Below are 214792 nucleotides of genomic sequence, written 5' to 3' on the forward strand. Positions count from 1 at the left end.
CTAGGGCTAGCCGCCCGCGTATGTAGCCAGGGGGCAGGCAGGTTTGGTCTCAGCAGCTAGCCTGAGCCACTGTCGGTGCGGCTGCAGCCACACTGCTAGTTAATTTAGCTCATGTCTGGCTACCTGCTCTGCAGATGCAACCTCCCCCCTGCAGCGTTGCTGCACCCCCACGCCCGTGACTTGCCCATGGCCACCCGGGAAGCGTGCAGCAGAGCAGGGAACTAACCCCGGGTCTCCCACTGCACCATCCTTCCCATTTTTCCCCAGGGATGCTGAATGGCAGGAACATACAGGCCCAGACAGCCAAAGTGCATTTGGTAATGAGAACCACTTGAGGGGCTTCCTTAGGAGGGGGACACCAAAAGATTAGGATGGCTGAGGGCCTGACCCTGAAGATGTTACCCACGTGTGTAAACCTGACTCATGCCGGCAGCCCCCTACACTTCAGAAACACAACTAGCCTAAGTAAAGCCAGCACATCATGTGAGTAAGTGACTGCAGGAGCAGGCCTTTGTTTTAGAAAGGGGAATTGGAAGTAGAGGTTTGATGGGAATCTATAAAATAATGAACGGCCTGGAGCTGTGCAGGTGAGTAACTCTATTAGCCCGTTCACAGACGACAGGATAAATTAACTCATTTGCAAGCACTAAACTAAAGATGGATACAAGGAAGACTTTAATCAGCTGTATAACTAAGCCAGGAAGTCGCAGTTACAGGAGATTATTGAGGCAAGTAGCGCTGTACATTTGACCCCCAAAGACGATACATTTATGTGAAAGGAGGTCAGTGCCTGCACTAGGCAGGGCAAAACACAAAAGGCGGGATTTCAAAGGCACTCAGCATTAGTCTAGCTCGGAGTTTTTTACCGCTGACTTCAACAGGCGCAGAGCTAGGCTAGCTCAGTTTGCTTTTCCAACTCCGACTCCTATGGGCTCTCATGCTTCAGGCCACAAGGGGGTCAACCAGCTACGCGTAGAAAGAGATTCCTCCATTTGGTATAGACCTGCAAAGTGTGCCAGGTGTGGCTGTGTTTGTTGTATTGCCTGCATCCAGTACAGTTCAGGCTGTGCAAATGGGTGCCAGATCGGATAGAGCGTTGGCCCAGTTCAGTGTGGCAGATGGTGCTACATCAAGGGCATAAATACTATGTTAAGGATGGTTGTTGAAGACCTTGGAAGCCGCACCAGTGGATCCACAAGCTTAGAAAGGCTTAGAAGGATTAGGTTTTTATCAGTAAATGTCAGTTTCACCCCACACAAACCAATGGAAAACTATTTCCACTGATAATAATTGAAATGTACAGACAGGCAAAGTAAGAAATATGCTGCCTGGAAACTTCTTAGAGCCAAAATCCAGGGATGTATATTTTTGAATCAGACTTGTTACCAATAGACGAGCGAATGAATAGTAAAAATGGATCTGACTTGCTGAGTTGCAGATATTTACTTTGTATATTTTGACACGTGATGCTGACAATTTGTGGTTTAACAGTTTACAAAGCTTTTAACTTTTTGAGTCTCAGCATCCACCATGGTTAAATAATTATCTGACCCCCTCATCATTTCCTGCAACTATGAAAATTTAAATAGGTAAAAATAGAAAAATATGCTGAAACTCCATAATTTTGTGCAACTGTGAAAATTTAAAATAGATTTTTTTTAAAAGTGCTTAAAACTAAATGTTGATATTGTCTGTCAAAATTATAAAATAAAAATTGAATTCTGTCAAACCTAACTCTAGAGGAAACAGGTCAGGATGCTGGCTGTGTGGTATTTTTTCCAGCACTGGTTGGAGCAGGGATTTATGGGACCACATCAGAGCTAAGTGAAAGTTACTGAAGTGCGGCCAACATTTTGTTGAGCCTCAGGAACTTTCTAACCAGGTCAGAAACCAGTTGTGTTTTCCCTGGTTTGAAGGCTTTGTTTGCCCCTTCTCCACAGAAGGCCTTTGTCCTTGCCCCTCGGCCACAGTCCTGTCTTTACTAAGTGTCTTCTGGAGGCAGGTTTGCACCTGGACTGGCATCACGGTGCCTGCGGTACAGACATGCCAGCATACTGGATCAGCTATTTAGCTCAGAATACAGCTGCTCAGAAAATGAAAACCTATTTTCATGAAAAATGCTGATTTTTGATGTTTTCATTTCAAAGTGTTTGAAGCAGGACCCATTTCTCCACACTTTCTGTTAATTTTGTGGGGGGGAGTATATTTTAATCAACATTATCCAGCTGGCTAACAGAACCATTCATTAGCCCAAAACCTGGCATGTAGATGTTACACCAAACCTGTTGGTATCAATGGCTCCTCTACCCTCCCAAGAAGCTTTTCTGGAGGGAGGGGAAGTTAAAAAGGCTTCCACAGAACCATGGCAGGGCTCAAAAAAGAGCCATGACAATGATCAAGAGCCTGGAAAAAAAACTATTTAAGAGAGAATTAAAAGATTGGGACATTTTAGTTTTAAAAAGAGAAGAATAGGAAGGGATATGATAAAAGTATATAAGATAATGAATGGTCTAGAGAGGGTAGCTCAGGAGCTTCTGTTCACCCTGTCTCATAACACAAGAACAAAGGGGCAGTCAATGAAATTAATTAAAAGAGGGCAAATTCCAAACTGATAAAAGGCAATACTTTTTCACACAACATGTAATTAGACTGTGGAACTCACTGCCACAGGAAGTCATTGAGGCCAAGAACAGCAAGAGTCACAAAAGGGATTGGCCATTTATATGGATAACAAAACCATCCGGAGTTATAATTAATGACACCAAAATTTTGGAAGGGCTATTAAAGCTCGTGCTTCAAGGCTTAAGTCAATCTCTAACTATTTGATCTCATCCTGATTTCTAATGTTGGGGGCAAATTATCTTACCTCCGACTACAGAAGGGTCCTTACACCTTCCTCTGGTGCATCTGGTGCTGGCCAGTGTCAGAGACAAGATACTGGGCTAGATGGACCTGAGGTTTGATCCAGTCTGGTAATTTCTATGTTCCTAATTTTCATTAAATCAGCTCTGCTGACGTGGCTATGTGAGGAAATGTAGGTTTTTAACCATTTTAAATTCAAGGAAGATAAGGTGGGAAATGAATTTCTTCTTCCAACACCAACCCTGGGGAGAGAGCTTATTCGCTGCTGGAAGAGCCACCGCTCAGCTCCCAGGAGAAGTCGCACTCCTCGGTCTTTGCCCTCCTGCATTCTGTGTCACTATGCAGTAGTTTTGCTCCTGCAAATGGAGCACATACTCTGGCAGACTGGAAGTTCAGGGATGCACAGTCCAGACTAGTGGGGGGTTGTGTCACCCCTGCCCTGCACCCTTGGGTGCCTTATAATGCCTTGCTGAAGTAGCTCCCACCTGGGCTGCTCACAAACAGCCTTCCAGCATGCAAGCCACACCTGAGTGTCTGTGTGTAACTGCAGCCTGGGTTACGCTCTGGCTCTTACCAGCCTGGGTTACACTGCAGGGTGATTGCAACACACTCCCAGTCCTGGATTTCCCCAAGAAATGTATCTCCTGTACTGCCCAGCCCTCTACTGGACAGTACAGATATTTTAAGTCCATTATTCCTTTAAGGGAAAAAGATGCCAATTTATTATCTCAAATAGTTATTCAGACACTTCAATTTAAACACACTGGATTAGATAAAACAGTAAAACAAGTTTATTAACTAGAAAGTGAGAAATTTTAAGTGAGTACAAGTAATAAGGCATAAAAGTCAGAAATAAAGGAAAAATAAAGATAAAACATTTACTAATGTCTAACTTAACAAATTATATTAGATTCAAGCAGAGTTTCTCACCACATGCTCCAGCAGATTACTGACCAAACTCTCAGAGTCCAGTGGCTGCTTCCTTTGTCTCTTCAGGTGCAGGGAATGCAATAGGCAGATGCCTGGGGGGTGATGTCCATCCTTTTCAGTCATCTTCTTGAAAACCATTTCCACCTGAGACCCAGGAGCCAGAGAGTCTTTGTGGAAGGATACTCCCTGCTGGTTTTTTCACCTGTTTGAACTTTCTTTGTCTTTTCTTCCTGATTTATGACTCGGTTTACTGCTTAAATACAAACTAAGTACAGCACACATTCCTTTGATTAGGACAGACCTGTTTGCCAACTTCTGTTTGGGCAGGGCTGTGGGGTTTGGAACGTGTGTTAACATTACCATACAGGGTTATTACTGTATAATGTCACACACACTGTTGCCACACATATTTTGCCAGGACAATAATGATCAGCAAATTACAAGTTTTCAAATGATATCTTACAAGGCCTACTTCATACAAAGATAATTACAATAGTACGTCGGGTGGGCATATAGGAGAATATTGTCACACCAGGGCAGACTCGGAGTTCAGGATGCCCAGCACTGCTTTCCCCCTACTTGCTGGGAGGCCCATCTGTGCCAGACACAGGGCTGGAGAGGAGGGTGATATGAGTGGCAGGACACTTTTGGGGCAGTTCCAGAGCCAATCAAAGACACTGCCCCACCCAAAAGGACAGGCTGCACCGATTTGTCTCTTTCCAGTCTCGGACAGAGCCACATGCTCAGCAGTGACTGCCACACAGCACCAGTGCTCCTCATCCTAATTATGTCCTTTGGTTCGCCACCGGGATCCTGATACGCTCACCTCCCTCTGCCTGTTGTTTCTGGATCACAGATATTACCTGGTAACAATGGGAACCAGGGGCACCACAGTGCTGCAGCAGCAGATCACCTCGCTGGCACAATTTCCATTCAGAGAGCTTGTCGGTCTGTCTGGGCTTGCAACCTTCCCTCCGCAATGGGGTCCCATACTCAGAAGGCTGCAGCTAGTATGCTGGGGATGCTGCTTTCCTCCTGGGTTAGACAAACCAACAGGCTTTGGGGAAGGTTTTTCTGCAAATAACCACCCCATTCAACCCCCACTTGTCCATCAACATATGCTAATCAGCCACGTGCACCTGCTTCAATGCAGTATCTGGAGAAATGGGTTGATAGAGAGGCACTCCGTGGGTAACACATCACCTGCCCAAGGGAGCAATGTGCACAAGGACCAGCCCACTTTGTGGGGGTACCGTTGCGGTCTCCTTCTAGGGCCATGTCTCCAAGGGGTCTGAAAAGGAGCAAATAAAGGATGTAAGAGAGTGAACAATCCTGGGGAAAAGAAAGGAAAAACCCAAGCCCTTTGAGAAACTGAACTTACCAGAAAATAGACGCATAGAAAGTGTGTGCGTGTCTGCGTCGGGATACAGCATAATCCTGCTGATCTCACTGGCAGTCAGGGAGGGATGTGCTGGCTGTAAGTATCCATTCGCAAAGCATGCTGGGAATGGGAGGAGTCTGCAGCCTTATAAAACACAGGCTCTTGGAACGCAGCCAGCATGAGGGAAAGTTGGGCCACGCAAGGAGTGCTATCTCGTGGGCAGAGCATGCTGGCTGTATGAAGGGGGGCTGGGGAGAAGGTGCTGGATTTGAGACGCTGGGCACCCAGGCTGGGGCTTAACTCCTTAAAGAGACCATAGACTCTTCAGAAAGAGAAAGACCCTGGGCACAATGAGCCCTGAAAACTTATGGGGTTAGGGCACTGAATGCTGCTGGTATCCTGTGGCTGCTGGTAAGGTACTTACCAGCCACCTGTTGATTTTCTCCAGTGCACGTAATAATGTGCGGCCAGCCTGGGGATGGTGTGATGGCTGCCATCTTGGCTGAGGGCTAAAAGCATGAGCTGCCATTGCCTGAGCTCAGACGCCCAGAGTGGGCCTGACACACACACTCCTATGCGGGTTACAAAGGCACCAGCGTTTCAGACTGGGCAGGGAACGGCCACATTTGTGCTCACCGTTATGCCAGCCTGTGACGTCACAGGAGTTCTTGCAGAGGGGGCTCATAGCAACAGGCCTCTTTACTCTAGAGAGCCCAGCCTGGGCCAGCCTTTTCATCGCCCACTTTGTAAACCGCTGCCTCAGCGTTTGCCACCTCTTACCCACTTTCATTGCACGGCCTGACCTGGCACAGCAGGGCCCTTGCTGCCACCTACCTTTTGTGACCCTGCTGGGGCACTGTCCAGGCCGATTCCCCACTCTGGCACTTCGAGTGCAGAAGGTGGGGGCCGCAAGGATTCTAAAAATTAATTCTGGCCACGCCAGGCTGGTATTAAACTCCCAAGGTTACAGCTTCTCTCTGACCTTGGATGGGTAGATGCTGCCACCACCCAAGTGCAGAACCCCCTTGAGAGCCCAGGAAGGCGCACTTGGGAATTCCTTTCTGTGGGGAGCCCTCAAGCCCTCTCACCCCCCACCCCTCCAGGGGAGAGCTGAGGAAGAAGAAGAAGGGGAAAAAAAGAAAGAACTCAGCTGTTGCCACCAGCTAATTAGACAACATCTGCACAAACCTCTTAAGACACAAACATCCAATTCTGTTCTTTAAAAAAGGTAAATTTTATTTAAAAAAAAGAAAGAAAATATATCTGGGAATTCAGGCTATTGCTAGATTTTAAAAGAGCAACTATAAGGATTAAGCACCCTGAATAGCTTTCTCGAGGTCCAGCTCAAAGGTTACAAGCAAAACTAAAGCACCTGGGGTTAGCACAGAGGAATCCACAAGCCATAAAGAAATAAAAGGAATAAACCTAATTGCATCTTTCTAGACATTTCCTGAGTCACTTACATATCGGGGGTTTTAAATGAGTAGTTTCTAGGTATGATACAGATGATTTTTCATACCTGGCCCAAGCTTCTTACAGCATAGCTCTGCCCTGTCCGCCTCTCCCCGGGAGAACAGCCACAGGCAGACAAAAGGAGAGTTTTTTCTCCATTTTAAAAAGTTCTAGCCTTCCCATTGTTTTTTTTGGCCAGGCGCCCACTCACTTCCTTTTAGCTATGGATAGCAGTGAGACTTTTTGACCCTTCAAAGGTAGAGCAATTAGAGAACAGCTACTAAGAGGGATTTTATAGCTACTGGCTGGCTGGGTGTCCATAAAAGGGAGGTACCTGCCCCCATCATTTATCACAGGTGCAGTCAGCAGAGTCCCCCTCACACACATCCTGGCAGAGTCCTTTATGTGGGTGGATGGGTGGTGAAGCTTCCCTCCTCTGGGACCCACTGTGGCCCGGCCTAAAGGCCAGGGGTGTCGGTGCAGGAAGGATGGGTCCCAGCATGCCCACAGAGCAGTGGTGGTGGGCCCCAATCTGCCCAGCAAACAGCTGATGTGCAGGTCGCCCCGGCCAACTAGCACCCCAAAAAGAAGCAGGGCCACGGCACAGGGGTGGGATCACAGCACTGGGCAGAGCCCTGGGGTCCCAGGTCCTGGGTTTCCTTCCTCTGGCCCTATTGAGAGGTCTCAATGCACAAGTATCCCGCAGAGCGTGCACTCCACATGTTGCCTCACTGGATAAAGATGAAGCCAATCCTGAAGTTTATAACAGGATAAGGAAGGAGGGGGCAGATCCTCAGCTGGTGTAAATCAGCATTCAAGTCATTTGGGCTACACTGACTTACATCAGCTGAGGTTCTGGTCCAGAGCCTTTAAATTCAGGCATTTCGTCATTGCAGGTTAGTAAACCGACCATTTAATTCAATTAACGTAGACAGGTGAAGTCCCCATTACTATTTGGTGAGACCAGACACTGCAGACATTAATAAGGTAGGAGAGATTGCTGTTATCAGTAGTTTAAATGGCTCAGAGATTCAGAACATCTTTAGAGGTGCATTTGCACTCTCTCCACCCCCTGTTCCTGGGATCATTAATTACAGAAGGAAAAAAAAACAACAACAAAAAGAAAGCGTGGACATTTCTAACCGTAAAACTATATTTCATTCTGGCCTTGATGCACGACAGCACTTCGATGCAGATCCTCAAAATGCATTTAGGCAATGGGAGTTAGGCACCAAATATCTTGGCAGATCTCGGCCTTAAAGAGAGGCTCAAGAACCACTGAAGCCCGTGGCTCTTATTTTATTGACATCACTGGAACTGAAGCACATGCTTAAAGGGGCTTTAAAAGAGAGGCAGGCTGGCCCAATGGTGAGCGGGAGAGGCTAGGACTTGGCAGATTTGGGTTCAATTCTTTGCTCTGCGACAGACTTCGTCGGGGAAGTCACTTTGCCTTCATGAGTCTCAGTTCCCCATCTGTACAACAGGGATAACAGCACTTCCCCACCTCCCAGGGCTGCTGTGACATGAAAGACATGGTCGTGAGGGCCAGACTTGGACCTTGGATCGCTTCCTAAACTGAGGCTTCTATGGGCAGAGACGTGCTCTAGAAAGAGTCATCTATTTCCCCATGTTGTAATAAGGGACCTTTCTGCAGGCTGGGAGGAACCAGCTTTTCACTGGACATGTTTTAATCAGAACATAATGAGGCTATTTGTCTGAATTACAATAGGTCCTGATATTCAGAATAAATAACCAAGCTGGGTGTTGATTTATTTGGCTTGTATGTCCCTTAAGGCAGGGAATAAATCTTATCCGTGTTCTGCAATATGCCATGGATATTTATGGCACTGTTTGCTGTATTCCGCCCATTTGTACCCCCAAGACCACGCTGCTGTCTAGCTCAAGCGCAGGACTTCTCCTGTGTCTTTTAAACCATGCCTCCTGCCAGCTGTCTGTTGGCAATTCTTCCCAGCGACTGGCTCAGAGTCTGAGTATTGGTCACAGTACAGCTGGCCCTGGTCCATAGGGAAAGTTTTTTGGTGTGTCACTTTATTTGGTAGCCTCTTAGTGTGTTGAATCGCTACATCTTCCAACATAGCCAAATACAGCACTGCACATAGAGAAACGCTTGATAAGCTTGCCCAGTTTAGGAACGTGCTATTGATTTGCCAGCGTTTAACTAATTTTAATGGAGACGGGGGAAGAATTAATTGCTACATATCAAGGATATGCTGCCCATAAATAGAAAAGCTTAAGACAGTGAATAGGGCACTGGACTGGGACTCAGGTCACTTTGGTTCTTTTCAGAGCTCTGTCGCTGACATGCTGTGTGACATTGGGCAAGTCACTTCACCTCTGTGTGCCTCAGTTTCTCCCTTTCTTTGGGGCAGGGACTGTCTCTTACTATGTGTATATACATTGTCCAGCGCAGTAATAAATAATTATAATAGCACTTTTCTTTCATAGAGCTCAAAGTGCTTTACAGAGGAGGGTCGCATCATTTCCCCCGTCTTATAGATAGGGAAACTGAGGAACAGAGCAGTGAAAGAACTTGCACAAGGTAGGCCAGCAGGCCAGTGGCAGAGCTAGGAATAGAATCCAGGTCTGCTGAGTGTCTTTCCAGAGAGCTACTAGACCACACTGCCTCTCAGACTGGGTCAGAATTGTCCCTTCTGGCCTTAAATCAATGAATAATTCTTGCTTCCTTCTATCACTGACAGACCTTACACGAGAGCAGGGGTTCTCAAACTTCATTGCATCGTGACCCCCTTGTGACAACAAAAATTACTGTACGACCCCAGGAGGGAGAACCAAAGCCTGAGCCCGCCTGAGTCCCACCAACCCAGGTGCAGGGGCCAAAGCCCAAGCTCCACCACTTCAGGCAGGGAATGGGGGGCAAAGATTAAGCCCAAGGGCTTCAGCCCCAGGCAAGGGGCCTGTAGCCTGAGCCCCACCACCCAGGGCTGAAGCCCTGGAGCTTCAGCCCTGGGCCCCAGCAAGTCGAAGCCAACCTTGGTGAACCCATTCAAATGGGGTCACGACCCACAGTTTGAGAACTGCTGCACTAGAGATATTTCTATTATAACCTGATTTTGGTTGGGGCCTGTGGCTGCCACTGTAATACAACTAGATGGTAACGCACCTGTCCATTGCACATAACCAAATGTCAGCTCCACTGATCATTTCCCACCACACATGCTTGGTATTTTGTGCCACAGGGGACATAAGAAAGGTTTAATTCTGGTGCAAGCACTGGACCTTGAGAAAAGTATCTAGACATGGGTTGACACTGAGGCAATGGGTCATGTCCCGCTGCTACAACTGTAGCATGGGAAATAAGGGCCATCAACCCATTTCATTCAGCGAAATGAAGCAGGGCAGAAATAACTCAGACGTCTTCTTAGGCATCCAAACATATGGTGCCGCTTCTCCTGAAAAACCCATTAACAGTTTGACAATACCAAGTTAGACGATTATTACTCTTTTCAACCAGCTGGATTTATTACAGGACTTGGCTTTGAGCAGGACTCCCATCTGAGCTATCCCCCCTAGGCCCTGGAGACTAATTGTAGAGTACTTAGCTTCCACCTCTTGTTTGTTTCACCGAAACAACCCCCTTCATGTTTCCCTGCTAGTTCCCTCGCTCCCCCACCCCCGCGGCCCCGTAACTCTTTGTTTTTAATGATCAAAATATCAACAAAGAATTTCCCACTTTGCCCCCCTGGCCTGGAGGAAATAAGGGAACCCCAACTCCAGCTACCCAGGAAAACCTGACAACAATAAAGCGAGATGCAGCTCTCCCACTCATTGACACTGGGAAGTGACCGTGTGTTATTAATTTGGCAGTATTCCCAATCCCATTCGCCTGAGGTTCCTTTTGCAATTGAAGGGCCACAAGAAGAAAGCAGAAGAAGAAAGAAGAAAGCACAAAGCAGGCCTGACGTTGGTTTCTTTTTCTCTATCTGCAGGGGACGTTAATAAAAATAGAATACTCTTTTGTATCCACCGTCTCATAGCTGCCCCCGAGGCTGTAACTGGGGGACATGTAGTGAAAAAGCATTCCAGCATCTCTTCCGTGCAGCTGCCATGGCCTCCAGCATCTGAGCCTTCGCGGTTGTGCAGGTCGGTGGAGAGCCTGAAAATGTAGTTAGAGGATGTGAGTGCCTCATTCATGTCACCAAGGTGAAAAGCCAGCTGTCCAGTGATAGCAGTTTAAATGTTGCCTAGTTCCCTGCTCAGAAAAGCAAGGAAGAGAGGAAGTATCGCAGCTTGCAGATGTGCTCACTCCACTGCAAGTGATGTCTCATTTTGGTGCCAGGAGTCGGGGGGGATGAGTGGTGACTGGGAGATAGAAGCCAACCCCAGTGAGCCTCCATGCCCACTAAGGAGGAGCCAAGCTCCAGGAATCCAGCAGAGGTATCCAAGACTAGATGCCTTTTGGGAAGATAGTCTTTAGCCAAACACACATTATTGGGCTCAGCACAGGGGTAATTGAAATGTAATGGCCAGTGTTATGCAGACTACATGAGCGAATGGTTCATGCTGGCCTTAAACCCTAGGAAGCTATGAAAGTGGGAGGGGATTGGTTTGGCTGTGGAGCTTGGAAGAGTACCACCCCCATGAATGCATCCCTTGGCTAGTCCCCTTAGGAGCTTTCAGTCTCATCAGGGAATTGCTCAGTCATACAATGCCAAGGCATTTGTATAGGTTTTATTTCTTGGGTCCCTTCCCCTTTTCTGGAGCACTAGAGGCTTTGGCTGTGGTTCCACTCATTGGCTTTAATTCTGTTGTTGGGGAATCAGAGTCTCATTCAGCCCCACCACATGAAGGGAAGGACACCCTCAGCTAATTTACCTCTGAGCGAGCATTTATCAGAGTAAAGAATAAAGGGCTTACTGTGCAAAATGGCTGCTGCGGCAGCTCTAATCAATACTTGCTTGATGGATTGCCTGCCAGGAGTCTTTCAGGCACATCAGTTCAGCTGTTAGACTTTTGCTTGCTCACTGCTTAACAAAATAAATAGCGATGAAGCAAGGTATTTAGCTTGAAGCTGCAGCTCAGGATTAGAACGGTGTAAAATGCATTGTGGTTCCCCGCACGCCCCCCACTCATTTCCTTGGAAAGAATGTTAAATTCTCAATTTTTCTGTGGCGCAAACACAGGGCATGAATGCTACCCATTTCACAAGGGGCCCCCCTTCCTCCAAGATCAAGAATTGCATTCCTAATACAAGGTGGCCACTATTTCTTTCAGTTCCCCCTTAAACAGAAACCCTGTCTGGGAAGAAGGAATTAAGATTTCATGTGAAGCGGCTGATGTTAGTTTGGAGCTCCACATATACCCGTCTCTCTTCTCTGCTGTGCCACATGGCAAAAATGGCTCCCCGTGCTCCTGAGCAGAGCCGGCTGCTAACTGGTGTGAAAGCCAATGCATAACGGGAGTTCTCAGCTCCCGCCACTGTCCTGGCTCCACCTGCAGATCTCCAATCCAAGGAAGGAACAATGGGCCACTCTTCCGGAAGTGCTTGCTTCCCATTGGGAATAAAGGGAACTGCTGGGTCTTATTTCTGTGCCTAAATGGGAGCGGAGCTCTTTGGAGAATCAGGCTCGGACTGTGGTGCTAAGCACATCTGAGATCTGACCCTACAACACCTCCCAAAGCCTAATGATGGGTCAGACTCAAAAGCAGTGGCTGGATAGCAACAAAAGCCACAGTTTCCCCCAAAATAACATCAAGTTGCATCGGGCTGCTTCTTCGCCTCCTTAATACTCCACAATAAAACTAAAACAATAATGTGGGAAACTTATAAGGCTGTGGGATTCATTTCCCTGTCATGAATGGCATTTCCCAGGACGTCGGCTTTTGTGTTACTGATGCTGGTAATTTGCCATGGGCTCAGAAAGGTGAGTCACAGACTTTTAACAGCTGTCAGGTGAGGGTCACAGGAGCCCTCGTTTGTTCTCATTGGCATTCTCCTGCTGCCCCCGTTCCCCTGATTCTAACCCAACTCTGCTCACTACCAGCCCATTCACCCTGCTCAGTCATCGCTCCCCTGTACTCTCTCCCATACATTTGATCACTCAGGCCCAGAGCTTCACAGGTTATTTAGGTGCCTAACTCCTATTGAAATCAATGTGAGTTAGGAGCCAAAATACCTCTGGGGACCTGGGACTCAGAGTCCTCTCACTCACTCTCCCAGGCCTGGTCTGAATTCAGTGTGATCTGTAGAGCAGAGCTGCAGAGGATTGTGCAGCTCCAGGGCGGGACATTTCTACACAGTAAGAAATAGTCCCAAGCAGTGGGAGCAGGAGTGAGGGAATTCCTCATACTCCTCCTCAGAAGCAAGCTGTTGGAAGGGATGCTGAGGCAGCTGTGTGGTGGTGGGGAACAGGATTTTGGAGGGAACTGGGAATCAGGAATGGGGTTTTGGAAGGAGTCAAATCTGGAAGAGATTCATCCCTGAACAACCTGTACTCCAATGGAATAATCCAAAGGGCAGGACTGTGCTGTGGGCAGGAGCCAGAAGACTAGTGGAGAACCAGATATATACCCTTGAATAGGTTAGGGGACAGCAGCTACAGTGGGCAGGAGAAACTGGACGGTGAGAGGCCAGGAAAAGGACCAAGGCCAGGTTCTGCCTCCAGGACAACTGGGACAAGAAGCAGGGGGTCCTGACTGGGAAACTAACACCCACAAAGCAGCTAGAAGGTTGTAGGCAGTAGGACCCTGCATCGAGAATTCACGGGGGGAGAGCCTGAGTCTAATCACATATAGAGCCCTGGGGCATTGTGGGACCGAGAGCCACAGCAGGCAGACATCTGCAGAAGAGAGATCAGTGGCTCCCAGAGAGACTAAGCTCTGCAAAAAGAGGGGCCTAAAGCAGGAAAGCCGTCCTCCAAGTCTGCCTTAAACGGAGCACAGCCTTGCAACCTGGAGAGTAAGATTTTGAGGGCAGGGCTCTTGGCTACATTTGTACAGGGGGGCCCTGCTCCCTGTCTGGGGCCTCAGGGCACCGCTATAATAGAAATAACAACGATCATAAACGGCTGCTGTAGCAGAAGTACTGCAGATAGTGGGCCCAGCCAGAAGGAAGATCCAGCATGGCGGAAGCATACCGTAGGGCTCCGATCCTGCAGCATCTAAGGACGTGCACAGCTTACTCAGGCAAGGTTGTCCTCTTGGACCTAACAGGACTACTCACATGTGCATGCCTTTCTGCTTGCAGGACCAGGTCCTAAACCCGGAAGATGCCCTCCTCTAGTTATTTAGCTGTAGCTCACGAAAGCTCATGCTCAAATAAATTGGCTAGTCTCTAAGGTGCCACAAGTCCTCCTGTTCTTTTTGCGAATACAGACTAACACGGCTGCTACTCTGAAACATATTTATAGAGAACCATTAGATTCACCCCAGCTCTTCCCGGAATGAATTACAGGGCCATGGCATTGGGCTCTTTCACTAAACTTCCACTTGGTTTTGAATTCTGTTGCTAGTTTTGGTAACAGGACTAATGGCTTATTTATACCATGGGCGTTTCTTCACTGGGACATTGCTGGCAGATGTAATGTAGCTGGAAATAAAGCATGAATGTTTAACAGCACGGATAATTAACCAATGAAATAACTTACCTAGAAGTGTGGTGGATTCTCCATCATTTGGAGCCTTCAAATCAAGATTGCTCAGGCATTTCTAAAAGATGCTGTAGGTCAAGCACAAGCTACGAGGCTGGACGGAGGAATCACTAGGTGAAAATTCTGTGGCCTGCACCAAGAGGAAGTCAGACTAGATAATCCTCCATTGCTCTTACACAGCACTGTCCAGTTAGGGGCCTCCAAGCACTTTACCCAGGAGGTCGGGATCATTATTCCCATTTTGCAGGTGGAGAAACTGAGGCACAGAGAGGTGAAATGAGTCATACAAAGTCACCCAGCAGGCCAGTGGCAGCAGAGGGAATAGAGCCCACGGCTCCTATGTTCCAGTCCCAAGCACTATCCAGTCGGCCACACTGCTTCCAATTGCTGACCAAACTGCTCCCTTTTGGCTTTAAAAATCTGTAACTACTACTTGTTTCCTTTTATCACTGAAACCCCCCTCTTTAGATATTTTACTATCAGGGTACCTCTATCCTTAATGACTTTTATCTTTAAACATGTATATAAAAGTTTCAAAATGAATCGCAGAATGACTTCACTATTTTATATTGAAACCAAATGGGGATACAAAGTAAAATTAATAGGGAGGTTTGGCAAATGTCGAGCTATTATTTACACTGGAAAAACCAGGGCTGGTGCTCACATTTCCTGAGCAATGTTCCCCTGTTCTCAGCTGGCCAGGGTAAGAAGCTTGGCATGCTATGCCCAACTCCCCTTCCCAATACAGGAGTGCATTTAGAGGGAAGAACTCTTGGTCCAAGTAGAAAGATGATTAAAGAAATACAGATAATACTGCTCAGGCCGTGGGCATCACTTTAATTCTCTGTGCCTGTTTCCCCTCCCTGTCATTATCTGTCCGGCCTATTTAGTCCTGGTCTCGCAAAGATTTGTGCATATGCTTAACTTTATGCACTGCAAGTAGTCGCACTGAAGTCAGTGGTTGAAATTGGAATCAATGGCAAAACTCCCACTGATGTCAGTGGGGTCAGAATTTCACCCGATGAGACGGAACACGTGGATAAAGTTAAGCACATACCTAAATCTTCACTGAGCAGAGTCCAGACTGAAAGCTTCTTGGGGCCTGGGCTGTCTCCCCCTGTGTGTTTGCACAGCGTCTAGCACAATGGGGCTTGGATCTTGGCTGCGGCCTTTAAGCAATACATAATACAAACCGCTATTAATAATGGACCAATACTGGTGGGCCACTTGCAGTGAAATGCATTTGTCATTTTTGCACGGAGACGGACACGCGACATATCTCAGCTAGTAACCGTTCAGAACTCAGCAAGCCCCAGGCACCAATCAGGAATCCATGGCTCAAACACCAAATGTTGTTAGTTTAGTCGGAGATATTCAAAACTGCCTAGAGGATCTGAATATGACTATGAGCCGCCAATGTGATGTGGCCTTGAAAAAAGTTAATGCAGTCTTGGGACGCATCAGGAGAGGTATTTCCAGTAGAGATAAGGAGGTTTTAGTACCGTTATACAAGGCACTGGTGAGACCTCATCCAGAATATTGTGTGCAGTTCTGGTCTCCCATGTGTAAGAAGGATGAATTCAAACTGGAACAGGTACAGAGAAGGGCTACTAGGATGATCCCAGGAATGGAAAACCTGTCCTATGAAAGGAGACTCAAACAGCTTGGCTTGTTTAGCCTAACCGAAAGAAGGTTGAGGGGAAATATGATTGCTCTCTATAAATATATCAGAGAGATAAATACCAGAGAGGAAGAGGAATTATTTAAGCTCAGTACCAATGTGGACACAAGAACAAATGGATATAAACTGGCCATCAGGAAGTTTAGACTTGAAAATTCGATGAAGGTTTCTAACCATCAGAGGAGTGAAGTTCTGGAACAGCCTTCCAAGGGAAGCAGTGGGGGCAAAAGACCTATCTGGCTTCAAGATTAAACTCAATAAGTTTATGGAGGAGAAGGTATGATGGGATAACATGATTTTGGCAATTAATTGATCTTTAACTATTCATGATAAATAGGCCCAATGGCCTGTGATGGGATGTTAGATGGGGTGGGATCTGAGTTATTACAGAGAATTCTTTCCTGGGTACCTGGCTGGTGAATCTTGCCCACATGCTCAGGGTTCAGCTGATCGCCATATTTGGGGTCGGGAAGGAATTTTCCTCCAGGGTAGATTGGAAGAGGTCCTGGGGGTTTTTCGCCTTCCTCTGCAGCATGGGGCACGGGTCACTTGCTCGAGGATTCTCTGCACCTTGAAGTCTTTAAACCATGATTTGAGGACTTCAGTAGCTCAGACATAGGTGAGAAGTTTATTGCAGGAATGGGTGGGTGAGATTCGGTGGCCTGCATTGTGCAGGAGGTCAGAGTAGATGATCATAATGGTCCCTTCTGACCTTAATATCTATGAATACCCAATCTACCCGTGAGAAGTGGGCCCCCAGCTATGTTAGGTGGCTTTGAAAATTTCAGCTAGAGAGGAAGGATGGTCCAGTGATTAGGGTGTTAACGTGGGGTTTGGTAGGGTGAGGGTCAATTCTCTGCTCTGCCACAGACTTCCTATGTTACCATTGGCAAGTGAATTATCCTAGCTGTGCCTCAGTTTCCCTGTTGTACCATGGGAATAATAGCACTTCCCTACTGCACAGAGCGTTAGGAGGCTAGGAGCACTGAGGAGCATTATGCATTCAGATACAGCAACAGTGATGGCTGTAATTACTACTGATAAGTGAAGCGAGATAATTGATTCCTACCTCACCAGGGTCTGATAGTATGACCCTGCTAACAATGAGCTAGAAATACCAGTAACTAAAGAAATTTACAACTTCTTCATCTCTCTCATAGACCTTGGCAAGAATGATAACAATGATGCCAGCCTTCTACCTTGAGATGTGATGTGTCTGGAATTGCAGAAACGCATTTGGGCCTAAGGGTACTTGCTGGGGAAAGACAGAAGGAAGATTACCCTTTAATTGGAAATGACCTGAACAGACAAAGAGGAGAAAGAATTATTTATGTTAGATCCGTCCTACAGAAAAATCAGACCTGTTAGCAATTGGACAGCAATCCTTTCTGGGGGCTCTTGCAAAATACAATCCACTTAGAAAAGAAGGGGGGCAGCACAAAAATATTGGGGAGTGTTTCCAGACCTGGCACAGAAATGAGCCTATTCTTAATCAGCTGGTATGAACCGGCATAGCTCCACTGACTTTCATGTCCTTCATCTGACCACTGGAGCGAGAGTTTTTTACACCAGCTGAGACCCTGGTCTCAGGGTTTTTTTAGACTTCTAAATACTTGAATCAAGAGATAGAAATTCAAGCTGATATTTAAACCCGTCAGTTTCAAGTCATTAGACAGCTTTCATGAGTCAGACACAACTCCTTGAATTGATCACATTTGTGATTCAAAGCCAAGTACAAATGCAAGTAAAGCCATCCCCAGGGCTCATAAAATAGGCCCTGATGTTTGCATGAAAAAGATACTGGTTCCCAAAAGCCCTGCAGCTCACAGATTATTATTTATTACTATTTAATTGATCCAGATGAATGTGTAGACAAGGTCCCTACCCAAGAGAGTTTACAATTTAAACACTCAAGGTGCCCTAACTCCGAGCCCAAAGAAATCAAAAGTAAAACTCCCACTGACTTCAGTGGGAACAGAAAGAGGCCAACTCTGGCTATGTTGGAAAGCCCACCTGGAACTTGTAATGACCTTCATCTGGGAAGGGCCCAGTGCTCTGGGGTGACTAGCTTTAGAGATCAACCAGGTGCCCAGACAGGTTCACCGCACTGCTAGGCTTCACGCCTTGCTGAGGCAGCAGACCTCGGAGGCAGGTGAATGGCCCAAGCCCTGGATGCCAATGCCAGTGCTGAAGTACCTCGGCCTGCCAGGCACCGGTGCCAGAGCTCCTTCCCCCTTCCCGGCACAGATCAATCGATTCTCCGCTCTCCATGTACCATTCTGCCCTCCCACCCAACACCCACGTGCTGAATGTCAGGGCCCGGCTCCCTGTCCCTCCAAAGCGCCCACGTCCTTCTTGGGCCAAGTGCTCAGGCTCTTTTTGAGGTCAATGGCCTGTCATGGCCATCCAGTGTCCCACTTCTAGAGCCTTCTATTAGGCTGAGGCAGGGGAGCCAGTGTCAGCAAGGCCAGTGGTGTGGTGACCGTGGGAAAGGGGGTCTGCTGTTTCCCATGGTACACTCGGGACACTCAAGCGCTCTCCGATGAAGCACATGCAGGGTGGAGGCTGAAAGCAGCCGGTTCCGCTAAGGGCTCATCTACACCAGCACACTCAGGGAAGTGAAGATGATTGAGCTAAAGGTGCAAAGTTAAAGCACACAATACCCATGTGGACGCTCTCCTTCAGAAGTAGAGCAGCCTTAGGTTGCTGTGCCTTAAGCTCTCGTTGATACGTGAAGACAAGCCCATACAGGGAAGCTTAAGTGAAGTCAGACCACTTTGCTCCTGAATGAAAGCATTCACACAGGGGTAACTTTACATCTTTCATTAATTTGTCTTAACTTCCCTGAGCAACCCTATGTAGACAAGCCCTAACAAAAACAAGGTCAAAGATTAACAAGCTATGCGCAAACATTATAGAGCAACTGCTGCCAACACTGAGGGGCAGGTAGATGCCTTGAGAATGAAGCAACTGCCCTACATCTTCATGGGGACTGAGCGGGAAAGCTTCCCTAGAAGGATTGCTGTAAGCTTCAAATTCTATGCAGTGTTGTTGGAGCCCTGTGGGTCCCAGGATATTTTAGAGACAAGGTGGGTGAGTACGAGATTCTGGGGTGCAATCCAGACCAGTGAGGGGCTGGGTCACCCCTGCCCTGCGACGTTGGTTGCCTCGCAATGGTTTTCTGCTGTAGCTCCCAACCTGGGCCCCTCACAAACAGCCTGCAGGTCACCCTGAGTGTCTGTGTATAGCCCCAGCCATGGGCCATCAGCCTGTCAGCAACACACCAGTCACACTCTGGCTTCCACCAGCCTGAGTTATTATGTGCAGGGTGACGCCAGCCCACTCCCAGGTCTTATCCCCAAATCGTGTTCTGCACTGTCCAGCCCTCTCCTGGATGGTTCAGATATATTAGGTCCATTTCACCACTAAGGGGCTCAAGATGCAACAATTTGCCACCCTAAATGGACTAACCCATACAGTTCACAACATTGGATTAGTTTTGATTACAGAATAAAACAAATGTATTTAACTATAAAGAGGTGGGTTTCAAGTGAGTAGAAGTAATGAGGTCAGAAGTCAGAAATGGTTACAAGAAAAATAAATATAAAATACTTTCTAAACTTAAACTAGGCTTGGTTCAAGGTGAACTCCCTTCCCACATGTTTTCAGTAACACTGATGCCCAAACTCTCAGGCCAGGATCTGCTCCCGAAGTCAAATGGCTGTTTCTTTCATCCTTTTAGGTGAAAAGAGAGAGGGGGGTAGGGAGAGAGAACTTGGGGTGTTTTGCCCCTCACTTTTATAGTTCAGTCATCCTTTGAAAGGCATTTTCCTGAGAGTGACCCCTAGATAAAGCTCTCAGATGGAAAGAACAAGGAGCCATGGAGTCTGGTGAGAGAGAAGTTTCACGCTGGTTTTTTTCACCTGTGTATGCCTTGTCTCTTGCTTTCCCCATTCCATGCCAAAGAATGGCCACTTGATAGGTGATGGCCCATCAGCTTTGATGACACCTGGCTGGGGCGTCCACTTGTCCTTTGTCTTTGAGAAACAGGTTTACTCATGTCCCAGACTTATCTGGTAAACACGCTTCAGTCATGATGTCATCTTATGTTCATAACTTTACATATAATGTTGTTACATACATTTCACCATGATATTATTGACCAGTGAGTTATTAGTTTTCAGATGATACCTTACAAGGCATATTTTGTACAAACATTACTACAATCGTGGGTAGGGTGTGAATACAGGGGCATATTTCATTACAGTGAGGTAATATCTTTTATATTGGTGAGAGAGACGAGCGTTCAAGCCACACAGAGCTCTTCTTCAGGGCAGGAAGCTTACAGAGGGCAGGTCTACACTTACGCTTTAGTGAAAAACGCTACTACACCAATGGGAGAGCTTCTCCCCTCGATGTAATTAATCCACCTTTGCAAGAGGTTGTAGCTATGTCGACAGGAGGAGCTCTCCCACTGGCATAGCACAGTCTACACTGGGGGTTAGGTCAGTCTAACTATGGTGCTCAAGGATGTGGATTTTTCATGCCCCTAAGCAGCATAGTTATACTGATGCAAATTGGTAGTGTAGATCTGGCCCCAGAGTGTCAGCCAAACGTACTAAACAGTCTGTTCTATCTTGTAAGTAGTTAACATATTTCAAAGGACCATTCAAGGTGAAGTGGCCTGTTAACCCGCTCCAGTCATAGGAAGGAAGTGGTGGGGGGAAGAAACGGGGGGTGGGGTTCCTTTGAGGATGAGGACTGAGAGTGATCACTTTGTGAGAAGTGTTCCTCCACAGGTGACAGGGTGTTTTTGTCTTTTATCGTTTTCCTGTGTAAGGTCGTTCAAGAGCATAGTGATGTCTCGTTTCACCCACATAGTTGTTGTTGGGGCATTTAGTGCACTGGAGGAGGTACACTACATGTTGAGATAGGCATGTGTAGGACCCATGGATCCTGAAAGGTGTGTTGTGGGGGTGTTGATAGTTGTAGCAGTGGAAATCTGTCTCCAGGTTTTGCATCTGTTGTTTCTGGCAAGGTCTGGTGCCTCTTTGAGTTGGTGTGTCCTGATCTGTGGGGAGCTTGCTTCTGATGATGAGCTTGGAGAGGTTGGGCGATTGTTTGCAGGCCAGAAGAGGGGGTTCAGGAAATATTTCTTTCAGGATGGGGTCCCCATCGACTATGGGTTGTAGTTGTTTGATGATACCCCATACGGGTTCCGATGTGGGGACAACTAGGGGTGTGCGATTGGTGGGGGGCAGGGGGCATTTCTGTACCAAAGCAGGTTCTCTAGGGCAATTTGTCAGGGGGTATTTGACTGAAATATGACTGGAGAGGGGTTAATGGGCCACTTCACCTTGAACGGTCCCTTTGAAATGTGTGTTAACTACTGATGCTAAACAATCTGTTCCACCTTTATTTAGCTGTGCCACTCCGAGTGCCTTTCCCAGCCCCGCAGAAGAGCTCTTTGTGGCTCAAAAGCTTGTCTCTCTCACCAACTGAAGTTGGCCAGTAAAAGATATTACCTCACCCACCTTGTCTCTGTATGCTTCCAAGGGCAGACTGACTAACAAGCAGCTGTCTTATAGCCCCCCCGCTTCCCCCCAGCACTGGGTCATTTAGTTCAAGCAGTAGCCACTCCTGAGTTTAAATCCACAGGTCGCAGGTTCAGTCCCCACAGTTGACCCAACCAGGGGCCTCATTCCACTCAGTCTAAAGAGAAATTATAGAAAAGCAGCAAAGAAAACCAGCCCCCAAGCGATTTCACTCTACCTGCATTTCAGTCCCAAGCCTCTTTGTGCCCACACAGCCTAATCAGCCTGCCACAGCACCCGGCTTCCTGCCAGCCGGAATTGGACTCTGCCAGTTTGTCTTAAGTGTCATTGCAAACGGTAGCTCAAGAGAAAGAGCATTTTTTGTTTTTCAGAAACAATTACAATCGCTAACTGCCGCCCACACCTCAGGGATCTCAGTTGCCCGAGAAACGTGACGTGGGCATTGCTGTGGTAACTGGTATTCACTTCTTCACCCTTCCTCCTATCAGCCAGTTTCAAAGTTCAAGCCTCCAGGGAACAGTCCAACCCCCTGCCCGAGCTAATGAGTTAGCCCAAGCCCTCCTCTCTGGCAGTGCCCCTGCAACACTCCTCCCTCACTTCATGAAAATCCATTTGGAAGCGGCTGAGGGAGAGCAGTAGCTAGACCTGATGGAGCTGGCCCCATCTACCCAGCATCAGGGCAGTACAGTCCCAAGATGCCCAACAGCGATCAGCCGTTGAGATGAGACACAAGGGGAATCCATTCCAGGAGCCATGCTCAGCATGTAGCTTGTGATCTGCACGCTTATCAGATTGACAGCGATATTCTCTACACGTGCTCAGACAGCAGCTTTCCTACTCTCCTAACTTACCTAAACCAAAACCAATGCTTCTCACTGCAGAGGCGCTCATCTCCCCCAAGGGCTGTATCTACACCGAGTCTCCAGTTACAGCTGTCAGCTGCCTTTGCTGTGCTTTCTCTGACAAAGCGTTGTTAGAATTGTTGTAAAAGGCACACGGGTGGTCTTTGCACCTTTGCCGAACCTCTGAACAGTGGAATTTGTTCAATCGTTCTAAAAATATTCAGCTTCCAGCGGAGACCGAACATGAAAAACATCAGAGGACAAGGGGGATGAATGCTGCTAGTACAGCAGTTCTGAGCATCAGGGGGAGATTGAAAAGATGTTTTCTGGGAATGACATTTTCTTCAGACATGGAGATTTAGGTTTTTTTCAATGATATCTGTAGCCCTTTGGACTGTACAGACTTCCTTCCGAACAAACTGCTCCATGTTACGGTGACAATGCTCAGCTCCAGGTAGTTCACTCTTCCAGACAACACAACACAAATAAGGGGAAAAATGGACTGCTCTTAACTTGGTTCAATCTGAATGGCCAACAAAAGGCACCTCCCTGACCTCAGGTCTGCCTGCCAATTTTCAAAGCTCTGCAGCAAAACATGGAGGCATCTGAGATCTTCAAAATGTGGTCAGAAGAATTTTTACAATAGAAAGCACTAGGCAACTTTCAGACAAGGCTGGCTGCTGCCCCCCGCCCCTACGAAAAGCCTTTCTGATTCCCCCTGGGCTAGCATTAACTAATTCTGTTTTTTTCCAAGTCTTCACTGACTGTGTAACTTGTCTCCCATGCTTGTCATTTACAGTATGGCCATGTTGTGTTTCTTCTCCTCCAGCCTCATTGCACTCACATTGGAATGAGTCTTGTTCCTTGCAGTCTTTTTTGCAGAGGAAATCTAGTATGTTGAGCCATATTTCTGATTTCTTTTAGAATCCCCCAGCTTTCTATACCAGTGGATTTCAACACATCCTCTGAAGGGTTGCATTTTCAAATTCATGCATGCTGAAGTACTCATGCATTTTTCCCCCTGCCTGACCTAGTTGCCCAAATACCCTATGTGCATTCAAGCTGGTGGATGCACATGAATAGGTACATGCGTTTGCAGACCCCAGCTTGCATGTAACAGTTTGGGTATTTTTGTCCCTTAGTGAGGGGCATACACAAGCACTTTTGCACATGTGCGTTGTAAAATACTACCCCTGGCATTCTAATTCCACAATACTTGTTTTTCTAGAGTGTCTTCTTTCCTGTTATTTTTGCATTCTCTAAACTCATCCCTTTATTATAGCCCGTGATCAGTGGTTTCTAGCTCTGCACATGGGTACATTCTCCTTTAGTGGTTGGCCTGAGGCATGTTCCATTACTGGTCATCATTAACCTTATTGTTGCTTAAGTTTCTCTGGAGAGGGATGGAAGTTATCTTGCTGTTGAGCCGGTCTCCCCATGCAAAGCAGCAATAACAATGATTTCGGTGCTAAGGAGGAAGGCTGCTTTGGAGGTCATCACAAAAAGGAGTTTGTCTTATGACCAGTTAAGAACCTGAACCAAAGCCCATTAAAGTCAATGGGAGTCTCTCCATTAACTGCAGTGTGCTTTGGATCAGGTCCAAAATGAGGTCAGGAGTAACTCATGCGATAACTGCAAGGAAACATGACAATGACAGTGAATCTTAGCAGCAGCCATCCTGCATTTATACTTTATAGTACCTCAAACTGCTGTTTCCACCTTTGAGTTGCTAGATGAGAACATAATATTACACAGCACCATGCCAGGTTGGCCTGTGTACCTCTGTGTGGTTACTAACCTTATTTCATTAGAGATTTAAGCTCTTTAGGGCATGGACAATCTTTTTGTCCTGTGTTTGTACAGCACCTAGCACAATGGAGTCCTGGTCTGTAGCAGAGCATGGCAGAGCCCCCGTAGCTCCTGCCTCTACTAAGTCCACAAAGTCATTCTGAGACCCTGGGGTTAGTATCCACTGGTGCAGTTTATTCACAGACTTGTTCTCATTGCCGTCTCACCATGCACAGTTGGCCCTTCACCATCAGCAGGGAGGGAGGGACGGAAGAGCTACCTCCCTGCTTCCACTCCCTGACTTTTCCTTTTCTTTCTGCTCTTCCCCTAGCTTCTTTGCCCTGAGGCTTTTATACCCCCCCAGGCTAATTATGCAGCAGCTGTCTCAACCTGGCCCTAACTGGGGAGGCAATCTCCAGCCAGCTCTAATCTATCCCCCTAAATGGGTGCTGGCATGACAGAGGGCTGAATCAGCAACCCCTTGCCCAGCACCCTGTCACATGGTCCATAACTACAACTCCTGGGTGCTAAAGCACAATACACATAATAATAGCATGGATTTAGCTGCAGGCATATGATCACCTCCTGCTTAAATCACCACCCCCTCACTGGATTCTTTATATATGGGCTGAGCAGATCTGGAGCAACTGGGGCCCCAATGCAGCAGTGGCCTTTGGGTTTCCACCTGCATCCACAACCGAACCCTTTCCAGCATCTCCTACTGTGGTGTGTCTCAGGACAATGCCAGTGAATGTAAATGCGTCGGTTTTCCAGTTTGCAGGTGGAAGCTGCTGTTTTGACATTTCGTTATAGTTTAAAGCATTGTGAACATGTATTTTGATTACGGACAGAAAATGCTTATCAGAGTAGCCTGCGTCAGCAGGAAAAACAAAATGAAAGGAGTTGTGAATAGCCCTGAGAGTAACGTTCATAAGTGAGGAGAATATTTTCAGGCATAGTTAAATTAACTTGTGCTCATGTGAGACACTTAATAGATTTTCTCTATGGGCTTCCGCATACACACCATATTTGGTCCTTTATACTAGAATAAATCAACATACCATGTGCTAGAATTAACAATCTGCTTATTTTCAAGTCATCAGCTCCTCCCTGAATGGGAATTGGGAATATCGTAGCAGAGTGCAACAGTCCTCAATTCCGAGCACTAACGATGATCCTAAGAATGTGAACATCCATTTGAACTGTAATACTTACAGAGTCGTAGACTTTAAGGCCTGGAGGGGCACTAGATCCTCTGGTCTGATCTTCTGTATGTCAGACCAATACCACCCAGCACCAACACACTAAACCCAACAATCAAAATGAGATCAAACTAGTACAGCCCAAAGGAGACTAGAGGAAGGCAGCCGCAGGCAGGGAATAGGACGGACTGAGGTGCACCAGTGCCTAAGGCCCCCACAATGGCAGGGAAATGATCAAGTGAGATATACCCAGATAACCCTGGTAAGTGACCCACATCCACACGCTGCAGAGGAAGGCAAACCCCGCCCACCCAGGTCACTGCCAGCCTGACCTGGGGGAAAATTTCTTCCCAACCCCACATAGGATGCTTAGCTCCTGGGCATGTGAGCAAGAACCAGCCAGCCAAGCACCTGAGAGAATGCTCGGTGCCACCTCAGAGGCCCACCCTGCCCTCCCCCACATCTCATCTCCAGTTGTGGACATCCCTGATGTTTCAGAGGAAGGACATAAAAACCCTCTCCCAGAATACACTGCAGGAGGAAAATCCCTTCCTGATCCCTGCTAGTGGCAGGCTGAAACCCTGAAACATGAGCTTTAGGAACATCAGAGACAAACTGTAAGTGAGCCCCAGGCCTGCTGAGCCCTGCCTCCTACCATCACAAGCAACCTCATCACGCAATTGCACTCATAAATTTGCCCAGCTCTCTCTTACAACTAATTAAGTTGTTTGCACCCACAACTTCTATTGGGAGGCTGTGACGTTATTGACGTGAACTGTGACCATATAGATCATTGTTGCAACCAGGGTCCTATGGTTGCACCAGGTCTTGTACAGAGGAGATCAAGTGGGGTGTCTATGAAAGGTTGCAGTCTGCTGGTTATGATTATGCTGTCTGTATGTGTGTATCATTTTTGTATTTGAAGTTATGAATATTGGCTATGTACTTGTATCTCAATGTGTTTGATTCTAAGTAGCCTCAGTGAAGCATTTGGTCAGCTCCTTGAGAAAGGACTATTCTCAGTAAGTACCCAATCAAGAAACACTTAACTGACAATGGACTTTGGGAGACGTCAATCCACATCTGAGCTTTCCTGGGAATGTTCAAACTAACATGTAAGCAATGGCATCGGCCTGCAAAAAGCTGAATCATTCATGGACATGTGACTTGCCCAAGTAGCTACAAACTCCATCTTGTTGCTTGATTTTTCACAGAACAAAGGTGTTTCTACCCACAAGAGAAAGAATATAAGAGGCCCAGGAAACTTCTCCATTTTGTCTTCAGCTGGCTCAAGAGATGGCCTCTCCACCCCCAAGAGATGCCTGAAAGAAACTTGAACAAAGGACAGTAACTATGGGGGTGTGAGTGATTGCTGGACCCAGACTAGCTTATTGGGACACCTCTGAGGCTGAGATTTACCTATATTCAGTTTCCTATTGTATTAGGCTTAAACTTGCACATTTTGTTTTATTTTGTTTAGTAACTTACTTTTTTCTGTCTGTTATTACTTGGAACCACTTAAATCCTACTTTTTATACTTAATAAAATCACTTTTTCTTATTAATTGACCTAGAGTAAGTAATTGATACCTGGGGGAGCAAACAGCTGTGCATCTCTCTCTATCAGTGTTATAGAGAGTGGACAATTTATGAGTTTACCCTGTATACGCTTTATACAGAGTAAAATGGATTTATTTGGGGTTTAGGCTCCCAGAAAGACTGAATACTGGGCGCTGGAGACAGGAACACTTCTTAAGCTGTTTTCAGTTAAGTCTGCAGATTTGGGGCATGTGGGTCAGACCCTGCTCTGTGTTGGAGCAGGCTGGCATGTCTGGCTCAACAAGGCAGGGTTCTGGAGGCCCAAACTGGCAGAGAAAAGGGGCTCAGGTAATTTCAGCACATCAGGTGACAGTCCCAAGGGGGTCTCTGTGACCGAACCCATCATAGAGGCTGTTCCAGAACCTCACCCCTATGATATTAGAAACCTTCTCCTTATTTCCAACCTGAATTTGTTCACGGCCAGGTCATCTGTTTGTTCTTGTACCAGCATTGTCCTTTAGCTTAAACAGCTCTTCATGCTCCTGGGAATTTGCTCTCTATAAATAAATTAGGAAGGTAATCAGATCCCCTTCTTTTTGCTAGACTAAACAAGCCAAGCTCTTCTCGTCTCATAAAATAGGCCTTCTGTTCCTCTGATCATCCGAGTAGTTCTTCTCTGCACCTGTTCCAGTTTAAATTAATCGTTAACATGGGTGACCAGAACTGTACACAGATTCCAGATGAGGTTTTACCAATGCCTTGGACAATGGCTTTAATACTTCCCTATCTCTACTGGAAATACCTCACCTAATACATCCTAAGATTGCATTTCCCTTTTCCACAACTGCATTACCTTGGTGGCTCATACCCACACACCCAGGTCTCTCTCCTCCCCTGTTGCTTCCAGCGGATAAGCCCCCCGCTTGCAGCAGAAATTCTTATTATTGGACCCTAAGTGCATGACCTTGCAGTTTGTATTATTAAATTTCATGCTGTTTCTGTCACTGTAGTCTTCACGGTTATCCAGATATTTTGGTATGATAGTCCAATCCTGCTCTGTATTGACAATGCCTCCCGACTTTGTATCATCAGCACATTTCATTAGTATACTCCTATTTTTGTGCAAGGTCATTAATACAAATACTGAATAAGACTGGTCTTACTTGTCTAACTACAAGTGCCTCATCTCTAACTTGAGGGAATTCCCGCAGACAAAAACCTCAACATGGACAAAGATGCAGAAAAATCTTCCTAGTACAGTGGTGTGTGGTGTGATTTTTTAAAAAGGGCATGCATGTTTGCTATTATTGCCTCTGCACATTTCACACCCCTAATTTAAGGAGTCCTCCATGCCTCCCGCACCCGTTCTGGCCCCCTGCATACTCTGTGCCCCTTATGTCCTCCTTGTATACCTCCTGCATGCCCCACCACTCTCCTCCCCCACTCCATGTGACCTCCCCCCTCTTTCTTCCCTAAGAGGTTCACCCATTCCACAACCTGGGAGCACAATGCCAGCCCCCCTCCATGTGGTTCTGGTGTTCCCAGACCTCAGCCCATACCCCTCCCAGTTTCTTACCCCCTCTGGCCTCTGTGTTTGCCCCCTTTCCTCCTACCCTCCCTGCCCATGCCCTCAATTCTGCCCAACAGCTGCAGCAGCAGGCACGTGTAACCAGCAGCAGAGCAATTTACTATAGCTGTCACTTCACAAGGATGAGGTAGACGGGGATTACGAGCCCAGCCAGTGGCTGCACATGACTTTGGACGTTAGAATGTGTTTTGAGAGAGAAAATGACCAGGCGATTCTGAAACCACTCCTTTCTGCTGAGCGAATGACACGAGCCTTGATTGCACACTTCTTCCAGGCCACCCCTCATGCCTGGGAAAAGCACCCAGGGCCAGTCTGTAAAGCTACCGTCGTATTCTCCTTCAAGTCACCTCTCAAACTTCACCTTTGCAGCCGTACATCTGGAACAATGCCACTGATCAGCGAGAGGCAAGGTGGTGAGTTGTGAATACTGTGGTTACTGCTGCCAGCTGGCTAAGAACTGTGGGCATCTTGCTCCACTCCAGACCCCTTGTTGTCTCATCCACCTGCTACAGCATTCAGTTTAGATCGTGAGACCTTTGGGGCAAGGATGGTCATATGCTTTGCGTCTGTATAGCACCTACCACAATGGGGCTCTGACCCAGTTGAGACCTGTAAGTTCTGGTGTAATACAAATATTAAAGAGCAACAGCTTAAATGAAGGTGCACTCAAATCCAGCAAATGAAATACATTTGGTTTATTTCTTTCTAAAGTTTGTACATATACATATATCATATACATGTGTGAAATCCTTCACTGCTTTGCTCGATTTCAATCACACAAAAATCATTCAGAAGGCTGCAGACTTGTAGTTACCCTGAAGCAACATTATCCCGCCTTATAAAACACAGAGGAACAAGAGTTATAATCGTGAACGTGTACACAAGAGAGAACTAGATCTCACAGTTTCAATACATCAGAGGCAAATTATTTGTCTGCTTACTCCAGCTATGCTCAAAGAGAGGGAAATATTTATATACAGTCACCTCAGAGGAAAAACAAAGCAATGTAAACTTCATTTCAAAATATTATTTAAATGATATAACAATAGCCACGAGTCCTTTCCCCAGGGAGACAGGACAGTCTATAAGTGCCTTCATTTACGAGGAATTATCATTCTAGTACCTGTCACATAGACTAGAATAGGAAATCCAAGGGCATCCTATGGTACCGTTAGAAAACAGCAAAGGCCCTGATTCAGGACAGCAGCTCTAGTCGGGAAAGCACGTGATTAAGTCCCACGTACATCGGTGGCGCTTAAGCACTTGCTGAAATGCTTTCATGATTTGGGGCCTCAATCAGGTCTGCATACCTCTGGCTCTTTGACCACAGATGTGAAATAGGGCCTCTATATAGAGAAATTTACCCTTGGTGGGGAGAGCCAGCATAGACCTTAAATAGGGCCTGCCCCAAGGGTCAGAGCAGCAGGATTTATTCCCGTGGAGAAGGGCTGGAGAGAACCTCAGCACTGCTCCATTACAGACAGAGTGGCTCTCCAGAGAGCAGTGACGATGGACTAAACTGCCTGCCATGTAAACAAATCCACTGGCGTCTCAATAGTAAAAGGAAAACAAGTGAGATTATAAAGGGATTATAAAGATCCTATACTAGCAAAGAGCACAGAGCAGTATCCAGAGACAACGTAAACAGCAGGGTTTACTGCTGGGCCCCACCCAGGGGCTCTCTCTGGCCCTGTCCTGCCTGTTCCTGAACACTGTAGAGCATTATTCCAATAAGCTTTGATCTAAATCAAGGTGATAGCTTAGCTGCGGAGGTGCATGTTTCTGTGTGGAGTGTTCTCTGAAGTGCTGGGGCAGAAGGCTACCATTAAAAGCGAACATTTCCACACAAGCCCCCCACAGTGACTGATGACTGAGAGTTCAACACTGATTTCCTGGTCTAAGGGAAGAGAAATCACTGCAATGTCTCAGCCATAACCGTGTGGTCACAGTGGGTCAATGAGGACTCTTTAAAGGCTGCAGGAGACTGCTGAGCCACCCCATTTCACTACATTATCCCACACAGGGTGGACGCCAAAGAAACATCTCAGATCCCTGATACAGGGAGCCCAGGATCCTGGCTGGCCCGACCAAAGTTGATGGGATTTACCCTTGTCATTTCATCCTCAGTTGGAGTCTACTCCACTAAGTTTTCAGTCCTGTAAGATGCAAGCTCTCTGGCCCTGATCCAGCAAAGCACTTAGGCCTGACTTCACTGAAGCTGCTCATGTGCTTAAAGTTAAGTTCATGCTTAAGTGCTTTGCCATTCAGGGCAGAATCTAGCCCTAAATCTCCATTCCTCCTCTACTGGTTTAATCCAGGTCGTTCCAACATCATACAAACTGCAACACTGACTCTGATATCATTCTGCAAACCCAATGGATTTTATTACATATTTATTTGGGCTAAAAATCCCTCGACTGTTTCACACTTTCCAAAGGAAACCTGAGGGCACCACTTGAAATGCTCACAGCTGACACTTCCCCCTGCCACTCTTTGTAACTTATCAACCACATGGATTCTTACACATATCTCTGCAATTGTTACAGTAAATCCCCACCACTCTTGCAAAACCACGACAGCCTGGTAACATTTTCAAAAGGGCCTAAGTGACCTAGAAGTCTAATGACATTTAGGCAGCCAAGTGACTAAGGCATTTTTGAAAATGTTACCCCATGTGGATTATTCACAGAACTTGGCCAAGATTTCTTTAAACAATGGGAGCCTTAAATTAGGCTCATAGGTAGGTATTTGCAAAAGTGCTCAGTGATGGCCTAACTTTGCTCCCTTTTAAGGCAGTGGATGACAACAACAAGAGCAGAGTTAGCCCAATGTCGAGAGCTTTTTCAACTCCCACCCCACAACTGATCTCTATGCTCCTAAAGAAATTACTTTTTTTTCAAATTTCCTGAGCACCCAACAGCTTGCAGTGGGGGAGGTTTAGGTTGGATATTAGGAAAAACTTTTTCACTAGGAGGGTGGTGAAACACTGGAATGCGTTACCTAGGGAGGTGGTAGAACCTCCTTCCTTAGAAGTTTTTAAGGTCAGGCTTGACAAAGCCCTGGCTGGGATGATTTAATTGGGGATTGGTCCTGCTTTGAGCAGGGGGTTGGACTAGATGACCTCCTGAGGTCCCTTCCAACCCTGATATTCTATGATTCTATGATTCTGCAGAACATGCCACGGCAAGGCTGGATTGAGAAAAACGCTAAACCTACAAAAGCTTTTAACAACCGTTCAACTGGCTGAAACAACCCACGCCTGCTGTTTATAGCCATTACACTGTCTGGACAAAACCGAAGCATCGGAAAAGAATAACCTTTGCGGAGTTTGATCACAGAAGCCATACATTGCATAAGAACCACACCCACATTCACACACGCTCACTGCTTAAACACACTCAACAGGTACTGGATGCTCACTTTAACTTCGTGAGATGAGCAGTAATCTCCGAACTTTAAAGCTGCCAAGAAATTCTTGTTCTGTATCCATGCCACTGGATTTAGTCAAGTTACACAGTGCTATCAGACCACCCTATGTGAGAAGTTCTAACTACAATAAAACACACACAAATACAAACTGGTCGCATTTCCAGCCTATAGATTTTTGGAAGTTTATTGGACTCTGGGTGGAATTTTCAAACGTGTGTAAGTGATTTAGTACTGAAAGTCAAGGGGGCTTTGTATTTAGGCCCTTTTGAAAGTCTCTCCTAATTTTTAAAGTGATTCAGGCTGGATTTCAAGAATCACCCTTTTCTCAGCAGGTGGTGTTATCAGATCAGATGAAGGCACTGAGTCAAATGAATCTCTGCTGTAATTTGGCTGAATGCTGTGGAGTTACACCAGGGATTCATTTGGCCCATTGCAGAACTGAGAATCTTGCCTACTTTTTTGAAATTTGCCCAATAAAAGGCTTGGTTCGGAGCTCCCTTATGTTATCAGTAAAACTGGTGTTTCTCCAGAGAGCTACTACTAATTAACAATGGATTGAGCAAGACAAAAATGCTGCCCTTTTTTTCATCTTTTTATTACACCCTTAAAACATCATTAATCCTCACAGTGCTAAGTCCCATGCTTTATACACCGTACAAATAAAACGTTGTTCTCTATCTACCCAGCTCTCAGCAGACATGGAATAGCAGGTGCCATGGGGTGTGTGTGATTATTAAGAATTCACTATTTTTACAAAATATACTGACTTTACAGGTGGGATTTTCCCAACCACTCTGTGTTGGCCTGTTCCGGCTCCCATAGACAGTGGGAGCAGAGAAAGGACAATGTTGAGCACTTTAGAAAGCTCCAACCCACTTCTCCTACTAATCTATGGAGTGTTATAATAAATAATCAAAGCTAAACCTCAGTGCTGTCAACAAGAGAAATGAACAAGTTACATTTTACGGTGCGTGAGCCTTACATATTGCATTATTTGTTCCCATGCTAATGAGCAACATTCAGTCATTTGCAATCGGCGTCAGAATCATTCGCCTGCATTAAGCCAGGTTTCCCTATACCACATTTTTCCTTGCTCTTATTAACTCACAGTATTGAATAAGAAGCATTGTATTGTGTTGGGAAAAGAAAAAAGTGTCAGGGAATTATAAAACCTAGCTCTTAAACAGCTCTTTCCACCTGTAGATCTCAAAGCACTTTACAAAGGGGGACAGTATCATTATCCCTGTTTTACATATGGGGAAACAGAGGCACCGAGTAGTGAAGTGACTTGCCCAAAGTCACTCAGCAGGTCAGTAGGAGAGCTACGGATGGACTCCAGGTCTCCCGAGTCTCAATCCAGTGCCCTTTCCACTAGGCCATAAATGGCTATTTTGCATAGTAACAGCAGCTTTGGTTTCTTGAGTGTCTTTTCAAACACCCCAAGAACTCCAAGGCAAAAGGGAAGGTAGGCAGGGAGTGTGAATAGGCAGAAGCAATGCTCATCATGAGCTACGAGTAACCATGGAAATAGCTCCTTTCTTCTCTAGGCCTCTTCATAGTCCCATTTGGGGTCGTCAAGAGCTGAACAAGTCCAGGAGTGTGGGCTGAAGAATTCTAGTTGAGCCCAGGACACGTTCCATACAGACCTCAGAGAGTTACACACGGGCTTCAGAACTGCCCTACCAAGAGCAAGCCTGAGATGTAGATGCCAAGCTGAGAAAGCAGCACTGGGTGAATGTTTATGCAGGCAGCAGCCCGGTAGACTTCTCTGAATGAAATACTGCTAAGCAAGTCATCAATGCTCAGAAAAACAGCCCCAAAAGCTCATGTTCGGATAGCCTAGCTAATATGTCTCAAGGCACAGGTATATCTACTTAGACAGGTACTGAGTGGAAATGGCATCCCATTCACACTGATCCCCAAAAGTCACAAAATGCCTCTCTGCTTCCTAACTGCCTAACAAAATAAAATCTCCAAGCCCTCTTGACAGCATGGGCTGCATGTGCCCCTGGGTAAGAGTGAGGCTTTGGGAAGAGAACATGGGATATTAAGTGTCTTTCAGGGAAAACACCTTCTTCGCTCTAACTCTGGAATGAGGCTGCAGGACAGCTGTGTCCGTGTGGAATACAGGGAAAGGAGGAAGAGCCCCAGGAATCCGGGACTCAGTCACTCTCCTCCCAGATGTAATTATGATTGAAAATGCAGCCTTTCATTGCAGACAGAATGAGCACACCACCAAGGGCTCAAATGGGGGAGTTCATCAACCTTGCCAGCACCAGCCTGGGGCCTCACCATGAAAGGAGAGAGACCAGCAGAACCATCCACTGGCAGGCGATGCACTGAGGTGGCAGACAAGTGCACCATGATAGGAGACAAGGAGAAACCAAGAGTGGTTAACTATGGTAAAAAGTCCAAAGCAGATTATGGGGCTGCAGAATGTGAACAGAGTCTCTGCTCCACTAGAGAGAAAAACTTCTCCCCCTTGTGAGCCTAACATGCCTGTGCAACATCCCAGAGGCTTAGCAATGGCCTTCGTGTCTTTTACTCTCTAGAGTGTCTCCGTGATCTTGAGCCTGAATGCACCGCACCCAATAAACAGGTCTTCCACAAGGCATGAAGTGAAAAGCCCATAACGGCTAGCACTATGAACACTCCGCTCTGGCCAGGTGGTCGAGAAAGAACTGAGGGTGGCTCGTCTGTCGCAACCCCATATTATCCTCGGCACGGGACATGAGGATAGCGAGGGTGCATGTGTGGACCATATGAGCACTGCTGCCAAAAATCTCCAATCTCAGGCGTCCGGGGGGCATGCACCCCTCACATGGAGCATTCCCAGGGACACTCCTCAAAGGAGGAGGAAACACTGGGCCCTGGGAAAATTCTTTTAACAATTTCCAAACTATCAAGAATCTGAGAAATAGTTTGAATCTAAGTTTCAATGAAACCATAGTCCCAACAGCTCAACTACATTATTCCTCAGCTGACTGAGTTACCCACCTACTGACAACAACTGAGCTAACAATGTACAAGCTGGTCTAAAAGGCTGCAGGCCTGGGTGGAGATTGGCCACGCTCCAGATTTTTTTTAATTTACACACACACACACACACACACACACACACACACACACACACACGTGCGCGCCAGCCCAGCAACTCTCAGCCATGACCTACAGACTCATCCCATGCACCAAACCCCAGAATCCTTTCCATTTGCAAAGGATTATGGGATTCGGGTTCTGGGATATTTTGCCCGTTTGGGTGGTTGTGGGTTAGAAAAGGGGTGTGTGTGTGTGTGTTTAGCAGCTTGTGGTCTTGGGGAGGGGGCCGAGGGCAGGTGCTGGTTTTTCTTCTCTGTCCTTGCTCCCCCATTCCCCCACACCACCAATGCTGGAAGGTGGGAAGTTCTGTTCCAAGGGGCTGTGGAGCAGCTCCCCTTCCCTGGAGCCCAGCCCGTGGTCTCTGTGTGGGACGGGTGTGGAAGAGGTGTTCTCAGGTTGGATGGATAGATAGAGGAAGAGAAGGAGAAGGAGCCTCAACAGGAGGGAGAGACCCAGGCTCCTGCTGGGGCCTAATGACCATGGGATTATTGCAGCTGTCCACTGGCAGACAGGACCCAGCAGGTGCCTCCCCCTCCCCCACCAGTTTAGAATGGCTACTCTAGCCCCTGGAGCGCACCCCATGAGCTGTAATGTTGCAGAGCTAGCCAGCCCTGCCACGGGCCCAATCCCAACACTCTCACGCAGCAATCCCAATGCCTTCAGTCGGAGACTGGCCTGAGATATGGCATCAGGATTAGAATCTGCAGGAGAAAAGCCTGGGGAAAGTCTACATGAAAGCAAGGGAGGTGGAGGCCTCATTGGGCAAGAGGTACTGCACATGCTGAAATACCCAGGATTTGGGAGTCCCCTGCACACTGCCCTTCGAGTGAGCAAGAGCAAACCCTAAGAGCACAGCACGGCACCTCTCTGTCCAGGTCAGTGTAGCTCCTTGGAGGTGAGTGCAAAGGGTTAATCATGAGAGTTCTGACTACAGAGTGACAATCCAAAGCATCCTGCATGGATGCTGACATCCTCAGCTATTCTGAGCTGCTTGTTATCAGAAAGGGACCTCCTGTTCAAATCCAATCTAGACCTGCACTGGGCCAGTGCCCTGAAGCCAGGGTAACCGATCACGGACGTCACAATCACCTCACTGTGGAGAAATCCTCCGGTGATATAGCTGGAAGCAGAACACTGGCTCCTGTGCCCTGTCCCCTCCCTGTGGCCAGCACTGGGGGAATGGCTGGGAACAGGTTGTGTGGCTGGAGGTTCTCACTACCCGGTGATTCCTGGCTGCCATATTTTCCCTTGAAATTACTGGGCAGCTGGTGCAATTTACAGCAGCCTTTAGGCTGCTCTAACTTGCACCAGAAGACCAGCCTGGCACACAGTGGGCCCAAGACAAAAGAAACACAGAAGTGGCTTTAAAAAGTGACCTTTGCAACCTTGTCCCTCTTCAGCTGCAATGTTTCTTGACAGCAGTGAAGGACTTGGGCACCTATACAGTATAATCACACATTTATCTTCTCTGCTAAAAGCAAATATCCAGGAGCTGGAAAGCAAGGTACTTTGAAAATAATGTGCAACACATAACAAGCTAGATTCTCGGGGGATGGGATTGTGTGTGTCAGGGGTCAAATGGCATAGCTCCAGTCTCTTCAGTGCTGATTTACACCTTCTGAGAACCTAGCCCAACCTCTTTGCTATGCTGTAATGTTAAAAGCACACCAAACTGCAATACTGGTCAGCACTCTGATCCTGCTCAGTGAGGTCTGTGGAGTTTTGCCACTTACTTCAATGGCAGCAGGATCTGCCTTTGTGTTTTCTCTTTACTTGTTTCAGTAAAGCCTATCAAAGGACACGGTGACACAGGTCAGCTGTAAAGAGACACAGCCAGCAGTGGGAATTTCAAATGACACTAAAACCTCACCAATTCTCAGATCACTGATCTGCACACCTCAGAACTCTCACAAAATGCAGGTGGAGCTCAGGGCGTATTGAACAGCTGAAAGCTGAAGTGAAATTGCATTTTACTAAGACTGGACACGTTTTACAAAATATACCACAATCCATGTACAAACACGCTCTGGAGCAGCGTAATAAATAATTAAAACTAAACTGCATTTGACAAAATAAATAAAATGCATTTTGTGATTCACTGTGTCTGACTTTTCAAACTGCATGAAATTCACTCATCTGCAAGGAGTTCCCTAGTCGTGAGCATGAATTATGCTGTTTCTGCGTAGATTGAGAAAGATACTGTATGGGAGAATTTCCGCTTGTGACGGAGAGATCAACAATTCAAACACAACCCATGGGCAGCCAGACTATCTTAAAAGCCAACGCAAACATTTGCAATTGTCACCTCTTTACAAATAGAGTGCGGTGGTTTAAAAGGCAAACACAACAAGTACCTGGATGCCTTGAGTAAGGGCCAGAGAAGAGCTGCACTGCCCTGGGAGTGGAGCAGGGATCAAATTGTGACTTCTCTGGACCATTTCTGTTTCTGCTGTACTGTTACTGTGAGGAAGTGATGTGAAATGGTTGCAGGACTCAAGATCATCTCCCTATGTAACGGCATTTAGCAGTCCGAGTATTAGCGCTCTCTCTCTCTCGGTATAACTCAACCTCTCGTTTACTGCCCTTTTTTTTTTAAACTACTGCTGTACAATGAACAGCTGCAGGGCACCTAGGCCTTTCTCCTGAGTGGCTAATCTACTACCCCTCAACGAGTAGTTCAAATAATTTCTTCCAATGTGTATTACCCTTGCTCTCGTCTACAGGGAATGACACTTCCCAGCATGTTGCTCAAGCACGTAACTTTGGCCCTAATTCAGGAAAGTTTCTTTTCGGGGCAGCACTTAGACAATGTGCTTAACTTTAAGCATAACGTAATTTTTAAAAAATAAATCCAAATGCTGGAAAATGTTGACCGGCCCGCCTCACAGCTCTGTGAATCGCAGTCACTCCCAGTGTCATTTTTAAAATCAGGTCAGGCACTGGCTATCCTCTAGATTTCTAGGACGACGGCAGATTACAAATGTTTGTGAGCAGCTCAGTCACTCCATTCATAAGTCACATTGGAACTCTTGGAATCAATACCATCGGGTCCTGGTGAGTTACTGCATCCTAAATGATCAACGTGGTGCACCACCTCCTCTTTCAATGCTACGATCTCTGACAGCACAGCATGGGTATTGCAGTCTAGAGCTCTGGGGTACGTATCTCATGGTTGTTCTTTGTGGTGGAGGCTGGTATAGAGAAATCATTTAGCTTCTCTGCAAGGTCCTTATCTTGCTTGATTGCTCCCTCTACTGCCTGCTAGTCTGGTAAATTAGTAGTCCAGAATGGTTTGATGTCCATGACCAATCAATCAGTCCTTGGCCTCTCTGCTGAGCCTGCCCACAAGTATACCCTCTGTAGTGAGGAGCTCCGTGATGTAAATACCAGCCCCTGCAAGAACCAGACCTGAGATAGCTAGACGTTTCTTCGAGGCCACCTACTGCAGTTTATATTGACCTGGGCTGTCTTTGCATATTAAGGATTAGATCCCCCAGACGAGACGAGCTGGGGGGACCTGGGAAGATGGGCAGGCCCTGGGAAGAAGCAAAGGTGTCTCTTAGTCATCTTCATGCTCCCTGGATCCTGGCCCTTGGTGTAAGTTAAGGCACCCTCAGGGCTGCTTTAAGTTACACCTGGCTACCCGCAGCCCAAAAGGGCCACTCCAGCAGCTGGGGAAAGCTGAGGTCTACAGACACCCTGGCCAAGTCCCTTTTCCCCAGGCCATGTCCTTATATAGAAGCCAGGAGTTGCTATTAAAGGAAGACTCCACAGAGAGCAGGTTTTGCTGGCCCTATGGCTGCATCGTTGTGACTGCCAGGGACAGAGCAACTGGAATGGGGTCAGATTCTGGCTCTAAGACCAAAGAGTCTCTATTCCATTAAGTCCCTGAGTCACCAGGACTTCTGTTCCAACATATTCTTTCTAAACACTTGTGAAAAATTCAAGGGATCGTTTAACAGAGTTCCTTTCAGAAAAGAACAGAAGAACACTTCCATTGGTATCAGAGTGACTGCAAAATACCTGCGCTTACTAAAAAGGAATAAAAATTCTGGAGGGAAACCGCAGATGAACAATGCATATTAAGACTCTATATGGCAGCAGCGCGAGAGCGTATTGTTGAGAAACATGTGGGATTCCCTTTTCTACTACAACACACAGGCAGCAGTTGTCATCTACAACAGCCTATTGCTTAATGAAATAGAAAAATAAAATTCATGCTGGCTGGATCAATCATCAAAAGGGACATGGCTTTGGGCATCCCCCTCCCCCTGCGCCCCCAAAGAGTCTTCACATTGAAAAACCTGTTCCAATTCTGTATGCCCAGCGTTCCCAGTGATTTTCACTGTTTAGTCCCTTGGTGTGTGTGGATCCAGAGTTAATACAGTCCAGTACCCTCCGGCTCCTACCACTATAGTACAAGTACCAGTATGTTTCACATCACTGGGAGATCTCCAGTCGCAGTGTCAGAATTTAACTAACCTGCAGGGAGCGCTCAGCTCCATCTCAGCAACAATTCGTTTCTCGTCACTGCAGCTAGCATTTACTATGCTGCAGTGCTTGTCCAGTTCCTTTTCCCACTGCAAGGAGAAAGGTCACAGGTGACTTGAGATGAAAGTCACGTGCCAATGAGAGAGGACAGAAGGGGAGGAGATGTGCAATAAATCAGAGAGTCCCACTCCCACCCCTTTAAAAAAAAAAAAGAGGTGCTTCAATGGCTAGATGATAAATTAACAAGGCAAAGCAAACGAGGAGCCAAGACACCTCCCACAATCTGTACAGAAACAACAAAATATACAATAGAAAATGTCATTACCACCCCATTCAGGCAGATGCATTGGTTTGTTTTTGTCAATGACAGGTTAGCAAAGGAAACTTTTGACCAATGGTATTTTGCTGCATGGCTGTTTCTACAGCTGTCTCATGCAGTCTAAGTGACCTTCTGCTTGATGCTGGGTGTTTCTGGCCTGTAGTCCTTCCTCTCGGAGATGTTTCGCTTCACCTTGACACTAACAGGAGACTCCTGATTTAACGAGGGACTCGAATGGGATTTCTTCAGTCCTGGCCCATCATTTTCTCCACTGCTCAGAAGCTCCTTCCCTCCTTCTTTCAGTAGGGCAACATAAATCTCATAGCGGATTTTCTGGAAAAGGAACAAAGGAATGGATCAGCCTGGATGAACTTCTCTGGGCTGTGATAGGCAGGAGGTCCACCTGGATCATCAGACTGGCCCCTTGAAATCTAGGAGTCTAATATGTATGTGAACAATGGTGGCTAATAATAATTACACCACACAGAAAATGTCTGAGCCAGCAAGAGCCCAGGGATGCTGTACGATTGCCAACGTTTATTCCTCAACCATGCAAATCTTTGCTCAGTACCTAATGGCCCTCAGCCAATAAGAGCACAAGGAGACTTACATAACTGATGGTTGGCAGTTTCTGAATAGCCATACAGGGCATGCTGAGCTGTACCTTCCTGAAGTAGAGCAAAACCCTGCTGCACAAGTAGCCCTGATTAAAGAAAACAGGAACACTCACGCAGCAGGGCATTACTCAGCATGCGTACACACGACAGTCCAAAGCAGTGGTTTTCAACCTTTCTTCATTTGCAGACCCCTAAAATAATTTTGAATGGAGTTGCGGACCCCTTTGGGAATCTTAGACGTAGTCTGTGGACCCCCCCAGGGGGCTGCGGACCATAGGCTGAAAACCACTGGTCCAAAGGGACTGCGAAAATCCTTCTGCTCAGGTTTGCCACTGTCCTCAGAGCTCCCCAAACTTCTGTGGCCACAACCAACCTGGCCACCGCAGGTTCTGCTCCCTCTGTCCCAGCCCGTGTGACCCTAGATATTAAAACACTGGATCACACAGCATGCACAGAATCACACAGGGATTCTCTATGCTGGGCTCTCCCATGGAGAGCGGGCGGGTGGGCTGAACATCTGCCTTCTACAGGGCAGCTCGACTCCGCTTTGCCTCCAAGAGGCTATTCTGCAAGTCCAGTGTTCGGAAAACAGGATGGGGAAACACAACCTGATCGCCTGAGGTCGACCGGGCTCTGCTCCCTGATCAGGCACCAATTTGTTCCATAATTGGACGAGTGTGTTTCCCTTGGTTACTGGGCAATTCTTGCTTTGTAAGTCACAACCATACAGCACCTCACACAATGCCACAACAATCAACAGGCATGAATAAGAATTTGCCTGCAAGGGTTTAGCAAAGTTAGCCAGTATGGCTGGTGATGGGAAAGGGGCAATCCATCCCTCAGCAGCCATTAATGTCAGTGTAGGAATGGGAATTAAGGTGATCACAGCGGATGGCGGGGGGGGGGGGGGGGGGGAACCCCATGCTTCTACTGATTATTAATCCATTTTTCAAAGTAATAAAAGAGTCTCTAAGTTATTATGTTCCTGACTGAGCCCAAATGTTTAAAGAGAATTCTCTCCATTTATAATAAAATAATAATATTCAAGCAATAATAATAATTATTTGAATGCAAAATAGTAAAAAGTGTTGGGAACGGCTTAGAAGAGGACAGAAGAAGGTGGGAGAACGTGACCAGGTTTCCCAAAAGTCCTTTGAGAAACAAAATCTTACTGAGAATGATCACAAGAGAAATCTGTTTAAAAATGAAATGAGGAAAAAAACAGCCTGAACAGTTCCATATCGGGAGGTCCAGCACAGCACTGCAGAGACAAGAAAGAGGTATCTATCGCCTGTCACTCCAACGAGGGGAACCAATTAACAGAATTCTGAGGATGTGCCATGCTTCACTGCATAATGAATGGACAGGTTGGCAAGAGCAGGAAATAGTTATTCCTGCAAGGGCTGGCTCATCATCACATTTATCAATGAGCAGAACTGCATTCGTTCCGTGTGTTTCAAATGATTAAAATAAACACAAACCTAAGCCAATGGTAACAACAGAAATAAAACCCTGGGCTGGATTCCTGCCTCAATTTAAGCCGATGGGAGTTTTGCCATTGACTTCCACTGCTGCTGTCTGTCCTCAGCCTCAGTTTAAGCAATGTACAAATAAAGGCTTTCTTTAAAGTTAGACTGTAAACTTGCTCTCTTTTACACCAATGAGAAGCCAGACCCTCAGCTGATGGAAATAACATGACTTGTTAAAAAAAACCACCCTAGGAAGCCTCATCAAGAAAATAAGAATGTTAAAGTTGCAAAGGAAAATACTTAAAAGTCTAAAATGCCCATACAATCTAATTTCTGCCCCCTTGCGCATATGGATTACAGGAGAGTCTTCAGTGAGACAGTCACACAGCACAGCCCGTGCCTCCTCTGATGAGCATACACTGCCTCACGCAAAGCCAAAGATGGCTCAGTACACAGCAGAAGGGAGAAACTGCTTTGTTAGCAGTACTGTTTTTTGCAGAGAGCAAGACCAGAGGAAGCACAGGTAGCTGAAGGAAAAGAAATGACAAGAGCTTACGAGAAGGGGAAATCTGGCCTTCTCCCTCCCTTTGGGAACCGTGCCATTTCCTTTGGGTGAGTCAGGCCTTTTTTCACTAAGTTTCTGTGTTTTCCTTTCCCTTCTCCTGCTGCTTTCAGTGGCCTGATCTGCAGGCTTGGCTTGAGAGCACCCCCTACATTCTCGCCCCTACCTCAGCAAGGTCAGTCACTCAATCACAATTGCTCCTCCAGGCTTTGCTCCAAATGATGGAAAAACCAGAGGAAAATTTCAATTGCTGGTATTTCACAGCTATCATACGCTTTCTACAGCCAACCTTCAATTTTATGCATTCTGTGAAATCTGTGACAAGCGTGAAAATAGCCCAGCCTCACATATTAGCAGGTTAAAAACACCTTCTCTCCCACAGGGTGAAAGTAGGTGTAACCTCAGAGCTATTTACATAGGCACCTTCGGCAGCTTTCTTCAAACCTATTTGCTCTGCAGGATTCAATTTTCATTAGAGGTTCTCTCTAAGAAAGAGGACATTATTTGTTATTATCCCAGGGTAGCTGGTCCCTGTGGATAGACTAAACCCAGCTCCCTGAACCAGAGCCCAATCCAGCCAATTAAAAGAGGGCTGGACCACACCTGGGCCTATACAGGGCTGCTAGTAGGCAGCTGGAGAGGGAGGGCTGTAACAGGCAGAGCCTCAGAGGGGAAGTCACACTGGAGTGGAGCTAGCAAAGGGCTCAGGGGAGCGGCCCTGCGACTGCTGCTCCAGGAGGGGAGCAGAGCTGGCCAAGGCTGGGAAGCCTGCAGGAGCTGGAGGGCCAGAGACCCCTTGGAGGGGTGGCCCTAAAGCCTGTCACTGAGGATTGAGTTCAGACTGTGTTCTGCCTGTCTGACAACCTCTGTGGTGAAAATAAACCTCCTAGAAGAGCCGAGCGTGGCCGCGCATGGTTTGGAGCCGGGGAGAAGCGACAGCCCTGGTGACCGTTATCTAAATGTGTGGTGTACCGATACACATGGCCATTTCTTTCCACGCTTCACTGCTAAAACTTGCTAAGGAAAACAGGCACAGAAAGAGGACAATATAAACTCCCCAAGCCAGAAACATAAAGGGGCATGATTCTCATGGCTGCAGTCTAACTTTCAACACCATATGCATTACCTGTGTTTTATCCTCTTCCCTCTCTGCTTTACCTGTGAGTCACCTGTGCACAGTGCCAGAATTTTGATGGTGCAGTGAGTGCATGTGCACTGAGTGGACGGTACTACGTTTAGAATGCCTGTTTCTCCTCTGCTTCCTTCAGAATACACAAATGACTGATTATTACTATTATTTATATTACAGCAGCATCCAAAGGTCCCAACTAAGATTGGGGCCTCACTGAACTAGGCACTCTGCCTGTCCAAGGGGGCTGATAAACTAAAGAGACAAAGGGAGGAAAGAAGGAAACATTATTATTCCTCATTGTACAGATGGGGAACTGAGGCACAGAGAGGCTAAGTGACTTGCCCGTGGTCACACAGGAAGTCTGTGTCAGAAGCAGGAACTGAATTCCAAACTCTTGAAACCCTCCTGCCTGATGAGGTAACAGGTGACTGCAGTCAAAACTCTCCAACTGTGTCAAATGTTTGTGCCATTTGTACCTGCGGGCGCAGGGGAACCTCAGAGTATAATGACCAACTTACACAGTTTTAATCATATTTGACATACTGACTGCTTGCCTAGGTCGAAGCTTTGACTTATCTTAAGTGTTAAGGAGAGGTAATGTATTAGGGACAGTCTTGCGGATGTTTACTAGTAACAAAAAACAAAAAGCCCCGTTTGCACCATTGATAATACAGGCATACTATTACTGTCTTTATTGGCTTAGTAAATACTACAGTATTGTTATTCCTTTTCTTAGTTCTATGAGGAGTTCTGTAATTTCCAGAGCTTTTCTCCAAGACAGATGCCTAGCCAATGTATTTAGTGCTGTATCCCATACATACCTCAAACTCCAGATAGTGGTCTTTCAGTTTGTAGTCATCTACTTCCTTGCCTTTAAGTTTCTTGTCCGGCGGGTAGGAACGATGCTCAGCTAGCTCGGTAGAGATTTGCTTCAGCTTAGCTTCATGTGATTTCAGCTGTTCATCCTTCAGAAACATATTAGTCATGTAAGTGTCAGACTCTCAAAGATTCAGTAAGAGAAAAAGACCCGCCCGTACACTAAACAGCCACTTCTGGCAAGTAGCGTTTTTTTAAACATTTCATTTTATTTATCAGGTAAATTGTTAGGGCCAGCCAGATCTTCTAGGGCTTGGCTCCCAGCAGCTTCCTTGTAGGCATCCAGAAGAAATGGCCAGATTTTTTAAGGTACGCAGCACCCAGCACCTCCCCAAGGCAGAATCTACCACTCCTTCCCCAAGTGAGAACAATGGGAATTGCCAGCTGAAGAGCCCTGCTGAAAATCTGGCCATTCCACTTTACTAACCCCTGTGCCAAATTCAGCCAAGTCAGTGATGTTGTGCGGGGTACAAGTAAGGGCAGACTTGTCCTCACACTTAAGGTCATCGCAATTTGGAAGCAACTCTTGTGGAAAACAAGATTGGTACAATTGTCAGACCCCTCCCCTCTGTCATTCTGCCAGTATGTGCTTTCCAGTCTGTAGCAGCCAGTTGGTTAGAGCTATGCAAAGCACAGGCTCTCCTGGGAGGAGGATGTTCTGTCCTCTCCTGAAGGCTCATTTCCTTTTGTTAAACTTTACTCCACTGTGCAGTTGGAAGGGGCAAGGACTTGCTACTCTTTCTTTCTAGGCCATTTCCTTTGTCACAATCATCCCAAACCCACTCAACCATCTGGGCAGACAATGGCACGCTTCTGCAACTCCCAGTACTTGTTCGCTCTCCTTCAAAATATGCACTTCTTAGGTCCTGCCGGCCCTACAGAGCGGTCTTATTTCTGATCTTGGGTTGGACTGGGCTTTAAATTCAGCACTGCACTTTAATGTTATTCCTCAGCCCACTGAACTAGCACTGCAGGAATGAGCAGAAATGGTGAAATCTCATCTGTTTCTGACAACACAGGACCTGCTAGACTGGATCAGACCCAAAGTCCACCTAGTCCAGCAGTGGCCAACACCAGATGCACCGGAAGAAAGTGCAAGGACCGTGCAGAGAGAGACATCAGATCTCACCCTGATCTCTAACAGGTTGGCTTAAGCCCTGAAGCACGAGGTTTGATATCCGTTCCAAAAATATTTACCATTCATTATAACAGCCCAGGACATTCCTGATATCTATATAAGCCTCCAATCCCTTTTTTGCTCTAGCTAAATTCTTGGCCTCAACTTCCAGTGGCAGAGAGTTTCTCAGTCTAACCACACATGTGGAAGAAGCACGGCCTTTTATCGATTTGAATCTGCCACCTTTCAGTTTCACTGAACATTCCCTTGTTCAGGTGTTATGAGAAAGGGAAAACAGAAGCTCTTCATCTACCTTCTGTAGACCAAATAATTAAATACTTTTATCACATCCCTGTTAGCAGCCAACTATAGGATGTAAACACGGGAGGTGAACTTGGTGAAACGACTTAGTACAATTATTTTTGTCTCGTCTCCTCCTTATCTCCCGTTTCTGTCAGGGTCTGACCCTGCTGCCACTGCTGCCAATGAAAATGACGACACTGATTTTACTCTGAGCAGGCGCAGATCCTTTGAAGCAAGTGCTGTCGTGGTCGTCTTGATTCAGCTCACAAACTAACACGGAGACCAGAAAGAGTTGATCATTCACATTTCATCCTCTGCAGAATGAGAAACAGCCTGCTTACAACCTCTCCAGCTTGCAGATAAAAGCAGACAAGTTTTAGCTTGTCTTTGAATTTATCTGCTTTGAAAAAATAACAATCTTTTGCTATTAGCTCAAATAACTTCACTTATTCTGCTTCTCATGTCACCCTTTTACCAGTATGCAAACCACAGGGGTTTGTTGTTTTTTTTGTTATTCCTGATAAAATGGAAACAATGAAGCTAGGAAACGGTGTGCTAAATGGAATGCTATCTCAGCGCAGTGATCAGTGAAAGGATTTTTTTTGATGGCTGTGGGTGAATTATTGAAACCTCAAGCCGTGGCAGAGCTGCAGTGAAAAAATGGCAAACAAGACACTAGTTTGTATTAACAGAAGGTGAAAACCCAGAACAAGACAAGTACTATTACTCTTGTTTAAGGCACTTGTTAGACTTCCACCAAAAATACAGCTTGAAGTGCTAATCTCCAGGCCACTGGAAGAATGATATTGTCAGAAGGTGGCTTTGAAGAATCTAGGTTATGAGGAACAGCTCTGAGAGCTAAGAAATTCTGAAGGCGAGTCAGTAAATGGTGATGATGGCATAAAGCCTTTCAAATTTAGGAAAAGGAGTAATGAAGTTCAGAGAGATTTCTTTCACAATGCTAGCAGTAGATAAAATACTCGGGATCACTTCATTCCACAGATTAGATTCTGTCCTCTACTACTGTGGTACAAAAGGAACACAGAGGAGACTCACACATCCTACAGGGCATTCCCCCACTGGTGGAGAATCTGCGGGGGGCCACAAGCCAGCCTAGCTAGCTGCATGCCAATCACCCTCACAGCTCCCATAGATGCACCAGGAGGGGGCCCAGAGCACATTGTTCTACAGCATGTGCATCTTAGAGCAGCTCTGAAGCTGCTCTAAAGTGACACTGGATGATGAACCGGCCTCTGGCTGGCCCCAGGGTCAATAAGCCAGGAAGGTGGCTCATGGCCCACTTTTCTCATCCAACTAAGCCCAAAGGGTAATAAATGCATGGGATAAGATTTCAGGGAAGTCCGTGGGCACAAAGAAAATACCTAAATTCAAGAAACACCTAAGGCAGTGGTTCTTAAACTTTTGTACTGGTGACCCCTTTCACATAGCAAGCCTCTGAGTGCAACCCCCCCTTATAAATTAAAAACACTTTTTAATATATTTAACACCATTATAAATGCTGGAGGAAAAGTGGAGTTTGGGGTGGAGGCTGACAGCTTGCGAACCCCCATGTAATAACCTCATGACCTCCTGAGGTGTCCCAACCCCCAGTTTGAGAACCCCTGACCTAAGATTTGTTTCAGGAGGAGGAGACTGAAGACTCTCAAATAAATTAAATCTTACAGGGTCAAGGAGTATAGGCATAAAGTTGTGCTCTTGTGCCTGGAATGTCTTACATTCCTAGCCACACCCAGAAGACAAGGACTTTCTATCTGATGTGTAAATGAGCCTAAGGGCTTGGCTACACTTGCAAGTTAGAGCGCACTAAAGAAGCCCCGGGCACCCTAACTCCTGATGTGTCCACACTGGCAAGGCACATGGAGCGCCCGGACTCCAGCAGCTGGAGCACTCCTGGTAATCCACCTCCATGAGAAGCATAGAGCTTGTTGCACCCTGGCTGAAATGCCCGGGCGTCAGTGTGAACGAGGTATTGCATTATTGCGCTCTGATCGGCCTCCAGAAATGTCCCATAATCCCCTTAAATCAAGTGGCAACTCTTGTCATTGTTTTGGAATCGGCTGTAGGAATGCAGACAGCCGGCTGCTTATCTGCTCCGGGACAAAGCAAACCATTACTGTGGAATGCTGCTGTTGTGAGCTTGTGTGACGGGGTGTGTGTGTGTGTGTGTGTGTGTCTTACAAGACAGCATGCTGACACACTCTTGGCCCCCCCAAAACCCACTCTCTCTCCCCCCACATACACACAACACACTCCCTGTTACACTCCACCCCCCATTTGAAAAGCACGGTGCAGCCACTTGCACACTGGGATAGATACCACAATGCACTGCTCTCTGTGGCATTGCAAGAGCTGTTAATGTGGCCACGCCAGTGCACTTGCAGCTGACAGTGTAAAAACATGGCAGCGTTTTCCCTGCTGCGGTCTCCGAAGGCTGGTTTAACTCCCAGCGCTCTACATCTGCAAGAGTAGCCATGACCTAAGGCTATTGGTGATACCTCCCTTTCTTCAGAAGCACAAACAAATTACATCAAGTCTCCATCCCCTCCCCACCTTTAACTCTGCAAATATTTCTGGTCCTAAGAAGCAAGTAGAGATAAACTCCTTTAGATGGAAGTGCTAGCAAGACTGTTTGCAGAGGAGCTTTACTACTGATAGCAACAAAACAACATAGCTTCAAGCTTTCAGAAGAACCTTCCAAGCTCATCTCCGGACAAAGGGAGATATGCTCTTTATGGTAACGGCTCACCTGAGATAACTTTGTTGTGGTGGCCGGCAGCAATGGACGACTGAACTTCTTCTGAGAGCCAATAGCAGCTGGAAAGGGTGGAGCAGAAGATATTGCTGCCACACGGTTGATTTTGTTGATCCATGCCTGCATTTCTTCTGGGCTCCTGTGGAAGACAGATGGAGAGCAATCAGAACATCGGTGACCTCAGCGTCTCCTCCCTGTTCCTCCTTGCTGTCAGCATAGGGACATATGAACTGCCATTTAGCTCAGTGTCCTACCTCCAGTAGTGGCTAGTGTCAGAAGTCTCAGAGGGTGGCATACAGAGGAAGTTTCTTCCTAACCACTTCAGTTAGAGGTTGGCTGGAAACATCCATTTTGATGACAGGCAAAATGCTCTCACCCCTTAATTTGCTCATTTCTTCTTTACATCCTCAGTGGCTTCACTGAACCACAAACATGGCTGCACCATTAGCTTGATTGCTAATAACTTCCCTTCCACAATCAACTACTGAGCCACAGAATACACAAGCAGCGACTACTTCCCGATTAAATTTAACTTAAGGAATGGCCCTTGTCCAAGCTTCTACTTTGCCTACCCAAGACACAAAATCCTGCCTTCGACCTCACTTTTCCAATCCCTCTCCCCTACTTCTTACTGCAGAAGGCAATTAATAACACAATTCTTTCTGCACTTCTCAACTAACCAGCCTCTGTAAAACACTGAGTTTACTGCCGCACCAAGACCCACAGCAAAGAACTCCAAGACCTTCAATTAAATCTACTGCAGGCTATTAAAAACTGCATGGGCAGTACCACTGACTGAGGGCTTGATGGCCCTGGTGATGTAGGGAGGGGTCAAGCAAAGTATATCGGATGGTATAAAACCTGGGTTGGAGAAAATCATGTATATGCAAGATAGATGTGTCTGGTTTCCATCTCTTCCAACTGTAGTCCTGGTCCTGCAAAGACTTTCACGCATGCTTAACTTTAGGGACCGTGACTACTGCATAAAGCCAAGCTTAAATCTTTGCCAGATACAGATGGAAAGGTGTGAAAATCATCCTCAGAAGAACATAACCACTGTCAAACTAGGGCTCTCGGTGGGATCCTACCGGTACAGTTTTGTTTGAAATGGGACTACGTCAGCACGAACGAGGTAACTTTTAGAGTGCACCAGCAGGCTCTACACATGGCAGGCAGAGAGCAACACAGTAGAGTGCTTTTGATACCACACACCCCTAGTTCTTACTGCAGTGCTGCATAGTCAAGCCTTCAGCATGTGCTTCCTCTGGAGCAAGCTGTGGGATCATTAATGGTGTTCAATTTCTATACCATATCGTGGTTCAGCAGGAACATACTGTGGACAGCTGCAAATGGGCTGAGACTACACAAACAAATCACATCAAAATAATTTGGATTTTCAATGTTGAGTGCTACAAGTGGCAGGTAAATTGCTAGCAAGGGCATGCAAATACAAAGCCAGAATGCTTTGCTGTATTTCCTGCCTTTATTACTTGTAATTCAGCGGAGGCCCTCTAGGCCAGTGGTTCTCAAACTTTTTTTCTGGCGACCCAGTTGAAGAAAATTGTTGATGCCTGCGACCCAACGGAGCTGGGGCAGAGGGGTTTGAGGTGTGGGAAGGGCTCAGGGCTGGGGCAGAGGGTTGGGATGAAGGGGTGAAGGCTGCGGGGTGGGGCCTGGAATGAGGGGTTCAGGATGTAGGGGGTTCTGGGCTGGAGCAGGGAATTGGGGTGTAGGAGGGGGGCAGAGGCTCTGGGCGGGGGGGCAGGCTCTGAGGTGGGGTTGGGGATGAGGGGTTTGGGGTGCAGGAAGGGGCTCTGTGTTTGAGGGGGGCTCATGGCTGGGGCAGGGGAGCAGGCTTACCTCCAGCGGCTTCTGGTCAGTGGCACAGCTGGGGTGCAGAGACCGGCTTCCAGCCTGTTCTGGCACTGTGGACCGCTTCGCCCCAGAAGCGGCCAGCAGCAGGTCCGGCTCCTAGGCAGAGGCGCACAAGCATCTCTGTGTGGCTCTCACCTGCAGGCACCACCCCCCAGCTCCCATTGGCTGGAAACTGGCCAATGGAAGTGTGGAGCCAGTGGTTAGGGTGGGGGCAGTGCGCAGAGCCCCGTGGTGTCCCCCCGCCTAGGAGCTGGACCTGCTGCTGGCTGCTTCTGAGGCGCAGCGCAGTGTCGGGACAAGTAGGAACTAGCCTACCTTAGTCGGGCAGCACCGCCGACGGGACTTTTAACGGCCCGGTCGGCAGTGCTGACCAGAGCTGCCGCGACCCAGTGTCTTACATTCCGTGACCCATTACTGGGTCACGACCCACAGTTTGAAAACCACTGACCTAGGCTATAAAATCCATCAGACAACCTACAGGCTGGCTGATGTTCTATTTCGCTGCATATTCTAAGGCCTTGAATGTGTATTCTGATTCTTGCAGGCTGACTCCTGTGCCCTCATGAAGCCTTGCTGGCCTCCTGGGGACTCTGTGGGGTGCAGCAGTCTGCCCACGCAGATCTCATGGGATGATCAGGGCTCAAGCAGAACATGGATTTTTTTTTTGAGGCCAGAAGGGACCCTAAAATAATCTAATCTGATCTCCTGTCTAACACAGGCCATAGAATGTCATCCATTTACTCCTGAACTGAGCCCAGTACCTTGTGTTTGGCTAACATACCTTCCAGAAAGGCCTCCACTCTTGATCTGAAGAGATCAATAGATGGAGAATCCACCACTGCCTTCCCTTGGCAGTTTGTTCCGGTGATTACTCACCCCTACTGCTACATATTTGTGCTAATTTCCCATTTGAACTTCATCTGGCTTTTACTCCCAGCCATTGCTTCTCATGTCTTTCTCTGATAGAGTAAAGAGCCCTTCAGTACTTGGTCTTTTCTCCCCATGAAGGTACTCTCACATCCTAATCAAGTTACCTCTTAATCACCTTTTTGATAAACTGAACAGACTGATCTCCGTTAGCGTCCCACTTAACCCTTTAAGTCATGAACTCACCCCTACCTTCCTGCCAGAGATTACAATCATACCCCTCTCCTCCCAATCCTTTTCTGCCCACAAACAAAACAGCCCTAGAAAAACTCGGAGTGAACGGAACATACTGGGCTTGGAAAAGCAGGACCCTCCAGTCAGCTGTTTTGAGCTTTAGGACGTTGGGCCTCTTCTCATAGTCTGTCGCCTTTGATGCCAATGCATGGTGCACGCTGACTGCATTTTTCAGATCCTCCTCAAACAAAACCTTTTCTGGTTTATATTCATCCTGCAGTAATTACAACGAAAAGACGGCACAAGTTATTTCAGGTTGTTCATCTCTTCCTTTAACCTAACACAGTCATGTTCCATGAAGAGCCATGAGCAATGATTATAAAAATATCAGTTGAACCTAATCTGTCCTATAAACATTTCCATTTTCGAGTTCTTAAAATGTTACCCTTTAAGATTCTTTAATATCTCAGCAAGGAAGTGAAGGAATTCCACCACCTTCCCGACAAGAAGAGGGAAGAACAGTAAGTGTCATGAAGAAGTTAAATATATCCTAGAGGGCTACATTCCTCAGTGTTCTTAAGTCATACCCCAGAAACTGATTTTGGATCTCACATGGTGTCGAACCAGTGTAAAATCAGAATCAATAAAAAAAACCAATACAATCTGAGACACAGCAGTGTTGTAAAGTGAAGCCGCGAAGACACTAGTCAACCAGGGGTTGTGCATACGTGTGCAACATGTGAAGGTGGCACAGCCAGCCAAAAATAGGGCATTCCAGAGGCATGTCAAGGGACAAGTCATCTCCTGGCAATGCTGCACTGGTGTAAGTTTACACCAAGTTGCTTAAAGAGAAGTTGCAAATAGCACTTAACCTCTATCCATCCCTAACCTATGACCACATGAGGTTGACCAATCTTGATGTCAGATGTGTCTTGTTGGGACTCCTGGTGCTGAGCAGGGTGGAGCATAGCTGCCACATAATGGGGATCTAATGTTTCAGGGGGGAGAATAAGCTCTGGCCATGGGTGATCTGTCTCTGTGATTATCAGACACTACTGGGCAGACCTGCTCTAGGAACGACAATGCACGGTGCAGCAATGCTTTAAATGGAGGCCCCGCTTAAGGGAACTGACTCATTTGAGTGCCCTGCACTAGGTCAGGTCCTCAGCTGGTGTAAATCAGTGTAACTCCATGGAGCTGGCCAATTGAGCACGATTAAACCTACGTGGGAATTCTAAGGATATACATGCCACTCTGCAGTCAGAGCTAACTAAGTTGCTACCAAGCCTGGAATTACGGGTTTCCTCGACTCACCACCTTGGCTAGTTCAGTGTCCACACAAATTAAACCATTGACTTGCTGAGTTAGGGTTTCATCAGGATTCCGCCAGGTGGCTCACGCAGCAGGACACAGCCTGCACCCGATCTTCACGCTGCGGGTGCAGTAAGCACACCACTCTCATGGGCTGACCATCTCTGACCCCCGAGTGCAGGACAGAGCTTTCCATCCCCCCCACCAGGGTCATGGAGTGGCTGTGCTGGTTTGCCCCCAGAGACGCCGATGATCCGGGTGGTTTTCTCAGACACAGGATCCATGCAATGGTGGGTCTGGTAGGTCATTATCACCATTTGCTGTTCAAAACCAATGCACTGGCCTGTAGACCTCCCCCTGCCTGTCATTTGCAAGAGTCGCTATGGTTCTGCTAAGACCTGCAATGGAGACAACAAGAGGGTAGGAGACTGGAGCAAAAGAACCCCTCTGAATCTAATCAAATGTGGCATAAGGAGTGTGCATGGTCCCATGGCAAGGAGAAAAGATGGAGATTGGCAATGCTCCATGGAGAGATGCAAGCTGGGATAAGCCTCAAGCCTGCAGTAGTCTGGCTCTAAAACGGTCACCGGATGTCAATGATTTGGCCAGCTACTGCCCTGTCTCGCACTTCCCCCACTTCTTGGGAGGGGGGATGATGATGGTAAGTCAACTTCAGCAGTATCTGACTCCCTCCAGTATCCCCCTCCCAAGGAGGCTTCACACCTGGACACGTACGGAGACAGAAGGATCCCTTCTTATCTACGGACCTAAGTCAAACACCCACGCGAATCCTATTGGTCAACTGGCAGCAATACCACTGATTTTGGGCCTCTGTTAACTTCCCTGAAAGCCCTGGGAAGGGAACCATGGAATCTCTTAAAACAATTTTACTTTGTTACTCTCAGACAAAGTCTAGAGGCTTGTGATGGGCAATCAAACTTCCCTCACAAAAGCCCTCAGTCCGGTAGAGCTGATACGGGATGCTGAGACTTGGGCTGAAGGACCCCAGTAGTTGGAGAACACCAGGCTACACATCTCCTTTAAACAGGCACAACACAATTCCCCTGAAGTTCCACTGTCTGAATCGAAGTCGGCTGGCTCAGACCCAAACCCAGTTACACTGGAGCAGCATGACAGAAGAATTTGGCAGGAGCTCTGGCCTCTCTATCCGCTGAAGTCATCCTTTAATGCAGTGTTCAGTCTCAGCGTCCTACTGAACTCCTCTCTCCTTGGATTCCAGGTAGCCAGCCAGAACTGCCTGTTCCATTTCCAGCGGACTCGGGCTGGGCCTTCCTTAATCCATTTTTAGAGAACCCCAGCATGACATTTTGCTGGTTACCAGCTATTGTACAGTGGGTGGACGTCTTCACTGGCTATGCATGATCACTGTAAAACTCTTTTCTTCTGAGGACCCTGTAGGTCTCCAGGAGCAGCTACTTAGGTATGGGCTCTGTCCTTACGTCATTTATCGTCTCAGGTCAATTTTTTTATTTTTATTTTTTGCTAGTCGAAGAAAAGGGTCTGAGCAAATTTATACACAGAATATCCTACCCCATAGCATCACAAAGATACAGTGTAACATCACAAAAACAGTATCGCTGCAAACAAAACCCAATCCAAATACACCCGGGTGGCCTGCTTTACTGCACCATTTGTCAAGAAACCATTTTTTATTACGTGAAAACCAGCTCAAGCTCACAGTCTTCTACACACGCATCCCATTTCAGCTCAGGCTAATGACGAGACATTGTGACAGTCTCCAGTTCCACTGACTTCCCGTCACATTAGAATGACAGAGGGCAGGAAATTAATCTGGGACTCGAGGCTTCCATGCACAGGACAGACGTTATAAGCTCGTCAAATTTCTGAGTTTATATAATCTTGGGAAGACGTATTTAGTTGGCTAATTGCAAGTGTTTCAGCAAAGCCCCTCTGGCAGCCTGGCTGCTCATTGATTCAGAAAGCATCTTTCTCAAATCACTCATTTAATAATGGAACAACAGGCAAGACAGCAGTTAGCACTGGCCCTGTTCCACTGAATATGTGGCCATAGGCTCTGATTCTGCTGATGCTTATACAAGTGTAAACTTGGAGTTACCGTCCTTTAGATACCCACTGTAATAGGTGTCTTTGAAAAAAGAAACATGGATAGCAAATCGTGTGAGAGCAGAATCAGGTCCATGTTGCCCTTTGGAAGATGATATATCTACCAGTTTTCAGAGTAGCAGCCGTGTTAGTCTGTATCCTCAAAAAGAAAAGGAGTACCTGTGGCACCTTATTTGTTAGTCTCTAAGGTGCCACAAGTACTCCTTTTCTTGATATATCTACCAGTTATTCTTACTGTGCATCTAGAGGTCACTGCTGAGATTGGGGCTCCATTGTGCTGTATAGAGATAGAGTATTCTTGAAGCGAACAGCTCACAATCTCGACTGACAAAATGTGGGAGGGCTAAAAGAGGCACAGAGAAGGGACGTGACTTGCCCAAGATCATACATATGGCAGAGCAATGCAATTCTCAGAAGAGCTTCCACGGAAGCCAAGGTAGCTAGAGCTTTTCTGGAAGTTAGGATAATTTGCATATCATTCAGGCTTTGTGTACACTAGCACTTTTGTTGGCAAAACTTTTGTCGGTCAGGAGTGTGAAAATACCACACCTCTGACTGACATACGTTTCACTGACAAAAGCACCGGTGTGGACTGTCCATAGAGTGGCTACATGGGAGATTGTGCAGCCGCGCAGCTGTTGTAAGGTCCATAGTGTAAACATAGCCTTTGTGCTGAAAACCACAGTTCTGTAGCTTTCACTACAATTAAGCATGCCAGACTCTGCAAAAATCCTGTTTCTCCTGAAACAATGAACTTCTGGACTGAGATTTTTCCATGCTTCGTTTCTCCCTAAGGTGGATTTCGTGGAATCAAAACATTTTGCGGAAGCCTGTCACTTCTGACAAAAGCTTTGACGGGAAAAAGTCGAAACCAAGTTTTGACTTTCTCGTTTCCTTTTGATATGGTAAAACTGTTTTGTTTCAAGTTTATCATTTAGTTTGGTCTTTTATATTTAATATTTCAACATTATGTAAAGTCAAAACAATTCAATGGTTCCAAACTGAATTTTTGTTCACTGCAGGAAATTTCAGCATTTCATGTTGATCTAGAATAAAATCCCCGCCCTGTTTCTGGCCAGTTTGAAGGCAAATCCTCCCCCTAGCCTCCTCTCAGGCCATGATTAACGGACTAGTGTCTGACTTGCATCATGGCAGACGGGGGTCTCAAGAAGGGATCTGAAGAAGGTGGTAGAGGCCTTCTGCATCAGTTCAGGAAAGAAGGTCCATACACACAGGCAGCATGGAAGGTAGCACGGAGATATGTGTGTGACAAACAGGCAGATGATGTTGTCTTCACTGGTAGGGCAGAACGTGTGAAGCCGTGAATGACAGCAGCAGACGAGTAGGGATGGGCAGAGTTAAGAAAGAGAGAGAGAGACGTCGTCAGAGTGACAGGCAGGGAGAGGATCTGTGTTCGGACTGGAGATGTGCCATGTGGGTCTTGGGAAGCCAGAGCGGGTGCCCAGCTGAAGGGAGGCTCCAACAGGAAAGGGTTGGGAACCCTTGCTTTATCCCTCTCAAAGAAAGCTATTTCTTTTACCTTTTGCAAGTAAAGCACTGTTCCCTTCAGCACAGCATAGAAGGTTTTCCAGCCACGCTTCCCTCTGGGAGCTAAAGAGAAAACAAAAGAAATGCAACCCATTTAACTCAAATCCATTTTACCCTTCGTCCAGGCAACAGGAAACCTACATTAATTCTGCATTCAACGACTCTTGTATTCTGCTTTTCAAAGGGGAGCGTAACTAGCCAGAGTGCCTGCTTTGCAGCTAGGGCTGGGGGAAACAAAACAGCCAAGATTACAGGCCGGGCCCGGGTCAGCAGGCAGAAAACAGCTGCAGTACAGGTCCCTCTCCTATTCTGCAAGCCTGACAACATGGATTTCACCAGCAGCAGGAGTGGGAAATGCGTGGGCCACACCCTCCCATGCTATTCAGCACAGTCCGAGCTCTGTGTCGCGGCAGAGGCTTAGAGTAGTGCAAGACCACCAGATAGAGGAATTGGAGGGAACTTCTCTAAATGCAGGCAGGCACCACCCATAACTGTTACAGTGCCACTCTGTAGGGGATGGCAAACAAAGCATCCATCCCTCTTGCTGCAGCCACAAGGAAACCAGGATCAAGTTTTCAGCTGCTTCCCCAGTCCCCTCTTCCTAGCAGAAGGAGAGAAAATGATGGAAGACAACTAAAATCCCAGACTAACTCCTATATTAAGCTGGCATTAAAGCTGAAGGACCACACCAGTGAAAACACAATAAACTTGTAATTATCCCAAACCAAGCATTACAAAGCCAGGGAATTCAGAGTTAAAGCTACACTTCAAAGTATACCCCAAATAAATGTGTTAGTCTCTAAGGTGCCACAAGGACTCCTCCTTGTTTTTACTTCAAAGACATTCGAACATGTTATGGTGTAAAAATGCACTGTTTGTAGATTCATAGAGCTTAAGGCTACAAGGGACCATTAGATCATCTAGTCTGACTTCCTGCATAACACAGGCCATTACATTTCACCGCATTATTCTCTGTTAAGCCTATTGGTATTTGACTAAAGCATAAATTGTGATGGATTAAAACACCTCTTCCAGCTACAATAAACAGCTCTTTAACCCCATGGTATTTTTTCCCCTTGAAGGTACTTATACACTGTATAAGTACTGTCACCTTGTTAAGGTTCTCACAGAAGTTTTTAAGTGACTTTAGTGTCTAAGTGACTTAGAAGATGAAGTCCCATTAACTTTTAATGGAACTTCGGCTCCTAAGTCATGCAGGCACTTTTGAAAAATTTGTCCTAAATGACTTAATCGTGTTTAGGGTTTTTGCAGAAAGTGTAATCTTTAGTCCATTAAGTAATACACAATTTTTATTGTTCTGATTAAGCAAATAGCATAACAAAGGAAGCACACAATTCTTCCTTAAGATTTGTAAAGGGAGTGGACACCACTAGCAAACCTGGAGTGGGATGTTGGTGAAGTAATTCAAAGCCACTGCTCAGAACCTGTTTAAAACATGAAGTTTAACCAATGAGGTGGCCTAATTATTAAGAAGAATCAGGCCACTCTGATTTCAAAAGAACCTAAATATGGATTTAGGAGTCTATCTTTAGGGCTCCAACTCTGAAAATGTTGACCTTTAAGTTTTGGTTCTAAGACACCCTAGCATAATACATGACACAACCTTAAGATACTTGTACACAATTGAAAAAGTGTAGCAGGTATTCATAGCCCATAATAAAGTCAGATTTTGTTTTCAGTGTTAATCCCAGCAATTGCAATATGAGCTAACACCACATATACATTAACAACAATCGGGAAAACACGGATACACTCAGTAGTCTCTGCCACATTTCTATCGCTTTCCCCACCCTAAAAAACAAGGCTTCATATTACAGTGACGACTGCAGTTTTCAACAGTATAAAAACAGCTTGTGCACAAATACACCCCCCACCCCAAAAAGCCCTCAATAATGAGGCCTCCGTTGTAGAGTTACGGCAATGAGGAAATATGAAGTTAAAAGCCGGAAATGCAACCAAACGTAGCTGCACATTTATTATGAATAAGGGGCCAGGAGGTACCAAACAACATCCTATTTCTGAAAGGATGCAAGGTCTAATTTGAACGAGAGCATTATACATCACTAACAAGGAATGACCTGCTAGATTACAGGGTTATTCTGAAAGGCCAGTGAACTTCTACAGGGATGGACCAATCCTTGGATTCTCAGATGGGGACTGTGACAACCATTGCAAACAGGGGGTTGCAAACAGGTGTTTTAAGGGGACAGGACCATCCTTCCCTTCTTTATGAAAAATTTCTGTTGTAAGTTGGAATCACAGATGGCAAAAGTTGAGGACTATTTGGCAAGTCCATGAACAGAACTTACAGTACTTCCAATAAAACTGGTCTGAGTTTTGTGAACAACACTTCGGTTTCTTTAAGCACAAAAGACACACATTGCTCTCCGATATTACATTTTCATTGCACAAATTCACTAAAGCAAAGGCATGGGTACCATTAATTTTATGCTACTGGGCATGGAATAGTCCTCAAAATGGCCCAATAGTGTTCTTTTCTGCTGTGATAATCAAACTGCTATTTTGTTTCTTATGCCTTCGACAACCTAGATGTAGCAGGCTTGTTCTCGTTCATGGGCACAAGGCCACAAGCCACTGGAGGGTGAAGAGAGGTACCTAAGAGATAAAACAAACATAAAAGATGCTCACTCCTCTTTCCATCCATATCTGCATGGATTTTACGAGCCAGAAATCCAGTTTTATACACAGCAGCATTGGGATCATGAGGAATGTCCAGGAAGGGGTTATTGGAATGGCCGATCCGAGTGATGGCCTTTGAATGGGGTCCACTATCCTTCTCATCAGTGCCATCAGAGTGAGATTTTTTTTTCTCCTCTTCGTCTCTAAAAAGAGATGAACACAAAGTTTAAGTGAAAAACCCATCGCCCAGCGCCATTATCCTGCAAGGTTTCATCTTCTTAATTTCTACACATGCTTTATTTTTCAGAATTTTTCCTCTCTTTAGGTTATTCTAATAAGCATATTTTTTTACTATGGGCTTGATCTAAAACCCACTGAAGACAGTGGGATGTCTGTCTCCCATTGTCTTCCGTAAGTTTTGGATCAACAAAGTATTTAAGCACAACCCTAACTTTAAACATTTTGGCATAAAAAAGCCATTTTCTAGTGACAAAACTTTTATGGGGAATATTTTCAGCCAGTGCTATTTGTAACTAACTGTTTCTCCGTGGCTTGGGCGCCCAATTCTACCACCCGCCCCTGCCAAGCTCTTACGGAAGTCCGTGAGTGAGAACTGCAGGATCAAGCCCTTGCTTTTGAAGAGACTGCTTCTCCCCTCCTCGCCAGTGAGGAGATATGGAAAAAGCAATCCCATGGCAAATGAATTGGTTTAGCAATGACAAGAAGATATGAATGCTTGAAATCTTTATATTTGTGAGGTCCAGTTATGGAGATCTGTACCTATGCTAATATTTGCCTCTATGAGTTCCAGCCTCTCACTTGACAAACCATCACACTCTCCCAGGACCCCAGATCCACGATGTGGGGGGAGTAACAGGATACCCCTGTTCCCAAACCTAATTCTGGAACAGAGGCAAACAAGAAGCATTTGAGAACTGGCATTTAAAGGAGGCAGTTCCCGTGCAGAAGGGGATCTCCAGACTGCATGTGCAGGAGGATCACGCAAGTGCAGTTACAAGGCAGATTTCAGAACAGAACTGCAACACTAGTTTACAATACCCTGAATTTTAGCATTATTATTAATAATAATAATATAATAATTTATACTACCATAGCGCCTAGAGGCTCTAGTTGTAAGCGAGGACCCCATCGTACCAGGCACTGTTACAATTCTCAACAATAAATTTAATTTGGGGATTTTCCTTTTCCCAAAAGTAGTAAAATTCTCCATCACAATTTCATTATTTTTTTCCCTTGGTGGGGTCATTTTTTCTGTACACTTCAGACTAAAAAAGGAATCCCAATACCTCCATTTTATAAAAGGTAAAGGTTGTTTCACCAGCAGACTAAAAATACTCCTGTTCTTTTTTTAAAGACACCACTGTTTTTCTGTAATCTACATAACCCTGCTTTGAAAAAGGCCTTACAGATATGGATAATTTGAATGCAGACCATGGATTTGCAAGGATCTTCATTGAACAATTCTTCAAGCATGTATATTATATATTGTGTCTCCATTCACCCTATTCTACACTCTAATTCTTACTTCTATTGTCTGCATGGGGAGCAAACATACTTGTTATAAACAATGGGGGAAATGCTGATCTCTGTGCTCCACCTAAATATCATGCAAATGAAACATATTTCACTTTAGATTATTCTACGCCTAAAATGAAGCAAGTCAAACTCAGTATCCTTCTCCACGATGGAGCTGGTAAGGATCCATCTGATTCTAAGGGCAGAAGGGACCATTATGACCATCTAGTCTGACCTCCAGCATAGCACCAGGCATGGAAATCATACCCATCTCGCCCAACAGTTTAGGGTTGATATTAGGAGAGGATAGCAAGACTTTAACTTCCTAATACAAATGTACACCCACAAGAACCTCGTGGTGATACTGGAGACCCTGAGGGGAGTTTAATTCAGTAGAAGGATGTAAAGTTATATACCAGTTGTTGGGCTAAATTCATCCCAGGCGTAACTCTACTGACATCACTGGAGGTACCTCAGGGATTAATGGTGTGAAATTCCAGCTCCACTCAAGACAATGGGAAATTTGCTCTTGACTTCAGTGATATCAGGATTTCAGTCATTGTCTTTGTCATGTTTCTGTCGCTTCCCCCACCCTAAAAAACAAGGCTTCCTATAGCCCCAGTACAATTATAGCTCCATGTTCCCGGGAGCATGAGGCAAAAATAGTGTCAATCCCTATGTAGTCCGACCCTCCCCCATGTCCCTCACTCTTTAAACTACAGACCGGACGTTTAACACAGCTAGGGGAGATCTGCACCTATAAGTAAACAAGCAGAGATTATGGAGGAGTGGAAGGAAGGAGGAAAAAAAAGAAAGAACAACTATCAAATTTCCGAGGATCTCCATTTCCCTCATCACACTTCCTATCTCGTTCAATCCTACTAAACGGATTTCATGCAAGAGGAATTGGGAAGCAGCTAAAATAAGGTATCTTTCCTGACAGTGTTCTTCTCTGAAAAGTGACTGTATGAAGGAAAAGAGATACAGGATCCCATATTGAGAGGCTCTCCGCGACTTCCAGATCAGAGCTGAACACATTACAAATCACAAGACATGGTTCATTTTAATAGCCGACAGCTTTGCAATGGCAGCTAAGTTAGCACTTGTCTTTGATAGTACTTGAGAAGGAATGGACCACAGCTCACCCTCCCAGAGCCGCACTTACTCTGCCCTGCTGATAGGAGTATAACTAAAAGCTTTTGCTACTAACTGAAGTGTCCGATTTTGACCACAGCAGGGAGTGGATGTGTTGAATACAGTGATGCTTTTCTGTCTACAGGTTCGATAATGAAATTTATGGGAGCCTTTCATGAACTTCAGTGGGCTTTCGATCCAGCCCTGTGACTGCACTGTAAACAGCAGCATGGACAGCAAGTCTTTTAGAATGATGACAAATCTAGCCAGTAACAAGCGATAAAGAACGAGATGAGGATCATGTAGCAGTCCTCCATATATCACATATCAACCATATATCACATATTACCCTGCTCTGCCCCAGGTCTTTAATCCACCACGTATCAATTGCTGTCAAAGCTCGGAAACCCTGGTTTAGCCTACAGGAACAAAGAGAATCTCTGGCTATCAAAGAGACTCTGACCAGATTAACAGCATTTCTTCACACTTCAATATCGTGACTGCGCTGACCTAGCACTACAGCAGCTTCACCGGTGGTAATAACGTGCTGCTCCAGCCACTGTGACGGAGCCGACTGTTCTCATGTGTCCACCCTCCTTTGCAGGCCAATCTAGAGGGGCGGGGAGGAGTCATGGTCCCTCTCTTTTCAGGATAAGTAGTCCCAGAGCCCAAGCACTGCTATTGTGACCAGTGACCGCACAACGAGGAAGGCGGCTTCGGGCTCAGCCCTTCACAGCCACTGCTCGTAGTCCAGCCCTAAGATAACAGGATTGCCATTAGAGCTGTTCTCAGAATGTGCCCTGCCTCAGCTGGGGTTGGAGGTAGCTTGCTCATGAGCTTGGATTGCCCCTGAGACCCAGGCACTAATGGCTGACCAGCCACATACAGCATTCCAGGAGGATGAGGTGGCCCTTCGCCCATACCCCAAATTCCTATCCAAGAAGGGTCTCCGAGTTCCACCTCCACGAACCTGCCTGTATTTGCCCCCGAACCCTCCTCACTACCAGGGGAGACCAGGCTGCAATGGCTAGGCATTCAGAGGGCTTTAAGCTGCTATCTGAACAGGACTACACCACCCCGTAAATCACCTTGACCGAAAACCGTGGGAATAATGCTAGGAGCCAATTGATTCCCACCTAGGTTGTCCATGTGGATTAGTCTCTGTGCACGCTTTCGCCAAGAACGAGATGAAATTCTGGCACATTCCACCAAGCCTAAGGCAGCTGCAGGGGCTGGCCACAAAACGTCTCTGTTGCTGGGATATGACATGGAGCTCCATACATATATCCACGCTGCTTTATTCTAGCTCAGAGCCTCAGCTTAGGAGAGCAGTCCTGCGATGTTTACTCAGGAGAGACTCCTCAGATCCACCCCCTTTGAGTCTTGCAGCTGTCTGTTAATTACCAGGAGCAGGGCTCTCTGCAGATAACGCTCACAGAAAGAAGAGCGGTTGCTCATCCATATAATGGCTGCACACTTCCAGATGATTGCCTGCACGGATTCTTATTACCTGTCCACCTTCCCTAATATTCCAAGTCATAAAACAGATTCTTGGTTGAGCAGAGGGAGCTGAGTGGGGGCTGAGGCTGCTCCCTTTTATGACCCCTCAGGTGGGGACACAAGGGCGTAGACGGGATGCAAGCAGACCCAATGGATTGTGCGCGCCGGGAAGCTGAGCTTGCGTACTGAGGGTGCACGCATCACCCTGGGTGTGGAGCCATGCAGGCAAACATCTCCAAGAGACACAGCTACTCTGGGGTGTAACCCTTTTCTTTAACACAAAATCCACTACTCAGCACTGACATCAATCTAGGGCTGGGGCATCCCTTTCCTGTTGGCGTATTCATGCCGCAAAGAAGACGAATAAGGGGAAATGCCAATTAATATGGTAAGAAACAGAAGTTTTCTCTTGTGTTTAGCATGGAGTTCTGATGAAGTATTAGCTTGTCAAAAAGCAGATAAGGGCGGGTAGATTGGCCTCTTCTGAATTAAGTCTCTTTAATATTAGGTTGTTGTCAAATTCTCCATAGTTAATCCAAAGACAATACTAGACAACAAGCCAAGAACAGGAAACTCAATCCAAGAGTTGCGTTTCTATTCAGCGATTCCATCACAATGCACTGGAAGGTAAAGGAAGAAACTCAACATCTGTTTTATTTATGTAGTCATGGAACAAACAGAGGATTTATATTTCTGCCTTTTGAAGATGAAGTTTCCTACTGAATTAAATGTCTTTCCTCCTTGCAGACACAGCTGATTTGCATAACTAACAACTTTCCTTACTTGAGGAGAAGGGAAGTAGAACATGGACTTTTCTAAAGTAAGAGTGAATCCAATGTTTGAGTCTCACGGACCAAGATGATTGTCTCCAGAGTCTAATCACAGTGCAATGTACATAGGAAATGGATTACCATACCGGGGACTGATTTTAAGATCATTAATTCTGCACAGTATACTTACACTGCCCAGTCAAGCTTCTCATTCTTGATCGAATTGTAGAGAGCCTGCAAAGAGAAAGAAACAAGAGGGAATTACTGTTTGGACTCTGTCATATATATTTCAAGATGCCAATAGAAAATTTGTAACTACCACTAGTAAATGAGTTGCCTCTGAACAAGAAAGAGCATTAGCCGTGCATGGCAACTCTTAGACTTGAGCAGAAGCAAGAATACTGGTTTAGGTCGGACAAAAATTTTAGAATATAGGGTCTGAGATTTCAATAATTCTCCAGAGGTAGAAACATCAGATACATTTTTTGTGCAAAATTTTAGTTTTGAAATATCACACAAGCTACTGAAACGCAAAATACATTGTAAGACCACAGGAACGCATCTGGGGTCAAACCCTGGCTCTATGGAAATCACTGGGACTTTTGCCATTGACTTCAATTAAGTCAATTTCACCCCTGGCTTTTATGGAGATCTGTACCAGAATAGCTTACCTGTGAGACACATCACAAATATCTTGTACATTGCTATAGTACTAAGGGCCAGTGTCTTTGGCACTGAAAATCCCAATTCTTTTGGTGTCAATGGCCTGTTGCGACAGGTCTTTACAAAGTGGTGGCCTGTCGGGGAATTTGAACTCCTGTGGACATCAGATAGTTGGAATGAGCTTCCTCTGAGTGGGAGAGTTCATACCACATTGGCTAAGTGAGTCTGATCAGGTCTCTCTCACATGGCTGACCCATATAGTGGATAAGAGCCTACTACTGCTAACAGCTAATGGAGTAACTCCTTTAATTTAAGTGGCCAAGGCCTGTACTTCTGTTCGTGAAATGCCCCAGGTTCTAGCACAGCGTATACTCCACACTTGGGGGGTACTTTACACACACTAGTAAATTTACTTCAGCTTATTTCTAAACACCCTCCCACACACACACATACACACAAAACTCTGTTAACATCTAGAAGAAGTTGAACTTGAAACAAAACAGACCATTATAATACATGGTTACCAAAATACAACACACCACCTTTGAGCAAATATGGAAATCATTAGCCACAAGGTATGTAACTCTGGGTATCCTTGAAACCAGTTCAAGTACGCACACCAATAAACAATAAATTCCTACTGACCAGCACCCGGACAACCTTAACTCTGCCCCAAAACAAAACTCACAATTAGAGCTGTGTGAATAGTGGATTTTTTGGTTCACTGGCAAATCGAAAACCACCAAAACAAAATTTGGTCAAACCAAAAATGAAATTTTTCAAATTTTAAGTGAATTGAAAAAAAAATCCGCTTTTTAAAATGTTTAAAATAAGATTAAAAGATGTTTCAAAACAAAACATCATTTCAATCTGAAAATTCCAAGGTTTCCTTTTGGCAGTGTTGAAATGGAACATTTCAATTATTTTGGATTATTTTTCCGGCCATCAAAACAATTTGGCAAAATTGACATAAATTCCCAAAATGTTTCTATAAATAAGTAGCCCAGCTCTTCCTAGGACTATCAAGTCTCATCCAATCTTATCCACCCATCACACAACTGGGCAGCCCTGACCCTGCAACAAGAGCCTCCCGGGCAAGCCTCAGAAGTCCCATGGAGCCCCACATGGTTCCCAATGCAGGATCAGGGCCTTAATGCTTCACTCTTATTCATACAAAAGTTGGGAAAACCCTGGCCTTTAATTTCACCACTTGCAACCAGGTCAAACAAAGACACTCTTACAATCCAAATCTCCTCCAATGCCAGGCACAACTGTGCAGCAGTTACTATCACCTTCCAGCCACTGTGCAAAATAATTCCTTGCACCCACAGTTTGACAAATATCACGGAAGAAAAGGCTAGTAGATGCACATACTGGGCCAGATACGGAGGTGTGTCTGAGCTATATTCAGTACCCCCAAGAGGGGTGCGGCATAGACGGCTTTCTGCCACCTGTTCGTGGAGCTTAATTTAGCTTCATGGTCTCTCTAACGTGAAGTGACGAGAGCAAGCCTTCATGGCCAGTCTGCAAACTCAGATTTGCAAGCATGCAGCCTTTCCTGCTCGACATGCTCCGGCATACCACTATACTGCGGGAGCAGGGCCAGGCCTGAGTGGCACAGGGCCACGGTATCTTTATTTTATCTCTTAAGCAAGATCATAAAATTACGTTCCTTAGATTAAAACAGCAACGGCTAGTGTTGCAATGAAGCATCACATGTTCCAGTGTTACTTGTGTTACACCAGAGCACATAGTCCGCAAGTGACAGCCAAGGCCCCATTGTGGTGAGTGCTGGACACACATGTAAGATAATGCAGACCCTGCTCTGAATTGTTTACGCAGTCTATTACTATTGATCTGCAGTAGTTCCCACTGCATGCTAACAGCTTTCCCAGGCCAGTGCTCCACGTAGGCTCATGAACTAAGGACAAACAATTAGACAGCGGTCAGGGAAAGGGGAATATTTATCTAATTTCAAGGCAAGACATCACAAGTGGGTTTAACCAAACATAGGTGGGAGAACGGGAAAGAGAACCAGGTTAACCTCAATGGTGCAGTTATAAATGAATTAGATCCAGGTTCCTTTTATCAGTATAGTGTGAGCTGGAAGAGATGCCTATAGTTAGGGTTGCGAGATACTCTCCATTATGAGCCCCTGTTTTCAGTTTGTTATAACTTTGCTAAACTTCAGTTGTTCAGACTGGTATTTCCATGTTTGCTCTCTAGCACAGGCTTGCTGGAGACAGGGTATGAAGAGGGAGGAGTTTCAGTTAAAACTGTTCAGCTGTTTCCAAGAATGAGGTTAGGGAAAAACAGATAGTTTTGCCAATGTCAACTTTTTGGCCAGTTATTTTTTTGAAGAGCTCTAGCACCCCCAGACTTTGTAGCAGGGATTGGAAATTTGGCAGAAGGATGGTCCTGGAGTCAAGGAGGTGCCTCTTGTTGTCATTCTGAAAGTCCAGCCAGATCTGGGTTGAGTTAAAAAAGAGTTAACATGGTTATTTGCACACACTCAGTATTACTGATTACAGGTTTGCTGCTAAAGATCTCCGGAGATCCATCTGCACCGGGCACACTCCAGCCCAACAGGGCTTCCTACACAGTGGGCACAAAACCAGAGCTCCAGCTGGGGAAGGCAACAGCGACTACCTCACTAATTTTACCTAGAGGAAGGTACTTGTGGTTGGGACCAGCAGGAGACAATGGGTTCTAGTCTCAGCTCTTCCCCTGACGGACATTAATTAGGTGCATTACTCAGCCCTTATTACTGAACAAGGCCTGACATTTCTACTTTAACAGGGTAGTGGGCATCATACACCCAGTCATATGATGGGTGTGTGGGGAGGAAGAGAGAGTCCCCAAGAAAAACAATATATTCTCTCCACAAGATAAATAGATATTCTTTTATTATTTACACAATGGACAGGAACTCATCTCTAGCCCCTTTCTCCTCTCACTGCTACAGAGGGTATTCCAGAGAGAGGATGGATTGTCTGGTAGTGAGAGTCCTAGCTTGGGCTGTTGGAGATTCAGGTTCAAATCCTGCTCCACCACAAGCATCCTGGGAAAGTTACATCGTCTTTCTGTACCTCGTTCCCCATCTGTAAAACAGGGATAACAGCACTGCCCTGCCTCACAACCATGCTGTGAAGACAAATACATTAAAGATTGTGATGCGCACAGATCTAACACTAGAGTAACTTCTGCAGCCTCCATGGCCCTAGCAGGTATGCAGTGGGGAAGAGAGGCAATGTTTCCCAGTGGGTAGGGGGCTGGGCATCAGCAGACCTGGGTTTCCTAGCTCTGCTACTGACCTGTTTTGGACCTTGGGCAACACGCGTCACCTCTGTGTGCTACGGTTGCCACGCCTCCAGGATTGTCCTGGTGTCCCAGGAATTAAAGATTATGTCATGTGATGAAATCTCCAGGAATACATCCAACCCTAACTGGCAACCCTACTCTGTGCCTGTTACTCCAAAGGCTTCAACCAGCGGGAGGCACTATACAGTTTGCCTTTCCCATTTAGATGGTAGCTCTAGGACGGTCTCTCGTTCGGGGTTTGTACAGAGACTAGCACAATGGTGCCCCAGTCTTCTGTTGTGTCTCTACGTGCTCCTTCAATTCAAGTACCTGCAGCGCTGCTTAAAGGGGCAGCAGACAACTTCTGACTCTGCTCTCTGCACCTGCAGAGTAGCGCGCAGATGCCCTCTCCTTCTCCCACGTCACCCTAATGCACAGCAGAGGTTTGGTGATGCTCATGCTCCCCATGTGACAACATGCACTAGATCCAGTGCGGGGCCCAGAACAAACAAATCACCTCCCCACCCCCCCAGTGTATTACCACAAAAACACAGGAAGAGTCAACGTTCATTCAGAGTGGGAAGGCCTCTCCAGTGGACAGGGCACTGGGTTAGGACACAGGAGAGCAGGCTTCTATTCTCAGCTGGGCCACAGACCCGTTGCATGACCCTGAGCCGGCCTATGCTGTGCTCTGCCAATGGGCATATCCCTCGTGTTCCTAACAGGGGTACTGAGAGGCAAAACATCCATTAACAAATGTGAAATGCTCACATACTACAGCGAGGTACCTAGACAGATTCCTTCAATCTCCGTCAGTCACAGGGGTCATCCTTAAACAATGTGACCTCAGTACCTGAGGTATTCACTGCACTTGCTATGGGGAATAACTAGAGAATATTGAGGCAACGAACAAGTTTTTAAAGGTAACCAATATATTTACATATCTTGGGGCAAGGAGCAGTTACTGAGCAGAAGCTCAGGGTGTATCCCATTCTCACTCTCTGATGCAGCTGCTCTGCATCAGTCCAGGGATGCAAAGCAACTGTAAATGCAGTTTAAGATGTACTCTCTCACTGAATCAGGCCCCGTGAGATTCCTTATCATCATAAAACCCCTCCGAATATTTGAAAGCCAGTGGCAGATCAACACATACAGCCTGAGGGCCTGCACTGCCATTTTATGGCTACTCTCTAAGGCCCTGATTCAGAGAGCGACATTCTTTTAAAGGTTTCAGAGTGGTAGCCGTGTTAGTCTGTAACAGCAAAAACAATGAGGAGTCCTTGTGGCCCCACAAGTACTCCTCGTTATTCTTTTAAAGAACGTGATAAAATCAAGGGGACTTAACCACGTGCTATCCTAAATCGGGGTGTAACCGATCAGAAATTACAACAGTGACATTATAGTTTTGCTAAACATAAGGGTGGTTTTTATTAACTTGAATTTGCGCTCTCAAAAATCATCATTAGGGTATTTGAAAACAAAAGCATTTCTATAATGTCACATATGCATTTAGCTGACAAAATTACAGCAACTCATCTGCAAGGACAGGAAAAGGCAGGGCTTGGCAAATTTACCAGAGCCCAGTTAAGCCAGAGGACTAGACCATGGATCCTTTTGGGGAGCTCCAGCACCTGACTCCTGCTAGTACCTGTCCTGCACCCTCTGCTCTAGCAGGTGGTCGGGAAAGAGCTTTCTGTTTCTTCTACACCCTCCAGAGCCTCGGGGCTTCTGTAAAGGGACAGAGTCAAATCTATTCTACTCTTTCCCCATGTCCCTCCCCTCCCCCAACCAAATATTACTCTGCCTCTCCCAGAACCTCTGTTTCCTGTGTCCCTGTCTCTGCTGCTCCTCAGTGCTTTCCTGAGCAGCAGCTGAGGTCTGAGGTTAACATCCATGAAGTTGAGAGTTTCACAGCGGCCTGCACATACAGATAACAGCTGTGAACCCTGCTGAAACCCTAACCCCCAGCTAATGTCGCGGCCATTATTTGACAAAGTTCTACGCAGCTGCAGACATACTGAGATGGACTGTGTGTAGGTTCAGAAACATAGCGCTATCGGTTTATATTTAGTTCCTATTTTGGCAAGAAACTTTTCTTTTCTTTTTAATTGGAAGCCTAAATTCTGCAGAAATTGGCAGCTTAGTTCCCCTCCCCTTCCCCCCTCCCTAACTGCCAGGGAAAACTTCCCCCGATGAATGGGGGGGGGCGAACCTTTAAGGGAAGGGTGTTTTACTCCACCTCACTTTAAAGCTGAAGCCCACCTGGAGGAATGGAACTAAAAGAGTCTGTATATTTTCAAAGGCACTCGACATTGGCCTCATTTTGCTCCTATTGAAGTCTGAGAGCCACTGACAACTCCTCCCTGTACATAAAGTATGTACTGTATTTTAATGAGCTAAGTCACATTATTATGACAACCACCACGAAACTCCTGAATGCATTAAACTATAAGTTACCACCCATTCAATGATTAACTCTCATTCCCCCAAGTTCTCATGTGTAAGAGTCACTGAGCCACCAGAGCCATGTACTCCAAAGTCTACAACATCTGCAAATCTTGGACGAGCCTACGAGACAGTCACGTAACACAAAACGAACGCACAACCGAGTGTGAATGCAGAGATGAAGATGCAACTAATTATCCCAGCTGGTTATTGCTGAGAGGTAAATCATTTAGCTAATAAGAAAGTCAGATAATGCAAAACCTTCCAGTGCAGATGAAAGCCAGGTCAGCAGGGTTCACTGCTGATGAGCTGCAGGGGAACGCTGCATGAGCCCCTTCTTTAAAAAGCCAGCCATGAGGCCTGCTAAAGGAAAATAGGGACTTTCTTTAAGAAATAAGTAGATGATGCTGTCTCTTGTCCAGGCTGGCCAATAGGAACGGATTGCCAGGACTGAAAGGAACAGACTGCTAAAGGCTGGCTCTGCTGGGTAACATTCACTAGCCTGCCTGCACACACCCAGTGCTTCCATGATCTCAGCAGCTACTGAAAAGGGAACTCCCACCTGGCGTGTTCTCCTGCCTCTCCCCCAGCTTCCAGGTGCACCTGGGAGATGCACCAGGTAGCCCTCACAGTCGTCATCAGACATTCCAGCAATGTTCAAGAAAGAGAGGGGCCACGCCACAGCTGATGCATGGTGTGGAAGTCCTTTGGCTACTGCAGCCTGCCTATTGCCTTGCCAATGACCTCCCCGCCCCACCCCAGGTGGTGCTAAAAAGCCAACCTATAGCCCTCTCCAGTCACCCACCAAGAGAAGACCTGCTCCCCACCCCCACGAGCCTGGGGAAATACATTCTCCGATATCCACCCCACCCCAGCTGGAGGAGACTGGGTGAGAGCTGGAAGGAATGGAGGAGCTGAAAGGGGGAAATGTGCGGGAAGGATGGATGGTTTTGCGGTGGGTAGAGGGAAAGAATAGGGGCTTGATAAGGATTTTGGGGGAGGGGAATTTTGAGAGCATCACCAACTGAGGCAGAACATTTTTGAGGGAGCCTCCTATTTTAAAAAACATTGTCCTTAGAACAAAAGCCTGTGTCATCCACACCAGCAGCAGAAAGTGGAGATGGAAGGCTCGCCACGCTCCCGAGAGCGGAGGGTGAAACGCTGCGCAGGGTACCTGTGCGCTGTAATCTCGACACATCAGGCTAGCTAGAAGGTTCTGTCCTGCACTTGCCTGAGCTTTTCATCAACACTATGGTTAAAGGGAGCCTATTGCATGACTGCGGACAAAGCTGTTGGCGAGCTGCACAGAACCCAGTGCGGACGGATGAGAGATGTGCTCCAGAATACGGCAGCACTCGCAGAGCATATTTCAAAAATCTAGGTGGGGCATTTCACCATTCATGTGCCTTTGCAAAGCCGGCTTAAGCTTTTTGCAGCTCGCTGGTGGACTGCTGTACCTAGGTATGTCTGTCTGGAGAAAAAGCTGTCAGCCAGGCTAGATCACGCAGTAGGGCATCAGATGCATTTCACGTGACCCACATTTGAACCCAAGTCTCCAGAGGTGACCAAGCTACGTTAACCTGCTGCGCCATCTACACATGCCAACCTGCTGGCCAGCAGCTTTGAAAGCTGCAGATGCGGTTAGCCAGGTCCATAGTTCAGTAGCTAATGCTAAGCCCAAGAGATGTGTGCATCTCAGTTGTTGTTTAGCAGTAAATGAATGCGAGTCAGGACAGCTGGGTTCTGTTCCCTCTGTGCCACGGGGCAGATCACATGACGTCTCTCCACTCATTTCTTCTAGCTATAAAATAAGGCTAATGCTAGGGGAGGGATAGCTCAGTGGTTTGAGCATTGGCCTGCTAAACCCAGGGTTGTGAGTTCAATCCTTGAGGGAGCCATTTAGGGATCTGGGGCAAAAAATGGGGATTGGTCCTGATTTGAGCAGGGGGTGGGACTAGATGACCTCCTGAGGCCCCTTCCAACCCTGATATTCTATGATTCTAGTCCCCTTTGCTAAGTCCTTGAAGGTCCTGAAAGGGTGTGCAAGTGCCAGGTACCACAGAAGGAGTTTGTTGCTGGAGGGGCAAGGAGGGACTAACAGACCAGACCCCACTCCCCCAGCCAGTGGGCTAGAAACATCTTCCAGCCCGGTGTCGACTATGACAGGCCCTTGGGTTTTTTATTCCAGAATCTCCAATGTACCAGGGATGCAAGCAGGTGTAGGTGGAGAAGGGAACATAGCCACAGGGGAACAGGCTATAGGCTCAAGCTGAACACAAAAAGAGAATTTATACACAACCAGGACTAGGATCCTATTGTGCTAGGCACTGTACAAACACACATGACCCGATTTTCACTTCCCCTAGGGCCTCTTTACACCTCTTGAACAATTATATTTACACTCACTTTACACTGCACTGGCAGCCCAGAAAGGCCTTCAAGGGGCTTTCATGTAAATGTGAATCAAGTCGATAGTGAGACTGTCCTTACCCCAGAAAGCTAACAAACGACACTGACTGGCCAGACTAAGGGTGGGAGGGGAAACAAGCAGAGAGAGGTGACGTGATTTGCCCAACGTCACACAGCAAGTCAGTAGCAGAGCTGGGAACAGAACAGAGGCTCCCAATACGGTGCTACCTCCTCTAAAAAGGCAAACAGTCGCCAGCTAAAAAAGACAATAATAGGAAAAGATAAAAGAAAATTTTTTATAGTGCATGCGTCTTTCTGCTCTGTTTTGTCTGGCTCTGTCTCTCCTGTTTTGACTGTAAGCTCCTGTGGGCCAACACAGGTCTTCATACATGTCTGTAAAGCACCCAGTACACTTTTGGATGCCATATAAATAATAATGAGAATAGAGAAATACAGATCAACTTTGAGCAAAAAATAATACGGTAAAAATAAAAATGCATCAACAAACTGGGAAGTGGAGCTGAATAGTCTAGAGAAAATCAGACAGTATGTTTTCCATTTCAGACATCAGAGGCAAGCACTGCGGAGGCAGAATTCTATTAGCTTCAACGGGAATTCCACACTTTGTGATTATTATTTTTATTACAGTAATACCTACAGGCACCAACTGAAATCAAAGGTCCACTGTTCTAGGAGCTGTTCATACACATAGTAAGAGATGGGCCCTATCCTGAGAGCCTACGAGCTAAACAGACAGGAGAGACAAAGGGAAGGGAGGGGAAACTGAGGCACAAAGGGGTGAAGAGACTTGCTCAAGGTCACACAGCAGGTCAGTGGCAGAGACAGGACTACAAGGCATGTCTCCGGATTCCCAGTTCAGTGACCCACCCAGCGTACCACAAGACCTCCCTACGCATGTGCATGGAGCAGCTTTATGAAAATGAATTGTCCCAGTGATTTCAGTGGAATCATTCACATGCCTAAAGTTAATTACATAGAGAATGTTTGTAAAATCAGGGGCATGAAGTGCTTGAAGATCTATCCTTTACTCGGTAGCTTGTCAGAGTAGGAAACAGGAGAGTAAGAGAAACAGCTGCCAGGGAGAGCCAACATATACTTAATCCTGCCTCACTGTGGGGAATGAACTATCTGACCTCGTGAGGTCCCTTCAAGTCCCACATTTCTATGATTCTATGACATTGTATCAGCAATCATGTTATTTCACTGAAACAACCATGGCCACATTGCGTTAGTTATATTGAATAAAAGTCCTTCTCAAAAGCAAGTTTACTGAAACTGTAAAGTAAAACCTTTGAAAAAGTTTGCACTGCTCCATGGCTAAGAGCGTTAGGTCTTCACTGCACATCGCGCGTACTATAAACTACGAGTGCGTAACCCGGACAAAGCAAAGAATGTCCACGGAGAGAAGGGATGTTTTCATTGTGACATTCCTTCAGAAGAGTCTGCTGGAATGTAACTTCTGCACTGATGTACGTGGGATTTGGAACAGACACAATAGGTCTCCAGCACAAATGAAATGCGTGTGTGTGGGTGTAAACATGATACACGACCACATACACACACACAAACCCTGGCTAGACACCTTTACGTGCTCTTCAAAACCACTCCGACCTTATCTTGTTTTAACACTCCCTAGTGAGCAGCTACTAGCAGTCTATCCTGTGTGATAACGTGTGTGTGGTGGAAGGGAAGGTAGAGGGAAATTTGTTCACCATTTCAAGCATCTTGCTCACACACAGCCAGATGCTGTGAGGTGTTGGGCTGACGCTGAGTACTCCACTCCCACTGGAGGTGATTAGCACTTCTGAGAATAGGTACACGGAGAGTGGTGGAATGAGGCAGGCGCCAACCCTGCATACAATGTGTGTGTGTTTGCCTACAAACAGCAGCGACAGTGCTCTGCTGATTCAAAGCACACTAACCCCAGCTCCCAGAGCAGCTAGTTCTATCCATGTTAAGCAAACAACCATACATACATACATCCCTACCAGTGTTCAGTGGAGCCTTCCCAATAAATATTTCATGGTAATATTTAATCATGCAGTGCAAGTGAGATGATATTTTTATCTAACTCCCTCAGAGACAAAAGTAGAGCCATTTAAACAGGGAAGGAAAATGGACTTTAAAGAAATCTGTATAAATAATTTCCCCAAAATGAAAAGAATCCCAGAGAGAGAATTTGCAAATACAGGCAGCTTGCCGAGGCACAGAGCTCCAATTAGCATTCCAACTAGCAAGTTTTCAGTGTTTACTGTTGCATGAAGCTTCGACACAGGGCATCCCTCTAAAATCCGATCTCTGCAACACCAACCCTCTTTGCCTTCAGTCTCTTCTCAAACTGATAGATCTTTCCTGGCTTCACAGCAACCCTGTGATCGCTAGAGATTACCCAGAGCCACATGAAATGCCTTCATTTCTCACCAGACCATCAATACAAGATTTTCTATCATCTTATCCCTAGTCACGGCAGACAGAAATATTGTGCATTTATTTTTTACCTTGCTTTCTTTAGCAGAAAACTCAGAGGAGTTGGAGATTTTCATAGACGTTGACCGGTGGGACTGTCGCCAGAGAGAGTCTTCTCGGGAGTATTTCACGGAACCTGTGGCTCTTACTCGGACCTTGCTGGTGCTCTGCACACTATTAACTCCAATCATTTCCGAGGATTGGGGAGAGGAGAAACAATGGCCCACCCCAGACCAGTGCAGTATAGTGAAGCTGGAGACAAATCTGTAAGGACTGTCTGGGGAACCTAGGCTGGAGCTATCAGTGTTTGCTTAAAATGCACCAGGCTGTTTGCTCCAGCATCTTCAACTACACTGTTTTGAGCCAGTCTGATTGTTCCAGGCATTGCTCACGTCACTGGCCCTGAAAAGAGAGACAAACTCCACCCCTGCTCCCCTCCCTTCTTCAGCATACGCTCCCCCTCCCCGGACACACACTAACACAGGCACAAACGCAAAGACACATATCCCGGATACCGGGACCAATGGCACCAGGCCAAGCAAGGTAATTCATTCTCAACCCTTTTATTCCTGTGATGTCATGCCTCCTTCATTAATGTCTCCAGTAAAATAAAGACACCACATACAAAAGCCTTCAGTAACCTGTCAGGCACTGGCCCTTGCATGTGAAAAATGCTTATGAATTCCAGGACACTACAAAAAGAATCCCGGGGCTCTGGAAAGTGGGTTAGAAAAATAAAGACACTCCCGTCACTGCCTGCCCTTAATGAATAGTAACAATGCTTAGCACCTCTAACTGCATTGTTATCCAAATACCTCCAAGTGCCCTCAAAAGAGGCATGAAAGGGACACTGCTGTACCCATTTTAAGATGGGGTAATTGAGGTGCAGGAGAGGGCAAGTGATTGTCCAAGGTCACTCAGTCAATCAGTTGCAGAATTGGGAATAGAAGCTCAGGGCATGTGTCTCCCCTTTCCAGTGCAAATATGGGCAAAGGAAATAGATGCTCCAAAAATCATTCCAAAACAGGAATGCAGCCCATATCCTGTACCCTGTCCTGCCAGCACATCCACAGAGGTTAACAAACCAAGGGCAATTTGCAGCCCCACACAAGCCCTAGGCACCACCTAAAGCCCACTCAAACCACACTTTGGGGGCTTAAGTGATATATGGCCCCTATGCTGGTCTCTGTGCAGGAGCGAATGTCATCCAATCAGCATGCACAGTTTCAGAGAGGGTGGATGCTCCCAGTAAGGGAGAGAAGCTGGTTACCTAAACGCTGCGAAAGCACCATCATTTCTGGCTCCCGGAGACCCAGAATATAGCAGATTGCACGTAACCATAGCAACCAGCTCAGAGGCAAGCGCTCTCTCCTGTCCAAGGCGGAGAGGTAGTGGCTGCTGCTGACACAGGAAGAGCAGGTAGCCAGCCAGTACAAGCGGGGAAGACGAGCGGATGATGGGAACAGAGCCCCGAACCCAGGAGAGATGGTACCCATACCAATGGAGGTGAATCACAGGTGTCTGGGATGCAGTGATCAGCTGCCCCTGAGCTGAACGTGAAAACTTATCAGCGTGTGCCAGTCACGTTGCTGCCCTCCGCGATGGCCTTTGCACTGCTGTGATATACACGACGGCTGTCAAGCTGCTCTCACCAGCAGCTGGAGATCCAGAACATCCAAGGGCCAGCAGGCTTTTAAGGCCTGGCTTAACAAAGCCCTGGCTGGGATGGGGGATTTAGTTGGGGATTGGTCCTGCTTTGAGCAGGGGGTTGGACTAGATGACCTCCTGAGGTCCCTTCCAGCCCTGAGATTCTATGACTCACTCCCTCCCTCAGCCAGGGGGCAAGCCTGTGGGGTAGACAGTCACTGCAGTGCCAGCTGGCCTCAGGAAGTGCTGCTAGCTCCTGTAGGTTAGCGCAGAGACACATTTGTTACAGGAAACAAACAGACTGGGACCAGATGCAGCCTCCCCCGTCCCGCACTTGTTTACAGACACCTGAACCGCAACCCACATGTGTCACCACCAGACACTCGGGGTCCCAGAGACAGAACGTGTATCATCAGCGCGGCAGCAGTGACAGGAGCAGAAGGCTTCTGCTACATCTGCCACAGATCCATTCTGCTAGTTCTCAGCGTCTCCAAGACCCAGGACCCTGACCCACAATGTCTGTTAACTCCCACATGCACTGGCTGGAAGAGGTGGAAATCACCCCTACCAGGGACACCTCTAAACCTTTCTTACTTGTTAGCACCTGCGTTTTTCATGAAGAGTTAGGGGTTGGTCATAAACACACTTTCCTTTCTGAAAGGGACCTCTTCTATTTGCTGGCGTGTCCCTGAGAAGTGAGTAAGTCATGTCACATCCATTGTATTCTGCATCCCCTGGCTCACAGCAGGAAGAGCATGTAGCTTTCCTTAGAATCACCCCTCTTGAATCTTGACAGGTATACCCATCGTATCGGGCCATGCGGATAATGGCCTTCCCCCCACACCACCACCATCAGCAACAGCCTTGTAGTTTAGGGATTAAAATATGCATTCAGATTATTGATTTATGCTTGCAAATTTACTGTCATCTGACTCCATCATGGAAGATCCCACGCGTGTGATGCAGCAAGAAACCATACTGAACTTGCCCTAGAACTGCTCCAAGCAGATCAGAAAAACAGAACTTGGGTCAATAAAAAGAGACTTCAGGGAAATAAAAGTCAGTGGGCCAGATTCGCTGCTGGTATAAAATTATCAGCGCTTCTCTGGGATCAGTGGAGCTACACAAAGGATCTGGTCCTATTTCTGGAAGCTACCAATCAGCATCTCTGAAAATCAGGCCCTCGCTGTCCCTAGTTGGGCACCCAAAATTGGGCGGGGGAAGGTGACTTTTAAAATTTTTGGTCTAAATGATTTAAGTGAAAAAAATCCACAAAGTCACCACCTTGCTACCTCTTAAATTCTTCCCTAAGTCCTCTGCCATGATGCCTACATAGCTCCAGCATGTTGCAAAGCCTAGGCAGGGGGCAAACTGAGCCCCGGGCTTACTGTACAGTGATTTGCTACCTTTACTGCTACCTTCTCCTCTTGCTCCAACCCACCTGCAGAGTTTCATCACCACCTAGACTGTGAGCTCCTAGGGGGAGAGAGTATCATCTCCCTGCACATCTGTACAGCTGGGCCCTGATTCCTGATTGGTGCTGCCAGATGCTACTGCTGTGTAAATAATAAACAGCAGCAGGAAGAAATTAGAGAGTATTTGTCTGGACACTTTGAGAGATTCAATTAATGGAATTTATTTTAGTTTAAAATATTAGATGGTGATATGAATGCGAAAGACCTACATTGTGATATTGGAAGAGAAATCCGATATGGGCTTTGGGGAGCACACTCAAAGGCCTGGTCTACATGACAGAGTTAGGTCGATGTAAAGCAGCTGATACCTGGAGTTGTGACGGGGCTCTGGCTGTCAGCACCCCACAAGCCTCACACTGACAGTTAAATCGGTACAAGTGCTCCTGGTGAGGGCGTGCACCCCGACAGAAGGAGCTAGTGTGGACATCCCAAACCGATTTATTACTGCGGTGGATGTATGTAGACGTAACTTAAGTCAACTTCATGTTAGCGTGTAGACTTGCCCAAAGTCACTCCCACTACTGAACTGGAAGAAGAGCTTTGCTATCTACAAACTAAGAGACAAGACTCCATTAGTACCACTCAAGTCTGATACTCGTGACAAAAAATAAACATTCATTAAAAAAAATCCCAACCCACTCCTGAGACCAAATGACGTATTTGTGCAGCGTAATTATTAGGGCACAGGAAAAACAACAATATTGAGTGAATCTGTGTATTCGCCAGAGGAAGATTCCCTCTGTTTAAAAAAACAAAACAAAACAAACAAAAAAAACCCACAGTCCAAACAGACAATACAAATGGGTTCTGTTGCACGAACAAAGCGTATATAATATATATCTTCCTAAACATGGCCACCAAAAGGTGATCAGCAATCAGCTGTCTTTGGGGAGCTGATCTTACAGGGATATTTAATATAATGATTTCTGACCAGTCAGAGTTTGACAACCTAAATTAAATCTTAATGTCTCAATCGACCGTGTATACAGCAGTCCCTGATACCTGACCGCAACTACTTTTGTCTTCTACACGCACAAGTAGTCAGATAAAGGCAAAAATAAGGAGATGCTGTAATAGGATAACAGCATGTTTCATGCATGGTGGGAGGATGATGGATATCCATGTAGCTTTCTGATGTTATCTAGCTATGCTGTCTTCATGCTAGCCACCTATCCTCTGTTGACCGCAATACACTATACAAGACAAGACATTTACAGAAACACTGGGTCTGATCTTGCCCCCATGGAAGTCTAGAGCAAAACTGCCACTGACTTCCACACAGGAGGATCAAGCCCGCTGTGTTCTTCCGAGGTAAAATGTACTATGTACATGTATGTATTATGTGTCTGAACACAATGAAGAGTCCCATATGTCCATGGAGCTGATTCTGATCTCACCCAATGCTTTACATCAGTAAATCTATTTAAGTCAGCAGAGTAACACCAACACAGTATTGGTGTGAGATCAGAATCAGGCCGCATCCTTCAATTTTCTTTTTTGCTGGGGGTGGGGATGGGGGAAGAAGTGGGAGAGGGAGAAACTCCATCTTAAACCAAAATAAGCCACTGCTGAAATAAAGTGTCACATTACTAATCACGGGGACTGCTATGATAATGAAAACAAACTCCTTTGCAACATTTGGGATTTCACAGATACCACACAAATACTGCAAAAATCACTCTGAACATTCCCTTTACAACTGCTAGAAATATAGCTGGAGAATGAGGAAACTTCACTCCCCAGCCAGACCCTCCCCTCAGCCCACAGAAACACAATATTGTAGGCCATACTATTTTTTATTTATACCGAAACAGGGCAAACCTGGAAGGGAATCAAGTCCTGTTTTTACATTACTTGTTTTAATAACTATATTCTAATTACATCCTCGGCTCACAAAGACAAACAGAGTTATACATTAATTGAGACTTCCATTTAAAAATTATCAACATATTATTTAATATAAAAAAAGTCATTAAGTTTTTCATAAATATAAAGGGAAGGGTAAACCCCTTTAAAATCCCTCCTGGTCCAGAGGAAAAATCCTCTCACCTGTAAAGGGTTAAGAAGCTAAAGGTAACCTCGCTGGCACCTGACCAAAATGACCAATGAGGAGACAAGATACTTTCAAAAGCTGGGAGGAGGGAGAAAAACAAAGGGTCTGTGTCTGTCTGTGTGATGCTTTTGCCGGGGACAGAACAGGAATGGAGTCTTAGAACTTAGTAAGTAATCTAGCTAGGTATGTGTTAGATTATGATTTCTTTAAATGGCTGAGAAAATAGCTGTGCTGAATAGAATGAATATTCCTGTCTGTGTGTCTTTTTTGTAACTTAAGGTTTTGCCTAGAGGGATTCTCTATGTTTTGAATCTAATTACCCTGTAAGGTATCTACTATCCTGATTTTAAAGAGGTGATTCTTTTCTTTTTACTTCTATTAAAAGTCTTCTTGTAAGAAAACTGAATGCTTTTTCATTGTTCTCAGATCCAAGGGTTTGGGTCTGTGGTCACCTATGCAAATTGGTGAGGATTTTTACCAAACCTTCCCCAGGAAGTGGGGTACAAGGGTTGGGAGGATTTTGGGGGGAAAGACGGGTCCAAACTCCATTTTTTCAGGAACCCAGATAAAGTTTGGTGGTGGCAGTAGAAATCCAAGGGCAAAGAGTAAAATAATTTGTGCCTTGGGGAAGTTTTAACCTAAGCTGGTAAAAGTATGCTTAGGAGATTTTCATGCAGGTCCCCACATCTGTACCCTAGAGTTCAGAGTGGGGAAGGAACCTTGACAAAGTTAAAGTTGCAACAGACGATGTACCATTAAATACATCCATTAAAAAAAAAGCCCATCTAGTAAAACCTTGACATCACAACTGAGGTTACAGAAGGGCTGGTTTCAGAAGCAACTGCTGAATTGCACATATGCATAAACACAGGAAAAAAATCTCTGGCTAGTTCATTGACATGACTCTGCACCTGCAATAAGCACTCCAAACAGTGCTGAAGCCTAAATGGCCCAGATGAGACGCTCTTCACATGGCCTTCTCTCAGAACCGTCCGTACGAACGTTCATGCCATCCTCTGATTCATACAGCTGAGCGCAACCCATGAAATGACAGCTACTTTAACAAAGGCAGGGGCTTTACATGGGTGTCCTGTATTGCATCTGGTGCAATGCCTCCCAAGAGATGCAGCACAGAAGGCAAAGGCCAGGGGGCAAAGCTGGCCTGTGGTTTAAATTAGAGGCTGCTTTACAGCAACCTCCCCAGGGCTGCCTGCAGGCTGCCCGGACTCCCCGTGGAGCTCCTTGCTATGGACACAGCCCTCTGACATGCTCCCACTTCCAGCATGCCCCCGAGGCCTGGGCCTGTGGAAGGGACTAGCACAGGGGCAATGAAATCAGGTCTATGTTGCCAGGAGAATTCTGCCCCAGCCGCTGCAGCTCCTGTGTGGCTCCTACATGCCAGCGAGGCCAGAACCAGCCCCTTAGGGTATGTCTGTACTATACACTAAGCCCAAGCTCTGACTCAGCTTGAGCCCAAGACCCACTTCCATCCACAGACGGATCAATTTGACTCGGGTCAGCCAGCACTCATGCCCCAGGTCCTAGGATGGGGGTGGGTCAGAGCCAGAACCTGCCATTTTGCAATATGGACTCAGTTCAAGCCGCACGCTCAAGTCAGAAGGTCAGCATAGTGCAGTATGGACATGTGAGCACAGCTGTGAGACCTGGGTTCAGCAACTGTCAACACAGGATTGTAATGCAGCGTGGACGCTCGAGTGCGGGCTGGGAAACACCGAGTCTACAAGCCCAGATCCCACAGACCTGGGCTTACAATGCAGGGTAGACATATCCTTAATGTTTACTAATAACTTATTAACACCTTACATACTTCATCATCAGGTAATATGACTTTGAAAGAAAACTAAGTGCTCTATTTAACATCAGGCATCAAAGAAAAACAACAACATTCAAGTTGCAACCCAATGTTCTTGTTTGGAAGGAAAATAGTTTAAAGTAGGTCACGGAGAGTAGCCCAATGTCATTCTCAAAGTGTGATGACTAACAGAATGCAGGAGCACAGAGGATTTATAAAGCAGTAATTCCAAAACCAATGGAAACTGCATTTCTTAAAAATATGGTATAAATTATATTTCTACTCCCCCTTTCCCCGAGTTGCAGTACAGAACTTAAATTTCTAGCAGATCAGTGGGTGGAAGATCAAAGAATGTTTTTCAGAATTTGTTTTCTACCCACGTGGAGGTGGGAGTAATATGTCAGAAGGACCAAAATGTATGTGTGACATTGTATTAGAGATTTCCCAACTCAGAAGGATCCAAGGCTTCTGATTTTAAAAGGACAGCCATTGCTGAATAGTACTGTATGGGTTTTCTGAGCTGACAATCTGGACAATTTAGAGGGCTAGATGGAAAGCTCAGAATTTACATGTTCATCTTCTAGAACTGCTAAACATTTCAGTTAACAAGTCAGACTGTAACGGACAGCTTTTATTATTTAGCAGGATGAAGAAACTGATTGTTCCCACCTGGAATTGTCCATTTTTAAAATAATCCATCCACAGACAATACATTAATGAGACTTTGCATTCTTGGATGAAAACGAAACCCCAATCACTCAGAAACCGGTATTAAACTACACAGTTGCTTCTGCTAACACTGGAGACTCTGAGCTGACTCTCCCTCATTCCCTGCCCCGTAGAGGTCCACACACAGATTCAAGCCCCGTTGTGCTAGCTGCTCTATAAACGTGTAGGGAGAGAGAGAGAGAGTTTCTTCCCCAAAGAGTTTACAGCGCAAATAGCTAAAGAGCAAAAGCAGCACGAGAGGTGAAGGTCACTCAATACATCAGCGGCACAATCAGGAACACAACCCATGTCTTCCAACTCCCAGCCCAATGCTCTGTTCACTGGGCAATCCCTGAAGCATATAAGACGAGAATATGTATTTCTCAACAACTATTAAAGGTTTTGTCTCTTGAGCTGTTGGTCACTGTTCAAAAAGCTTTATCTTCCTCTATTCAGAGGCACAAAGCTGGTGTACAGAATTAGACTTTGGCTGCTAGCTTGTGTTGATTTCCAGACAAAACACTAGGGCTTATCTGCCTTTAGAGAAGAATACAGATATTAGATTTTTCTGCTTACGTGGTTTGACTCAAAATCCTGGAATCTGGAAATAAAGTATGGTAGGAACTTTTCATTATCTACCAATCATCTACCTTAACACCACCACAACACTTATCATGCTAATACACCTCTGAGGGACAGATTCTGATGCCCCTGTCAAGGTTCCTCCCCCATTCTGAACTCTAGGGTACAGATGTGGGGACCTGCATGAAAACCTCCTAAGCTTACTTTTACCAGCTTAGGTTAAAACTTCCCAAAGGTACAAATTAATTTTATCCTTTGCCCTTGGAATATCCACTGCCACCACCAAACTCTAACTGGGTTTACTGGGAAACGTAGTTTGGACACGTCTTTCCCCCCAAAATCCTCCCAACCCTTGCACCCCACTTCCTGGGAAAGGTTTGGTAAAAATCCTCAGCAATTTGCATAGGTGACCACAGACCCAAACCCTTGGATCTGAGAACAATGAAAAAGCATTCAGTTTTCTTACAAGAAGACTTTTAATAGAAATAGAAGTAAATAGAAGTAAAGGAATCACCTCTGTAAAATCAGGATGGTAGATACCTTACAGGGTAATTAGATTCAAAACATAGAGAATCCCTCTAGGCAAAAACTTAAGTTACAAAAAAGACACACAGATAGGAATAGTCATTCTATTCAGCACAGTTCTTTTCTCAGCCATTTAAAGAAATCATAATCTAACACATACCTAGCTAGATTACTTACTAAAAGTTCTAAGACTCCATTCCTGGTCTATCCCCGGCAAAAGCAGCATAACGACAGATACAGACCCTTTGTTTCTCTCCCTCCTCCCAGCTTTTGAAAGTATCTTGTCTCCTCATTGGTCATTTTGGCCAGGTGCCAGAGAGGTTACCTTTAGCTTCTTAACCCTTTACAGGTGAGAGGATTTTTCCTCTGGCTAGGAAGGATTTTAAAGGGGTTTACCCTTCCCTTTATATTTATGACAACCCTGTCTCACATTTGTATTCCAATAAGGCTATTCATAGAATAAGGCACTATTCAATGTAAGGGTATCAGAATCTCACTGATTAGAGAAGCTAATTAGCAATACATGCTAATTGTAACAACTATCTGCAACATATTATAGTTCACAGTTCTGCATGATAAACAAACAAGTTTGCTTTAACTGGCAAAGGTACCTAACAAGTTATAATCCACAACACTCAAAACCACTAACTACAGGAAAGAAAGATTAATCCCACAGGAGCACTGGCAGCAAACAGTGGACAGAATTAAGGTGGTGTGGGTGTGACCTTGGTGACTGGGGTTGAGCAGTGTTAATTTGTTAGGAGAATGGGCACTACATTCAAATTCAGTACTACATGTCTATGTAGGATGATGTGTGCATGTAAGCAGATGGTTTTACTCTGCATTTTCTGGGCTTTGTGTTTTTCAGGTTGGCATTATTACCTCTTAGCAACCTGAATGGTTTTTGGACAACTGTTTTTTCAGATTTAAATGTATTGCAATGGGCTACAGAAAACAACCTGTAAATGTTGTCCCTTCTGGGGTAAAAACTAAACAGACTGCAATGCCTTCCTTTTCTTTTTTCTTTTTTTGGGTGGGGGGGGGTGTTTTGAGTTGTTTTGGTGAAATGTTCTCTAAATTCTTGATCCATACTGAATAGAAATCTATATTTTTTTGCTGTCTATACTTTTTGCTGTCCTCATTTGCGATACTAAACCAATAAAAGCACTGTAGGAATTAATGCCGTCAACCAGTGGTCCTCAGCCTTTCCCTGCTGACACTTCCTCGAGGACTTCCTTCTCATCTAGCTGTGAAGTAGCTGGCCTCCCCTTTCCATTTTGCAGCAGCAGGGGGTTATGACCCCTTAGTGCAGAACCCATGCTGTACACAAATGAAAGGGAGTGCAGAGGATACAAAGGAAAGCAATTCATGCGCACACAGCAGCGATCAGTATGATTTCCTCTGGGTAAATAAGAGAGGAACAATTAAGCTACTTTAAACTCGCCCCTTTTCTCCATTAGACATCTGAAATGACTGGACTGGACCAAACAGGATGCCAGGAATCCTTTTCTAATCAAGTGTTTGCTTTGGAGGGTCTAAGGGGAAAAAAACCCATGCTAGACAGAAAGGCAAGAGAGAAACAAACAAAACCTTAAGTGCAAGAAACTGATAGCAAAATGAGACACACACTGCCTCGCAGCTTCCATAGGAAATTGTGCAGCCCAGGAATCAGATCAAGTATTCATATGATTTCAGAAACTAAGGGCCAGATTTTCCAGAGCTCAGCACCTAGTAGCTCCCACTTAAAAATGTGGTCACTTCATTTAGGTGCCTCTACGGCAGATGAGCTGGTACTCAAAATGGCTTTGAAAAATCGGACCTTAAATGTCCAAGTCTTCAAGCTGGATTTGAATCCTACCCCCATCAGACATTTCCTGACAAGAGTTATAACCAGCTAGTCTGTATTATCGTACACTGTACTCCTGTCTCTTCTCCCTTTGGTACAGTTACCCTACTGTACAGCTCTCTAACCTCCCGTCAGCTCTGTGAATAGCAAACACCTTCCATCAACTCAGCAAGCATGTAGCAATTACAGAACCGGCCCATTTCCATTTCATGTGTTATGGGGAAATGGGGCAGCCACAGCCAGCCTGCTGGGGACCAGCCAGCTTCAGGACTCACATGAGACAGACAGTTGTACCTATGGAATAAAACCTTGTCTCATTCCAGCTTCCTCCACCATCAACCCAAGGGGGTAACTCACAACAAACGATCTTGGTTCTCTAGGGACATGATACCAATAACTCTGAGTCCAAAGAAAACCAAGTATTGCCTTGGGCCCTATAGGCAGGGATCACCTTGGCTCAGAGCTCAATAACAAACACAGTGTTCTTCCATTTATTGCAAATCTGCCGCTGGTCCCCAGTTGTAAATTTATGTAGCTGTGTGAGTCCAGATTTGCTTTAGGAGTGAGCAATACAACTACATAAGGCTATATAGATACAGGCATCACACACATTTCATATTTCTTGCAGGGTTTTATTAGACGTCCAAGGATCAAGGAATTTTTACTAGAAAAATGTACTATTTCAATGGGTTGAAAGTGAAACACTACCATGAAGTCAGGGTCAACTTGCCTGACCCCAGGCTGATATGACGCAAAATCCCTAGTGTGGCTGGCATATGTAAGATCAGAATCAAAGGGTGGGATTTTTAAAAAAGCTTCAGTGCCTTTGAAACATTTCACCCAAAAATCTAACTCGGCCTGGATTTAACGGGCCTAATTCTCCCTCTCTTACACCAGTTAACACCATGGATGTCAATGTCTTCCTCATTTACACCTGTGCAAGGGAGGGGAGAATCACAGCCTGGGGGCCTGATTCTCATTTATCCCAAGACCCTTTACACCAGTGTGACGACATGGAGAGGCCTCTGAGAGTAGTAACAACTGGCACCCACTTCGAGGCCTCTGCACTGCCAGAGCACCATAAAGGGGCCTTAGTGTAAACAAGGCTCAGGTCCAATATCTCCATTTATACTGTACATCAGTAACTGATGGCAGCTGCATGGGATGTGTGACAGACAGTTTTACTGCAGCTAGGGTGGAATGAAAAGCAAGCCAAACATCTCTCCCTGCCTGGTAAAGTACTGATTGGATAAATACTGCAATCAGATCTCAGGGAAACCAAGCTTTTAATCTCAGTTACTTGTGCTTCTTTGCCTCTATGGTTTTCAACTTTAAAAAAAAAAAATAACCTCAGTGTTGATGGGGGGGTGGCGTTGGGGGGAAATGGATTACAGACTGAGATATCAGAGTAAAGCTCTATTCAGTGTTAATGAGCAGATCTGCAGGAAGACACAAGGTGCTGAAGATGGCATCTGGATTTCTCATTTCAAATACCAGCAAGAATAAAATCTCAGCTCCTGAAGTGGTATCAAAGACTCTGCAGCTTAACTATAAAGCTCTGTGCTGTATAGCCAAGTGTCGGTATTGTACAAGAAACCTTAGTAAAACAGAGAGACCTCTCTTGGGGGAGAGGGGGAATCGGATCTCACATCAGAGATCTTCTGAAGCTGATAATGAAGAGAGTATTACCTAGCTCCCAGCAGTCTCACCATTCTGCTTCACAGGAAGCAGCAAGCTTGATGTTGGCAAACCAAAATTTTGCTATCTCAAAGCCATACAAAATAAACACACTGAGCCAGATTTTGCTCTCAGTGGCACTGAAGGTTAATTAGAGGCAAGAGTTAATTTTTACTTGATCTTTGGTTGTTTTAGATACCATGCAGGAGAGTAGTATCTCTTAGCTAAATATGGCTCTTCCTTGCTATGGCAATTCAGACTCCACATGTGGCGTACGTCAGGGCCAGCTTCCTGGAGAATGAGCTACATGGTTCCTGAGGCTTTCAGTTATTTTCTTCTCCCTTAGAATCATAGAAGATTAGGGTTGGAAGAGACCTCAGGAGGTCATCTAGTCCAACCCCCGCTCAAAGCAGGACCAACCCCAACTAAATCATCACAGCCAGGGCTCTGTCAACCTTAAAAACCTCTAAAGAAGGAGATTCCACCACCTCCCTATGTAACCCATTCCAGTGTTTCACCACCCTCTTAGTAAAATAGTGTTTCCTAATATCCAACCTAGACCTCCCCCACTGCAACTTGAGACCATTGCTCCTTGTTCTGTCATCTGCCACCACTGAGAACAGCCCAGCTCCATCCTCTTTGGAACCCCCCTTCAGGTAGTTGAAGGCCGCTATCAAATCCCCTTTCACTCTTCCCTTCTGCAGTAAATAACCCCAGTTCCCTGAGCCTCTCCTCGTAAGTCATGTGCTGTAGCCCCCTGATCATTTCCATTGCCCTCCGCTGGACTCTCTCCAATTTGTCCACATCCCTTCTGTAGTGGGGGGACCAAAACTGGACACAATACTCCAGGTGTGGCCTCACCAGTGCCGAATGGAGGGAAATAATCACTCCCCGCAATCTGCTGGCAATGCTCCTACTAATACAGCCCAATATACCATTTGCCTTCTTGGCAACAAGGGCACACTGCTGACTCATATCCAGCTTCTCATCCACTGTAATCCCCAGATCCTTTTCTGCAGAACTGCTGCTTAGCCACAAGCCTACCAAAAAAAAAGAAAAAAAAATGAACTTTCCCTGCATCCACTAAACTTGGAAAATATACCTTTAAGCCCAGCCCCATGTAATGGCAAATGCCTAACTTGCCAGTGAGAGGAGAATGGAGAAAGAATTGTGACTCGCAGAGATGCAGTTCTCTCCCTGACCCCGGCTGTACTGATGAGAGGTGGGCGTCTGGTATTCTCAGACTTTTGTTCGCTGTTACATTTTCAGCTGTGACATCATGCCACCTGGTGGACTCTGCACAGATCTAACAGGAATTGCAAAGGCACGAGCAAGGATGCTAGAGAGGCACCATTTTTAGGGGTTCTGAGTCAGACACTGAATTTGCTTTCATTCACAGTGTTGCTAATGGAACAGTTAAATTAAAAGCATTTTGCTGAAGCACCTTGCTGAATAAAGGCCTATGCACCTGATTCGTATTGCTAAACATAAAGCCTGTATCAGCTGCAGACTGCCAGTAAGAGCTACTGAAAAACAAGGCTACTGCTTTTCAGTACATTCAGATTTACTAAGAAAAACAATGAGAAGCAAACCCTCGGTTGTGCCAGAGCACATCTCAGCAGAGTCAGGGGACAGGCAACAGCAGCTCTAAAAGCCACGTTTCTGCCTCCTCCCTCTCTGATCCTGGGGCCGGACGGGGGTCAAATCAGCCTCCCACACAAATGAGAGTATCAGCTAGGAACCGGGACAAGGGCAGGGACTGATGGAGAGTACTGCATTCCTGCCATACCCTCTTTAGCCCCTGAAACAACCCCTCCAAGCGCCATCCCACTCCCTATGCTGGGATGGTCTGGGCTGGCACAGAGCCAGCTACCCCAGGTTTATAGCTACCCATTTAGGGTAGCTTTACAGTCAGTGCTAAAGGTCCTTAATAGCATGGGCCAGGATAACGATCATCATTCTTCCAACAGCGGAAAAATAAACAGCAGGTGAGCCCAATGGAAATCTTCCTTTCGTACACTAAACGGGCTATTTAAAGACAGCACCAGAGATCTAGCTAGTCAGTAAGAGCCTTTGATTACTCTGCCAAGTAATCCCACTCCGCCTCTCCAAGGCAACAGCAGACAGGAGTTTACCTGGGAGCGTCCTCTCAGCGACACTTCGGTTATTAACCACCCAGGTGAAGGTTTTTATTTTTTCCAAATAGGGGCTTAAATTTAGGAAGCAGAGCCCAGGAGGAGCCAAGAGCAACCGGAGAAACCACAAAAATGAAAAAACGACCCTGAACTATACACTGCGTCTGGCATTTCATTAGGGGCCCTATCCAAAGCCCACTGAAAACAATGGGAATCTTTCCACTGACTTCTATAGATTTTGGGTCAGGCGCCAGGTGCAACAATATTTCGTATTTTCCCATTAGTGAGCAATTCATGAACTCTAGTGTAAATTCTTGTCTCCCTTCCAACAGCCTGATGCTTCATGCCAACCCCCAGGCAAAGAAAAGAAATATTTCCCACTGTTAGTGCTACTAAAATGAGATGTGGCCAGCTCAGGCTCTCTGCAGTTATTCACATTTAAAGACTCAAAAATTATACAAACAAACCCTGAAGAAAAGCAGTACAATGCATTCTAATCTAAAATTATCTCTCCCATTTTGATGTGAAAACCACTATGAGCCTCTTCCCAAACTCTATATAAAACTTATATAATACACAATTCAGGGGTCCCTCTTAAATATGCAGTTGCAATAACTGGCTGGCTTTGTGCCTGCTCTTATCATTACAAAGCACTCGTAGATTGTGCCACACCTGTGTTTCCTTTTATTAAAAACTCTGGCCCCAAACCCGCAGAGACTAATGCATAGACTTACCTTTATGCACTGCAAGCATCTTCATTGGGACTACTAACTGACTTTGCAGGAGTGAAATTTTTTCTGTGCTTTGGGAGCAGAGAAAAACCCATTCACCATCGTGAATGACAAATAGGAATTCAATAAACTGCATGGTCTATTTTAACTGTGATTCAGGAATCAGTCAGTGAAGGCAAAACCAAATCTCTTACTTTAAAACCAGCTGTTAAATTCATCCCTTACCTTCAGCAGCCCCCTGGGGAAATCTTTGCCTTCATTCATCCCCTGAAGGTTGGCAATGAATTCTTGGCAGGTCATCTTTTTCCCAATGTTCTAGAAGTCACCAAAAGATACATTACAGAAACATACAATTAGATTGGTGCTGTTGTCCAACAACAGTTAGGCCTAAGAAAACCACATCTGGATGGACAGCATCTCCTTGCTCTAGTTTGAGCCCAAGGCAGGCCGTGCAGAGAAGCATTCCCAGAATTATACAGACATCGGTGCAAGCACGTCTGCATGACCCAGCTGGAAAACGCACAAGAAATGTGTGTTAATAACCCAGCCTCGCCGTTCAAACAATGGATGTTAAGTAGTACATAAACATCATAACGAGGGTGGAGGTGGTGGTGGTGGTGTTTCCTAGCACTTGCACGGTGCTTTTCATCCACAGATCTCCAAGCATTATCAAAGGGTAGGGTTATATTCATTGAACTTTAAGGTCTGACTTCAGAGAAAGCTGGAGCCATGTTGCCAAAGCTGCTGTCCGGAAGCTGGGAAGAACTTCTTCCACCAGGCTAAGAAACCGAAACTAGAACTGGAAAATAAAGCTCTGAATTAAACCTGATATTTCTAACCCTAACTTTCGGTGACTCCCTGAGGTTGGGGCTGCACTGGCATTTCCAATCCAAAGGGCCTTTTTTGGTTTATAGTCTCACTTGCACTTGGGTGATCAGCAGCAGGGTCGGAGCACCCAGGTTAGCCTAGCCTGGCTGTGAACAGCCAGACTGCAAAGGCCCATGCAAGTCAATGTCCTCACTGGTGCTGCGCTCCCCAGTGTGTCACTAGGACTTCTGGGGGGGTATATCCCATGGTTCTTAGCACTGCAACAAGCTGAGCCACTTTATGATTCTTTCCCAGTGAACTATGGGAGAACTTGTCTGTCCATCCAGGCACATGGGAAGACACTGAATCACTCACTACAAAGTAGACAGTTTACCACCCTGAGTTAAAGCAGCTCGAGACTATACCCCAGCTGGGTTGAAAGCACCACAAAACTCTGATGAGAGGGCTCCATGTGCGACAGGAGCTGGGTTAGGGAAACATGTGAGGAAGGGCCCGGGTTAACTCTGCTGTGCAGACAGACCTGAGGAGCTCCATCTATTATATAAGTTATGGACTTTTAGGGCTACATTATCCCTTGTTCTTTGTGCCTGCTACTCCTCACCAGAGCACATGGGCAGGGAGAGGTGAGGAGCACGCTGAGCCAGGATTCCACCCCCACCACATCACCCAGCAATGCTGATCCAACAAGGAGATTTGCTACTGTATAAGACAGCTATAAATCACTACCCCCTTCTCACAGAGCAAAGGGATGACCAGGAAGGAACTGTGCCATCAGAGGGGTGTCTCTGACCTACACTGCCTCCTGGAGCAGTACAGCTTACACACTAGCCCCCAACTGGCCCTAACTCCTGCTTTTATTAAGCTTCAAAAAACAGCTCTGAGAGGGTGAAGTTTTAATTTTAGATTTAGGCTTTTGCTGCTACAGTCAGACCCTAAAATTACAATTCATTTCCCCACGTGAAGTGGGTTGCTTCCCATATTAATAGGTTCCTTCTTTGATATTCTTTTCCAGCACATGGTAACTGAAGTGGGTTACTCCAGTACACGGAAAGAGGATGAACTGCAGCAAGACAAGGAGGAATAAAGAGGGTTCATTAGATCCATTCACTGACTCCTTTAGTAGGCTTCATGGCATAGCAGAGTCATGCTAACAGGTTGGAGCATGATACTACAGTTAGAAAACAGGCAGTTATGATATGTGCAGAAGAGGCTGCATTCAAAGTTATAAACACCTAACTTACCACCTAGAAGGAAAATGCAAAAGAATAAAAAGATTACAGGTGATCCAAGGAAGAAAAGGACAAGAGAAATACATGCAGGGTTCTGTTAGTTGTTATGGCGGCTGCTCCGCCTTCTTCACACTTAAGACAACATGGTAATAACCACCAGTCACAGAAATCTGCAGGTTTACATGGTCTTATGACAAACAGAATCAGCTTAGCCTCAGCAGCCGTGTAAAGGGATAGTCTCCAGCTAAACACCATGCTAAACAAAGGAGCAATCTGAGAGTGCACACTATGGGGCAGATTCCTGTATCTTTACTCATGATGAGTGCTGCCTTATTCCTTGAGAGGTGCCATCAATTTCAGTGGGACTCCCGGAGGAGTAAGGTACTGTGCTCAACATGAGAGGGTAGCAGAATGTGGCTTGCTGGGAGTAGAGTTTGCTTGTAACTTCTTTTCCCTTATAAAACCTGGAGGCTGAGATCTGCAAAGCCACTTAGGGGCTTTGGACTCCCACTCCCCATTAAAACTAATGGGAAATGGATGTTGAAGTCCCTTGGACAGCTTTGAAAGTCTTAGCTGTAACTTTTATAAGTTCCTTGGAGTTGCTCTGAAGTTCTGTACAAGGGGCAACCTCCTTTCTTGTAAGAGCCACCCCCAAAGGTTCCCAAATATTTGAAGGACAGCTCTGCCTTGCTTCAGTTAGAATACCCCCTCCACATTAAGAACCCAGTTTGTGTCGGTCCCTGGGGTGCTTTAAGGCAGGTCTCCATGCATCGTAAATACATTTTCTGAAATACAAATTAAACAGCCACATCAAACCAATTGAAGTTTGCATTCCTCCCACCCTACCCCCACATCTCAGCCTCTGATCACATAGCTCCCCTCCCCACCTCGGATGGCTGAGGTACAGTTTGTGTCCTTGCCTTAATTTTAACCTGTAGGGCAGAGAGCCCGTCTGCCATGGTCTGCTTGAGCAAGGATAACTCGGGCAAGTGCTGGTCCTTCTCCGCCACCTAGTGGCTATGAGTAGAATGGCACTGAATGAAAAGGGGCTAGAGATTGTGGTTCGATTCTCCCAGGCTCTTACACTGTGTCATAAAACCTCCCTTGAACAAGTGCCTGTCAGAATTGTTCCTTCTGTGCGCCAATGGGACACAAAAGACATACCCACAAGAGACAGGGAGGTTGCATGGTCACAAAGTGAAACAACCAAGCAGGGACTTAGGGAGGGAGTTTGTGCACCCATTTTAGCGATGTGGCTCCCCCTGGGAGCTACTCGCTCCCCTGAGGGCAGAATCCCTCCTTGCACTCCTTTGGGAGAGGGAGTTCTGCACTGCACCCAACATGGATCGATCTCTAGCAGGCATGGTAGAGTCCCGAATTGCGTCTTCAGTTAAAGCATGACTGTGTTACACCTTTTCTGGCTCTGTCCAACAAGAAGAAACTCCACTTCCCACTGGAAATCAGCATGGAATCCAGATTTCCACAAGAATCTCACTCTACCCTCTGTATTGCCAATACCATTATCTTGGAGAGTAAATTACTCTGGGCCTGATGCTGCAGTCATTCATGCAAGCAAAGCTCCTATTAGCTTCAGTGGGGTTTCATGACATGACATGACAGACTGCAAGGTCGAGCTATTGTTGGGTAGCATTTGCTTTTGTGGAAATGCATGTGTTTTCTGGAAACAGCGTATGCTGACTAGTTCTTATTCATGCAAGTCAGCCGGCTGACGCCAATATTCCTGAGGGTAAGTGCTATTCCGGGTCACTTAAGGGGAGCAGAATTAGACCCTAGAGGTGTAGTGGAGACCCCCCCAAAAATGTGCAGCAAAAGGTTAAAATTCAGAGCAGTCATATCTCACCATGAGCACATACAATGGGGTGCTTGGAGCACTGAAATACATGTTGTGGTCTCCTACTACACCAGTGCACTGGACACACCCTTTGGCTTATTTGGTTCATGTGTGTTTTCACATTAGCTGTAGGGGATACCGAATGGACGTTAACTGTGGTCACTAGGCTTTCAGTTCATAACTGGCTGCCCAAACATCCCCATTTCCTCCCAGGTTCTTTCGCCTCCTCCCCAGGACAGCAAAGCAGCAGGGAAGGTAGAAGCCAACAGACACTGCTGCTGCCAGGTCAGAACAGGCTGCTGTCCCCAGGAAGAGCAACACAGAGGAGGGATGGGCAATGTTGCAACTGGGGCAGTGGGCACAACCCTTCTGGAGGTCGGGGGGGCATGCAGGGAACCACACCCACTGTCACACCCCTTCTGGGGGTGCAGCTTTTCCCAACAGGATCTGCTGGCCAGTTGTCAGGTGACCGCCTTTGAGACACCCCATGGAGGAAGCAGTGTCTGTGCTCTGGGGAGCATAGGGACTCCAACTGTACCCAAGGACACAGGCGGCGAGGATGCCTATGCGCCTTGTGCTGCTAGCAGAGCGGCCAGTGGCCGTCCTGCTCCCGAAGGGGAGCACCATGCAAAACAAGGAGCGCTTGAGGGCTGATCTGTGACCAGCACCACTTCCTGAAAGCTCAACTTTGACAGGCGAGCTCTTCCTGAAAACAAGGGCATAGCATGTTCTTAGCATGTGCACTCACATGGCCATGTAGGTCAGTGTTCAGCAGCATCACTGCACAGGTGAGACAATGGACTCCATCTGGGAGAAGAAACAGAGCAAATATCACACACAGATAGTAGTGTGAAAACTTGGGACACTCTTTTTTCGGGGTGGGGTGGGGTGGGAGTATAGTTACATATATAAGACAAAGCCCCTACTATCGGGAAGGTCCCGATAACATTGGGACGTCTGGTCACCCTACACATAAACACACACGACCCAGGACAATGTATTTAAGATCAGCTCAGGTTGCACAAGGACCTTGCTCCCCAGTTGAGACTGCCTCTGCCTTTAAGGGGAATCTGCTCATCAGGTAACACACAGAAAAATGCAGGAAAATCAATCTAAAGTAATGTAACGGAAAAGTCAGTTCATCTCATACTTTCTTTCGTCTTTTATCACCTGACAAACCTGTCTTGCAGCATCGACTGATAAGATAACGTAGATTTGAAACCACACTCCCGGCTACTTTTGCTGGCATCAGTACGCCAAATGGAATCTGTTCTTTTTTTTTTTTTTTTTTGCTCATTAGGGCCAAACCAGAAAGAACAAACTCCCTGTCTCCTTGCCTGGGACATCACTGACCTTCCAGCAAGGAGATGTTATAGCCTCTCTCAGTCGGTATGTCTGGTCTTCCAGAAACATAGGCCCGAATAACATGGTCACATACGAGTTCCCCCCACAGGACCCCTGCCTCCGGCACTGCTTGCCTTCGACTCTGAATGAGGCAGGGCTGTACAGTGGAAGAGGTTGCTGCTGCTCACAGGACCCCAGCCACATACGCTGCAGGAGCCGCATGCTGTGCAGCCGGTGTGGCCGGGATCCACAGGAAGAGGCTCTTGAGGGGAGAGCACTGGACTAGAAGCCGGCAGAAATGGGTTCTCTCAGGCTTTGCCACTGGCTGATTATGTGGCATTGGCAAAGACATGTAGGCCAACATTTATGGAAGCAGCCACTGACTGTGTGTTCCTCATTTTCCTGAGGCCTCATTTTGAGACGTCCAGAGCCAGCTTTCCAAAGTGCTGACGGCCTACTAATCCAGCTGAAGTCGATGGGCATTGCGGGTGCTCACCATCTGTGAAAATCAGGCCCTAGGTGTCTCGCATTGGTCACCCCACACTAGTGAACACTTGAAAATGTCGCTCTTCATCTTTCTGTGCCTTAGTACCCCCATCTGTAAAGTGGGGGTCAGAGTATCAGCTCACTGGGGAGGGGTGAAGACACATTCATCCCTCTCTATGAAGCATTCAACTGTTACACTGATGAGCACCATTAAAAAAAAAAACAGTGAGGAAATTAACAATTTCCTGTTCAGTGGGAGGTTTGGATGGTGTGCAGTGAATAAAGCATGGGGCCATATGCACTGTCCTACCTGTGCACTAAACAGAGCAGGGGTCCTACGGAAATAAATAGTATGTGATCGTATCTTGAAGCCAGCGGGACCATGTGTGTGCTGAGCTCATTGCAGGATCAGGCCCTAAGGCTATGTCTATGCTACAAATCACTTTCAGTGGGGTGTCGTGCACCTGTATCTACGCACCCCAATGAAAAGCAGGCTGTATCCACACTGAGGTGTGGAGCTACAGGTGTCGGTAAAAGGCTCTGGCAGAGGGGAGGCGATGCAGAAAGGCTTCAGCTGCTCCGCACTGCCAGAGCCTTTCACTGCAGCAAGGAAAGGCTCCAGCATCGGGAGGCAGCAGTGTAGATGGGGAGTCAAGGCTTGGGCCAATATAGAACGTGTAGGGTATGTACTCAGTATATAACCACACCCTTCTTGTGCGTCTTTACCTCACTGGCTTAATCCGTGCCTCACGTCTACACTACTATTTATATCCATGCTGGGGGGCTATGCACGTACATACACTACACGAGGCTGAACGAATCCTGCGGTGTAGACACACCCTAAGAGAGTAAGTTCTTTGAGGCAGGAACCATATTACCCTAGGTGTCTGTACCACAGAGTACAATCCAGAGTGGTATATCGGGGTACTACAGTAGTGTTAAATAAAACAGCAGCAGCCACCATCACCAGCAAGGGTAACTTCCATTCACCCGGGGTTTCGATTTGTGGTGTTCCAGTACAGACACACAGATCACAGGGGGTTGGACTAGATGACCTCCTGAGGTCCCTTCCAGCCCTGACAGTCTATGATTCTATGATTGCACAATGCACTTCCCAATGAAGCATGTGCCTTCATTCTCAAAGAAATCTAAGCAAAATATCTCAAACAAGGAACACTGAATTTGAAACAGTCCACTCCCCGTTACATCTCTGCGTTTCCACTGAAGGGGATGAAGGCTCCACTTCGTAACCAAGGGCTCACTGGGTCCCAAGAGCTCCGCTGAGGGCTGAAATTCAATATCGGAAGCTGATCGTCAATTTAAAGTACTGCTACTTCTACTGGACGCAAAACATCCCCCCAAGTCAGCGGATGAAACAAAAAGGTTCCTGCTGATATCTGCAGGGGATCAGAGGGACACTGTCAACTTCGAGGCATTATGTCTGGCTGCAAATGGCACCCCTGCTAGAATTACACGGAGCACCTGAGCGGTCCCTCAACCCAGCAAAAGCTTTGCCTGGACTAGCCTACCTAAGCTAGCTCGAGTCCCGCTACCACGAGTCCCCACTGCACGAGAGACAGGGCCGCAGGGCCGAACACATACCCAGGGGCCAGGCCAGGACTGTACTACTGGCATTGAAGCCAGCATGGTGCTGTCTTTGCTGATAGGACCACCCCCGCTAGCTGGGGCAGGCCACCCCATGCACATACCTGAGGTGAGCAAGTGTTCAGGAGGGGGGCAGAGATAAGCAGGGAGGAGGCAGAACCTAGGTGCCACACCCTCAATGCTCCAGCCAGAAAAGCTGAATTTAAGCTGTACCCCGCTCCTGGCGCAGGCAAATCACTTCTCCGGAACTGTGATTCTGCATCAACATCCTTCGGTAGTCCCCTACTGGGATGCAGCCGCTAACCACACTTCCCCGTACAGGGCTGAGCCAAAAGACACAATCAACCCCTCGGCTCTGGGTGAAGCTAAACATTTATTTTAGATTCAACAATTCACTTCCCAAGAGTGTCATGGAGGAAAATATTAGTTTAGTATGGAGTCAGCTACTGTAGATTTAATTCTAATTCCCTCCATACCCAATTCTTGACCCTGACTCCAAACAATGTCTTATTTCCTCTGTGTTGTGCACAGTTGGTTATTCACCTTCTACCACCCCAATTTTTAATGTATTCGTAGCTAAAATCACCTAGGTAGCTGGGATTAAGGGGGGCCTGAAATATATTTTTCCTCTTTCTTTCTTTTCCTGCTATCTTTATTATAGACTTACATATGATCTGATGTAGTTGGAATTTTTAGGTCAAATTCTCTGTTGGTGTAACTCCATCAAATTCAATGGAGTTATGTCAGCAGATAGTTTGCCCTTTTACTTGGGAATGTTTTCTTTCTTGGTTTAGGTTTTTGGTTTTTTTTTTCAAATTTTAAAAATTACCGAGAGTGTTGAAGAGGAAGTTGCCTACTACCTGATGTTAGCTGGCCTTCATGAAAGGAGGCCAGGGAGGACATGCCCAATTTTAAGCATGTACGTAGCCACGCTGAGGAACTACTCAAGTGCTTAGGCATGTTTAAATACCTTGTTGAACTGAGGCCAATATGAGTAAGGTTGCCCTGCCTATGTCCATACTTCTGGCAAGGATAAATTAGAGGACTCCCATTCTCACTGTTGTCAATCTCTCGCCTTCCACAAACAGTCCATTTTCATGCATATACTTGTTTTACCTCAGGCAGGAGAATATTTCAAGCAGGAAACATACAGGCGATAGCCCAAAGTGAAAGAACAAAGAGGAATGTCTATGACCTAGAAATCAGAAGCAAAATTACCTTGAGTAGAAACGGTGTTTGGGTTACACTGATAGTATCTGTTGGAGAAGTGGATTAATACTCTCTCTCTTTCCTGAGTTTCTCCAATAAGTGAAAAGGCTTTAAAGAAACTCCTAGAAGAAGTTTAAAGAAAGCTGAAATTAAAAACACAGATCTCTACTGGCATGGCATTGCCCTTATAATATAGCACATTTCACAGAAAGGGATAAATGACTGCATATCAAAAACTTGTTTCCAAGAGTCTTCTAATGGAAGAAAGCCCAACTAGATAATGATTCCCTATGTACTTAACCCAAAAGGGGAAGGCAAGTTATTGATGGTCTGAGCAGTGGCATAAATGTACTGACACAAAACTGTATTATTTTAAATATTTTCCTCTTGTATTTGGAGGCTTTTTGGATAAAGAATATGCAAGGGATAAAAAAGAAGAGCACACCTGGGACCATTACCTATTTGGACTTTGATGGAAGACTGGTGCAGGCCTGGTACTGTGGATGGTGCAATTTTTAAATGCATTTTCTGTTGTTCTTTAAATGATCACTTTGGTCCCTATCCTGCGGACATCTAGGCACGTGCTTAACTTTACTCCTGTGAATAGTCCCACTGAAATCAATGGCACCACTCATGGTAGTAAGCTAGGCATGTGCGTTAAGGTTCTGTGGGATTGAGGCTTTACCTTACTGCCCTGGATTAAATAGCTTCAGAGACAATAATGTTTATGGTTAGCCATCTCTCTAGCATCTATCACCACAGTACCCCAGGCCTCCCAAATGATCAGGGCCAGACTGTGCCCTGAGGATCCGCAGTGTGGGGATGGTGTGAGGCCACGCGGCCCTATGGGGAGCTCCAGGGAAGGGAGGAAGGGAAGTGAGGCTCCCTCACCCAAGTGCACCAAGAGCAGGAACCATCTGGCCCTAATGAATCTATCCTCACCACAGCACTGTAAGGAAGTCCAATACTGTTCCCATTTTACTGAGGACAAACTGAGGCACAGGGAGACTATGACTTGCCCAGTGTCACAGGAAAGTTTGTGCAAAGCCAGAAGTGCCCCCCTCCACTCCACACACACACATGCCTTCCGAGTCTCAGAGCAGTTTCCTAACCATAAAAGCATCCTTCCTCCCGGCAGCATTGCCAACTCCTCCACTGAAATTTTGTGCTCTTTGTAAACAACCAAATCCTGCAGTCAGGTGATCGCATGAGAGTCGCCACTTTCATTTTTTTATTTTTAAAAAGGATGCTTCCAGCCCTCATGGTCGCAAAGAAAACCTTGAAAACATAAATCTTGAAGGCTTAACACAAGAAGGCAAATAAAACATACACCAGATGTGCTATTTCTGAAACTCTCGAGATTTTGGGGGCCTGACTCGTGATTTTTGAGCCCTTGTGGTCGGCAAAACTGTACTAGTAAATGCTCCTTTTATTTACACTACATGATGCAGGAAGTCCACAGTGGTATAGTTGAATCATCTCATATTTTAGAGAGAGAGAGAGTTGATGCTGGCTGCCTAGGAGATCTCTGCATCACCAGATCTTATATCTGTGTGTGTGCATGGACGTGCGAGGACTGTTAATAATTTTATATATGAATTTTAAACAATCTGCTTCATCGTTAAACACAAAACTGTGCCATGCTAGGAACTCTAGTCTCTTCCCAGTTCATATTGCTGCCCTCCATTTGAACAGTGTTTTGCAAACAGATACGACACGTCCTCTGCCCTGACAAATCTACAATCTAACAAATAAGACAAAGGCAAGGGAAGCCACGGGATCACAGAAATTAATATTCAGTACAAAATATATCCTCCATTATTTTGTCCGAAGAATACTGCAATATTGAGTGGAACAGGCCCAAACGCAGTAGGGGCTAGATTACTGCCAATATACACAACCCTGCATTGTGGGTGATATGAAGCTGCCTCACCCCACCAAGAGCTATGGCTCCACCTCCTCCTTGCCTCTCCCATTCCCCTTTGCTGTGATATGTGCCCCTAGGGAGCAGGGTCTGTGACTGAGACAGGCCTTAAAGTGGTGGGTGAAAGGCTCTCTGCACGCTCGCCCCTGCACACCATGTAATGGCCAGGCACAGTCTGGATCTGTAGTAACACTGATGTTGCAATGTTCTGGACAAATACTGTACCATATATTTTATTGACAATCACTACTATTAATATAAATGGGAGTTATGAATAATCAAGGGAAGAACACCTCCCCCCTCCTCCCAAAACATGCACTGAAGGGTACTGGATTTCACCATTTAAAATATAAAGTGTATTTGGAATCACACTGCATGGCTTATAAAACTGAAATATGCAGCGATTATTCCACAACATGGGGCTCGATCCTGCATGGAGCTGAGGATTCTTACTCCAGTCTAGCAAAGTGTTTAAGCACATGACTAGTACCACAGTCTTCAAAGAGTTAAATACATGCTTACGTGCATTGTTGGAGCGGGTCACAGTGCTCAGCACCTTCCAGGACTGAGCTCCTGGAAACTACACTTGCAAAAAGTCCCCCCTTTTTTTTGGACAAGGGCCAGTTGTAAACTAATCTTCATAGTTTTGTATCAATGGAAAAAAATCTCTCTCCTTTAAAATTATTACTATTTAGCTGTCAGAACTCTTATATCACTGCTAGCAGATTGTTGCCACATAGAGGGGATGTTTCCACTCCTAAAAATAACAAACAGAAATATTTAAGGGAGAGGCCCAATTCTGAAAATTCCTAAAAACTAGGAAGCTAAAATGCTAGGGCCAGCGTTTCAGAAGGGTACTGAGCACCCATATTCAAAAGGGTCCTGCACCCAGCAGCTCCCATTGTTCTAGATGTTTTTAGATGCTTACAAGATTTCAGAAGAGCTTAGTACCTACAGCATGCAGTGCAACTGGAGAGCCTGAATTCCAAAAAGGCTTGGCACATTTCATGATTCAGCTGTCAAATTCCCTCATTCTTCTGATTCATAGCACTTCTGCACTGGCTCAATCATGTCTTTCCTATTAACTTTTAACGCATCACAGCGAGGGCACAGTGGTATTATTTGTTCCCCTCGGACAGTCTATACCTCTATGTTCACCCCTTTCACAAGACTATATTAAATTTTGTACCAAGTATGCCTTGTGAGGTATCATCTGAAAAATCATAATTTGCTGATCATTGTCCTGGTGAAATATATGTGGTAACGTTGTATGCAAAGTTATAAATGTCTACTGTATAACATTACTGAGACATGTTCCAAGTTTAGAAAAGCAACCAGAAACCAGTTCCTCAGAGACAAAAGGCAAACTCACGCCTCAGCCAGGTGTCAACGAAATCAAATGGACCTGCACCTGGTTAAATGGCCATTCTTTTGGCAGGAAAAAGGGTATGAACAAGAAATTTACATCTTGGCAAAGAAACAGCTGGAGGTTCCCATCCCCATAGACTTTCTGTCTCCTGACCCCCCAGCTGGAGAGGATTCTCAAAGAGGAAAAGGTGCAAGAATGGGGAACAGAGGCCCCAAATTTATCCTTTCATCTCTACTCACGACATTGACAACACATGAAGGACAAAGGAAGCATCACTGGACTGGTGAGGGATCCCGGCAGAACGGAATTCAGCCAGTACGACTGCTAAAACGTGGTGAGAGACACCTTTGCTTTGAATTCACTCTAACTTGTTAAGTTAGGAATCAGTAGCGTTTATTTTTATTTTCTTGTAACCAACTTGTAATTATGCCTCATTACTTGTAACCATTTAAAATTTATCTTTTTGTAGTTAATAAACTTGTTTTATTGTTTTATCTAAGCCAGTGTGTGTGCTTAGACTGAAGTGTTTGGGAAACTCCATTTGAGATAACAGAATTTGTGCATATCATTTTCTACTAATAAAATGACAGTCTTTATATGAGCTTGTGTTGTCCAGGAGAGGGCTAGGCAATACAAGACTCACATTTTGGGGGGGCAGTCTGGGACTGGGAATTGGCTGGTGTTGCCCTGCAGTGTAATTCAAGAGTAGCTGCCAGTACCACTCATACCAGATAACTGGGAGTAATTTACATGCTGGAAGGTGGGTGTGAGCAGACCAGGAGTGGCTGCTCTCACAGCGAAGCAGTGTAAAAGGTACCCCAAGTTGGAGAATGAAGGAGACACAGCTGTTCAGCAGTCAACACTGCACCCTGGGTAATGTCACACCAAGAATTTTAACAATTCAACAAAAGTGTTTCCCTCCAGGGAATGTCACCAATTTTTAGTTTCTTTAGCAATATTATGATAATATTAGGGTTGTCAAGTGATTTAAAAAATTAATTGCGATTAATCGCGCTGTTGAACAATAGCATACCATTTATTTTAAATATTTTGGGATGTTTTCTACATTTGCAAATATATTAATTTCAATTACAACACAGAATACAAAGTGTACTGGGCTCACTTCATATTTATTTTTGATTACAAATATTTGCATTGTAAAAAACAAAGAAATAGTATTTTTCAGTTCACCTCATACAAGTACTGTAGTGCAATCTCTTTATCATGAAAGTTGAACTTACAAATGTAGAATTATGTACAAAAAAAACTGCATTCAAAAATAAAACAATGTAAAACTTTAGAGCCTACAAGTCCACTCAGTCCTACTTTTTGGTCAGCCAATCACTCAGACAAACAAGGTTGGTTACAATTTGCAGGAGATAATGCTGCCTGCTTCTTGTTTACAATGTCACCTGGAAGTGAGAACAGGCATTCGCATGGCACTGTTGTAGGTGACGTTGCAAGATATTTACATGCCAGATGAGCTAAAGGTGCATATGTCCCTTCATGCTTCAACAACCATTCCAGAGAACATGCTCCCATGCTGATGATGGGTTCTACTCAATAACGCTCCAAAGCAGTGCGCACTGATGCATGTTCATTTTCATCATCTGAGTCAGATGCCAGCAGCAGAAGGCTGATTTTCTTTTTGGTGGTTTGGGTTCTGTAGTTTCCGCATCAGAGTGTTGCTCTTTTAAGACTTCTAAAAGCACGCTCCACACCTCGTCCCTCTCAGATTTTGGACGGCACTTCAGATTCTTAAACCTTGGGTCGAGTGCTGTAGCTATCTTTAGAAATCTCACATTGGTACCTTCTTTGCATTTTGTCCAATCTGCTGTGAAAGTGTTCTTAAAACGAACACGTGCTGGGTCATCATCCGAGACTGCTATAACAACATGAAATATATGCAGAATGCGGATAAAACAGAGCAAGAGACATACAGTTCTTCCCCCAAGGAGTACAGTCACAAATTTAATTGACGCATTTTCTTTTTTAATGTGCATCATCAGCATGGAAGCATGTCCTCTGGAATGTTGGCCGAAGCAAGAAGGGGCATATGAATGTTTAGCAGATCTGGCATGTAAATACCTTGCAACACCGGCTACAAAAGTGCCATGAAAACGCCTGTTCTCACTTTCAGGTGACATTGTAAATAAGAAGCAAGCAACAGTATCTCCCGTCACTGTAAACAAACTTGTCTGTCTTAGAAATTGGCTGAACAAGAAGGAGAATTGAGTGGGCTTGTAGACTCTAAAGTTTTACGTTGTTTTGGTTTTCAGTGCAGTTATGTGACCAAAAAAAAAATCTGCATTTGTAAGTTACACTTTCACGATAAAGAGATTGCACTTCAGTACTTGTCTGAAGTGAACTGAAAAATACTATTTCTTTTGTTTATCATTGTTACAGTGCATATATTTGTAATCAAAAATAATAATATAAAGTGAGCCCTGTGCACTTTGTATTCTGTGTTGTAACTGAAATCAATATTGAAAATGTAGAATAATATCCAAAAATATTTAATAAATTTCAATTGGTATTCTATTGTTATAAGTGCAATTAATCGTGATTAATTTTTTTAATCACGATTAATTTTTTTGAGTTAAATCGCGTGAGTTAACTGCGATTGACAACCCTAGATAATATTATTTACCCCTTTGTATAACACAAAAACTAGGATAATCCAATGAAATTATTAGACAGCAGGTTTAATACAAACACGAGGAAGTACTTTTTCACACAACACACAATTAACTTGTGGAACTTCTTGCCATGGGATGTTGTGATGGCCAAAAGTATAAATGCGTTAAAAAAAGAACTAGGTAAATGTATGGCTGTTAGCCAAGATAGTCAGAGATGCAACTCCAGCTGTGGGTGTCCCTAAACCTCTGAGTGCCAAAAGCCAGGAGGGAAAGACAGAGGTGAATCACTCCAACTGCCCTGTTCCATACACTCCCTCTGAAGCTCTGGTAATGTCGGAGACAGGATTTGTCTGGTACTTGTCTGCTACTGTTGGAGACAGGATACTAGGCTAGATGGACCATTGGTCGGACCCAGTATGGCAGTTCTTATGTTCTTATGTATACACTCGAATTGCAAACTGAAAGAACGGGAACAAACCTCCCCTTGGACTCAATCTTCAATTCCTTAGATTCTCTAGGGATAATTATATCTATTGAGACAACGTGAAAAGAACAAGAAATTTGGACATAAGCACATACCTGAGGGAGTGATCCAGTGTCATACCCGTGAAATCAAAAAACTTCAGGTATTCTTCAGCCACAAGTTTGCTGAACTCATTGCTTAAAAAAAAAACAAAAAGTTTATTACTAAAAAGCAACGCTCAAGCTGCTCTTATTATTGTACAGAATCAACCGTACAAATGATAGTGGCCCATGTCAACACATACTTTTTACCCAGGTGCTTTGCCACATCAGAGCGCTTGAATCGGTCCAGTTGGTAGAGGCGCTTAGCCAGCCTCCTGGCTGCTTCCAAATTGCTGTCAGTGCCATTGCTAAGATCTTTACTATGGTTTTCGGCGCCATCTTTCTCCAGGAGCTCATTGCCACCCATGGCAGCTGTGGAGTCGAACAGTGAGTTTTTCAATCCAGCATTGCTATGTGATAGAAGGAATGTGAAGGGGAGAAAAAAGAATAAAGACCTCAGGAACATTTTCAAGAAAGATTTACTTTCCAACTGGCAGGAAGGTGATTAATTGGCAAGACTGCAAGATACGATGAACTCCACTCAACTAAAAAACTGTTGAGAATTGACATATTTGTTTAGTAAAATCCCGTGTTTTGTTGTTTGTACTGACTTTTCACAACACATGTAACTCTGCATGGCAGGTGCTTGACATGTTGTGCTCAAACTGATGCATCAAAAAGAGTTCCCAAAATGAGCTACTCATAAATTGTGGACCATTATCTCATCTGCAATCCTATGGTGAGCAAACTGGGATTTACAATGGCTCACTCAAGTTATCTACTCCATCCTTCCCAGGCTTCCCTATGTACCAGACCTTGGTTCTGCTTCCAGACTCAGACTGGTCTCCCAGTGTGCAGGAGCTGCTGCGGACCTCAACAGAGTTCATACAGGCTCCATAGCCCCTGCTGTGCTAGCAAGGGCTACAGCTGGTCCTTTGAATTTTAGAAGGTGCAGAGGGAGGCAAAAGTGGGAAGGGGAGCAGGAATCAAGATAAGGGGTCTGAGGTGCAGGGGAAGCTGCATTAAGGTGGGGAGCTGACTCTCAAAGGCTGGCTGGAGACTGCAAGAAGCAGGGACCATGTGGAGCATCTACTTTCTACAGCTTTCCCTGCTCCTGGTGCTTTGTGGCTCCAGGGCTCTGCACCACTGGGTCCAAGCACTGGTTATGCTGCCCCTGCCTTTCCTGAGTCTCCCCTCAGACATGCAGCCAACAGTCTGTTAGCCAATACGTATACTTATACACACTGCACACCATACTAATATGTATTGTGCATTACATTCTATCTAAATGTTAGTACAAAGATTTATAGTTGCATGGTATTAAGCTTACTCTTGTTCACGCATGCTAAGTATCCCATAACACTTTGCAAAGCTGAAGTCAACTTTGGCTCTGGCGAATACAAAATCTGTCAAAATCAAAGTACATTTGTTCTGGGTCCTAGTACAAGTACTATTCCACTCAACTGGTTTGGAACGTAATATGCAAAACAGAGCTAAGAAAAGTACAGCCCAGAACAAGAAGTTAAGGAACGGTTACAACGAGTGGGATGGATTTAGTGACATATAGAGAGCTGTGTAACTTATAACGTCACGCTACAAAGACTACTAGCTGAAATGCAGATCTTTGAAGCATACCTTCAGTGTAAGGGGAACACGCTGCTAGACAAGAACTGCTTCCTGGAAGAAGGGTACGTATGTCCCCTTTCCATGTTGTATTGCTTTGTCTTTAGACAATGCATTTGGCTACATTCAGTTCTTTGGTCTCTTGAACATTTTTTAAGACCGAACCATGATCGCAGTCAAACAATTGGCTGCACTTTTCAGTCAACAAGCCCAGAACTCAGAGACAGCTTTTCCCTTGTGTCGAAACTCCTGTGCTTTGCTAGAGAGCCCCAATGCAACTGGCCACCACAGGCTTGTCAGACTGGGGCAGCCAATGGGAAATCTGACCAGACCCACGCAGAGACCAAGTACCTGGGGCCGAGGGTCTGTACGAACACCCTGCCCAGCCAGTGGGTCTGTTGCCGGTAGCCTGGATGCAGGATGGTAGGTGTTGGATACAGGATTTGCACACCCCCAAACAGACACACACCCCCATTCTTCCCACTGCTCCCCAACACCCGCCCAGCCTGCCCCAACATTCCCACCATCATTAGCACAACTCCAGTCGTCCCCACGGCTCCCCTAGCACCGGCACAGCTCCAGATAGTGCTCCCAAGCTCCCCATGTGCATAGGTCCCTTCAGAAATACCTCGCCTCCCAGGCCACATGTCCCCTACAAAGATCCGGCTCTCCTGCCACCACGGCACAGCTCCATTAACCTCACACATCCCTCCCACTAATTTCACCCCTTCCTCCCCAGCAGCTACACCCCCAGCATTGCCCCTCCATGCCCACAGCTCCGCAGGTCCTTTCACTCTGCCCCACAATCCCAGGGGCCACCCAAACAACATTAGGAGAACGGACCCTTGATGTCTCCTGGGGGAGGGCCAGGCGGCCATTTCTCACCCTTCCCTCCCACTGTCCTGTGGAGGGCTAGCAGGTACCCTTCCCCCAAATTTTGCTCTTTGGGGAATCAAGGTGAGGGGGCTCGCTGTTCGTCTCCGTCTCACGGCCAGGAACCAAAATCTCCTCCATGGCCTTCTTCCCTGTCAAAACCCTGGGCTCTGGACTGGCATCGGGCTGGCGGGTTCTATGGACAATCCAGGCCCATTGATGGCCTGGAATCCTCAGCACCAGAGAACCCTGATCACTATGGGCCAGAGCTCAGATGCACCCGCCAGGCCCAGGTCCCACCTGGTGGGAGAGGGCAGTGGTCCTTCCCTCAAAGATTTCCTGTCCTTGGATTGGGGGCCACAGGGACCCCCTGAGGATGGGGGGGCAGGCCAGTTGGCCACCCCCAGGAGATTACAAGCTTGAGTCTGACTGGGGACTCCTTTAGTGAGGTAGAACTACTGGGTGGGGGGGGCACATAGAAGTAGACAAGATGAGCTGTGGAGGCAATTGTGTGGGGGAGGCAGGGTAACTGCAGGGTGGGGACAACAGATCTGCACAAGGAGGCTGGAGAAATGGGGAGCAGGGTGTGAGATATGACGGAACACAGGGAAGAGGGAGAAAAAAATGGGAACTGGGGGGGCACACTGTTAACCCCTATGCACGGGGTGGGAGACCACCCTGGCAGGAGTCCCTCCATGCTAGAGTGCCTGAGCAAAATGGGACTGGCACCTCTACGCTATGACAGTGCCCTTATATAGCTTTGCCCTGCCTCAGGACCAGGGGTGCAGTGAACTTTACGATGGAAGCAGGTGTGTACAAGGGAGCTGACCTATGGAAGACTAGACAGGGAGATGGCCAGGGTTGGTGGGGAGCCGAGAGGCTGTACTCTGATGCCTCACCATGATCTCAACACCTCCATTCAACTCCCAGTCCAGATACCTGCCCTAGGGGGCGTCTTTCCAACACCCATGCACCAGTGCTCAGACTCTCCTTCATTTCCCCCCCAAAGTCTCTTTGATCCATGCCTCCCACAATTAACAAACCTACAAAACTTCCCCACACAAAATTAGACTGAGATTCCATTTAGAAAGGGGTAACAAATGACAGATGTTGTTACAGACAGGAGGTGAGTCAGACTAGATGCCCTCGCAAGGTCCCTTCCAGCCCGACAGTTCTATGATTCTGCGAGGGAGAAGTGTGTGTGTGTGTGGGGGGGGGGGGTGATATATAGATGGCTGTAAGCACTATAGCAGGACGTTTCAGAGTAGCAGTCATGTTAGTCTGTATTCGCAAAAAGAAAAGGAGGACTTGTGGCACCTCAGAGACTAACCAATTTATCTGAGCATAAGCTTATGCTCAAATAAACTGGTTAGTCTCTAAGGTGCCACAAGTCCTCCTTTTCTTATAGCAGGAGGTGTTATAGCAGCCTAGAACACATAGTTATAAACCACTAACTGATTTACTGGAATCTATAACACAGCAGTTGTTTATTAAAATGTCTGATAATCATTCATTAACTGTTTATACATGGATTCTTAATACAAAGTGTGACCCAAAAAACTTTGCTAAGATGGAATTCCCCACCACACAAATCACCACCTGCTTTCTGCCTTGAAGCACCCACATCAAAGGGGTGAAAACTGCAGCTTTCTTCCCATGTTACAGCACCCATTGCATTCACAGCAAGAAAGGGCAGTGGTGCTCCTCAGGAGTATTTTTTTGATCAACTCCATCTGTATTCCCTTCCTTCCAGCTCTGTTACAGAAGAATCACTCAAACACATATTTTGTGAGTGACATTTTCAGTAATCCTCTCAAACTGAGATTTTCAAAGCATGTAAGGGAACTGAACACCCAACTGCCATTGCAGTTACTGGGAATTTATTTATCTTGATTTAAACAACAAAAAGACACCTATAAAAGGCGCCAGATGCCTGAATGCATAATTAATACTGCAACGAAGCCCCAGTGGCACTGAAACAATGTCTCATGGAGGAACTCCACCTGACAGTCGCCACCTGCAATACAAAAACACTCCTTTCTACTCCTTCATCCCTCAGCCCTCCCCAAAAGCCTTACCCAGCTTCTGCAGCGTGCCTTTATAGTTACCAAATCTGGGCTGTTTCGGACTAAGCGGGGGGAGTAAGTTCTAGAGCCCAGGGTGGATAAAAATCAATGAGGTTTTTTTATTTAAATTGGATTTTTTGATAAAATGCTTTTTGAGGAAAAAAGCAATCTAAAGATAGTTTTAATTAAGATACATTATAGCTAAAAGATATTGCATCATGGATTAGGGATTATAAATTCTAATTCAACAGTATGAGACAATATAGTCATGTAATGTTTAAGAAAAGTTTTGTAAATGAGTTCCAACAGTTCATGGATTAGGGACCCAATCTCACGGGAGTCCAGGGACTTCTGTATAGCTTATTTAGGTTAATCTTTCTACCTACCCAATGGGACTCAGTGCTCAGTCTAGAGGATACCATCAGAGATGTTTAGTTTTGCGGTTCTCAAACTGGATTTGTGTCTCCAGTGATAACATGCTTGTTAACAGCAAAAATGTTTTTAAATAAATATATAGAGGTGAGAAATAACAGACCTCAGCCCTATTGTCCGTCTGCAAATTTGCGTCCACAGAGTCAATCCCTTACCTCTCTCTAAAAGTGCAAAGTTTCAAAAAGTTAAATGAATAGAAGATTGTTGGGAGTGGAATAGATCTGGACAAGGAGAAGAAGTCTGGAGATAAATGTGAGAAGGGAGGGACAGGCAGCAGAAACAAAAGGGAAACTGTTTGAGCAGCATATTCCAGAAGTCTTGAGGCCTTTCTGAATGTAGCCTTCATTGATTTGAGATCTACCATACCATTCTCTCCCCTAGAAGGGAAAACCTATAATTAGCAAAAGAGGCCCAGTATGGGAATATTTTAATGAAGTTCCTCTACCTGTGGGTAAGACAGACATGCGTGCAAAATAAAACAGTGCAACAAAGAAATGCAAAGCCTGGTTTCCCGAATGAAACATCATGAGAAGTGTTCCTTCTCAGGAGGAAGCTGCGTTGAAGATGATGAAAGGAACAGGTCTGAACATGCAGAATCTTCAGGTTGGTAAACTTTTATTTCATACTTCTCTCTTGAGGACTGCCCGTCTTCCTTCTGGACTATTCTTGAATTCTCATGTTTGAGCAACAAATATCTTTGTTACTCTATGGTACTAGCATTTTAGATGCAGTTGTGATAAAAAATAAATTGCTGAAATAGGCAGATCTTCTTTTTACAATTTCACCTTTAAAGTAGTACTGAGTGTTAGTGAATGTAATGAGTAATACTAAATGAGCAGTATGGAAATAATTAAATAACTGCATTGACTTATTTGGTTTAGGAGAATCCATCCTCAACATACAGGATTCTGAAGACTACCACCATCAAGATCACCATCATTTTCTATAGTTTCAGAGTTATCTGCCAATGACAGTGTTTCAGCCACATCATGATACTAAACTGGGAGGAGTGGTAGATACGCTGGAGGGGAGGGATAGGATACAGAAGGACCTAGACAAATTGGAGGATTGGGCCAAAAGAAATCTGATGAGGTTCAATAAGGATAAGTGCAGGGTCCTGCACTTAGAACGGAAGAATCCAATGCACCGCTACAGACTAGGGACCAAATGGCTAGGCAGCAGTTCTGCGGAAAAGGACCTAGGGGTGACAGTGGACGAGAAGCTGGATATGAGTCAGCAGTGTGCCCTTGTTGCCAAGAAGGCCAATGGCATTTTGGGATGTATAAGTAGGGGCATAGCGAGCAGATCGAGGGACGTGATCGTTCCCCTCTATTCGACATTGGTGAGGCCTCATCTGGAGTACTGTGTCCAGTTTTGGGCCCCACACTACAAGAAGGATGTGGATAAACTGGAGAGAGAGTCCAGCGAAGGGCAACAAAAATGATTAGGGGTCTGGAACACATGACTTATGAGGAGAGGCTGAGGGAGCTGGGATTGTTTAGTCTGCAGAAGAGAAGAATGAGGGGGGATTTGATAGCTGCTTTCAACTACCTGAAAGGGGGTTCCAAAGAGGATGGCTCTAGACTGTTCTCAATGGTAGCAGATGACAGAACGAGGAGTAATGGTCTCAAGTTGCAGTGGGGGAGGTTTAGATTGGATATTAGGAAAAACTTTTTCACTATGAGGGTGGTGAAACACTGGAATGCGTTACCTAGGGAGGTGGTAGAATCTCCTTCCTTAGAGGTTTTTCAGGTCAGGCTTGACAAAGCCCTGGCTGGGATGATTTAACTGGGAATTAGTCCTGCTTCGAGCAGGGGGTTGGACTAGATGACCTTCTGGGGTCCCTTCCAACCCTGATATTCTATGATTCTATGATTCTATGTATGTCACATAGCCACAGTAAATCACCTGTAGCAAAAAGGAAAAAAAATCTCCATCATCTAGAAACAACCAAAGATATGTTTGTAATCTGCTGGTTCTTATCACAAAAAGATTTAAAAATTGCCCAGTTTGTTTATGCAACAAACTCTCCTTTCTGTAAGATTGAGAACCCACACTTCAAACATGGTTCAGTCATTAAGACCAGGATACAGTCCACCCAATAGAGCAAATGTCGCAGGTAAATTGCTGGATAAAGTATACTAAAGAGAAATTGAGCAGTGTGCAAATGGTCTAGAGGGTAACATTGTTAACCTGAGTCTTGATGGGTGGAGCAGTGTCCACAATGATCCTGTTGTATATGTGCTTGTGTGACAACAGAAGAAGGGAAGGTCTTCCTTCCAGAAACAATTGATACATCAGGAAATGCACACACAGTAGAATACTTACAAGAAGTAGCAGTAAAAGCCATAACAAACTGTGAAAAAAAAATTCAAATGTCTACTCTGCATCTTGGTCACAGACAATGCTGCAAATGTATCCAAGATTAGAAGAAATTTAGAAGAGAGTCCCAAGCTAATAACATACGGTTGCAATGCTCATTTGATGCACCTCCTAGCCTAGGCAACAAGAAGAAAGCCAAGGAATGTGTGGGCCCCTTACTGAATGAGGGAGGCAACCTAGTGACAGAGGATGTGGAAAAAGCTAATGTACTCAATGCTTTTTTTGCCTCTGTTTTCACTAACAAGGTCAGCTCCCAGATTGCTACGCTGGGCATCACAAAATGGGGAAGAGATGGCCAGCCCTCTGTGGAGATAGAGGTGGTTAGGGACTATTTAGAAAAGCTGGACGTGCACAAGTCCATGGGGCCGGACGAGTTGCATCTGAGAGTGCTGAAGGAATTGGCGGCTGTGATTGCAGAGCCATTGGCCATTATCTTTGAAAACTCGTGGCGAACCGGGGAAGTCCCGGATGACTGGAAAAAGGCTAATGTAGTGCCAATCTTTAAAAAAGGGAAGAAGGAGGATCCTGGGAACTACAGGCCAGTCAGCCTCACTTCAGTCCCTGGAAAAATCATGGAGCAGGTCCTCAAAGAATCAATCCTGAAGCACTTGCATGAGAGGAAAGTGATCAGGAACAGTCAGCATGGATTCACCAAGGGAAGGTCATGCCTGACTAATCTAATCGCCTTTTATGATGAGATTACTGGTTCTGTGGATGAAGGGAAAGCAGTGGATGTATTGTTTCTTGACTTTAGCAAAGCTTTTGACACGGTCTCCCACAGTATTCTTGTCAGCAAGTTAAGGAAGTATGGGCTGGATGAATGCACTACAAGGTGGGTAGAAAGCTGGCTAGATTGTCGGGCTCAACGGGTAGTGATCAATGGCTCCATATCTAGTTGGCAGCCGGTATCAAGTGGAGTACCCCAAGGGTCGGTCCTGGGGCCGGTTTTGTTCAATATCTTCATAAATGATCTGGAGGATGGTGTGGATTGCACTCTCAGCAAATTTGCGGATGATACTAAACTGGGAGGAGTGGTAGATACGCTGGAGGGGAGGGATAGGATACAGAAAGACCTGGACAAATTGGAGGATGGGGCCAAAAGAAATCTGATGAGGTTCAATAAGGATAAGTGCAGGGTCCTGCACTTAGGACGGAAGAACCCAATGCACAGCTACAGACTAGGGACCGAATGGCTAGGCAGCAGTTCTGCGGAAAAGGACCTAGGGGTGACAGTGGACGAGAAGCTGGATATGAGTCAGCAGTGTGCCCTTGTTGCCAAGAAGGCCAATGGCATTTTGGGATGTATAAGTAGGGGCATAGCGAGCAGATCGAGGGACGTGATCATTCCCCTCTATTCGACATTGGTGAGGCCTCATCTGGAGTACTGTGTCCAGTTTTGGGCCCCACACTACAAGAAGGATGTGGATAAACTGGAGAGAGAGTCCAGCGAAGGGCAACAAAAATGATTAGGGGTCTGGAACACATGACTTATGAGGAGAGGCTGAGGGAGCTGGGATTGTTTAGTCTGCAGAAGAGAAGAATGAGGGGGGATTTGACAGCTGCTTTCAACTACCTGAAAGGGGGTTCCAAAGAGGATGGCTCTAGACTGTTCTCAATGGTAGCAGATGACAGAACGAGGAGTAATGGTCTCAAGTTGCAGTGGGGGAGGTTTAGATTGGATATTAGGAAAAACTTTTTCACTAAGAGAGTGGTGAAACACTGGAATGCGTTACCTAGGGAGGTGGTAGAATCTCCTTCCTTAGAGGTTTTTCAGGTCAGGCTTGACAAAGCCCTGGCTGGGATGATTTAACTGGGAATTGGTCCTGCTTTGAGCAGGGGGTTGGACTAGATGACCTTCTGGGGTCCCTTCCAACCCTGATATTCTATGATTCTATGATTCAAAGACTTCAGTGTTCCAGTAATAAAGGCTAATGCTGTTGAAATTGCAAAATACTTCCGTAACAACCACTTTGCAGCATCTGCTCTGAAAAAAGTGGGAGGAACCAAGCTCACTCTCCCACAAGACGTGTGATGGAACTCAGTAGTGGACTGTTTTGAGCACTGTATCAAGAACTGGCCTAATCTGATGACAGTGTATGAACAAAATAGTGAACAAATAGATGGCCCTGTCATAGCCAAAGTTCTCAACATTGGGCTTAAGAGAAATGTTGAACACATGCTGAGTACCCTGAAGCCTATTTCTGTAGCCTTGAACAAAACGCAGGGAAATAGCTGTTTTATTGCTGATGCTGCTGAAATTTGGAAGGAACTGAGTGAGATCTTAAAAAGAGAAATATGCAAAGACAGAGTTAAATTACAAGCATTTAAAAAACAAATGGGACAAGCACTATCTCCAGCTCATTTTCTTGAAAATATTCTCAATGCCCGGTACCAGGGTCAAACCTTAACTGCTGAAGAGGAGGAGTTGGCTAGGACATGGACATCCAGCAATCATCCCTCCATAATGCCAACTGTAATAAACTTCAGAGCTAAGGGTGAACCATTCAAGAAATATATGTTTGCTGACGATGTTTTAAAGTAGGTCACACCAGTGAACTGGTGGAAGTCACTTAAGCACTTGGATTCAGAGACTGTTGACGTGATAATCTCACTTTTAACAGCAGTAGCTTCTTCCACCGGTGTAGAAAGAATATTTTCTTCCTTTGAACTAATTCATTCCAAATTGAGAAATGGTTTTGGACCTGAAAAAGCAGGAAAGCTTGTTTTTCTTTTCCAGATTATGAACAAACAGGAAAATGAAGGTGAGGACAACTGAGTTAGCTGCAGAAGCCAATATTTTAAGTTTCTCGTGTTGATCTGGCTGACATAGTCAATTTAATTTTTCTTTTTGTTTTTAAATATTTCATTTAACTATTTTAGTTAACAATTTTAACAAAAACAAACCTGATTTTAAAAATCTTGAATGTTTAACTAAATTCAAAAATTCATATGCTTGTTTTGTTAAAATATTATATGTTTGCTGTTGAATAAAAAATCCAGAATACGTAACGCTGTTGTTTTAGTTAAATAAAACAATTTAAATGTCTGTCTGGTGATGTTCTCTTCCTAATACAGCATGGAAAGAAAATCCACCAAATATTAATGATTAACCTGTTGAACTGGGTCACCTCCCAATGACTTCATAAATATCTGCTTCTATTACCTTTGGTAAATGAAATCATTCATTTTCTGATATAGCTGTAAAATTAATCTGAAAAGTTTTCAAAATAAATCACTTTAAAAATGTATAGTGTGTATCTTCTAAAAATGAAACCTACATCTATCTATGAGTTGTGAAGAATATGTATTAAGGTTATAACGACCAACAAGAATGCACTTTAATGTAGAAATCCATGATTAAATCAAGTCTTCCTGACTAGTGATTTAAATCATGATTTAAATCAAATCCACCCTGCTAGAGCCCCATAGCTCCCACAGAAAATACCCTGCCGGCAGCCTCCTCTCTCTTCATACTGGACATCTGACTCCTTTAGGCATATTTAAAAAAATCTCAGCTTTAATGTTGAACAATACAAAGGGTAAACAGCTACAATACAAATTGCTGCTATACACCCAATATGCTTACAGTGCTTTCCCCACACACTCACACACACCCCTTCAAAAGCCATGTCCTGTCAACCTATGCACAACCTCTGATTTTGTCACAGAGATCACGGGGACCTCGGAAATCGTGAATTTGAATAAAGTCTGAGAAACCTTGGAAATGTCTTGTAAAAATGCATTTGATTAGTCCACCACAATGAGTGGCGTTGTGCACCAGGTCGCAACGCCACACAGGTTTGGCCTGTCCACCCCTCCACTGATGGAGACAGAGGGGCGGATGAGCCAAATCGTAGTGGCGCTGTGACTTTATGTGCTAGGTCGCAACACCAAAGGCAGAGAGTCCAGTCAGGAGCAGCTGCTGTGGGGTGAGTACAGGGTGGACTTGCGCTCCAAAACCCCTTTCCTAGGCCCCATCTTTCAGCACTCCCACTATACTCTTATGTTGATGTAATGCAAACTACATTATTTGGTGAACTTTCCGTGACCTATGTTCTTTTTCCTGCATCTCCACCGTGAAATTTACTAAACATTTCTGTGCCAAAATCGTAGCCTTAACTACCACCAATAAAACACAGCCCTGTTTCCCCCTCTACTCCTTATTACAGGCAATATTTATAACCCTGGAAGGTGGCCAGCACTGACAGAAAACATCTGCATCCTGAAGTCAAATACAAGAATGAACGCGACCACAAACCATGACCGGTTATATGGAAATGCCAGCAACTACCATACAGTGACCTATATTCCACAGCAACTTCCAGCACAGCACTTTAGAAATGAAGGAGAAGAAAGCTTGCTTCTTTTACTGTTGGCAGCTTGCCAAAAGAGTGGTCTTAGAGGGAATTTCACTAGTCTAATTTCCCAGATATAAAATGCAGTCCAAGTCAGGTGTTTCATTCACAAAAGTATCATCTCAAAGCAGCTGACTATTTGATTCAATATTCTCTGAGTTTTTCTTACAACTAAGCAATAGGCTACTAGTAGGCGTGGGGTAAAAGTGGTGTTTGCACTTATTCAACACCTAAATTTAGCATTCATATCAAAGAGGCCAATTTGACAATACTAGAGATTGAGGGTGAGATTTTAATGCTCAGTTCTCATTAGAAATTAATGCATGTCCATATCACTTAAGCAGCTTTGAAAATATGAAGCCCCAAGATATACAACATCTTTTGAAATCCTTGTTCTCTAGATGTGTAATGAGGATTATTTAATTAGTTCCCAGATCTCTGTTGACAATGATGCTAGTAGCCAATTAGGGCCAACTGTGATGGTGGTTTATGTGGACACCTATTCATTAAGAACTAGACCAAGAGGACCTCAGGTAAGGATTCAGATCTATTACATAGATGTGAAAGCTCCTGTGCCCGCCAACTCTGGTGTTTATGTGATAAAAATGAAAATCTGCCGCATGGTATAAGCTAGATGGGTGTATAATGGAGTTTATTTAATCAGTGCTGTCATAGATATAAAGGGAAGGGTAACCACCTTTCTGTATACAGTGCTATAAAATCCCTCCTGGCCAGAGGCAAAATCCGTTCACCTGTAAAGGGTTAAGAAGCTAAGGTAACCTTGCTGGCACCTGACCCAAAATGACCAATGATACTTTGACAAGATACTTTCAAATCTGCAGGGGGAGGAAGAAGGCTTTTGTGTGTCTGTGTGATACCTTTGCCAGGAACAGATCAAGGATGCAAGCCCTCCAACTCCTGTAAAGTTTGTAAGTAATCTAGTTAGAAAATGGGTTAGGTTTTCTTTGTTTTGGCTTGTAAATTCGCTGTGCTGGAGGAAATGTGTATTCCTGTTTTTGTGTCTTTTTGTAACCTAAGGTTTTGCCTAGAGGGATTCTTTATGTTTTAAATATGACTCCCTGTAAGATTATCTTCCATTCTGATCTTACAGAGTTGTTTTCTTATCTTTTTTTGTTCTTCTAATAAAGTTCTGATTTTTAAGAATCTGACTGGGTTTCTTGGGTCTTAAAAATCCAAGGTTGGTTTGTGCTCATCTTGTTTATTCTCAAGCCTCCCGAGGAAAGGGGGTGTAAGGGTTTGGAGGGATATTTTGGGGAAATAGGAACTCCAAGTGGTCCTTTCCCTGTTCTTTGTCTAAATCACTTGGTGGTGGCAGCATACTGTTCAAGGACAAGGCAAAGTTTGTGCCTTGGGAAAGTTTTTACCCTAAGCTGGTAAAAATAAGCTTAGGGGGTCTTTCATGCAGGTCCCCGCATCTGTACCCCAGAGTTCAGTTCAGAGTGGGGAAGGAATCCTGACAAATGCCTAGAGTTTAAGGCCAAGAGAGATCATAATGATAATCTAATGTGACCTCCTATGTATCACAGGCCACAGAATTTGAGCCAGTGATTCTTGCAAAATTAATCACAGGAATCAGGCAAGAAGGGAACTTGAACTCCTGGTCATTGGGGTCACAGACCAGCACAATATTCCCTGTGCCACCAGTGGAGTTTGAGCTAACTACTTCTGTCTCCTGGTGAATTTTTACAGCCTCTTCTGTCCTTTCTGTTCCTGCATTCTCAGATTCTTATCTGAAAACTCTGATGCGGTGTGCCATAGTATCCAATCAAAAATGAAAATAATATGATGAATAGCTGCAGCCTTAAATTCAGTGCATGGCACCAACAGTTGGTCTCTCCTCCAATAAATACAGATTTAAAACATCTCCACGATGGGACGTAACTGTGCAGGAGCCCTAAAACAATCTATAATGGTTATCCCACTTTTATTATTAATCACTGTGCTAGCACCTAGTGACCAAACAAGTCATGGTGCTAAATCCTACACACATATAGTAATTGACATTCCCAGGCCTAAACAGTTTATAGTCTAAAAGACAAGACACAAAGTGGGTGAGACACACAAGCAGGAGGAGGGGAGGCAAGAGGAGGATGGAGGGACAAAAGCCAGAGGGTGTTTTAGCACAGTTTAGCTACCTGCACATTTCTTTACCAAGCAGTAACAGTAACCACGACCTGTCACTTGCCTAGCCATGATCAGTTTAATATGTGCATTAAGGCAGATGCCTTTGACTTATAGTCTCATGTGGCTACGCGTAGAGCCCTTCCCCCAGGAACGTTGCATCCAGAAGAGAGAGTGCACAGAATTCCGGGAGAGTTAGGGGAAGATGGGGCTGAGGTTTTTATAAGATTTATGTGGTGGTTGGGGAGTAATTATAGCTGTTTTCTCAAACTATACATTGCTGTGATAGCAGCTTTATTTAAAGCCAAGATAAGGCAGCATCCGTCAGGAAAGCCCATTCCAGCAAGGAGCTTAATGATTAGAAATAAAAGGGTGAACATCCTAGCCCAATGAAGTCAATGGCAAAACTCCCATCAAATTCAATCGATGCAGGATTGCTCTCAAGTGCCTACCATGTGTCCATGTGATATTATGAAACTAAAGTTGTTGTTTTGTTTTGAACATGCCTTCAGTTTCAGTCTTTTTTACACTTTTTACGAAGAAAAAGTTTCCCAAACCAATATACAGCATCTCTGACTGTCAACAGTCTTATCCATCATTATCTGTCCTGCAACATCACCTACAGGCCGCAAGCAGGGATTGGTGCCCTGTTCTACTAGGCACTGCGGATAGGATCTTCTAATGCTGAGCGCGGAACTCTGCTCTCACTGAAGTCAGCGCTGACTTCCATGGGAGCAGAGTTAGGCCAACACTGCTGGCTGTTGAGAAACTCCCACCCTGCACATGCAATCACTTACTGAAAGAGGCAATCCCTGCCCTAACGAGCCTACGATTTAAGGAAAGTTAATATTAAACTGGGGACAGATACCTAGAACCACTGTGGAAGAACCATTCCCTGGGGACGAAAGCTTCTAGTCAGCTTTGGAACATGACCAGTCACGGCCTGCAATAACTGATTGACAGCATGGAGAGCCAGAGGGCTTCCAAACTGCTTCCAACAGATCTCAAGACTGATTGTGAAGCTTGTCTGCCGTGTCCTGCAGCTCATTAGAAACTCATGTCAAACAATGATTTACCTTGTCAATTAACTTCTATTACAGGCTCTCCCAAGAAAAATTTCCCTTTCTTGGTAGGTGATTCACTGTGCTACTTTGCTCTAACTGGTTTCATATGCTTTGAAGTCCCACATATGACCTCTCTTCAAAGACATGCTTTACAGTAGATCAGTCTTCTATGGGCAGCACAGCGGCACACACTTGCAACTCCAACTAACTTTGCAGCTCCCCAGTATAGTATCAATGAGTATATGAATGGAGGAAGACTATGGATCAATGATTCTGTGGACAGCTGCCAAGAAGCCATTAAAAAAAATACCAAGTGCTCAGACTTGTCACACTCCAAAGAAAGGAATAAAGTAATATGTATCTATATATCCACTATGATCTATCACTTTTCATTCTTTACCAAGAAGATTTCATATTCAAAGTAGATTTTAGAAGTAGAAAAGGCTCAGCTGCTTAACATAACCACCAGCTGCATGTAATCATCCTCCTTATCTCTCTCCTTTTGCTTCCATTAACGAAAAACTCACAAATCGTAAATAGGAGTAAACATCTAAAATGTCAGAAAATTTCATTTCTAGGAGGCATGAAATGGAGCAAGTACAAACCCTCTCCCTATAGGATCACAGTATTAGAACAAAAAGAAAAGGAGGACTTGTGGCACCTTAGAGACTAACAAATTTATTTGAGCATAAGCTTTCATGAGCTACAGCTCACTTCATCGGATGCATTCAGTGGAAAATACAGTAGGGAGATTTATGTACACAGAGAACATGAAACAATGGGTGTTACCACACACACTGTAACAAGAGTGATCAGGTAAGGTGAGCTATTGCCATGCACCCGATGAAGTGAGCTGTAGCTCATGAAAGCTTATGCTCAAATAAATTGGTTAGTCTCTAAGGTGCCACAAGTACTCCTTTTCTTTTTGCGGATACAGACTAACCCGGCTGCTACTCTGAAACCAGTATTAGAACAGCAAGATCATCCACCTAAAAGCACAGGATTACAGTCTCCCAACAGCCAGCATGTCCCGGTGTTACACTGATATTACAGCTGATTGTAGCCTCAAGTACAAGCAGAAATCAAACGTTTTGCTGAAAATGCTGTGGACCTGATTCTTAAATTTAACCCACGACCCTTTCACACTGCTGTGGCAATGTAAAGAGACCTGAAAGTGGGTGCCCGCTTTAAGGCCCCTTTGCACTGCTAGGGCAGCGGAAGGGGAATGTATTGTACATGAAAACCAGGCCCTTTCTGATCCAGCTGCTCTGTGGCAGTGCTCTTCTGCAGTCGCTTATCGAGGATCCAAGGTTTTCAAATAATAAAAAGAATTTTTTTAAAAACCCACACAATATTTATGCAAACTGGATTTGTACCCACAGAGGGCCGGATACTCCTCTGGTGTAAACTGGCATAGCCCCAGGGTCTTCAGTGAGATCTGGCCCGTCTGCCTCTCATTGAGATCAGAAATAGACCAAAAAAAAAAAAAGTACATTAAATCCCAGTTACCTCTGTTAGAACATGCTCAGCCCCTAACTGTTCCATGCATGGGATAGTTTTCTATCCCATCTGTTCTGCAAACATTCCTCTCCCTTGGAGTTTCTTGCACACGTTGCAGCTTTTGAGAGCAGTACAAATACGGTGCACTGGTTCTGCCTGGTATTTCCCCACAAAACTTTAATACAGCTTCCTCGGGAGCAAGAATCAAAACTTGAAAGACATTTAACTACTTCCCCTGCTCTTCCTGGTTCCCCACAACAACTTCCCTCCACCAGACCTGCTTCAAATGCCCACAATACAATGAAGTCACACATGACCGCACACTAGCATTAAAGTTTAACTGTTTGGAGACTGGCCCAGAAAGCTCATGTGAATTGTGCAGCTGTTGCAGCTTAATTCTTTTGCCAGCATCTAGGAAAACTGATGGTCAAAAATACAGCGTTTGTTCCTTTCCTTAAAGTCGGTTCTTTTTAAAAGAACAAACAAACAAACATACAGGTGGTGTGTAGCAGGCCACTCATTTTCCACAGGAGTTTTATTTCATAATTCTGCAGTGAAACAACCTTTCCTCCTTTTCACAACTGATAGGACAGCCAAATGCTCTGCCAAGTAGTTTCAATGTTATTTGCATTGTTTTGGCTACCCATAGTTCTCCTTGTAGCAAAAACAAGACACCATTCACACACAGCTCCCTACAGTTGTTTGCTTCTACCTCTTCTCCAAGCAGGCAGCTGAGAAAAGCAGAGTTTACCAGCAAGAATGCAGAAGGGCTCGACTGACAGCCAGACATAATCAACGGCTAAGAGGACAGACTGCACTTTGGGCCAGGTCATCAGCAGGGCATAAAACAATATAACTCCATGGATCTCAGTGAATGGATGTACGAAGTGTAGGCTACTCGCCTAAAAAGAACTGACTTTAATGGGGCTATGTCAACACAGGCCAGCTGAGCACCTGACCACTGATGCTTTGTACTAAATAGGTGTGTGCAGTTTTCGGATCAGCTGCTGGTGTATTGTGGGGGGTTTTTTGGTCAGCTCCTGGATTTTTTTGTTTTGCTTTGAGAGGGAGCTGAAAATGGAGGTGGTGTCAGCAGCCTGGTATTTTTTTTGTTTGTTTGTTTTTTCCAACAACTGTTTATTTAGGAAGTATAAACAGTTTTACAAATCCTCATCAAACATGCATGAGAAATACAGTATAAACCAGTACAAAAGTCAACTCAGCCCTTTTTTGTTTAGAGAAACATTATACGCAATGATACCATTGTCAAGTTTTTCTACTTAGCAAGGTATTTCCAAATGATCTTAATGGTTCCTCCTGGCCTTATAATCTATGAAGCTAGAGGATGAACCTTCCGACACAACACAGGCAGGTTCTCTTAACGCAAGAAAAACACCTCTCTCACCAACAGAAGTTGGTCCAATAGAAGGTACTACCTCACGTACCTCGTCTGTCGAAGGCCTGGTGTACACTAGAGTTAGGTCGGCGTAAGCTGTCTCATGTCGACTGAACTCTGTAAGCGCCTACACTAACATGTTGCTCCCCCTCATGTAACTCGCCCACTATTCCGACTTAATAACTCCACCTGCACGAGGGGCGTGGTGCTTAGGTCGATGTAGTTAGGTTGACGCAGTGAGAGAGCAGACAATGCTTACATCAGCTGTTGCTGCCTCTCAGAAACCATCCCCCAATGACCTACCCTGGCAGTTAAATTGGTGCAAGTGCTCGTGGTGAGGATGTGCACGGCCAACACAAGGAGCATAGCGTGGATGTATAAAAGCGATTCAATTACTGCAGTGGGTGTACGTGGATGTAACTTAGGTCAACTTAATTTCGTAGTGTAGACTTGCCCTTAATATCTATTTGTCCTCTCTCTATTTGGCACATTAATTTTCCATAACCGTAACTTCACATATTTCTTGGAACCATTCTGGGCAATTTTTTTCTTTTCCAGTGAGAAGCTACCAACACCCTAGCACCTACATTAAGGCTGGAATTTTCAAAGGAGCAATAACAGAGTTAGGAGCCTAACTCCACACCTTCTGGAGGCTCTCCCATACCAGGGGAATCCTCTGCAGGGTGATTTCTGCTCCCTCTCTGCCACCTGAGCATTGCCAAGGAAGTGGATTGGGGCCAAGATTCTGACCCATTAATTGTATTGTTGCATGATGCTTCTCTAAACAAAACGTGATGAGTTCATTTCTTAATTGTTGATAGTGCATCGTTGGTGCTCTTATGATAAAGATTTGAAAAACTGTTCATGCTTTCTAAATAAACAGCTATTTTAAAAAGCAAGTAAGCAAAGAAGTTACATTTGGTGGGTCTTCAAAACTGTTAAACAGCATTTCCCTTTTCAGTTTAAGACCTACAACCTATTACTGTGAAACTCTGGGAAAGGCCCCCCAAAAAATCACATAATCAAAGTCATTCTAAGGAGAACCCTGCTGCACGCTGGAAGCTTTGTTGTGGATTGTTCCTGAGAACCTTCAGGGTTACTTTTTTACTTTTTTTATTACTTTTCAGTGATGAGCTGCCAAACTCTTAACAACCAGTTCCCTCCTCACCCCACGAGGGGGTTGTGGCCCACCCCCGCCCCCGGGGACTCCTGCCCCATCCAACCCCCCGCGTTCCTTGACGCCCCCCTGAACCCCTGCCCGCCCCCAGAACTGGGCAGGAGGGTCTCGTGGGCCACCATACTGGGTGCCCACCCCACCCCACCCCTAAGAGCCAGACGGACCTGCCGAGGGGCAAGGTGGGGAGTCCCAGCGGTACCTACCTGGGGCAGCTCCCAGGAAGCATCTGGCAGGTCCTTCTGACTCCTAGGGGCGGGTAGTGGCCGCTCCCCGCACTGATCACATCAAAAGTGGAGCCTTAGGTACCGACTCCGTGGGTGCTCCGGGGCTGGAGCACCCACGGGGAAAATTTGATGGGTGCAGAGCCCCCACCGGCAGCTCCCCGCCCCGCGCCCAGCCCCAGCTCACCTCCGCTCCGCTTCCACCTCCTCCCCTGAACGCGCCGCCCCGCTCTGCTTCTCCGCCCCCACCCCGGCTTCCTGTGAATCAGCTGTTCGCGCGGGAAGCCGGGGCAGGCTGAGAAGCAGGTGGAGGCTTCACACTCATGCCCAGGGAGGCGGAGGTGAGCTGAGGCGGGGAGTGGTTCCCCTGTGCCCCCCCCCCCCCCCGGGTTACCTGCTGCGGCGCAGGCGGCCCTCCTCACGCCCCCCCCAACTCCAGCTCACCTCTGCTCTGCCTCCCTGGGCCTGAGCAGGAAGCTGCCGCCTGCTTCTCAGCCCTCCCAGGCTTCCCGCGCAAACAGCTGATTCACAGGAAGCTGGAGGGCGGGGGGGCAGAGAAGCAGAGCGGGGCAGCGCATTCAGGGGCAGTGGCGGGGCGGAGGTGAGCTGGGGCCAGGGGCAGAGAGGGGAGCTGCCGGTGGGTGTTCTGCACCCACCAAATATTCCCCTTGGGTGCTTCAGCCCCGGAGCACCCATGGAGTCAGCGCCTAAGGCGACACTTTTGGATGGTTTTGGATGGTTGTCCTCATAGGACAACTGGTTCTAAAAGGGCTTCTAAATTTAACAACTGGTTCTGGTGAAGCGGTGCGAACCAGCTCCAGCTCACCACTGGTGATACCAATATTTTTAAATCTGTGTGTCTAAATTCAGGGCACCTAGATAAAAGTGGCCTGATTTTCTCCAAGCCTGAGCACCCGAATCCCTTGAAGACAATGGCAGCTGCTGGTTGCTCAGCACTTCCGAAAATCAGGTCTCTTATTTAGGGGCCTAAATATGGATTTAAGAGTCTAATGTCAGGAAATCATGGCCCAAATCATCACGTTCTGAAATCAGCCTCCCCCACTTTGAAAACTTTGAGAAGATCCTTGGAGAGGAAATACCATGTTTTTCTCCTCACCCCAAGGGTAAAGCTAGTGAAAACAGGGACAGGACAATTAAAGAAACAGAATCTAAGAGAAAACCAGTGGCCCCAGATACAACAGTATAGAGGAAACACGAACCAAGCAGAGAGAAGTTTGCAAATGCATTACCTGGACATACGGGACCGGTGCTCCATTGTCCTGCATTTTGTGTAAGCATTTACACCCAATGAATGCAAAGTGGATGCAAAATGCTACCAAATCAGAATAGTTGCATTTTGCCCCCACTTTGCACTGGTATAAATCACTGCACAATGGCAGGGCAATGGGGATTCAGGCTTAATGTCTGGGTGCCGCAGTGCAGCTGTAAAGGCACACACCCCTTCTAAGCTAACCAGTCTTAAAGGTTTAACACCCTGCCACAAGGGAGTGACAGGAAGACAAAGTATAACCTTCCAATTCTCTGTTGTTCTGACTAAATGAAACCCTCCATCTTGACTGTAGCAAACCTGCACGTCGCAGGGAAATGATAGTTACACAGACAGACCGGCTCTAGAAGGAGAGAAAGGGAGAGAGATCTAAAGCTATTAAAACCCAAAGGAAGCAGAAGATTGAAAATCTTTCCCCAGGAATACAGGCAGCACCAAGGTCTCGTTCACCCCCATTTCTCCCCTACTCCGTTGAGCTCTAAGCAACATCAGCAAAAATAGCTGGATAACTGAACTGTACATGAGGAGAGGATTCCTTTTAAAAACAAGCAAACCTGTACTTCAGAAAGGCTCTCAGCAAAGCTCCTGCCTAAGAACCTGCAAGCTGGCTGATTTTGGCAAAGGAAGGCACTGCCCCTTTCCCTGCCCCCACTCAGGATTCTGCAGGCCATTGTCATAGTGATCCTGTTTTTCTGTCATGCATAGTTTGTGTCAGGACTTACGGAATGTAGTCAAGGTCAGCCGCTGATAGGCTGGCAGGGGAGAAACACCCAGACACAAAGGAGCCCATAGGAACTTGTAGCCTGGAAGTCTCTAATCATTTTTATTTATTTATTTATAAGCCATGTGACTGGCCTTCCCATAGCAGTGTTTCACCCTCAGAGAGCGCGCTCCTAAGAGCTGTACTGCCGACAGGGATGCTGCTCTTCTGCACATTCATTAAAAGACAGAGCTGCATTATTGCCATGCATTACACCCAGACGGCTCAACACTTAGGGCCAGATTTTCAGCCGCACTATGGCCCCTTTATACGGCCAGCACTGCATAAAAGGGCATCTCGGAGTACATGAAACCAGGCCTTTCGCGTCTGTCAATCAAAGATAATTTCATTCTGAGTGTGTAAGGACTGGGGGAATGTCAACTGGCTGCTTCTCCTTTCTTTACCAAAAAAAAAAAAAAAAAGCTATTTTTGATTTGAACATGGAGCTTCCCTGCCAAGCTTGTATCTTTTGCATATATATATACTGGATTTAAAGAACCAGCCATCTTTCATGATCTGTTACTCCAGAAACTAGAATCAACATTTGGAAAGGTTTTTCTTGCACTTGCCCCCCCAAATTGTGTGTCACTGAATCTGAGGAGACGGTAAACTGTCCTGGGTGGTTGGTTGGTGTGGTTTGGTTTTTGGTATTCCTTCTTGCTGACTGTTCTCATCCCTCTGATAGCCCCTCGCCGTCCCCCCTAATATTATGAGCTGCCCAGCTATACCTTCTGCCCCCCACATTCATATCCCCATGACCTGCGGTTCTCAACTTGGGGTCCGCAGCCCCCTGGGGGTGTGTGAGCCCTTTTAGGGGGGACACGGAGCCCCACCACTGAAACCCGGGTCCCCAAGCCCCAGTGCCCCCCGCGAAGCTGAAGCAGGGAGTGGCGTGGGGCTGAAGTTGCAAGCCCCAGTGCCCGCCGCAGGGCTGAAACAGGGAGCAGCGCAGGTCAGAAGCCTCGAGCCCCAGCAGCCCCCCACCCCTTCCACAGGGCTGAAGTGGGAAGTGGCGCAGGGCTGAAGCCGTGAGCCCCGGCACCCCCCAGCGGCTGGAGAAGGGAATGGCGCAGGGAGCCCGGACGCCCCCGTGGGGCTGAAGTGGGGTGTGGCACAGGGCTGAGGCCCCGAGCCCCGGAACCCACCCAGGGGCTGAAGCCGGAAGCAGTGCGGGGCTAAAACCCTGAATCTCCCAACCCCACTTCAGCCGGGAGCAGTGCCGGGCTAAAACCCTGAGCCCCCTTGTCCACCTGAAGCCAGGAATGGCGGGGTTGAAGCCCCACCGCCACAGGCATAAACCTTGAGCCCATGGGCAGAGTTGGGGGGCACAAGGGTCTTGCCCCCCAAACTGCAGTGCCTTACCCAGAGTGGGGAAGTCCTGGGGGAAGCTCCACCCTCCCCGCACCTCCTTTTCTCCCTCAGCCCCACTCAGGCCCTACCCTTTGGCCAGATCCTAGGCAGGAAGACACAGACAGGCAGTGAGGGGCGGCTGCTCCTCTGGCTGGTGGTGCCATGGAGTGGGCAGCTGTGGCATTCCCCCGTCTGCTGCTGGTGCCTGGGGTTGCATCTGCTCCTCAGCTCCCAGCTTCCTCTGACTGCTCACGTAGCCGGTCAGAGCTGCCCAGGCATCTCCAGACCCAGCAGAGCCCTCAGGGAGTAGCCACTGGCACACAGCCCCAGACAGGTGGGTGGCTAGATGAGGTGAGTCAGGGGCTAGAGGTGGCAGTCCCTCCCTGGACCCTGCTGTGCAGAGCTGGCCTGAGTCCTGCCGGCCCTAGCTCTCCCCCACCCCCCCAATAGAAGTCAAACTACATCTATACCCCAAGGTCCCTCCTCCCCGGCCAGCTGGGCCCCTGAGTTTTTCTAGCATGTAGAGGGGGGGCTCAGAAAGAAAAAGGTTGAGAACCCCTGCCCTAGACCCTATTTAAGTCAGAATTTGATCCCCGAATCTTAATTTTTGTGTGTCAGCCCTGAAAATTCTAACAGGCATACGTGGCTTTAAGCATGGGAGTCGTCTCATTGAATGCAGTGGAACTGCTCACCTGCTGAACACCAAGCCCATGTGTAAATCCTCACAGGATTGGGCCTCAGCCGGCTCTCTGACTGGACCAGAACACCTGGGTGTACCCTCCATCCAGCGACCAACTACTCAGGCTGCAGAGAGCCCCCCTGGAGCTACATGGAACATGAGTCCACTCCCAGGGGACCACTGAAGTCAATGGTAACAATCCCATTAAATTTAACGGAGCCTGAATTTCACCCTTTATCTGGAACAATATACAGCACACAGTGGCACCTAGTGACTGCATGCTATACTGCATGAAAATTTCTCATTACAATGCCTACCTAGCATTTAAAGCTGTGGCTCTTAACCTTTCTTGTACCCCTTTCAGGAGTCTGATTTGTCTTGCGTACCTCCAAGTTTCATCTCACTTAAAAACTATTTTGCTTGCAAAATCAGACATAAAAATACAAAAAGTGTCACAGCACGCAATTACTGAGAAATAGCTGACTCTCATTTTTACCATGTAATTCTAAAATAAACCAACTGCAATAAAAATTTTATACTTACATGTCAGTGTATAGCATATAGAGCAATATAAACAAGTCACTGTCTGTATGAAAGTTTGTTCTAACTTCGCCAGTGCTTTTTTGTAGCCTGCTGTAAAAGAAGGCAAATATCTAGATGAGTTGATGTACCCCTCCTGAAAGACCTCTGCATACCCCTAGGGGTCCAAGTACCCCAGGCTGAGAACACTGGTTAAAAGCCAGGAACACAAAGAGACTAGTGGAAGATCTCAGGAGAGGAGATGGCCAGGGAACCCAGTTAGGGAAACTCAGAAGCTGGCAAAACAATGTATTTTTTCACAACCTCATGGCCAAACCATTTTAACTGAAAAATTCCCATAAAATTCAACGTGAGGCAGATACCTGGCATGGGGAAATTGACAAGTAATCAGTAATCACAAACGGGGTCTTATAATGAGAAGTGTTGGGAACCTTATCTGTAGGAGAAGCTTCCAGTTCTGCCTAGAAAATACACACACACACACAATTAGAAAACAGTTAAGATCCACCCACACAAATCTTTGGACATTTCTTTGCTCTTAGTTATGACATACAACTTTAAAACTCCTTCACACCCACGCATCCCATTCACCACTCTTACTGACAGATTCCATCCCTCCATAAAAAAACCCCACACTTACATGTGCAGTAACTCAATATACACACTGTGATGTTGCACTCCATATGCTTTATGGAAATATGCTTCTGAATATGACATAACTGAAACATGCTTTACTCTAAATACCCCTTGTATGGTATCATTAGAAAGCTCGTAATCTACTGAGTGTGTTCATCCTATTTGTTTGCATGTATTATTTCTATATCTGTAGTGAGGAGAATAAGACATAAACTTGTATCACTGATGTAAACATATTAAGTGGAGGCCATTAAAGGTGCTCCAGAAAATCAGTTGTAAATGGCCTTAGGTTACTTTAAAGCCTACCTGTGTACGTGTGGGCCAGTCCCTGGCGAATGGAGACTAGGGGTCTTACAGTGATATGTGACCATGTCACATAATACTAGAATCCATCTTAAATCTGGTACTTTTCCATTTAGGAGGAGGAGAGGGGACCCAAAGAGACAAAAGATTCCCACCCTGTGCCAAAACTATAAAAGGCGGTGGAGCAGGAGAAAAGGGGCCAGTCATGAGAAAACCCTGCTTACCGCCTGAGAGGTCTGCTGGATCTAACGAAGACTGTACTGGGAAAAGGATTGGACCCAGACTAGGAAGGAGTCTAGTCTGTGAAAGAAGCTTATTGGAACATCTCTGAGGGCGAGATATTACCTGTAATCAGTTTCTTAATGTATTAGGCTTAGACTTGCGTATTTTGTTTTATTTTGCTTTGTGACTTACTTTGTTCTGTCTGTTATTACTTGAAATCACTTTAATCCTATTTTTTATACTTAATAAAATCACTTTTGTTTTTTAATGAACCCAGAGTAAGTGATTAATACCCGGGGGAGCAAACAGCTGTGCATATCTCTCTATCAGGGATATAGAGGAAGAACAATTTATGAATTTACTCTGTATACACTTTATACAGAGTAAAACGGATTTATTTGGGGTTTGGATCCCATTGGGAACTGGGTATCTGAGTGCTGGAGATAGGTGACCTGCTGAGCTGTTTTCAGTTAAGTCTGCAGCTTTGGGGGCGTGGACCAGACCCTGGGTCTGTGTTGCAGCAGGCTAGCATGTCTGGTTCAACAAGACAAGGTTCTGGAAGTTCGAAGCTGGCAGGGAAAACGGGCTCAGAGGTAATTTCAGCACATCCGGTGACAGTCGCAAGGAGATCTCTGCGACTGAACCCGTCACACACACCACATTCCTCACCATTCCACTATGATGCACAACTTTAACTCTGACCTTAGCAACATCAACATACATGTCTGTAGGACGTGTGTCCTAATGAACTGTAGGATGTGTTATCACTTCATGAGATTTTTAATAATGTTAATTGTCTGCAGTGCTGTGGTGTTGTGTGTACCTAATGCCACACTGTGCATGTCTGGAGTAGTACAGCTTGCGATTTCCTGTACCTAGTTTGAGAGGTGGGTTTGTGTTACCTTGCCAACAGAGTGCTCCAGCTTCTGAAGTGAAAAAACAACACAACTTCATGGTTGTATTTGTTTCTTTTCACACACACACACCTTTTTTTTTAAAGGGATGGGAAGAAAATTAGTGGGAAACATTCAAACGTGTTGTATGCAAATACAACGTAATGGTTGCAAATCTAAAATAAACTGAGGAAGTGAAAAGTTAAGGCTTCCATAGCAATGTTTTCAAACCCCCCCCCCATCTCCCACCCCCATTTGCTGAGCAGCAGATGCAAATTTTTCCAAAGCATCTAAGTGCTCTGGGACCTACATTCCATTGACTTTCAGAGAGACTTAACCTAAGGGTAGGTCTACACAGCAAAGTGTGGGAGGGGGCTCAGAGCTGGGGCAGAATGTTGGGGTGGGAGGGGGTGAGGGCTCTGGGGTGGAGCCGGGGATGAGGGGTACAGGAGGGGGCTCAGGGCTGGGGCAGAGGGTTAGGTGAAGGGGGTGAGGGTTTCAGTTAGGGGTGAAGGCTCTGGGGTGGGGCCGGGGATGAGGAGTTAGGGGTGTGGGAGGGGGCTCAGGACTGGGGCAGAGGGTTGGGTGCAGGGGGTACGGGCTGCCCAGGGGCTGCAGTGGGGAGAGAAGACTCCCCCTCCCAGCCCTCTCTCGCCGCAGCAGCTCGGGGCCGGGAGAGAGGCTCCTCTCCCCGCTGCTGCAGCTCCGGTGGGGCTGGGCTGAGGGAGGGGCTCTCTCCCGTGGCTAGGGCAAGTCCAGGGCAGGTCCAAGCTGGTGCCGGCGGGGAGGAGTACCTCTCCCCGCTGCGCCAGCTCCGCGTTGGAGTAGAGGCATCTCTCCCCGCCACAGCCCTGAGCCCCTGCGTGGGCTTAATAGGCAGCTGCACAGCTTAGAGGGAACTTAGGTTGGCACCCAGGGTTCAACAATTGCCTGGGTTACACAGGAGGGTAGATGCTCAAGCCACAGGCGACAATATCCAAGGTCTGCTAACTTGAGTTCTACTAATCCTGGTCTTACCTTGCAGTGTAAACATATCCTGAAGGGCTAGTGTCATAAATATAAAGGGAAGGATAAACATCTTTAAAATCCCTTCTGGCCAGAGGAAAAACCCTTTCACCTGTAAAGGGTTAAGAAGCTAGGATAACCTCGCTGGCACCTGACCACAATGACCAATGAGGAGAGAAGATACTTTCAAAGCTGGAGGGGGGGAGAAACAAAGGCTCTCTCTGTCTGTGGGATGCTTTTGCTGGGCACAGAACAGGAATGGAGTCTTAGAACTTAATAAGTAAGCTAGTCAGATATGCGTTAGATTCTGTTTTGTTTAAATAGCTGATAAAATACCCTGTGCTGAATGGAATGTAGATTCCTGTTTTTGTGTCTTTTTGTAACTTAAGGTTTTGCCTAGAGGGATTCTCTATGTTTTGAATCTGATTATCTGTAAGGTATTTACCATCCTGATTTTACAGAGGTGATTCTTTTTACTTTTTCTTCAATTAAAATTCTTCTTTTAAGAACCTGATTGTTTTTTCATTGTTCTTAAGATCCAAGGGTTTGGGTCTGTGTTCACCTATGCAAATTGGTGAGGATTTTTATCAAGCCTTCCCCAGGAAAGGGGGTGTAGGGTTTGGGGAGGATTTTGAGGGGAAAGACGTTTCCAAGCGGGCTCTTTCCCTGTTATATATCTTTTAGTCGCTTGGTGGTGGCAGCAATGAAGTCCAAGGGCAAAAGGTAAAATAGTTTGTACGTTGGGGAAGTTTTTAAAAGCTTAGGTTAAAATAAGCTTAGGGGGGTTTCATGCAGGTCCCCTCATCTGTACCGTAGAGTTTAGAGTGGGGAAGGAACCTTGACAGCTAGTCTGGGCACTTCCCAGACAGGTCCTTTCTATTCATTGGCTGCTAGGAGCTGCAGTAATGTAACAACTGCTCACAGGGATTTGCCAATTTACCTTGCCTTTTTGCTGTCATGTCTAGGGGCAATTCCACTGAGCAGCACTTCTGTGGAATTCAGGGCTGCCAGTGTTGGGATCTATTCAGGTTTCTGGCCTCATGCTGTTTGCAGCATGTCTGCAATTGCTTTGTGCCTATTTACTTCAAATAGCAGAAAGCATACAGGGAGTGGAAGATGGGAGGGATCAGCAAGGAAAGCCACCTTATTGAGGTCAGAACATGTAAGGATAAAGTGAGAAAGGCTAAAAGTCAAGCAGAGTTGGACCTTGCAAAGGGAATTAAAACCAATAGTAAAAGATTCTATAGCCATATAAATAATAAGAAGAAAACAAAGAAAGAAGAAGTGGGACCGCTAAACACTGAGGATGGAGTGGAGGTTAAGGATAATCTAGGCATGGCCCAATATCTAAACAAATACTTTGCCTCAGTCTTTAATGAGGATCTCAGGGATAATGGTAGCATGACAAATGAGAATGAGGATATGGAGGTAGATATTACCACATCCAAGGTAGAAGCGAAACTCTAACAGCTTAATGGGACTAAATCGGGGGGCCCAGATAATCTTCATCCAAGAATATTAAAGGAACTGGCACATGAAATTGCAAGCCCATTAGCAAGACTTTTTAATGAATCTATAAACGCAGGGGTTGTACTGTATGACTGGAGAATTGCTAACATAGTTCCTATTTTTAAGAAAGGGAAAAAAAAGTGATCTGGGTAACTACAGGCCTGTTAATTTGACATCTGTAGTATGCAAAGTCTTTGAAAAAATTTTGAAGGAGAAAGCAGTTAAGGACATTGAGGTCAATGGTAAATGGGACAAAATACAACATGGTTTTACAAAAGGTAGATCATGCCAAACCAACCTGGTCTCCTTCTTTGAGAAAGTAACAGATTTTTTAGACAAAAGAAACACAGTGGATCTAATTTACCTAGATTTCAGTAAGGCGTTTGATACGGTTCCACATGGGGAATTATTAGCTAAATTGGAAAAGATGGGGATCAATATGAAAACTGAAAGGTGAATAAGGAACTGGTCAAAGGAGAGACGACAGTGGGTCATACTGAAAGGTGACCTGTCAGACTGCAGGGAGGTTACCAGTGGAGTTCCTCAGGGATCGGTTTTGGGACCAATCTTATTTAATCTTTTTATTACTGACCTCGGCACAAAAAGTTGGAGTGTGCTAATAAAGTTTGTGGATGATACAAAGCTGGGAGGTATTGCCAATTTAGAGAAGGACCAGGATATCATACAGGAGGATCTGGATGACCTTGTAAACTGGAGTAATAGTAATAGGATGAAATTGAATAGTGAGAAGTGTAAGGTCATGCATTTAGGGATTAATGAAAATAATTTTAGTTATAAGCTGGGGATGATGCATCAATTAGAAGTAACGGAGGAGGAGAAGGACCTTGGAGTACTGGTTGACCACAGGATGACTGTGAGCTGCCAATGTGATATGGCCATGAGAAAAGCTAATGCGGTCTTGGGATGCATCAGGAGAGGTATTTCCAGTAGAGATAAGGAGGTTTTAGTTGTGTTATACAAGGCACTGGTGAGACCTCATCCAGAATATTGTGTGCAGTTCTGGTCTCCCATGTTTAAGAAGGATGAATCCAAACTGGAACAGGTACAGAGAAGGGCTACTAGGATGATCCCAGGAATGGAAAACCTGTCCTATGAAAGGAGACTCGAACAGCTTGGCTTGTTTTGCCTAACAGAAAAAAAGCTGAGGGGAGATATGATTGCTCTCTATAAATATATCAGAGGGATAAATACCAGAGAGGGAGAGGAATTATTTAAGCTCAGTACCGATGTGGACACACAAACAAATGGATATAGGCCATCAGGAAGTTTAGACTTGAAAATTCGATGAAGGTTTCTAACCATCAGAGGAGTGAAGTTCTGGAACAGCCTTCCAAGGGAAGCAGTGGGGGCAAAAGATCTATCTGGCTTCAAGATTAAACTCAATAAGTTTATGGAGGAGAAGGTATGATGGAATAAGATGATTTTGGCAATTAATTGATCTTTAACGATTCATGGTAAATAGGCCCAATGGCCTGTGATGGGATGTTAGATGGGGTGGGTTCTGAGTTACTACAGAGAATTCTTTCCTGGGTATCTAGCCAGTGAATCTTGCCCACATGCTCAGGGTTCAGCTGATCACCATATTTGGGGTCAGGAAGGAATTTTCCTCCAGGGCAGATTGGAAGAGGCCTTGGGGGGTTTTCGCCTTCCTCTGCAGCATGGGGCACGGGTAACTTGCTGGAGGATTCTCTGCACCTTGAAGTCTTTAAACCATGCTTTGAGGACTTCAGTAGCTCAGACATACGTGAGAGGTTTATTGCAGGAGTGGGTGGGTGAGATTCGGTGGCCTGCATTGTGCAGGAGGTCAGACTAGATGATCATAATGGTCCCTTCTGACCTTAATATCTATGAACCTATGAAAATAATACAACATTGTCCAAGGCTTGTTAAAAAAAAAAAAAAAATTGGGGGAGGAAGTGAGAAATAACTAAATGATGGGTCAAAACTACTGAGAGTGTCCCTGTACAGTTAGCTTGACCTTTTAATAACCTTTATTCAATAGCAGACAGTATTTCTAAGGGTTAACTTTTTGAGCATAGCACAAAAGTAATAAAAGAAGTGAAGTCAATGCACACGCTGTATCCTAGCTGTAACCAGGCGCAGACTCACTGGCTGCGCCTCCTGCTGGTCGTCTCAGGGAATTAGCATTCCAGCCTCCGGAGTGCCCTCTTCAGGCCTTTATAGAGCCAGCTGGGCCCTGATTGGGGCGTGATCTGGGTCTCATCCTCAGCAACTGGCCCTTTGACGGTCTGGGTTCCCACCTCCTGCAGGGTTCCCTCCATCCCTGTTGTCACCTCCTTCAGTTTTGGTCCTTCCAAGCCCACAGGCACCTCCTCCGGCCTCTCCTCAGTTCCCCTGAGGGGGCAGTGCCTCCTTATGTGGCCCACTGTCCAGCAGCCCCAACAGGCCCTCTGCCTCCTTGCTGCCCTGGACCTTTCCGTGTCCCTCTGGCCTGGGCATGCCCACCACGAGGAGCCTGCAGGCAGAAGGGCCAAACAGGTTGGCAGCTGCCCGGGTTCCCTCACCCAGCTGCCTGTCCACAGGAATTGTCCCTGTCTCTCCTCCAGGCGAGGTGCCCTGCCCCTGTCCCAGTAAGGACAATCCCTTTTTAAATGTCCCTGCCTTCTGCAGGCGTAAGACGTCTGTAGTTCTGCCACTTACCACCGTTACCTCCGCAACTCCTGCTGGAGGATCTTTGTCGGGGCCGCTGCCCCTCCTCCACCAGCTGGCCCATGCTCTCATGGAGGGCCCACTGCACCTCCCATATGTCCCATTGCCTGCCCCCACCCCGGTTCCCCAGCCGGTGGTCAGCCCCCTTCCTCCAGCACACTGACCCCGGGGCCCAACCAGGGACTGCATCTGGGGCCTCCCCATAGAAGACCCCCGTGTACCCAGGATCCATCATCCCCCAGGTCACTCCCGTTCAGGCAATAGTTCTACTGTCCACGCCCTTGGCCCTTGTATCGGGGTAGGACTGCTTACACCCGTATTCTCCACCACTCTGAAACCGGGCGCAGACTCACCGGCGGTGCCTCCTGCTGGTTGTCTCAGGGAATTAGCATTCCAGCCTCCAGAGCGCCCTCTTCAGGCCAGTGTCTCGCCTTGCTGCTGGCTCCCATGTCCCTCCCAGGACCCCAGTGCCCCTTTCACTGGGTGCTGCCCCCTGGCAGTACCCCACAGTTCTGCGTCTCCCCCTCCCAGGGGAACCCCCCACCCACAAGACCTACCTTGCCTCAGTCGTAGGCTCCTGCCAGTCACCAGCTAGCCCCGGGGCCCTGCGGCAGACTGCAGTATGAACCACTCATCCCAGGCAAGGTTGGGTTTGGACCTGCTGCCTCTGCCTAACCTTGGGCTGTTCCCTGCCACCCCAGTACCTGCTGGGCCTAATACTAGGCCGCAGCCTGGGGGTTTCCTGGCTGGAGCTCCCCAACTCCTCAAGCCCTTCCCCAGCCCTGCTCCAATGTAGGTACTCTGCTTAGGTCCCTGCAACCAGGTCCCTCCCTCTCAGAAGCTAGAGAGAGTGTGCTCCTGGGCTTCTGGCTCACAGCCTTTATAGAGCCAGCTGGGCCCTGATTGGGGTATGGCCCCCAGCTGAGGCTGCTTCCCCAATCAGCCCCACTACCTTCCCCTGCCCCACCCTCTCCCAGGGCTATCTTAAACCCCCCTGGGCCCGAGCAGGTGTCCACCCCCCTACACTAGCATGCACAGCCTGGCAAGATCATAGCAGTCCAGTCCTTCCTGGACTCTCTGTTCCTCAAGGACCAGAATGCATGGCGTGTGTACTGCTTTCTCAAGCCTACCTTTGTGACAACACCCCGACCTACTCAGCCTGGTTGGCATCAGTCTACTTTTGGTTCCATCTCTCCACTTTGTGCAGCAAAGCCTTTTAAACCCTTCTTGAGTGGCTCATGCAGCAATCTGAGCTTCCCCTCATCAACAATCATTTGTAGCTTCATCTGTAAACCGGGGTTGTTGTTATTTGTACGACTGTAACATTTGGTGTGCCACTCTAAGCACTAGGGCTTCCTGCCGCTATTGATAGGCTGGCAGATTGAAAACAATTTGAGTTATTGCTTCTGTGTCTGACTTGCCTCTCTTTCCTCCTCCCAACCCCCACCCTGCACTCTTCAGCCTCCAACCCAGCACAGAGCATGATGTCTAGCTGACCAGACAGGGGTTCCAAAAAACAAGGAATTGCCTACAAATATACTGCATCCTCTTGCACTGTCCCTATCACTCTTCTCTAGTTTGTCTTCCTTGTCTTTCTCCTTGCATAACAGGCAGCGTGTAGTATTTTTGTACTTTGTGACAAATTATTAAATACTCCTCTAACTCTCTCTTGTACAGTTTCTAACATACAGAAGTAAATGGCATTTGACAACCTGTGGGAAATTGAGTACTTCTGAATCCATGGGTAGAAGGGGAGTGAAATCCTGACTCGACTGAAGACAATGGCAAACTTCCCACTGACTTCAAGAAAGCCAGGATTTCGTGCCAGATATTTAATTGTCCACACATGCCTTTACGATTCAGATCAAGGGGTTTTTATAAGTCTTTCATAAAATTACTGCTTCCAAAATCAGGCACAACTGGGGATGATCTGAGACGCATGGGCTGTTGGCACACTGACAGCCTTCTGGCAAATCTCACCTTCTTGAGATGTCACATTACAGGCCATCTACTGGTAGTTACATAGACATCACAGCTAAGCTTACAAGTAGTTGGTAGTGTGAAATCTGTCCATTTCTGCAAAAAAGCAAGTCTGTCTGGCTTCTCTCTTTCCCTGCGTTATTTATTTCACTGGACACAGTTATGCACCCTGTTTTAAAAAGTTCAGCATTAAGAATTCCAAAATGAATTCTGAGAGATGCTGCGGAAGCAAACGCCCTTTAAAAAAAAATTTTTTTTTACCTGTCCAAATAAGTAACCTCTGTGACGTCTCTTCTGAAGAGGGTGTCACTTCCATCCCTTAGTCCACTGGAGATCTCTCCACATTGACTCTTGATCTCACCATTTGTGGGAAGCTTACAGACATCTTCCTGTCCTGAAGCAGTTCTTTCTAAGAACTGACTGCCTTCCTTGATACGTTGCTGGATCATCGGAGTGAGTGGCATTTCAAAACTAAAGTAACTATCGGGTTCCGAGTATAAAGTCTCCAGGGATTCCGCACTATAATATAAAGAAGCATTGTCTAGAATGTTTTCAAACTGTGAGCTATACACATCAATGGAAACTTCTGCATGCCTTTGTCCAAGGACATCTCCATAGCCTCCTGTGGCTGCTTCTTCCTCCTCCATGATCCTAGGAATAAACCAAAAAGAGTCGGTTTAAGTTTTGTTCGATTAGAACTGTTGAGTAAATCTGCTTATTTTCCCTGTGAGTGAGTCACACATATAAAAAGGAACTCAATGGTCTTGAGTTCTAGTTATTCGAATACAAAGCAGAACTGATACTTTGGTTCCAGTGCCATGCTGGAGTACAGAACTAACACAGTCTTCTTCGCTGGTGTGCTACAGTTCTGAGAAGGGAGGAAAAAATATTCAGGAGAAAAGAAAAAGTGATGTTTACTAAGAAACAACATCAGCTTGCTGTGTTCAGTGAAAGAGACAGTGTGCTTTTCGGAGCTAGAGTATGAGTCACAGACACATCTAGCTCCCCCCTCTCACAGCACCTCTACTGACTGCAACACAAAAGGAATTATAGTAGATAAGATGCTTCACCAGGAACTTAGGTCCCAGTCAGCGGTGCGGAGGCCGGGGGGGCAGGGCATGGAGGGGGCATATCCCTGGAACCAACCCAGCCCCACACAATCCCAGTGCAGCATAAGAGCCTTAGAGGAAAAATTAATACAAATCTCTATTAAAAGCAACCTAATACACGAATACAACATAGAAAAAACACAGGTAAACACCCACACAGGTAGTATCAAAATGGAAGTGGAATGTGCAGCGCCGTTCAGCCTCTCTGCAGATGGCCATACACGGGTTCTAAACCTCCCCTTGGAGAACTCTTAAGTCAAATAGGGATGAGGTACTCCAGAAACTCAAGGCAACCACGTGAGGTTGTTTGGTCTTCGTCAGACTTCTAACAAGCAGTCTACCTTCCCTCAGATTTCCTGGTACTCTACACACACACACACACTCTCTAAATAATAAACAAGACTCAATTTTTTCTCAACTTTAAAATGTGGAATTTTCTTGCTGTTTGGTTTTAGCTATTCTCCAGTGAGAACTGAGGCTCAATCACCATAGCGTTGTGTTTAAGAGCCTTCTGGAAAGCAACTAGCCTTTAAACAGAAGTGAAAGTGACTTTAAAGAGTCAAACCAATTTATTTGAGCATAAGCTTTCGTGAGCTACAGCTCGCTCCACTGAATGCATCCGATGAAGTGAGCTGTAGCTCACGAAAGCTCATGCTCAAACAAATTGGTTAGTCTCTAAGGTGCCACAAGTACTCCTTTTCTTTTTGTGAATAGAGACTAACAGGGCTGTTACTCTGAAACCTTTAAAGAGTCAGTTTCACTCCTGTTTAAAGTCAGTTTCTAGTCTACTATTATTTGTAGTAGGGTAACATCTGGAGAGCCCCAGGCAGGTGCAGTAAAGACTCACGGGCCCTTGCCCTAGTAGGATGTTTCCAAAAGTTAAATAATCTATTTGAAATTTGGTGAACTGCAAAAAGTAAGTAGCCTAACTGATAAAAAGTAATCTCAATTTTTCTGTAATTATTTCAGTTGTAACAAAGTAGGAATATACATTAAAATTTTAAACCTAACCAGCGTCCCCTTAACTGACTTGCCACAAAATGTCAGGAGAGGTTAGTGCTAGTCTAGACTAGAAGCGCTACATCAGTTGTGCCACTGTAGCACATCTGGTGAAGACGCTCTCTGCCTCTCTCCCCTCGGCATAACAACGCCAACTCCGCCAGCAGCAGGAGCTGTGTCGGTAGGAGCAGCTCTTCCGCCAACAGAGCGCTGCCCACACCGGCGCTTAGGTCGGTGTAACTTACGTTGCTCGGGGGGGTGGCTTATTCACACCCCGAGTGACATAAGTTATACTGAAGTAAGTGGTAGAGTAGACAAGGACAAGAGCTGGAAATGTATCTCAGCCCTGATGCCCATTCTGCTACTCTACCCTCAGAACCGCACCCTCTCCTAGCTAACGACTTCGATGAGGGATAAAAGGTTGTTCATTGGCACATCTTGTATGTCCAGCCTGACCATAATAAATGTTGTTTTCTTCTTTAAAGTCCACTTGTGGTCCGAAAAGTGGCTCTGTAAAAACGTCACCACGATCAAATACTTCTACTTTCCATTTCAACTCAAGTCCCCGTTTTTATGGCTACAAACATGTTTTTATTCTTAATGGTGCAGGAACCACTATCAGACAAGGAAAGCAAGCTGTATTCTGTTTGGCCTCACACATCAACAGAATTGTGAACTGCAGTACTGGTGAAGATGAAAGAAGCAGAAAGAACCCAATTTGGCTTTCAAGGTTAAGCCAGAGCAGGAAGTAAAAATATCTTCCCAGTTAATTGATCAAAATTTAATCTGAGAATGAGTAACTTGTGTTTCTGATATCTATGTTAAGGCTCCAAAACTGGTACCTCAAGGCTTGGCATTGGGAATATCTTGCTGTATTATCTCCCGATTGTTCTAAATTTACATATCAATTTAAAATATGTTGTCGTGGGCTAGGTACACCCCATCACGAGGTGTTGGGTCACGTAGGGTTAGATGGAAGGGCGTAGGCAATTCTGCAGCCGGTCAGGTCCTACACCGATGACCCTTACTGTAACATGGGGTAGTGTTACTTAGCGACCAGAGTCAGTGAGCAGCCCTTCCCATCAGGGCAGCGTGGCCCAATGGCCAGAGTCAGTGAAGTAGCCCTTCTCTGTGAGATTGTGCGGCCAGTTGGCCTGTTGGGGGAGTGGGGCACCACTCAGGGGAGTGTGGCGCTCTGGGTAAGGGGACTCGGGGCCTCCCTGCTCCTCCGAGCCCCAGCCCAGGGCCCTGGCGGTGGTGCTCACCACCGAGTCAGTGGGGATCCTCCCAAAACATGCTGACCAATCCCCTGGTTTACTAACCGGCAAAAAGTTCGAGACCCCTGGGCTGCTTCTTACCCTTTCCCCCTCGCCAAAACTCCCCAGGTCCCCAAATGGCCGGGCTCCCACCAGTACCATCCTTTATCTGGGCTTGTCGGGCAGCCTGGAGTCTCCAGTCAGGAACTCTGTGAGCCACAGTCCCATAGTCGGGGTTTGTAGCAACTCCCTGCAGAGAGCTTGCAGCCTGCGTCCTTCCCCATCAGCAGCCTCCCCAGACAGAGTTGGGCTGCTACCTTTTATATGCTGCCTCCAGGCTAAGCATGCCCAGCAGGGTCGGAGGGGCGGGGCTTCCTCTGCCTGCAGAGCAGAGTTAACCCTTTCAGGGCTGGCGCAGGGTAGGTACACCTCATCACATATCTTTAATTGATGTTTGTCTATATATTTTTTTCTTTCTTTATAGATTCAGTGCTGTTGTCAGCTAATTTCTAAGTTGGGCATAAGCTTTCGCGGGGGAAAAACCCCACTTCTTCAGATGCTTATGTCCAAATAAATACCCCACGAAATCTTATCCCCCAATAAATCTGTTAGTCTTTAAGGTGCCATCGGACTCCTCGTTGTTTTTGTGGATACAGACTAACACGGCTACCCCTCTGATAATTTCTAAGTTATCATCTGCAAAAAACCTAGAGTTTTCAGGTGCCTAAGTAGCCCCTGAAATAGCTCTCCTGGTATTGGGGAAGTCAGAGGAACCAGGTAATTGATAAAGTGGGTTTGGTTGGTGGCGGGCAGAGAACAATGCTATGTAGACACTCTGGAAGGAGGGGATGGAGATTGGTGCCTCAGCACCAAATCAGCGCTTTGAAGGCTTTCTTGAAGCTGCCACCTATACTTCCTGGTGAACAGAGGCAGCAGCACCATGAGGTGCTCTTGATGCACTGTGTGATAAATGAGAGGGGGATAGCTCCCTTTTGTGGACATCCAGCCAGCCAGTTAGCTATAGAATCCCTCTTGGTAGCTGTTCTCTACTTGCTTTTCTGTAAAGGGTTAAAAAGTCGGACTGCATGCATAGGTAAAGAGAAGTGAGTGGGTACCTGACCAAAAGAGCCAATGGGACGGCTAGTACTTTTTAAAATTGGGGGAAAACTTCCCTTTGTCTGCGGTTGTTGTTCTCCGGGGAAGAGGGGAACAGGGCAGCAGTTATGCTGTGAGAAGCTGAAGGCCAGGTATGAAACTCATCAGAATCATAACTAGAAATTGCTTATTTGGAAACCCAGATATGTAAGTAGATCAGGAAATGTCTAGGAAGACGCAATTAGGTTTATTTTGTTTATTTCTCTTGGCTTGTGGACTCCTCTGTGCTAACCCCAAATGCTTCTGTTTTGCTTGTAACCTTTAATCTGAACCTCAAGAAGGTTATTCTTGATGTTTAATTTTTGTGAGTGAGTTTTTAAATCTAGCAAAAGCCTAAGTTCCAGACGTATTTTCTTTCTTTTTGTTTTTAATAAAATTTACCTTTTTTAAGAACAGGATTGGATTTTTGGTGTCCTAAGAGGTTTGTTGTTTAATTAGCTGGTGGCAACAGTTCATTTTCTTTGTTTTCTTTCTCAGCTCTTACCCAGAGAGGGGTGAAAGGGCTTGAGGGTACCCCACAGGAAGGAATTCCCAAGTGTGCCTTCTTGGGTTCTCAAAAAGGGGGTAGGGGGGTTGCAGCATCTACCCATCCAAGGTCAGAGAAAAGCTGTGACCTTGGGATTTTAATACCAGCCTGAAGTGGCCAGTATTAATGTTTAGAATCCTTGCGGGTCCCCACCTTCTGCACTCGAAGTGCCAGGGTGGGGAATCAGCCCTGACACACTGAACATGCCATACAGAAATAATGACTCCCCTGGAGCTGTGGCCTGGTGTGCCGGAGAGCAACCAGCAGAGCCTTTCTAAGGCCAATGCCTTTGCATAGAGCAGTCGTTCCCAAACTTGTTCCGCCGCTTGTGCAGGGAAAGCCCCTGGAGGACTGGGCCGGTTTGTTTACCGGTCGTGTCCACAAGTTCAGCCGATCGCGGTTCCCAGTGGCCGTGGTTCGCTGCACCAGGCCAACGGAAGCTGCTGGAAGCGGCGGCCAGTACGTCCCTCGGCCCGCGCCGCTTCCGGCAGCTCCCATTGGCCTGGAGCAGCGAACCGCGGCCACTGGGAGCCGCGATCAGCCGAACCTGCGGACACGGCAGGTAAACAAACCGGCCCGGCCTGCCAGGGGCTTTCCCTGTACAAGCGGCGGAACAAGTTTGGGAACCACTGGACTAGAGACACAGACCTGCCCTTCACCATACCAAGCCCTCGCTTCATACAATCCTGTTCTCCTCAAATTCTGGGCCCCAGCACTACACAGCTCCCCCCATTTTGCCAAAGCCCCGCATAATCCCACAACCCACATCCCTGCCCCAGTGCCCACCCTCACGTTCCATGCTGTGCAGCCTGCCTACAGCTGCTCAGGATACTTTAACAAAAAGAAAGATTTGAACATCTTTCAAGCGTTCCTTTTTCCCCCACTGGTATTTTGCCTCTCATCAGGGAATCATTTCCAAGTATTCAAAAATCAAAAGCCAGGGCTCCCAAAATCATGAGATGGCTTAAAAATCATGAGATTTTAAAAACATAATATAATACATTTGAGGGGTTTTTTGTCTTCTGGTTTCTGAGCCTTCAAGGTGCACTCGGATCACATTTTTAAGCTTTTCTCCACAACCAGGAGGGCTCAAAACTTTTTGTTTTAAAATGACAGCTGAAATTCTCACATATTCACATGGCTCCAGGATTTGGTGCTTTAAGAAATCCAAGAAATATCATGAGATTTGTGATAAAATCACAAGAATAAGCAACACTACAAAACCATTCCATTTGGTAATCATGGCAAAACTCAAAGGACTCTGAGTAATAAAAGGACTGACTCCATGTATGTTTTAATGTGAGCCTTTCAAAAAACAGCTGGCATCTGATCTAAGATCAGAATGTGTGTGCAGGGTCGCAGGCAGGCCCTATCGTCGTTCACCAAGAGGAATACAAACAAATGTGAAGAAAACAGGACACAATTTGAATAAGGAACAAACATTCGCAATTTTTTTATATATGTAATATAAAAAAATGCCACTATCCTCTTGTACTGTATAGGAATAGGGTGGTATCCCTTTAAATAATTTGTGATCCTTCTGGAAACACTCACTGTGTTCTATGTTTAAAACCCTGCCAGAAATCAGCCAGAGCAGCAGTATGTATGTGGCTAGGCCTTGCCTGTGTGTATATTTAGTCAACACAGTTATCTGGGACCTAACTGTGCCCATGTGGGTTTCTTCATGTTGTCTTTGTTGTGTAAAGGGCAAACCACAGAATTCCTCTAGAGTTATCATGCCCAATTTGGAGACTAAATTCAAACATTAGAAGTGTGGAACAGACGGATTTGAGTTCTGCTTCAGCGCAACCCTCAACTCCACATTAACGGTGCCATCACTACAGTCATCTCCATAACATTCTATACAGCAGGCAAATAATCTAATCAGTCATTTGCATAGCAGCAACTCCCACGGTGTGTTAGGCATGGCCCACACGTGGGAATTCAGTCCCTGCCCCACAGAACGTTCTTACCTTTCACTGTCTGTGTTTAGCACATGGTTCTTTTCTTCAGCAAGTTTATCCTTCACAAAGACTCCATCCTCCCCACCTTCAGCTAGCAAAGCTAGAGAAAAGGATTCCGAGCCAACTCCTGGTTTGAAATCTGCCTGGGCTTCGTTCCAAACACTCTCAGACAAAGTGACTAACCCTGAGGAAACTGGGGCTGGAATGGGGTGGCTTGATGCTTTGGAGAACTTCTTTTCTACAGACACGGCCCTTTGTAAGTGTGCATTGGCCTCTAGCGCTGAATGCTTCACTCCCTTCTGCTCCTCTGCTTTCTGTATCCATAAAATCTCCACCCCTTGAAATTCTACATGTTTGCTCACAGCTGCCTCTTTCGATATCCTCCTCCCAGGACCCGCTTGCATCTCGCCTGGATTGTACGCTGAAAATTCCTTCTCAAAATCTGACCATCCCTCCCCCAGAATACTGATAACGCCCCCAACTTTGCTATCTGCCTCCAGGGCTGGTACAGATGGTCTGTGACAGCTTGTCTCCTTCACTTTGGGGACCTCCTCAGTTTTATTATTGATGGCTTGCAAGGACTCTGACTGCATTTCTCCAGTTACTATTGCAGCCAGATCTTTTTCTATGATCAAATACAATTTCTCCTCAGCTCTTACTTCAGATGGAAGAGGCTTGTCTGAGGGTTTTTCTTGGCCTGCTGGAACCAATTCTCTGGCTGCCTGTACGTCTTGGCTGCCAATATTCCTTTCTTTTTCCATTTGCAGCTCTGAATAAAGAGAAGCGTTTGCTCCCTTCTGTATTTTTGCAGCTTCTAGCTCTTGAGAAATTTTCATAATCCCAGTCTGTCTATCAGTACGTGGCAAAGTTTCTTCTTTTGATGGTAGCAGTGATACCTCAATGCAAGATTTTGGCTCATTTGCGTAAGTGCCACTTGCAAGAAGAGTAGGCAACTGGTCATCCCCCCTCCTTTCTGGACTGCATGTTATAGCCTCTGCTAGAAACTCAGATGAACTCCTCAGTGCTTCTGCACCTTGCTCCATAGTGCCATATTCTGGAAATTCATTGGAGACGTTATGTGGGAGCAGAGTGCTATCTCCTTGTCCACCTACACAAAAGAAAGAGAGTGTATTTGTCTATTGGGTACATCCATTTACTTGTTAAGGGTATTAGCTCCATTCCCAGATTAGCTGCATTGCTTCTGCAAGCCCACTGCAAAGAAATGCTATTGTATTTAGCTCTTTTTGAATGCTACTGCATTGTAAAATTGGGCTTTTTACATCTGAGTGTTGGGGAAGCATATTTTTTGGAAGTTACCACTGCCAAGTTAGGAATGCCAAAAATATTTGCTGAGCTTCACAGGGTCCCAGTGGCCCATGAATAGCATGGACACATGCCAGATGAGAGAACTGAAGAAAGTAGGTATCTGGAGGTTTAACATCTGTCCATGATGTGTGCATTACCTTGTGTTTTATACATTAATGTTATTGTCATTTTCTCTTTTTAGTTGTTCTAAAGAGCAATGGTATGGAAAGCAACTGGTTAGATCCCACATATCCCATGAGTACGGACAAACAAAACGGGAAATGCTAGAAAGATTCCAATTAGTTGATAAGGTAATTAATGAACCATGACACTCTCTAACACTACACCCTCATCTTTTCAGAACCTGTATAACTGAAGGCCGAACTGCAGTGACGCATGGACATTTATCATCACACTTTACAACTTTCCAGTAAAAGATTAAATCTAGTGTCACACATGAAGGCTGGGGGTTTTCTGTCTTGTTTTTCAAGCTGATGAAAATAAAGCAATTGAGACAACTGATGGCCAGATTTTCAAAAGAGCTAAGCACCCAGCAGCTCCCATTGTTCTCAGTCAACACTAATTCAACTGTTCTCAATGGGAGCTGCTGGAGGCTACACTTATGAATCTCTGGCCACTTCAGTTAGGTGCCTATGTTGAGGCTGAGCACTTTTGGAAAAATCTGGCCTTGAGTACTTACTTAGTCATTCAGAAGAAAACTAGAAGCATGTTTTGGATCCCAGTTGTATCAATTATTATTACAATACTGAGACATGCCGAGATCCAAATCGAAACCATCTCCTGGCTTCACACCCCACCCTTACTCGGACGTGGGCCTGGGGAATGTATCTGGAATTGGACATGGACCTACATTTCAAAAATTTGAACAAATTTGGAGTGTTTTGGATTTAGATCCCATTTCACAGCCCATGTCTAATTGCCATGTAGCCCCAAAGTAATGAAGTCAAAGGCTCTTCTATAACTGTGACTAGCTAGATTCTGTTTACTTCATCTCTCTGAGATAAAAATTCGTAGGGAAGTTATTAATGGCATCCAACTCTTTCAGATAGTCCTACCATGTCCTTAGCCGTGCATCGTGGCAACACAGTTTGTGGCCCTATCTCCAAAGATAGACCAAATGGACTTTTTAAAAGAGGAATAGGCAGACGCTGACCCAGTTTTTTAACCTACTAGTTCTTCAGCAAAGGTTTTCAAATGTATAGGAGAGTGAAAGAAGGCCCAATTTCCTATTAAGCAGAGGCTGAACAGTTTCTAAGCAGTAATATTTATTAACAACTGCCTAAGCACACGGATAGGCTGAATTATTTGTTTCGTATCTGCATCCAATCTGCAAAAATGGCCGGCGGATATCCGCATCTGATATAAAGCAGATATCCACAGGCTTGCAGGGCTCTACTTATAAGGAGTCCCTTACTTAAATATTTTTGCCTAAGCACATCTAAACGGCCATGACTTCCTCTCATATGCTGAAGAACTGCTTAGAAAACGCATTTCTAGAAGCAGCCAGAATGCTTCCAACATGCATTCAGCTTTGCCTACGTGAGTTTCACAAACCAGCTGCATGTTGACTGTAACAGGTAAGCTACAAGGACAATTAGTGACCATGTTTTAAACCTAAAACCCTTGCAAGGGATTTGTCAGTCTCAAAGGCCATCTCTGCTTCTGAAGCAATCCAAGACAAACAGTGCAGAGCTTAGTTTTCAGGCAATGAATATAGGGCACAGCTGTGAGCTTCCCCACACACCCTATGTGACAAGGCAGCTGCTTGGTAAAGCAGTAAACAACTCACAGAAAGTTTCTGATGTTTTCATTTTTTTCATTAACTCCATGAGTAACCTAATCCCTAGCAAACCCATGGCCAAAGCTTTACGGTGCATCCAAAGAATAGAGGAGTGCTATTTAAAAGACTCACTGGGCTAAAGCAAAAACTACGAGTTTGAGGGTCTTATTCACATTTACACTACATCCACCATTATACTGCTCTTCCAATATAAAGCCCATTTCAAGGTCCCTTTACACTGCCAGTGTTGTGAAGGAGCCCTACTGTAAATAAGAGTCTTTACTGGAGTCCCAGGGAGAAACAGCAAATTGATTACCTCAAACTAATTTCAATCTAAAATGCTCCTAAAGAAAACATGTGAAATAAGCAATCAAAGCAATAACCTTTTCTGATATGGCCTACAGGACCAACTTCCACGGTGAACTTTACCATGGTCTCTATTCTTTGCAGGAACACATTCTGGAGGGTCAACCAGCAACCACCTGTTCTTAAAAAAGGCTTACTATAATGCACCTGAAGAAGTGGGCTGTAGCTCACAAAAGCTTATGCTCAAATAAATTGGTTAGTCTCTACGGTGCCACAAGTCCTCCTTTTTTTTTGGCGGATACAGACTAACACGGCTGCTACTCTGAAACCTGAGATAATGCTAGTGGAGCACACGCCTTATTTCAGGTAGCAGGGTTTAAAGGAGCTCGAGTTCTTTAAGGGAAACCCCTCCCCTCTTCCCATCCACCACCACAGCATCATGTCTTGCTACAGCTCCCAGCATATCCTGCCTAGCCCCCATCCCCCAACATGACTGCATTACAAATAAGGCTAGAAAAGGAACAGCAAAATCAGGTGCTCCGCTGAAGATAAGCAGAACAATAAACGATGAAAGGATACCCTCTTTAAGGTAACACCAATTTCTACTTTCCATTTAAGGTTGCTTCTTTCAATAAAGCAAAATAAAAAATAAAAAGGCTCTAAGCTAAAATAGCAAGAGAGGTGTACGCAAGGAAAGCTGAGACATTGGGAAAATATAGCCTGAGAGCAGCTGGCACTTTTTTGATGCCTAGAGATTTAAAGAATCCATTACTTAACCTGCACTGGCATAAATACGATATTTCATATGTAAATAATCAACCATCAAATTTCAATCTAACACAGGAGCTTGGTCATGGTATAATAAAGGAAAGGCTAGGAAGCAAAAAAAATAATAATAATAATAATAATAATAATCAAATACACATTACAAATATGGAAAGACATTTTCCCAGGAACATTTTACAAAAATGTCTCTCTCTCTCTCTCTCTGTTAGCTAACTAGCTAAATATATATTTATTTGAACAGAGTCGCCTACTCACAGAGATTACTGTAGCTCCAGCAGTTACCCATTGGTCAATGAGTATGCATAGATCATCAGTTTATCTATAATGATACAAGCTAATTCGATTGCTGCTGTTCTAGTCAACGGGAATCAAAATAGTTTCAAATTTCCGGGCAGCCCGCTGCCCTGCATTGCACACGGAGATGTAAATGGAAGCATTCTGAGCATTATGAAACTGATGAGGGAACTGCAGTCTCATTCACTCTATCACAGAAGCTAAGGAGTCCAACTTGGCAGCTTATAGAAAATAGCTCCACTAGGGATTTTCTATAGTTGAGAAGATTATTTCCAGGGAGATATTTATGATTAACAGGAGTTTGTTTTATTATAATCAGATTCATCAGCACAAAAGAACCAAGAGTACAAAGGCAGTTCTGAGAGTATAATACTGGCCTTGTAGTAACAGAGGCACAATGGCACTTTCACATTATAGCGCATCTTCTCTGATGCAAGAATGACTACACCAAAAAGACAGGTTTCTTATGTTTTAATTGCCTCCAAGCCTGTGCACTGTTCATAAGCTATATTTTAAATTTAAAAATTGAAGAATTTATACTTATGCTTTCCTTTTTTTTCCTGTCCCAAATTTAAGCAAAAAAAAAAAAAAACTGTTTAAGGGGGGAAAGTACCATTGTTGATACAGAATATTAGTGTATGTCACTGAACAACAAATTGCAGGAGTCATGGAATTTTCTTACTAACTTAACCATCTCAAAGGCACAGAACCACCTAGAGTGTCATCTTAAAGTCCCTCTAACAATACTGTAACAAACTATTTGGTTGTATCAAGAGTATCTCATCTCATACAGAAATGGAACTGACTCAGCCCATCAGACAGCAGGGATACTGTACGCTCACAAATAGGTTTTTTTTCTGCAGTTCTTTAGTTTCTAAATGATGCAATTCCCTGTGCCTTGATTGGTTCCGACTGGTGAATGGCCTTTATTAGCCAAAATAGAAGGATTTGCATAATCATAGTACAACTCTTCTATAATGGTACAGCAAATATCCAAATCTCTGTGTTGATTGACTACATTGATCTTCCTGCTCTGCCTGGCACCTCTCCTCAGGATTTTCAAGCTGTCTGCTAGCAACAAAGATATTGCCTGTACTTCCCATGCCCTTTAGCTGAAACCAGGAAACCTCCAGAATTTACATGAAAGAAAGGGGAGCAAGGGCTGGGAGGTGTATGAAAGGAAAATTGATTTACAGGAGAAGGTGGAGAGACAGCCAACGGGAAAGAAGTGGGGGTCAGAAGTTCGTGCTATCTCCATTGTGACCAACTCTTACTATGTTATCACAAACTCCCAATAGTATTCTTTTTGAACTCCCAGCGCCTGGAGTCCTGTGGTTATGTCAGAATCCCAGCATTCATTAAAAAAAAAAAAAAGCTTGAAAATATGAACTCTAACAACCTCAAAGATCAGACAGCAACTGAAAAGAACACAAGATTTATTCTTTAAGTCTCATGATATTTTGGGTCCTGACTTCAACACTTCAGGTTGGCAATACTGTGTAACTCAACCTTAAACGCCATCTTTTCAAACACTGCCAACTCCTCCAAATGGTTAGGAGTGTTGTGAAGTCTACAGAGTAACTAAAAATGCATAAAAACTAAAAATCCAATGGTAGCAGGCTTCACTAGACTACCTCGCAGGCTGGAGAGAAGACGCCATCATCCTGCACCAATTCAGAGGCCTGCACGTAACAATACCCTTGGAACAAGACAAAGTTCAAGAATAACATCCAGCATGTCCTGGGAGACTTCAGCACAAAGGATTATTAATTACAAACTGCTGTAGTGCCCACAGATGGCCAATGAGATGGCTCAATCTCTAGGGTCGTTACCTTGAAAGCTACAACGGTAGAACAGAGCAGCTGCTAGCACAGGCTGAAATGAGTTAATGGAACAGAAATGGATGGAAAAACAACTGAACTCAGTATCCCGATGCACCAGCATTACCATTTCTCACAATGTTATTGCCAGTCTCATAATATTTGGTGTTTCTTCTTAAAGCCCCAGCTTCTGGATTCAAGTAATTACATGAGACTCTCAGCTTCCATTTTTTTTTAAAGAGTTAATAGCCTCATGGTTGCAGTAAAAATGTGACCCCCTAAAGGTTCAAAAAACACAAAGCACATTAAAAAAAAAACAAATTAATTATTTTTAATCTCTCATTATTTGGGTGGGATCTGACTTCCGCTTTTTAAAATGGTTGGGCTCGGGAAAAGTTTTTTAAAAACCCAGTCTTTAGCTATAATATTGAATTTTTGGAAAACCAACAACATGTAATTGCTGATAGGGCTGTCAAGGGATTAAAAAAGTTAATCATGATTAATCGTGCAATTAATCGTGCTGTTAAACAATAACAGAATACCATTTATTTAAATATTTTTGGATGTTTTCTACATTTGCAAATATATTAATTTCAATTACAACACAGAATACAAAGTGTACAGTGCTCACTTTATATTTATTTTTATTACAAATATTTGCACTGTAAAAAACAAAAGAAATCGTATTTTTCAATTCACCTAATACAAGTACTGTAGTGCAATCTCTTTATCATGAAAGTTGAACTTACAAATGTACAATTATGTATAAAAATTAACTGCATTCAAAAATAAAACAATGTAAAACTTTAGAGCCTACAAGACCACTCAGTCTTACTTCTTGTTTGGCCAATCGGTCAGACAAACAAGTTTGTTTATATTTGCTGGAGATAATGCTGCCCACTTCTTGTTTACAATGTCACCTGAAAGTGAGAACAGGCGTTCGCATAGCATTGTTGCAGCTAAAGATTCATACGTCCCTTCATGCTTCAACCACTATTCCAGAGGACTTGAGTCCATGCTGATAACAGGTTCTACTCGATAACAATCCAAAGCAGTGCGGACCGACGCATGTTCATTTTTATCGTCTGAGTCAGATGCCACCAACCAAATACTGATTTTCTTTTTAGATGAAAAGCAGGACTTGTGGCATCTTAGAGACTAACAAATTTATTTGAGCATAAGCTTTTGTGAGCTACAGCTCACTTTATCGGATGCATTTGGATGGTTCAGGTTCTGTAGTTTTCTGTATCAGAGTGTTGCTCTTTTAAGACTTCTAAGAGCATGCTCCATACCTCGTCCCTCTCAGATTTTGGAAAGCATTTCAGATTCTTAAATCTTGGGTCGAGTGCTGTAGCTATCTTTAGAAATCTCACATTGGCACCTTCTTTGTGTTTTGTCAAATCTGCAGTCAAAGTGTTCTTAAAACAAACACGTGCTGGGTCGTCATCCGACCAGCTATGACATGAAATATAGGGCAGAATGCGGGTAAACACAGAGCAGGAGACATACAGTTCTCCCCCCAGGAGTTCAGTCACAAATTTCATTAGCGCATTTTTTTTTAACGAGCGTCATCAGCATGGAAGCATGTCCTCTGGAATGATAGTCGAAACATGAAGGGGCATACGAATGTGTTGTCTATGTGGCATGTACATACCTTACAAGGCTGACTACAAAAGTGTCATGCGAACTCCTGTTCTCTCTTTCAGGTGACACTGTAAATAAGAAGCAGGCAGCATTATCTCCCATAAATGTAAACAAACTTGTTTGTCTTTGCGATTGGCTGAACAAGTAGGACTGAGTGGACCTGTAGGCTCTAAAGTTTTACATTGTTTTGTTTTTTTGAGTGTAGTTATGTAACAACAACAAAAAATCTACATTTGTAAGTTGCACTTTCATGATAAAGAGATTGCACTACAGTGCCTGTATGAGGCAAATTGAAAAAAATACTATTTCTTTTGTTTATTGTTTTTATAGTGCAAATAGTTGTAGTCAAAATAATAGTAAAAAGTGAGCACTGTACACTTTGTATTCTGTGTTGTAATTGAAATTAATATATTTGAAAACATAGAAACAAATCCAAAAATATTTAATAAATGTTATTGCATTCCATTGTTTAACAGTGCAATTAAAACTGCGATTAATCACAATTAATTTTTTTAATCACGATTAATTTTTTTAGTTAATTGCATGAGCTAACTGCGATTAATCGAGAGTCCCAATTGCTGAGGTTCTCAGAGCATCTGAGGGGCGAGTGCGGGTCAGGGGTAAGGACTGTACTGCATTTCTTAATGCACCACTACTTAAAACACTCATGCTAAATGTTTGAAGGAGACTAAACTTACACACAGAAAATCTACAGACTTCCAAGGAGGGTTTTTATTGGCAATAAGGGTCTAAAGGAAATGATCCTATAATCAGGATTTAGTGACAAAGTATGGATCTTTGCAGCCACCCCAAAAGAAATCACACAAAAATATTCAGTTGTATTTTATTTTCAGACTTGTGACCAATCAGCCACCCCACAAAACATTACAGGCACTGAATATTGAGGCAGAAAGGCACAAAAGCCACCTATATTTTTGGGACTTAAACCAAGAGGAGACATTGCTGGTAAAGGTGCAGCTGGATATTAAGTACACACTTTTCAGCAGGGTTCTTCAGTGAACAAGGAGTTTCCCCATAGGAGGTTGGACAATGTAAAAAGAAGGGAGTTACAGCAGGGAAAAGATGGCCTTGTGGTTAAGGCATTGGCTTGTGACCCAGGAAATGTCTGTTCTATTCCTGGCTATGCCACAAATGTCCATGTTACGTCAGCCCCCCCACTGTGCACATCCATTATAAGACAGCGTTTAATAGTATGACCATATACTATCTTTTCCACAGCATACTCTGGGGCTCAATCAGGGTTGTGCCGTGAAGGAGACTGTTGTGCCCCTGCCTTATTTGTGGCAAAGCTGCCAGGCGTACAGTGAAGGAGGCAGGGGATTACAGGACGATGAAGGACAGGTTTGTGGTTAAGGCAGCTGAATGCTGTCCTGGGGGAAATCAGATTCTATCCTACCTCTGCCACAGTTCCCTTGTGAGGCTGGGCAAGTTACTAAAAGCAAACTTTTCACAGGCGGTCACTAATTATGGGTTCCTCATTTTCTGGGTGTCCAGCGCAAGGCACCTGGGGCCTGAATTTCAGAAGCACTGAGTGCTCACAACTGCAACTGAAGTCATGGGGAATCACGGACACTCAGTGCCTTTAAAAAAGTCTGACCCTAAGTGGCTCAAAACAGGCATCCAAAATGAATGGACTCGTTTGCCAATTTTGTCCTTCATCTCTGTGTCTCAGTTCCCAGTCTGTAGTATGAAGATACTTTTCAGAGTAGCAGCCGTGTTAGTCTGTATTCGCAAAAAGAAAAGGAGTACTTGTGGCACCTTAGAGACTAACAAATTTATTTGAGCATAAGCTTTCGTGAGCTACAGCTCACTTCATCAGATGCATTCAGTGGGAAAAAAAAAATCCGATGAAGTGAGCTGCAGCTCACGAAAGCTTATGCTCAAATAAATTTGTTAGTCTCTTAGGGGCTACAAGTACTCCTTTTCTTTTTGTTCTAATACTGTGATCCTACAGGGAGAGGGTTTGTAGTCTCTCAGGGGCCACAAGTACTCCTTTTCTTTTTATGAAGATACTGTTACCTTAATATTGGCACTTACTGGATCCTGAGTGCTTTATTCTACAATATACATTCAACTTCTTTTCTTTAACTGGCTTGCTGTGATATCCTTGACCCTGAGCTACAGCGTTTATTGAGTCTAAGGTGTGGTTATCTCTTTCACAGAAAGCAGTTGTCAAAGTTATTATGACAACTTTAACCACCCTGTTTTTAAGTTTAGGTCAGGTTGTTTCCAGAGCCCTCTTACAAAACAATATAGTTGTTAGTATAATGCCTCAGAGTCTTTGTTTTGTTTCCTCAGGTCGTTACTGAAGTCTGGATCTCTAGCCCGTCAGTGCTGACCCTGGGGCTAGCCTCACATCTGCAGCATTCAGTCCCTGACGGGCCATGGAGCACGCCAAAGGGAGGAACAAGAAAATGGGAGCTACCACACTTGATCAGACCCATGGTCCATCTGACTGTGGCCAGGACCAGATGTTTCAGAGGAAGGTGCAAGCAACTGCATAGTGCAAAAGCATCGAATAATCTGTCTGAAAGGAAAAGGAGGACTTGTGGCACCTTAGAGACTAACCAATTTATTTGAGCATAAGCTTTCTGAAAGGACGGTTCTTCCTAAATCCCCATCAGTTAGGCACTGTCTGATGGCCTGAACCATTATGGTGTTTATATCCTTCATTTAATAAAAAAAAGTTTAATCCTGTCAAATGTAGCTATGAATATCCTCTTCCTTACTAAGCTCTTTGCCACACTGCATCTTGTGACAATGAGTTCCACGGGTTAACGATGAGACAATGTAAGGCACAGTCCCACACTAAAGTTTCAGAACTCTTGCTACTCTTTAATATATCCGGTATTGCAGTGGGGTAACTAGCTGAAATTCCATTCACAACCTGTGGATTCAAATACGTCTGACAAAGTGATGAATTTACAGATGGAGGCTTGAGTTTCACCCTTTTAAAAATTTTGCATTTGAATCCCATTTAATTTGGGCAGGTTTGTAATCTTAATTCCACATTCCATATATTTCGCCTCATGTTTTCTGTTCATTCCAATTAACCACATACACATAAAGAACAATCTCTGCTTTGGCCTCTTACAAAAAGTAGTTTGGGGGCTCAGCAAGAGAGCACAGCTGCAGAGGGAAACCTCAGAGAAAGAAATCCAGGTGTCCGGAATTGCCTTGAGAGTGGAAAGAGTGAGAGATGAAGAGGTCATGGCTGACTGGGATTTTAGATGAAGGGGGCAGTCCAGAGGAAACAGGAGAAAGGTAGGGAGAGGAGAGCCACGGTAGGAATGTAGGTGAGGGAACATGTGGAACCTAAGGGACAGGATGACAGGGAATTTGGCGATAAGGAAGGGATGTAGGGAGAACAAAGGTTCAGGGAAACATGACGGAAGGAGGTTGCGGAAGGTAGAGATGGGGAGATGGGAAGAGGAGGTTTATCTGTTGAGAGGAATGGAGGCAGGAAGAAAGAGGAAATGATGTAGAGAAGGGCAGTGAGGCAAGTTGGGTAGAGGAAGAGAGCAGAGGGAGGCAAAAAGATTAGTGAGACAAGCACAATGCTTAGTCAAGTGTGAGAGTAAAGTATTCTGATATTTTCTTTGCATAAGGCAACCAGAATCTTTTGCCACAAGTTGACAGCCTCAGGCTACAGAAGGGTTTGAGCTTGTACAAACAATAGCTGGAGTGCCACACAACCTGTCACATAACATGAGCATACGTTAACATAGTAAGTGTTCCGTTGTCATTGCCACGACTGAGGCTCAGGAGGCTTGTAGGTGTAGAAATAGAGGCTCCGATTCTTGCGTAATTGGTAGCACATGGCATCTTAACGTAGCCCAGAGGATAACGGCCCCTTGAACGGTGAATTGGCTCATCAGGAATTTGTAAAGCAAGTATTTTCCTGTGGCTGTAAGGGCAGCCAGAATTTGCATGACAACCATACAGTTACGAGGAAAGCATTCTAAGATGTTTGATCACTGGTAAGATTAGACTGTTCATTGGGATATGGCTGTCAGAGTTACCGCCCTCAAAGAATCAACACTGGGTCAGAATAAAGGTTATTCAGGTGCCCTAACTGTATTTCCATACCAAACAGTTTGGTTTCTTGTCCAACTTCACTTTAATAATGAATTTCCTGGCTCTCTCATTTCTTTTAAAAAACAAATATTTTGTAGGGATTTTTTTTTTACCCTCAGCTTGCTGAGATGTACCTTCTACCTTCACATGGAGTTATCTGGATTTTTTCTTTTTTAATTTTATTTTAAAAAATACATTGAAACTACAAAGGGGTGTGCCTAAATGTAAGAGATAAGAATATTTAACCAATAGCTATCTGATTTCCATAAATACTTACATATTCGAGGTTTCCAAATCCACATAAATAAGTGATTTTTCAATTAGTGAGTAGACTCAGGAAATGTCTTCTATAGTCATGTTTAGTTTTGCTTTTGAAAAGTTTTGAGAAGCCGAAGGGATGGGATTTGGGTAAGGAAAGCACCAAGGCAGCAGGAGGATAAGTGGGATTGCCTCCTGCAGGATACCCTGAGGGGGTAAACTCCTTTTTACTCCCTACAGCATGTCTATCCGCTCACCCCCTATTTCCCAGACAGCTCCCTGCGCTGCGAAATACATGGGTGGAGGGGAGGGATGGGACAGCCTTGGGCAGGTATTGAGCTCTGGTGAAATTTTTTCAAGTTGTGTTTTTAAAGCCTCTTGGAAAGAGCCCTCTGACAAGACTTAGACTTTATTAGCTTTAAACAAGACAGGGAGAAGAAATTTGTTTTTTTTCTGACAACTTTATAAGTGCACGTGTTTGCGTGTTTCAACAGGACTGGGTAAGATACCACTTGCCTACAGTCTGCTTTGTCCTTCTGGCCTTCGGCTAGTGTCCATTTCACAGCTGTGGCAAAACATGCTGAAGCTTATTCCACTTACTGTCAATTTCTCTAAACAGAATTGGCCATTTTGTTAAACTTCTGGACAGCTACACCTCTTTCTCACAGCTAATCACCTCAACCTCTCCCTCTTCTTCAGGGCAATTGCCCTTTTCTGATTGGCTCAGGAAAAAGGAGCTGCTTTTTACCACCCAACAAAACAACAGACTTGGAGTGGCTGGGAGACTTCACATGTGTTCTGTGAAGTTCCTGGGAGACACGACCTGGAATTGGGTGCTGAAGTGATTGAGCCATACAGAAACTCAAACATTTTCCCACATTTTAACAAGACAAGCAAAAGACGAATGAATGGAATGCCCATCTCAAGTCAAACTAAGTTTGGCTTTGTTTCTGAAAGTTATTAGCAACATATGGCTAAGAAGCTGTCTTCGTTTACTTTAATAACATCTGCTTTTCTCCCCCCTTTTCTCGTACATCAACCCTTGCTTGTGTAATTTCATACTAGTCTGGCATGTCCAAGTTTTCAAAAAATAAGGAAATAGCATGCAAGTTTGTCCTGCAATTTTTAAAAGGTTTCAATATGGTAGAGGAGAGGATCTTCCAGGCCCAGAGCCTCTTCCCAACTGACCCGAAAAGTGGTGCTTGGTTAAACAGAAAGCCAGACAAACACTGCCTTCCCAGTCGGTCAGTAGTCTCTGTAAGTTCATACCCATGCTTTCTCAAGGCTGTATTTGAGACTGAGAAAGCTAAAGGTAAAATTATTTTCCATCCGTGACACACACCCCCTACACACACACACACTTCAACTAAGAAGCACTCTGGTCCATTTTTCTCCCAGGATAAAGATTGTGAGAGCCATGGAATACATGAAATTAGCCAGTTGTTTCCTGGCATCTTTTCTTGACACAGCTGGTCCACTTTCCCATGGTACCAGTACCTTCAGGTCAGACAGTGTGATCTCGCAACATTTTTAGAGAATTTGATTTATAAGAAAAGAAGTAAAACTGAATAGGAGAGATGGCTTCTGAACTAAAAGGAAACAAAGAATTAACTAGTTTATACTTGGCTTTTGCCAACAACTTTGCTAAGAAGAATGAGTCCATGTATGATAAGAGGGAATAGATTTGGATGGACTGTCTTCCAGAGGAGTGGGTTTTGGTTTTGGACTGAGGTGTGGACGGGCAATCCCAAATTGTACTAAAATAAGAGTTTCTTTGAGATACTGTTTGAATGGTACCTTAAACCAGAAAGGTTAAAATACAGAAACACACAAAGGGTGGGGAAAGATGTTGATGAAATTATGGGGAAGAAGTGCCTATATGGTGGACATGTTCAATTATTACATAGTATTAGGGTGCAATTGTTGAACACTTATTACCACATATTCCTTTTAAACCACTCCCTTAAACAGATTACCAAGAACAAATCTTTAATTTATTAATAGCTCCTAGACAACTGGTACTTTCTCACTGGCAACAGGGTTGGCAGGGGTGAGGAATGGCTCTGAGAAATACTGGAAGTTGGTGATGTGATGGAAGAGTGAACACATCAAGCATGTACACCGCCCAGCAGACAGAGGACAAATAGATACCAGGCTAGTTAGTAAGTATTTATTCAATACATTTGCCCACAAAAGTCATTGCATTTGACAAATTTCTTTAAATGGTAACACGTATGAGGACTTGCTTTGGGTTGTTAGTTAGACAGAATTTTTAGGTTTAAGATGTTCCCAGAAACACTGAACATGCATTACAACTGTGCTGTTGCCTAATGATACTCTAAACAAGAGATGAGCTCGTAATGAATCATGTACTTTGTTAACATGTTTGGTGATGATCTGTAAAGTTGTTTACATTTCCTAAATAAACAAGTTAAAAAATTAGGCATGCTGGATTTCCTGATAAAACTCAGCAAGAGCCTTGGAGAAATTACTCATCATCTGGACTTTAATTCTGTTCATTTAGTTTTTCTGCCCACTTCAAAATTTGCTTCTGAACAGATTCTTGCACAATTTTGGTATAAGAGACTCCTCTTTTTAACTAAAAATGGCATAGTAAAGACAGCCCATAATCTGGAAGGTTTAAATTTACCAAGATGTAAGGAGTAGCATCTCCTCAGACCAGACTGCCTCCCACTCCTGAAATAAAGGCAAGGATTTGTAGTAATCCAAACAAGAACGGAGAGAAATGGGCATCTCCACTGCAGTTCTTTACTCTGCTTGGCCCAGGGCTAGCTGTGGGAGGAGGCGAATGTCCTTACTACAGAACAGGAGGAAGAAATGGGGCTGACCCCGAGACATTACTTCTTGCTGCTGCATCCAGAAAATAAAATGGTGAGTGGAGTTTTTCCAATACAAACAGAGAAAAAAGTTTAGCTTGAGTGTTTATCCTAGAATATCTAAATTAAATCTTAGGTAATTGTAGCTACAGATATAGAATCATCCAGAAACACTTTAAGTGTACATGCAGTGAATATCAAAAGAATTGGCAATGATTTGATTCATACAGTGTTAGAAAGTGTGGCTAAAATTACTCACAGTGTACAGCTGGCAGAAATAGGAGCTGTGAGACTTACTGTACAAACTCCTGGAGAAATATTGAACGTGCCTGGCACAGAACTTTTACAGTCACGTGGCAGTGTCCCCATTGAAACAGAGAGGAAGGCAGTGCTACATGCCACAGGACTGCAGTCACATCAGTGCTGATACAAGGGGTGCAATTCTCATTTAGAGCAAGGCTCCTTTACACTGCAAATTACATCAACATGCACTTTTAAGCACCTTCACAGCAGTACACTGTAAGGTAGCTTTAATGTAACTGAGAATCAGGTTGTCTGTCTGTCCTTCAAGCGGTGGAAAAAGCACTTACCTGTTTCTGAAGGTTTCTCTGTTTCTGTCCCACAGAACAGAAATTCATATTTGGCCTTGGCAACACTCTGGGAATGAGCCAATGCATCATTAACCCAAACAAAAGCTTCTGCCTGTAGAGTCAAAACAAAAAACAGGGTTAATCTTTCACTTAAAACGTGGAATGTTAATAGTGAATCATTCAGCATGTCAACAGACTAGGGATTTTCAAAATCACTTAGCACGGCCTCTGAAGTCAATAGGAGCAGTGTCAGGCCAAGGCTAAGCACTTTTGAGAAGTCCATCTCTAAGTCTTACAGCCAAGATTTTCAAGAGTGAGCAGTGATTTTGGGGCCCCAACTTGCAGCACCTTAAAGGGGCTTAGTTAACAGGGTGGATACTCGGCAAGTCAGTGACCACTTTCAAAGGACCTTGGCCTATGCATATAGCTTTAGGCACCCGGGTTTGAAAACCGGGTCTCCCCATGTCACTGTAGGGACAAATACTGAAAGGCACCCAACATTAAAACCTTCATTAAAAATTACCATTCTCCCAGTCGAGGAGGACACACAAGTTTTTCAAGATGAATTCTGCAACACTGACTAAATAGTACCTTCTGTACTAGGCAATATTTCTTTGTCGTAAATTTTGGGCACTGAATTTCTTCTGTCATGTGTGATTGTGCATGTAACAGAATTATAAGCAATGGGGGAAGAGCGAAATGATCAACTATAAAGAATACTGATAAGTAAGTTTTGCTCCCAAATCATCTTTCCACTTTGGGAGCACTACAGCCTGGAAGACAGGCATAAAAGCTGCACACTAAGAAAAGGTATGACTAAGAGAGTTCAAAATTTACTCCATATTAAAATAAGGCCTTGTTTTGTGGAGGAGAAGTTAGTGTTGAAATCTACTGAACATGCAGGATTACAGCTTGCTAAAGGTGGGTGGTACCCACTAAGGCTCATGAAAGACTTAGCAACCCAAACTTCATGATAAGGACCACAGAATCTAGAGACAGAGATGACCTTTCGGGTGGAATCCTGGCCCCACTGAAGTCAATGGACGACTTCAGCAGGTTCAGCATTTCAGCCATGATATTTTCTGCAATGGGTGGATGGGCAGATGAGCATCTCACTCCACATTCCAAAACAGTTACTGCAGGCTTTTCTGGCCATTCCTCTCCTCCCCCATCCCTAACTTTCTTCTTCTGAGCCAGCTTTGCGGAATTTGGCCCAGCATTTTGATGGTTGGTGTATAAAATCCGACACAGAGAGTCATGAGTATTTGGACAGTAAAAAGAACAAGGGTCTCAAGACGGAAGCATTTTAGGAGACCTGATCCATCAGAATAGCTATTAACCGTGAACCTTCTGAAGTTGCCCAATCAAGTCAGCTGCATACTACACCCAGCTACAACAATGTACAACAAAAGATTTGTCCAAATGACTGAACAAGTTATGCATTCTTCATAAGGAAGCTACTTTGATTAGACATGCTTCTCACTGTACAGTTGTGACATGCGCACAAAGGAGGCCTCTTCATGTGTAGAGAAAAACTGCATGTACCTGGTTTGACTTTCTAAAAGTGTAACAGGTGCCGCATGAGCAACAGGTGCCAGGAGAACACTAAGTGATGAAAGTCAAAGTCTTTAAACCACCATATTCGCTCTTCACTACCCTAAGGAGTTAGATGGGATCCTACCCATACAGGAACAATATCAAATTGTGCCATACTGTCAAGAAAGAAATTCTTGTTCCAGTTCACTACACCCTAACCATTTATCCAACAAGAGTCAAAAATCCCTGTCATTTTAATTCATAGGCTAAGATTTATAAAAATGTGTGCCTAAAATTATACTTTTCAGAGTAGCAGCCGTGTTAGTCTGTATCCGCAAAAAGAAAAGGAGGACTTGTGGCACCTTAGAGACTAACCCATTTATTTGAGCATGAGCTTTCGTGAGCTACGGCTCCCTGCACCGGACGCGTACCGTGGAATTATACTGAAATCTTCTGTCAGACACCTAACAAAACCAGCAGAGTGCGCAACATTCTCGGAAACAACATGGCCACTTACTCAGGTGCCTAAGTATAGACTTGGGCCACAATTCTTACTTACTAGGACTGTCGATTCGTCGCAGTTAACTCACACAATTAACTCAAAAAAATTAATCACGATTAATTGCGCTGTTATACAACAATAGAATACCATTTATTTAAATATTTTGGATGTTTTTCTACATTTTCAAATATATTGATTTCTATTACAACACTATATACAAAGTGTACACTGCTCATTTTATATTATTATTTTTGATTACAAATATTTGCACTGTAGAAATGATAAAGAATTAGTATTTTTCAATTCACCTCATACAAGTACCATAGTGCAATCTCTTTATTATGGAAGTGTAACTTACAAATATAGATTTTTTTTATTATACAACTGCACTCAAAAACCAAAACAATGTAAAACTTTCGAGCCTACAAGTCCACTGAGTCTTACTTCTTGTTCAGCCAATCACTAAGACAAACAAGTTTTTTACCTTTACAGGAGATAATGCTGCCTGCTTCTTATTTACAACGTCACCTGAAAGTGAGAACAGGCATTCGCATGGCACTTCTGTAGCCGGCGTCACAAGATATTTACATGCCAGATGTGCTAAAGATTCATATGCCCCATCATACTTTGGCCACCATTCCAAAGGACATGCTTCCATGCTGATCATGCTCATTAAAAAAATAATGTGTTAATTAAATTTGTGACTGAACTCTTTGGGGGAGAACTGTATGTCTCCTGTCCTGTTTTACCCACATTCTGCCCTACATTTCATGTTATAGCAGTCTTGGATGATGACTCAGCACATGTTGTTCGTTTTAAGAACACTTTCACAGCAGATTTGACAAAAAACACAAACAATGTACCAATATGAGATTTCTAAAAATAGCTACAGCACTCAACCCAAGGATTAAGAATCTGAAGTGCCTTTCAAAATCTGATCGGAACGGGATGTGGCGCATGCTTTCAGAAGTCTTAAAAGAACAACACTCTGATGAGGAAACTACAGAATCTGAACCACCAATAAAAAGAAAATCAACCTGCTGGTGGCATCTGACTCAGATGATGAAAATGAATATACGTTGGTCTGCTCTGCTCTGGATCGTTATTGAGCAAAACCCATCATCAGCGTGGACACATGTCCTCTGGAATAGTGGTTGAAGTATGAAGGGACATATGAATCTTTAGCACAGCTGGCACATAAATATCTTGAGACGCCGGGTACATCAGTGCCATGAGAACTCCTGTTCTCACTTTCAGGTGACATTGTAAACAAGAAGCGGGCAGCATTATCTCCTTGTAGGCTCTAAAGTTTTACATTGTTTTATTTTTGAATGCAGTTTTTTTTGTACATACTGTAAGTTCAACTTTCATGATAAAGAGATTGCACTATATAGTACTTGTATTAGATTAATTGAAAAATACTATTTATTTTGTTTTTCTACTGTGAAAATATTTGTAATAAAAAATAAGTACAAAGTGAGCACTGGACACTTTGTAATCTGTTGTAATTGAAATCAATATATTTTAAAATGTAGAAAACATCCAAAAATATTTAAATAAATGGTATTCTATTATTGTTTAAACACGCAATTAATTGTGATTAATTTTTTTAATCGCTTGACAGCCCTATTATTTACACTGTAATATATCCTGACTTTCAGACCTCTTTTATACTGCTTTGGCATTATAAAGGGGCTTTACTGTAAATGAGGTTCAGGCCCTTAGGACCTTAACTTCACGCACCCATTTTTAAACATCTTGGCCAGAAGTAGTGCAGTTTTAACACCATGGAGTGGTAGCTGCCATTACGTTTGTCTCCAAAGAAAGACTGTGCTGCAGTAAAGGGCCCAGCTGTAACTGTTGGATCAAGCACAAAGTTAAGATTTCTGATTTGTGTTCCCAATTTTGCCACTAACTTTGGGGCTGATCCAAAGCCCATTGAAGTCACAAGGTCTCAGAAGCCAAGAGCTTAGCAGCATTCAGAAGAAGCCTGGACATTTACAGGGAACATTCCGAGCTGCATTAGTAAGGATTAAAAAATAAATACAAGTTTGGAAGTGATATAAACCCTCATACTTCAGGGCATAAGCCAACTCCCTCAGCTGGAGGTTAGGAAGAAGCTTGCCTCATAAGCAAGTTATGACATATTAAATCATATTAAGCTCTTAGCCTTGTGGCAGAGAGGTCCCACCTACTCACCAACTCCATTTCTGCAGCATGTCATGCTTGGGCTTGATAAACACATAAAGCTATTTGAAAGTGCACACATGGCTCTCACCAATGTCACATAGACCCGCTATTCTCATTTAGCAGCTGGAGGGCTGCATGAAGTAACATAATTTGCTACTTTTTTTTTTTTTTAAATGTCTCAGTGTAGGTTCACATGAAAGTTCCCTAGGCATTTGTGTATGCAGTTCTTATCCATTAAAATTCACTCCAATGCAAAGAATTCTCACTAAGGCTTCAGTGGTGCATTAGGCCCTTAATACTGGTTCTTAGTGATACTCCAGTGCAGTGCACCTGTATGTGGTTTACCCTGATGTTTTACCCTTAATGGCAGAGCAGTGCATTTTTAAAAGACACAGAGGCCTTTAAGGTGTCTAAGGAGAAGATTTATTTATTTTGTTTAAATATGAAGCTAGGTTGCTGAATCAGTCTTTAGGTATCTAAGTGGATGACCTGATTTCCCAGAGTACCAAGCCCTCACCAGGTCCCCCCATGGAAGCTCCTCTGTGTGCACTTTTAAAAGTCAGGCCACTTATCTAGACATCAACCCACAGACTTAAAGCCCCACATTTGACTACCTTGGCCAGAAAACACTAGTCTAGTATTTACAATGAAAGCCACCTGTGTGCAACCATCTTCAAAGGGACATTAATCAGATTGATGCTGAGTTATTGAACATTAGCCAGTGTCCCTTCTCAGACTCAAATATCCCACTGCCACTATTACAGCCAGATTCACATACAGAGCCATCCAAGGATAAGGAACAGGGCCAGATCAGCCCATCGCTGGGCCCTAAGCACACGTACACAGTTGTTGCTTAGTTAACCCCCCTCCTCCCCAGATCAGTCAGCAGCACAGGCTCCCGCTGCATATATACTGCCCCCCTCCGGTCCACTGCCCTGTGCCGGCACGACTGCAGCTCCCCATCCCGCGCCTGGGGCGGCGAACCTCCAGCTGGTCGTCTGGCTCAGGTGCTGGTGCAGGAGCTGGCCCACAGCAGCAGAGTGGAGGAGCAGCACTGGCCACCCCACTGCCATCCCTCCATCACGATGGGGGCGAGGCCAAATTTGAGTGAGTGGCATTGCAACCTGGTGCACAGACGTTGCATCCCTGCTGGGGTTGCCCTCCCCCCTAAACTGGGCCCTTGGCATGTGCCTAGGCTGCCTATGCATTAATCTGGCCCTGGGGAGGAAGTCTCCCCGCTCGAGAAGGCCGCTTCCCCCAGGAAGGAAGAAGGTATTTTTTGTCCTTTTGGGACATCTTCCTTTTCTTCTTGGGGGCAGGGACCAGCAGGTGAATGCCAGACAAACAGAGAACGCAGAAGGGTCACTAGCATAATACCCCAGGACAGAGCTTGGGACTTGGCAACCGCTAGCATCTGAGGAGGTAGCAGAGCAGGTGGGTCTTCCTCTATGTGGACTGCCCCTGTAAGGAGCAAAAGCAGAGCCCCAGAGACAAGCACAACAGACCAGCCAGATACAAGAGAGTTTCCAGCACCCCAGGAGGAGTTATCGGGGTCAGGAGTGGAACAGCCAACATCACAGTGTAACATTTGGAAAGATCACAATAGTGCAGTCCATTTTGGCTAGAGTCCACCTGTCTCCATGACTCTGATAATCCTCACTCCCCAGGGACCTCTGTGCAGTTTGGGAAGCCCAGGTTCATGGCAGCCAGTGAAAGACCATGCAACATGAGGGTAATATAATCAATGCCAATCAACCGGGGCTTGTGGAAAACAGATCTGAAGCTAACCTGGTATTTTGTGACTCTAAAAAAGAGTTTCCAAAGCAGTGTCCTGGCTGGTTTTGGAAATAGTCACTTGAATAAAGAAACCTGAACGTTCTTTCTGTTAACTAGAATAAAACCATATCCTGAGCCTAAGAGACTCTTACTATTAATCCTGGCATTTGTTGTTCAGTGTGGAGAGATACAATTATTACCTCAATGACGTATTTATGAGCTGCTGTTATCTGAAGATAAGCCAACACTTCAGCTGTGCATTTGATAGTAAAAAGGAAGGAGAGAACCATGTTCATTACCAGATCAGATTAGATATTCTGTTAGATATCTGATTCATCAATGTAACTTTCCTGAGAAACCAGGTCAAATGTCCCAGAGACCAGATATGCATGCCTGATCACTTAATCCCCTAATCAGATGGTGTTTATACATTCTGATTACTTGGTTTTGTAGCCACATATTAGCAGAGTACAAATAGCATCTTTGCTCTTAACTTGTGTAAGCCTTCTGATGATGGACTCGTGAGGCAATGTCAACTCAAGACCTCGGTAGTCAGCTAGATACCACTCCAATACCTCCCACGGATCCTCAGTTCACCAACCTAGCAGCACACAGCCTCCAGAGCTGGGAGCCATTCAGGTACCCCTCCAGTCAGGGCCCTAACATGTAGTCAGTTATGCACGGGATGGCCTTTAACTCCCCTTTACCATCAACTTGGCCTACTCCTGACCATCAATACTACTCCATAACCATGCACGCTCAGCTTAAAACCCATCACTGGCTCTCCGGTCCCATACCCTTTTATAGAACTGGAAGCTTTTTCCCATTCAAACAGTAACCTGTACTGATCTCACCTCATCAGCCAGGGCTGCCAAAGTGCCTTCCCTCCATTGGTGAAAGGGCAGCTGCATCCTGCACCATCAGACCTGGCCTGGCCAGGTGTGATTCACACCTTTGTGGCTTCCAGGCTGACCACTGCAACTCCCTGTGCTTGGGAATAAGCACATTGACCTTAAAGATCCAGACCCTGGCAACAACCCTAGCTGCCAACAGTATCATAGAATCATAGAATATCAGGGTTGGAAGGGACCTCAGGAGGTCATCGAGTCCAACCCCCTGCTCAAAGCAGGACCAATCCCCAATTAAATCATCCCAGCCAGGGCTTTGTCAAGCCTTAAAAACTTCTAAGGAAGGAGATTCTACCACCTCCCTAGGTAACGCATTCCAGTGTTTCACCACCCTCCTAGTGAAAAAGTTTTTCCTAATATCCAACCTAAACCTCCCCCCCTGCAACTTGAGACCATTACTCCTTGTCCTGTCGTCTTCTACCACTGAGAAAACCTGGATCTATGCAGGAAATAGCCCGACTTGATTATGTAAAGAGTTGTCACTTTGGATGGGCTAGCACCAGCAGGAGAGTGAATTTGTGTGGGGGGGTTGGAGGGTGAGAAAACCTGGATTTGTGCTGGAAATGGCCCACCTGTTGATCACTTTAGATAAGCTATTACCAGCAGGACAGTGGGGTGGGAGGAGGTATTGTTTCATATTCTCTGTGTGTATATAAAGTCTGCTGCAGTTTCCACGGTATACATCTGATGAAGTGAGCTGTAGCTCACGAAAGCTCATGCTCAAATAAATTCGTTAGTCTCTAAGGTGCCACAAGTACTCCTTTTCTATCCTCTCTGGAACCACCTCTCAGGTAGTTGAAAGCAGCTATCAAATCTCCCCTCATTCTTCTCTTCTGCAGACTAAACAATCCCAGTTCCCTCAGCCTCTCCTCATAACTCATGTGTTCCAGACCCCTAATCATTTTTGTTGCCCTTCGCTGGACTCTCTCCAATTTATCCACATCCTTCTTGTAGTGTGGGGCCCAAAACTGGACACAGTACTCCAGATGAGGCCTCACCAATGTCGAATAGAGGGGAACGATCACGTCCCTCGATCTGCTCGCTATGCCCCTACTTATACATCCCAAAATGCCATTGGCCTTCTTGGCAACAAGGGCACACTGCTGACCCATATCCAGCTTCTCGTCCACTGTCACCCCTAGGTCCTTTTCCGCAGAACTGCTGCCTAGCCATTCGGTCCCTAGTCTGTAGCTGTGCATTGGGTTCTTCCGTCCTAAGTGCAGGACTCTGCACTTACCCTTATTGAACCTCATCAGATTTTTTTTGGCCCAATCCTCCAATTTGTCTAGGTCCCTCTGTATCCTATCCCTGCCCTCCAGCGTATCTACCACTCCTCCCAGTTTAGTATCATCCGCAAATTGTGGAGCAATCCACATCATCCTCCAGATCATTTATGAAGATATTGAACAAAACCGGCCCCAGGACCGACCCCTGGGGTACTCCACTTGACACCGGCTGCCAACTAGACATGGAGCCATTGATCACTACCCGTTGAGCCCGACAATCTAGCCAACTTTCTACCCACCTTATAGTGCATTCATCCAGCCCATACTTCTTTAACTAGCTGACAAGAATACTATGGGAGACCGTGTCAAAAGCTTTGCTAAAGTCAAGAAACAATACATCCACTGCTTTCCCTTCATCCACAGAACCAGTAATCTCATCATAGAAGGCGATTAGATTAGTCAGACATGACCTTCCCTTGGTGAATCCATGCTGACTGTTCCTGATCACTTTCCTCTCATGTAAGTGCTTCAGGATTGATTCTTTGAGGACCTGCTCCATGATTTTTCCGGGGACTGAGGTGAGGCTGACTGGCCTGTAGTTCCCAGGATCCTCCTTCTTCCCTTTTTTAAAGATTGGCACTACATTAGCCTTTTTCCAGTCATCCGGGACTTCCCCCGTTCGCCACGAGTTTTCAAAGATAATGGCCAATGGCTCTGCAATCACAGCCGCCAATTCCTTTAGCACTCTCGGATGCAACTCGTCCGGCCCATTGCACTTCTCGTAATATGGGATTATCAAGAGCACTCATCTTGAAGATCCTACATTGCACTGGCCCATGCTATGTAAGAGAGCCCCTCTTACTCAGGTATTGCATCCTTATTCCTCAAGAGTTGCTTTCCTAGCAACTAGCCCAAAAATATGGCACTCCTTTCCAGAGGAGGTAGGAATGACCACACACCTCAGCATTCAGAGCTAGGTGCAAACCCATTTTTTTAGCCACAAGAGCAACAAAAGAAAAGCTTGCACTCTTCCCTCACCCAGCAACCTCTTGGAAAGGAAGGAGAAATCTAATTTACTTGCTGGGCTCCTTGCTCTATTGTCTCCAATTTGCAGGCACCCAGATATTAGCGATAGGCACCTGGTAAGAACCCAGTTTGTGTACCTACAAATGGAACAACTGGGTCCCTTAACTACAGTTAGTGAAGTCATGTGTGATGCTAGTTCCCACAAACCTATCAAAAAAATCCCTATATCAAGACTGGAAATCGAAGTCCTATCATGCAATCCACCAGACATACACAGAGATGGCCCAGCCACGGCAGAGCCATCGACTGCAGTAGTAAGCCACTCCATAGGCTTTTTATTCCCTCTTTCCCAATTTTCCTGGGACTACCTAACACCAAGCCCTCAACTCTATGGTAACAGACCCATTAGAAATCCTAATAGAGCCCATTTCCTCAGGCCCTGCATAGAGGAAAGGATTTGGGCCATATGAATAATGCAGGAGACATGGCTTCTGAATCTATATGAAAAGGTAAGTGATGTCAGAAAGAAAGAAGCCCCAACAAAGTGCAACTGTGTATATGTAGCCAGTTCCTCAGATGCCTTTAATCAATGGTGTATTTCAGTGCAACTAGGGCAGGTCCTTAGCTGGTGCAAACTAGCACAGCTCCAGTGAAATACACCATCTCAGGATCTGACCCATAGTTTCACTACGTGATGAAATAGCATTTCAAATAGGTTTCAGAGGAACAGCCGTGTTAGTCTGTATTCGCAAAAAGAAAAGGAGTACTTGTGGCACCGCCACAAGTACTCCTTTTCTCATTTCAAATAGGAAGCGGTTTCTTTCCACAACACTAACTAAACAAATACCGCTCAAATGACTGAAGTGATCATAATCAGCTACTGAGAAAGTGTACAGGTTTGTGAATGACAACTTAGTTAATACACCGTTTTACATTTTTCTCTACATTTTGCAGCAGAATCTTAATTTTACAAACGCTGGCCTTATGAACAACTCGTTATACGGACCGTGTTTCCTTGACAGGGAAACAAGCCACATAATGGAAGTGATGCTGATGAAGAACAAGTTCACATCCCTGCACATTCTGATGCCTTCAGCGCACTGGAAATCACTTTTCAATCAAGGCAGAGTGGAAGTCCGGGCAGTTTCAATGTCTAGCAACACACTAACGTCCCTGCTAGCTAAACTCAAGATGATCAAAGAAAAATACCGGGGTGGGGGTGGGGGGGTTTCTTTTCTTTTGGCGAGAGGCTCCCCTGCAGAACACGGGCTGCTACCGCGGCACTGACCCCGCTTTCCCGCCTCATCTCGACCCCGCTGGCCCCCAAGGCACCGGCTGCCTGGGCGGGGGGTCTCTGGCGTGCCACGGGGTCCTCGAGAAGACTGTCCCGGCGGCGAGGCCGGCCCCTCGAAACCCGCTGAAACCGCCTGCGAAGCTCAGCGACACCGGCTCCCCGCAGCACGCTCCGGAGCGCGGCCTGACTCCCGCTCCGGGGGCGCCTGGCTCCCTGCCTGGCTGGGGCGGGCCCCCCGCCTGTGGCCCGCCGCGGGAGGCGACGCTCCGCCCGCGGGCAGCGCGCCCGGCTCCGGTCCCTTACCCCGCCAGCGCCGGCGTCCATCGCCCATCGCCCCGCCCCGCTCGCCCGGCCCCGGCGGCCGGAGCCGGGGCGGCGCCTCCCCCGCGCCCAGCGGGGCTGCGGCTGCGGCTGCCGGCGGCGGCCGCCGAACTCCCCCGCGAGCCGGGACGGAGCCTGTCCCCGGCGTCTGGGCCTGTGCGAGCCGGCGGCCGCGGCTCCCCTGCGCGCATGCGCCCACGGCCCGGCTCCGAGCCCCGGCCGGGCGAGCCGCGGGGGGCGGCGGCCGCGGCGTCCCGGGCCGGCGGGTGGCGGGCGCCTGGGGAGCCGCGGCCGGGGCTGAGGCGGCGCGGGGTCCGCACATCCCGCCGCGGGGGCGGCGCCCAGCCCGAGCCGCAGGACCGGGCCCTTCCCGCGCCCCCGGAGCGGGGGGTCCCGGCGGGGCAAGGTGCGTGTCCCTGGGCGCGCGGGCCGGGCTGTCGCTGCCCCGGGCGGGCGGCTCCGCGCTCGGGGAGCAGACAAAGCCGCGGCCCCGCCGGGAAAAGCCCAGAGCCCCCGCGCGGCGAGGCGGCCGCGGAGGGTTACAGGGCGCCCCGCGGCGGCAGCTGCAGAGATCATAGAATCATAGAATATCAGGGTTGGAAGGGACCCCAGAAGGTCATCTAGTCCAACCCCCTGCTCGAAGCAGGACCAATTCCCAGTTAAATCATCCCAGCCAGGGCTTTGTCAAGCCTGACCTTAAAAACCTCTAAGGAAGGAGATTCTACCACCTCCCTAGGTAACGCATTCCAGTGTTTCACCACCCTCTTAGTGAAAAAGTTTTTCCTAATATCCAATCGAAACCTCCCCCACTGCAGCTTGAGACCATTACTCCTTGTTCTGTCATCTGATACCATTGAGAACAGTCTAGAGCCATCCTCTTTGGAACCCCCTTTCAGGTAGTTGAAAGCAGCTATCAAATCCCCCCTCATTCTTCTCTTCTGCAGGCTAAACAATCCCAGCTCCCTCAGCCTCTCCTCAGAAGTCATGTGTTCCAGTCCCCTAATCATTTTTGTTGCCCTTCGCTGGACTCTCTCCAATTTATCCACATCCTTCTTGAAGTGTGGGGCCCAAAACTGGACACAGTACTCCAGATGAGGCCTCACCAATGTCGAATAGAGGGGAACGATCACGTCCCTCGATCTGCTCGCTATGCCCCTACTTATACATCCCAAAATGCCATTGGCCTTCTTGGCAACAAGGGCACACTGCTGACTCATATCCAGCTTCTCGTCCACTGTCACCCCTAGGTCCTTTTCCGCAGAACTGCTGCCTAGCCATTCGGTCCCTAGTCTGTAGCTGTGCATTGGGTTCTTCCGTCCTAAGTGCAGGACCCTGCACTTATCCTTATTGAACCTCATCAGATTTCTTTTGGCCCAATCCTCCAATTTGTCTAGGTCCTTCTGTATCCTATCCCTCCCCTCCAGCGTATCTACCACTCCTCCCAGTTTAGTATCATCCGCAAATTTGCTGAGAGTGCAATCCACACCATCCTCCAGATCATTTATGAAGATATTGAACAAAACCGGCCCCAGGACCGACCCTTGGGGCACTCCACTTGATACCGGCTGCCAACTAGACATGGAGCCATTGATCACTACCCGTTGAGCCCAACAATCTAGCCAGCTTTCTACCCACCTTGTAGTGCATTCATCCAGCCCATACTTCCTTAACTTGCTGACAAGAATACTGTGGGAGACCGTGTCAAAAGCTTTGCTAAAGTCAAGATACAATACATCCACTGCTTTCCCTTCATCCACAGAACCAGTAATCTCATCATAGAAGGCGATTAGATTAGTCAGGCATGACCTTCCCTTGGTGAATCCATGCTGGCTGTTCCTGATCACTTTCCTCTCATGCAAGTGCTTCAGGATTGATTCTTTGAGGACCTGCTCCATGATTTTTCCAGGGACTGAAGTGAGGCTGACTGGCCTGTAGTTCCCAGGATCCTCCTTCTTCCCTTTTTTAAAGATTGGCACTACATTAGCCTTTTTCCAGTCATCCGGGACTTCCCCGGTTCGCCACGAGTTTTCAAAGATAATGGCCAATGGCTCTGCAATCACAGCCGCCAGTTCCTTCAGCACTCTCGGATGCAACTCGTCCGGCCCCATGGACTTGTGCACGTCCAGCTTTTCTAAATAGTCCCTAACCATCTCTATCTCCACAGAGGGCTGTCCATCTCTTCCCCATTTTGTGATGCCCAGATGGGGCGCGAGCCCACCGGCATGCGGCAGTTGAGGGCAGAGGGTTCCCAGCTGCACCCAAGGGCCTTAGGAGCACACGCCCCACTGATTTAGGCCCCTAAGCGTTTCTCAAATGCAGCCACCATGGCCTCATGTGGCCACCAGGGATTTTTCTTGTGGTCACAGCCTCCTGGGCTGGGGGCAAAGTACCGGCCCCTCCCTGTTGCTCCTGGGTGCCCCTCCTTGGTGTTGATTTCTGGGGCTGCCAGCAGGAGTTGGGCCCTGCCCCCCTTGGGAGACACCTGAGGCACAACGCTGGAAGAGCAGGCACCCCGTGAGTTTCCCACCTTCCCAGGGGCCCTGGGACTCAGGCCTTGGGGTTCAGCCCTGGGGTGGCGGGCTCTGGTCACAGGGTTTCGGGTTCCAGTCCCGGGCTCCAGCTGCATGGCAGCAGGCCCTGGGCTCCGGCTCTAGCCCCTCAATGCCTCCCCTGGCCCCCCATCCAGGGCTTAATTTTGCCCCAGGCTTGCCAGGGCTGATTAAGTCTTCTGTGAAAAGAGATATTTGTATGTTCGTTAATATCACTTTTCACAATGGACTTACTAGCTAGCAATAAATACATTACAGTGATTTGGACGTGTATATGTGCATATTTATTTGTTTTTCCTAAAGCTAATTAAGTATTTTAGGGAAGAGTGTGAGTGTGGCCACCAGCAAGAGTTGGTGGCTGCACTCTGAGGCCACCAAAAATTTGTCCTGAGAACCCCTGTTTTAGCGGGACTCAAAAAGTTCACTGCTGGGGCTCATGCTGTGACCCATAGTGATGATAGGCTAGTGAATTAAGTTGTTTTCTGTTACTTTACTCAATATTTTGTCCCTTGTATTTTTGTGATATTTCACATAATTTTCAGTTCATGAAACTTAAACAGTTATCAGTAGTTTGTTTCAGTTGTAACAGTTTGTGAAGTTGGCAATACCATAGGCTCTAGCAAGAAAGTTTACCTCAGGGTTGAATCAGCACCTGTTTATAGTTTGAGCATGATCAAGTTTATATCTGAGAAGGAACAATGATGCAGACCGGATGCCAGCTCATGCCAAGGCCCCTAGGCAGCACTGAACACTGACAAATGCATAGCCAGAAACCAGGCTGGCTCACCTGTGTGTAAGTATTATTAAAATAGATAGTAGAGTCATAAGAACAGATTTAGACTTTATGGAATGCTCGTAGGATGCTGCGTGTATTAATCCTACTTATGATATCTGTATCCCATGTTGTAAGGTAATGTTTAAATGTTTCCTTGGTAACCATAAAAACATTTGCTAAGACTGTAAATCCCCTACAGTCAGGGGAGAAGCATTACCAAGTGTGAAATGCTAGTTCACCACAAGAGGTGTTATGTTCTCCCCAACAAAAGAAGGTCTACAGCCATCAGACAAACCACTGTGGACAAAAGACATTGCTGATTGCACCCCCCCCCCGAAGAGGCTACATGCACCAGCTCCTGTCCCATGAGAGCTTGAACGCTGGGGGACGGGAATAAAAGTGCCTGTTAAGGTGAATTTGGGATCTTTGTGCTGTCTGGACTCTGTGGGGCAAAGATTCCTAAACACAATAAGGAGATCCCCTAGCTGCTTGGCTTGGGTTAGCCCTAAAGGACATAAAAGTTTACTTATAGAAGCTTTTGTTACCTTTTGAACTTAAGATTGTACCTCATTTGTGTGTGTTTACTTGCTTTAACCTTGTAAATAACCTCATTTCATTTTCCTAGTTAATAAACCTTTAGTTAGTTTGTTACATGGTTGACTACAAGCATTGTCTTTGGTTTGAGATCTGTATACAACTGACCTGGGGTAAGTGACTGGGACTGAAGTGAGCTGTAGCTCACGAAAGCTTATGCTCAAATAAACTGGTTAGTCCCTAAGGTGCCACAAGTCCTCCTTTTCTTTTTGCAAATACAGACTAACACGGCTGTTACTCTGAAACCTGAATATTGTTGTGATTCTGCTGTATGGGACCATCTATCTCGGGCAGGTTTCCCTGCGAGGCAAGATAGATTTGAGTACCTGAGTGTTACAGGCACATCTGGTTACTTTGGAGTATGCTCATTTATTAGGGTTACTGTTCTGGCGGGGGGCTCTGTAATTCTATCAATGTACTGCTTGCGTCACTTGTGTTCTCATACAGAGCTCTGCTTCTGCACGTTCCCTCCCAATGGAGCCATCCTGCAGGATCTGCATTCCCCAGGGCTGGGTTCTTCCAGCCCCAGAATCAGACAAACACACACACATTAACAGGGCGCGTCTGAGAGGACTGTGTTAATCAGCACTCCCAAGCTGACCCCTTCTATGTCCCTGGACTCAGCAGGCTGGCTCAAACAGCACCTCCATGCTGTCACCCTCCTATGCCATGGGCACCGCACCGAAATAGAGCAGGCCGGGTCAAGCAGCACTTCCAAGCTGCCACCCTCATATGCCCCAGGTTCAGCGTGTCCCTTTCCCCACTTTCACGTTACCATTGTTCTGGTCGTAACCCACTAGATGAGCAAACCCCACAAGATTTTTGGGCGCTGCAGGGATCTTTAGTTTAGGTACGAGGTGAGTTGCTGCAGAGTGAATGAGGAAGCCAAAAAGCACCCACGGGGGTGGGGTGGGGAGAAGAGCGAGAAGAGCAACCAGTTTAACCATGAAAGTTATTTATTGCCACGTAATAACCATAGGGGAGCCACACAAACAAAACAGTGATAATATTAAATCTAACAAATTTGATTATAAAAGTCAGTTTAGAAAACTAACTGATCACACAAGTCAGGGTCAGAAGGCTATACCGAGAGAGAGAGAGCTGGCTTCTTACCATTCTGTGAAGCTTGAATCTTGTAGCTGAGGGTCTGGAGTGCTGGAGACAGGCAGAGCCTCCAGCACGATCAGTCAGGAGAAGATGAAGTCCCAATGGAACTGATACAGATTTTGCATCCAGGTATCAGAGCACTTCCTTGAGCCGTAGGTAAGGGGTTTTGTAGGGAAAGAACAATGGTTCAAGGGAGAACACTAGATTTGTTTGAGTAAACTGATGGCTCAAGAGAGTATACCAAAGTTGTTTTGTTCAGGCTAGACAATAGGAACTGATCATTCCTGCCTATGGGTGGTGTTCCTTCGAGGGAGCTCACAATGCAATTAGGCAGCTTCAGTATTTTGGATATCAATAAAGGATTTATTACTAGAATTGGTCTGATAACTACTGAGCTGGGTGTGTGCAGGGGTGGATTCATTAACATCTGGAGCAGAGATCCCCCATCATGCAGTGCTTCCCTGCTTTTCTGGGGCCAGAGTTCTGTGCGGTTCTTGCCTTGGAATCTCTGTTCTCCATTCTGTATGCTAATGAAGATGCCTCCCTGTCCCATCTTTGATGCAAATGAGGCTAGGGGAGTTTCCTTAATCTTGTCAGGCTTGTCCGGAGGGGTTTAGGTGTGTCTCCCAGTGCCTTTTCATTGCTTTTTGTAAGTCTTTCTTCTGGTCAGTTTTGGTTAAAGCAGAGGGGGTTGCGGGGGGGGGGGGGGGGCGTCTTTCGTGAGTCAGACAGGCTGGGTACTGCACCCTGGTTCCCCAAGAGCTGATAGGTAACACAAGGGGCTGTCTGTGGTTCCCTCAGGGCCTGAGGAGTTTGTTACTTTGTTATTTGGTTGGTAAAATCAAAATATGTAACGTGCAATCAGTCTGGGGTTCATGCCCTGTTTCTTGATAGTCTGCCCTGAGGTTGGCACTCACGGTCGTGAGCCACTCCAGACAGCGTGACACTATGCACTGACTGACTATGTGCGGCTCTGTACTAGCCTGACCCCATTGTAAAGCAATGCAGACTACAGTTTGTATTTGCTCTTGTTCAGCTGGGGTTAGGGCAGTGCAAAAAAAACACACCGCAGGTAGTTATGCAGAGCCAATGTGTGTGCTGCTCAAACAACTACAATTGACTGTGATCCGACAACAAACCAGCACTAAGCAACCTAGTGTCAGGTAGCACACACAGCACCATAGTGTGGAGCAATCAGAGGATGGAATCCCTAGCAATTAATTAAACCTGGCTTGCTCTGTCAAATTGTGTCAGCATTTAGCTTTATTTCTTCTGTTGTGGGTAACAGGCCTTTTTTATTGTTCTTTTGGGCAAGGGTTTCCCTCCCATTGTGTCTGTGTAGAACTTCCTGTCCAGTTAATTCAGTTGCCCTTAGTGCATTTTATAGCTAGAAGAAAGCTGAAGTTTGAATTAAAGTAACTGGAGAATTCATGATTTTTGTTTTGCTACTTCTACTGCAGTGGCAAATGCACTTTTATATTGAGGTTAAGTCTTGTTCCAATTCCCTTGCTCTGTGCTGACGGCCTTCAGAAAGTCACTGAAGGCAGAAGTGATCCTGAAGGACGACCCATCACTCTCACAGATCTTGGGAGACAGGGCAGTCCTTGCTTACAGACAGCCCCCCAACCTGAAGCAAATACTCACCAGCAACCACACGCCGCACAATAAAAACACTAACCCAGGAACCTATCCTTGCAACAAAGCCCGTTGCCAACTGTGTCTACATATCTATTCAGGGGACACCATCACAGGGCCTAATCACATCAGCCACGCTTTCAGAGGCTTGTTCACCTGCACATCTACCAATGTGATATATGCCATCATGTGCCAGCAGTGCCCCCTCTGCCATGTACGTTGGCCAAACTGGACAGTCTCTACGTAAAAGAATAAATGGACACAAATCAGACGTCAAGAATTATAACATTCAAAAACCAGTCGGAGAACTTTTCAATCTCTCTGGTCACTTGATTACAGACCTAAAAGTGGCAATTCTTCAACAAAAAAACTTCAAAACCAGACTCCAACGAGAGACTGTTGAATTGGAATTAATTTGCAAACCTGGACACCAGGCTTGAATAAAGACTGGGAGTGGAAGTGTCATTACACAAAGTAAAACTATTTCCCCATGTTTATTTTCCCCCCCCCCCCGCTACTGTTCCTCACATGTTCTTGTCAACTGCTGGAAATGGCCCACCTTGATTATCACTACAAAAGGTTTTTTTTCTCTCCTGCTGGTAATAGCTCACCTTATCTGATCACTCTTGTTACAGTGTATATGGTAACACCCATTGTTTCATGTTCTCTGTTTATATAAAATATCCCCACCGTATTTTCCACTGCATGCATCTGATGAAGTGAGCTGTATCTCACAAAAGCTTATGCTCAAATAAATTTGTTAGTCTCTAAGGTGCCACAAGTACTCCTGTCCTTTTTCCCCACTTGTAAGTTATTGATACAAAGCCTGCCCCATCCTGGCCCTTTGAGTTCATTACACTCCTGAGGCAGTGGTATTTCAATATAACCTCCTCCCTCTCAGAGCCAAGGGCAAGGGTAGTAGGTTCTTACCTCCCAGCCATGAGGCTGCTGCCTTGTTTTCCCCAGCAGCACCCCAGGATTCCTCCTGGAAACAGTCTCCTTCTCACAGTTGGGAGATCTCAGTGCTTTAGCCAGAGGGAGAGTCCTTCTCTTCTAAACACAAAATGAAAGTGCACACTGGCCCTCCTCGGCCCATAGCCTTCAGTGGTTCCTCTGACACCTCCAGATGGGAGAGATTTCCCTTCCACAGGCCAGACAGTTCAACTGTCCTATCCATCAGTATCTACCCTGCCCTGCCTCCAGTCTTCTCTGGAAGCCTGTGCTGTGAGCCCTACAACAGGATCCTCACACTCAATTCCCAACCCAAGCCCCACCACATTCTGCACCCTTCACCCCACCCCATTAGTCCCTTACCCAGCTGTTCACAGCCTCTTTGGATACCTACCAGGACCCTGCACAGGCTTCAACCCAGGTCTCCCATCTCCTGGGCCAGGCTGTGAACAAGTTACCTCTTTTCAGGGATCCTACCCCATCTCAGGCTACTTCCCCTGCAACTTCAGCAGCCACTCTACTTCTCTACAGATCTTGCCTCATCTCCCTTCTCGCAAAGCCACAGGACCTGCTCCCCTCCCTTGCTTTCTGTCACAGGCTTCCTTTACATTACAGCCTCCAGAATGCCTGGCTTTAAACAGGAAGAGGAGTGTTGGGCTGCACCTGCCCTTAACGGGCCAATACACCCTGGCAGAGGAAACATCACATTGTACCTATGTTCTTTCCTCAGCATTGTTGCATAAATTGTACCCATTGGTGTGCTAGGGTCAGCAGCCGAGGAACCTGCCCCCTTACCGTCTGTCCAGAATTGATGCACACTATTAATCCCAAAGATGGGGGACAGATTTGCTTGAGTAGCTCCATTCCTGTCTAAGAGGACCCGGGGTTAGGGAGTGCACGCATGCTGAGAGGTATTCACTGTGCAGATGGCACCCAGCTCCACCTCCTTCCCCTGTCTGACCCAGCTGGTGCAGTGGAACAAATAACCCAGGACATCGTTCTTAGAAAAAGGCACCCCGCCCAGATTAGACCAATAGCCACCAGATTAGACCAAAATATAATGGACTTTATAAACTTGTATTGGCCAGGAGAGGGCTGGGCAGTACAGGACGTACATTTCTGGGGGAATATCTAAGACTGGGGGTGGGTTGAGGTCACCCTGCTGTGTAACCCAGACTGGTGAGAGCTCAGTGTGACTGGGAGGCTGCAGTTACACACACACACTCAGGGTGTGGCTTGCATGCTGGAAGGCTGTTTGTGAGCAGCCTGGGTGGGAGCTACTTCAGCAAGGCATTGTAGGCACCCAAGCATGCAGGGCAGGGGTGACATAACTGCTCATTAGTCTGGATTGTACCCTTGTAGTAGTAGGATTTTATGTTTGTATTTTGTATGATTTAGAATAAAGAATACAAAATAATGCGATAATAAAGCATGTATTAAATGTATTGGTGTATGATTTGATCATATCCTGCTAGCCACCCTTTTTGAATAGCAGAAAGGAATGGGATAATGAGCCATTTGGTAAAGATGCATCAGCCGGAATCTGTGTCTGGGCTGATTTCAAGGCAGTAACAGACGTTTTAAGGTCACTATTTTGTTATAGGTTTAGCATTTTAAAATAAGTAAAAGAATGTCATGATTGTTGTCCTGTGCATTGCAATTTGATATCCCTGTTCAAAATGTTCTATGTAAATTAATTCTGTTTTTTGTGTGAATAAGGAATGTATGTGTTAAGAGATAAGCGTGAAGGCCATCGCTGAGCTAGATGTATGAGGGAGGAACCAGAAATGGACACAGGGCGCCGGAAGGCTGCAACACACCCCTATTAAAATGTCAGAGGAGGACAGATTAATGACTCTAAATATACAACAGGCACCTATCAATGGGGACAAAATAGCTGTGATCAAAAATAAGAAGGACAATTTAAAAAAACAAGCACTTGTCAAACAACAATTGATTACAGCATAAAGGTGCAAAACTCATTGGTCCCAATAAAGGAAGATCACTATATAAACACGGTGCCTTGCCGTGAAACTTTGGGTTTGTCCTACCAAGACTTCCTCAGAGCATCGTATCGCAGCCGACAGAACCCAGCTCCTCCCTACCGGTTGACCTCTAGGTTGATCCAGACTCTGGACTGGAAACTATAACATCTACTGGCAGGACAGTGTGGGTGGGTGGGTGGTGTGATTGAATGCATATGCTAATTGTTGTATCTTCAATCAAAACGGCACATTACCCTTTCCCCTGAAAAAGATCCCATGTGTTTCTTATAAGTATAACATTTTTGGTGGAGAATTGCGAAATGGGGAAGACATGCACTGTGATTGTTAAAAATATTGCTAAATATCGCTAAAAGGTATACCATACGTATAAAGTGATCAATCACTCAGGTGTGCACATCCCCAATCGTAGAAGTGCTGGGCAATAGGGGGAGGATTAGAGTCCTCGCTCTGACCCATCTGTTGGGGAAAACTATACAAATAAGATATATACAAATTGTCTAGGTATATACACCCCCGGTCACAGAGCTGCCAGGCCATCAGAGGGAGGGTTAGAGTCCTCACTCCTACCCGTCTGTAGGGGGAAAATTGCATAGGTGAATATACCCTCAGTTGTAGCAAAATCAAGCCCAAAAGGTAGGGGGCTTAAAGTTTCCCCCTCCTGCTCTGTCAGGCAAAGGTTTTTTTAGTGGGTATAGACTTTTGTGTTGTGTAAGTCCCAGCACAAGCGTGGGCACAGAAAAGTTATAAAGGTAAAAAAAATTCATAAAGAAATATGTTCAGGTGGTGTTTTCTATGTGTGGGCAAATAGTGGTAGCAGCTGTGTAGGAAATGTTTAAAAGGAAGCAATCCAAAGATGATACTTTGTTCAAGAGATTTAAACAGATGTTGCTCTGTTCAACCAAACTCTGAAGGATATAGGAGTTTGGGCAGTGTAGTATTTTTTTGTAAGTAGTATTATGGTGATTTCACAATTTTAAAAGAAATGTTGAAGAAAAGGGACCAAAAGGGGTGGGGGCTAGTTAAAAAGCCCATCCTTCTTGCTAAATTGGTAGTGGAACAAAGCCTGTGTCCATAAAAAGAAACAGTTCAGCAAAAAAAGCAGAATCGGGCCCAGACAAGCAGGCAGGCAACAAATAAAAACATTAAAAAACAGATTGGAAGCCCTGAGGGCATAGAGGCAAACGTAAGTACAGGCCTGGGGATTTCAAATCCCTGGAACAATACTTAAAATGGTAAAATCTAAATTAATAAAGGTGTCATTTTAAAAAATAAGCAAATAATTAAAAAAAAGTTTACTCTGCAAAAGCTAAAAGAATTTAAGCAGTTAAAAGTTGTAAAAAAAATGTTTAAAAAAGTGTTATAAAAAAAAATCTTGGTTTCTTTGCAGCCATTCTGAAGGGAAAATGGGCCCTTTTCCAAAAAAAAGTCTGTAAATAAGCCAGGCAAAAAAACCAATCTGATTTAAATCATTTGACTATGAACAATTTAGTCAAATTCGCTAAAAGAACATACGGGGTTTCTATTGAAACTTAACTGCCCCCAAATGTATACAAATGTAGTCTATGTACAGCTGTGTAAAATTAAAGCAGTGTAAGGGATATTAAAAAAAAAAGCAAAGGAGGACTTGTGGCCCCTTAGAGACTAGCAAATTTATTTGAGCATAAGCTTTCGTGAGCTACAGCTCACTTCATCAGATGTTTTCCACTGAATGCATCCGATAAAGTGAGCTGTAGCTCACGAAAGCTTATGCTCAAATAAATTTGTTAGTCTCTAAGGTGCCACAAGTACTCCTTTTCTTTTTGCGGATACAGACTAACACGGCTGCTACTCTGAAAAAAAAAATGTGTGTATAAATATATTGTGTAAATATGTGGAGTATTTAGAACCTAAACCAACACTCCTGGTTTGTAAAACTCTTGTAGGTTTAAAATAAATTGGTTTTGTTTTTAAATAATACCTCTAATATCCATTTGAATCTTTCATTCAAAGTTGCAAAACCAAAAAACACTTTTTGCCAGACACAAATAATTAGTGTTGTTTGGCTTTGGTATTTAGCATTTAACCCTTCAGGTACCATAATGCTTTATAAGTTCAATATCTTTTTAAAAGACCAAAGTCATAGCTGCAGCAAAGCAATCAAAACCAAAAAAATGGGGGAAAAAATCTGGATTTGTCTTTTGGTAACAAAATAGCAAATAAAAGCTGTAGTAAAAAAAAAAAAAAAAAAAGATAGTGTCCCACACTGAACCTTATGGTGGCTCTGTGTAATCAAACTGTCACTTTAATAAGGGTACATAAAAACACAAAACACACACACACAAAAAGGGTACATAAAAACAGTTACACCTTATATAAAAATTAATATGGCTAATGTTATAAAAGTTAAATTATAGAAGAAATGTGCATTTTCCCCAGAATATGTGCAGTGTATATTGTCGAAGGGGTAAAAGATGCAAAAACATACCATACTACTTAATTAAAATCCTATTAGGGCTTCAAAGGGAGCCACAATAGGTTGTGTTTTCTTTTTCAGACCGCTGTCTGTTTTGGAAGCAAAAGTTAAAAGTGAAAAGTAATCAAAACTCTGGTGAAAGTTGATTGTGTCCCTTTTAAGACAAAGTCTCTAAGGGTATGTCTACACTACGGAATAAGGTCGAATTTATAGAAGTCGGTTTTTTAGAAATCAGTTTTATATATTCGAGTGTGTGTGTCCCCACAGAAAATGCTCTAAGTGCATTAAGTGCATTAACTCGGCGGAGTGCTTCCACAGTACCGAGGCTAGAGTCGACTTCCGGAGCGTTGCACTGTGGGTAGCTATCCCACAGTTCCCGCAGTCTCCGCCGCCCATTGGAATTCTGAGTTGAGATCCCAATGCCTGATGGGGCTAAAACATTGTCGCGGGTGGTTCTGGGTACATATCGTCAGGCCCCCGTTCCCTCCCTCCCTCCGTGAAAGCAAGGGCAGACAATCGTTTCGCGCCTTTTTTCCTGAGTTACCTGTGCAGACGCCATACCACGGCAAGCATGGAGCCCGCTCAGGTAACCGTCACTGTATGTCTCCTGGGTGCTGGCAGACGCAGTACGGCATTGCTACACAGTAGCAGCAACCCATTGCCTTCTGGCAGCAGACGGTGCAATACGACTGGTAGCCGTCATCGTCGTGTCCGAGGTGCTCCTGGCCACATTGGCTGGGAGTGCCTGGGCAGACATGGGCGCAGGGACTAAATTTGGAGTGACTTGACCAGGTCATTCTCTTTAGTCCTGCAGTCAGTCCTATTGAACCGTCTCATGGTGAGCAGGCAGGCGATACGGATTGCTAGCAGTCGTACTGTACCATCTTATGCCTAGCAGCCATGAGATGTGGATGGCATGCAGTCCTTCTGCACTGTCTGCTGCCAGCCAAAGATGTAAAAGATAGATGGAGTGGCTCAAAACAAGAAATAGACCAGATTTGTTTTGTACTCATTTGCTTCCCCCCCTGTCTAGGGGACTCATTCCTCTAGGTCACACTGTAGTCACTCACAGAGAAGGTGCAGCGAGGTAAATCTAGCCATGTATCAATCAGAGGCCAGACTAACCTCCTTGTTCCAATAAGAACAATAACTTAGGTGCACCATTTCTTATTGGAACCCTCGGTGAAGTCCTGTCTGAAATACTCCTTGATGTAAAGCCACCCCCTTTGTTGATTTTAGCTCCCTGAAGCCAACCGTGTAAGCCATGTCGTCAGTTGCCCCTCCCTCCGTCAGAGCAACGGCAGACAATCGTTCCGCGCCTTTTTTCTGTGCGGACGCCATACCAAGGCAAGCATGGAGGCCGCTCAGCTCACTTTGGCAATTAGGAGCACAATAAACACCACATGCATTATCCAGCAGTATATGCAGCACCAGAACCTGGCAAAGCGATACCGGGCGAGGAGGCGACGTCAGCGCGGTCACGTGAGTGATCAGGACATGGACACAGATTTCTCTGAAAGCATGGGCCCTGCCAATGCATGCATCATGGTGCTAATGGGGCAGGTTCATGCTGTGGAACGCCGATTCTGGGCCTGGGAAACAAGTACAGACTGGTGGGACCACATAGTGTTGCAGGTCTGGGACGATTCCCAGTGGCTGCGAAACTTTCGCATGCGTAAGGGCACTTTCATGGAACTTTGTGACTTGCTTTCCCCTGCCCTGAAGCACATGAATACCAAGATGAGAGCAGCCCTCACAGTTGAGAAGCGAGTGGAGATAGCCCTGTGGAAGCTTGCAACGCCAGACAGCTACCGGTCAGTTGGGAATCAATTTGGAGTGGGCAAATCTACTGTTGGGGCTGCTGTGATGCAAGTAGCCCACGCAATCAAAGATCTGCTGATGTCAAGGGTAGTGACCCTGGGAAATGTGCAGGTCATAGTGGATGGCTTTGCTGCAATGGGATTCCCTAACTGTGGTGGGGCCATAGACGGAACCCATATCCCTATCTTGGCACCGGAGCACCAAGCTGCCGAGTACATAAACCGCAAGGGGTACTTTTCAATAGTGCTGCAAGCTCTGGTGGATCACAAGGGACGTTTCACCAACATGAACGTGGGATGGCCGGGAAAGGTACATGACGCTCGTATCTTCAGGAACTCTGGTCTGTTTCAAAAGCTGCAGGAAGGGACTTTATTCCCAGACCAGAAAATAACTGTTGGGGATGTTGAAATGCCTATAGTTATCCTTGGGGACCCAGCCTACCCCTTAATGCCATGGCTCATGAAGCCGTACACAGGCAGCCTGGACAGTAGCCAGGAGCTGTTCAACTACAGGCTGAGCAAGTGCAGAATGGTGGTAGAATGTGCATTTGGACGTTTAAAGGCGCGCTGGCGCAGTTTACTGACTCGCTTAGACCTCAGCAAAACCAATATTCCCACTGTTATTACTGCTTGCTGTGTGCTCCACAATATCTGTGAGAGTAAGGGAGAGACGTTTATGGCAGGGTGGGAGGTTGAGGCAAATCACCTGGCTGCTGGTTACGCGCAGCCAGACACCAGGGCGGTTAGAAGAGCACAGGAGGGCGCGGTACGCATCAGAGAAGCTTTGAAAACCAGTTTCATGACTGGCCAGGCTACGGTGTGAAAGTTCTGTTTGTTTCTCCTTGATGAAACCCCCCGCTCCTTGGTTCACTCTGCTTCCCTGTAAGCTAACCACCCTCCTCTCCTCCCTTCGATCACCGCTTGCAGAGGCAATAAAGTCATTGTTGCTTCACATTCATGCATTCTTTATTCATTCATCACACAAATAGGGGGATGAGTACCAAGGTAGCCCAGGAGGGGTGGTGGAGGAGGGAAGGAAAATGCCACACAGCACTTTAAAAGTTTACAACTTTAAAATTTATTGAATGCCAGCCTTCTTTTTTTGGGGCAATCCTCTGTGGCGGAGTGGCTGGTTGGCCGGTGGCCCCCCCCCCCACGTTCTTGGGTGTCTAGGTGTGGAGGCTATGGAATCATAGAATCATAGAATATCAGGGTTGGAAGGGACCTCAGGAGGTCATCTAGTCCAACCCCCTGCTCAAAGCAGGACCAATCCCCAATTAAGTCATCCCAGCCAGGGCTTTGTCAAGCCTGACCTTAAAAACTTCTATGGAAGGAGATTCTACCACCTCCCTAGGTAACGCATTCCAGTGTTTCACCACCCTCCTAGTGAAAAAGTTTTTCCAAATATCCAACCTAAACCTCCCCCACTGCACCTTGAGACCATTACTCCTTGTCCTGTCCTCTTCTACCACTGAGAATAGTCTAGAACCAACTTGGGGAGGAGGGCGGTTGGTTACACAGGGGCTGTAGTGGCAGTCTGTGCTCCAGCTGCCTTTGCTGCAGCTCAACCATACACTGGAACATACTGGTTTGGTCCTCCAGCGGCCTCAGCATTGAATCCTGCCTCCTCTCATTATGCTGCCGCCACATTTGAGCTTCAGCCCTGTCTTCAGCCCGCCACTTACTCTCTTCAGCCCGCCACCTCTCCTCCTGGTCATTTTGTGCTTTCCTGCACTCTGACATTATTTGCCTCCACGCATTCATCTGTGCTCTGTCAGTGCGGGAGGACAGCATGAGCTCGGAGAACATTTCATCTCGAGTGTATTTTTTTTTTCTAATCTTCACTAGCCTCTGGGAAGGGGAAGATCCTGTGATCATTGAAACACATGCAGCTGGTGGAGGAAAAAAAAGGGACAGCGGTATTTAAAAAGACACATTTTATAAAACAGTGGCTACACTCTTTCAGGGTAAACCTTGCTGTTAACATTACATACATAGCACATGTGCTTTCGTTACAAGGTCGCATTTTGCCTCCCCCCCACCGCGTGGCTACCCCCTCAACCCACCCCTCCCCGTGGCTAACAGCGGGGAACATTTCTGTTCAGCCACAGGCAAACAGCCCAGCAGGAACGGGCTCCTCTGAGTGTCCCCTGAAGAAAAGCACTCTATTTCAACCAGGTGACCATGAATGATATCTCACTCTTCTGAGGATAACACAGAGAGATAAAGAACAGATGTTGTTTGAACGCCAGCAAACATACACTGCAATGCTTTGTTGTACAATGATTCCCGAGTACGTGTTACTGGCCTGGAGTGGTAAAGTGTCCTACCATGAAGGACGCAATAAGGCTGCCCTCCCCAGAAACCTTTTGCAAAGGCTTTGGGAGTACATCCAGGAGAGCCGCGAATGCCAGGGCAAAGTAATCCTTTCACATGCTTGCTTTTAAACCATGTATAGTATTTTAAAAGATACACTCACTGGAGGTCCCTTCTCCGCCTGCCGGGTCCAGGAAGTAGCCTTGGGTGGGTTCGGGGGGTACTGGCTCCAGGTCCAGGGTGAGAAACAGTTCCTGGCTGTCGGGAAAACCGGTTTCTCCACTTGCTTGCTGTGAGCTATCTACAACCTCCTCATCATCTTCTTCTTCTTCTTCGTCCCCAAAACCTGCTTCCGTGTTGCCTCCATCTCCATTGAAGGAGTCAAACAACACAGCTGGGGTAGTGGTGGCTGAACCCCCTAAAATGGCATGCAGCTCATTATAGAAGCGGCATGTTTGGGGCTCTGACCCGGAGCGGCCGTTCGCCTCTCTGGTTTTCTGGTAGGCTTGCCTCAGCTCCTTAAGTTTCACGCGGCACTGCTTCTGGTCCCTGTTATGGCCTCTGTCCTTCATGCCCTGGGAGATTTTGACAAAGGTTTTGGCTTTTCGAAAACTGGAACGGAGTTCTGATAGCACGGATTCCTCTCCCCAAACAGCGATCAGATCCCGTACCTCCCGTTCAGTCCATGCTGGAGCTCTTTTGCGATTCTAGGACTCCATCATGGTCACCTCTGCTGATGAGCTCTGCATGGTCACCTGCAGCTTGCCACGCTGGCCAAACAGGAAATGAGATTCAAAAGTTCATGGTTCTTTTCCTGTCTACCTGGCCAGTGCATCTGAGTTGAGAGTGCTGTCCAGAGCGGTCACAATGGAGCACTCTGGGATAGCTCCCGGAGGCCAATACCATCCAATTGTGTCCACAGTACCCCAAATTCGAGCCGGCAAGGCCGATTTAAGCACTAATCCACTTGTCAGGGGTGGAGTAAGGATATCTATTTTAAGAGCCCTTTAAGTCGAAATAAAGGGCTTCATCGTGTGGACGGGTGCAGGTTTACATAGATTTAACGCTGCTAAATTCAACCTAAAGTCCTAGTGTAGACCAGGGCTAAGCTGCTAATGGCTTTGGATCCAAAAGCAAGCCAGAAAGCGCCTATGTTAATGCAAATTATGTAACTAATAGATGTAGGCAGTGTCAGGATGAGCTCCACCCTGACATCTGGTGGTGAGGTGTGGCAAGTTGTGGAAAAGAACTTCAGGGGCTGATCTAATTTGCATAGGCACACCCACCCCGCCTAGAATGAGGCCATAGCTGCCCAAATGGTCACTTTGGCTGCTGTGGGATCCCCAGTGTCTCTGTTATTGGGGCAGGAAGAATAAATTGTTATTACCCTGATCATGGGAACTGTGCTGGGAACTGTACTTGGCCTTTTGTTATGATGGAGGGATTCACCATCAACTGAGTAGCACTCGCTAGGCAAGGGTCATGGGTTCCAAAACTCTATGAATTGAGAGAGGCTGGGGACAAGTATTAATACTTGGTGGTATGGGCCCCTTGGTGAGGGCCTTACATGCTAATTGCACTTCCTCCTCTCTCCACTGTGGAATATCAGAGCTAATTTTGATTCCATTAGGAGTCTAGTTACAGGCTGCTGAGCTCACTTTGGGCTAATGGTGGACCAGCACTGAGGCTCCCCTACTACAAGCTGAATTCACCAAAGAGCTGAACTGACTAAGAGCTGAAATCAGTGAGTGTTGTGTTAAGTAGTGGGGGAGCCTGAAGATATATTGTGGAGCAGTTTGCAGGATGGCTGGAGTGCCTTGTGGACAGGCTGGTGGAGCAGTTCGTGGGACGGCGGGAGCTGCTTGTGGGATGTGGAGCGGAGCAGTTCGTGGACCGGCTGGTGGAGCAGTTTGTGGGACGGTGGGAGCTGCTGGTGGGCAGTGGAGCGGAGCGAAGCCGAGCGAAGCAGTTTGTGGGGCGGCTGGCAGAGCTGAGCAAAGACCTATGGAGCTGTGGGGCAGTCAGCTTCAGATCATGTAAGGTGCCCCTTACCTCTCTTCCCTCCCCCCCCCCCCATCTCCACCCAGGTTGGGAGGTAAAGCCCTGCAGATAAACTTTCGAACTCTGGGGCTCCCCTGACCAGGGAAAAAGACTTTTGCATCATGGGACTTTGGGGGATTTGGGGTTGCTGGACTCAAGAACCAAAGGGAAAGAGCATGCCCTAATTTGCTTGGGGTGGGTTTTTGCTCATGGGTTGTGTTACGAATCCTGTTGGTGGTGTTTCCCCAACATAATGCCACATTGTTTCTCTCTATTATTAAAAGGCTTTTGCTACACTCAGACTAAGTGCTTGTGAGAGGGGAAGTATAGCCTCTTGGAGGTGCCCAGCGGGGGTGATATATATGTGTCCCAGGTCACTGGGTGGGGGCTCAAGCTGGTTTGCATTGTGTTATTGGAATGAATCCCCTAGATATTGAACCCGGCCCTTGTTGCTGCCAACTCTGACGGGCAGAAGGGTTACATAAAAAAAAAACTGCCCATAAATGGCAACACAAGTGCCCAGATTATTAAAGCAATCATAAAAAAAAATACAGCCCTCCTTACAAACCCATATTTAAGGAATAATTCACTCCCCGCAAACCAATCATAAATTCCTATCCGTAATCCAGTAATCCTCATAAAATAATATAATAAAAATACTAGCCAACTCTTAAAACCTTTAAAAAATACCAGTATGTATGTCTGGGAAGAAAAAGTGGGATTTAAGGTTCACCTTATAAACACCACAAAAATACCAAACCACTGAGCATAACACCCTGGTCTGTCACAGTCACCTGCTGCTGTCTCCTTTCTCAGCACACATAGCTGAGCCCAGCCATTCAAAAGTGCTCAGCATCCCATAGCACCTATTAAAGAAGGAGTTTGTAAGACTTTGCAGTCACCCCAAGTACTATCTGGGAGGGTATAGCAGAGACCCACCAGTCAATTGTGGAGCCACCCTCCATGGGAGTGACCTCCTCACCTGCCCAGTCTGGGGCATAAGTCAGTCAGTTAGGGGCTATCAAGTTAGCAGCTAAGAGTCCCTTTATCCCGAATGGAAATGAAGAATGTAGGGCACTTTTACAGGGTGGGAGGGCTGTATTCTGAAAAGCAATGACTCTGAAAAAGGACTTAAGTGCTATGGTTGATAAGCAACTGCACACGAGTCACCAGTGAGATGCTATGGCAGAAAGGAATAACGTGATCCTTGGTGTAGAAGCAAGGGGAATGTCAAGTAGGCATAGTGAGATGCTGTTCCCGCTGGGCATGGCTTTGATGAGACCATTCTTGGAATGCTGGGTCTGCTTCGGGTGTCCACACTTCAAAGGATAATGAGAAACTGGAATGGATTCAGAAAAGAACTACAAACATTATTTCAGATCTGGGAAACATTGTTCATTATGAGAGAATCATTATAACAAAAAGAAAGTGAAACGGTGACTTGATGGTGGTCTGCAAATGTCTACGTGGGGAGGAGATAAATTATAGAACTGGCTTTTTAATCTAGCCAGCAAATGGAGCTGCTGGCAATGGAAATGAGAACAAAATCTATTTTGAAATAAGATGCAGCTTTTTTACATGGAGGGTAATGAACAACTGGCTAATCTTGCCACGGCCTGTGGTGGAGCCTCCAGTATATGGAGTCTGTCAGTCGAGGCTGGATGTCTTTCTCATAGAAATGCTCTAGTTCAACCACCAGTTGCTGGGCACAGTGTTGTCCACTTACCTAGCAGGGAAGAATTCCCTGCATTGTGAGAATCACTGAAGTTCTTTGGCCTGTGTTATACAGGAGGTCAAACAAGGTATGATCATAGTGGTCTCTTCTGGTCTTAAATTCTATGTACAAGGAGGGGTTAGCTCCTGGATTTGATGCCTATTAAATATGGGGCAAGATCATCAGAAAGATGTTCACGTTGGCTCAGAGTTAAGGTTTTGGTGTTGCGATGAAATAGGCTCCTCTAGCCACTCACTAAGCGTAGCTAGCCAAGTTGTCCTGAATGGCAGCAGATTTTGGGTGCCTGATTTGCCACACCTGCATCTGAAGAGGGCTGGGTACTCACCACAGCAGCTGAGGGTGAGGGGAGTGCTGCACCTCTGAAAAGCAGGCTCAAGTTGCTGATTTTTTTAAAAGACTTCTGTGAAGCACAAACATTCCAACAAAATCATGCTGAACATTAAGGAGCATCCCTCTGGACGTTGCCTCAGTAAGGAATTAGCAAGCAACAGCTAAGATTGGCAGAAAACACTCCAAGCCCAGTCCTTCTAAAACATCTGCCCAGATGTGGTGACACACAGCACAGCCTCCCCTCCTCCCCCATCTTTCCCCTGCCTCCCTGGATTGTGACTAGGACTCGTCTTCCTTTCCTGCCTCCATCCCTCAGGAGGAACCTCACTGGGGCTCATCCCTGGTCGGTCGCAGCAACCCCTCTCCCAACCTGCTTCCCCATGTGGCTGGTTCCTGGCGCAGATCCCACTGCAGCTGTGCTGCATTCAATGCCTGGCTCAGCGCCCTGCTGTGGGAGCACTCACAGCAGGTGAGCAGGTCTGGTGCCATTTGGGGGGGGAACTGACACTCTGCACAAGGCCTCACAGTTCACCAGGAGTATCTGCCTCAGCACCTAGTGGATGCAGTCTGCGGTTCTCTCCAGCCTGAATCAGAGCCCTCTAGTGGCCACCGCTAATGAAACCTCAACCCTACACTCTTCTGGGTAAAGTTATGCCAAAATCCTTGCCTCCTGCCTTAGGAGAGGAATCTACAGCACAAATAACCCAGAGGTTATCTCAAAAATGTGGCCCCTGCTGACAGTCAGGGTTGCACGCCATCTGCCTGAAGCCAGGATCCCATCAGACCCATTCCCTTTTATTTTGGGGGAGCCCCATCCCCTTATTCATGGACTCCTACAATCTCCTGATTTCCATCCTCGCTGCTCTAGGGAGAAGGTGGGAGGCCAAATGCTAACATGTCTGAGTTCTTTAGAGTGCCCTTTAACTCTTCCCCAGGCAAGAGACAGGGCCAGCTGGCAGGGGGCTTTGTCAGCTGCGGCTGTGGAAGTCCCCAAGTCTGCCCAAGTCTGGGAAGCCAAGACAACTCTGTGTCCTGCTCCAAGCCTTTGGAGGGAACTGGCCTAAGAACTGTGCTGGGGTTCTGGTTTTTTGGCCACTAGCTGAGAGTATTATTACAGTATATTATTGTATTATTTCTGCTGCAGCTATCATGCAAGGGATCTCTTGCTAAAGGGAAGAGGCTGATACAGCCAAGTGGAATTAATGGACTGGCCAACCAGTCTTGCCACCTAGTGGAACATGATAGTGTCTCCCAAGGGGCTGGAACTCCAGAAAGACCCATGGACAGGCAAAGTAAGCTTCCAAATAATTGAGCTAAAGAGCCATTGAGCTAGTAATTCTCTTGTTTGACATCCCTGACCAACACTCCAGATGCAGAACAGACAGATTCCATTGAGTTAGTCACTCTGATTTGACTCTGAACCGGTATTAAAACATGACTTCCTCCCCCCCCCGCTATGAAATGACAACAGCTTCAAAAACCTTGATTGTTAACTTGCCTCCTGGGGCTGATGTCCCTGGGGGCTCATGGCATCTTAAATGGCCTTACTCTCACCATCTGAACAGTACAAGGACTTCTGAAATTAACTGCATCAGTAGACCGATTCCAGGCAGCAGTCTTGGGAGCTGTGGGACAGATCCTCAGCTGATGTAAATCAGCTTAGCACTATTGCCATTCATGTAACTATGTAAGTTTCCACCAGCTGAGGATCTGGCCCCATATCTCAGGGAGTAGGAATGCTCTACTCAGAGCAACTGTCGGCTGCTTTACAATGATCGGAAGAGCCTTTTTACCAGCGATACTTAAATTGCAAAGAGGTAGCTACCTGAAGTGGGATTCCTCTGACATGCTGAAGGCTCTGGCACTGGGAGAGATGTTTTTTTTTCTGCAACCATAAGAGCTAGAAATGTCACTCCATGACTAGCTTAGTTTCTGCAGAAACAGAGTTTAACTGGAAGTGCTGATGCAATGCACAGCCACATACAGGCCTCTGCCTTCTAGGGGCTAGTTTGTTAAACAAAAGCCAATTTCAAAATACAGTAACTCCTTGCTTAACGTTGTAGTTATGTTCCTGAAAAATGCTACTTTAAGCGAAACGATGTTAAGTGAATCCAATTTCCACATAAGAATTCATGTAAATGGTGGGATTAGGTTCCAGGGAAATTTTTTTCACCGGACAAAAGACTATATATATACACACACATACACGATATAAGTTTTAAACAATTTAATACTGTACACAGCGATGATGATTGTGACTCTTGGCTGAGGTGGTGAAGTCAGAGGGTTGAAGAGGGTGGGCTATTTCCCAGGGAACACCTTACTGCTAAATGATGAACTAGCACTCAAGGGTTAACTGATTGTTAATGTATCCTCACACTCTACAAGGCAGCACAAATGGAGGGAAGAGACACAGTATGGCAGAGAGAGACCGAGACACACACCCTGTGTGTGTGTGAGAGAGACGCGCATTGCCCCTTTAAGTACGCTCACCCCACTCTAAGTACATTGCCCTTTTAAGTAAATCAGCAAGTTGAGACAGCAGCTGCTGCCAGCAAGCTCCCTCCGTCCTGAGCCCTGTTGTGTCTCCCCTGCTCTGTGGAGATGGCCCGATGGGATAAAGGGGGCGGAGGGGGGCAGAAGCAGGGAGGAGGGGGACCCTGACATTAGCAAAAACCCCTCCCCCCACAACCCCCTTCCCAGCAAGCAGGAGGCTTCCGGGAGCAGCTCCAAGGCAGAGGGCAGGAGCAGCACATGGCAGTGGGGGAAGGGACAGCTGAACTGCTGGCAATTGATAGCCTGCTGGGCAACTGCTGCACAGGGAATTTAGGGTAGCTGATGGGGGGCTGCCGGACCACCCTGGTTCCAAGCCCCCACCAGCTAGCTCCAACGGGCTGCTCTTCCTGAAAGCAGAGGACAAAACAGGTGGCTGCCAAACAACGTCATAAGGGATAACTGTGCAATTTTAAACGAGCATGTTCCTTAGTTGATCAGCAGCGAAACAACGTTAACCGGGACGACTTTAAATGAAAAGAAAAGGAGGACTTGTGGCACCTTAGAGATGAACATATTTATCTGAGCATAAGCTTTCGTGAGCTACAGCTCACTTCATCGGATGCATCTGATGAAGTGAGCTGTAGCTCACGAAAGCTTATGCTCAGATAAATATGTTCATCTCTAAGGTGCCACAAGTCCTCCTTTTCTTTTTGCAGATACAGACGAACCCGGCTGCTACTCTGAAACCTGACTTTAAGTGAGGAGTTGCCGCAATCCTACAAGAAAACAGTGCCTGAGTCTTCTCCCCAAGCTTGGCAATTCTTTCCCTCTGGACCGGTCTATCCCAGGGAATATGTTCTGAGGACTTCCCGTGCCTCGCTTATAGCTGAGGGAGGTAACTAAGGGAGCTTATAGCTGAGGGAGCTTATAGCTGAGGGAGGTGCACCAGTGAGTGTAAACCCACTGAACCTTTCCCTGCAGGATCAACACCTGCTAAAGTGTGTGTTTCAGGCAGAGTTAGCCTGTTGCAATGGGCTATAGGTTACAGGAAAGGCCACGAAAGCAATAATAGCAAGGTGTTAAGCAGACTGGGCAAAACAGATGTCTCTAGAGCAGCATTTCTCAAATGCAGCCACCAAGGTCTTTTCTTGCAGCCACAGCCTGCTGGGCTGTGATTGGGGAAGGGCAAAATAGTGGCCCCTCCCCCTGCCCGTTGCTCATGGCTGCACCATGTTGGCACTGATTGCTGGGACCGCCAGCAGGGGTTGGGCTTTGCCACCGTCTGGAGACACCTGGGGCACAGTGCTGTAGGAACAGGCAGCAAGTGAATTCCCCACCTTCCCAGGGGCTGTGGGGCTCAGGCTTTGGGCTTCAGCTCTGGAGTGGTGGAGCGGCAGGTTCTGGCCAAGGGGCTTCGGGCTCTGGCTGTGCAGTGGCAGGCCACAGAGTCCAGGTGCGCAGCTTCAGGTTCCAGCCCCCTACTGCCTCCTCCAGCCTCCCACCCACCAACCCCCATTGCCCCAGGCCCCCGCTCCTTCCGTCAACCCCCCATCCGGCACTTAATTTGTCCCCAGGCTTGGCTGGGCTGCGTAAGTCTGCTGTGAAAAGAGATATTTGTATGTTTGTTAATATCACTTTTCACAACAGACTTACTAGCTAGCAATAAATACATTACAAGGATTTGGACATGTATATGTGCATATTTATTTGTTTTTCCCAAAGCTACTTGAGTGTTTTAGGGAAAAGTGTGAGAGCGGCCACAAGCAAGAGTTGGTGGCCGCACTCTGAGGCCACCCAAAAATTCCTCCTGAGAACCCCTGCTCTAGAGGATAATTCTGGGCTAGGGCAAAGGAAAAGCTAAATGATCCAACTGGCCCTTTCCCAGAATGTGAGATTCTGTGTAAACTGTTCTCATCATGACCTCCTGCAGAACAAGGCAGGCAGAAGCCAAATCTTTCAGTACTATCCCTGTGTTATATTTTATGTTCAATGGGAACCTAAAACAGGGGTTCCCAGACTTTTTCTTTGTGACCCCCCTTGTCCACAACGTGCTATGAAAACTCCACAGCCCACCTGGGCCACAACAACTGGTTTTCTACATATAAAAGCCAGGGCCGGCGTTAGCGGGTAGCAAGCAGGGCAATTGTCCGGGGCCCCACGCCACGGGAGCTCCCATGAAGCTACGTTGTTCAGGCTTCAGCCTCAGCCCTGGGTGGCAAGGCTCAGGGCCCTGGGCTTCAGCCCCATGCAATGGGGCTTCGGCTTTCTATGGTACTCGCCCTGCTTGGTGGCCTCCAACAACTGCTCATGGGCCCCCGGGGGTCCCGGGCCCCTGGTTGAGAACCACAGACCTAAAGGAGCTTATATGTTGTTGCATAGTGTACCACAGATAGCATCTTCTTCTGCTATGTGCCCTTTGCTGGGGTATTGGCATGGTGGTATTCTATTGCAAAGAGGCTGGGTGTGATTTTTGCTTTTTACCTGGACTGGGTGGTTTCAAGTTATCCAAGAGGGACTAAGATTGCATCTCAAGTACAAAACTGGCAGGATATGGCACAAAGTATCCTTTGACAAGGAAAATGTTTGTTGATCTAGAGCTTTTGTTTGTGCCTCAACAATCAACAGTAGATGGCTCAATAAATAACCCACACAACTTTGCTGGGATAATCACACCTTTGTTCCCTTTTCCATATCAGACTAATACATCTCAGCGACCCAGAGCTGGAGCAGTAATAGTCAAGGGGTTGCAGGTGAGGAATGAGGTGCACAGAGGAAGCTTGCACACTGCATAGTAGGCTATGCCCGGTTCCAGCCAGTCCTCCTAGTTTCATGCTTTTGTGACTAACACAATCAATAACAATATCCTCCCCTTTTTATTTAACCATGGAGTGTGTAGGGCTGGGTGGCTCAGGGCTTGGTGATGAGTTATAGACTTTTTCCTCATCAAGCCACCACCAGTTTGAATCTAGCCTGGGCCAGTGGTGATTAGAAGCTGGCATTGCTGGGGATGCCCATTTGCTTCTCTAAGCGAAGGGAGTTGGTGGTTGCTGTTCAGTTTCCAGTGGCCAGAAACAGGGGTCAATATTTCAAAGACCACCCCTCCGTTGTCGTCAGTCTCAGCGGAGAAGCCACAGGATGAATTGGTGAGGAGCTAAACCACTTTCTTAGCCAGGGCTGTTACCTGGCACAGGTTTGAGGTACATTGCTGAGAAAGCGTGGCAAAGCTCACCTGGTGATAGTGGTCTGCTATTCACACAAAGGAGTTCACCGCAACAGCCAGTGGTGCTGGGGCTGACAGTGATGAAAACACCTGGGCCAGGTACTGTGAAAGAAAGCCCCCCCTCAGAAGGTTTGAAAGGAAAATATGAATAGCTCTGTAGCACAACTGCAGAGTGCATTACATTTCCCCCTTTGAGGCTGAGGCAGGGAGGATAGGCACCTGCTACTGTCCCCAATGTAAGAGGCTGCAAGTGGGATTTTCAAAAGAGCCTTAGGAAGTTAGGAGCACAAGTTCCATTGACTTTCAACTGTGCTTGTGCTCCTAAGTCTGTAGGTTCTTTTACAAATTCCATCCTTTAGTTCAAATGGTACAGCCCTGCCTAGGTTTCAGAGCTACAGGTCCCAGGGTCAGTCTATACTGCTGACCCAATCAAGTGATCACTGCACATCTATTAATGGATAATCCCATTTGCAGACTAAATGTGATTGCCAATGCACACGATAGAAAAGGCATCCTACTGAAGGATTCCCTCACCCTTTTTTTACTGCAGGCATGGCCAGAATGGTATTGTTGGTCCTTTTCAACCTGAGCAGCCAGTCAAGGTTTGGGGCCCTCTGGGTACTCCAGGCAGGAGTCGAAATTGATGGAGACTGATATTGTCTTTGATACAGTTTGGTTTATTTACAAAGAATGTACAAAGTTTCTGTTTCTGAACACACAGGGAATCAAGAAGAAGGAAACCGCTTCTTTCGCTCCCAGCAGCAAGAGCACTCTTGTAGCCTTCCCCCCTGACCTCAAAACCTCTTCTCAAGTTTCTTCTAGGGACAGCCCCCTTGCTTTCAGGTGTCTGTTCTTGTCTGACTTCCATTTCTGTAAGATCTCTTCCCACACCCAAAACAACACTCAGCCAGAAACTCCTGGGCACAAGCGGCAGGTCGCATGGGCAGGGGGAGGCATTGCCTCCCCAAACAGCCAGGCGTGACCCCACCCCCTGCTGTGACGCTCCCTGTGTGCGGCTGCAGCTCCAGTCCTCCCGGCTCCAAGGCCAGCAGCCTCCCCAGGGCGCTGGAGATGGGGCTGTGTGCTGCCCATCTTCCCGGCACTCCAGAGCTGGAGAGGCTGGGGCCATGCGCCGCCTGTCTTCCTGGGGCTCCGGAGCTCGGGGCTTGGCAGGGCCTCGGGCAGAAGGGCTGGGGCTGGGGGCTGGCCTTCCCCAGTCGGTGGTTGATGGGCTGCCCATGCTCCTGGGCCACACATACCTTTTGTCTTAGGTGGGGCCTATGCTTACAGCTATGTTAACTGAAGGCGAGTTCACATCTACCAATCTCAATGAGGCTTTAACTCAAACCATAACAACGTTTCCCCCAGCTCATAACAGTGTACAGTAGCTTTCCCTTTCAGGCACAACCCACAACCACAGAATTCAATGGAAAGACTTTACATTGACTTAAATGAGCATTGGATTGAACCCTAAGGAAGGAAGCCCATGTACATTCTTCCATGGAACTTGGGCTCTTGATACACCTTTTCAATTAACCATGTGATGCATTTAACCACAAGGAAGATTCTGTGAATTCCTGAACTCTGCATTTTCTTACCTTAACATGTCTGGATTTCCTTAACGATGGACTTCCTGTCTTTATCATGCTTGGTTTGGGGATAGTTACTATATTGCTGTAATTTTTTTTTAGCCTGAAATTACTGGTATGTGCTCAACCTTAAATCCATCTTACTGTGTTTTTTTGTCTGGGAATTTCCTTAGTTTCCTGAGCTAAGATTACAAATTTTGTACAAGACCACTAAACAAAATCCCAAAGAGAGTGCTACTTCTAATGATTTGAAGATAGGTAGTATGTGTGACGATGCACTCCATATGATTTTATGAAAATATGCTTATGAGTGTGAAATATAATGTAACTAGAATATGCTTCATGCAAAAGGTCTCTTGTAAGGTATCCTTACAAATCTTATAATCTACTGAGTGTGGTCATCCAATTTGTATGAATGTATCATTCTTGTATCTGAAACTAGGAATATAAAATATAACTCTGAGGTCCTATTGCAGTTATGCAAAGTGTGGGCCATTAATGGTGGTTTGGAATCTTGATGTCTCCCATCAACTAGGACAATTGACTGTAGATGGATGTGTTTACTTGCAGGCCTTCCTGTGAGTCAGGCTGGGAGCAATGAAGGGTTGGGGTCTCACAGGACATGACACCATGTTACCTTGTACTGGAATCCATCTTAAACCTGGTGCTTTTCCATTTAGAAGGAGGGGTGGGGACCCAAAGAGACAAAAGATTCCCACCTTGTAGCAGTGCCAAAGCTATATGAGGGGGTGGAACAGAACAAAGGGGGAGGCAGATATGAGAAATCCCCTAGCTACCACCTGAGCTGGAACAAGGACTGTACCAGGGGAAAGGATTGGGCCCAGACTAGAAAGGAGTCTAGTGTGTGGAAGATGCTTATTGGAACATCTCTGAGAGTGAGATTTTATCTGTAGTCAGTTTCTTAATGTATTAGGCTTAGACTTGCATGTTTTTGTTTTATTTTGCTTGGTAATTTACTTTGTTCTGTCTGTTATTACTTGGAACCACTTAAATCCGACTTTTTATACTTCATAAAATCACTTTTGCTTATTAATTGATGCAGAGTAAGTAATGAATACCTGGGGGAGCAAACAGCTGTGCATATCTCTCTATCAGTGTTATAGAGGGCGGACAATTTATGAGTTTACCCTGAATAAGCTTTATACAAAATAAAACGGATTTATTTGAGGTTTGGATCCCATTGGGAACTGGGTGTCTGGGTGCTAGAGACAGGAGCACTTTCGAAGCCGTTTTCAGTTAAGTCTGCAGCTTTGGGGGCGTGGATCAGACCTGGGTCTGTGTTGCAGCAGGCTGGCGTATCTGGCTCAACCAGGCAGCGTTCTGAAGTCCCAAACTGGCAGAGAAAACGGGCTCAGAGGTAGTCTCAGCACATCAGGTGACAGTCCCAAGGGGGTCTCTGTGACCCAACCCATCACACTCCCATCATTTAAATGGTTAACTTTTAAAACTATATTTACATCCCTACTGCAGAGACAAATGCACCATGAAAGCAATGATACATCTGAGATACATTGATGATATTTTCATCCCTTGGCCAGATGACTTGAACTCCCTCACAGATTTCCACCACAACTTCAACCACCACCACCCGTCCATTAAACTCTCCCTGGAACACACACACACCAGCATCAACTTCTAGGACACCAGGATCAGCTTCAGCAATGGAACCCAGCAGACAGCTATACACAAGAAGTCCACAGATCACAACGCCCACTTTCACAGATCCAGTAACCATGCCAAACACACCAAGAAATCTGTTATCTACACACAGGCACTCAGATACCACAGAATATGTTCTGAGGAGAAAGTCCAGGATGCACACCTTTAAACACACTCAAAACCACGTTCAAACAAGGACACTCCACCAGAGAAGTAAATTGCATCATGGAATGGGCCGCCCAAATACCCCGAGAAAACCTGCTTCTATACAGAATTAAAATCCCCTCTGACCACACACCCCTAGTTGTCACCTACCACCCCACACTGGAATCCATATGATACAGGGTATCATCAAACAACTACAACCTATACTTGATGGGACCCCATCCTGAAAAGAAATCTTTCCTGAACCCCCTCTTCTGGCATTCAGACACCAACCTCATCAACAGAAGCAAACTCCCCACAGAGCAGGACATACCAAGTCAAAGAGGCACCAGACCCTGCCAGAACAACAGATGCAAAACCTGCAGACATACCTCCACCGCTACAATGATCAGAACTCCCTCCTCACACCCTAACACATCTTTCAAAATCCCTGGGTCCTACACATGCCTATCACAATATGTGGCGTACCTCATCCAGTTCACTAAATGCCCCAAACAACAACTATGTGGGTGAAACCAGACAATCACTATGCTCTCGAATGAACTCACACAGGAAAATCATAACAGACAAAAACACCACATCACCTGGGGGGGAACACTTCTCACAAAGTGATCACTCTATATCTGACCTCTCAGTCCTCATCCTCAAAGGAAACCTGCACAACACTTTCAAAAGCCAAGCCTGGGAGCTTAAATTCATTACTCTACTAGACATTAGAAATCAGGGATTGAACAGAGACACTGGATTTATGGCTTATTACAACAATCTATAACCCACTAACAACCCCCTCCCACCCCAGTTGCTACTCCCCTCCTTCCTCCCCGTGACTGGAGGGGTGTTAATGTGATGCTTCACCTTGAACGGTCCCTTGAAATATGTGATAACTACTTATACTAAACAATCTGTTCCACCTTGTATTTAGCTGTGACACCCAGACCTAAAGCAGAGCTCTGTGTAAACTCGAAAGCTTGTCTCTCTCATCGAGAGAAGTTGGTCCAATGAAGGATTAGTGGCCACAATAACATTGTTTACTGCAGAGATGTGGCCCTGTCTCCAGTTACAACTATAATTAGTTGGCTGTTAGGTTACAGTAGCTGGGCAAGATGGTGCTAGATGCAATGTTAATCCTGGAGGGACACAATGATTTTGTCGGGGTTTGTAGATACTGTAATCTGTTCCAGTGTTTTAATCTATCCCCCAACTGAGTCTCTGTTGGCAAAGGATTAGAGCTATATTAAAACATGCTTGGGCATGAAGAATATTTACTGCCAGTTGCTGTGATAGCTATTAGCCAATAAGCCCCTGTGTTTTACTGAATAGCAGAATGGAAGAGCCTTGTGTGATTCACTTTCCAATGTGTGTGCAGTCTTTATGTCAGAGCTGAGGATGCAGCCATGCTGACAAGATCTGCCTCCTCTCCTGTGTGGGGCAGGTGCCTATTCCAGCCACCCAAGGGAAAAGCCACCCTCATAATCAGCCGGAGAAAGATACTATGAATGATCCAAAAAAAAATTTTTTTTAAATCACTAGTTGTATCTCCCTTTAGGTAAGCATTCAAATAATTTACATGGGCCCTAGTTCTGCAGCGCACTTAAGAAAGTGCTTCTCTTTAAGCGCTTAAATCCCATTGAAGTCAAGGGTGCTTAACCACATGCTTAAAGTTGCTTTGCTGAATCCTGGCCCTAAAGATCAAATCTGAAGCTGCTCCATGCGTAACATTTGGGAACTGCAGAGCCTGAAATCAATGGGAGCTTTACTAACTTGTCAGGCCCTATGGATCACTGATTTGGATTTAAACTATTAGTAGAAAAACGAATAGCCTTTTTTACTTTCTGTATAAATTGATAGTGCACTGGTCTGGGATGCAGGAGACCTGGGTTTTATTCCCAGCTCTGCCACTGGCTTGCTGGGTGACCTTGGCCAAATTGCTTCCCTTCTCTGTGCCTCAGTTTCCCCATCTATAAAATGGGGGTAATGATAATTTGTGGTTTTTGTAAAGCACTTTGAGACTGATTGATGAAAAGCACTAAATAACAGCTAGGTATAATAATAATAATTAATAAATCTAATAGCTATAATAAGAAATAATTAATAATGCATCATTTAATCTCAGATTTTTCATCTAAACTCAGGCATTGAGGAAAGACCCTTGCTTAATCCCTGGATTTCTGTGCACTTCTTGACAAAGATCCTGAGCACTTGACCCAGGAAATACACAAAAACAGCTGCGAGAAAAGGAACTTGGTGATGTGAATCCAGATTAGGGGCTGATCCTTCACATCCTAATTTTTGCAACTAGTTTGAACTCCAACAAGTAGCTTCTTGGAATTACTTTCCTGACTAGGATTGACTTAGACAGTTAAGGGCGTACAGGACTGATCTTCACACATGTTGCTCTACAGGGGAGATATGAATACAGCTTTGGGTCCCAGCTCCTTTGCCAGCTCTATTCCTTGCACTGGATACAGACATTAACTTTTCAAAATCTATGCGTCTCGAGTAACCTTTCTTTACCTTTCTTAGGTACATTATGTGTAGCGCTGTCAAGTGATTAAAAAAATTAATCGCGATTAATTGTGTGATTAAAAAAATGAATCGCAATTAATCGCACTGTTAAACAATAATAGAATACCATTTATTTAAATATTTTGGAGGTTTTCTACATTTTCAAATATATTGATTTCAACTATAACACAGAATACAAAGTGTACAGTGCTCACTTTATATTTATTTATTACAAGTATTTGCACTGTAAAAAAAATATTATTTTTCAGTTCACCTCATACAAGTACTGTAGTGCAATCTCTTTATCATGAAAGTTGAACTTACAAATGTAGAATTATGTACAAAAAAAAACTGCATTCAAAAATAAAACAATGTAAAACTTTAGAGCCTTCAAGTCCCCTCAGTCCTGCTTCTTGGTCAGCCAATTGCTCAGACAAACAAGTTTGTTTGCATTTGCAGGAGATAATGCTGCCTGCTTCTTGTTTACAATGTCAGCTGAAAGTGAGAACTGGCGTTCTCATAGCAGTGTTGTAGCTGGGATTGCAAGATATTTACATGCCAGATGTACTAAAGATTCATATGTCCCTTCATGCTTCAATCACCATTCCAGAGGACATGCGTCCATGCTGATGACAAGTTCTGGTTGATAACAATCCAAAGCTGTGTGGGCCGACACATGTTCATTTTCATTATCTGAGTCAGATGCCACCAGCAGAAAGTTGATTTTCTTTTGTGGTGGTTCGGGTTCTGTAGTTTCTGCATCGAAGTGTTGCTCTTTTAAAGACTTCTGAAAGCATGCTCCCCACCTCGTCCCTCTCAGATTTTAGACGGCACTTCAGATTCTTAAACCTTGGGTCGAGTATATAGAAATCTCACATTGGTACCTTCTTTGTGTTTTGTGAAATCTGCAGTGAAAGTGTTCGTAAAATGAACACGTGCTGGGTCATCATAGAATCATAGAAGATTAGGGTTGGAAGAGATCTCAGGAGGTCATCTAGTCCAATCCCCTGCTCAAAGCAAGGACCAACACCAACTAAATCATCCCAGCCAAAGCTTTGTCAAGCCGGGCCTTAAAACCTCTAAGGGTCATCATCCAAGACTGCTCTAACAACATGAAATATATGAAGATTGCGGGTAAAACAGAATAGGAGACATACAGTTCTCCCCCAAGGAGTTCAATCATAAATTTTATGAATGCATCATTTTTTTAACAAGCATCATCAGCATGGAAGCATGTCCTCTGGAATGGTGGCTGAAGCATGAAGGGGCATTCAAATGTTTAGCATATTTGGCATGTAAATACCTTGCAACGCCAGCTACAAAAGTGACATGCAAATGCCTGTTCTCACTTTCTGGTGACATTGTAAATAAGAAGAGGGCAGCATTAGCTCCTGTAAATGTAAACAAACTTGTTTGTCTTAGCGACTGGCTGAACAAGAAGTAGGACTGAGTGGACTTGTAGGCTCTGAAGTTTTACATTGCACTCAAAAACAAAACAGTTATGTAATAAAAAAAATCTACATTTGTAAGTTGCACTTTCACAACAAAGATTGCACTACAGTACTTGTATGAGGTGAATTTAAAAAAACAAAATAAATAGTATCATTTTTACTGTGCAAATATTTGTAATAAAAACAATATACACTTTGATTTCAATAACACCACATATGAAAATGTAGAAAAACATCCAAAATATGTAATAAATTTCAATTGGTATTCTATTGTTTAATAGTGCTATTAAAACTGCCCATTAATCACAATTAATTTTTTTGAGTTAATCGCATGATTTAACTGCAATTAATCAGCAGCCCTTACTATGTTTAAATGTCACACTGTCCAAGAGCCTGTTAGATGCATTATATCCTAAGCAGTACTAAATAAGAAACCACATGTAAGTTGTCTAGCACACAGCAGGATAAATGAATGTCAGACTGCTCCGGTGAGAGCACATACTCAGGGCTGTGCAAGCTCAGTGAATGTCAGAGCTGGGAGGCCTGCGGCAGGAGCCACAGGCTACTTGCTGGGAGGTTGCAACTCGAAATCCATGCCCATTTGGCACTGTAGCGTTTGTAGGGGTCCCACCCCCATAGTGGGAGAGGGGTAGTTTCATCTGCCCCAAAGCAGAACAAGGCACCTGACATGAAGTGATCAATGTACAGTGAGGTTGCAAACATATGGTCCTGCTGTGCAAATGTCCAATGCAAGTCAGGGCTCCTCTCACAAGTGCTAACTTCTAATCCGCTCGCTGTGTACGACTGGGGATCACACACAACAACTTGCCCACACGGTCCTTCCCACATGTATCCACACCACTGAACCCTCTGGTGATACCAGGTGCATGAGAGAAAGAGGGACTGCACCCAGAAGTTAATGGGCTTGATGCAGGGCCACGGGGTGAGATTCTCCGGCCTGTGCTACGCAGGAGGTCAGACAAGATGACCGTAATTGTCCCTTCCACACTTAACCTCCATGAATCTACAACTGGTGAACGTGGTTGTGGCTCTGAGGGCCTTGGCTGTAGCAGAATCTCCCACTTAAGGCAGGAATTCTTGATGACCTGGTAAGAGTATCATTGACTAATATGCATGGATCTAGCCCAGAGATGGGCAAACTACAGCCCGCAGGCCCCATCCGGCCCGGCCCCTGAGCTCCTGGCCTGGGGGGCTCGCCCCCGGCCCCTCCAACACTGTCCCCCCTCCCCCACAGCCTCAGCTCACTGCGCTGCCGGCGCAAGGCTCTGGGCGGCCGGGCAGCGCAGTTGCAGAGCCGTGGCCTGACCCGGTGCTCCGGGTGGCACGGTAAGGGAGCAGGGGGCGGGGCTTGGATTGAGGGCAGGGGAGTTGGGGGAGGTGGTCAGGGGGCAGGGGTGTGGGTAGGGGTCGTGGCGATCAGAGGGCAGGAAACAGGGGGGTTGGATGGGGCAGGAGTCCCGGGGGGCAAGTCAGGAATGAGAGGGGGGTTGGATGAGGTGGCAGGGGGCAGTCAGGGGAGGAGAATCCAGGGGTGGTCAGGGGACAGGGAGTGGTGGATGGGGTAGGAGTCCCAAGGGAGCCGTCAGTGGGCGAGAAGCAGGGGGTTGGATAGGAGGCGGGGGCCAGGCCACGCCTGGCCGTTTGGGGAGACACAGACTCCCCTAACCGGCCCGCCACACAATTTTGGAAACCCAATGTGGCCCTCAGGCCCCTGATCTAGCCAGCACTTGCTTTGGGCAGCAGGTTCGGTAGAATTGTCCTGTGCCGTTTCTCTATTGTACTGAAATTACACAGTACAACAATGAATCACCCTGTATTAGACCTGCCAAGCATTATGCGTTTTCCGCTACGATAGTCCCTCATTTTCCCAGTGCCGTTTCAAGAAACTGGTTGGCGAGAACAGGAGAGAACAATCAAATCTCTGTGTCTGACAGCATGTTGTGGTGCAGCTTCTCACACAGATTTCCGCACATTTGGGCACCTTCCATCCTTCACTGCAAAGGGCAGGTAGGGAGCCAGTGGGACATGTTGCCGCCAGATACTTACACAGCAGCTGCTATACGAACACCCGCTAGAGCAGGGGTGGGCAAACTTTTTGGCCCGAGGGCCACATAGAGGTATGAAAATTGTACGGTGGGCCATGAATGCTCACAATATTGGGGGTAGGGGTATGAGAGGGGGTGAGGGCTCCGGCTGGGGGTGCGGGCTCTGGGGTGGGGCCAGAAATGAGGAGTTCAGGGTGCAGGAGGGGCTCTGGGTTAGGGTGCTGGGGGATGAGGGTCTTGGGGTGCAGGAGGGGGCTCCAGGCTGGGACCAAGGGGTTCAGAGGGCAGGAGAGGGATCAGGGCAGGAGGTTGGGGTACAGGGGAGGGTTGCGAAGGCTCCAGCTAGGGGTGCAGGCTCTGGGGTGGGGCTGGGGATGAGGGGTTTGGGGTGCAGGAGGGTGCTCTGAGCTGCGATTGAGGGGTTTGGAGGGTGGGAGGGGGATCAGAACCGTGGCAGGGGATTGGGGCACAGTGGTGGCTCAGGCTCCTTGCGGCGCTTACCGCAAGCAGCTCCCAGAAGCATGTCCCCTCTCTGGCTCCGAGGCCTGGCCAGGAGGCTCTGTGCGCTGCCCCTTCTGCAGGCAACAACCCTGCAGCTTACATTGGTCAGGAACCAGGGCCAATGGGAGCTGTGGGGGCGGCACCTGCGGCTGGGGCAACACGCAGAGCCGCCTGGCCACGCCTCCGCATACTACATAGGAGCTGGAGGAGGGTCTAGCCGGTGGGGAGGTCATGCTGGCTGCTTCCTGGGAGCTGCGCAGAGCGGGGCAAGCCCCTGGCCTAGCTCCCTGGCTGGAGTGCCGGAGCCGGGCAAACCCCCAAGCCAGCTCCCTGGAGGGAACTGAGGGCTGAATTAAATGGTCTGACAGGCCGGATGTGGCCTGTGGGCTGTAGTTTGCCCACCCCTGCGCTAGAGACAGTCGGCTAATCAGCAGGCAGCCCTGCCATTCATAGAATCATAGAATATCAGGGTTGGAAGGGACCTCAGGAGGTCATCTAGTCCAACCCCCTGCTCAAAGCAGGACCAATCCCCAATTTTTGTCCCAGATCCCTAAATGGCCCCCTCAAGGATTGAACTCACAACCCTGGGTTTAGCAGGCCAGTGCTCAAACCACTGAGCTATCCCTCCCCCCTCATTCCATTCAGAAGAGTGAGGAGTTACAAAGAGACAGTACAGAAAGGACTGAATTAGAAGGATAAAGGCTTCCAAACCAGACTGCACTGCACTCTGTCCATTTGTACTGGCGTTGATGCATTATGCTGAAATCTGAGGGCTAGATTCCTTATTCCACATATGCCTATATGAGAATTTAGGAGGATTCCTTTTTGCTCGGAAGGGCCCAGCAAACCCAGGATTTTGAGCCTCATCCAGAAAAAGATAGGTGTGTGTATCTGACTGGAGGTTGGGTTTTCAAATCCATGTCCCAGCCAAAGATAGCACCCCAAAGCTAATGGACGGCGGCTCCCACCTGTGTGTGTATTCTCCTCATATCTTCTTCTCCCCTCTGGCACATGGTAATGGTCTCTGCTTGGTGTGTCAAACAACCCTATATAAGCCTTCCAGCAGGGAACAGCCCCACATCCCTTTCACAGCTTGCAGGTCTAAGCGGAGGCTGGGGGTTTGTCTTAAGGGGTGGGAATTTAAAGGGTGCTCCGTGCTGGCCTAAATCTGTTAGCTGCCCATTGCTCTAACTGAGAACAGAATTTGGCCAGTGCTGAGAACTTTGGAAAAGCCCAGCCCCAGTGTTGATAATTGCTGTGGCTCTCTGAGTCCTTTCCAGAGCTCCCCTGGCCTTCCCAAGGATCACAGCCCACTCCTACACTCCACTCCCACTGATAGATACTGCTCTATGCCTCCACGGCCCTCCTCCAGGCTCTCTCACTTCTGACCCATCTCTTGGAACAGCAGGCCCAAGTCAGGGACAAGTGAGGGATGCTGTTTAAGTATATTTCACCTCCAGTTGGGCACTGTTAGGAGGACAGGCATGTCCCCTCCGAGTGAATCAATATGGAGTTTGGAGGCAGTGAATACTGCTAGGTTTCCGTAGGCCCTTCAATAAGATAAAGGATCATCTGCAGAAAACAGGAAGAACGAGGAGGACTTGTGGCACCTTTAAGACTAACCAATTTATTTGAGCATAAGCTTTCGTGAGCTAAAGCCCACTTCATCAGATGCATTCAGTGGGAAATACGGTAGGAAGATACATATGTACAGAAGACACGAAACAGTGGGGGTTGCCTTACACGCTCTAATGAGACCAATCGATTAAGGTGGGCTATTATCAGAAGGAAAAAAAAACTTCTGTAGCGATCATTAGGATGGCCCATTTCAAACAGCTGGCAAGAAGAGTTTCCTGCAGAAAACAGGAGCTGAAGCTGATGAAACAAAAAAAAAAAAAAAAAGATCTGAGCTGAGCAGATTAGGTGTGCGTTGTGGAGCAGCACCGGAGACAGATCAGTCTCTCAGGTATAATACCATAGTAACCGCCACTGGTTTACAGATAAGAGCAGATTGCATCCAGGTGCTGGTGAGTACAGCAGTTTTCTCCTTTACTGAGCTTTCTATAGAGATCTTTTCCTCTGGCTCTGCAAGATCGGGGGCTTGTTACAGAACCAGGAAACTCCTAGGGGCTTGCGTCTGCTTTAAATGATCTGCTACAGTGATGACAAGCCACAGGGAAAATGTAGAGCATAAGCCTGACTGGCCAGGATTCTAGCTCTAGAAGCAAATCTCCTGCAAAGCAGTTCATTTTCCATCATTGTACATTTCTTCCCATGAAAGTTAAATATGTATTTGTAAGGCATCTATCACTGTGGCTGCTATGTATTACAATAATGTCAATAATGTAGAATTACTAGCCAAAAAACCTCAGAGCATTCAAGAAGATCTCCCTGCTACAGGCATGGTCATTCACTAATAAGAGTGGTGGATGAAATGTTCAATATATAACCAAAATAATTTAATTACCAACTCCCTGCCATTGCAGCTGCCTTGGCGGGGGGCCTCTCAGTCCCTCCTATTGTCTGCCTGTGGCACACTGTAGGTTAGTCTCTGGGGGCTGCAATACTTGGATTTACATCAGGCTGTTGGCTTGGTGTGCGGGTGGCATTTAGGGTGTGTCTACACTGCAATCAGACACCCATGGCTGGCCCCCCGGGGCTCAGGCTAAGGGGCTGTCTAATTGCTGAGATAGAGTTTCAGGCTCAGGTTGCAGCCTGAGCTCTGTGACCCTCCAACATTACCAGGTCCTAGAGCCTGGGCTTCCACCCGAGGCCGAATATCTACACTGCAATTAAACAGCCCCTTAGCCCAAGTCCTGAGAGCCTGAGTCAGCAGGCATTAGGGGTAGTAACTTTCTACTCACACAAAACCAAACATCCTTGCCCCACTCCTGCCCCACACCTCCAAGGCCTCACCCTGCCCTACCCCTTCTCAGAAGCCCCGCCCCCTCTCACTCCCTCCCCTCTCCCTCTGTCGTTCGCTCTCCCCACCCTCACTCACTCATTTTCACTGGGCTGGCTCAGGGTGTTGGAGTGTGGAAGGGGGTGAGGGCTCTGGCTGGGGGTGTGGGCTCTGGGGTGGGGCTGGGAATGAGGAGTTTGGGGTGCAGGAAGGGGCTCCGGGCTGGGGGGTTCAGAGCAGGCTCTGGGCTGGGGCTGAGGGGTTCAGAGCGGGGGAGTGACGGCTCTGGCTGGGAGTGTGGGCTCTAGGGTAGGACTGGGGATGAGGGGTTGGGGTGCAGGAGGGTGCTCTGGGCTGGGACCTAGAGGTTTGGAGAGCAGGAGGGGAAATCAGAGCTGGGGAATGGGGTTGAGGCATTGGGGGCGGGTGCAGACTCTGGGCAGTACTTACCTCAAGCAGCTTCTGGAAGTAGTGGCATGTTCCTCCTCCAGCTCCTAAGCAGAGGTGTGGCCAGGCAGCTCTGCGTGCTGCCCCATCTGCAGGTGCCGCCCCTGCAGCTCCCACTGGCCACAGTTCCTGGCCAATGGGAGCTGCAGAACCGGCCCTTGGGGTGGGGGCAGTGCATGGAGCCCCCTGGCTGCCTCTACCCGTAGGAGCCAGAGCAGGGAAATGCTGCTGCTTCCGGGAGCTGCACGGACCCACAGCAGGCAGGGAGCTGCCAACTCCGCTGCGCAGCCAACCAGACTTTTAACGGCCCAGTCAGCAGTGCTGACCAGAGCCACCAAGGTCCCTTTTCAACCAGCTTTTCTGATTAAAAACCAGACACCTGGCAACCCTAGCTGGCATGGGCTAGCTGAAGGTTTTTAATTAGAGTATAGACATACCCGCAGTGGCCTGAGCTATACAGGAGGGCAGTCTCTCTGGTGGTCCCTTCTGGCCTTAAACTCTATGACTACCTAGATTACGAGCACGTTTGTGCTTTTTGCCACAAATTCAGGATGTGCCCTCTTTGTGAAAAATATTTGCACTCTGGGCTCTGTGAAGATGAGCCTATGTTTGAGTGCATCAGGTTACACTAAAAAGAACAGGAGGACTTGTGGCACCTTAGAGACTAACAAATTTATTTGAGCATGAGCTTTCGGGCGCTAAAACCCACTTCATCGGTTAGTCTTTAAGGTGCCACAAGTACTCCTGGTTCTTTTTGCTGATACAGACTAACACAGCTGTTACTCTGAAACCTGTCAGGTTACACTGCAAGTCATGCAGTTTCATTCAGAAGACTGAATGTTTTCAAAGCCAATTTACAGCTTTCTTGAAGTTATGGAAAAGATGCAAGATCGGGTTCTGCAAAACCGCGGAGACTAATTATTCAGGCTCAGCTCTAGCAAAGAACATGCTTAACTTTAAGTACGTGAGCAGTCCAGTTCATCGCAACGGGCCTTGTTGCTCAGGGATGAGATTTTTAAAGAAAATAAAGAGTTGCTTTTCAAAAGCACAATGGGACGCCTGTTCCTACCTCCCTTAAGCACTGTAAATTCTAAACACTGGCGTGCCTGGCCGGTCTGTACCTTGCCTAGCATCATGTGTGCGCGTGGCACTTCACAGATATATTCCATGCCAAGGTACCTGCACGAGGCACTTTCAGTCTGAAATAAATTGCATCTACCAGAGGACAATATACTTACGGCAGGTTCACCACCCTGAGCCACTCTCTCCCTCTGTCTCAGCAGGCCCTGATGCAGCTCCACCTAACCTGGCTGCAGGAGTCTTTCAAAATAGAGTGACCTCAAACACAAAACCTTGGTAGTAAATGTCCTTCCTCCCACTTATTCCACAGGGAGGGTTTCCATCCTTCTGCCACAGACTGGGGAGGGGACTCCAGATCACCCCTTTCCCTCCCAAGATTGCCAGTCCACTGACAAACAGCCCTTCTCTAGTACCCCTCCATGTGCGGGCAGAGAGCATTCTATCCGATGAAGTGAGCTGTAGCTTATGAAAGCTTATGCTCAAATAAATTTGTTAGTCTCTAAGGTGCCACAAGTCCTCCTTTTCTTTTTGTAAATACAGACTAACACGGCTGCTGCTCTGAAACCTATCCTAGTTCAGTGCCTCCTACAGGTACCCTCTCTACTGTTTTCTGCAGCTCCTAAAGTCTCTCCCTTTTCTACCCCCAAGGTCTGAATGGGTCAAATTATCTTAATTTTCCCTACCTGGGGAGAGGAGTTGGCTATGTTACAGCTGGGGCTGAGCCCCATCTCCCTTTAAAGGGCCAGCCACACTGTGACAGGTCCCCTCATGAGTCTTTTCTGTTGAAAAAAAATCACAAACGATGCAGCAAATCCTTGGTGACTGGTGTGAGTTTCACACACTGTTTTCCCTCCTTTATTAGGCTCCACACAGGGACATCAGTTTGCATGAAGAGCACATTAGATTAATATTTTCTGAAGGAGCTAGATGACGAACAGGTGAAGTATCTGAGACTGGGATGGGGGAATTTATTGCCTGAACCAAAGCCCACCAAAGTCAGTGGAAAAACTCCCATAGATTTCAATGGGCTCTGGATCCTGCCTTTGGCTCTAGACATTTCCCCTTTCAAACTTTGCTTCCACATGGCCTTACAAGCTGCTGAGCACCCAGAATCCCCGGTGATTTCAGTGGCAGTTGCAAAAAGTCAGCATTTCTCAGGATCAGGCCCTACTGTAAATGTGCAAATGCTTTTTCACGCTGCTGGACACGCAATTAATAATAGGAGACTGCTTAGTACTTCGATAGATAGTGCTTTCCTTCTGCAAGGTGGTGTACAGGCACTAGCGAAACCCCCTCACAGCACCGGTCAGGTAAACACTAGCCTTCTCCTTTGGCAGATAAGGATATTGTTGCGGAGAGGTAAAGTGACTGGATCAAGGCCACAGAGGGAGTTCAGTGTCAAAGCAGGATTACAGTGCAAAAGTTCCTGATACCTACTCCTTATCTCAGCACTAGGGCCAGACCTTTCTCCATGGCACCTCTAAGCCCTGATTCAACAAAGCACCTAACTTCAATGGGATTTAAGCTACCAGGACTACTCATGTGCTTAAAGTTACACACATACTTAAATACTTTGTTGAATTGAAGCTCAAATGCCTTGCATGTGTAACTGTGAATTATCCTTCGGATTCCACAGAACATCTAGCTCTTAGGTGAGATTAAACATGCAATGTATTTTCAGACCCTGGTCCAACAAAGTACTTAAGCAGGAGCTTAATTTTAAGCACATGCATAATCCCACTAAAATCGATTGGGCTATATAAGTATTTAATGTTGGCTATGGGCTCTGCTGAATTGGGGCCTCCAACAGGGTCCAAACTGGCATGAACAGCCTGGCATGAGCTGGAGAATGGGCAGAGTTATGAATATCCAGCAATAAAATAATTTTTTCCCCCATTTGAATGGTTAGCCTCTTTTCTAGTCAGGCAGCTTCACACTAATAAACCCCATGACTAGGAAAGTTATGGATCATTCATATCTATAATTTGAGTGATATTTGATTTTGCTTTCAAGCTTTTTTTACTGTATTTCTGGCAGCACTACAA

General features: G+C 45.9%; 1 protein-coding gene and 2 long non-coding RNA genes across 11 annotated transcripts; 1 reads left to right on the top strand and 2 right to left on the bottom strand.

Annotated features, from left to right (window-relative positions):
- Nucleotides 1–10098: 10098 nt before the first annotated feature.
- LOC125637315 (uncharacterized) lies at nucleotides 10099–21829 on the bottom strand. Of its 2 annotated transcripts, XR_012668685.1 has the most exons (5): nucleotides 21707–21829; nucleotides 15311–15422; nucleotides 14251–14383; nucleotides 11522–11628; nucleotides 10099–10760 (listed from the first exon to the last, which is right to left on the bottom strand). It is a non-coding gene; the product is annotated as an uncharacterized LOC125637315 (long non-coding RNA). The 2 variants fall into 2 exon arrangements; XR_007356894.2 differs by lacking the exon at nucleotides 15311–15422.
- Nucleotides 21830–29127: 7298 nt separating this feature from the next.
- On the bottom strand, nucleotides 29128–172414 carry PSD3 (pleckstrin and Sec7 domain containing 3). 8 transcript variants are annotated; one of them, XM_048851597.2, is made up of 16 exons: nucleotides 172318–172410; nucleotides 161557–161668; nucleotides 145827–146925; nucleotides 139070–139459; nucleotides 105925–106131; nucleotides 105737–105817; nucleotides 99235–99347; nucleotides 95330–95388; nucleotides 90898–90987; nucleotides 64367–64410; nucleotides 59246–59439; nucleotides 56568–56638; nucleotides 51727–51884; nucleotides 48629–48773; nucleotides 44387–44530; nucleotides 29128–40118 (listed from the first exon to the last, which is right to left on the bottom strand). In XM_048851597.2, exons 1-16 carry the CDS (start codon nucleotides 172336–172338, stop codon nucleotides 39906–39908), a joined length of 3141 nt encoding a protein of 1046 aa, XP_048707554.1. In that variant the 5' UTR covers nucleotides 172339–172410; the 3' UTR covers nucleotides 29128–39905. The 8 variants fall into 8 exon arrangements, with proteins under 8 accessions (XP_048707554.1, XP_048707555.1, XP_048707556.1 ...); XM_048851598.2 differs by lacking the exons at nucleotides 161557–161668; nucleotides 172318–172410 and adding an exon at nucleotides 150271–150436; XM_048851599.2 differs by lacking the exons at nucleotides 145827–146925; nucleotides 172318–172410 and having other exon boundaries at nucleotides 161557–161669.
- On the top strand, nucleotides 149635–156496 carry LOC125637314 (uncharacterized). Its single transcript, XR_007356893.2, has 2 exons — nucleotides 149635–149818; nucleotides 156093–156496. It is a non-coding gene; the product is annotated as an uncharacterized LOC125637314 (long non-coding RNA).
- Nucleotides 172415–214792: the final 42378 nt, after the last annotated feature.

Source organism: Caretta caretta, chromosome 5, assembly GCF_965140235.1.
Source record: "Caretta caretta isolate rCarCar2 chromosome 5, rCarCar1.hap1, whole genome shotgun sequence".
Lineage (NCBI taxonomy): Eukaryota > Metazoa > Chordata > Testudines > Cheloniidae > Caretta > Caretta caretta.

Bases quoted from the DNA above. Each gene is read 5' to 3' on its own strand.
- PSD3 (XM_048851597.2), bottom strand. From the start codon at position 172,338: ATGGACGCCGGCGCTGGCGGG. The intron at 105,818-105,924 runs GTATGTGTTGAC...TTTTTTTTTAAG, and splicing joins GCAAAGCACCTGGGTAAAAA to CAATGAGTTCAGCAAACTTG. The intron at 48,774-51,726 runs GTATGTTCCGTT...TGTCTTCCACAG, and splicing joins GTCCTGCTTTTCCAAGCCCA to GAGCCCAGAAGAAATGCAGG.